This window comes from Phycodurus eques, chromosome 14 (genome assembly GCF_024500275.1).
Source record: "Phycodurus eques isolate BA_2022a chromosome 14, UOR_Pequ_1.1, whole genome shotgun sequence".
Classification (NCBI taxonomy): Eukaryota; Metazoa; Chordata; class Actinopteri; order Syngnathiformes; family Syngnathidae; genus Phycodurus; species Phycodurus eques.
Genome location: NC_084538.1, coordinates 17,503,674 through 17,712,698, shown reverse-complemented (window position 1 = coordinate 17,712,698; position 209,025 = coordinate 17,503,674). Strand labels below are relative to the sequence as shown.

The following is a 209,025-nucleotide window of genomic DNA, read 5'->3' as shown; positions in this document are numbered from 1 at the left end:
ACAGTTATTTGCAACTGTGTGTCTTCTTTTCAACCCAGCTCTCATCCTGAGTTTTCTTTACTTTCATACTCTTCTCCTTGCATTTGTTGTCTTCTTTGAGAGGATATGCTCAATTTTGACGATGGCATTTCATAGAGCTGTGAAAGGTGTTTGGTATTTGGATATATGGTGAGAGGCCAAGAGAGGACGGGGTTAAACGTTGCATTCTGCTTGCCGAAGCATTAACAGTCATCCATCCATCCATTTTCCGTTCCGCTTCTCCTCACTATGGTCGCGGGCGTGCCGGAGCCCATCCCAGCTATCTTCGGGCGAGAGGCGGGGTACACCCTGAACTGGTCGCCAGCCAATCGCAGGACACATAGAAACAAACAGCCATTCGCACTCACATTCACACCTACGGGCAATTTAGAGTCTTCAATCAACCTACCTTGCATGTTTTTGGGATGTGGGAGAAAGCCGGAGTACCTGGAGAAAACCCACACAGGCACGGGGAGAACATGCAAACTCCACCCAGGCGAAACCGGATTTTGACCCGGGTCCTCAGAAGTGTGAGGCAGATGTGCTAACCAGTGGCCGTCCGTGTCGATTTAATCTGTGAAACAAAACGAGACAAACCAAAAAAAAAAAAAAAAAGCGACAGAGAAATAAATAATCAACTTCGCTTTTAACTTCTAGTTTCATATGTATGCATGTATTCTTGACATTTGTCTCATGTTCATCTTTTGGTTTGAAATCCAAATGTCTTCAGCATACAACAAAAACAAAGGAATTGACCTTGCCGTTCCAACACTTGTGCAGGGGACTGTATGAACAAACAACCATTCACACTCACATTCACACCTATGGGCAATTTAGAGTGTTCAATTTACCTACCATCCATGTTTCTGGGATGTGGGAGAAAATCGGAGTGCTAGGGGAAAACCCACATAGGTGGGGGGAGAACATGCGATCTCCACACAGGAAGGCCGGATTTGAACCTGGGTCCTCAACACTGTGAGGCAGATGTGCTAACCAGTTGTACACTGTGCCGCCTGAATGATTATTATTAAAAATTAAGAAATACCATAGAAATTAAGCTCGCTGTTAGCGTATTTGGTACCTACATTGTGGTTGCAAATTCTTATTTTTTTCGTGTGAAAAATGACTTGACGGACACCTTATACAAACACTCAACACGACCAGTTGCTCCTTTATTTCTGTTCAGCAACAGTTGCAAGCTTCAGGTTGCTTCCTGATTGGCTATCTTTCCTTTTCACATCACAATCACGAAGTCCGTGGCTCGGCCGACCTTGGTGTTGAGCAAGAATTTGCAATCGTAAATACTGCCCTTGAAACATTTACGATCGACAGCCCAGACCGTTTTTTCTGAGCAGATCAGGGAGGGGGGAAAGCTTTGAACACATCACAGGACAATTTGTCAAGATAATCTTTTAGAGACATTCAATAACTTTTGCCGGGTTCTTTCGGACAGGGTTTGAATGCTCAAAGTAGACCTGATTATCGGTCGCCTACGCTATGTGTGCATCCCACGAGCTGACCAAGCTGTAGAGGGACATGATGCTTCATTTGTTCTGTTAGTTTCACTTTGGTCCAGGATGTGCAAATATACTAAAGGAACAACAAAGGACCGTACATTGTGCTTAATTTCACAAACGAGAAGCACAGCTCGTCTGACGTCAAACGGGTAGAGCAAATTGACGAGACTTAAGGAGCCCCCCCCAAAATACAAAAATAAAAGACTGAATAGTTTAATCCACTAAATAGTCCAAATAGGGATAGTAAGTCAACAGACTGCCTCCTTTTGCATCTGTGATTGTGTAAATACGTGCTTGACTGTGTGGGCTTGTTTGTCAAGGGACTAAAACATGCTGGAAGCCTTCCTTCATTACATTTCTCTCCCACACTCTGCTGCACTCCTGGGATACAAACACCATTTTGCCTCTGCGGGACACCACTTTTCTCTCTCTTTCATCCTCTTTGCTCTGGAAATGAGTGTGACTTCCCACCTGCAAGGTGAAATACATTCCGCAAGGTTATAACAAAAAAACAAAAAACAAATCCCAATTGCCGAAATGAAAATCCCAAATGTGATGAGTGGGAACGGTTCGGCTCTAGAGGAGCGTTTACACAGTTGTTGCACATCTTTCTGCTTAATAAACAGATTTGATATTTGACGTTAGACATCACCTGCAACTATGATGGATGGCTTCAGGGCTGGACTTTTACAATACGTACAGTATGGGGGGGAAAAAAATAAATTCTTTGAGGAAGCACACATCACATTTTGATCCCACTGGAATAGACATACTGAGAAAGGGAGGTCCCTTATTGTGGGGGTGATAATGTCTTTTCCTGCCTGGTAAAGGGTTGGAGGCTTTTATCTGTGACTAGAAACCTGAATTCCGGCTTGTTTTCACTCCAGGATCTCTATCAACTCACAGTAAATGGGGCAGTATGGTCTTGTCAGGTTGAAGGTTTGAAACAAAAACAGATACAAGAAAATGAACAACATATGCAGCTGGGCCTGAGAGTGGTTGGAGAGTTGCTGAGAAATTCCGAACATGCAAGCCATTGAAACCCCAGCGGCCCAAGGTGCAACACTTTGTACCTCATTACAAGTACTTTGGTGTGTGTGTGTCCCCCCACCCCCCCAAAAATAATAAATAAATAAATAAAATAAAAGTGAACATAGTGTTTAATTAAATTTCCTTTGGGCAGCGTGGTGGACTAGTGGTCCCCCCCCCCCCCTCTCTTTCTTTCATACCAGCAGTTCTCCCCATTTATAATTTGGATATTGTTGTCCTCGAAGGAATGTCCCTTTTTCTTGCGATGCAAATGAACCGCTGATTCTGGACCTGAAGAAGCCGCCCGTCGATGCTGCGCCATGCGTCTGTGCAGTGGTTTAGTCTTTCCAATGTAAAGGTCATTGTACTCCTCACTGCATTGTGTAAAGAATGTTGCTGTGTTTGGTGCTTGAGATTTTGTCCTTGGGGTGAAGCAATTTTTTTCCTAGGGCTTTAGGGGGTATAATGTGCATTTGGATGTTATGTTTGGAGAAAATCCTTCTGAGTTTCTCTGACAAGCCAGCCATGTGACTACCACGTGATTCCGCCTCCTGTTCCTGTCTTCAGGCTTGGGTGTAGTGGCTCTTTTTTTCTTGGCGGATTTGACCAAGTTCCAGTTTGGATAGTATACCGACAGTTAGTAAGAGCGTTCCAGATGTGAGTTTGCTCCTTCTGTCTTCCATTGTCTTGGTGATTTGCCTTTCCTTCGAGGACAACAACATCCAAATTCTGGAAAGGGAGAACAGCTGGTTTGAATGAGGTGTAAAAGAAGCTATCCACTAACCTTTGCACTAGTATCACCGGTGCGACCAAGTTAATTGTGTTGCAGCAGGCAGCAAATCATATTGCAGCGGGTCGTTTTTAAATCAAATGGAATTCACGACGATTGAGACGGCGGCACAACGTTCTCTCTCTGTCGTGCAGGAGGAAAGGCCACTTTCAACCATTAAAACATGCACTCACGCAAATGCCACAAGATGACATTTTTAATCGCACAAGCTGAAAAAAAAAAAAAAAGGAAAAAAACAAAAAAAGTCACATCTGCGACCAATTTGGTCGCAGTTAAACTAGATAAGCCGTCTCTAGACAGAGGATTGAGGCATCACCTATGGTCTGCCTATAACAATGTCCTGACATCTCTCCTTTTAAAGACGGCCTCATTCAAATGACCCTAACGAGCTGTTTTGACACAAGATAAGTGAACGACTGATCGGTATGCAGGACGGTCGTTTCACTAACCACACCGGGGAACAACAACACCTTATTGTTGTTGGAACAAACCCACTGATGAGGGACACTAGAGGGATAGAGGGACACCACACATAAAATTACAACTTAATTTTGGATTAAAGGTGGAAAGTTCAACAAGAACAGTCCAGTTGCCTTGATTCAACCTCTGCGGATTGCCATGGATGACTGAGAATCTACAAATGGGACAGACAACAGGTAACGGCCATTGACCAATTCCCTCTCCCTAAGCTTTTCTGGAAAATTCCTGCTTAGTTTTGCATCCTACAAATTGATGCCAGATCCATGTCTGGGAGGAGATTCCCCAGGAGTCCATCCATGATCTCATCAGATGCCCAGAAGCTGTAGAGAGGGCATACAGGCATGTGAAGGCCATATAAAGACTGTCTGGAGGAAAGACACTGCTGTTGGATTAGCCTGCGATCTCATTTTTCCAGGTTTTGATTCTTAATACAGACTTCAATGTGTTAATGAATCAGAATCCATTAATTAATGATGGTGTTGTATTGAGATCTAGGATGTGTAATTTTCAACATTGTAGAGCAACTACCCTAGACTTGCAGGTGCTCACAACCAACAATTGTGTATGTATATAAAACAAATGTGGGGTTTTTAAAAAAAATAAAAATAAAAAATAAATAAACTTTTTTTTTTTTTTTTTTTAATTATTAACTGCTAAGAGGCATACAATACAGTGCAAACCATTCTTTGGCAAACATACAATACAAATGTCATGATAGGTACTAGTATAGCCACATTTACCACTTGTAAAGGGACAGTGTTGGTAAGGCATGTTCAGTCTTGCTAAGCAGTGCATTCCATTGAATGATTTAAGAGGGGAAAAGGGCAAGTACTAACTACTAAAACATATTTCCCCAGGTAACATAGACCTCACAGTGCTATAACACCTAACCTTGGAACGGGCCAAATTGCATTGTACTGTTAATGAGCTAAGGACACACATATTCAAGATTATTGCCTAGGAATATTCATCAGAACAATAAATTCAGTAAAACGTACACACAGTGGAGCACATGTTAGACTACATAATGGACTACTTGCTGGCGCAGGCATGGAGAGAGCTGTAAACACACAATTTAATGTAAAAACCCGTCTCGAATGGAACATTCCAGACAGTATTATTTCGGTTTAGTGACAGATGCTTGCTCAGGACGTTACCGCATAAAGAAAACAATGGAGGGGAACACTGCGGCTGCTTCAACACAATACAGGAAGACAAAAAACATGACTTCTGTTACATAAGTGAGCCAGTGCATTGAATGGCAGTTGTCTATGTACATGATGTGTATGAGCAAATGGAGTCAGTCTAGTTGCATGTGAAAACACTGTGCAGGAAATGTGCTTAGATTGTCTGTGTCCAAACGTTCAGTACCCTTCCCCGACATTACTTCCCACCTCTCATATGGCTTCCATTACAGTGGAATGAGGGTCAGAGGGTTAAAGAAACCTGTGCTCTGCAGCGTGCTAAATGACGTAACACCACCCTAAACGAAGTTCGGGAATGAAACGAGCACGGCAAATCTTTCGAAATGTGTCAGTACTATAGAGGACCCTCAAAGGGTAAGACACTCGTGAAATGAAAACAAGATCAAATATTTCATGTCAATTTTTGCAAAAAAAAACGACGTATGCAGATGTTTGAAAACAGAATGTATGCAATCCAGTGCTGCAGGTCCATGGCAGGCAAAAAAACCCAAAAACAAGTCAACAGTAATTATTGCAGTCCTTCAATTGGGTGTAGTGTGTGTACTATATGACGACAAATTCTGTAGTGGCAGATATAACAGCACCACAAATGAAACCTCACCTCTAACAAGGTTTCATACAGATACATTCTAGATGTTACTCACTAACATTTGGCTTTCCAGACTGAGGACAACACTGGGACAGACATGATGTCACAACATGACAGTAATCAGAAAAGGCTGTCACAGACATTTAGGAGCAGAAATCAGTAGACATCTCTCTCTCTCTCTTTTTTGCATCAAAATTTCCATAGGGCTTCACATTATGTTCATTTGAATAAAAAAAAAAAAAAAAAAAAAAAAACCGTTATAAACATGACATGAAAGCACCTTAGGTTAAAAGACGATCTAGCTATTTATAAAACCTCTTACCTTGCATAAAATGAACAATTGTGATTCAGCATAAAAAAAGGCAGATATCAAGTGGATATAGGTTGATTTGCATACAAATGACAATACTTTGAAGGTATTTAGTGATTAATTCATTCATAAGGGGTAAAATAGCACCAGTTTTCAGCATCTCTAACCTGAGAAAACACTGGCCCGGGCTCCTCTCAATCTACTTCCCTTTCCTGCAGGCTGATGGCAACTGGCCCTGTGATTTGACGCCAAAGTGGGGGCAAACACAGAGACGAAATTGTTGCACTGGGGAGGCCTCAGGGAGCAGAGATGAATCCATTTAGTCCCAGAGGAGGCAACGATCCAAAAATAACAAAACATGACCCTCTCCCCTGATCAAAAAAAAAAAAAAAGAAAAAAAACAGAATACAAAAGAACAAAAGGGTGTATCAAGGCAACTGGTGGCCACAGACACCTTCAAGAGTTTCCTCCTCTCGGTGGAAGTCTTGAGTGTTTCAGACAAGAGGGTGTGATTGGCGGGAGGTCCTGAGGATTATTCATGGCTGCTGTCTGCTTTTTGCAACTTGGCTACAGACAGGCACACGGGGCAGCAGGCGCCTTTTAGCTTGACAGGCTGTTTGCACTGGGCCGGCGGACAAGACTCCACAAAGCAGGTGACTCTGGCGTCCTGCGGGAACAAAGAAGGGGCAAACCAGTTGGTTACTTTATTAGATTAGAGCGGGTTGAAAAGTTCCCTGTGGTTACAATCGGGAACTCAAGCCGACAGCAGAATAATAGGGCGACCAACCAAACGACGACGACGGACCCTCAGTACTGCACTGCAAAAACGCAATCTTACCTTGTGAATTTATCTTATTTCCAGTTAAAACATCTGACTGTACTTATTTTAAGACTGTTTTGACTTCATTCTAAATTTTCAGTGAGATAAAAAGACATGTTTTGAAAAGCTCTCATATTAAGAATAATATCAAGACAATTCATTCAAGTTCCGTTGGCAGATTTTTTTCACTTAAAACAACACGTTTGTCCCTAAAAATAAGTGGGGAAAAAAACCTGGCAATGGAACCAGTATGAATTGATTTGACAATATTCTTAAAATTAGATCTTGAGTTCAATCAATTTAGAAAAATGTAAAAACCGTCTTTTTAATATGTACAGTAAGATGTTTTAACTAGAAATAAAATAGATATAGATAAGATTTGAGTTTTTCTTTTGAATGCCTTGAGAGCCGACCGAAACATGCCTCAAAAGTGGGTAAAAACTTGAACAGTTACAATGCAGGCAATTGCTTCAGACACTTGAGCACATTTTGTGAGAGTTCATCTTAGGCCCGCTGCAAACAGAGTGGTGCGGCCGAACGACAACTGCAATTGGTGACTCTTTGCCGCACACCAAGCAATTAAGCATTGCGTGTCTGCAGATGTGTTGCAATAGAAAAACTGTATTGGGTTTTGAAGCTCTGCATACAAGACAATAAGGGCCTACTGTACTGTATCATTTTTTTCATTGCACTACAAAAGCATGGCGCTATTGTCAGGAAAGAAGCAGATTGCCAGAAAAAGAGGAAATGAGCGACAATAAAAGAGTATGTGAGGACATTCAGACATGCCAATACCAAAGGCATGAAAAAGGTGACAAAAAAAAAAAACCAAAACATTGCAGCAGGGTCTTTTTTTTATTTTAACAAATTAAGCAATCTGGAAGACTGAAGAGTACAATAAGGAAAAAAAAAATCTTCCCGCAGAAAAACTTATTTACACCGCTCAAGTACATGTTTATTTATGTACAAATTTAAGATGAAAATTAATTTTGCCTCATTTCTTTGCTTTTTTGTTTTGGCCTCCACCTGCACCCGATGCCTGCTTCAAGCTGCACCACATACATAGCATTCTGCCTCTTTAAGCACTCTCATTCTGGAAAAGAATCGACTAAAATCATTGTCTGTTTCACTTCATTTTTCACAATGAGCAACTTCGAAGGCTAATCCCACCCTCGAGGAAAATATTAAGTACAATATTTTTCTGTTTTTATTGGCCATTTCCGAATTTGAAGTTAATTCATTCTGTGTTTTGACATAATCCCTAATATCGCTCCATCACTCAACACATTTAACAATTACATCCGTAAACTAATTAGATAATTGTAGGCGCGTTTCTTAATTAATACAAGATGTACTAGCGGATCAGCACTTGTCACCGATGTTACGTGTGCTTCGCGGTTCCGCTGGGACCGCAACCAGGGCCACGACCCGCAGCACCTCAACGCGAAAATACAAAAGACCAGTGCAACAAATACGACACGGGCTGATCTGATGAGCACAAATGTTGCTTAAATGTAAGAGTAGCAAGAGAGGATGGCCGCTTCAGAGGTGGGTAGAGTAGCCAAATATTGTACTTATTGTAAGTAAGAGTAATGTTACTTGTCCATAAAGTCACTCAAGTAAAAAATAGTCCTCCCAAAAGTTACTTAAGAGTAAAAAGTACACAGTCAAATAATTACTCAAGTCAACTCGTGTGACTCGCATATTAGTCTGCCGCGGAGTAAAATTCAGAAATTTCATTTGTGTGTGGATGGTGGATATGTGGAATGGATCTAGCTGCCAGCGTTCAAGGAGTTCGAAACAGCCTATGACGTCACTGATGGCGACCCAGCCCCCCCTCCCCCAAAAGGAAAAACTAATCGGATCTATACGATTCACGTAAATGGCCTATTTTGTGTTCATAACGGCAATTTTCGCCGAAGGGCGACTGACTTGCATGTATGCATTTTGAGGGGCTTTTGGTAGTGACAGATCGCCCCATTCACCTGACTGTAATGAACTACTACCCTTTCCTTATGAATAGAAATAACACTTTTTATGTGCACTCTGTATCGAGATACATACATGTAGAACAAAATTTGGAAGCTCATTATCTGGTGGTTTCCTCAGCATACGTTGAACCTACTTTGCATTCACACCGAGTGCACGGGTCCTGTTTCCACTGCTTTCCATCTGTCCGTTCACGCCCGTTACTGTCAGTGCAGTCAGTCTTGCTCAGATGGGCTTCCAGTCGTTTAATCTGAAAACATGAAAGGACAAACGGCGGACTGAAAGGCTGTTGTTTCTATGGGCATAGACATCATCATGTCTTCTCCTAACTTCCACATGTAAACATAAAGATGGATATTCTATTGATTTGGTCTCATGCTGTCATTTCTGGTTTATTTTGATTGACTCTTCCCAAAGGTTAGATTTACTTCTTGTCTGAGTGTGATTTTAAGTGCTGTTTTGTCAAGTGATTCTGTGTTCTGACATGTACAGAGCATACTTCATACTTTAGGGACGATAATGTTCAAAATGCATGCAACTAAAAGTACATGAATTTAAAAAAATGAAAGAAAAGGGAATGAATGCAGCCAAATAAAACTATCATAAACAGGTACGCTTCATAAAAGGACCCAAGTACAAAGATGCAATGATCATATGCCATAAAACTACTACTGTGACCAAGTACACTGCAGCGAAAGTGTATAATGCCAACTAACACTGACACCCAATCTCCAAATTGTGTATGGATTCAGAAATGTACCTGTTTGCGTAAACTTGTGATTGTCTTCTGCATGTCTGAGACAAAGTCCTGGAATTCGCTAACTGGGGGATCAGTGCTTTTTTTGGAGGTCAGAGTAACATTCACAAAGCTTTTTCTGGCTTCATTCATGGGACTGCAAAAGACAAAGACAATCAAAAGCAAAACTAACAAACAGCCCTGTATGCACATGGCTACTAAATGGCCCTCAAATGCTCCGTTCATGCAACAAATGATTTACATCGGCGTGTCACCTGTTTTCCTTGATGCTGTCGGCAGGTCTGCTGTCTTGGTAACTGTGATCAGCTGACCTGCGCCCTCTAAAGTGGTAGGACAGTGCACTGAACTGACCTTTGGTCCTGCAGTCTGGCAGTGTTAAAAACAACAAAACAATGTGGTTCACTTTGTGTTCACAGCAGCATGGCTTCAATGTTATTCTGTTATTAAGTGAGCCTTTATGCAGTTGGTATGACTACAAATCCAACGAACAAACTATTTTTTCAAGATCATAAATCTGCATTTTGAAACCATGTTATCACACCTAGAGAAGGTAAAACTGTAAGGCTTTTTGCAGCTACTGTGAGAGGAATCATTATTTGATCCCCTGCCTAATTTGTAAATTTGTGCTCACTAATGAAGGAATTAAGTGTCTCCAATTTTTTATGGTTGATTATTGATTGGTTATTTACAGAATAGCAGTCAGAAATTCAGACAATATAAAAGTTATAAAATGATGTGCATTTTCCATATTTTCTATCCCACTTATCCTCATTAAGGTCGCAAGAAGGGATAAACAGATTATCGGCCTGGTTGATCAGCGGATACAGCCGTTACCGTGGCGACGATAACAACAATGAATTGCGTCAATGTATTGGATTGTGTTGGGGGGGAAAAAGAACAAAAATAGGGAAAATGTGGCGTCGTCACCAGTGTTCGGAGTGGGCTGTCCATTCAAGAAGAGCTTTAGGTATGTTCACAGACTTTTATTTACGATACAGCTCGCAAGCAGGCAACATAATATTAAGTACCCTAGCAAGCTAGTGCTGTAGCAGTAACGTTTGTACAAAAACATGCCGGATCATGCTCTAAAGCTTCGGTAAACACTGGTTCGCGCACGTGAATAAATGTTGACAACGGCGCAAAAGTATTTTGATAATGGCAAGCAAGGGAGGCGACGCGCCAATCACAATCCTATTGGTCAATGTCAGTGTGCGCTGACGGAGAGTTGTCGTTGATATGTCACTCTACCCAAATCTTTGGGCGTGGAATATGTCACACTACAAGCTGCTTTGTTGTTGCCGATTAAATATGTCGGGCCCGATAGCTAATCAGGCCAATATCGGGGCTAAAATCATGTTGTGTGATCTAGGCATTATCGGCCTCCTTGACTAATAATTGGTATGGGCCTTGAAAAAAAAAAAAAAAACAGCTGACGAGTGAAATAAGTATGTCAGGGCAACTAAAGAGTGGCTCAAGAAGACTCATATGAAGATCATGGAGTGGCCTAATCAGTTTCCAGACCTCACCCCAAGAGAAAACCTGCGGAGGGAGCTGAAGCTTTAAGTTTCCAAATGGCAGCCAAAAAACTTGAAGGATTTAAAGTTTTCTATTAAAAAAAAAAAAAAAAAAGACAGCCAAAATCCCTCCTGACCTGTATACAAACCTGGTAACCAACTATGTCTTACAGCTGTAATTGTCAACATGGGTCTCTAACTTGAGTTTTGCTTAGCAGTCAAATACTTACTTCACTCAATACAATGTGTAACATTTTACAACTTTTATCGTTTTTTTTAATAAACGCATTTTGACAGATATTCTGTCCATTTTATTAACAAACGACCATTTCTTTGTAAGTTAGCAAACTAATGTATTATTCCCCCCATGCATGTCTCTGGGAATCTTTGGTAATATGCAACCACAATATGATATACAGTAAATGTAAAATATAAAGTACATACAACACAGGAAACCAAGACTACTACTATCACCATATCATTTTGTCTGCAGCTTGAAACACAAACATCATGGTGCCATGCATCCTGTGCACATTCGATTCATGCTGACAACTAATGAAGACCAACAATAGAGTGATTATAATAAACCTGAGGAAGGGAGTTCCATTATTTGTACAGTCCAGCCCTTTCATGTACCAAACAACATTCTGTATAACACTATCTAGAAAAACAAGACTTCCTGTCGTGTGCTGGTGCCAAAATAAATTTTAAGAAATGGACACCACATATACACTGTAGTTTTCTGCGTGACACTCAACAAATGAATGTTGTTTGTTTTGAAAAGCTTATGGGGGTTTATGCCTGCTTATTTAAAAAATATATATATTTTTTTTGGGTAGGTGTTTTAAAAAAAATTTAAACATTTTGCCAGTGCAATAATAATGGACCTCAATTATCCGGGGATCTCTGGTATTTGTGGTCCAGCTCGGTCCCTATTCCCTGTGAATAGAGGAGGTCTACTGCATAAGATTATGAGTGAAATAAGGTGTGATTTATACTCAAGTTTGTTACCTTCACAGCAGTCTTGCCACATGCGCAGGTCGATCTGTGGGATGTTGTCGCAGTTGCTGTAGCCATGCGGCAATTCTGCCACCCTGAAGACATCACGCTGCACACGTGTGATGTTATCTCCGTTGTCACACAGAACCCGAGCTAGAGAGGCCTGCTTCAGCTGAGTCAGCTGGGCAGGCGTGAAGACCCCAGGGTTTTCATACCAGAACCTGCACATTACAAGGATTTGCCAGATTCAGAAGTAACAAACTTAAGGGCTGTTTCTACCCAACAGAACCATTTAGTCCTTTCTCTACCACTCAGTACGGTTCAGACCGCTTGGCATTTTTAATTTCCAATGTTTACATGGTAAATGTCTCATATCTGACCCATATCGATCCAGACTTTCATCCTGGGTTGGTCACAATAGTATGCTATGGTAGCTTGTAGGCAGAGGCACTGTATTTGTTTGATCATTAAGAATATGGTCAATACTGAGGAACTGATTGACTGACTCCTCTAGGCAGCATTAGTCTGCTTAATTTGACACTGGAAACTTTAATGTAATACAAACAGAATAGGAGAATGCTACCAGTTGGTTGAAAGTTTTTTTTGAATTTTTATTCTTTTTTATTTAAATTATAATGGTGCTATTTGTTTTCCTTTTCTACTGTAAAAAGTTTCAAGGGTACCAAAATATGGTTTTTACAAATAAATAGATAAATAAATACATACATAAATAAAGGCTGATTTGTTGACTGTTCTCAAATTTGACGCCCTTCTGGGCCCTGAGAGTGTGCCGCCTGTTGCAGCAGGTCTGACACCCCATTTATTTCCCAGTTTCTGTCAATATTCCCCCCACCTCAATTAGTATTTACGTCAAAGATTTATTGTTGGAGAATAACAACGATGATAACCTACAAACATGAGGAGCTACTGCAATGCCTCTCTGACAAGCAGTTGGCCGGCGTCCCCTCGACAAAGAATTTAAAACTCCTGGGGGAAAAATGGACGGGATTGAGAGCTGGCGCTAAAGTGAAGTAAACACAAAGAGCAATGACTGGGTCAGGAGATTTGAAGTCTTTCATTCCATTGATCATTACGGACAATGTGAGGTTACTCGTCAACAGACAAACTAACGGCTATTAGAAAACTGCAGTTGTTTGTCTATATTCAACCTTCAGTTGCTGCAACAAATGCGCCCACCGTTATGCACGCTGGGATCACGAAATTACAATTTCAGCAGGTTAGGGTTATACTCATACTGGTCAGGGGAGACCAGTCATGTTTCTCTCTCATTTAATAACTCACTGAACATGTAGACTGAGCAACGGTAGGGAATAAAAATATGGACCTCCTGTGAACACAGCATGTGGCTCTTAATCTCTCCTTCCTCTGAGGAATCTGACCATAACTTCATACACCTTGGGACCAGCAACAGGCTGCTAGTGAAACAGCAGGCGGCCAACATAAGGACTGTGACAATTTTGTCTAAAGACACAGTTGAGGCGCTGCAGGAGCGTTTCAATGGCACAAACTGTTTCCCCCTCCAAGAGGTATATTTTTATTAAAAGGAATATTGTATGAATTTAGCATATATTATAATTACTGATATTAATTTTTTTACTATTGCATTATGTGCTCTTTTTAAAAACATTCTTTTAGAGCACTTTGTTTCAGCAGCGGTTCTTTTTCAAAGTGCTCTATAAATAAGGTTGAGCTGAGTTATCAGTACCTGTCTCCATCCCGCAGGCGTTTGAACTGGGAAGCCAGCAGACACATAAGGGTGGGCCCTAGCCTACTGCCAGGAACCAGGTCTTCAGCCAGCAGGGCAGGGAACAAGTCGATGCTCAGAGGAGTGCCATAAAGCCTACCACACAGAACAGATTGTTTGGGTGACTTTTAAATCCACAATGTATTTGGTTCCTGAGAATAGCTTGAAAATCACCTCTGTAGCTTCTCTCTGACATTGGGATTCTTAATCTCGTTCCTCAAATCCTCGAAGGTCTGAGCAGATGTCAGGTTACAATAAGTCCTGTAATCATTATATGGCGGTATGCCGTGATCTCTTCCTCGCTGTATGTTCATGGCTGCCAGGTCCAAGGCCACAGCGTGGACCATAGAAAACAACCTCTCAGTCAGTTCTGTATTGAGTAGCTGCGAGGAGACCCGCATTTTACCCGCGACGCCAAAGAGCCCGCGGAGCAGTGGGTCAATGCCACCCTCGTTCACGATGCGAAAGGGCGAGAAGAAGGCCCGATGCAGGGAGATGTGACCCTGGGTGATGGGCTGGAAGTCCTCATCTAACCTGTAGAGTATCGGGTTAATGAGGGTGTGCCCGAAGCGGAATGCTGCAGTGGCGAAAGCATTGAGGATGCCCGCATTAATATTGGGGTCATAACCTGTGTACGGCCCCATCATCTTCATGCCTGCCTCGCCTAGAATCTAGAAGACAGAGAAAGTGATGATTATCTGTACCACTGGTACCAGGTATTAGCTTCTGTTTTTCACTGAAACAAGCCAAGCAACAAGAATACAATAGAACAGCATAAGAAAGGAATCTTTACCTTTGGCAACCAGTGACTATATGTGATGTGTTGCATCTGGGCTCCCACTATCTTCCTGGCCTCATGGTAGATGGTGTCCCCATCCCAGTGGGGGTTCAGCCTGAGTAACTCTGTGGCTACCCGGTTGTGTTCCCTGAACCACACTGTGTGCATGGCAGTCAGTCCCAGCTGTTCGTTGGCACGGTGGTCTCCAGCCAAGAAGCAGGGAATCGGACTCTCATTCTCATCCCTCATACACTCAGTGGGCGGTCCTGTGGCGAAGGGCAGCAGTGGCTTCCCTGTACGCTGGATAATTCCCTGCCGGAGCAAACCCCGTTGGCTGGCCAAATCGCGGATCTCCTCAGATTCATGGCGTGAACTACCATAGACGTTTGAGGCATCGATGTAAGCAGTGAGCTGGTTAATTTGCTCTCTCGGGTACACACTGTTCATGAGTAGAGAGGTCATCCCACTGCCACACACGGGGCTGGAACGCACAAAGAACATGCAGCGGGCACCACTTCTCAGTTGCCGTGGATCGTTGGGAGGGAACTGGATGGGGAAGCATGGCGGGTCATTGGTGCAGACCTGAGTGCACAGCTGTCCGTCAGAGAAACGTGACTGGCTGAGGGCCGCTACAGTTGAGTCCAAGTCATGATCGAGAAACTGACCCCACTGCATCAGCATATGTGTGTAGTGATCATCAGGAGTGATGGACTCTGTTCCAATCATAAACGTGGACACCAACCTCGGCAGAGGCAGCCTGTAGCTGTTGTGTGCCTGCTCAGTGGCTCCCCTTGGCAGATTAAAGCCATTATCGTAGACTGATTTCAGGAGTCGTTCGAATGGGGTAAGTGAGGCGCCCCACATAGCGTGCTGCAGGTTGTTGCAAGTGCCATCATGAGTGCGGTACTTCTGGTGGAAGCAAATGTCAGAGCAGTTGTTGATGCGGCGGTGGGCTGTGCAGCCGGACAAGTTGGCGATCACTTCCAGGAAGTGTGGGGACACCAGGTCGTTGTAGCGAAACTCTGTAGGAACATAAAGGAAACGTGTACAGATTGGATTAAGGATTACAATTTAACCCAAACGATTGACAATTGTAAAAATTAACAGTTATGATCATTTTTAACTAAATTTCTGCTCTAAGATGTTATGACTGCATTATGATTGAGAAAATGCAAGGAAATAGAAAGTGTGTTTTCAACTATTAGGTTTTTATTTCATGAAGAAACCATGGTCGTAGATGATCCGATGATGTGTCTGATAAAGCCTTAAAGTTCCACTAATCATGTTATTAACAGTTTCTATTTATAGTTCCAAACATCCCTGCATTCTTTTTTTCTTTTTTTTTTCTTTTTACAGTGCTTAGCCTGTTCATAACAGCCTATTGCAGTACCTGGACTGGGTACTACTCAACACTACAACTGCTTAATCTTTTTTAAATAAATGTTGCAGAATCAATCTATGAATATATAATGTTCATCCTTCGTGTGCACTTTTTTTATTTAAATGCCATACTCAAATTTTTATTCTGACAATGTCACTGTGTCTACTCTATTAATATGATTCTCGTACAGTAAATCAATCAGTATTAGAGTTTGTGAGTATATAAGCTATCAGTATTTCATTAATCGGACTTGATTCGATGACAAAGCTCCAATATGCATCATAACAGCATATTTGTGTGTGTTTGTGTCAGCTGTAAGTGATCTGGTGACACAGTGTGCGCTTGTGTCACTGTGTGTGTGTGCGTGTGTGGCCAAACTCAAGAAAGTCTGGATGAGGCATCCATCTGTCAGTCTCTTTTTTTCAAACACCCTCTTCATTATCTCTTTGAAATGGCTTTCTAGGAAAATGTATCCATTTGACCTTCATAAGATTTGTCTGCAGCCAACTAAGTAGCCAGTATGAAGCACCTAATTCCACAGATGCTTTTGTATAAAAAAGTATTCAAGACACCACACAAAATATGACAATATAAACTGTTTTCAACGTTCCTCGTTCTCAGCAGTGACTGAAGATTGCGCACCCTGTGGTGGCTTATGAGGAGTACAAATTTTATAGGCCGCTCAATACCAAGTCTATCACTACTGTAGTTCCCCTGGCCTTGGTTAAGAGAAGGCAGTGCACAGTTTCAAATCTTATCCACAGGCAAATGCTGCTCTCATTAACATTGGCAGTAGCGTTTTTGATTGAATTACCGCAAGATTTACTACAAGGGTACAGTGGGATGTGCGTGGAATGTTATAAATATTTCATAAGGAACCATTAGATTGGCCAACCTTTGTTAAGGACACAAACCCCAATAGAAATACCTGAGCATACAGAATCAACAAGAATTGTCTTTCCAAGATTAATGGTAGTCCTGATATTACATGCAATGAAATTTGTAGATTTAAAAGAATGGTTGTTTTGCTTGGAATATTTAGTTTTCCCAAATGAAGCGTGATCTTGTGCCTTTGTGTTGCTTGGCAATGATTCAGGAAAGAGTGCCGCTCTTTCACAGAATGTTTGTGGGTTAGTGCGTTTTGAGTTTGAATCTTGGTTTGGGTATGTGTGCTTGCATGTTTTTTTTGTGTTCATGTTAGCTTTCTCAAACTGCACTTTCTTCCCACGGTCCAAGAACATGCATGCTTAGGTAAACGGAAGACTCTAAATTGCCTTAGGGTTTAAATGCTAATGTGAAGGATTGTCTATTCATACAGTATGCATTAGTCCTCTCATTGATAGGTGGTAAAAATTCAGGGTGTAACCAGCCTGTCAGCCTAAGTCAGCTGGGATAGACCCCAGCTTTCCAGTGACCTGAACCAGGATAAGCAGTAAAAAGTGATGGATGGGTCAATTATGAAAACTATACCACAGATTTAGAATTGCCACAGTTTATTTATATACTAATTAGCCTCACCAGTGCCGTTGGTGTCGACCGTGAGACCCTGGTTGACATGGTTCTGGATGAGAAGCAGAGTCTGCTCAAAGATCTCGCCAGCACGAGCCTGCTCCACTGTGTAAGGGTCACGTGGATAACGAAAAAGTGCAAGAAGCTCTCCAGGGGTGCGAGGCTGACTAGAGGCATAGGAAGATGTTGGAGAGGCAGAAGGGAGGAGTGAATGAAGAAAAAAAGTAAACAACCAAATATTTCAGGTAAATTAAGTTCAGCTTTGGGAAAGACAATGACCTAGAAAATACATGAGTTTAGAGTTGAACAACATACTGTAGATGCACACTAGATATACATGTGAAAGACTAAAAACATGATATCCTGCAGCTAATGCATCAATTCCAGAGCTGGAATTGAGGGTGTGGCTATGTGTGAACATATACAGTGCCTGTTCAACCCTGCCTTACCGAGAGCAATATAGCAAACAAAATTCCTCTTACTCAGTAAGCACAACGATGTTATACAATGGATTGAATCCAAATCCAACATGAATACCTCATTTGACATGTTAAGTACTGAAACACACATTTGGCAGGCACACGAGAGTACTATATATATTTTTATTTTTGCCTTGTGATGCAGGAATAAATGTACAACATAATGCACATCTACAATAACAAACAGTAATAAGGAAATAAAGCCTTCATGGTGATTGATATGGTATTGAATATGAGAAGTTTTTTGAAGAAACGTGTTCAACAAACATTCAGTTGCTTCGATTCAACAAGCGAATTATCATCACCTGGATGACTGAGAATCTACACACAAGCTTACTACAATAAACTGAATTCAGTGTATAACTATTATTGTGTCACAGAACCTTTTGACATTCAGTCAGTTTTAAATGCAGCCAAAAATTACATTTACCATAATGTCCTGTGTATAATATGTTCCTCTCCCCCTAAAAAAATTAATCAGAAGTCAATAGAGCATATTATACATAGGTATAAGGAAAATCCCCCCCCCCCCCCTCACATTGTATAAACAATGTGAGACCCCGGGGTTGTGGGAAAAAGTAGTCATTTCATTTCAATATGATATGTCATGTGTAATATTACAAATTTATATATATTATATGGTAAATATTTGCTCCTCACCAGAGAATCACGACGGCCTTCCGGGTGCTGCCACATCATATCATATCTGTCTGGATGGACTTCGAGGTCACAGATGAACGTCTGTGTGTGCTACGTCGGCGCAAAGCCACTTGATATCTATTATTCCTATACACCTGGTAAATTACCACTTATTTTGCACCGCAAAGCAGGCTCCAGTTGGCTACCTTTAAGATGTTTCACTTGGAAATCACTCCTTCTTGGATCGCTACTCCACGTCGTCACGGAAGCTAGCTAGCGTTTGCTGCTGGCTCCTGATGCTAGCTCCCGCGGTCAGCTTCTGCACTTCCTACCTGCTAGCAGCTCCATACTTGCAGCACAACAGCAGCCAGTGAAAAAAAAACAACCAGTGGACAAAACACCAACTATTAACCAACGTATTGATTAATCTAACACTGTGGACTCTAAGGGGAGCACTCATGTGGGAAACAAGCCCCACAACGACAACGCTGGTCTTCTGCTAGTCAGCCATAGCTACATGCTGCATACTTGCTTTATTGTGGGAGTTTGGGGGGGTATTCAGTCAGTCTCTGGAGTGACCACCATTTGCCTCACGTAGTGCAACATATCTCCTTCGCATAGAGTTGATCAGGTTGTTGATTGTGGCCTGTGGAATGTTGGTCCACTCCTCTTCAATGGGTGTGCGAAGTTGCTAGATGTTGGCAGGAACTGGAACTGTCGTATATGCCGATCCAGAGCATCCCAAACATGCTCAATGGGTGACATGTCCGGGGAGTATGCTGGCCATGCAAGAACTGGGATGTTTTCAGCTTCCAGGAATTATGTACAGATCATTGCAACATGGGGCCGTGCATTATCATGCGGCAACATGAGGTGATGCTCGTGGATCAATGGCACAAGGATGGGCCTCAGGATCTCGTCACGGTATCTCTGTGCATTCAAAATGCCACCAATAAAATGCACCTGTGTTCGTTGCCCATAACATACGCCTCCCCATAGCATAACCCTGCCGCCACCATGCGCCACTTGATCCACCACGTTGACATCAGCAAACCGCTCACTCACACGACTCTCTGAGACGGTTCCTGAAAGTTTGTGCAGGAATTCTTTAGTTGAGCAAACCAATTGTTACAGCAGCTGTCCGGGTGGCTGGTCTCAGACGATCTTGGAGGTGATCATGCTGGATGTGGAGGTCCTGGGCTGGTGTGGTTACACGTGGTCTGCGGTCGTGAGGCCGGTTGGATGTACTGGCAAATTGTCTGAAATGCCTTTGGAGACGGCTTATGGTAGAGAAATGAACATTCAAATCACGGGCAACACCTCTAGTGGATATTCCTGCTGTCAGTATGCCAATTGCACGCTTCTCAGAACCTGCGACACCTGTGGCATTGTGCTGTGTGATAAAACCGCACATTTTAGAGTGGCCTTTTATTGTGGCCAGCCGATGGCACACCTGTACAATAATCATGCTGTCTTATCAGCATCTTGATATGCCACACCTGTGAGGTGGGATGGATTATCTCGACAAAGGAGAAATGCTCGCGAACACAGATTTAGACAGATTTGTGAACAATATTTGAGGGAAATGGCCTTTTGTCTATGTGGAAAAGGTTTTAGAATGGGAGCAAAAAAAAAAGTGTTCAGTTTATATTTTTGTTCAGTGTATTTGGCAATAAGAAGCAACACATTCAGGGTACTTTGGTATCACAATAATTGCAGCGGCATTTTTGCTGGTACATTATTGTTTTGTTTTTTTCGTTCATCTGATCCTCTTAGCCAGCAGCCTATAATTGTCATCTAAGACTAAGGCTGTTCTTTGTGTATATGTTTGTTCATGTTCAATGCATCATGCATGCATGTGTAGGCCAAGTGCAGCGCCGTGTGCATGCCAATATCAACGCAACCGCTTACCACATCTTTAAACAGGATGGAAACACTTATGAACTACACTGAACCTGCCAACAGTGACAGAGATCACTTCTTCTTTATCTTCTCCACAATGAATAACTCTGGCCAGATGAGAAAATAGGTAACCCTGATTATGATAAAACTAACTAAATCTGTTAGGAGGTCTGTAGGAAGGTACTGCATGCCAGAATATTGCAGAAATTTAGGAGATGTACCGGTAATTCATTTACTGAGATGTTGCAAAACAACTATTAATTTTAGCTTGGGCTACATGAGTATGAATTGTTGGAGTGTAAAAAAAGTTACAACACTCCTCAGTACAAAGAAATGCAGCACTACGTACAACCACAATATTCAACTTTGTAAAGTAATTTCTGTTAGAGTGATTGTGCTTGATCTTATTAAATGTACAGGTGTACCAAGTGTTGGGGCCAGTAAAGTAGCCTACATGTTGCATGAGTCTCTCACAACTTACCCATCAAACAGACGTCTCCTTGTAGATTCGATAGCGCTGTCCACATTACGGATTGCCTGCTCTATGGACGTGCTCACGAATGTGTCGCCCTCTCTGCTCACTGCTGGAACTGTTGTTGTAAAGGCAAGAAGAAATACAGTAGAATCTCGATAAAACGGACCCCGATATAACAGATATCTGATAAAACAGACTGTTGGGACTGAACAATATGTCCAAAAATAGTTTCCATTTGTCACTTGCTGTTTTAGGCCACAATAAAAACCCCTACAAAACAATTTTGTGCTGAGCCTCCAAAAAAAAAAAGTGCTTCGATGTAATCGACAATCGGCTATATCGGACGACCCCCCGCCCCTATCAGTCCGTTCTATCGAGGTTCCACAGTATTGCGTGGAACCCACCTGCCTGCGTGGGTTTTCTCCGGGTGCTCCGGTTTCCTCCCACATCCCAAAGACATGCGTGGTAGGTTGATTGAAGACTCTAAATTGCCCGTAGGTGTGAATATGAGTACGAATGGTTGTTTGTTTATATGTGCCTTGCGAATGGCTGGCAACCAGTTCAGGGTGTATCCCGTCCCTTGCCCGAAGATAGCTGGGATAGGCTCGGGCACGCCCGCGACCTCTGTGAGGATAAGTGGTCAAGAACATGGATAGATTGCTATCAGTTTTCTAACTTTCATTTAATATTTTTTATCTCTAGCTGCCAGATTTTAGTTTGATACTTTGTTTGGTAAAGTATAAAGAGAAGAGACTTATGTAAAGTATGTATAAAGAACTGGCTCTTTGAGAGAGAAAACACTTTTTTTTTCTCTCCAGTACAGTGCGGAATCCCATTTCTGAGTTGAATTTAATAAAATGAAATGATACTGCATTAGCAGAAATATGTGACAACTTCTCCTGGAACATTACCATTATTTGAATTGGCTGTTGCCTCAAATATTTTTTCAAGTACTGTATATCACAGATGGTTTCAGATGAGTTTCATCACTGGTTCAGCAAGAGATTTTATTTGCTCAGCCATGCTTTGGATGTAATCAGTTTCTTATCCTTAAGGGCTCATAACTTTTTAACTCAATCTTTCTCTCTGAATTTTTCATCTACGGTACTTTGGTTGTAATACTGAAAACATTTTTTTTTTTTTTTTTTTTTTTTTTAAATCTACTTGCAAAACATTTTTTCTCAGAGTATAGCAACTTTATCTCATATTCCAACATTTTATCTCTAACTTCAAGTCTCTTTTCATAGTAGACCTACTGTATCACCATTTTTTCTTTTTCCACTATGACCCAAAGGCTCCTTCACATTTTAATCAGATGATAAAAATAATACCAACACTTATACTATTACTGCTACTACTACTAATAATAAATACTGTGTATAGCCATCTATTTTCTTCGGTCTATCAGAGGTCGGGTCGCGGGTGCAGTATCTTTAGCAGGGAAGCCCAAACTTCCCACTCCGCAGCCACTTCATCCAGCTCTTCCGGCGAGACCCCGAATTGTTCCCATGCCAGCCGGGGACATATTCTCTCCACCGTGTCCTGGGTCGTCTCCTCCCGGTGGGCCATGCCCAGAACACCTCGCCAGGGAGGCGTCCAGGAGGTATCCTAATCCGATGCCCAAGCCACCACATCTGGTTCCTATCAATGTGGAGGAGCAGCGGCTCTACCCTGAGACCCTCCCGGATGACTGAGCTTATCACCCTAAGTGTGAGGCCGGACACCTGACAGAGGAAACTCATTTCAGCCGCTTGTATCCGGGATCTTGTTCTTTCGGTCATGACCCACAGCTTCTGACCATACGTGAGGGTAGAAACGTAGGCCGACCGGTAAATTGAGAGCTTCGCCTTTCGGGTTAGCTCCTTCACCACAACAGACCGATACAAAGTCCGCATCACTGCAGACGCTGCACCGATCCGCCTGTCGATCTCCCGTTCCACTCTTCCTTCACTGGTGAACAATATCCCAAGATACTTGAACCCCTCCACTTGGGGCAGGATCTCATCCCCGACCTGGAGAGGGTACGCCACCCTTTTCTGACTGATGACCATGGTCTCAGATTTGGAGGTGCAAATTTTCATCCCAACCGCTTCATACTCGGGTGTGAACCGCTCCAGTGAGAGTTGGAGATCACGGTTTGATGAAGCCAACACAACCACCACATCTGCAGAAAGCAAAGTTGCAATACTGAGGCCACCAAACCGGACCCCCTATACACCTCGGCTGCACCTGGAAATTCTGTCCAGAAAAGTTATGAACAAAGGGCATTGGCTGAGTCTAACCCTCACTAGAAACAAATTCGACGTACTGCCGGCAATGCGGATCAAACTCTGACACTAGTCGTACAGGGATTGAACAGCCCATAAAGGGAGTTTGGTACCCCATACTCCCCATAGGACTCCCCGAGGGACACGGCTGTTTGGTGCATAGGCACAAACAACAGGCTACCCTCTCATCCACTGTGCTGGCTCCACAGGCGCTGAGCCAGTGGGCAGTAAGTATACCTACACCTGCTCAGCGCCTCTCACCGTGGGCAACTCCAGAGTGGAAGAGAGTCCAACCCCTCACCGGTACCAGAGCCCAAACTGTGTGTCTAATTGGAACTTCCAACCTCACACACCAGCTCGGGCTCCTTACTTGCCAGAGAGTTGACGTTCCACGTCCCTAGAGCCAGCTTCTGTAGCTGGGGATCGGACCGCCAAGGTCCCTGCCTTCGGCCACAGCCCAGCTCACACTTCACCCGAACCCTGTGGCCCCTCCCACAGGTGGTGAGCACATGGGAAGGGGGACCCACGTTACCCTTTCGGGTTGCGCCCGGCCAGGCCCCATGGGTCCAGACCCAGCCACCAGGCGCTCGAATTCGAGGCCCACCTCCAGGCCTGGCTCCAGAGGGTGACCCGCGTCCACGCAAGGGAAAATCTGATTCCATCAATTTACTCATCATAGGGGATGTTTTAGCCATGCTTTGTCTGGTCCCTCACCTAGGACCTGTTTTCCATGGGTGACCCTGCCAGGGGCATAAAGCCCCAGACAACTTTGCTCCTAGGATCACTGGGACACACAAAACCCTCCACCACAATAAGGTGACGACTCAAGGAGGGGTAGTAAATATAGAAATATATATATATTTTTTGTCTTCGTAACAAACAATTATCATCGAAAGTGTTACTCTATAATAAAAAGTAGAATGTTTTCCAAAAATAAAAAAATCTCTAGTGGCTGAATGCCATCATTGTGCAAATCACAAATTCAGAGATGCTTTGTGGATAAGGGCATAATAGATTCCAACAAAAGCAGAACACTTTTAAACAGTTTATGATATTGTACATCAGCAGAGTGCTGACAGATCCCAGCAGAAAGAGAAGGGCTGACAGCAATCCGATATCACAGCATTACAGTGTGACTCAAACAGTCACACTTGGGCGTCTCACTCTATAGATTTTAAAATAACACGATAGTCATAAGCACTACCTCACAGAAGAAAAAATAAACTTTCCTGCTTCAGTTTTAATTGCAGGGACTGATTTTATCAATTCACCACTATCAATCAATATTGTTCTGGCATAAGTATAAAGCTGATTAAAAATAACATTTACATTTTGTTTTATTTTCATTCTAATTTGATGTGATTTAAAATAAAAAAAATAAAAAAAAAACAGAGAAAATGTGTTCTCTTACCTGTGACAGTTAGCACCATGCTAGCGACCTCATAGCCGATGGGATTGCGGGCTACACACTCGTAGCGGCCAGCATCAGCGGTGCCCACATCCATTACCTCTAAATATCCATCAGGGCTGATGTGGAATTTACCACTCTCTGTCACCTGCACACCATCCTGAGAGATAGAAGGTGCAGTTGGGGAGATCAGACAAAGGGCCACCATGTATAAGTCATTTAAATAGTACATTACGGAAGAACGACTTTTTATTGTTTGTAGACAAATAGACGGGTGACACGAGCGAATGCTCACCCTTCAAGTGGGAAATTAAACAACCAACTGCATTTTTTTTGGTAATATGCCAATTTCTGAAAATGTGTCTGCGCAAAACATTTCGCACTGCTGGGGATATGGTGAAATTAGCTACTAGTGGTTTTGCTCAAGAAAACTTCATTTGCAGTATGAACGCGGACATGTGAAACACTACATTAAAGCTAGGCATATTGGTTTAGCATGTGTCCGCTGCACAATGCGCCACATAAAGCTTTGCAAAGCAATTGACAAATGTACTTTGGCAGTGTGTGTGTGTGTGTGTGTAGCGCTGTGAAAAAGATTGTCAAACAAATGTAAATATCAGACAAATATATAACTTAAAATGTTGTTTTCAAACAGTGACTTCATTTGTTTTCAAATAGTGATTTCCTTTGTTATGGAAAAAAAACATTCAGTTACCCAGCCCTGTGTGAAAAAGTACCTCCCTCTTGTTAAATATTTTAAGAATTAAAATAAATATAAAATATAATAAATAACTAAATAAATAAATATATAAATATTTAATTAAGAATTAATTGTGGATAATCACATGTTTTTGTTAATTGTTAATTAAGACCTATTGTTAATTAAGACCTATTCAGTTAAGAAATCACTTAAACAGAATATGTCCTGACAAAATCAAGACAGACAAAAGATCTACAAAAGCTGCAACAAAATGACACGCTCAAAAAAAATTCCAGAACAGTCGAGAAATAAAGTAATTGACATCTATCAGTCTGGAAAGAGTTACAAAAGCAAAAGCTTTGGGATTCTCGCGAACCACAGGGAGAGCCATTATCTCCACATGGAGAAAACATGGAACAGTGGTGAATCTTCCCAGGAGCGGACAGCCTACAAAGATCCTTCTAAGAGAACAGCAATTACTAACCTAGGAGGCCAGAAAGGAACTGAGGACAACATCTAAAGAACTGTAGGCCTCCCTTGCCTCATTTAAGGTCAGTGTTCATGACACAACAATTAGGAAGAGACAAGGCAAAAATTATATACAGTACATGGCAGAGTTCCAAGGCAAAAAAAAACACACGTTTCCAAAAAAAAACCAAACATCTTAATGATTCCCAAGACCTTTGGGAGAATATTATATGAACTGACAAGATGAAAGTTGAGCTTTTTGGAAGGTGTGTGTTTCGTTAGATCTGGCGTAAATGTAGCACACCATTTCAGAAAAAGAACATCATGCCAGCAGTCAAACATGGTGGGGGTAGCATGATGGTCTTGAGCTGCTTGGCTCCTTCAGCAGCTTGCTGTGATTGATGGAACCATGAATTCTGCTCTTTAACAGAAAATCCTGAAGGAAAATGATCAGCGATCAGTTTGTGACCTCAACCTGAAGCACACGTGGGTTCTACAGCAGGATAAAGATCCAAAACACACCAGCAAGTCAACTCCTGAATGGCTTACAAAAACAAAATGAAGGTTTTGGAGTGGCCTAGTCAAAGTCCAGACTTGAATCAGATTGATATGGAGTGGCATGACCTAAAAAAGGCTGTTCACGCTAAAAAACCCTTTATTTTTGCAGAATTCAAACAATTCTTCAAGGAAAAGTGGGTCAAAATGTCTCCACAGAGATGTGAAAGATTCATTGCCAGTTATAGAAAATGCTTGATTTCTGTTGTTGCTGCTGAGGATGGCCCAACCAGTAATTAGGTTTAGGGGGCCATTAGTTTTTCACACAAGGCCAGGTACCTTTTAATATATTTTTCCTTAATAAATGAAATCACCATATTAAGTTCACTTGGGTTATATTTGTTTGATATTAAAATTTTTTTGGTGATCTTAAACAATAAACTGGGGGAAAATATGTAAGAATTTTAGAAAGGGGCCAATACTTTTTCAGGGCACTGTACACACATACGTACACACACACCATCACTTTTTTAGATGTGAGGTTCCAAGTGCAGCTGCACCTAGCTCCCCCCTTTGTTGTCATGGCAACAAAAATCCATACTTGTTATTTGTCCAGCAGTATGAGGCTGGATGGGCTGGCTTGCATGAGACAGTGCCGCTGTCTTAAACTGGCTAATTTCAGAAAGACAAGAAGAAAATAGGGTGCAAAAGTGTAAAGTCATTTTTGATTCTTGGGGTATGTGTTTTGCGTAACTGTTTCACATATAGTATAAAGGTTACGTTAGGCTCAGGCCTTTCTGTGTGGAGTGTGCATGTTCTCCCAGTGCTTTTGTGGGTTTTATCCAGCACTCCAATTCGCTCCCACATTCCAAAAGGTGTAAATGTGTGTGTGAATGGTTGTCTGTTTCTGTGTACCCTGTAATGACTGGTAATCAGTCAGGGGTGTGTAGTACCCCTGCCTCTCATCCAAAGTCAGCTGAGATAGACTCCAGCTCACTCAAACGAGATAAGCGGTAAAAAATAATAATTATGAAAACAAAACAAAAAAATGGATAGATCGATTTTTTTGAACATTTCCACTGCATGTTATTGGCAGATCTGATTTCTCTTGACTTGGTTACCCGTATATTTTGAAAAATGCTCATTATTATTGTTAACTGAATAAGTCATGTCAACTTGCCTTTTACATGTAACTTGTGGAATAAAACTGACCAAATGCTGACCTATACAGCATTTGACCCAAGCTAAATTGAAGAACTAAAATCAGAAATCCTTGATGAACATAGTTTTCACCTTGTGCCCCTGTGGAGACAAGGTTAATCAGAAAAATGTAGTCTTAGCATCTAACCTTGTTCCAGGTAAGGACAGGGTGTGGCTGGCCCTGAGCGCTGCAGGGAATCTGGACGTCCTGGCCAGACTCCACCGTCACGTCCCTTGGAGCATTTGTGAAAACAGGCGTTACTGAATGAGTTAAAACATACACACACACATGCGCACGTGTTAATTATTATACGCCAGTACAGTGCAGGTAAAGTGCATTTTGAAATCAATCATTGCAGACAAGAAACTCAAAATGTCTGCTCTCCTGCTTATGCTCACAAAACACCCTAAGCAATATCTCCCTCCTCTTTCAAAAGGAACAGAAAAACACATACATTGGTCAGTGTTTAGTTAATGTCTCAGTGTTTTACTAAAGATTACATAAGAACTACTGCACCAATTTTGACAACATATTGTGCAGGGCTGAGCCAGGGTTTGAGGAAGAAACAATAACATTTTGGTGGGGCTCTGGATAAATGATTATTTTCTTCCACTTTTCTTCACCTTTTTTTTTTATTTTGTGTGGTGAAAATTGTTTACATAAATCGTGTGTAGTCCTGTTCCGGCACAAAGGCACCCACAGATTTGGAAAAAAACAAACTAAAAATCTTCCACAATAATGGTACCTTTCTTACCTACAGTACTGTTCACAGTTTAATACAAAATATGCAAAAATGAGTTCCAAATAAATTTGTAGAATGGTGCCGTGTGGGCCAATAAAAAGAATAAGGATAAAGGTCTGGATGCAGGAATTTTAAAATGTATTTATACTCGGCAAATCGTAAGCACAAGATCGTTACAGCATTCCAAAACCAACAAATCTAGTTATGGCCTAAAACGTTTAGCGCAGTTGTGTAGTATAGTGTAGTGTAGTAGTGTAACACTTAATAGAAAAGCAGGAAACAGCCAAGCAAGGGTTTGTAAATATTTATAAATATATAAAAATAAATATATTAGAAATATATAAAAAAGCTGATCCTTCTAATAAATCTGCTCCAGTCTTTCTTATCAGTGTTTTCCCAATACTAATGCAAAAATTCCATACGTCTGGTATTAGAGTTGCAACGAATGGCTTTCCTTTAAAAAAAACATTGTTTTAGCCTTTGTGCTTATTGTTAAGTGTGTGTTAGGTTTATGCTTAGCAAAAATAAACTGAAAAAAATTTGTTTATTTATTTGTTAGTTTTTTTTGGTTAAACTTTTATAACAGTTGAGGTTGAAACTGCTATGGGAGCAACAAATACAGTGGAACCCCAATTTACGAAAGCCTCAATGTTCCAATTACTCAATTTCCGAACCACAGACCAAATTAAAATATTGCCCGATGTTTGAACCTTGTTGCAATGTCCAAACGTTTGATTCATCCCTTTTGTGCTGGGTGGTGCAGCCATTGTGGGGAAGCAGATCACTCTCAACTGCTCCAGTGTGGCGGTCGGCCGCTACTTTGCTTAGTGTGTCATCGTGGTCCTTTTTGGTGTTTTCTGCCTTTATTTTTGCATTTTGCTAGTTCAATATCGGTCCTAGAAAAACAACGGACAAGCGTGGCGAGAGGGGAGGACTCACTGTGGACTTAATAAAAGACTATTTGTGAGGACTATATCAATGGCGCATGCATTGTAAAGTGTGCTTGCAAGTAGCCGACAGAACAGTATCGAAGAAACGCGTCCACAATTGCCACTATTGCGGAAAAATAATAACGTTGTTTTTGCTGCTGCGATGGCCAAGGGAGTGAAGTATCTTTGAAAGGACCAAAGCAAACTTCTAGACCAAGAAAAAACAACTAGCGGGTGGTGGCATTTCCAAAACTATCACTGGCGAGAAGGTGAGGCACTTACATGTTGACAAGACAAAAAGAAGCTGCAAGCAAAGAAGTCAACGTAAAGTGGATTTCATTTTATCCCCTTCATAATTGTAATTTGTAATTTCTGACTGGCTATGAACGCACCAGAGGGACTCGTGACACTGTTTGGTTGCGTGTTGGCTGGGCAGCTGCGTATGAATGAGGGGGACAGTTCCGCTTGCTATTGTTAACTTGGTTAATGAAGAGATTTTTGCTACATCATCCCTTTTAATGTTTGATACACAGTACTGTATAGCTTTATATTCTGTTCAAAGTATACCATTTTTTACTAAAATAGGTACTTTTGTCGAGGGTGGAACCCATCAATCATGTTTATTATTTGTTTTGCGAAAATTATGTTTAATATAAACTGCAATTTACAAACACCGTTCAAGAACAAATTAAATTCGTAAATTGAGGTTCCACTGTATGCAATAGACACACATGGTTGCAAGCAAGCGAACATTCGAATATGACGTGTCAGTAAAACAGCTGTTTTCATTTTTGTATTGAGTTGATCATCAAACACTGAGTGCCCCTGGACTACATCTCTGCCATGCACACAAATGAACTTCGGAGCATTGTTCCAGAATGAGTCATCGTGTTGTGCAGTCTTGGAGCTGAGATGACACTCAGAAAGCTGAGGTGTTTTGTGCGAGACTGCGACTGTTTGCCCTCTACACACTGCATTCAAATTCCTGCAGGGTTCCCATGCTGCAAACTGAGCCACCTGGCCATCGGGAAACCCGGTTAACCTCTCACAAATAGTTTGTGGTCTTGACTAACAACTGCCTATAAATCAGAGCTGAATTTTCTCAAAAACCCATGTAAATTGCTGTGAACAGCATTCTACAGTCCCCTCATTGGATGATGAATGCATCATGGTATGTTTCCAGATATGCACTAGCATAATCAATATTCAGGGAAATACACCTCGTTTTTTCAAATACAGTTATTAGTAATAAAGAATTTACTAAGTCTCTCAAAAAACAGTCACATCCTTTTAATTCCTGCTTTAACGTCTGAGGTGTCGCATTACAATGCACGTCAGTCTACGCATACGTCAGTCATCCCACACTACCACCATGATTGTAACCTTGTGCACAATTTTAAGAGTGGAGCCATTCAACATATATTTTGAGCCTTGTTAACAGCCATTACTACATGGAAAAACATGGAGTCATCTCAGGATTATAGACTGACATGCTTCCCTATTTAATACTTTCATGCCTGTAATTTTAACACTCTTCATCCCCCCAACAAATGCCACGACACACAAACATACTCAATTTCTCTTTCAAACACACAACACCAGAATGAATGAAAGGGAGCGGAAACAACACTAACAGTGATATTTTCTTCAGCGTGTAAATACTTTGTGACAGCGTAATAGCAACATGCAACACACACAAACCTGTACATGCACGAGAGCGTGCGCGCACACACACGACTTAATTGGCTACGAAGAATATGTCAGTTTTACCGTGTTGACATTTTGCCACCTTCCATACCCTAACTCCTCTCAGACAAACATGCAGTGTTTGCCACAAAAACAGCCTGTATAAGACTAACATGGTTAGGAGTGTAGCAGTAAACATGACTCTGGCATCTCACTTTAGTAAAAAATTGAAGAAATGTATTCATATCGATTTTGTATTCAAGCCTTAAGTGGACTTTCCACCCATCTTAAAAAGTTTTATCCTGTACACTCACCTCTCTGTTGGATGCTGAGCTGCACTGCGGTGCGAACAGTCCCTACTGGGTTGACGGCCTGGCATTCATACTGCCCCTCGTCGTGGGCCGCCACCAGGGTGATTCGAAGCGTGCCAGAAGACAGGACTGAGTGTCGGCGGTCCAGAGGTAATGGGCTGCCCCCACGAGTCCAGGCGATAACTGGCTGGGGGTAACCTGTCGCCTCGCATGGGAAGTCCACAGTGTGGCCGTCAAGGACAGACTCATCCTGTGGTGTGACTGTGAAGTGGGGGATTGCTGGGGGCCCAAGATAAATGCAATAATGTTAATGTGCATTAAAGACACAAATGGGAAAATATGACTTATTGGGTAGCTTTAACCTAGAGAGCAAGATAATTCACAAAAAAGGATATAATAATCAATTTGTCTTCTTAATCTTTTGTTTGAAGCTCAATCATTTATCTATCATCATATATCAGTTGAAGGATCGCTACGAGGGATGGAAATAATCATCGATTAATCCATCCCTTGGAATTCTGTTGATTTTGTGGAATGACATGAGCTATGAGATGTTAAACAACAACCACGAAGGCCTTTATGGCAAAACCCTTTTGGACAGCATTAATCTGCTACACTGGTATTGAAACAGAAGTTCAGAATTAGTCAGACATAATATCATAACACAATAATATACTTTATACATTTAGTAGTCCCGAGACGAGTGAGGATGCAGCCACAACAGCAGTTTGATCAGAAGTGGAACCTTTCTCCATTGGAGGAACAACAAATAAAAAGCACCAAAGGTCTTACTTAATGCAACAGAGTTTGGTTTGTCAAGCTGGAGATTATATTGCTAACCTACCTTGGACAATGATATAAGCTGTGGCGTGAATTGTATCAACATTATTGGAGGCAAAACAGGTATATTGTCCTCCATCAGCCTGGACCACGTTCTGAATATAAAGCCCTCCAGAGGGAGTGATGTTGATGCGAGAATCGTTGGGCAGTGGCGTCCGGTCTCCCTTCGTCCAAGAGATTCGAGGTTGTGGCTGACCTGTGGCACTGCACTCCAAAGTCACACTCTCACCCACCAGTACCTCCGTGTTTTGGGGCTGGATTACAAAACTTGGCCGGGCTGGATTGTTAAGGGGGAGACAGAGATTAAATGTTATCAGACAGTTGATCAGAATAATAATCATTTGGCCAGACTCTGTTACTGTCCTGAAGAAAATTTGATTTACAGTGTGTCATACAGACTAAAGGTCAGTAATGTTACATTTAAAGAATTTTTTTCATCATACAGTACATTATCCCTGGACCTGGGAAGTACTATTAGATGATTGCTGATAGACTGACAGGTCATGCACAAAGATCACCTCTCTGTCTGTCATTTTGGTGATGGCGAACGCCACTTCCCATCTGTATCACCGATTGCGATCCTCGTCTATACTTGGCCACTCATTACTGTCGTGACCGTGCAAAATTGTACACAGCCAGGGGCCTGGTGCTTACAATCACCCAAAGACAGGAAATGCACAACATCATAACGGAGCCACCTGTCACGCTGGTAATGACTCTTTGGTTTTCAAGACACAGCTGGAGTGAAAACCATCGGCACAGTTGCTAATCAACTGATTGATATGTGAGGAGTACTACTGTATGTAAGCGTGTGTGATATTATGTCTGACTATATATATATATATATATATATATATATATATATATATATATATATATATATGGGATTCCCCCCCCCCCGATGCTCTTCTTGTCTCTCAACTCAGTGGGATACCCAAGTTATTTGACCTGCTGAAATGTGGCAGTAACCTCATTCTTTCACACTGTGTGGGCCACATTCCACTCTGACTTTGTAGGATGTGTTAAATTCTCCAGCCAGTCTTTGAAAGTGGTAAATTTGTCTCAGGTGAATACGTAAGGGGACATTGTTTCTTTAAGTTCATATGGATTTTCCTGGCCAACTTATAACCCTTTGTCTTGCTCACATATTTTGGGGATTTAGTTTTTTTAGCTACATGAACTGCTTATGACTTTGGAAGTACTTAATGTGGTATTGTCATTTCATATGTATAGCGATCAACCACACAAACAGGTTCCTATAACAGAACAGTTTTTGAATCAATGATGAAAAAGTAAAAAATGGAGAACAGTATATTGAACCATCTTTAACCCATGCTGAGAACTCTTACAATATTAGTCAATATACAATACAATTATTAAATTATGTTTTCTTTTCTGTAGTAACTTGCTGTGTGTTGTGTACTGCCTTACATTGTTGATGCAGCAGCTGACTTTAAGAACATTTTTTTTGAGTCCTGACCATGTTTGTTTATCGAGTTAGTGCCAATGTACACATATTTGTATATAAATAGTACAAACACAGGTGAAAAGTTTACCCTACTCTAATTGACCCCACGTACAAACTAATCAGCAGTGGTCATAAGAAAGAGGACAGCAACTAACATGACCATAAAACTATGAAAAATGTACATAATGCACTGAAACTGAGGATGCTATTTAGTGAGCGTGGCAAGCATGTTGTAAGACAATTCGAACACACAAACGCATGATTTCATGCTCAGGTTATTAAACACGAACGCTTATTAAAAAGACAAAAATACTTGAAGCTTAGACACACTGTAGCTAATTCTAACCTTCAAAATATTGTCACGGTAATGTTTTCAGTAACATTTTAATTGTCATGTACGTAGAGTAAGTTTATTTTTTGGTTCTAATATCGTGATGACAGTTTTCCCCCTTTGCTTCTCATAATTGATACCCCTGTGACAGAGTATACACACAAAAGCATATTATCCCTCCCTTTTTACTGTATTTTCCTTCAGAGTCTGGGTGTAATTCCAAGTCACACATTTGCTCAAATACAAGATGAAACATTAGGTAGAAATTTTTAAAACTTCACTTACAAGGGGCTCCGAAGTATCGCAGTGTGACCTCTGAGGTCTTAACCTCTCCAGCCACATTTTTGGCCATGCACTGGTAGACTCCCTGGTCGGTCTCTCTTGTGTTCTGAATCATCAGTGTCCCATCCTCTAGCAGGTTCAGACGACTGTCATCCCGCATGTTAAGAGCATTGCTGTCAGGATGAAAGAGATAAACAAGACAAATATAACTAAGCACTGGACTATCTTCATTGCTGTGCATTTAGGCAGTTGACACAGACTTAAAAGGCTTACTTGTTGCGAAGCCAGATGATCTGTGGTTTAGGGTTTCCCTCAGCCCTGCAGGTGAAGTAGACTGTGTTCCCTGATGTAACGTCTACATCCTGGGGCTCTGATGTGATCCTGGGTATCTCTGGAAAGAGTGTTATAATGGAAGGTTAGAGTATAAGAATGCAGAGGTATGAGGTATGAATGAATGTCTGTACATATGTATGTTCCTTAACGCTACACCTATCACTCAGCCTGAGCCTCGAGAACCTCAGGTTTTCCAGTCCACAATTCTCCTTTTAGATTGTTTTTTTGGTCATTGTTCTCTTGCCAGAATGCAAACTCAAAAGCTCAACACACACAATTATGGGGCTCTGAAGAACGATAGCCTGGAAATCCGGTTTGTAGGAGCCTGGTCTTTATCATATTTAAATAAAAACGCAAATAGTACAGTCAAGGTGGCATTTTATTGCTGAAACTCGGGCTCAGTTATGTTGAGAGCCGGTTGGATGGCTGTGCATTGTTAAGTCTTTACAGGGCTATGAAAGGGGGAATAAGAGGGAGGGGTGTGTGGAACGACTTCCATTGAAGAAAACTTGTTCTCATGGTTCCTTGCTATGCACCCAAATGAAGAAGGTGGTCACAAATGGAATAAAAATGAGGGCACAAATGAGGTCCTGCGATTTAAATTGTTTAGTAATGGTGAGTTACGGGCAAGTTGACTGTCTGCATTGCTCCAAAAGAAATACTGACAGAATCAATAATTAATTTTTATTTATTTATTTAAATCTTAACATGCTTCAACCTATGCTTGAGTAGACCACTTGTGTTTGGATTGCAAGTGGAAACATAGTCACCTATTGCTACTATAAATACATACAGCCCATAAAATAATCTACAAGCGATAAAACAAGCGATAAAACAATTTAGAGACAATGGGTATGACTGAAACTATAAATTATCTGACAAAAACATCGTCAACTGTATGAACTATTGAAGGGCTCCTGGTGGTCTGACAGATATGTTGCCCTGACTACAGACACAGCAGCTGTTATATGAAGTGTACAGCAGCTGGGTGCCTGACTAACTCAGACACAAAAAGGGGATGCACCTGTGTGTGTGTGTGTCTGTATGGTCATGAGTAAGACCAGGTGACTTGGCATGGCTGCCATCTGCAGGAAGGAGGCCTGGAGGGGATTCAGTGTATATACTGTAGTCTGTTTATCGACATACACGTATGAACCTTAATCATGATTTCTACAATCCACTTAGTTCAATGGAGTTACAGTGCCGTGAGTAAGTACTGGCCCCCTTCTCAAATTCTTATTTTAGTTTATTTTTTGCATAGTTTCACCACGCGGTACAGCGGACGACTGGTTAGAGTGGCTGCCTCACAGTTCTGAGGACCGGGGTTCAATGCCCGGCCCCGCCTGTGTGGAGTTTGCATGTTCTCCCCGTGCTTGCGTGGGTTTTCTCCGGGCACTCCGGTTTCCTCCCACATGCCAAAAACATGCATGGTAGGTTAATTGACAACTCTAAATTGCCCGTAGGTGTGAATGTGAGAGCGAATGGTTATTTGTTTCTATGTGCCCTGCGATTGGCTGGCAACCAGTTCAGGGTGTACCCCGCCTCCTGCCCGGTGATAGCTGGGTTAGGCTCCAGCATGCCCGCGACCCTAGTGAGGAGAAGCGGCTCAGAAAATGGATGGATGGATGGATAGTTTCACCACTTTAATGTTTAAGACCTTTAAACAAATGCAAATGCAGTACTTTTTCATAAACGGCTAGGTAGCTTTGAATATTAAATTCTTATTATTAAATAATATTTTATTTTGACTTGGGTTACGTTTGTCTAATATTTAAATTTGTTTGATTATCTTAAAGTGGTGAAATTGCAAAAATATAAGCATTTCAGAAGGGGGCCAATACTTTTCACAGCACTGCACAATGAATTTAAGTACATGGTTTTTTATTGTCATTGTAGATTGAGAGTAGAAAAGCTTTGGTTACCTTGAGCTAAATAAGCAACACAAGTGCTTTGACTTTGTGTCTGGTGAGTGTATGTTCTAACTGTATGCAAATGTCTAGACCAGGGGTGACTAACATGGTGCGAGCAGGCACCAAGTAGCCTCCAAGGATGACATGATTAGATCGCAGCTGTTCTAAATACAGCTCACCAGTCATGGGACATTGTGATTTCATAGGAATGCTGTAGAAGTGATGGTTTGAAAATGTAAGCTCTTGCAGGAATTTATAGAAATAAAGTGTTGTATATTGATATTTATCTTGTTAAATCATTGTTGAGTATGACTGTGATAACTCATCAACATTTCACATACACTACCAGTTATAAGCTCGGCTACACTTTGAGAAATGCGTCTAAACTGTCTAAACTTTTGATTGGTCGTGTAGAATAGCTTATAAATAAAGGTTATTTGAGAAAATTTATTTCAGAAGTGTGTATCAAACTGGTAGCCCTTTGCATTAATCAGTACCCAAGAAGATGCTTTTAGTTTCAATAAGGTGGGTAACGCCTCGTCTAGACTCTAAGCGAACAATGTGGTTTTGAACGTGCCTACAGAGAATCAATCAATGCCATTCCTGAAATTGCATGCACAGTTGAAGCTTTCCCCTCCATACCGCAGCTGAGCTCCTCGGCTGTTAATGTCGCCACCGATCTTCCCTGCAGGCGGCTAGGGTAGTCGCACGTGGCAGCAGCTTGGGCATTTCCTGACTCTGCATACTGTTTCAGAAGGTCCGCCAGCCACAGCAACTCACAGTCACAGTTCAAAGAATTCGAATCCAGTCGCCTTAACACAATGTGCACAGACACTCGGGTACAAAAGCAGTAGTTACATTCATTGCAGTAGAATTCCTCTCGAAAGTTTATAAAGTGACCAATCAGCAGGAATACAGATTCAGAATGAAATTTCTAATTGATCTAACGTACAACCTAATCAGACTAAAATCAGAAATAAAGATGTAATTGTTTTTGTTATGGGTTCTCACCTACAGGTCTTTAGTTTACTTTCATCTAAAAAATAGATGCACTTTCAACTTCCAAAGAACACAATTAGTTAAATTTCATATTATTGCCTTTATCATTAGTCATTTGCTAATATTTAATAGCCAGCCAAAGTAGAATACACAATATCTAACAAACCTCAGCCTGCCTACAACTAAATTGAACTAAAAACAGTTAAACCAATCAGTTTATATGATAAACGCAAAACACAACATTCAATTTAGTGTCTAGCGCAGTTTTTAGAAGCGCTACATACTGTAACACACTTACAGTCGTTTCATGGCCTGTAGATTAGAGAAGGTTCCCGGCACCAGTTGGGTGATTCTGTTGTTGTGCAAAAACCTGGAGGAGAGAGAAAAGCAAATTTATGAGCCGAAATAAAGGCTCAAGACTGGTGGATCACGCACAGCATACCCCGTACTTTAAAAACATTACTCATGATCTTTGAAGATACTGTAGTTATGAGATTTTTCAACACAATTTAGAGTTTTTAGACATGACGCAGAGAATATACCACAGAAGCATTTGCCTTATAATGGGATCATATTTTGTCGGTATTGCTGTTCTGAGTGTGATTATAGCTGGCAGCAACCAGCACATACAGTATATCGGGCTAGTGAAAGGTATTTAACACAACTCAAACATCTGGTAATACATTCGAAAGGAAAAGGTGATAACATATCTGCACTCAGGTTGACTCATTGGTCAATTCATTAGGTAAACCTGCACAAATTCATTTTAAATTCCAATATGCTGTACTGTATATATAATGTATAAGTTTCAAATCAGACTTTTAAAAAAACAATAGGATCGCAATTACAATAATATACGACTGCACTGGTGGCATCACACTGTAATATTGTGATGACCTTAGAAGGAGAAAATAGAAACAACATTAAAAAAGACAACAATAAACATGCACCTGGTGAGAAATGTTTTAAATTCATTCAAATTGCGGAGTTGTACTTAATGAAAGAACCTTGTCAAATTGATTTTGAGTTTGATAAGGAACAGTTTGCTTCAAGTTGTGGTTTGTTCAGTTAAGTGTTGGAGCCAGTATGTGTTCTCAGTCATCAGCCTAATCCTGTAGTTTAACATGCATGTTGTAACCTCTTCCTCTTCCGCTACTCATTTTTCCCAGGCTGATTGTACCAAAGAGAATATTTTTGGAAGCAGCAAAATAATTGGCCTCGCAATATTTCCTGACAGCTGTTGAACAAATATAAGGCAGAGTGGAAAAACACATCTCACAGCTTTGACAAGACAAATCCAACTTGATGAGATTAAATATTAGCCATGACTCAACTCCTACAATCTTCTATCATCACTGCTTGTATTTGCTAGCTTGAAGAGCAGATAAACCACAGTCATGAATTCACTCTGAGCCTCAGAGTACAGTAAAGGGAGCAGACTGCTCTGATTTATTGGTGCATTCTGCAGCCCAGTCCAGCATAGTGTTTAGCAAAAGAAAGGCTTCATACATATTTTTCAAGGTCAAATTCAAGATTTGTTCAAGACAATTAACACATTGTAACAGACAACTACATTGTACAGGTATACCTAGAAACGTCATGTACAGTAATTGTTTATGAAATATGTACAGTACAATAACAGAGCCATCAGTTTTATCCAAAAGGTTATGTGTTATTCATGTTATAACCTGCATAAATATCAGGTATGATTATTATTCTAAACAAAAACACAACTCACTTTTGTTGATTTTGGTTATTAGAGATTGATGATGATCATCATTATTACTTATTAATAATATTAATAGCATACTACGCATGTATCATTTTTTATCAGTTGCTTTGTGCACTTCATCCAAAATTCCCACATTAAATTCCAAACCAAGTAATACATGGTACTAGCTATTGGTTCCTGGCTTCTGGGGACCTGCCAAATGCAGCAATTTTGCTAATGATCTGCTGAATAAAATGATAATAGGAGGATATGATAAATATTTTAAAGATGTCAACGGGCAAAGGTAGACTTACAGTCGTTCAAGCTTTGGTAGGTGACTGAATGATTCTGGTTCCAATGAGTCGATGTTGTTGAAGTGAAGGTACCTGAAGAACACCAAATTATAGACAAACCATTAGTTAAGACTGAAGTGCTCTCCTGTCACTTCTTTCATTGCTGGCAATTCATAATTAAGGGCACATTAGTGAGGTTTAGGTTAATTCAAGGAAGAACAGATGGCTTTACATCATTTATCTTCAAGTTAATATGCGCTTTACATGGCAAAGGAGATTAGAAGGTATAAAGCGACAAATAGACCAATATACCCAGGACTGCAAACAATACAAAGTCCACCCACTACAACTGATCTGTAAATAAATAAATAAATAAATAAATAAAGATAGAATTCAACTGATGGTTTTTAAAAAAAAAATAAAAAATTCAATGTAAAAGGTCAATTGGGTATATGCTCATTTAGGGCCTTATTCTCCTGTGTGCATAAATAATGCGCGCACTCTCCAGTCAATCCAAAACGTGGGTATTCTCTGTGAAATTTGTAGTTGCCAGCAGCATGAGCACATTAACCCTTGGACTTCTCTTCTGCACTCCAGAGGCTGCAGTAAGTCTAGCGCCTCGTGTAGGTGAAACATCCTATTGGGCGTTTTGATTGAGTTAACTGCTGCCGACGGCCCGGTCGCGGCTGACTCGTGCTGACGGTGTGGGACACAGCAGGCCCATTATGCTCACCGACTTCCCAACTGGCGTAATGCGTCTTGCCACATCACGCTGACAGCCGGATGTCGACATTATAGACTGCTGCGAAAAAATATAACCCAAGTGAAATTAAAATGCTATTTTTAAATGGTGATTTAATTTATTAAGGAAAAAAACAAACTTCGTTACCTGGCCTTGTGAGAAAAGGTAATGGCTCCCTAAACCTAATAACTGGTTGGGCCATCCTCAGCAGCAACAACTGAACGAAAGCGTTTTCTATAACTGGCAATGAGTATTTTACATCTCTGTGGAAATATTTTGGCCCACTCTTCCTTGCAGAATTGTTTGAATTCAGCAAAAATGAACGGTCTTCGAGCATGAACGGCCTTTTTAAGGTCCTGCCACTGCATTTCAATTGGATTAAAGTCTGGAGACTTTACCTAGGCCACTCCAAAACAATTTTGTTTTTTAAGCTATTCAGAAGTTGACTTGCTGGTGTGTTTTGGATCATTATCCTGCTGCAGAACCCAAGTGCGCTTCAGCTTGAGGTCACAAATTGATCGCTGAACATTCATTCACCTTCAGGATTTTCTGTTAAAGAGCAGAATCCATGGTTCCATCAATCACAGCAAGTTGTCCATGCCCTGAAGGAGCAAGCAGCCCAAGACCATCACACTACAATCACCATTCTTGGAATTTTGGTATGATGTTCTTTTTCTGAAATGCTGTGCTACATTTACGCTAGCTGTAACGAGACGCACACCTTCCAAAAAGCTCATCTTTCATCACGTCAGTCCATATAATATTCTCCTGAAAGTCTTGGGAATGATTCAGATGTTTTTTTTTTTTGCAAAAGTAAGACAGGCCTTTATGTTCTTTTTGGTCAGCAGTGGTTTTGACCTTGGAACTCTGTTATGGATACCAATGTTGCCCAGTCTCTTCCTTATTGTTGCGTCATGAAGACTGACCTTAACCGAGGCAAGGGAGGCCTGCAGTTCTTTAGAAGTTGTCCTGAGTTCCTTTGTGGCCTCCTGGATAAGTCATTGCCGTTCTCTTTGAGTAATCTTTGTAGGCCACTGTTCCCTGTTTTCTCCATGTGAGGAAAATGGCTCCCCATATGATTCGCTGGAATCCTAAAGCTTTAGAAATGGCTTTTGTATCCCTTTCCAGAATGATAGATGTCAATTACGTTATTTCTCAACTGTTCTGGAATTTTCTTTGGATCGTGTCATTTTGTTGCAGCTTTTTTAGATCTTTTGTCCGACTTATTTTGTAGGGCCAGTCTCTGTTTAAGCGATTTGTTGATTGAACAGGTCTGAAGGTAATCAGGCTCGGGTGATTAGTGAAAATTAACCAAAACTTGTGATTAGCCACAATTAATTCATGATTTAACAAGGGGGGTAATTACTTTCTCACACAGGGCCAGGTAACTTTGAATAGTTCTTTTTCCTTAATAAATGAAAACACCATTTAAAAACAGCATTTTACGTTCACGTGGGTTAAATTTGTCTGATATTTACATTTGTTTGATGATCTTAAACATTCAAGTGGGGAAACTATGTAAAAATAAGAATCTGAGAAGGGGGCTTTTTCACGGCACTGTATAGTATTGCTGAAAAATATTGGCACCAGTGGACTATTTTTTTTTCACCTGCAAGTAGCTTTTACGCTTCAAATATGCTGCTGGCGGCATGAATTTTTTGGAAAGTGCAGGTCTCCCATTACAGTCATCGTAGGGGCGCAATGGTGAGTTAGAGTTTTATTCATTTGTTTTTATTTGATCAATTTCGGGCATGAAATACGTTAAAGTGGCTCGCCTGCTGTCTGTGGCGCAAGCTGGTTGCAGGGCCCTATTAATTTAATATCGCTGGCAAACCCATGGCATGCTCGCTTTTCTATTGATGGACCTCCAAGCGTGTTCAGTCCTAAGCACAGTACTCGGGTTGGGGAAAAGAGGAGGGGGCGGGTGTGGGGGGGTGCTGGAAAAAAAAAAAAAAAAAAAGATTCAGCTAAGTCAGCTAAGTCGACCACAAAAATTGGTCGATGCAAAATTTTCTGCCCCTGCATATTTGTGCCACCTGGAACCATGTTTGGTCACTGTCCATGTTTACCGCACGGACATTTGTTGCCAACGCAGGCGCTCCGTATAGACTACACTCTGTAGGTAATTCACTTTTTTAAATGACTGTGTGTGTAGCCTGTCTTCTGCCCTCAAAAGTGAACAACCTAAAGCCTCGTCACATCGATCAATGATCGAGTGTGACTGTATACAGACGTGATTATTGCGGGAAATGTGTGCAAAAAAAATAAAGAGCAGATGAGCACAACGGTCGCAAGTGGATTTAATTTTTTTTTTTTTTTTTAAATATGTCCTCCTCACGGCCACTTCAGCGAGCCATTGAAGCAGCTGGCTGCGAGGGGCTGGAGAGCGCGACGTCAGACCCTGGTTGATATGAAAATTTATATGAAAATATTTACTTTACAGTGAGTATAGGGTTAGTAATTTAGTTTACTTCATCTTTAGCAAATTTAAGTGTTAATAAATGGTTACAATTTTTTTTTATTATTGATTATTCAAGATCAAGAATCTTTATTGTCATTGTTCAAGACATCATACAAAATACGAAATTCAGGTGCACTGAAAAATTAGACTAAACGTAAGTCGTAAAAAAAACATTTGGGGGGGTGATTTCTCAATGAAAGTCGATAGGATAATCGATTCTAAAAATATACGATGGTGACAGCCCTAAACAGTACTCTGATTAAAGTACTTTTATTGGCTTTATTTCAAATAGAAATTTAAAAAATAATAAAAAAAACATGCTCCTTCAAAGTTTTGCGTTAGACGAGCGGTCCCCATGGGTCACTTGCAACGAGACATCCACAACGGAAGTTAATTTCACATTTGAAAATGTGTTGTATTTTCCAAATGAATTTCTACGGTATTCACAAATCTCCGGAAAACTCCATGCTCCTTGATTTACAGCCACCCTCAGACTTCAGTGAGTCACACTTCTTAGGCGGTTTGTGCACACAATTCCTGGTTATGCATGGTGGGTGGGCCAGAAGTCTGCACGGGAAAATACGTGTACCCGGAAGGTGCGCAAGACAGCCGCGTCGAAAGATTTCTTAAACAGGAAAGTAAGAGCAGCTCTGGAAGCCAACGAAAACAGATTATGTACAAAATAATGCAAAATTTCATTAAACGACAAACCTATAAAATGATGCCTTTTATGGTGCCTAAAATATGTTTCAAAGGGAAAATAACCTCACTTTACTGGCAGTTTGCGAAATTAGATCCCATTATTAGGGCAAACAGCCAACCTACTGACACTACATTGGATTAAAATGTCTTAACACCAGTGTTGCTTTTGCAAGGGTAATTTTTAATGCCACGGTCTACTTTGTATTTCAATTTCTGGTCAATATTTTCCCCACATTTCAGATGTGGGGTCAGGATTAGCTCAAATAAAATCAATGCTGGAGGGCCATGTAGGAATGTGAGTACATGTGCCTTCGGATCAACTATAGTATGTCCCCAAAGAAGCATGTGAGGTCAGGCTTCGGCATACGTATGTTGCCTTGTAGGATATAGTCAAACAATTTCTCTGTATGTAATCTGTTTCAGAACTTGTTGTTGCTTCCTTATATAACCCTATATTATTGTGAAATTCAAGGGATCTGCTGGGCAGTGAGCCTGGTGTTGGAATTGGATTTACTGAATTAGCCATTTGTTCTGCATTAATGCAACTAAGTGAAGTCACCGATTACAGTGGGTCTCATTTGCTGAGGAAATTGTTTATATCAACCACATTCATAATTGGTGATGGTTAAAGACATTTGTTTATCACTATTATCACAGTATATACAATTCAACAATTAAAATTATAAAACCACTGATGAGCGTTATTTCTTTATTCATACAGGACACAGATCTTATGTTTTGTTTCTTGATTGGCAGGCAGATTTTAACAGACAAGAAATATGTTCTAACAAACTAGTGGATTCTCAGAAATTTGCACAGTAAACGACAGCAAAAGCTTGAGTAGCAAGACAAACAGTCCAGCTCGACATTATGATGACACTATCAGCAGCGCAAACATCATGCTACAAGCATGGGGGTTGGGGCGATGTAACTGCAAATCTGTCGTCCAGGCTAAAAGACATGCGAGTCATGCAAAAAGGGTCAGCGCGGCACACAAGGGTGTGTGCACAAACGGCATGCATGGTGGAGGAGGGAAGATGAATAGCAGCGCGCATAGGGAGGAATAACTGCACTGACAGACAACTGAGCAATGCTATGATGATACTTTGTGAAAGGCCTGCATAGTCATGCCATGAAATAACTCATGACCATGTAGAACTTTCGATTCTTAATTACTTGTTGGAAGCAGCTGATTTGCGGGTAGCGGGGACGGAGAGACAGTAGGCGGGAGGAGCAACAGTACGTAGGAGAATGGAAAAGGTGACGAAAAAGTTGGTCACTTACAGTTGCTCAAGAGAGACAAGCCCCTTAAATGCTTGTCTGTCAATTGATTGGATTTCATTCTTGTACAAATAGCTGAAAGGAAAAATAGCCAGTAACATTAGTAACACACTCAGATATCTGCATCATCTAAATATCGCCTGGTAGTTAAGACTGGCCTTGTGCAGTACGGTAGACGAGGGCAGCGAAGACTGTTTTCAATTCACACACATGTACTGTACTTGGAACCCTGTTGCAGCAAACCAACCAAACTGCCGCTAATCTACTTCTTTCACCATTTGTTCTCTCTTTAGCAGCAGACCACAGAGCAATTAGATACTGTGCACACTGCACTGAATAATCACTGTGCTTTTTAGGTGTTTATGGTCACAATACAAATGTAACAAACATTACAACTGCACACAACAGCTCTTTATAACACAAGGAATCACATTTATTAACCACACTAAGAGGCAGTAGAATTGGATACAATGAAGGAAAAGTATATTTAGCGGATATGCCATTATTATAAATATAAAATATAATGATAGAGCTAAACCTTTTTTGAAAATCCATCTATGCATTTTCTGTACCACTTATGCTCACTTATTAGTTTAAAAAGTATTGCATAGTAATATACTACAATTTTTCTGTGTTAAATTTTGAAACTCCAAGTATTTCAGTAAGTGTCCTTTAAATGGTTAAAAATAATAACGACAAGGATGTTTTTAATGTCATAAGTTCCTTGGACTCCATCTCAGCCTTGTTCTGTGACAGAACCCCCTTGACGTAATAAATGTTTCCTCCTCCATTTTACACGCCAAAAGAAATGTGATACAAGGAAAGCAATGGCTTGCAGCTGTCTTTCATGTCCTGTCTATTTTGCACTTTCCATCATCGCACCCGATATGGAGCTTCCTTGCTGCACATGTGATACAGTGCATGGAAAAATAAACACCCTTTAATCATTGCATTCTTGCTTCTTTGCTAAAGCGAGTCTGTGTCGGCACTATAAGGTTTCAGTACAGCGCGGGTCAAATGGGAGATAATATGTGAAATTAAGATGCCGAAGAAGTCACAACCACAATAGTCACATTCAGGTGAATGGAACATGTCATCAGTTAGTGGATAATTTCACAAATAGGTGCACTGTATTTTCAGCGGATTCCTATGAATAATAGTATTTACACAACTGATCATTACACCTCCAGGAATTGAGAATATCCAAGTATAAATAGGGCCCGAGCGATATGGAATTTTTTTTTAGGCCATGCCAATGCTGATGTTTGGCAGGAAAAAAAAACGATAACAGATTAATCGGCCGATTTATTGAAAATATTTATAGTTAATAACTTCTTTTGGATGGCGGCACGGTGGGCGACTGGTTAGAGCGTCAGCCACACAGTTCTGAGGACCCGGGTTCAATCCCCGGCCCCGCCTGTGTGGAGTTTGCATGTTCTCTCCGTGCCTGCGTGGGTTTTCTCCGGGCACTCCGGTTTCCTCCCACATCCCAAAAACATGCATTAATTGGAGACTCTAAATTGCCCGTAGGTGTGACTGTGAGTGCGAACGGTTGTTTGTTTCTATGTGCCCTGCGATTGGCTAGCAACCAGTTCAGGGTGTACCCCGCCTCCTGCCCGATGATAGCTGGGATAGGCTCCAGCACGCCGTGACCCTAGTGAGGAGAAGCGGCTCAGAAAATGGATGGATGGAACTTCTTTTGGAGTTGCTAAACGCTTACAACAACAACATTAACGGAAGATCACATTTCCTCGACTCCTATTATTTTCTTTGCCATGAAGTCATGTCTCCTATGAACCCCCCCCCCCCAAAAAAAAAAACAACTAACAGAGTGATGAACGGTTGTTCACTGTGAAAACTTACATTATTTCTGATACAACGATGTTAATGCTAACAAAAACAGACTGAGTAATTTAAGATATATTAGCACGACGTTAGCAATGCAATGTGAACGAAAAGCATGACCAATGCCACAAAGCACACGTCATCATAACAAATTAAACGGGAGACTTGTTGGGTCATTGGTATTTTCACAAGGTCGTTATAACTCATAAACTTACCTGTCGCAAAGCACCGCTCGGCCCACTCCTGTTACTGAGAAGACTCAGATTGAATAACGTGACGTCACAGCTCCAAGTAGTTGACTCGTTCTGCACTACTCAGACACCAAACAGCATGTACCGGTACAATTTCATGGACTGGACTAAGAATAAAATGGACACCCAAGAATGTCATCATCTTTAATTTAATCGGTCGAGCCCTAGTATAGAGAGTTATGTTTTCTCTTTGCAGTTATAACAGAACACAGTCTTCTAGAAAGACTTCTACAAGAATGTGTGTCTGTGGGAAGTTTTGTCCATTCATCCCAAAGAGCATCAGAGGTCACTGATGTTGGAAGAGAGAGACCGACTCCCAAGCTCTGTTCTAGTTCAATTTAAATGTCTTTGATGAGTTCTTCCACACCATACTCATCCAACCATGTCTTTTACAGACCATGCTTTGTGCACGGGACCGTGGTCATGCATGAACAGAAAAGGACGGACCTTCTCCAAACTGTTCCTAGAAAGTTTGAAGCATGGAATTGTCAAAATGTCCTGGCGTGCTAAAAAGATTGAAGGGTTAAGATGAGTTGTGTTGTATTAATAAATTATGTATTTGATGAACTTAATAATGAAAAATGTGTGGACATAAGTGACAATGTACTTTGCTGCATAAGACTGGTATTTTTTAAGATTTAGATGACTTGTACACTATGATTTCAAAATGTTCAAATACACAGTTAAAGGTTGTCAAATTCATACTACATATCCTCGATTTGACCTGTTCATGAAGGTGGTGGAATGTGGATGTTGTTTAGATTATGTTCAGCGGACATTAAAGTTGAAGGGGAGACTGGATTCAAAGAAGTGACAAGGTGGGGCTGAAGGTACAGTAAGGTACAGTAACAGCCCTCAGCCGCAGACCGAAACATGAACTGTAGGTAGGGGTCGATATTGAAGAAACACGACACTAACCACATTGGTCAGTACAATGGTTCAATAAACTCTGCTTAAATGAGAGACAACAGCTGTCATTAAAACAGATTGTAAATAGCCACAGAATTGTAATTGAAAGGCCGAAGAGAGGGGACGTACTGGATGATAGGACAGAACAAGTACTGAGACACTGGAGGGTCATTGAGCTGAGAAGAGACAGATTGGGGAAAACTTCCGTTTAACCCCTAACCCACTTAAGTCTACTGATCCAATACATTAGCTGGAGGGTGACATCTTTCCTACATTCACAGGCCAGTAGTTTCTGCTTACAGTTTAACTTTAAGAAGCATCAGTTTATATATTACAAAACCAGCTAAATATTTTACCAATATACAAATGCATACACCCACAAACTAACAATACAAAGGTAATGCTTGAGGTGGGAGACAAATCGATTCTTAGATGCATCGTGATGCAGATGGGCAGGATTCTGAAGACATTTCAATAATTGTTTTTTAAATAATCTAATGCTGGCAGAACAAAAGAAGTGGAACATAGAAACATGGAAGGCATAGTGGTGCATAAGCAATACTTTCAGATCATACCATCCATGATAATACCTTTCAAAAGTTTGGTGTCACTTGGAAATCTTTGAATTGTAGTGTATATAGATCATACAACAGAGTGTTTTCATGACAACCATTAACTGTCTGAGTGACCTCAAACTTTTAAACGGCAGTGCATAGGTTTTTTTTTTTTTTTTTTATACACAATGCCTAAATGTAAATGTTGCGATATTGATATCATACTAAATGTGATCGTGTGCGCACGCAACAAAGAGTCAAGTCACAACATGTCTGAGATCAAACCAGCAGAATATCAGCCTCTGCTGGTTCAATGTCAATCATTTAGTACTGAAAATGGGATTGACTGTTAGGTCTCCAGACTCTATGGGGTCTGCAAAATATTTTGCAAACCACTGAGTCAACATAACTAGCCATTTGCGTGTATAACCCTCACTACTTATATTAAACATTATTATTATTAACCCAAAAAAAAAAGCCTGACAAATATGAGACAAGTCATGAAAATGATTGGTGCATGTCTTGGCACGCAGCCAGGGGTACGTGCAGCTCCTCCACGTAGCTCCTCTAGCTAGCACAATTAATTTGGATTTAAATCCATAAACCATGTCATGCAAAAGCCAAACCAGCTAAATTTGAAAACATGATGACATTCATCTCGTGTTTGGGCTGTATGTCTGTGGTTCTGAGGAAGGTGACCACCTTACATGTCAGCAACATAATATCACAGAGCAGGCGCCGCAGCTTTCTGCAGTGTGAACAAAGACATATGAGAGTGCAAAATTCCTTTGTTATTGATGTGAGTGATGTGTAAACTGATTCATCAAATAATCATTAATATTACTTACTAACACTTAATAATTTCAGTAATTTTAAAGCAGACAAATGAAACTGCTGCTCTGCGTGGCATTTTGCAACGCTAAGAAACATCTTTTTTTAATGTTTTGATCAAATGGTGATGCAAGTAAGTATGCCTGTAATTTATTCTACCCATGGAAATATGAGTGATTAGAAATACTGTCTAAAAGTAGTAGGTATCACAGGGTGAGAAGAAACGTTTAGAAAACAATATGCATCGATTCAATCCATACGGTAACTGAATTGAGTTGTAACTATGAATCGTAATCAAATCGAATCTTGAGCTGGCTAAACACCCCCCGCCAATCACTAAAACACTTTTTGGGTATCATCAGAAAGAACAGTGCTGGCTATGTTATGTGCAGTGATTGACAAAGGGAGAGTTTTGTTTTTAATGTTTTTGCTCACTAAGCAGTCTGGCAGTCATTTATTTTCTCTTAAATTGCAAGTTGGGGATGTTATTTTGGCCAGCCAACACTCATTATATGACCTGGAAAGTAAAACAAGACTGACATCAGCACAACTTACAGATATTTGAGGTTTTCAAGATCTTCAAATGCTCCCCTGGGGATTCTTCGTATATGATTGTTGTTGAGGAGGCTGCAAAGAGATGTTATTTTTAGGTTACATGTAGTATCTTCTGCACCAACTGTAGGGGGCATGCAGTATGATGTCTTAGATTAAGAAAAAGTAAGAATTTAATTTTACTTCTAATTTCACCACATAGTGCACAGGTCATATTTTGCTGGCTGTGTCCATTACAAACCGTGACACACCATTACATGATTACAGTGTAACTCCCCAGTAAAGAGGCACATGACATAATGAAAAAAGGTTAAAAAAAAAAAAAAAAAGTCAGCTATCCATCAACTTGATGATGTGGCTGTAGATGACTCGACAAGACCTTGGTGAATTATTGTTGATAAATATTGTGAAAAATCATTAACATGATCAGTGTACATAGATAAACATCATTATTTACTTACAGTGTGTTGAGGTTCTTTAATCGGCTAAATGATCCCGTTTGTAAATCCTTGATTTTGTTGAATCTTAGGTCCCTGCAAAGCAAAAGACAGTATCAATTATACTCACAAAATGATATGAAAGGAAATTTGAACGAAGAAATCATTATTCAGTAAGAAAGCCATCCATCCATCCATCCATCCATCCATTTTCAACACGGCTTATCCTGGTTAGGGTTGCGGGACGCTGGAAAGGCGGACTACACCCTGAACTGGTCGCCAGTCAGTCGCAGGGCACATATAGACACGGACAACCATTCACACTCACATTCACACCGTCACTGAGTGGGAACTGAACCCACGCTGCCTGCACCAAAGTCAGGCGAGTGTACCACTACACCATTAGTGACTTTCAGTAAGAAAGCATCCTTGTAAAAGTACACAAAACTGGCAGCAGACATCCGCAGGAGATGATGCTCACAAATGACCGGTTATGATCATCATATCAAAGGATATCGAGGACATTACTCATCGAACAAGAATATGTTTGTGAAGCTCATAATCATGAGGGTAGCCCCTATCTATATAACATTTGCCTGAAAGATAATAACCACAAGGCTCATCAAAGTGGTTAGTGAATTGCAGCATCCTTCTTGGTGAACTCTAATTTAAAAAGGGCGTAAAAAAAACGTAATTTCTCATGTAAAATGCAGATTATTTTTCCCCAAAAAAAGTGTCAAAAATCAATGGTGCGCATTATACATAGGTATAGGGGAAATTTAAAAAGACTTTCCCATTTTATAATTGTATGCCGCCATCTAGAGGGTATGAAAAAGATGTACACTTTAATTCTAATATGTGAGCGCCACCTAGAGGCCATGAAAAAGGTGTAGCCTACACTTTCATTCCAATATGACGGGGCTACGTATGACTGCATAATATGTACAGTTGTGCTCATAAGTTTACATATCCTGGCAGAATTTGTGAAGAAATTTTTTTGGTTTTGATTTTTTTAAATACGACAGATGGCTGAACAACAACCATCATTAATTTATTTATGGTTATGTTTTGTTTGATGATCATGCTTTTCTGAAATGCTTAACACTTTAATTTGAATCTCATTAAAATAAAACTAAAATGTGTTTCACCTGGCCCTTCATGTTGTTTTTAAAGAATTGTACTCATCTTACAAATTCTGCTTAGGTAATCAAACATATGACCACAACGGTGTGTTTTCTCATTCACTAAATAAAAGTAGGGCTGTGAATTTCAAAATAAGAGCAAGTAAATAAAACTAAAGTGTTACACGTTCAAATAAAGTGCTTAGCTTCAGAATAATTATTTGAAAAAAAGAACAAAATAAAGATACTACTTCATGTTTTGATCATATGGGTAGAAGCAAAATCATGCATTGTAAAAATGCATTATACATAGGTAGAAGGGTTTTCCAGAATTTTGAGGTCAACTTTGTGTATTATACATGGGTGCGCATTATACACGAGAAATTACGGTAATGCCAACAGCAGAGACTGAAATGACAGTAATCAATGCAGCTCGGATAACAAATAAAAAATGATGAGCTGAAGTCCTTCATACTGCTATTCTCCGTCTATTATTTCTTTTAAACCCACAAAAAAGGCTAATTCGCCATCAAAGTTAGAAAATACAAACCATACGTCACCTGACCTTCACCTTAGCAGTTTGAAAAAAGCAGATAGGAAGCAGCCATGAAGGGCTGTATAAAAAAAAAAAACACTCACCGAACATCTGATTAGGCATACCTGTACAGCGTAATGCTACAAGAGCTTTATCATCAGTTATTATTCATAAACATAATAATGTTCAGTTTTGATTGACACTGTCAGAGGTACTGTACTACATTAACAATTTGGAATGTTTATTATTGCACTTGTAGTTCGCAGTGATGTAGAACTGCACCCTATTAAAATTTAACTCATTTCCATTAGTGAATGAAACAAATCCCAGGCATGCAAATTAAATCTATTTGCTATTATTAACCAGCATCCTGGCATGTAGGTGCCATTTCACTCAACAAACAAAACGAAAATCTAAATGAATCTGTTGCTGGGGTTTTGCTCTCAATTTCTGTAATAAAATGGGCCCAATAACAAAATAAAAACAAATGTATATAGGTCCCTCTCTCTGTACAAGCCCAGCCCCTACACATATGGATTCAATCAGAGTGGCCCAACTTTTTCGTGCGCTGACTTGTTTCATTTAGAGCAAGTGTAGTGGTCCAGGGTGGCTGTCATAATTCATTTGGAACCTTCATTGGCTGTAGGGGGTATATTGTAGGTGTTGTTTCTTAAGAGAATAAATTTCAAAAGGTGCCAATCCCTGTACTAAGAACGATTGAAAATTTTAAAGCAGAGCCACAACCATGTGTTGCATCTTCAAGTGGATTAGAGCATATAATAAACGTCAATCTGTCAAAGGTGTTAAAAGTGGTGGTGAGGGTCTTCTGTGGAAAAATCAGGGAACACTTGCAGGGTGAAGAAAAGCACCACCCTCAGGAATACAAGGCCACAGGCCCAAGAAGCAGACTGCACTTCACGGGCATGCTGAGACAGCTGTCTCACCTACCAGCCTCCAAGCTCTGAGGGATAAAGGCATACAGGGAACTACATGCAGGTTCAAGCAGCGCCGATTTAACACACACGTCTTGAAGGTCATAAGGTGTCATATATGCTGATGGAAGGTTTGAGCACAGATATATTTTCACGTATGCTGCACCAAATCTCAACAAATTGTATCTTTACCATATTGACCAGAATTTAGGACCACGCTTATTTATAACCAGTTCTTTAAGACATATTTGAAAATGAGAAACGCCGTGATCAAAAAATGTGAATAAAAATAAACGTGTTAAATTTTTATTTTTTTTTTTTAAGTCTGTCCATTTTTATGTGTGAAAAGGAAGTCGTTTTTGTCCAGAGATGTATAAAAATGGCCGTACGCCAGCATGTAGATTTTACATTTGAGTCAGGCTGAATCACCAGTGCCTCTGCTGGTTACAGTCAAGTAGTGCATTTTTTTTCAACTTCTCTAAGATTATTCGCAGAATAAATCTACATAAGAGACAGAATTCTGAACAAACAATGAATCGATTAATCAATTCTGCGCATCTAGCCTTAGCACCACATGACCACATGTCAAGTGTGTGTCCTGACTTTCTTATATGCTACACAAGTAGGTGATGCGGGGCTGCCATGGTAACGTCTGTGACAAACCAATGCAGCATTCACCTAATTCTGAAGCTATAATTTGAAGGAATAAATAATACATGCTGTTCCTTTAATGGAATAGATTCAGATATGATATGCGACAGGATGTCAATTAAATGTTTGAACAATCTTTAAAAATGTTTTTGATATTGAATGTTGTGTGCATGAATTTTCATTGTTGCAATAGCTGTTTTTCTGTAGACAACGCCGAATCTGTTACAGCTGCATGTTGTCGACAGCTGCATGGAGTTTGAAGGTATCAGTTGTCGGTGGGATGGGAGCGACTAATTTGGCAGGCGTGAACTAGAAGTATTGTTGCTGATGATATTGGAACCAGTATATCCCATGAGTGCACACATGCTTGCAGGGAGTGAAACGTATCCTCCAATAATGTTGGCACATTCTAGTACATAGTTCATCACTTTATAACAAAAGCTTGTGGTGTCTGCCAACATATGGCCAGCAACCATGACCCATAAAGCACAGTTTCAAAAAGACAACTCCTCAAAGCACACATCCGTTTAAATCGATTGAGCCAACATAGAATCAGAAGTGATGCCCTTCAAGCTTTTAATAAGCATTAAAAAAACTAAGAATTGTGGAAGTTGGTGTGTTAAGCTAGTTTGTGATTGTTTATTTTAGCTGAATAAAGAAAACATGAAATTCATTTAGTAAGACTATGTTTAGTAAATAATGATTTTTGTGAGTTCCGAGTGGCCAAAAATACTAGGTTGTTATCACTTCGCTGCAAGATGTATGAATGAAGTTACCAGCGCTGTACCAAAGTGAACTCTGACAGACTATTGTGGGTTCACCTCAAACAAAAAGACTGAAAATGAACAGCTTTCCTGCCTCAGTAATGAGGGAAACTTGGCAATTAGGCAACAAAAGCACAAGAACTATCGAGAGAAAACAAACAGATGCAATGTAAAGTTTTAGCCACAGGACTTACTATTTTTATTCGCACTGCTGCAGCTCCACAATACTATCACGTTGAAATATAATGAAAAGAATGACCTCTCCAGATCGAGCAACACTGACAATCTCCTTGGAGTGTTTTGGGAACACTGTGTCTCTATGAGATGAGGATAGTGGTCTAGTGAGTGCATTGAGGTAATTTCAGGACAGTTGAGTCGACTTGCATACAGGAAAAACTGGAGTACTTAATGGTCAATGTGTTTAACATGGCAGCAAAGACACACATGGGTGTTGTTAAAGACTGAAAAGAACACAAAGACACATGCAGGAATTTATAGAAACAACCTTCATTGGGTTAAGTCTGAATTCTATCTAATCAATATACAGTATGATAACAAAACACAAATAACCCAAGGGTCGAGTAATGTGACTGAATGATGTAATGTGTGTAGGTGTATGCACTGTAACTTGCACACAGGAGGAATCAGAACAGGGTGAGTCTTTGATTCTGTATGTTGCCTATGGTTCGTTCATTCATTCATCCATCCATCCATGCCGCTTATCTCGTTTAGGGTCATGGTGAGCTGGATCCTATCCCAGCACAACCATTCACACACACTCGCAAAAATTGGGGTGTACGTGTGATGTAATTCTTGATCCTTGAGGTATTTTGACAATACAGTGTTCCCTCAGTGTTTTTCATTTACGGTTTCAGTTTTACGTTTCTGTTTTTTTTCTCTGACTTTTGGCACAAACCTCTCGGGTGGGTGGGCTTTATGAGGAATGCGTCCTCATTGGATAATTTGTTTTGAGTGACAGCAAATGCCCCCGGATGTGATTTCTTTTTTCCCGCGTCACACTGAGCAGCAGAGCCAACGTTAATAACGCAAGATTCAATTTTCCATCACCTTAATAAGGAAGTGTAAGTATCGTATACATTGTCAATGCTGTATGAGGAAGAAGTGATGTTGTAATATTATGCTAGTAACATGTTAGAAGTGCACAGCCACTTTATCAACAAACAACTTTATCATTAGCAGCTAAATACCGTTAGCTATATTGCTAACGTTAGCTACCATACTGACTCGTCCGTACTATAGACTATCCCAGCTATCTTCGGGGGAGAGGTAGGGTACACCCTGAACTGGTTGCCAGCCAATCGCAGGGCACATATAAACAAACAACCATTTGGACCTACGGGCAATTTAGTCTTCAATCAACCTACCACTCATGTTTTTGGGATGTGGGAGGAAACCGGAGTACCTGGAGAAAACTCAGGCAGGAACGGGGAAAACATGCAAACTCCCCACAGGCGGGGCCGGGAATTAAACCCCGGTCCTTGGAACTTTGAGGCAGATGTGCTAACCAGTCGGCCACAGTACCTGTTTTGGCAGACAGTGCCAGACAAATACTACAATACATGAAAGTAGAGTAGCGCGCTGTTGCCTTCATGGTAACGACGACCTTCCCAAAATGGTGGCCACATAATCACGACAATCAGACGGGCTGGCTTATCTTGTGTTAATACCTATGCCCGGGAATCCCAATAGAAGACATATGAGGTCATGCAACTTTCTTGTGTCGTTTGATTGGTGAACTACACTTAAATGTCACTCGTGCTTTAATTGGATTGGCGCAAACGGCGCCCAATACGGAAGTCAAAGTCATAGTCTCATGCACGAAATAGTAGCAATAATAGATAAATAAAATTAGCACACGATATTTAGACCATTGTAACAGAGTAAAAGTACCGTTACTTCTTAACAGCAGATGCAGCGGAAGTTTTTTTCTGGTCTCGTCACCTCCTGTGGCTTATCCAAAGCAGGTCCCGAGCACGCAGGCGGAACCTCATGCCAATATGCTCGCATATTAGGCCGCCGCGGAGTAATATTCACAATTACATCTGTGTGTGGATGGTGGATGTGTGGAATGGATCTAGCTGCCTGTGTTCAAGCAGTATGAAACAGCCTAGGACGACAGTGACAGCAACCACGACCCCCTCCGCGAAAAACTCATCGGAACTATGTGATTCACGTAAATGGCCTATTTTGAGTTCAAAACGGCAAGTTTCGCATGTATGATTTTAAGTCTGTCTGTTCCAAAATTGCACCTAAAGAGTTGGTGTTCTGCTTCAAATAATGTTCGTTATGTACTGTATTGACATCAAAGCAAAATGGTTTTAGTCTCCAGCAAAAATAAAGAATTGGCCTCACTGTTCCAATGCTTGTAAGGGAGTGTATCTGTATCAAAAAACGTAATGTTCAGTTCAGTTCTGCAAATTCAATTTCACATATGGATATATTATATGGAGTTCAACTATATGCGGATGAGAAGCATTACAAAAGAGGTTTCTTTAAGTACTTGCCTAGACCCAAACAATGAACCAATCTGGATGCTGCCCAGTCCTACATCTGAAAACCATGTGTGACTCTCTTCTCCTTTTCTGTTCGTGGTCAAGAAAGTGGTTTAGCTCTGTGACACATGCCCAAGTACACTTTACCACAGACTGTGTGGGTCCAGCACTGTGTGACTCATTAATAGTTAAACAAGAACATAAAAGAATGGAAGAAAACTGCTGAACCCAAAACAGTTGGAAAATAAATACGCCTAAAAAAATGAAAGAAAGAAAGACATTTTATAGAAAGCAAACCAACAACCAACTGTTGAGTGTTGACCTTCGGACCTTCCAAATATATCGCATTATAAATAGGTCATGTAAGTTCTCTTTAACCACGACATAATGTTGCTCTGAAATATCGCATCTCTGGCTGGTCAGTGACTGCACATACTGTACGCAGATTTACAGTGACGTGACAGTTTTATCAGTTCTCGGCCAACAAACCAGTGCTCAGCTCTCCGTTCAGGTCTGGCTTCGTAAAAGAAAAAGAAATTTAAAAAATCGATATCGAATCAATCACTGCTGATACGATCATATAGATTAGCAGTAAATGTTTTAATTTATTTGTGGTGAGTGCTATATATGAGTGCTATTATATGATCTGAAATGTTTCTTTGGGTTTGCTTTGCAGCTCTTACGTGCCTGTGCAGTGTGAAGGGATGCTACACTAGGGCTGGAGGATTATGGAAAAAATAATCATGATTATCTTGATTGTTAATGAAGTCATGACGAATAAACATGATTCTTCATTTATTTAAAAACTTATTTTTGCTTTGTAAAATAACAATTACAAATAAAAAAGAAAAAATAAGACCTTTCCAACTACTCGTTTCCTTTATGTAATAAAAAGTTTCCTTCACTTAAGCATGGAGCGGCACAGTGGGCGACTGGTTAGCACATCTGTCTCACAGTTCTGAGGACCGGGGTTAAAATCCAGCCTAGCCTGTGTGGAGTTTGCATGTTCTCCCCCTATCTGCATGGGTTTTCTCCAGGGACACCGGTTTCCGCCCACGTCCCAAAAACATGCATGGTAGGTTAACTGAAGACTCTAAATTGCCTGTACGTGTGAATGTGAGTGTGAATAAAATTAATTTGTTTATATGTCCCCTGCGATTGGCTGGCAACCAATTCAGGGTGTACGCCGCCTCTCGCTTGCAGTTAGCTGGGATAGGCTCCAGCATACCTGCAACCCTAGTGAGGATAAGCGATGTAGAAAATGGATGGATGGAAATTCAAAAGTAGTTTGTAACAATATTCCCCTAGCTGTATGATTGCTGGAAGGGGCAGTGTAGTTCTTTCAACAACTATCTTGGGCCCAATCTTGCTGTGCAAATTAGTAAAGCTTTGGGGATTTCTGGCTTTGCATTCCATAATGTTGCAGAGAATGAGTGCCTCACAAAGCCTGACTGCAGCAAGTTCCAAACAATGGAACTTCATTTTCCCCCCCTGAATCATTGTCACTCAGTCAGAGGAGTCCACTGTTTTGGGCCAGAGAGGGACATTAAGACACTTAATTCAACAGGCAATTTAAGGCAGTCCACACTTCTGCAAATGTTTCAAATGAATGGCATTCTCCGTTGGAATTCATGGAATGGTACTGATAAGCATATCCAAAGTATGTATTCCCATTGGTTAGGATGCAAAACCATTGTCTTCAGTATCGCAAGGCTATTGAAAGTCATGACTCTTAATTAGTTTTTTTCTAGTGGTACTAATTCTGATGGGTTCAGCTAGGATCTCAATTTTAAGCACAACGGCTCATTGTTTTATACCAAAAAAAAGACAACGATGCACTTATAATGCCACAATATCACGAATATTGTGCCATCCCTACCAATCAACAAACCAAATTACACTTTTAAACCATCAAACTGAAAACGTGAATTGGGAAATGTTACACTTTTTTCCCGACCTGCTCTACTGTGTGTACTATACCGATGTGGGATAGTGGGTTGAAGTCAAAACGGGTATTTGCCGGTTTATGACATAGTATACGACCCCTAACAGTGACCAGAGTGTGAAGGAAGACTCAAATGTCCTTGTACGTTTGTGTTGAAAGCAATTGTCGCTTTTGCTCTTGCACGCATTATAATTATCTTATATCGGAAATGCACAACTATATAAATTGCGGCTCTACAACGGCCCTCTGATAGGAATGAATTTGAAGAACAGAGTCACAGATATTGTTTGACTATCGTGACATATAGCTTGAAAGATCATTATAAACCAGTAAAAAGTGATGTTCTTTCATGTGGAACTGATGTTAAAGACATACTAAATTTGTTCACACTGCAGGGCATAATGCCAGATTCAGATCTTCTGTTAAATCCTATCTTTTTATGAAGCTGTTGTAGCGGACATGCGCCCCGCAAACTGAGGTACCACAGGGACTCCCAACCACTTGATAACCCCACTCCACCACGCTGCCCTGCTGTGAGACAGCCACAAGGAGAATGCCTGGTGTACGTCAAGTGGACTTTAACCTAATTAGCAGCTTCCCGTCCAATCTTGATTCCTGGCTTCAAAAGACTCCTTCCCGTCCAAGAAGACTATGTGGTTAATATTCAAACACGCACATGAGGCGCCACCCACTGGCGTTGAGAAGAACTGCAAGCACCAACCCACGGACTCTCCTTTGATGTTTGTTAACGGAAGATAAAATGTCCGTTTTGATATCTTACAAACTCTGTGGAAATATTCCAAATGTATTATGCCTTGGTGTCTGTGTCACTATTGTCAGTTTGACAGGTCCTCTGCAAGATTTTAAAAGCTGTTCCTCGTGATTTGAAATCAAAGAGTACGAAATGTTGTATTGAACAATAAACAACCGATCTGCCACGACCAAAGTTTAAACAATGATTCTATGCGTGAGAGTACAAAGTTGTGAGTGTTTTAGATTAATATGATTTGAAACCCAGTTGATCAAATTTGTAGATAAGATTCAGGCTGATGGGTGTGGTCTTCTCCAAGTCGGCCATCCCTATTCCTACGCCCCGCGTCTGGGGTATTTAACTCTTAACTCACTCACACCTTCTCCTGCTCGTCTTGTGTTTTTTCTCTCGCCTCGTCTTGCTGGCAGAATGCCTCCGGCCAACCCTGCTCCTTCTTCTTTTGTTTCTGTTGTCCTTGGGCGCCTCCGGTGCCACCACATGCACGAACGCCCACCGCAACCAAGCCGCGGCGTTTTTTAATCGAAGAAGCTGGCCATGCGACTTTGATCGCTTTTCCTAGCCACGATCGGTCAGCGTAGCCTCAGCGAGCAACTACAGACAACCCGTACCGGTACCGCACGCATCTGAGGGCCAGAGCTCGGCCCCCCACCAGTTCGACCGCCAGGAAAGTTATGAGCGCATCCCAAGCGAGACAACAACTTTCCTTTCCCATTTCTTTTTGTTTGTATTTTTGTCCACCTTTTTTCCTTCAACCAAACCTGCTTCGTTTCTGCCTGAGGTCCAGAGGAAGATCTCTCCCTAAAGATCAGCTGATCTGCGTTCGTGAGTCGACACTGCATTCCTAACTATGATGTACAACATCAGTGCCTAATAATTTTTGGGAAATTACTAGCTTCACACGAAATCCCAACTTTGCTTTCTCTTGCTCTGACTCAATGCAGTAAATGCTCAGGTTTCCAACTTTCGTCCAACACACGATGTTCTATTCCCCTATTCGTACACCGATTTTCATTCTTTTTACCATTATTAGTGTTATTTTCTTTGTTTAGTTAGACCCCTTTTGTGTGTTCCCTTTAGATCCATTTAGATGTCATTAAATATACCATAAAATTCCACCCTTGGTTGTATTTTGTGTGTGTGTTCTGAGTAAACCTCTGCCATCTAGAACTCAAAATGTCATAAAGTGTAGCAACCTTCAGATTACTAGACTGATAAAAGGTTTCTCGTCATTTCTCCTAAAGTCTATACTAAAGTGACGTGGTGCCCTTTCCGAGACATTTGTTTGAGTTTAACACCACGTCAAGGTGACGGCTCATTGCTGTATTAACCTCAAAAGGGTGGGTCTAGTAAATACTGAGCAAAGGGTCTGAATCCTTATGGCTGTGTGATATTTGAGTTATTCTTTTTTAATAAATCTGCAAAAATTTCAACAATTCAGTTTTTCTGTCAATATGGGGTGCTGTGCGTACATTTATAAAGGGGGGTGGGGGGATGAATTTAAATGATTTTAGCAAATGGCTACAATATAACAAAGAGTGAAAAATTTAAGTGGGTCTGAATACTTTCCATACCCACTATATATGAGACTACTTATGTGAACGTAATGTGTCCATGAAGTGACACGCATCCGCACAAAACAAATGTCACGCTGCGCATGTGAGCAAAACATGAGGTGCCATGTGTTTACGCAAGTAAATATGGGCCTTTGTACTGATGCATTTGTGGCAATTTCAAGGATTCTGCGCTTGAACTGAGCGGTCCTTCCTTATATTTATCAGTTCTAAAGCATCTTCTTTGCCCCACTGACCATTTTCTTCTCCTTCGTCCACCAATGCTTTTCACCTTTTAAAAGGACGTATAGGTCGGATAAGTGTGACATGGGCGTCTAGACCGGGCGTGGGCGAACTTTATGGCTTAGGGGCCACATTGAATTTTAAAATGTGACAGGCGGGCAAAGTCAGAACCAGATGCTTACATATCCACCCCCCCTCCCCCCTAAAAAAGGCACTTTAGTGTTAATACTTAGATTTACGTTTAATGGGAACAGCGTTGTTTTGCTAATCACATTTTTGTTTTTTGCCAGTGCATCAAAGTCTGGTGTTAGTTTTGTTGTGGCAATTCTCAGAACACATCTGAGGTGTTCATCAGTCAACTGGTATCTATAGGATGTTTTGTTGGTGTTCATCACACTCGTGTAGAGCCAAACACCACCAGCATCCTCTGTGCCATCTTCCGGATTTTTTTAAATTTGTCTGCGCTTCATGAAGCATAAAACTCATCCAGTTTGAGAGTTGAACTTCTCTTTTAAGACTGTATCACATCGGCGATCAATCAGTTCCATCTGCAGCTTTCGTGGCGCTGTCTTGTGTGACTAAATCTTGGATGGTAGTTTGTCAGATAAAGGTGTTTTGCTGAGCCTGAAAGCTTGATTTTAACCGCTGAGCCGTAGCCAGAAATTCCTGCATTGTTTGGCTGCTAGCATAATCAGCATGTTTGGTAGAAAAGTGACCGGTGAGGTTATAGTCCTCTAAAACCGCAATGGTTTCTTAACAAATCAGACATACAACCTTTAAGTAGAGTAAAAACAGAACAGCCAAAGTCAAGTCAATGTACCACTGTACCTACTGCGCTACCTGGTGAAACCACACGGCTTTACAGGACAAGGTCAAATGAATGTAGTCATTATTTTGATATGATTTGGGCGATTGTTCACCCCTGGTCTAGACTGTGGTCGCATTGGATACATATCCGATTTATATCAACATACAAAAAGAGGCCTGGGTTGGATTAGAAAACAAAAATCAGGATCATACGGTTCACATTGACATTAAAAAAATATATATATTTCACACATTGGCCACAAAAAAAAAATAGAATTGCCCTGAAGTGTGAACGTAGCCTGTGTATCCATCTATCATTTTGGATTCAGCAAATATTTTTAAAATGTGTTAAAGATTCATGCATATATGAATGGTGCGATAAACTAAGTATATTGACTTTATAATAACCAAAGTACTCAGGGTGTGAGCACGGAGCTGTTTGCCCCCGGTTCCACTCAGACTTAAAAGTAGAGATCCCATGAAAATTGCAGAGAAAAGTTGGACTTCTGCGCTCATCACGGCTTGTCCATAACGAACACCATGTTCAAACATAAGGGTGTCCATACGTGCACTTGGCACCAGGACACCCTAGGTCGCAGTTCGATGATCGACTTTGTGGTCGTGTCATCGGACCTCCGGCCGCATATCTTGGACACTCGGGTGAAGAGAGGGGCGGAGCTGTCAACTGATCACCACCTGGTGGTGAGTTGGCACCGATGGTGGAGGAAGATGCCGGTCCGACCTGGCAGGCCCAAACGTATCGTGAGGGTCTGCTGGGAACGTCTCGCAGAACCCCCTGTCAGAAGGAGTTTCAACTCCCACCTCCGGCAGAACTACACCCACGTCCTGGGGAAGGCGAGGGATATATCGGAATGCACTTTATCATCTGTTAATAAGCTTATTACGTTGTCGACTCTAAATCAATAAATGCCTGGTTGTAGATGACCTCAATACAAATTCCAATTGTTTCTTATAGTTGATATGTTCACAGTATTATAAAATTGGTTCAACAAAACAATCATGTTACAATAAATAGCTATGGTCATGTAAAATTGTTAACTGTCTTTTTTATAACATTGAATTAATGAGAAAAAATTGAATAATGTCATCAAAATACTATTATAGACCATGTTCGTCTCTAATGCAGTCAAAACTGTGACTTTTGTTCTATGCACCAAAAAAGCAAGGTGGAATCCAATGAATCCCAGGGGTTCCCCTGGTGCAATCCAATTAACTAGTGCAATACCATGATGCTCAATGAAACCAATACAAAGCCCCCCAAAATTATTAAATCACAACAGTTAGATCATCATGCTATGCTATTGCAACTTACTAGTCATGTAAAGTGATTTAAAAATACTCTCTCAAACTCACTCAAAAGGTAATTTCACCAGTAGCCCAGCGCAAACGTAAAAACAGCCAGTACAATGTTAGAAGAAGACATCACTTCTCCAAATCCTTGAGAAACTAGACAGATGTGTCATTATTGTGAGAGAATATAATTTACTATCATGCCTAGAGTCCCAAGAGAAAACAGCTGAAAAACACATAGCTCCCACCCCCCCAAAAAAAAGTCTGGAGGAAGAAAAAAAAAAAAAAATCATTTCCTGGTCCAACTGTCTTGTAGAAAAGCTTTTGCCACAAAGCCTGAGTGCGATAGTGCCACAAATTTTAGTTTTTTGACAAATACTAAATTCAAGATATTGTCAGATACCTTCCTAATTTGGACTACTCAGTAGAGCCATTAATTAGAATTATGTGGTCAATATAAACTTGCATCAACTACCAAAATACACTACCTGCTGAGAAAACGGTTCAGCAGCTGAAACCATCAGCTAGCTGTCTTTACTCAATCCCATCTGACTTTTTCAAAACTATTGTGAAATCCGTGCTCGCTGATTTGCAGCAAATGATCAACTGCTCACTTCAGTCAGGCGAGTGTCCTAAACCTCTGAAAGTAGCTGTCATTAAGCCACTTTCAAAAAAGAACACTGGACGCTTCCACGTTATCAAACTATAGACCCATCCCAAACCTCCTCTTCATTGCCAAGATTGTCAAGAAAGTGGTTTTTAATCAACGCAGCGATTTCTTGAACATAAATAGACTTGACAATCAGGTTTCCGACCTCATCACTGTATAGAATCAACAGTTATCAAAGTGCTAAGTTATATAAGATTGAACACTGACTCTGGAAAGTATTTATCAATTACTATCTATTTTAACAACGTGTGCAGTATTTGTTCCTTCTTGGCTCTTAATTTACTTTTTCTGTGCATGTTTTGTGTGCAGCATTCTCTAATTTAACTTCAGAATTAATGAAAAAATTATTAACATTATTGAATGTTGTCAGTCTCTGTGTTTAGCAAGCTTTCCGGTGATATGAACCCTTTGAAAATAGGATAAAGATGATGTGAAGATGTGTCGAACGGATGTCCGTTTATAGGGAAAGAAGGGTGCAGTTAATGAAGTTGCAGCGCCGCTAGCACGAGTCCGTCATTTAGACTCTTTTAGACATCTCCCCTGCAGAGGGTCAGCTGTGTGTGGAATATAAGGCAGTCATGTTTTGACCTGACGACAGACGGGAGGAGAAGCGGCGAGTGGCTATGACTTCAAAGGCAAGCTTACAAGCACAAAAGCATTCAGGAAATGACAGCGTGCGCTTGTGTTGTATCAACCCTGCAACAGATTTAGACATCCTGCTTGAACACCTAAACAATACATTCATTGCTGTGGCAAAGGATGGGAGGGGTGAGGTGAGCTGTGTGTCTGGGCTGGGCTGGACCATGAGTTCACTGCGAGGCTGTCATGGGGTGACCCCAGATGTTAGAGGATAAGGCAATTTTCTGCACGATGGCTGCTGTGGTTTAAGCTGACTAAGATGCCTCTTTGTCCTCCTGTTTCCTGGCAGAATGTAACTATTAATAGGTCAGTGCCAATTCCACACAAAGGCGGCAATGTATTTGAGGAGTCGGCTTGATTGGCCGCTGTATTGCCTCCAATGTGAAAAGGGGAGCTATTCAGCTGGGCCCAAAGCACATTCAGTCAGAAAGGGGTTCAGTCGGAGTCAATTCCTGGTTTCCAAATGACAATCTACACACATTGAGATATTACTGAACTTCACATGTGACTTTTTGTCATTTTCAAGGATCAAAAATGTTCAAGGTATGTTCCCCAGTATAGTAAGGATAAAGAATGTCAAGGCTACACAAGCAGAGAATACCATTACAATTATATGTCATTAGCAGTAGATGTCTGAAAAAGTGGTTCATTATGGGCCCTCTCTCTAAGTTAACATCATCTACAATAAGTACTTGAATTTTTCAGGGCCTAAAGGGTTCAGGTACATTCCCAAGCTGATATTTTCTCTACTAATGGACCCTGTAGGGGTAGTTTGACTGTATACTACCATTACAACAAACTGGAAATTCTTTGACTTGAGTTTGTTGTCACATTTCTGTGGGGCCAATTATGTATTACTCATGCACTCACTGTAGTTGTCTTGCCATGCTGCACTATTTGCATATACTGGCCACTCATGCCAGAGTAGCATCTGTTCCAGTTGCACACTGATTGAGGAGTATCTGTAACATTTGCACAACCAACATTGTCCCAGATGATCGCACTACTCGTCACTTTAAACCGCATACACTCCTTGAAGTCTCAGCGCCCTTTGTACAATGGTCATTGCACCGGACTATTGCAATATTAGTCATTCGAACTTAGAGGAGTCTGCATCTTTTTGCACAATTGTTTTTTGTCAATGTCTTTATGTCCCCAAAGTGTTCTGTAAATTGACTGTCTGTTGTACTAGAGCGGCTCCAACTACCGGAGACACATTCCTTGTGTGTTTTGGACATACTTGGCAAATAAAGATGACTCTGATTCATGATAACTGTTTGTGGATTTGGGTCAAAAAGGTACAGGATTGTTCTCAAGATTTAAAAAGTCGAGTGTCAAGGGTGACAAAATGAATATGGTTTAGGACTCGAACCCAGTGACAAACGTTGCATAGCGAAGGATAGTTATGTACTCTTTTCAGAGAGTGCCAGTCACGAATAGAGTTACAATTCATTTCTCTCCATCAAGGTACTCTCTGCAGTCTGCACAAGGTTTTCCTAAACAATACCATTTGTGATCAGGCAAAAAGAGTAAAACCTATGTTCCCATTTTGTAAAAACCGAGTGTCAAAAGCAGTTCCTTTAAAAGTTACACTCCAGTGACAAAAAGCGACTGAAAGTACAATACTAGACATTGTATGTTTATTTCTGAGCGTACAGAATGCTCTGGACATCCAGGCGACATTCACAAGTAGCCGACAGTATTCCTTCCCTCAAGCATAGAGTACAACAGAAGCAACAATTGTAAAGGGGGGGGGGGGGGGGGGGGGGGGGGGGGGGGGACAAAAAACAAAACAAAGCAAACTGCTCCATAGCAATATCTCAATTACACAGTGGCCGCTGGTCAGTAGTGTCTTCAAAACGTCCAAATTCCAGCAGCCTACATCAGCTTGACTTGACGCTGGAAGCCCCACAGACTGACCCTCACACTCCACGTTATTGTTCTTCACCAGCTGCGTGACCCCAAAAACCCTGAGCATTAACCTCTCCAGCCAGCAGGTGTTGTTGAAAACTTCCTGGCACACCGTGTGCAAGACACCACCACTTTCCAATGAATTTCAACGTCAAAGCAGTGGCCGATGAAGTTTGTTCTGACGCTACAACTACAACGACAAAGACCCCGGGAACAATTCGAGGTGACCACGAGGCTTCAAATGCGGAGGGGAAGGGGTTCTGTTAGCATGGACAACATTCCCGTTTGCTCTCTCGTTGCCGTTTTGAAGTGAAGGGAAAAGCAAAATGGAACGGGTGCTACTTACAGAATGGTGGTCTGGGGAGAGACAGCCGGTACCGTTTCCAGATTGAGGTGCATGCATCGCACAGTGCTTCGGAAACATAAACACCGACTCGGGCAAGAGACAACCGACTGGGGTCCGCTAGCGAGCAACAGGCAAGCCGCGGTGAGTAGTAGACGCGGAGAGAGGAGCTGGGCAGCCCGCTGCGCCATTGCTAGCTGTGAGCCGAACACAACAGCGAGCGAGCACAGCACAGTACAGCGCGGCGCGGCGCGGCACGGCACGGTACAGCCGCCCACGCTCACGCGCGCACGCGTGCACGCGCAGACGCAAAACGGGCAAAGCGGCGCAACTGTGCCAGTGTTTGTTTTACTAAGGTCATTGAAGCCCACAGCAGCTGCTCTCAAACTCTTTGGACCAAGTCGTCAAACAAAAAAACAAAAAAACAAAAAATTGACTTGGCTCGCCAGGGACCATCATGACGGCCAACGTTGAAATACAGTAGCGCAGTAGGCCTAAGTATTCATCGAAAACAAGGCAGCAATTTTATTCCTAAAAGAAAAAAATTACATTTTACATTCATGGAAGCCACTGTAACATTACGAACATGAACTCTGAGCTTGAATATAGGAACATAAAAAATTTTGAACAGTGATTTCATTACGGCGGCACGGGGGGGACAACAACTGGTTAGCACGTGGGTGTCAAACTCAAGGCCCGGGGGCCAGATGCGGTCCGCCACATCATTTAATGTGGCCCGCGAATCATCATGCTCGTCAACTTCTGTGATTTTTGCTAAAACATGTACCCAAATTCAAAATTGTCATAATAATAAACAATAATCTTGAGATATTGCATTTTTCTGTTACCAAACCCTTCTTCTACAGTAACGTAAACAATACTTGAACAAACTATTATCCTTGTCTTCTGATTTCAAAACTAGTTATCCCTCAATTTGTTGTGTAATGGTAATAATATGATTTGGTGATTAAACATTTCAATGTTCTAATGGCCCTCTGAGGGAAATCATAACTACAATGCGGCCTGAGACAAAACTGCGTTAGCACATCTGCCTCACAGTTCTGAGGATCGGGGTTCATATCCTGTGTGGAGTTTGCATGTTCTCCATGTGTCTGCGTGGGTTTTTTCCGGGTATCATTTAAAAATGTTTATAGAAATTAAGTGTTGCATATTGATATTTTTCTGTTTTCAACCTTTTAAATATTTTTTTATAATTACTATGAGAAATCAATAACATGATCACTGTCTTTAGATAGATTAATATCATTAATTATCAATGAATATCATTAATAATAGCATATATTTAAAGAAAACATTTGGTATTTCAGAAGTGCGTATGAAACTGGTAGCCCTTTGCCGTAATCGGTACCCAAGAAGTAGCTCTCAGTTTCAAAAATGTTGGTGAGCCCCGCACTTGAGGGAGCCTGCTTTACCACCTGTGGTACAATACCACACTTGGGAGTCACTGATCTATAGGTGTGAGCGTGACTGCAACTATAATCAATATGTGCCCTCCGATTTGCTTCCTACCAGTCCAGGGTGCACCCAGCGTCTCACTCAAACTCAGCTGGGATACGCTCCAGCTCAACCACAACGCTAATGAGGATAAGTGCTGCTGAAGATGGATGGATAATGAATAAAGAAAGGCCTAAGGCACGGACGGGTTGTCATTTCGAACATTACCCACTTCCATATGAAGTAAAGAAGCAATGGTATTCTGAACCACTGTGGCAACATAACTGTAGGACTTGGTGCCACAGACATGTTGGAGCTCTTACTGTATAACTACAGTAATGGCCAAGTCGTGGATCATACATACAGATACGAATGGGTGTTAAATATCAACGGTGACTTCAACTCTACAGTACTGCATCTTGTGGAGTCAGGGCACTTCGACAGTGTTCCAAAAGTGGACTGCACGAAAAATAATGGCTATCAATTCATCCATCCATCCATCTTCTGAACCGCTTCTCCTCACTAGGGTTGCGGGCGTGCTGGGGCCTATTCCAGCTGTCATCGGGCAGGAGGCGGGGGACACCCTGAACTGGTTGCCAGCCAATCGCAGGGCACATAGAAACAAACAACCATTCACACTCACAGTCATGCCTTCAGACAATTTAGACTCTCCAATGAATGCATGTTTTTGGGATGTGGGAGGAAACCCACGCAGGCACGGGGAGAACATGCAAACTCCACACAGGCGGGGCCGGGGATTGAACCCGGGTCCTCAGAACTGTGAGGCTGGCGCTCTAACCAGTCAGCCACCGTGCCGCCCTATCAATTCATATGGTTAATAAATATTTAAACTCAGCACAAACGAGGAATCTTTCACAACCCTTTTATGGGTTTAATGTTGCACCTTAAATTTCCTAATGTTTATGTTAAGGTGGCAGAGCAAAATTATGTCTGTACAAAAATTGGAGCCAGCAATGGTGCTCCAATACAGTGTTTTAGTGTGCAGTGCATGTTAGGACATACAGTACAAACAAGAAATAATTTCACATTACTATCTAAAGTGCAAAACCCTTGTGTCACACACTAACAGTAATCACATTTGCATTGTTTGCGTGTCATCCTGTTTTTAAATGTGTTCGGGGGACACAACAGTGCTGATCTCAATGAAGCACAGGAAACATCTGTGAATGTACTCATCTAATTGCATTTATTGCAACACAGATTGAATAAACATGTTTATAGCCCTTTGTTACACTTTGTTGAAGTCAGAGGAATTGAAGTGTCACTGTACAAAACAAAGCATTTCCATTTGGCCAAACTGGGGTGTAAATGCTCAGTGTACTGTAATCCAACATTTGTAATCTATTAGGCTCCTTTTAACAAATTGAATTATTGATGTAAAGTTCAGGTACATATTTTTATATCTTTATTTATATCTATATTTGTATTTTGTTTTCATTTTATTTATTTATTATTATTATTTTTTTTTATTGTATTTATTTCCTCTCCTTGGGCTGTCCCCTTATCGTGGTGGAGGGGTTTGTGTGTCCCAATGATCCTAGGAGCTAAGTGGTCTGGGGCTTCACGCCCCTGGTTGTCAGGATTCAGGTTGCAAGTTGGAACCAGATGCAGAGAGGACAGGGAGGTGAGTTTGTGAATAACGGTTTATTGCAGCTCGGAAGGGAACAAAGGAACTCCGAGAACTAAATCAGGGATTGGCAGGGTTCCAACGAGGACCGGTCTGGCAGGGTAGGAGTCCGTGTTGTCGGTGAGCCGCAAGAGGTGAGCACTGGTTTGCAGGGAGCAAGGGCAGATGGCAGACTGGGGACAAAGAACAAGAATTCGGTAGAGGTAACTCACGAAGTCTTCAGGAAGCAAAAATATAGGCAAGGTGGCTAGGCTACGAACTTGACGTAGAGCGTTGATAGTCTGGCGACGAGTTGGAGTCCCACAGCGTCTTAAGAGCAGTCAGGTGTAATTAGGATGCCAAGGTGCAGCTGCTAGACTCCAACACGTCAACGCTGCAAATCACTCATGACACACATGGACTCAGGGTGCTGAAACAGCAGCCCTGACACTGGTAGGGTCACCCATGGCAAACAGGTCTTAGAGGAGGGACCAGACAAAGCATGGCTCCAAAAACCCCTATGAAGAATAAATCAAATGGATCTCGGGTTCCCTTGCCCAGACGCGGGTCACTGGGGCCCCCCTCTGGAGCCAGGCCTGGAGGTGGGGCTCAAAGGCGAGCGCCTGGTGGCCGAGCCTGCACCCATGGGGCCCGGCCGGGCACAGCCCGAAAGGGTAACGTGGGTCCCCCGTCCCGTGGGCTCACCACCTGTGGGAGGGGCCATAGGGGTCTGGTGCAGAGTGAGCTGGGCGGTGGCCGAAGGCGGGGACTTTGGCGATCCGATCCCCGGCTACAGAAGCTGGCTCTAGGGATGTGGAACGTCACCTCTCTGGCAGGGAAGGAGCCCGAGCTGGTGTGTGATGTTGACAAGTTCCGACTCGATATAGTCGGGCTCGTCTCCACACACGGCTTGGGCTCTGGTACCACTCCTCTTGAGAGGGGTTGGACTCTTTTCCACATTGGAGTTGCCCATGTTGCGAGGCGCCGAGCAGGTGAGGGTATACTTATTGCCCCCCAGCTCGGCGCCTGTAAGTTGGGCTTCACCCCGGTGGACGAGATGGTAGCCTCCCTCCGCCTTCGGGTGTGGGGACGGGGTCCTGGCTGTTGTTTGTGCCTATGCACCAAACAGCAGTTCACAGTACCCACCCTTTTTGGAGACCTTGGAGGGGGTGCTGGAGAGCGCTCCTGCTGGGGACGCCATCGTTCTGCTGGGCGACTTCAATGCTCACGTGGGCAACGACAGTGAGACCTGGAAGGACGTGATTGGGAGGAGTTAGAGGAAGTAGCTGTGGAGAGGGAAGTCTGGGGTTCCCTGTTAAAGCTCTTGCCCCCGCAACCCGACCTCAGATAAACAGAAGAAAAGGCTGAATGGATTTTTGAAATTTTTTATTTATTTATTTGTTTTCACTGCACTACCACTACAGCATTGGCAGAATGGCTCAGCTGGTTAAATAACTGTCACTCCATTGAAAGCCTGTAGGTCCAAACACTAATTTTCTGACCAAGTATCCTTGCTCAAGCAACGGAACGCCTGGTTGGCCGTGATGGGCAGCACAGCGGTTGGTGTGTCTGTCTCACACTTCTGAGGTTCAGGGTTTGAAATGTTTAAGGGCTGATGTGGGTTTTCACCAAGTATCTCTACTTCCTCTCAATGACCAAAAATATGCTCAGTAGGTTTATTAAAGACTAGATTTTCCCTTGTTGTTGAAAATTACAAATTCCACCACAAATTATGGGATAAATTATATAAAATTATAGGGGCATCTTTTATTTTACAGTTGGTTTAGCATCGTATTAAATAATCTGTGGTGTGTTAAATGTGCATTACAAAACCTTTTTTTTTTTTTCATTTAATTTAGTCTGAGCGACTCCATAAAACCGAAACAAATGCTTTTCATGAATCATTTGTCACTTTCAAAAGTAATTCACTATTTATCATCAGGTTGCTACGAGAAACTGCTCGTTGCACATCAAGAGGCCTCCTTGTGTTGTACAGTTGGCATTTTGTGACATCTGCTGGTGAATTGATTGTATTGTATTGTGCTACATGCACGGGCACACACATTTATTTCCTCTAGTAATGAAGAGCAATTCCTGGGAAATGAGCAGTGTCCTCGTAGGTAGGATGTCTGCCTCACCGTTCTGAGGTTGAGGGTTCGAGTCTTAGCTCCGGCCTTCATGTGAGGTGTTTGCATGTTCTCCGCATACTTGTGTCTACAAGCAGTCTACAATGTGGAAGATTGCATCCCAACATTTACAGCTATTCTCAAATGCCATGCAATACAGAAACTGCGTAAATCTCAAACGTACATGCTATAATCTACCAGGGGGCCATGGCATCACTTGCACACCATAGCTTTTCTGTCCAGAATGGAATGAGAATAAAAATGATTTAATTATCTGATGAAGTTAAAATATGGTGATTAAACATGATGCTATTGTTTGCTGCTCCAATAAGCAAAGAATAAATTGTTGACGCCAATTAACAGTCGGTACTCTTCCAATGATGGACTTTATGGAGAATTATGACAAGAAAAACAAAAAGAACATGAGGCATTTTACAGGCCTCTGGCAACACATTTTTCTTTATTCGAGTAAGATGTGTCAACAACCAGCATGACAAAAATTGTACAAAGTTCACAATTTATAAAGGAAATATCACAGCAACTTGTGATCCCACACATTTATAGCAAAATTAAAATGTCAACAAATCCATGCTGTGTCGTACAAAAATAAATCAAACTTCAGTTCCACAGAGAGCACAATAGTTTATACAAAATCCAGTCTTTGTTCATGGTCAGTGAAACCCATCTTAAAATGAAATGGTGCAAATAAAGTAGTAAACTCTGATGATATGACATTTGATTTTAAAAATGAAAAGTCATCATTCTAAATATATGGCAACCTTTTTGTGTTCCCTATAGATAGTCACAGATAACCCTTCAGATTTGTTATTTACGTACCAACCTCAGATGAGCAGTTTGTGCTTTAAGAATCCCTTTTTCCGTTTTGACTGATAATGACAATTAATCCCAAAAACTTGTACGAGCAATTAGTCTACTGAAGCATCACTATATTGGCAAAAGCTGCAGACACAATGCCGTGGAAAAAGGCAAATGCAGTTATGGATGATGCGCAGGAGAGACTCCTGGCAGTGGGACTGCCAAAGTTCATTCGATGAGATTCAGCTGCATTCGCTCAGGACAAGGCAAAATCTGATGACCGCTAACAACTAGAACAACAGAATGGAGAAGTGCATACAGTCACGCTGGGTGTGTGATGCTGGATTGTATCACTCTCAAAAGGTCTTGTTTCACCAGGCCTTTGTTGTCTTCTGCTTCTTTTTTAAAACCTTGAATTGATTCATTTCTTAATTCCTTTGTACAGTGATTAGATATAAAGTGCTGCTGGGGGATAACGTCATCTTCCTAAAACATAGCAAAAATGAACATTGATCATGTTTTTACAATAGCCTACAGTACAACTGCTATGGTTATAGTCATCCTCTTCCCTGTTCTTCCTTTTTCAGTGGTACTTAATCCACACAGTGGCTCCAAGCTCTTAGTTGCTCCAATTGTGTGCCAAAGAGGTCACCTGGAAAATTGCACGTCGCCATATGTAAGGATAATATCTTCAAGGACAAGTGCAAATAGTCTACTGGCACATATGTGGGGACAGTGACCCTGTAAGTCCTCCTGTCTATAAATACTCTTTACAAAACCCTCCTTTTCGTCTCTCGGGTACTGCTTTTAGTTCTGTAAGAACATCAAAACATGGAAACGAAGGTGTCCCTGTGCAAAATATTACAGAAAAAAGTGGAACGAACGTTTCACTTTGACAACTCAACTATCAGATTCCTCCTACATTTTAAAAAACTTTTTCGTATTAAAAGATTTGTATAAAAAAATCACTATTTTACAAGGCTATATTAGAAAGATTAGTGTTGCCCCACTTTGTTCATAAACAAGAAATTGCATATACCCTATATTTTGTTGCTTTGCAGATTGTATCTCCTAACTACAATAAACAAATGATTTACTTTTTATATTGCTGAAATATTTCTGATTCTAGCAACACAGTTTGGATTTAATAGGAGGATATGAGTGATGTCTCTAGGTCGTTGTCTATACATTTGGAATTGAGATTATATGATGAGATGCATGTGATCGTACAATGCACATGCACTGTTCCCCTGGGAATTAATTTGGTCTCCTAAATAATGGGATCTCCACCATCGGGTTTCCGTGTAATGATGTTTACAATATAACTGCTCATACATACATTCATACATACTGTACGTCCGGTCAGTTGCCCCCCTCCAGATTCATTGACAGCACCAATTACAAATCCCCCCTGTTCAGCTACACATTTTTGTAAATAATAAAACAAAACACAAACAATTTTTTTCAAGCATTGTAGAAAATAAAGATATTTGCAAGCCAGCTCTTGCCCTTGAACACTCCACAAGCAAGACAGAAGAAAAAAACAAAAACAAAATTTAAAACCACCCGTTGAGGCAAAAACATTGTTGTTTCCTCTTTATGAGTTTTTGTTCTTTTATATCACTGTCTAGCTCAGCTTTTGTTTTTCATTGAAAATGCTCTGTGGTCAAGCAATAAAAAGAACTGTTCCGTTAGTATCAGCTTACTGTTCAGTAGTATACACTAAAATGTGCATATGTGAGCAGCTAGAAACATTACATGACACTGTCAGCTCATATGAAAACGTACAAAATGTCCTCAAAAACTATTTTGCTGTTTATGCTTTTGTGTTCTTCCTCGAAGCAAGACCCCCGAAAAGAAAAGAAATTGTCTTAACGTCTCTTGCTAAGCATAATACCTCTCTTTTTCTTAAAGTATTCAGAATATATAACACTGTACATTATCAGTAACTGCTCTGCACCAAGGAGATGGAACCTTCACCGCTCTTGAGGATTCTGAGACACGGCCCACATCTTGCAGGGGTGAACGTGAGGCTGCCTTTGCCAAATGGTTACACTTGGATCCCTTGGACCGCCTGCTTGATGTTGTCCAACAAGGCTTTGTTTTCCGGACTGTGGTACTGCTCCTGGGTTGTGTACATGTCCGTTAAGGAAGTGACGTAGGCATCAAAGTTTTGTTCGATTGGCTCCTGGAGGGCCAGAAACACAACATGAAGCAATTAGAGGAACTGATTCAACCTGACGTGCAAATATACGGGGTGGCCTTATACCTAATACCGGTTTAGAAGTATGGTTTGGATAATTACCTAGACCTCCCAACACCTGATCGTAATTAGATAAAAAAAAAAAAAAACATGTTTAACTCATTCACTGCCATTCCTCCCAGTGACAATGCATATTTGGCCTTTATAGCTTAAACAAAACGCCCAGATCTAAAACGTGAAACAACTGTAAGCTTACTTTTGTCTTACCCTTTGTTGATTATAGCAATTTACAGATGTCAATCTGAGGATCTTACACAGTAGTTAAATAAATAAATGAATGAATAAAACATGCATTTGGTTCTTATGGTAGGCATCACAGTGTGATATTGGTCAGCAAGTCTGCCTCACAGTACTGAGGTAGAAAAAAAATGCATGGGTCTTCAGTCAAGTAACCGAAATTTTCATAGGGAAATTAAATTAACCAAAGGAAACAAAATAAAACTGAACCTCATTTCCAGTAAGACAGGAACACACACGCACACATGCACATTTTCAATTACCCCTTCAAATAGTGCTGAGTATTCTGAGGTCCCTTGAAAGATGCTAGATAATGTAATGTAATTCTTATCTTCTTCTTCTTCTTCTTCTTGAATCAGTTAGCAGCGAATTCAATGCTTCTACATTAGGAGAAATGCAGTACAGATATTGAATGGACATAGGTTTTGCGACACAGCACTTAATCAAGTACAGTAATGACTAAATCAGGGCGAGACCCCACTGGTTACATTTTAGATAAGGCCAATCAATGCATTGTTTGAGGAAGAACTCACCCCATCGATCATGTTTGTAATGAAATAGAACAGACAATATGATCCAAGATCTATCAGTATCTGGTTAAAAAAATAAAATAAAATAAAATGCCCGCAGACATATTAGTGGATCTGCTTTACATACACAGTGCTGATTGATTGTTTCACATGGTCTCATTTGCCATGCTTTCATTGTTTCAGCTGATCACCTCATTAATTCATCTTGTGCCCTTTTGTGTATATTTGTTACTTCTCTTGTTTCAGTGCAGTCCAGACTACAGTTGCTGTTTTTTAATTTTTTTTAATCTTTGTTTGTACTCACCGTTTTGTTTGTTCTCGCCGTTTATGGGAGTAAAACAAAAACAACTAAGACTTACTTGCTGGTGGAGCTGTAAGCAGCTGTTAGTCCGAAGAAGAGGTTCTTTGTGTGCCAGCGGTTTCTGCGGAAATAAGGAACATACAGGCTCTTAACATGGTTTTATATGAATCCAAAAAGCTTTAGATAACGATACTTAACTATATGTATTCCATAAGCATTTACTGCATTTGTAACAAAGACACATCTATAGTATATACTGTACTGTGCAACACTTAGCTTGAAATGTGTATATCATTTCTGCTGTCTTTAATTGCCAAAAGTAAAAGCAAAATTTGCAAAATTGGCTTAATGAGATGACAAATAGTTTTGGCAGGTCAACCACTTTGTTAACAGCTGTTGAACAGTGTTCATCTCTCTTTGGAGGCACGCACAACATCTCAGTCACGGTTGTATAGACTTTCTGATAATCTAATGGAGCTGCGTTGAATGCTTAAAGACTTCTCTGGGGGGGGGGGGGGGTAAACCTAATAACTACAAAATGCAACTCTCGAGCGACTAAAAATTGCACGCAAATGCTGAAAGCTCATGCCACCGAATCAATATAACAAAGAAAGAAATGAACTGAGGACCAAATTGTTGTTTAATACATCATAGCATAGAGAAAATGCAGAATGTCCCCTATAATTGCTGTGAGCTATATAGGGATGACACCAGAGTCATCTCATTGGATGAATAGATTTTAAATTAGTTAAGTGATATTGCAAAAGAACGAAAGAAAGAACAAAGAATGGAAAAAGAAAGAAAGAAATAGAAGATTATTTTGTATTTTTAAAAACACACAAAAGCATTAATGTGAATACATAATTCTCAGCATTCACACAATCAAGCCTCTCTGCAATGACTATGAACTGCAGCTGTCTGGCTTGCCGCTCCTTGGGGCCCTTACCATATGGGGGAGCTGGGCATTAGCTAAACTGTTAACCAGTGACTGGCTGAGGTTGGCCAGCTCATGCAGGAGAGAGTCATTTTGCTGTTCAATCACCTTGTTTTCCTCCTCCATGGACTTCAAGTTGGACTCCATAGTGGTGATCTGAGGAGAGAAGAGGCCACGGGGGTTACAGAGATGACTTGTATATTTTAGTCAGTCACGTGGGATAAATGTAAATGCTTAAAAGTGTTACCTGAGTTCTGAGTTTGATCATGTCTGCTTCCACTTGTGAATTTGAGTCACTTAAGTCTTTGATTTCTTCATCCAGATGTTTGAGCTCCTCTTCGTGATCCAACCCTGCAGAGCGGCAAGTCACACGTCAGTTAGTACAAGGCCCCACAAAAGCCTAAAATATTACAGCAGACTTCACATTTGATAGGGGTCATTAAAATGACATATTAAAACTCTGCAGTAATGAATTATGAAGGACATTATGAGACACAGTCTTCACCGCTATGAAATATTTGACATGGATCATTTTAGTCAATTAAAGGAAGAAAGAATCTCAGACAACTTTGGATTATGATCTCCCATCATTTATGAGCATCTAAAATTCAGGCAAAAGTTAAGTGTCAGCAGTACGTAGCTCAGTTAATCAATGTTAGATTTATGCGCAGACTACTTCTGGATTGGTGTCACTGCTGTCGTTATTCACAACCTGCCCTAAAAAAAGTATCGTCAATGCATTTTTCAGAATCCATGTTGTGAATGTAACCCATGGTGGTAGGTACCATTGCTGCTGCGCTGCTGCTTCATTGTGAGCATGTCCACTCCGGAGAGCCTGGCTTTCCTCATCGCGGAGGTGGCACGTGGGCAGCCTGACAGGCTGGAAAAGCAATTACATATCAAATGTTTTATTCAGTACATATTCTGCAACACACGCCACATGCACATACTGTACAGCGGGCAAATATGATGATGAGGTTGTACACTTCGGAAGTTGACCAAAATCTTCTGGGAAATAAATAAACTAATTAATTAAAAGAATTCTCGGTTTTTATTGGGTTGCAAATTGTCAGAGGAAATTGCATCAAGCAGGCACATATTTCCTTTACTGAATTATGCTGCATTTGGCCTCTCTGTTCAGTGCATGTGGGTGTAATGTCGAACGGTAATCTAATCTAATGTAACATAATCCAATGTAATATAATATAATGTATTCTAATCTAATCCTATCATTAAAATAGATCATTATCATTGAAATGATACACGTATTATTACGATTTTATTTTATTTGTCTAATGTACAGTATGTAACTGTTATGGAAATACATTTGATTTTTTCTTTCAATAATTGGTGTGGGGAAATTGTAAATTCCTACTTTGGGTACTTGGATCTAAAAAGATTAAAGACGAACACACTTTGCAAACTTTCACACCCTACATAGATCCATTAGAGGATCTGAAATCCATCCATCCATTTGTTGTCGTGCCCGTCCTCATTTGGTCGAGCCTGGAGCCTGTCCCAGCTGACGTTGAGGAGACAGAGGGTAGACTGGACCGATCGCTCGTCATTCGCAGGGCACATGGTCAAACAACCCTTCACACGCACAGTCACACCTTTGGAAAATTTAGATTCATCGATTAAACTCAAATTCATTTTTGGCTGGAGTATTGGTGGTGGTGAGCTGAGGGGAGGGATCTGCCACGAGATCAGACATTTAAAACAAAACATTTATCCATCCATGGCGGAGCTTCAACCTATCCCAGATGGCTTCGGGCAGGGGGCGGTGTACACCCTGGAGTGGCCACCAGCCAATCACAGGGCACATATAGATGAAAACATTTTCACACTCACTTACACCTCCATGGATATTCTTCATTTAACTTAACACGCATGTTTTTGGAATGTGGGAGGAAACCGGAATACCCGCAAAAGAAGCAAAATGAAATATATATCATATAGACTTCAAATGATATTAATTTATGAGGCAAAAGCATTAAGAAATTTCATGTTTGCAATAGTGCAAAACAGCATTGCTTAATAATAAGAGATGTATCTATTATCATAGGTACCATATTTAGGTTATCATTAATGCAGGGCTGTTACAGCTTTCCATTCGATTCAACAGATGCACCTAATAAATTATTTAATCATGTCATAAATTAAGTGAATTAGTACCTCCGGTGCGTCAGGAAGCTGCCGCTGACGTGACCCGACCCGTCGCAGCCCGGCGTGGGGCAGGACATTCCCTCCGTCTTGCCAGACTTCCACGTGAACTGGATGCCGTTTAGGTAGCCATCTTTTTGTCTCTTGGCTGCTATGGGACATCCTGATGCACTTCTGTGGGATGCATACTTTCCTGTCACATGACCCTGACCATCACAACCAGGAACAGGACACCTGCCGGGTCAAGAGTCAAACATGCACAGAGGACATATGCTAATAGTTGTATTGAACTGCATTGTTCCATCACATTTATATTAATTGCAGTGGACCTTTATGGTAATTTGTTTGCACATGACGTTGATGCAGATGTACTGTGTTTTTACACACAATAGGGCTCCCTATAGCATTGATTACTCTCTGTTATCCTCTTGTTGTTCTTAAATTGTTGGACTATTTTCTCATGCAGTTGTTCACATAGTGGTGAACCTCACCCCATCCTTGCTTGTGAACAACTAAGCCTTTCGGGGATGTTCTTTTTATATGCAATTATGAAACTCACTTGTTTCCAATTCACATGTTCCCCTGTGGAATGTTCCAAACAGATGTTTTTGAGCATTTCTCAACTTTCCCAGTCTTTTGTTGTCCCTGTCCCAGCTTTTTTTTTTTTTTTTTTTTTTGGAACATGTTGGAGGCATCAATTTCAAAATGAGGGAATATTTGCAAAGAAAACCCAAAAAAAACAAAGCAATGACGTTCATCAGTTTGAATATTAAATATCTTGTCTTTGTACTGTATCCAATTGAATATAGGTTGAAAAAGATTTGTAAATGACTGTATTCTATTTGTTTTACACAATGTCCCAACTTCATTGGAATTGAGAATACAAATCTCAATTCAGCTATCCATTTTATATACCGGTAACGCTTGACCTCATTGGGGTTGCAGGTGAGCTTAAGCCCATCCTATCTTTGGGTGAGAGATGGGGTACACTCTGCTTGCCAGCCAATTGCTTGGCACAAATAGATACACGTATGTACAATTGAGTCTTTTTTTAAAGTAACATGCATGTTTTTGGAAAGTGGAAGGAAGCCGAAGTACCCAGAGAAAACCCACGCAAGCACGAGGAGAACATGCATTCAAACTCCACACAGGAAGGCTGGAGCCGGAATTCGACCCCCTAACCTCAGAACTGTGAGGGAGACATGCTAACTACGAGTCCACTATGCTGCCACAATTTAATATAATGTTCTTAAATATTTGATGGTGACTATATACATATCATATTTCAATGGCGGTCAAGCATTGTAGCAGTAATACTTGTGGTACGTCACCCTCCCAAAATCATGCTGAGATGAAAGAAGAAGAACAGTTAGAGAATAGCCCATGTCTGATGTTTGTGTTCTGCACCACAAGAGAAATCAATTTGGCTGCAGGAGTGAGACCCGGAGAAGCCCACTGAGGGATTTAGGTAACGTCCAATCAATCTCTCCCTGCCTCTCTGCTTGCCAATGACTCCCTTCTCTCCCTGTGGTTCTGCAGGAACTCACCAAAGACTGCAGGATCTTCCCCTCGGCAAATGACAAGATTCTAAAGTCTCACCTTCAACCTTCGACTCGTCAAGTTAAATTTGTCATTGCGTACAGACCATGGTGTATTGTACTATATTGGTTATTGTCATTCACAGTGCTACCTGGTCTCATTTTCTTTCTCATGTAATTCTTTGGGCTACCTGATAGGCTCTTGGTCTTCCTTGTTCTCTTTACTGTGGATGATCTTAATCCCACTTTTCCTGGCCCGTGGACACCCTGAGAGGCTGCAGATAAAGTATTGCAAATGGTACAAAGATACTAAAATATAAATATGACACCTTTTGTAAAAGGGAACAGTCAACTGATCTACTGTATTTCAAGTGAAGACAGTGTGGTGTACCTTCTGTGAGAGGCGTAGTTGCCAGTGATATGTCCCGAACCATCGCACCCTGGTGTCGGGCACCTGGGGCAGAAAACACAAAAAGGGCTCAGGGCCTAGCATCATTTTACAACAAAAAAAGGAGGATGTACCCATTTTCATACAGTCCCCTCCAAAAGTATTGGAACAAAAGGTGCTCTGCCCTGAATTGTTTAACGCATCTAGATGTCATTTTGAACTTTTCTCTCATTTTCGTCTTTTGATCTGAAACCCAAATGTCTTCAGTATACAACAAAAACAAAGGAATTGACCTTGCCGTCCCAATTGGACTGTATCTCGTTAAATTTGACTACACAGTTACAACATCTATCTATCTATCTATCTATCTATCTATCTATCTATCTATCTATCTATCTATCTATCTATCTATCTATCTATCTATCATTAATATCATTAAAATGATGCAACTTTTTTTAAAGAAAAGATAAAAGTAAAAACATATTTCAATGAGTGTCTTACGAAGCTTTGATTAAATATAATGACATCATATGTATTATCATGATATTTTATTGTATTATTTATCTTTGTTGATTGGCTGGAAGAGATGATGCAATTCTTTTTCAAAGGAAGGTGTATGGGCTCTACTTTGATCACCCGCTTCCTTGCTCGTTAACTAATCTATATTCAGAAACACAAAGAAGGAACAAAAGAAACAAATGTAGTTGTGACCTATAAATGCAACCGTATGCAAGTATATCCTACAGCGTTGTGCAGTAATTCTCTGCTGGGACTTCAAGGAAACAGTTCAAGTTATTCCCAGTTGCTTTGGTACATTTTACGAATCACTTTTGAAATTTGCAAAACAGTAAGTCATATCTCAAAACAATTTGTACAAATAGCAAAACCATGGATTGCCTGAAAAAGTCAGTCTCTTGTTCAAAAGACTTTGTTCACCTCCCAAAAGTGAATATCTGCTTCAGTGAACATGTCAGTGCTACCAGAAGGACAAGTCTTTGTGTCAGTGTGTACGGATAAGACAGTCAAATTGCTTAGTCATGTTGTCAATGCAACAATGTACTCTGGAGGGATGTTCAGATGAGATGTTCAACTTTGGCTGAAGTTTTGATGACAATTATTTTAAATTATAAGTTGCACCTTAGTGTTTGTAGAAAATTGATTGCAAGATTCACATTTACAGTTTTTTGTTTTTGGCCTGTACTGTAATTTGCTGACTTACCTTACCTCATTGATACAGAAATGAAAAGACAGCGCTGCATGGATGTACCAAAGCATTTGCAACTTGATCAGAAAAATGAGAAACTGCCTTTTTGCTGTGCACAACTGACACAATGATGTGACGATTGAAGAAGTAGTTTTGAGAATTAAAATTCTGATCTGAGAAATGTACCAAAGCGACTGAGGAAAACCTGTACTATAGTGGTTATAGCAGTTATGGACAGGGAGATTCCTTCAATCTCCTTTAATTATTATTGTTTTATTAAAACTTTAAAATGAAGTGAATTAAGACTGACTTTGTTATCCCTTTGTTTTATTTGAAACAAGACTAAAGGCTGTTGTGTAAACCAAACGAGTCATCTAACGCCTTACTTGAGCTCTTGCGCGTTGTTGGCCAGCATGCTCCGAATACTTTTATCAGCTAATGGACAACCTGAGAGACTGAGAAATACACCCCGACATTAGCAACAAAACATTGGTGAGGAATCCAAATAATTGTAGCAAAACTCACACAAACAAATACTTGACAATGCAAAACAATCATGACATGTTGAGGAGTTGTTGTTAGGTGCTCTACTTGTGTCCCAACACCTGCATGCACTCCTCACAATGCACCTAATTTACATTAAAAATAGTACACTTGTGTGCATATGTTTTAAAGATATGATTGACTTGATGAGGAAAGTGACATGAGATCAAGTGTAAGTTCCAAACTGATATAATTGAACCGTTAACCATTTAACATGCAACACTCAGACTTAAGCTGCCGTACTCTGACCGGTTAAAGCTGTGGTGCAAACATAAATAACTGTCTAACTGTCTTTTTATTTGAAGGTTTATTTGTAATACTCCCTCTTTACTGAATTCAGCCTTTAAACTGCTGTTAGACTTATTTGAGGCTGTTAATTTGCCAGATGTCAAAGGACTATTGACAGCATAGTTGAGGTAAGCTGAAAACAATAAAAAGTAGGAGACCACCAGGAGAAAAGGAAGTCACACCTTCGATGTGAGGCGAAATTGCTCGTCAAGTGACCACTTCCGTCACACCCCGGTGTGGGACATCTGTCACCGAAAAAATAGACAGATTTATAAGGCCAAAGGGAAGGAGAAGAAAATGTGAAAATTACAGAAAAGGGTGTCGATTCAGATTTTTGTTAGCTTTCATTGTTTCCAGTTTAGCTTCACTGTCTGTGATTCATTTCATGGTTGGAACACTGGATCCTGAGATAATTTTGATTTTAGTTGGGTAAGACTGAGAGGTCCAAAGAGAGAAACTACAAGGAAGCTTCATTGTTCACCCAGTATGCTTTTTTTTGCTATGTACCAGAGTGAAAATAGGAGTGATATACCAGCTACCTATTCCTTGTGAGTTTTAAACTTGGGGGGGGGGGGAGATTACTGTGATTCAATGTGGACTAATGGATACAAAGCGGCTGAATAAAATAAAGTAGCAAGCACAAAGAACAGGATGGGAAAGCGCAAGATAAGTGGTGCTCTGCAAATAATAATTGAATGGAGCTTAGATGGAGGGTGCACGTAAGATGGAGTCGTCGTAGGCTGACTCTTACGTTATCAGGTCCTTCTTACTCTCCTTGCACTGGGCATACTTGGGCTTGGGACTGGGCATGTTAACATCTGTGGTGTAGGAGCGATCCTCCAGCAGGTCTTGGAAGGGGTCCAGGTCATCCTGTTGGAGACAAATGATAGAAAAGCTAAGGAGAGATGATTGTCATTCAAAAATGACTTTTTTTCTCACAAGCACATTTAAGACAACTTTAACCCAGTTCTACAACAAGTCCCCATAGCCAAGACTGTCCAATATCCCTTAACATGTTCAGGGTAGGGAGAAGCCGGTGCCGATATAAGCTGCCGATATCAGCTGACTTGTCTAATCTCCATCAATCACAGGGTTGACAATGGGACAAACAGCAATTTACACTCAAATTTACGCCTACTCTATGGGACAATTTAGTCTTCAGTTAACCTACAATACTGTACACTTTTAGATAGGAAACCAGAGTACCTGAAAAAAAAAAAAAACACACACACACAAGCACTGAGAGAACATGCACACTCCACATGGGCAGAGAGAGCTGTGTTGAAATGATGTGATCCAGCTGTGTTTAGATCATAAGCCGCTCTGCTACCGAGTCAAGTTCATGTGCCCCAAAATAATGGATAGCCAAAACACATGAACAACTATTAAAAACAGAGGTTCAATCAGCCATGGCAGTGCCTCATCGTTCTGAGGTCCTGGGTTCAAATCTCAGCTCTGGCCTTCCTAGGTGACGTTCCCATGTTCTCCCGCGCCTGCGTGAGTTTTCTCCGGGTACTCCAGCTTCCTCCCACATTCCGAAAACAACATACAGTATATTAGGTTCATTGAAAACTCTAAATTGTCCATAAATGTGAATGTGAGTGTCAATGGTTGTTGGCGACCAGTCCGGGGTGTACCCCAGCTCTCGTCCAAAGTCAGCAGCTCGAGCTCACCCGAGATCCTAAATGAGGGCAAGCGGATTACAAAATGGATGGATGGAGGTTCAGTGTAGATGTTGATGGATCAGTTGTCACTGAGCCTGCACGTTGCTATCAGAATAGGATCGTCGATGTGAGCTTCAATGCAGGTGCATTTATACAGCTTTTTCTTTCTTTACAATTGAGGGAGTTGGCTGATCTTGTAATGCACAATTCAACCGCTAGATGGGAATGCCGTGTCGCATCACCAAAAAAGGACCGCGCTTTGTCTGCAGTGTGTGCATTGGGGAACCGCCAACCGCACAACAGCAGTTGATGCAATTCCCTCTGCTATTTTTTCCTTCCATGCCCGCAGTGTAAGTACAGTATGGCTTATGAACAGACAGGTCTAGAAATTGCTCCAAATGATTCCGGTATACATGGGCTGAGGCTGGGTCATGCAGGCCTCTCCAATTAAAGCCAGACAGGAAGCATGCTGGCACGCATAGCAAAAAGTAGACTAGCTTTGGATCTCTCTCACACAGAAAGGCAGAGAGAGAGAGAGAGAGAGAGAGAGAGAGAGAGAGAGAGAGAGAGAGAAGAGAGAGAGAGAGAGAGAGAGAAAGACAGACTGAGAAAGAGACAAAGACAGAGACAGAGAGACTGCACATCGGGGCGTTTGTGCACATCGACAGATGCACCCAGCAGTGGTGCATTGATTTCCAGCAGTTCTTTGATGAGATGAGCTGTTCTGCCTCCCTCCCAAGGTGCTACTTTGCATAATTCATCTCAGAGAAGATCAAAATGTGGGAAAAAAAAAAAAAAAGGTAGCATGATGTGGGGAACATGACACAAACAGGAAATACCTCAATGCATTGTCTCGCTGACGTCAATTCACTTGTAGATTCGTTAGGACTGCCTCCGAAATGTTTCAGTATTACTTTTTGAGCAGTTCCAAATAAAACAGTAAGTCAACACAGGAGGCAAGAGACCCAGAAGACAATCAAACAGCAATGCAAATGTTTGACAAGGACACACCATGTGGAATCTGTATATGGAAGGTTTAAGCTCAGACATGGAGCAGACAGTTTTAAGTGAAGAATCTGCATTATTAGTCTGTGCAGTCTAAAACCACCTCCATACCAGCAACATCGCAGTGTAATGCTATAATTTACTCGGTCATTACACTCCTTTCCAGCTATTTCAACCTCATTGTTTTCATTGCGACTTGTTTGGAAGAAATGTATCCACACAAGAGGGAAGAACACATGAAAATACACAACTGTATACTGTAGACAACATGACTGACATATTATCGGGACACGTTCAGGATGTTCAAGTTAACACTCTTAGGGTAACGCACCACCGCCGCCGCCCCCCCACCCAAGACTTGTTTGTCTTTGTTTTTTTGTGTGCAGAGTATTTGTGAGGTCTGATGTGTGCTTGAGGTCAGGAAGTCAGGTTCTTCCAGACCAAACTCATCCAAACGTGATTTTATGGACTTTGTTTTGTCATGCAGTTGATTAATTAATCCATTAGGACTTGTGTTTGTATTGTGAATATGTTCAGTTTCATGCATACGGAAAAGACAAAGCATTCCCTATATATTTTTGACATGTGATTGAAATAATGGTGATAATGATGTACCAGCAGTTCCAAGAATTTGCTATGTAATATATATATATATATAATATATATATACACAAACACGCACTGTATCCGGAAAGTATTCACAAACATTTAACTTTTTCCACATTTTGTTATGCTACAGCTTCATCCCAAAATTGAATAAATATTTTTTTCCCCTCAAAATTCTACACACAACACCCCGAAATGACCTATTTATTGATTTATTTTTATTTTATTTTTGCAAATTTATTAAGAATAAAAAACCAAGACATCACGTGTACACAGTATTCACAGCCTTTGCACCACTGGCAGTAATTATAGCCTCAAGGCTTTTTGAATATGATGCCACACGCTTGGCACACCTATATTTGGGCAATGTCGCCCATTCCTCTTTGCAGCACCTCTCAAGCTCCATCAGGTTGGATGGGGAGTAGCACTCCACCGATTGGTGGAGTGCTACAGAGATGGTCGTCCTTCTGGAAGGTTCTCTTCTCTCCACAGAGGACCGCTGGAGCTCTGACATCGGGGGCCTCATGTACAAAGACTTGCGTGGATTTCCTCCTAAAACATGGCGTACGCTCAAATCCAGAAAACGTCATACGCACAAAAATATTCAGATGTATGAAATTATGCGTACTCATGAATCCAAGCACATTTCCTTCGTACATTCCAATCAACGTGGAATTGAGCGCACGTCGGAGTAGCCGACTCCTCCCTGTCCACGCCCACATTCGAATATGCAAATCATATTTAAATGAGCCCTGCACCTAAGATGCCAATGTCTGCATGATCAGAAAAAAAAAGGAAAATGAGCAAGGTAATGAAGAAATTTTTTTTTTCTGAATGTGAAGTTGCTCAATGAAGTGGAGGCACGCAAGAAAATCCTCTTTGGCACGCTGTCCTACGGCGTTAACAACACACGAAAGAGGAGCGAATGGGACGGCACCTGTGCGACTGTCGATGCTGTGAAGACAGAATAGTGCGCACACGCTGAACTAAAAAAGAAGTGCTCAGACATTAAGGACAGCTGCCCACCGCCAAAGTGTGGACAAAAAAAGGCGGAAGGCGTTCGAGGAGAGAATCGCTGCGATCATGGGTGACGCTGCTCTCTCAGGGGTGATGGGAGGACATGTGACTGACTATGATCACCCCACAAGGTTAATACCATGTATTTTTAAGAACTGATATCAAATGTGTTCATACACCTACACTCAGTCCTGTGAGATAAAGGTTCATGCGTAAATGTAAATGTTCTATGTGTGATATTTGTAATAAATCTTTTGAATTCAAATAGAAGCACATCAGCATAGAGGATAGAGGATATCAAAAACTTTGACTCCTTTTTGATTACTCAATTTATTATTTTAATACACAGGAGAGGACACGCACACTGACAAAAAAAAAATCATGTTTTTTTTTTTTAGGAGAAGAGGGGTAAATTATGTCAATTTAAACACATTTTAATTATGTGCAACCGATGCACATGTTCAAATGAAGTAAATTCAAAGGACTCTTTTTTTCAGTGCATGTGCTGGAGTCACGAAGCGATTATGAGGGTAATAAGTGGCATAAATGATCGCGTTGATCAATTAATAGGTTTCCTCACAAATATCAGTGGTTCATTAAACACACTGGTTAACAAATGAATTCTGAGTTCTTGCCTCAATTGCATCGTTGAAATCCAATGTTGCCGGGCATGAATTGTTCATCAGTGCTAATTATTCATGTGTCTCTGGTGTGCAGATTTATGAGAACAGTTTCCCAGCATCGCCTCTAAGTGTCGCCAAAGCACCCAAAGCTGCAGAAACGTGCGTACGCCAGCCGTGCAGTTGGCGTGCGGCACCGCGCATTTCCACGGTCATGTCCCTCTTGATACATCTGGACCCCACGTTTTTGTGCGTACGCACCTTTTGTATATGAGGTCCCTGGATATTTTTGTGCGTACGACGTTTTCTGGATTTGAGCGTACGGCATGTTTGAGTAGGAAATCCACGCAAGTCTTTGTACATGAGGCCCCTGTTGGTTCGGAGCAGCAGAAAGTTTTATGTACCCTTCCCCAAATTTCTCAGAGGTCTACAGACGATTTGTTTGACTTCATCCTTGGTTTGTTTTCTGAGGTGCACTGTCACCAGTTGGACCTTATATAGAAAGGTGTGTGCCTTTCCAAATCATGTCCAATCAAGTGAATTTACCACAGGTGGACTCCAATTAAGCCGTAGGAACCTCTCAAGGATGATCAGTGGAAACATGATGCACCTGAGCTCAATTTTGAGCTTCGTGGCAAAGGCTGTAAATACTTACGTACATGTGATTTCTTAGCTTTTTATTTTTTAATAATTTTGCAAAAATAAATAAATAAACAAAATAAACTTGTTTTTCACGTCATTATGGGCTGTTGTGTGTAGAATTTTGAGGGAAGCAAATGAAGTTATTGCATTTTGGAATGAGGCTGTAACATAACAAAATGGGGGGGAAAAAAGTGAAAAAAGTGAAGCGCTGTGAATGCATACACAGGCGCACACACACACACAGACACACACGCACACACATATATATATATATATATATATATATATATATGGTATTACTTCTTTTACCTCTTTGTCGTCCTCATCTATGTGTTTGATCTTGGTGTAGTCTACAGGGAGGTCCCAACAGTCGGCAGCGTCCCCCATCCCATAGCAGCGGGAACCCAGAAGGGCAGCTTGCCTCTGGGGGGACATGGGCTCTAGCGGGGTGAGCACGGAGTCCCCTCCGCCACTGCACAGACGCTTGCTCATACTCAGGTCCAAGGTACCGTTTTCGTCAACATCCAGGCTGGGACTCTGGATGTGGTGGTGGTTGGAGGGGGTAAAGTGAGGGTGGTTTTTGTGATTCATTTGTGTGTTTATGTATGTGTGTGTGTTTGGGTTTTCAGTCCAATGGTCATGGTTGAAAGGAAAAATGATACATCAGGATGGAAAATAGAAAGAGAGAAAAGAGTCAGAGTTTAGGATTAAATAGCAGTCAAACATACGGTACTCATCTGTACTACAAAATAACCACATTTAAAGAGAAATACAGGGGAAGGCTGACAATATAATAGCCTTTTTTTAAATTCAGTTATCTCCAACACGACACAGATTTTTCACAAATTCTCTCCTGAGTGACAAAGCATGTAGGGTAACAATACAAACGCATGCCCTTTGCAATGAGCCAAAAGTGGACGAGGTCATCAATGCTCAAGGACGAGCACATCCCTCTGCGAGCATCTCTTTTCTCTGTATCTCTCTCTTTCCTTCCAGCCTGCTGTATAGTGTGTCCGATGTCCTGCACAGTCACAAGTGGGTGTGCTTGCACAACTGCGTGACTCTAATGTGAGTGGACGTCATGGGATGGGGGTGGCGGAGGGGGTGAGGGGCTGAGGGATAGGGGTTGGCTTTGAGAGCTGTGATGAGGAGCGATGCCTGGAACTAGACCGCTGCAAACCCAAAAATAGAGACACAACCATCCTGTGCACCAACACAAAGTGGGCCACTGCTCACTAGTCTATATTTTCTTTACTGCTTGTTCTTCTCTCTCGATGCAGTCATATTGAAATGATTTATTGTTGTTGTGGGTTTTTTTTTTTTGGCACAAAGAAAAAAATATGTAGGAAACTGTCATCATTAGGTAAAGCTGTACAATTTAAAAAGTGACAATACAAGATGCATTAATGTCTTTAAAAATATATAAATGCTGAGTTCTGATTGACACTGTCATCGAGCCATTCATGTTTATAACTGAAATTGTAGTTTGCAGTGTAGAAGTGGACTGTGCCAAAATGAGATGCGTTTCTAATATTTTGCCCCTCTTGTGTTGCTGCATGCTCAAAACTGCGTGAGCATTGTCTTCGTGAAGGCAAAAAAGAAAGCAACATCTCCTCTCTTTCATCTCATTAGATTTTGCAGTCGTACCTAATGTTAAAAGTTGTTTCCTACCGAATCTGTATGACTCTCCTTTTGTCCCTTTTTACAAGTAATAATTCTGACTCTATCTGACATTGTCCCAAGGGGTGGGTTCTCTTGGTGTTGCAAGCCAAAACCTCTGTGATGCTTTATTACATTGGGTAAGAAGATTTGGGACTTAAAATACAAGGTGTTCCAAAAACATTACATAATGTTGCAGTCGAACAACATGAAAAATGTTTTACTTGTTCTTTTTTCCAGGGGGAAGAATGACATTCACTAGCAATAAAAAGGCTTTTTTTTTTTTGGGGTGCATATCTGAATATACTCAAACAGAGTCAAACAAGAGTGCAAGTAGTGTGCAGAGTTGTGTGATACTGGTGGTCATTCAGATCCCTTTGCCTTGCACAGACAACCTTCCTTTTTATTTATTTTTGGTGCCATATCCAAATCTGCTTTGCAGTTGGTTTATTTTTATTGAATTTCCTCCTTCTACACACTCGTTTGACTATGTTCAAGTACATTCTAACAAACAACTTGCCTTGTCATTAGTAGTGAATGCCATTCTTCACACTGAAAAAAGAACAAATAAAAAATGAACTATATTAAACTCAAGTTTAACATTAAGCCGACTTCATTTTTACACATCTAGTTAAATTTGAGATCATTTGAGCAAGAATTGGCTATGTTATTAGACGATGAGCTGATGCCCATCTTGGGGGGGGGGGGCATTGTAAGTGTCCCAAAAGTTTTGGGACACACCCCTGAATGAAATAAAGTATTTTTCAACTCCTTTTTTGTCCTCTGAATCTTAACTCTTCATCTTACTCAGACAATTCTATGCTTCCAATTGTTTGGGGACATTTTGGGGTGGGCCCTTGAATATTCTAACATGACAGTCTTCAGAGAACAAACCAAAGTCCAATGAGGCATGGTTGGATGAGTTTGGTGCAGAAGAACTTGAGAAACCCGACCTCAACCTTGTCAAACACCTTAGGGATGAATGTTTAGAACAGAGTTTGTGAGCCAGAACATGTCACGTAACATTAGAAACCTCTGACGGAACAAATGCGATGAATTAGTATGAAGTGGGTTTTCTACTTCCTTGTCAGTGAATGCATCGCGTACGAGCGATCCAATGGCATGACTCAACCCTTCATAATATCATAATGATAACATGAGAGGATGTGCCTCTTCTTCATTGAACCGTTGTGTAGTTCGACCTCCGCTACCATGTCAAAGACCAAAGAGAGTGTGTGTGTTCAACATTTTATAACTGCTTGTTTCTGACTGACCAATGATGTCATTTCATCTCGTTGGAATGTGTAGCGGTTCTTGTTAAGGAAATAAACCTTCTCTAAAGCTGTGGGCTTAAAACTTTGTGCATGTTGGCCAACTGTCACAAATATTTCTCAGCAGTTTTAAAAGTACTGCAAAAACAACGGTTAACACTAGCCCCGAGCGCCTACAAACTCAGTTACATGAGTCATGCACTGCACACTGCATTTTCAAAGTTGTGATAGAATTAAATATATTTTTGTAATAATATAAACTCTTTAGCCTATTCTTGCTCACAATGATGTGAGAGAACCGTGCAGTCGGAGCTGGCCTATTTGCAGCATCGATATTTTGGTAGACGTCTCTTTTTCGTGCAAAAGCCAGTTGCAATTTGCAAAAAAAAAAAAAAAAAAAAAAAAAGGTTGCAAAAAAACAACAACAACGAAAATCAACGTTTCCCTAGACGTACACCAGTAAAATAAATTCTCTCATGAAATTGAAATACTGTACATCCATTTTAATGAAGGCGATTCATTCAAGGTATAAGTCAATTGAACGGGAGGACTGAGCTGTAAACAATGATGATTAAAACAAGAAGGAGGCTAGATTAGTGTGTGTGTGTGAGTGTGAAAGTGCACTGATAGTCAAGAGAGGAGAAGTGTTTGGCATGACCTGAGGTGCTGAGATGAAAGAGGATGAGGAGTAGAGGAGAAAAAAAAAGCCCTGTGAAGTCTCCTGTCTTCCCATCCTGCCCCGGGAGCATCCTGCCTGCCTGTCTCACCCAAACGTAGGACAGACAATGAAATGATTTAGGACCACAGGAAGTCCTGACTGCTTCGGGCATTTGTTCCCGCCAAATGTATTCCTTTTCCCTTTGCTTTGGAAGTATGTGGCTTTTGGCTTCTCTTCCACTTCCCTCCTATTTTCACTGTACTGATACTGTTCTACTGTATATCACCTTCCCTTCTGCACTGTGACATTTAGAAACCGGCCACAGAAGAACTTCCATTGCTCCCTTTCTTTATTATCAATTCGATCACAGTCTGCGCTGTCAACATTAGCATTAAGCAAGCATTAGCTCTCTTTCTCGCTCTCTCCGTCTCGCCCTTTCTCCTGCCACCATTTTCCCGCTCAGCATCTCGGTGTAGATAATACGAAACAGTGTCACCTTATCTTCTCAGAAATGACACGCTGGGCTCACGCCGTGTCAAACGACGCTTGGTACCGCTCCTATCTGATCCTCAGAAGGGAAAAAAAAACTGCCCCGCTGACTCCGAGTGTAAGACGCAGCCGTGGAGCTTTGTGAGTCTGTCTATTTAGCGCATACAAGGGAAGTCTCCGTATCTTTGTCAGGTTGCTCAACCAGCACTTGTCTAATGAAAGAAGCGTGGAGATAATCTATGGGTGGACATGTCTGTGACTGCTACAGAAGATGGAGCCTCATTTAGATGTAGCCACATGAGGCTGCAGGATCGTATCAGGGGAAATGTCCAACTTTGAGGACCTAGCAAGGGGCAAACTAGAACTAGCAGACATTCCAACAGCTTCTTCCCTCTTCCGATCAACTTCTTAAACACCTAACCTACAATTCCATTACAACATGCTGGCAATTTTTTTGACTTGAGTTCATTGTCACATTTCTGTGGGGCTAATTCTATATTACTCGTGCACTCACTGTAGTAGTCTCGCCACGCTGCACTATTTGCATATCTGTTGTTGACCAATACTGGCCACTCGTGCCAGAGTAGCATCTGCTCCATTTGCACACTGATTGAGGAGTATCTGCAACATATGCACAACCAACATTGTCCCAGATGATCGCGCTACTCGTCACTTTAAACTGCATACACTCCTTGAAGTCTCAGCGCCCTTTGCACAATGGTCATTGCACCGGACTATCGCAATATTAGTCATTCGAACTGCTCTAAGTGCTAGAGGACTCTGCATCTTTTCCACAATTGTCAAAAAAAAAAAATAAATGTACTGGCATTACCAGATAACTATTAACCCTTTATTGCTCAGTGACTGTTTTTTTCTTTATGTCTCAAAAGTGTTCTCTGTCAATTGACTCTCTGTTGTCGTACTAGAGCGGCTCCAACTACCGGAGACAAATTCCTTGTGTGTTTTTTGGACATACTTGGCAAATAAAGATGATTCTGATTCTGATTCTGATGGGCAACTCTGCACAGGGGCATCGAGGGAAGAGTTAAAATACAGTTGGATGCATTTTATATTTAATCAAAATTAATGGCTCTTTTGCCTAATTATTATGTGCATCATGCAAAAACCCAAAGTGCCTAATGTCACACGAGACATCTGACTAGTAGTAGTAAAATTGTTTCAAAATATGAACAGAAGTCAACCAGCATTCTGGAATGAATTGTGTTTGCTCTCTGTCCCGAGGTCAGTGATTCTCATCTGGGGTGCCGTGGCACAGTAGTGTGCCGAGAGAGAGCATCGGGGGTACTGTGGGAAGTTATTATTATTTAAGAAGGACTAGTATATCTTTGGACTCTAAATTGCCCGTAGGTGTGACTGTGCGTGCGAATGGTTGTTTGTTTGTATGTGCCCTGCGATTGGCTGGCAACCAGTTCAGGGTGTACCCCGCCTCCTGCCCGATGATAGCTGGGATAGGCTCCAGCACGCCCGCGACCCTCGTGAGGAGAAGCGGCTCAGAAAATGGATGGATAGTATATCTTTGTTCATCAATCTAGGAACCGACAGAAATGTTAAATGAATATAATTATTAATATTGAATGATATTCCATGAGATGGCAGAAGGTATGACAAACCTGCGTATCCACCTCTACTCATTCATACAACAGAATAAGTCATGGCTTTCTGTAGGTATATCACCTTTGTGTTATATAAAACAGGCCCATATTTCACACATTTGTGACTAAATTAAGATGAGATCATCATTATTTTAGCAGTTGTACTTTTTGTGACACTTTTATTTGTGGTGTGCTGTGACATTTTTTTCAACAGGCCCTATTGCTGTCATGTCTTCTCGTCTCCTACCTGCGAGCACAGATCCTGGGGTTTTCCCCCCATTCCATGGGGCATCTCCCGACAGCGTGTGGACAGGTTGAGGATGGCCGTGGCGGCCATGTGTGCGGCCTCCATGTCGTGGCTGTAGTCGAAGCTGCTCTTGCTGCAGGTGCTGCTGGCGCTGCTGCCTCCGCCTCCTCCGACACCCCCTCCTCCACCTCCACAGCTCAGGCTGCTGCTGCTACTGCTGGGAGCGTAGGTGCTGCTGGTGCTGCTGGCTGAGCTGGAGTTCTTGCAGTAGCGCTTGGCTGCAGGAGACATTGCAGAAATGACAAATCAAAAATCTAATTTATGTACCAATGTTTTCAAATACATCATGAGGACACCTGACTATTATACATCCAGGAAGTTAAAATCCAAGAGTATAGGAAGTTAGTTATTCTTCCATTATTCTGGGAAAACTTTCTAAAATATTTTGGTTTCCGCCTGTAGGATTATTTTTTCATTCGACAAAATAAATAAATAAATAAACTATTGGGAGGTTTTCTTGTTCATCTTAAAGGTGTTGACAATGTTCCTGATGCTGAGGCAGTCAAATTATTTCATATTATTCCACAACAAACTCATACAACTATTTCATTATCCAAAATGTATCGGTATGCTGAAGAATTAGAATTCCTGGGAAACTAGCCCAGCTTTGAAGAGTCAACTGTTTAAAAGTTTGTTTCGTCCAGTGGCGTCGCTAGGCTTACTTTAGGGGTTTAGTGTCTTGTTTAGTGTCCCCCTAAAACCAACCTTAAGCCCCACCCCAGCAGACAAAACCTACCGGCCACACGATATGCGATGAAGTGTACCGTTCACCCTTTTTCACGGATGGAAAATTTCAAGCACCCCCCATCGACGATTCCATTTTGGAATGAAAAACTTACATAAACACCCCTTATCTTCATTTTGGCAAAGGTGTGATCAGCACCCCCCAAGCCTCCCCAGGCGATCAAACCTAATGACGCCCCTGGTCTGGTCCATATATTTTAGGTAATCGTGTATTTTCTGATGCATGGTATCTTAATGCATACAAGACCCTGCATCATTAATGCATACATACAATATTAAATTAAACTGCAAAACATGTTTGCCTCTCGTGACAGGAAATGTTTTTAAAACATTTTTGGTTTTGTTTTAGGTGTTGTGTCACTGTCTAAAACAGATAAATACCTGGATGAGCCAAAATCTTCGTCAATTAAACCACAACAAAACAGAGATAATGGTTTTTGGCAATAAAGAGGATTGCTGTTTGTAAATACATGGAGTCACTCTCTTTAAAAACCAAAGACCAAGTCCGAAATCTTGGTGTTCTGATAGATTTTGACCTGACCTTCAACAGTCATATCAAATCAATTACCAAAATTGCCTTTTACCATCTGAAGAACATATCCAGAGTGAATGTTTGCATGTGTCAAGCAGACCAGGAGAAGCTCATCCAAGCTTTTATCTCAAATAGACTTGACTATTGTAATGGTCTTCTGACTGGACTCCCTAAAAAGAGCATTAAACAGCTGCAGCTCATTCAGAATGCTACAGCTCAGGTTCTGACCAGAACAAAGAGGTCAGAGCATATTACTCCAATTCTAATGTCTTTACACTGGCTTCCAGTCAGCTTTAGAATAGATTTTAAAGTTCTACTACTGGTCTATAAATCACGAAACACTTTAGGTCCTGAATAAATGAATGAAATGCTAATGAAATATAAACCCAGTAGGGCTCTGAGATCGACAGACTCAGGTCAAATAGTGGAGCACAGAGTCCAAAGCAAACATGGTGAAGCAGCATTTAGCTATTATGCTGCACACAAATGGAATAAGTTGCCTACAGAAGTGACGTCATCCCCAAGTGTGCATGGTTGCAGGTTAAAAACTCTTCTTTTTCCCCGTGCATTTTAGAGCATTTCCACTTTTAAATGATATTTCTTGCAATGTACACTATTTTAATTGTATTTTTTTCTTTGTTTTAAATGTTTATAAGCGGTTTCTTCCCTTTGTTTTAAATGCTTTTAATCATGTAAAGCACATTGAGTAACCTTGTGTATGAAATGCGCTATATAAATAAATTTGCTTTGCTTAGCTTTTAAAAATATTGCTGTTTGAAAAATAATTGAAACAACACAAAAAGGAGTCTTTTCAAAAACACGTGGACACTCTTTGACCAATTAATATTTTCTATAATATAAAAAGTCATGGGTTTCAACCACTTTTATGCCATTAAAATTAAAATAAGTTTATGCAAAAGAACCAGGATCCAGGAAACTGATATTGGTTGTTCATGGTGCAAAATTAAAAACAGCCGGTTTGCCAGGTTGTCACCCACATCAAGCAGACAAATGTGATATCTGAAGAAAGACAAGACGATAGTAACGTAGCCTTGGATCACAACAAGGCCACCACATTATGGGCATCTCTTGGCTTTCTTCTGGCTTTGATAAAGATAATTCTGTTCTCTGGTGAAGTCCCAGGAATTTCCAAAATGTTTTTGATTTTGTTTTGAAGAGAAGACTTCTCTACAGTGCATTGGAGAAATGTAAAGTCACTTGAATATAATATATGTCCATCCAGTTTAGTTCGATTCACCACGGAACGGTTCGGATATACAGTGTACCTCATAATCAGGCTTTCAACTTTTTTTTTTTTTTTTTTTTTTTTTATTACCAGGTATGTACAATAGGTGGGCTGACAGTAGCATAGCAGAGATACAGTATAGCATGTAACACAGTAATGAATTATAAGAAGATAAACGCGACGCAAATCTGAGCTGCATTCTGAAATTGTCTATAAAGTTGGCCATATACAGTACACTGTAATGAAGTCATGAATGTATCAGTAGTGCAAGTTTCAAAACTTTGCCAACCTGTCAAAACAAATCAAGAAGATGACATTTCTGTCATCTGTGGACTCATAATGATAATGCTAAAAACAAACAAGAATAAAGCAACATGCTTCCCTTCTTACTTGACCCTTGATCTGTTGTGAAAACGTATTGAAGCCATATTGACCCGGTCATAGCGGTGCATAGATCACTGTCTCTGTCATGATGCACTAAATTTATTATGTGTGTATTTTTGTTTTGTTCTCATTCACTCTTATTTATTTGCGAGCATTGTCTGTTGACCAAGCAACATAATGCAGTGTCTAGCTCCAACCTACAACAAGCATGCTGTATAGTGGGAATCTTAAAAGAAAAAGAAACAAAGAAAAAAAAAAAATATATATATATATATATATATATATATATATGAATACTACAAAATGTTGAAAATATGCTGACTGAACTGTACTGTAACCTGATCCTTGATGCAAATGAGGCTGTATGCTGTTCAGTAAAAATTACAATTAGATGTCTACTTCAGGAATGTTACAGCTTAGCTGCATTATTTGGTTATTTTAAATGGCTACAACATGACAAGTCAATGGCCTTCTCAGTTATGGTGACCATAATTAAAGACAAAAGAGGAGATGCAAGTGAAATCTGCCATAAATGATTACCGTCAAATCCTTTAGGGGAGGTATCCCTGTGCCCGTGAACCTTGGGTGCAATGGCCCGTTTCCCGTACACTTGGTGGTTGTTGGTGGCCTCAAAGGCGCTGTAGTCAAAGCTGGTCTTGGAGTACTTCTCCAGCTCCTTGGCCAGGTTGGATCGGGGCGTGCTGGTGGAAACATTGTTCTTGTCACCATATTGAGGATAGTCCAGTTGTTTGACAAAGCACATAGGCCTGGAAAATAAATGACGAGGGGGTGGAAGTTGGACTGAGCCACTGAGAAGTGCCCAAGGGAGGGGGGAGGAAATTTGGCTTAAAGTGGGCAGACTCAAAGGAACGTGCAGACTGTTGGCAAGACTCCAGGATTGAAATATGGAGGATGATGCTGGTAAATGGCAGGCTGTTTGAGACAGGATATTCCTTCCCTTTTGCAATTGCATGTGTAAGGTTCCCATTCTCCACTGCCAGTAAAAAATAGAGTGTCCTTAATTATTTTTATGACACTTGCGATTGTTGTGTATGGTTTTATCATTCAATGTGGTACATAAACAGTATATCGGTAGCCGCAAACCATAACAAGGAAGAGATAAAGTGTGAGTTCTTATCATGTTTACGTTCAGTCATATCTAAATATGAAAATTGCAATTACTTGTAACATCAGAGTATTTGTATTACTTTAAAAGTCTCGAATACAAAGAAAAACAAAAAAAACAACTGTGCTACACTATGATAAATGTGAGCGATTGCATTAAGGGAATAAAAAGATTGGTCTTCAATAGTAAGGAGACAAATGAACAAACAGTCTTTTGGAAGTATTGGCTGAAGGATAGAACAAAACAAAAAGCACTTCAAATCTGAACATCTTTAAGAAATGCAAGGTGGAAAGGAACTAAACATTTCAGTATGACAGAAATGATTTAATAACATGGAGCTCCTTCAATAACATAGTCAGAACATGTATCAAACATTTCATATGAATTCATCAATTGGCAGAACAAGCGGTAGTTTGATCTTTTTATCTTCCACTGTGAAGTTGCAAAATGTTTAGACAGCTTACTGTTGTTTGAAGCCCACCTGACGAGGAGAAGGTGAAAACCTACCTTAAGACTCGATCAGAAGCCTGGTTGGGCTTGGAGCCGTCACAGCTCTGGTGTTTTTCCTGGGCCTTGGCCAGCTTCTCGGCTGCAGCGATGGGGCATCCAGACAGACTGAAATACAAAAACAATGTCACCATTGCTGCAGTACAAAATCCTAAACACAATTTTGGAAGGTGAAATTCTGAGCTCAATGTTACAAAACATGATGATTGTTAATGTGCTTATTTGACAAACTAATTCTCAAGTCTACTTCAGAGTCTCTGAAATAATAAAATGTATCCATCCATCCATTTTCTGTTCCACTTTATCCTCACTAGGGTCGCGGGCGTGCTGGAGCCTATCCCAGCTATCTTCGGGCGAGAGGCGGGGTACACCATGAACTGGTCGCCACCCAATCACAGGGCACATATAAACAAGCAACCATTCGTGCACACATTCACACCTGAGGGCAATTTTAGAGTCTTCAATCAACCTACCACGCATGTGTTTAGGATGTGGGAGGAAACCGGAGTGCCCGGAGAAAACCGACGCAGGCACGGGGACAACATGCAAACTCGACACAGGCGGGGTCGGGATTTGAACTGTGAGGCAGATGTGCTAACCAGGCGGTCACCGTGCTGCCTAATTTAATTTAATTTAATTTAATTTAATTTAATTTAATTTAATTTAATTTAATTTAATTTAATTTAATTTAATTTAATTTAATTACAGTAGCCTCTATGTTTCTGGTTAAAAGCTTACAATATTTGCACACATAGATTTTGCAGTATGGATCTATCCATTTTCCATACCGCTTGTCCTCATTAGGGTCGCGGGTGAGCTGGAGCCTATCCAAGCTGACTTTGGACGAGAGGCTGAGTACGCCCTGTATTGGTCGCCACTCGATCTCAGGGCATATAAACAAACAATCAGAGTCACGTTCACACCGATGGACAATTTTGATTCTTCAACTAACCCGACATGCATGTTTTTGGAATGTGGGAGAAAACTCACACAATTATGGGGAGAACATGCAACTCTACACAGAAAGGCAGTGATTCTAACTCCAAGCTTCAGAACTGCGAGGGATCAATATCAACCACCGTTCACCGTGCTGCCTTGATATACACTATAAAACCACTATACTAGGGCTGCACGATTATGGACAAAATAATAATCATGATTATTTTGATCAATATTGTAACATGATTATTAGTCATAATTCTTCTTCATTTGAAGAAAAAATATTTATTTTTAATTGCACTACTTTTCAACAAACAATATGTATGTTTTCAGTGCAAAATGAGCCTTTAAATAAGAATAAATGACAGATAATAATAAAAATAAATGTATCCCCCAAGTTTTACTTTACCAAGGGCTAACTGAATAAATGTGGTATTATAAAGTGCAATCATGAATTGCAACTTAATGTAAGCAAATATAGTTAATGCATGGAAGGCAATAACATTGGCTGCAAGCATCGACTTTTCATTTGAAAATCCGTGTCGTCAATACAGTGAATTGTCAATTGTTGTTCTGCTTGATCGGTCAGTCGTGCACAGTCAAAAACTGCTCTAAAGTCTATTTATTTCTGGCGTTTTTTTTTTTTTCTTTTTTTTTTTTTACTGCGGTCAGGTGCTGGCGCCTATCCCAGCTATCATCGGGCAAGAGGCGGGGTACACCCTGAACTGGTTGCCAGCCAATCGCAGGGCACATACAAACAAACATCCATTCGCACCCACGTTCACACCTACGGGTAACTAAGTCTTCAATTAACCTACCATGCATGTTTTTGGGATGTGGGAGGAAACCGGAGTGCCCGGAGAAAACCCGCACAGGCACGGGGAGAACATGCAAACTCCACAAAGGCGGGGCCGGGGATTGAACCCCAGTCCTCAGAACTGTGAGGCAGACGCTCTAACAAGTCAACCATCGTGCCGCCCTGAGGGAGCCAATTTCAAAATAAAAGCTCCATATATAACTACATTGGACAGCAATCCCATTTGAAGCTTTTACTCTGAAGTTGGCCACGGAGCACGGTGCCAGCCCTTAATGAAGCTTTAACCATACATTTGCTCCCTGGTGACTGGCTTGACAATGTTGCGGGCACTGCTGCAAATGAAGCACTTTTCACAAGCAACAGTATTCTAAATGTTAAAATATCGCAGACGATCAGGGCCGTTTGATCATGACAGCCGAAATCGCAATCATGATTAAAATTTGATTAAATGTGCAGCCCTACACTATACTATAAGTAAGTTTTATACATTTATCCAGAAGAACATTTGTAAGATCAGGGCTCACAATATCTTCATCCTAAAGATGTCTGATGGTGTTAATGCCGGAAATGTTAATCGTTCACACATAATTCAAACAACTATGCCTGTATAGTTTTGTTTGAGTACTGGGGCACACTTGCAACGTTTTTTTGTGTGGAGGTAAGAGCCCTTGTCAATCCCTTAAATAAATCAATAACCGACTAAGGCCCGTTACACACATAAGGACAATCGGGCTGCTTTGTCCCGATTTTGCCCCTTCCCAAGCAAACCCCAGACTATCTTATGTTTTATAAGATTATCCTACACGATTATCATTAGGTTTGAGGTTTGTTAAGAGTGGATTTGTCCAGATTATATGGCCCGAAATGAGTCGGGACCGACAATCTTAAATATGGAACACATTCAATATTTATGACCTAAAATGGGACGGTATAGAGTGCAAGAGTGAAAGTAACTGGCCAAAGGTTCATGCACCGATCCTTAACCTCCATTTTCCTCTGTGTCGGTCTGTCCAATGTAATGCCTCGCAAAATGCACTTTGACAGCAGCCTGAAGCCAGTATGGAGCCGTACTCGTGAGCACCTGTCACTCGATGCCCACAAATGTGTGTCTGTGAGCAGAATGTGGATCATTTCTTTAATAGCAAAAGTTTATGGCTCGTGTGGATGCACGTGCCTATTTGGCGCCCGAGCCGTGTCACCGAGCACAGTATGGGGGCACTGTGGTCCTCCCAGGTCTGCACCTTTGCTGTCACCCCGGCTGAGTGGCAGAAAGGTGCTAATAGCTGCTGTTATGCCTGAGCTCCCTGAGCATCTGCTGTGGGTGACTCCTTTTTCACTGTAACCTCACCCCATCTGACAGCACGGCTATTTTTGTTTCCCCCTCCAAACTTGCACCTGATAGATGCCATTTTTTTTTTCTACCAGGGGCTGTTGAATGATTTACACTTTAGTGTGCGTGAGCCAATGCAACGTAATCAGTCCCATTTGAAATATGGGATCGTAAACTAGCGGAACAACTTGAAGCCCTCTGAGAGGGAAGACTTTTATGGTATTAGTCGGCTTCAAATTCTAGGATTTTAACAGTTAAAATTTCAGCATCCAAGAGAAGAAAATGAAATACTATTCTATATACGCACAACAAATGACAACCGCATCTGCCGAGATGCACATGTTAAATTTCAAAATGTTGCCCATTCTGGCTAAGATTCGGACGAAACGTGCTGTGATATTTCTTTTGAGTGTTTCTGATTTTCACAGTGTCAGCTAGACGTTTTCTGTGTGCTCTTTCTCTCAATATTAGTCTTCCCTGTTGTTGTGTTTTTTCACCTCTGCAGTTACCATTTAGAGTATATCCTGCCATCCATCTCGTGTTACTCATATACTGCATGTTTAGCCACTCAGCTTCTTACCTACCCTGTCCTGCTCAGTTGTACCTTGTATTGTGACGAATCTAAGGCTAGATGTACACTGCAATGTCTTTCTCTCAGGCCCTAATTTGGATTTTGTGCACAAAATGTTTTTTTCCCCCCCCATTTAAATGTGACCAATATCTGATATCTCACCGTTAACAGTTGTTATGCTGCAGGTGCGTTGATAAACAATTCATATGTGATTTTAATCCACCTTGGGGAAAGACTTGAGCTGTCCTAATCCTGTGTTTGAGAATACTGTCTAACATTTAGAGTTTTCCTGCCAGGTATTGTGCATTTTGCATAGGACGTCTGTGTCCAACCTGGCTTAACCTGTCCCTCGATTACAATCTATGACACTGACCCTGCTTACCCCAAGCAAATAATGTTCAAATCTGCATTAGAAACAAGTAAACAAATATGGACTTCCAAAGATAATGATATATTGTTGAATAATTTTAATCAATACGTGGAGTCCTCACTATATTTTACTGGGAACACAGTGACACATTGTATAATAGTCCAGGTGGATGTATGCAAAATTAGAGAAAATGTTCGAGACAAAAACAAACATTTCAAGAAAGAAACCAGCGGACAACGAAAACAACACAACATCCCAGATGGCGGTAACGAACCCCATCAAGCCAAGTTTAATCAACACACAAAATGAAATGATGACAAAGTAAAAACAAGATCTCATGTCCATATGAACTGAAATAAGATCCCACAGAAAAAAAGAGACATGGATCGAGCCTGTTTCTTATGGGCAGGCTGTCACTTACCTTCTGTGGGAGTTTCTGTTGCTATTGACATGGCCGCGTCCAGTGCAGCCAGGCGTAGGACACTTAAGAACGTTCTCATACATAGCCACAACTTCATAGCGACAGGAGACAGGAGTGAGAAACACTGAAGGTTAGGAGCCCCTCGAAACCACGCATGAGTTCTATTAGTGTGTGAGCTTGGCATTATAAACATCATTAAGAAATGAGCCTGCGTGAACCCAAATGACCTCTTCTTCATTTTAATGACTGCTAGTTTGAAAGGGCAGGCAAGGTTTCCCACCATATTGCTTCCACTTATCCGAGCCGTTCAAATTAATATTCATGCAATAGGCACGGTCATGAATAAAAAGGAGCCATTCAGGTTCAGCAAGACACAGAAGTGGAGGGGGAGTGGGGGGATTCGGGGCCATGCCGAAAGCAGATTCAACCAACAGCAGACAATCATGCAAAACACATGTCTTGAAATCAATGGAAGATCCCTTCCCTCTGTTATTTGCGCTTTGGTATCACGGGCACGTTGTTAGCATAGACAGCGTGGTCCTCAATACCATTTACCATTAAAACAGTCCATAACTGTCTCACATCCCGTGGCAACCAGCCAATTAGATTAATGATCTATGGATGTCTGAGAGGAGCTGTCGGAACACTGCAAGCAGGGGCGCGCGGAAGGGTCGTCTCGACACCGTGGCATGCAGGGCCAAACCCCATCGGCATGGGCTTCATCATTATCACCCCCTTAAACTTTCACCCCCTCATCATCCTCTTTCCCTTACATACTAATTGGTGTTCGGTGCAGGTAATTGGAAAAAGCCTGCCACCTCAATTTGCCACAAGCCAATACATTATGCATATCCGAGATTTGTCCTGCCCTCTGCAAAGAGACAGGAAATTGAAACACCACAAAATAGTCTTAATCAAATTGCAAGATGGGAAGGAAAAGGGAAGGAATACAAGGATGCAAATGGAAGCATTGTGTTACATTAAAAAGTAACAATCGATTCTAACAATATTGTAGAGCGAAAAAGAAGGCTAAAATGAGCAAAGGTGAAGGGAATTGATGAATTTCAGATATAATTTCATTGTCATTTTTCACATTTCCCAAGGAGCCTTCTGGCTCCACTGTGTGATTTCCCAATTAAATGACACCACTGCATTAAAAAAACATCATCTATCCAGCACAGCAAATGGACGTACAGTGAAAGAGAATGGCCTGTCGCTGAGTTTGCCCTCCAGGTAGTCGCTTGTGTGGCATGTTGTCACCTTTACCTTTAAACTAGTCAAGCAAGTCTGTTTGTGTGTGACTATTGAGCACATATTGACAGGAAGCTAGTGATTGGCTGACGATGCAGGTCACCTTTAAAAATGTCAGAAGGCTGAACTGTCTGAATGTGTTGGACACCTAATCCTTGAGCACCAAAGTCAAGGTCACGTACACTCATCAACCACACCATTAGGTACACTCTCACAATGTAATGACATTCAATTCGAGACCTGATCTATACAGTTTGGACGGACACAGTCAGAAAGGTAATAATTTGGCCACGTTGTCATTCCGGTAAAATTAATATGAGTGGGAGAAATAATTGATTCTGAGATGCACTGCAATTCAGATCTAAACTGTTCTGAATTGAATAGTAATGTAATACTGCATTTGTTAAACTTGCAATGAAGTGACAAGTACATACATTACATACATACAGACATACAGTACGTGTTCTCGCGCGCGCACAACAAACAGTCAAGCCACAAACTAAGTCTAAGAACAGTGCAGCAGCATGTCAGCCTCTAAAATAAAATGACGAAATTTACTAGCTTGTGATGTGCGCACAGCTCTTCGTAACTCTTGCCAGCATCATGAATACATATTTAACCCCGCCAACTACATCATGTGATGCAAAACCAATACCAGCGACACTCGACAATACGACAACGTTTATCGTGAGATCGGTCTGTCCGTGACCACCTCACACATTTGCGACATCACATCACAGAGTGAGACTGATAGTGCGATCCCTTTGTAATTGATGTGATTTATTTGTGTATGATAAGACTGTGATACAGCCTATCGCAAATATTCATTTCACGAAGCTTCATTACACACTGATTTGATGTTTTTGCCAATAATTTGAAAAAAACATGATTAAAACACTACCACTACCTTCTAATTTATACATAGCTTACATTCACTTTTATTTTGGAGATAATGGACATAAATGTATCTGTAATTTATTTTCATAAATCCTAAATATGGGTCGTAATTAAATACCATCTTAAAAGTAACAAGTGGTCACAGAATACCCCCCCAAAAAATGGATTCAAGAAAGGATGGCAATGATAAGGCAAGCAGACAAATGTGAGAATTAATATACGCATCGTGAAGTATTTTTGTCCAATTACTTTTGTCCAGTGTGTGTTAATGTGTTTCAGTGCCAAGTGTTGGTTCTTAAGCACTGTTGGTACTTCCTGCATTGTTCGCATTCCCATTGGCTAGATAGGACTCTGTCTCCCGCAGTACTAAACCTTTCTTAAGCTAGCCGCCAGGGAGCTTGCTTCCGACTGGCAAGCTAACTATCACGCTTGTGATAAAAAAAAGAAAAAAAAAAGACCCATGTTTTAGTGTTTTACTTTACATTTCAGTCACTGATGGGAATGTAGTTTACCAGCCTGACTCCTGTGCAGGTAGCATGGGTTCAATTCCCACTCAGTGATGGTGTGAATGGTTGTCTGTCTTTATGTGTCCCCTGTAATCGACTGGCGTCTAGTCCGCCTTTTGGCTGAGGTCAGCTGGGATAGATCTATAGTTCCAGCTCTCCGCAACATTGAACAGGATAAGCTTTAAGCAATAGAAAATAGATATACAGAATGCATTACATTACATTACATTAGGTGTTGATTTCATTTGAAAATTGTTCAACAGTTATTATTAAAAAATGTTGATAAAACAATTATATTTTTAAATCAACTCTCTGGCAATGTGAATCAAAACCGGACATCACTATGCTCTTGTTCTGTATCACATTCAAATGTGTACTATAGCCCCACATAATAAATAGACAGTGAATTTTGCTTGTACTATAAACTTACAAAAGGAGGCCCAATCACCACAAGACAATTCCAATCCCAAAGACCGTAGTACCTTTGGAGGCTCTTGATCAGTGTTAAGGTCAAGTGCTTTAAATTGTGTGTGTGTGTTTTTTTTTTTTTTGTGAGCACCTTTGTGCCAATTATAGACGCTGCGCTCCACAGAACAAGTGTCATCTGTGGCACCGCTGGTCTTTACAAGCCTTTTTGTCATGGTAACTAATTTCTTTGCCATTATTAAAACCCTCTTTTATTTTGATTGCACTCTCTGTCATGCGGATGATATCTTGATTTTCACTGAGTCCATTAATAAAACACATAAACTGTCTTTTATTGAGATGTTTGCACGAGGTAAGCAAGGCTAAATAGCCAGGGTGAAATCTCACGATTCATTCTAATGTTTATTGCCACTTCACTAGAAATGCAATTGGAGATACGGTACAATCCTTTCTATTCAATGCATCGTAATTGAGCAAATAATATAAATCAAACAATAGGTTTTGAGACATGGATGGCTGAGGAAGGGCTAAGTGTTATCAAGGTCTGTGCTCTGAATGAAATGTTTTGACTTGATGTGAACCAATAAATAAACAAGAGCAGCCAGTTAATTGTAGACCATTGCGGTAGGTTACTTCCTCCTAGGCTCATATCTTAATAGAGAATAATCAACAATGTACTACAGTTAAGTCATGTGTTAAATTTTCTATTAAAAAAATGTGAAATATATCCCAACAAATTTGAGCTATGGATGAATATGTGTCACTAAAGTCTAGCTGTAATGCACATCATAAACAAATAAAAACCTCCACCCAGGGCGACAATCCTAAATGTGTGATTGGAAAATGAATAAATATTGACTGTACCTCCGGACCTCTCTGTACTGTCTGTATGTGCCAGCAACATGAATTACAGTGTGGGTGCCAACTCCAACTCACAGCAAGCTTTTTTTCACCACGGCTCAATTTGGTGGATCGAGTGGTTCATTGCCTCCAATGCAAGCAGACTGTATCACCACTAAAATTCAATAGGTCCTTACTGTTGTGTAACCGTTCTGAACAAACCTATGAACCAAACACACAATGCAGAAGTTATATCTTCTAAACTCAGCATCGCGCTTTATGAACAGAAAGAAGAACTCCATGATCTGCTATCTGAGATCTGCTATGATTTTCATGCAAATGAATTCTATAGTTATTCGTTTATGCAAACATACTGCTCATAAACTTGGCAGAGGTAATGAAACCAACAGGCATGACTATTAATCTTTCAGTCGTACATGCTGTGACAAACAATGAATCTGACCACACGAGTAGACGTGATCAGTGTCTCGAAAGTGGGCCAATGAGTCTCATGCAAAAACATTCACCGACCTCTGCATTTCACAGATCAAGTCCTCATTTTATACCTCATCACCACGGCACACTAAGCAGGCGATCAGCGAACAAAACTATGACTGCATGCAAAAGGTCACAAGAGAAGTGCCGCTGGAGGCCTTCGCTATCAAACAGTCCCGCAAACACACAAAGACACAGAGCGAGTCAGACTCAGCAGTGATCACAGGGAGGCATGCAGAGTGACATGGAAGGTGAAGGCCACAGATTGGGTAGATAGTGCCGGTGCTGGTGTGAGACCAGATGGCTTACTTTCTGGTGGCACTCTGTCTTTGTGCGGACAGCCCGACAGGCTTCGATGGTGGGGGTACAAGCCAGTCACATGACCCGTGCCGTCACAGCCCGGTGTCGGACAGCGGCTCTCCTTCTTGTCTGCACGGGAAGCATCTGTGGGAAGGAAAGAATACAGTACATATTAATACAGCACAACTCGAGATGGCCAGACTAAAGCAGCAGAGAGTAGAAGGTCAAATTAATACTTTTTCCTTTCAAGTGCTCTGTCAGTCAGTTTTGCCCGGATTCTCATCTTTTTGGACGTCAAAACAAGCATTGTGTTGAGTTGAAAAAACAAGATTTGATACGGGGAGTAACGGAGGTTGAATGCCCGCCTGCTAGTTACGCATTCTTGGCAACATCCTACCCATGTTTTTGTCATTAAATAGTCTGCTAAATTTAAGAAAATGACTTCTCTTTGTAGAAATATCTGATCCTAACCTTGTGCATCCATTGAAATAGTGAACAATTCAACATTTCAAACCTTGACAGTTACTGGAGTATTTAACAATACTTTTTTCTTATTTCAATTTTGAATGACATTAGTTCTCTTTACTGTTCGGCTGGGGGTAATCATGCCAATCTACGGTGTCATTGTTTTCAACACCCATTTAAGATACAACTGTTGTTCTTTACCCTGGGTGTTAAAGCTATAGTATGTAAGTTTTGACGCCCACCCCGCACCCCACCACCTCAAATTCAGCATTACAACAAAAGAACAGAGCCATTGCTTCAATATGACACAGGCAATACATGTTGTGCCCCTTATATGAGATTCTACAACATTTTTACTATGTTTTGAAAGAGATGTGTCATTTCCGTGTCGTCATTTGCAGTGCACCACCGACCGGGGCAGCGCAGAAAATGAATAGGGCATTCACTCAATATAAACAATAAGATACTGGCAAATACAGCAAGTTGTTAGAGGAACCGAATCGCTAAATGAGCATTGTGTCATCTTCTCTAGTAGTACGTTAGGTGAAACAACAACAACAACAAAAATAATTAAAAAAATTGTGGGTTATAGCTTTAAATGTCCTTTAAAAAAGGTCTGTTCAGGGTGGGTGTAAAATACATGTTCCTCTCATACTTCCCAGTTTATTAACTTAGAAGAAGAAAAAAAAAGGTAATTTGAACCATCATATTACATGGTACAAAAAGACAAAACTGACCGCACACAATACTGATCTGTAGTTGTTAAAATTTTAAATAATATCGTAAAGGCTGATTAATTATAAAGCCAATAAAATATTGAATGATCAATCTGCATTCTACATACATTTAAATAAGGATACGGAATGTTTATATATATGGAAATCTTTTGGTGTGCGTTTGAAGTAAATATGTGTTGCTTTGCTGCCTACGAAGAAAAACAGGGGATGAATCCACGATTGCATTGTCAACAGATGCCCAAGTTGACATATTTGTTTACTGAAATGAGTGTAATTTCCAAACCTTCACAACAGAAATTTCAGTGACCTGCAACAAAAGTCTTCTCTCTTCCAATTGTGTTCTATTCAACACCTGATTATCTGACACATGGCACAAAGGCATTGCTATTTCCTCCAAACTCAGATGATAAATGGAACCATCACACAAAAGTAATATCAAGCTGTGCAAACATCTCTCCATATATTTAAGACTTTCTCACTGAAAAATAAAGTCAAGGATTCTGAATTGGCTTTGGTTTTTAAATACAGCGACAGTACGCTTCCTGACTGCAAGACCTGCTAACCTGATATGTAATTTTTCGTAATGTAAGCATTTTATCATCTTATACACCCCAAATCCAACAATATGAGTGAGTGAAATGTTCATTAGGCACTAACATTAGATTAATATGAGGGAGTGGGTGGTAGTGGTGATGTTATCGCATGCTACAGGCAGACTGATTAAAGGTTTGAAACTCTGCAGCTCCTAAGGCACCAAGTGACAACCCCACAAAAACCCCAGAGGGTATGAAGTAAGAACAAAGAAGAAGAGAATCAAGTGACAAGTAGGGTTAAGAAGAGGTGACACAAAGCACACCCACTCATTCACCCAAATAAAATCTATCGCCGGTGTGTGGAGGGTGCTGCATGTTGTTATTCTATTTTTTTTCCTATTCTGTCTTGTTCGGAGGTAAAACAGTATTTTCATCATTTGGCTTCTTAAGGATGAATTCTTTTGAGGCCCTGGCTGTTAGCATGCGCTAAAATACAAATAAAACATTTCTAACTGCATGCACTGTTATACATATATTTGGTTGCTAGCCTTTTCTGAGTGGGAGCAGCTGAGTGGAAGGCATATTAGAAGGAAGGGATATTGATTGTGGCTTGGGAGGGGCTGCATTTTGCATAGCAAATGGCATCCATTACCATACCATCTTTGGATAATTAATGTGCAGTCAGTGAGCCTGTTGTTCCTCATCGGTCATTCTGATACTCCTCCATTCTCATCTTAACCTCATGCTTCTTTTGCCGAACTGCGTTCATCCCTGACCCCCTCTCCCCCACCTGAATCTCGTCACCATGTTGTGTTGTATATACCACGCACAGGAAGCCCGCTGAGCGAGTGTCTGCTACTGCTTATCTGTTATCTAGATTATTATCAGCCTTCCACTCTTTATTCCTGCATCATTCAAGCACCGAGTCTGCGGAAGACTCTCAAAATTAACATTTGTATGGCATTTATGTTGCAATATATACCTGCTGAGAATTGTGTGGCATTTGAAGTGTAATATTATCCTGCTGTGAAATACCATGCTCTTATTTGTGTCTCTTATCTAAATATGCAGTGTGGGGAAAAATAATTTTCCCAATTAGGACAAATATTACTGCACTAAAAAGATATGATTAGTGGAATAATTTGGACTGAAAGAGGAGAACTTGCATTCAAAGCACCCTAAATGAGTGTAGCTCTTTACAGTTCTTAGCTGATTGTCTTTCTGTGGGCTCACTGAAAATCTGAATCTAACAGTAGGGCGTACGCATAGCAAAGGAATGTATAAATTAATTCTCTGCAAAGGATGCAAGCCTTCCTCGTCCACAAGTCCTTAAAAGTAGGTTTAAAAATAGGAGGCTTTACCCCAAGCTGCATCCCAGGGATGAAATGTACGGCCCTAACAGGCCGTGCAGATTGCCATTACTTATGCCTGACAAGCCTACCCTCTGATGTTTCCATGCTGGCCTATTTTAACAACATAAGCTGCTGCTACTGCTCCTGCTGCTACCAAGATTCAAATTTTCAAATTGCCAGCAAAACGCTTGTCCTAGGGTTATATTGGGGAACCCAGAATGCATGCGGGCTACCTACTGTCTGCAGTAAAGGGTGGACAATAGAGAACAGTCTGAGATAATATATATTTGAGCCTTACACTTAAAGAACATACCGAAGATTATACATAAACCCACACGATCTAATAAGATCATAATAAAAGTGCTGTATACAAAATTGTGCTCAGGTTTCGTTTAATCGAGCATTCAATAAGTTGCTGTGCATAAAAAATATTTTTTTTCATTTACTTCCTGGAGAATGCTATCATGGGCAGCACACAGCACATCTGCCTCAAAGTCAAAGATTCTAAGTTCAAATTGTGGCTCAACCCTTCCTGTGTGGGGTTTGCCTGTTTTCACCATGCTAGTGTAAGTTTTTGTTTTTTTATGCATTCCAAAAACATGCATGTTAGGTTAATTCAACAATCTAAATTGAACAAAGGAGTAAATGTGAGTGTGATTGGTTGTTTGCCTACATACGCCCTGCAATTGACTGGTGAGTCATCCAGGGGGTACCCCACCCAAAGTCAGCCAGGATAGGCTCTAAATCACCCACGACCCTAATAGGATATGTGGTTTAGAAAATGGATGGATGGAATTTTATAATGTGGTGTTATGGTATGACCTGTATTGTACCGGTAATCATTTCAGCTTATACTCTTCCGTTTCACAGTAAATGCAATGTTTTGCTTGCTAATTTAATAAATATTCATCCTGGCTTTTGTAGATTACAGTACTGTGGTCTGGAACAGAACTACATCATATTGAGAGGTTTTTCTCACATTTTAAACCATATTGTTAAATTATTCCCTGTCTGACAGTGTTAATCAAAAGTCAAGATTCTTCTTTACAATGAAGGTAGCATTTGTTTTAACACATCTTGTATTGGATTGTACCTAATGAAAGCGTTCAGTGGACATAAAGTATGCTTCCTGATGATGTTCCTCTGAGCATGTCTGTTAAGTACTCACCTTTATGATAGAAAATCTTCTTCATTCCATCATGGAGTCGTCCTTTACGCTCAACGCCATAGGCATGCCGTGAGCCGTGGTCGTCGTGGCCATACCTCACTCCGTCTCTCCTAGTTGCTTCCGCCTCCATTTTATCACGCAGCGCCTTCGCACGTTGGGACTCCAACGCAATGGCCTTTTCCAACAAGGACAGGTTGCCCTTTGTCATGTCAAACACTTCCTCTGACCTGTCGGATGTCACAGATGCCGTGTCTTCGTCGAAGTCCCGGTGGTGAAACCGGTCGCCCTGTACGCAACTAGCGAAGGCCTTGGACCGCGGGCTCAGCTGCTCCTCAAGCTTCAAGAGATTGTCCATGTCTGAATAGTTCCTGTCGAGCGCTCGTCTGTCATCCTGGCTATGCTGGAACTCCCCATAACCGTGATGTTGGGGCTGCTGGTTCATGTCCCCGCATAGATAATGATTCTGCTGGAATGACCCGTTGCGGTCTGTGGGCTTCGTTTCACTGAGTTTCCGAGCAAGATCGAAGCATTGATTCCGTAGGCACTCCAGACTGCTTAGACAAACTTCCTCATCACTGTTTTCTAATTGTCCATTACCGGTGATCTTCCCTAGTCCATTACCACCATTGTGCATACCGATGCCGTTGTGGGAACAGTCTCCATTTACAGCAATGCCTTCCTCATAGTCCTGTCCCTCTAAATTGTCTGACAAGACAGCACCATGTCCTTGTGCCAGGAGTTTGAGCGAGTCCACAGTCTCTCTAACCACGTCACTATGAACGTCCAAACTCAGATCATGTTGATGATCTGTTGGTGTATCCTCGCTCTCTTCCTCTTCTTCTTCCTCGTCCTCCTCCTCTTCCTCCTCTTCTTCTTCTTCTTCTTCCTCCTCTTCCTCCTCTTCTTCCTCCTCCTCTTCTTCTTCCTCTTCATCCTCCTCCTCCTCCTCTTCTTCTTCCTCAGCACTGTGAGAGGAGTTGCTGTTCATCTCTGACTCTGTCATTGCCCGGTTGGCGGCATCTTCTGCGATCTTGCCCAGATTAAGCAGCGATTTGGCCACAAGCTCGTCATAGTTTTCATACTCGTCGTTGTTGTTGTCATCCTTCTCCGCTGTGGAACCTGACTTGGCATTCTCGCCACTGCCATCTCCAGCACCGCCCTCACCACCGCTCATCGGATCCTCCTCTGTTTAGAAAGAAAGAACAAGCATCTTTTAATTTCATTTACAGTCCGTCATCCTGTTTAACCAGATTTCTGGGCTTGGTCCCTCTAAATTGGATAAGGAACTATTTAATTCCACTAATAATTTACTTTGAGAGCATTAACAGCAGTTTGTGTTCTGATTTTTGAATCAGTAAAGGAAGTTAGATTGCAGTTTGAGATTGTTCGAGGAATAAATGTTCTTGGAAATGTCGTGAAGCTGCTTTGTTTGCCCTTAATGAAATTTAGAATTCCAATCACAAGCGCTATGACTTAAGCCACTTCACATTTAGAAATGAATCATTAATGCAATGTTTAATTCAGTCCAAGTCAGAAGACTGTGAGAAGGCAAATTATAGATTTTTTTTTACACCAAGAATCTAGAAGTCACAGGTGTACTGTAATCATAATCATCTTTAAGCCAACAAGATGAACAGTGATGCCACTTACAGTACATTCCTGCAGAGTATATAAGTGGTAAATACACACATACATAAAAAAACAAAATAAAACACAACAAAATGAACACCTAGATGTTGTTGAAAGTGATGTGGGGAAAAAAATTGCAATATTTATGCTAAACCTGAGGCGGCATGGTGGCCGACTGGTTAGAGCGTCAGCCTCACAGTTCTGAGGACCCGGCTTCAATCCCCGGCCCCGCCTGTGTGGAGTTTGCATGTTCTCCCCGTGCCTGCGTGAGTTTTCTCCGGGCACTCCGGTTTCCTCCCACATCCCAAAAACATGCATTAATTGGAGACTCTAAATTGCCCGTAGGTGTGACTTTGAGTGCGAATGGTTATTTGTTTGTATGTGCCCTGCGATTGGCTGGCAACCAGTTCAGGGTGTACCCCGCCTCCTGCCCGATGACAGCTGGGATAGGCTCCAGCACGCCCGCGACCCTAGTGAGGAGAAGCGGCTCAGAAAATGGATGGATGGATGCTAAAATTTAATTGATTCTTCCTTGTCCCTTTACCCACAACGTCTGACCATAACATACATGTATTCTGTCAAATTGATACCTAGCTAAGTCCAGATAAATATTTTAGCCTAAATAAATCCACTGCCCCAGTTACAGTACATGAACTTTGACATTGCGAGAGAAACAGGCCACCATCCTCAACTTTATGCCTTGTATCCTTTTACTGGTTGCCACTGCTGTACTCAACATGATTAGTAGGTGTTTATTAACAGGCTATGTAACACAGTCATTTAAAGTGCCTGTAATCAAATATCTTCTTAAAAAAAGCTAATGTTGATTCAGATATTTTAGCTAATTACAGACCAATATCCAACCCTACTTTTCTGTCCAAGATTCTCAAGAAGCAGTTGCGCAACAGTTACTTGACTTTATCATCTCGACCTCCTCTTTGCTTCAAATATCTTTCTTTTTGTACTTGTCCTGTTTGATTTTAATGCAGCATTTGACTCATTTGACCATCACAGTCTAATACAGGGATTAGAAAATGTTCTTGGTATTAAAATAACTTGCTAAAATTGGTTTAAATCACATTCGTCGGTTCGCTTACAGTTTGGCATGCTGGATGTCTGCGCTCTACTTTGCAACATTCTAGTTTTTATGATCATTATGGGATTACTAATACAAAACAGATGTACACTGGCCTAAGATTTTTGCACGGTACTTACATAATCTATGTAATGTATGTATGATGTATGTAGTACGTAGTACATGTAGTACGATGTCCCAGACAATCGTACTACTCGCTTGAGGTCTCGGCGCCCTTTGCACAATGGTCATTGCACCAGACTATTGTAATATTAGTCATTCGAACTGCTCTAAGTGCTAGAGGACTCTGCATCTTTTTGCACAATTGTCAAAAAAAAATAAAAAATGTACCGGCATCACCAGATAACTAGCAACCCTTTATTGCCCAGTGACTGTTTTTCTCAATGTCTTTATATCTCAAAAGTGTTCTGTCAATTGACTGTCTGTTGTCGTACTAGAGCGGCTCAAATTCCTTGTGTTATTTTGGACATACTTGGCAAATAAAGATGATTCTGATTCTGAGGAGTGTGGTTCTTGACCTGCTCAATGTGTAAAGTGCCTTGATGTACAGTAACTTCTGTTGTGAATTGTTGCCATGTGAATAAAATTGACTTGATAACAATTTTGTGACAAACAAACTAGGACAACCCAAAATTGCCTTTCAAAAAATTATACTTATACTTCCTTCATTCAGGACAATACTTTATGCATTTTATTATACTACATTTTTCTAAGGTCTCTGATGTTATAATGGTTCAATCGCCTAACTTCCGAGGAGGGACCGTGTGTTCAGTTCCCATTCAGTGACGGTGTGAATTATGATTGTGAATGGTTGTCTGTCTCTCTATGTGCCCAGTGATTGTCAGTCCAGGGTGTAGTCTGGGTTTCAGGAACAGGATAAGCGGTTTAGAAAATGGATAGATGGTTGGATTTTGTTACGAAAAAAAAATTATGATTCTTCCTTGTCACATGACTTCGTTTGCGGCTACTTGGGCAATTTAGAAGGGGCCCGGACAAAATTTTATTGGTTTCTTCCTAGTCCCATTCCCTACTCTACCTCTCTCTCTCTCTCTCTCTCTCTCTCTCTCTCTATATATATATCCATCCATCCATTTTCTGAGCCGCTTCTCCTCAGTAGTGTCGCGGGCGTGCTGGAGCCTATCCCAGCTATCATCGGGCAGGAGCCGGGGTACACCCTGAACTGGTTGCCAGCCAATCGCAGGGCACATACAAATAAACAACGATTCACACTCACAGTCACACCTACGGGCAATTTAGAGTATCCAATTATTGCATGTTTTTGGGATGTGGGAGGAAACCGGAGTGCCCGGAGAAAACCTACACAGGCACGGGGAGAACATGCAAACTCCACACAGGCAGGGCCGGGGATTGAACCCCACTCCTCAGAACTGTGAGGCTGATGCTCTAACCAGTCTCCACCGTGCTGCACATATATATGTGTGTGCGTGTGTGTGCGTGTGTGTGCGTGTGTGTGTGTGTGTGTGTGTGTGTGTGTGTGTGTGTGTGTGTGCAGAAATACTGAAAATTGACATAAAGTCAAAAGTTCAAAACAATTGACTTTGACTGTGATTTTAGTCATTTTTGGTTCTTCAGCCAGCTTAGTGCATCTTGCAATGACAGCTGTGTCCCCTGTGCTGGAAAAGAAACAAATATTTTTATGCTCTCTTTGTGAAAGTTGCTGGATTTACTAGTGTACATTAATCAACACATCAATAATAAATAAATGGCCATTTTTGACGTCCTTAATATTGTTTCCTCATCAATACAATCCAAAGGTTGGTAACTGGGTGTGTTATTTGACAGTATCTACACTGGTTGTACAGTTGTGCACTCATTGACTTCATGCAATCAGAAGATTTCCTTTTTTTTGCTTAATAACATCTGCTGTTATTAAAGAGCTACTTTAAAAAATATGTTTTTTTTTTTTTTTTTTTTTTTACAGATTTTATGTTTTCTACAATTTTTAAAGTATGAACAGATGATGGTGATCCTATACACACAGCGGAGTTGGGCAACTGGAGTATGGGCTTTGCTTACTGAGCACAATCACATGAATTAGAATCATCTCTTTTGAAACTGCCAAAATAGATCACATAAAAGCATTTCAACACAATATGGCTGACTTCCTTTATAGTTTCAGGCATTCCGATTCTTGAAACAATTCTATGTGTCATGATAATTGTGTCTACTGAAATGTATTTGGTGAAACTGGTGTCAGGGGTCTCACACAGACACGTGCATGCATGCACGCATGTGCGTAAACACACGCACGCACACACACACATACGCACACACATGCACAGACATGCTACACTCTCATAGCTATATTGCTGTTCCACAACTAAGGAGGAAAAAGTCACAAATGACCAGGCACATATTTTGACAGTACAAGCCTTCTAACAGAAGCCTCCTGCACTGGTGGGGTTTAATTTTCGATAGTATGACACGTGGCACAGGGAAGCAATTAGAGGAGCAATCACAGTACACAAAAGGAATGTGGAAGTGAAACAGATTAAGAGAGGAAACGGGAACGCTATCCTGCCATGATTGGCTTTGGATTAGCTACAGAGATGTACATGCCACAGAGGAACACAGCAGAAGCTCCAGGATGTCACCTCTATTACGTTTATGTGATTGGAATCTACAATCCAGAACCGCTGTCGTGGGTCGAATGTGGAGCATAATAAAGATGCATATGGAAAGATTTCCTTTGCACTGCCATGGGAAAATACTGCCAATTAAAATCCTGTAAGGTATTAAATCATAATCAGGCAAATTATGTTTTTATTACAGAGCTCAGTGATTAGAACGAGCTCGAATGACTCCTGAAATGTATTAGGGTTTGTATATTAAACATTTGCTGGTAAAATACATGGTAGGCAAGGAGCCAGTCTCAGTGTTGAAGGATAGGCTGTTGGATGGAATGAATCAGTCTGCGATGGTGTTTTCACGTCTGCAAGAAAATAAGAGCACGGCTGCTCAGGCGCCACATCAACACTTTGGGCGGGTAGAGCTGAGCGTCAAACGGGGTTAACACACTCCCCCCCTCAGCGCCTCACTCTTAATTGGACTTGAAGGCACTGTCGGGTCCAATCGCGATGCGGGGGTGCAAAGCAGAGTCTGCTGGAGAGAAACCTGCCAAATCTGTTGTTAGGCACGTCATAGAAGATGGGGGGTTGAGGGGTTGGCAGAGGGCAACATATGGGCCAGAAGTCTCCCAAATCCCAGTCTCAAAACTAGCTATTTTTATCATTTGAGGGTGGTTGTTACAACAGCAAAGTGGGATCGTGGTTAGCATGTCTGTCTTGCGGTTAGGAGGTCTGGGTTTGAATCTCTGTTGGAGTTTGCATCCACACAACACTTATGTGAGTTTCTCGGGTAGTCTGGCTTTCTTCCGTATTCCACAAAAATGCATGTGAGAGTGAATGAATACTCTAAAATCTAAATTGTCGATCAGTGGTAGTGTAACTTTGAACAGTAATTTGTCTATATATGCCCTGCAATTGATTGCCGACCAGTCCAGGGTGGACCCCACCCAAAAACAGCAGAGAAAGGCTCCAGTTACTTGTGACCCTAGGAGGACAAGCAGTGTAGAAAATGGATGGATTGATTTATTACAGCACTGTTTTGTATGTCAACAGCTGTAATATCTTTACAATATGATAATGGTGAAGGGAACTAATTGAGACCCAATTCTTAACATTTATTTTAATATTCCTTCTCCTTTATGTGTGTGTAGGTTCTCAGTCATACAGGTCATGGTAATCTGCAAAGGTTGAATCAAGGCAATTGGACTTTTCTTGTTGAAGACGTTTGATGTTTAATCCAAAAGGCTTCTTCAGTTCAAAATTTTAGATGTGGAGTCCCTCTATTTATGCCTCAGTGGGTGTGTTCCCTGGGGGTGATCAACAATAGGGTGTACCCTCCAAAATTCAGAGAAGCAAAGGATTGTGGGGGGGATTGTGAGGATTGTGATGACCTCTACACTGGAGAGACTAAGCAGCCGCTGCACGGGCACGTGGCGCAACATCGCCGGGAGGCTTCTTCCGGTCCAGAATCAGTGGTTCGTTCGCTGTTGCATCTCAACAGGAAGGGACATTCCTCATTCCTACAATATGTCCAAATTCTGGATAGGGGGGACCGCTGGTTTGATAGAGGACTAAGAGAAGCCATCTATGTCAAACGAGAAAAGCCATCTCTAAATGGAGGAGGATGTTAGAGACATTGCCTATCGTCTGTATATAACAACGTCCTGACATCGCTCCCTCCGAAGATCGCCTCATTCAACAACAGGAAGAGGGGCCCTAATGAGCTGTCTTGCCACAAGATAAGTAAACAGTTGATTGGTATGAAGGACGGTCGTTTCACTAACCACACCGGGCAACAACAAAAACACTATTGTTGACCACCCCCAGGGAACACATGCACCAAGGCATAAATAGAGGGGTTCCACACCAAAAAGTCTGAACTGATGAAGCCTTTTGGATTAAAGGTGAAACGTCTTCAACAAATAAGAACAGTCCACTTGCCTTGATTCAACATTTGCGGATTCCTCTCCTTTAGCAGCCCCTAGAACGGTTGAAACGTGAAGATTAGCCATTTGATTCAGGAATATTTGTGAAAGAGGTCCCTGCTGCCTTTCGACCTCATTTAAGATGAAATATCTGTAATGGAAGGAAACTAGTCAATGTTCAAAAAATGCTTCCTTTGCATCAATAGAGTGGAATAAAAGCTTTGAAATTTCTGTATATGTGAGAAAATAGTGTCAATGAATTGATGAATGAATCATATAAAAAAAAACCTCAAAGCAATGAGCGATCACAGACATGCTGTTCTTCCAGAATGTTGCTACTGATCTCATTCCTCATTTGAATGCAAAACAATGTTTCAACATCCTGTCGACCAGCCCCAAATACTTCACACAGCCCATCAAATATGTAAATACAACCATGAATATATAAATGATGCACACGAGAAACGTTTTTTAAAATCACGATTTTTAAATTCCAGCGTGGTTTTCTGATGTAAATTGCAATTTACTCACCTTGCCCTTGCTCTCCTTCCTCCTCTTCCCCCTCTTCATAGTCCTCCACAGCCACTGTCTCCTCCTCTTCTTCCTCCTCCACCCTCTCTTCCTCTTCTTCATCTTCTTCATCCTCCACATCTACCTCTTCCTCACCCTCCCCTCTTCCCATCTCGCCTTCCTCATGCTCCATTTGCTCTTCGTTGTAGTCCATATAGCCTTCAACCTCCTCCACCTCACCGTCCTCCTCCTCCTCCTCCTCCTCGAGCGCTCCATCCTCTTCCTCCTCTCTGTCGCCCATCTCCTCTGTTCCGTCTGTCTCGTAGCACTCCTCCATTGTGGAGTTGTCCATGTCATCTAGGTAGGTGCTTCTTTTGGGGGAGGTCTCCAAGGTTTGTCTGTCTAGACTCTTTCTCTTCTTGGCCATAGGGCATCCATACACACTGCAAGTGAGAGATAAGAGAGCGCCGCCATTAGCTGTTAGCCTCACCTGGACATAAATGGTCACTTTCTGTGCAGGGGGTCTCGTTGCTCAGGCGCTATGCTCTATATTAAACAGAGGGTATCACAACAAGAAAAAGATTAAATTAAATATTTTACTACTTTACTTCGGTATTAATAATGATACGTTCAAACTGAATTATGGTAAACAGTTACATGTGATGAGCTCTCTATTTTAATCTAAACCTCCTGGTTTAGTTCAGTTTTTTGCAGGCTAAACCAATTTGTTCTTTAGGCAAAACAAAATCACTCTGTATCCTCTGCAAACACATTGTAGCAGATTGATACGTCTTTGATCTGACATGAACACATCAACTGCTTGTCTGAAATTATGATAAAAAGGGAAAAAGACAACATGAAATATGATTCAGTGAAACTTTCCAAGGCATGTATAGTTTTAATGTATTGCTCTGGGCCCCTTTTTGCAGCAGGAATACAAATCCTAATAAGAGCATCTCTGTATATTGTGGCTATCGACCACACGGACTTAAATTATTTCACTTCCCCGAGCTCCAAACAGCTACCTGACCAAAATACATGTGAGTTCGGAATGTGTTTTCTCCCAGATGTACTTCAACTAAGAGTGTACACACGTGTGTGGCTGTGTGCACAAATCTGGCACATTTGAACAAAAGCAACCCACACACTCAGAATTATGATGAGCCCTGAGTGTTTTGGCCATCCAATAAAGCCCATTTCCAAGCTTGGAGCTAAACACGTTTTGGGCACGTTCATTCGGCTGTGAAATATCCCTGGGCTGCTATTTTACAAACACTCACAGGGGATACTTCCCATGGCCCGATTGTACTTTTACACAAAAAAATGTCTGAACTGAATGAAAGGCACAAGCTTGTTGACTGTACTCTATGTAAGTAAACAGATTTTCAACCTTTCATTCATTTCACCACATTTCAGTTTGCCACAGTACAGTTTGGGAAGCCTTGATCAGGCTTGCATTTCTTTGTTAAAAAGCAATGGGCACTTTGGGGTGAAAGTTTTTGAAAGACCATTGTAAAGCTGTTGTTACCGTTAAGTCCCATGCCATCAAAATACATTTTTTTATTTTGTTTTATGCATAACATAGGTCAAAAAATAAGTCTGTGACCAGGTTCAAATTTGACATCCATGCGGTTTGTTGACAAACACAAATTCCCGTGACGTTGCGTCGCAACAGCCAACCGGCTTTGAGAATCTATACAACGTCCTGGAGTTCTTGAACATAGCAATGGAGGATAAAATGATCGTCGCTGTTTGAGGGCATCCAGAACTTTTTGATAACTCCTGCTATCAATTACCAGGACCGTACGAAAAAAGAGCAAACATGGAGGAAGTTGGCATATCTGGTCAGTACTTGTTTACAGCGGACGGTTGTACTTTATTGTGAACCAAGCCAGCGATCGCATTAGCCACACATTCACACACACACACACTGTCTCACACGCACGCACACACACTCAAACACACACACTCTATTAAGCAATACAATCGATGATAGATGGTGAGATATAGCCTACCAGCAATTCGAGCAAAGCTGTTTTATATATTGAAATGAAGGAGAACAGCGATCCAATCAAAGTTTATGTACCTACTGAATATTAATGGGAAATCCATATTATCTTGTAAACCCGTATATATATATATAAAGTGGAACCTCGATATAATAATAATAATGGACTAATACGGGCGGGGGTTCGTCCGATATAGCTACATAGATAGAGTTACATTGATGCACTTTTTTTTTGGAGGCTATATGCACCCATACTAGTTAGTGTACAGTACAAAATTATAATTTTTATATATTTTTTTCGTGGGCTAAAATGCCCGTACAGTACAAAGTTATTGTAAATCTAAAAAAAAGCTTCATGCCCTGCAGTTCCTCTTTTGGAGCTTGGGTGGCGCCTTGCGCCTTGTCTCTCCCTCTCCCCCTCTGGTTCCCGAGCAATCAGCATCACATGTGCAGCGCATCTGTCTTCAAGCAGCACTGATTACTGCCTGCATTTAAGCCTGCCAAGTCTAGCAAACCTTCGCCAGAGTATTAACACTGTGACTCACTGGCTGACGCTCGTACTTCCAGGTTTTGTGGTATACAAGTAACAGACGACCCGCATCTGTACTCTTCCGTCTCCAGTGTTCCTCCCGTGCCTTCCCCACCTCGCTGTCTGCTCCAGCCACGCCGCCAAGCTTCATCACCTGCGCATGTTCTTGCTTCCTGCTCACTCCTTTTCCTGACGGTTCACCACCTCACCTTGGAGATCCTTCCCAGAGCCAATCCGCAATAAACCATTCAAAAATCTACTCCCGCTGCCTCAGTCTGCTCTCGGGTCCAATCCAATGCACATATGACTTCGAAACGTGACAGTTTGAAAGTTTCACATTGGATCCAAACTTACCCTGCCAGGGTGCTTGGTCATGGTGACATTGTTGACGTACAGTACTCATCGTACGTGAGTCGCTTTCATGAGCTGTAGGGAATTCGTGTGCTTCCTAGTTCCAAATGCACTTCCAAAGGCGAATGGCTTGACAAAAAACTGTTACTGTACCAAAAATAACATGTTCCAGACTCCAACACTGCAACCATGCCACTTTCTCTCTCTGCGCTGTGCTCCGCTAATAATGGACAATAGATAGAATCATCATCACATCACCGCCACATCAATGTGCCACATTCATCAAGGCTGCCACTTAGGCACTAGAGGCACGTCTTTAGGAATTCGACCTAGTCATATTGTATATCTGTGACCCAGAAATACGTCAGTTCTATTGTCTGCCTGCATTACACCATAGCGCCATTAAACAACAGCGGCCAATTGTGGAACTAACAGACTTTGTCAATGGCAGTTTCAGTGACAAATGAAAACTATTTTTGGACACATTGTTCAGTCCGGCGGCACGGTGGAGACTGGTTAGAGCGTCAGCCTCACAGTTCTGAGGTGCGGGGTTCAATCCCCGTCCCCGCCTGTGTGGAGTTTGCATGTTCTCCCCGTGCCTGTGTGGGTTTTCTCCTGGCACTCCGGTTTCCTCCCACATCCCAAAAACATGCATGAATTGGAGACTGTAAATTGCCCGTAGGTAAGACTGTGAGTGAAAATGGTTGTTTGTTTCTATGTGCCCTGCGATTGGCTGGCAACCAGTTCAGGGTGTACCCCGCCTCCTGCCCGATGACAGCTGGGATAGGCTCCAGCATGCCGTGACCCTAGTGAGGAGAAGCGGCTCATAAAATGGATGGATGGATGGATGGATTGTTCAGTCCTGACGGTCCATTTTATCCCCTATCTGTTATATTGGTATATATATATATATATATATATATATATATATATATATATACACACACACACAGAGAGAAAGAGAAAATACGCCAATTTTCCTAGTGGCTAATGTCTGATTTCACAGAGCTGACTCTTCCCTTTGGGCACCACTGTAAAGCAGTGTTTTGCACGCGTGCCTCAAAGTTGAGACATAATGGGTTCGCCTGGGCTTTTGTGGGTTTTCTGTGGGTATTCTGGCTTCCTCCCACATTCCCTCAGAAAACATAAATGTTAGGTGAATTAAAGACCCACTCGCCTCTTGCCCAGTGTCTGCTGGGATACGCTTCAAGCTCACTGGCGAGCCTTAGGTCAAGCAGTAAAAAAAATATAGATGGATGGACTTTTCACTAATTGCTGAACGATCATTCATAAGTTTCCTATTGAAATTCCATGAATGGGAGAGGATGTGGCTTCCCCCCCCCCCCCCCCCCCCCCTTGTTACTTGTCATTATAAAAGTCCCATGACTTAGTTGAGTGTTCCATCCTCGACCTTCCCTCTCTCCAGTTCTTTGGATGTCCATCAGTCTATTCTGCTGGCAGTCTCAATCTCACCCTGCCCAGGGATTCCTTAATGGTCTGACCCTCTGGCTCCCTCTGCAACCAGGGGCCCTATTTCATTAATCCAAAACCACATGGAAACTCATTCCCTGCCTGACAGCCAGGCCTATGCCCCAGGGCTGCATGAGGGTCAGTGGGACAATGTGTGTTTGCGCATGTGTGTGAGCAGGCTGCAGCACTGCAATCAATAGTGTTTTTGGCCAAACACCTCAAAATCACATTAAAATGCCACTCATTGCGGCTCCTCTGTTCCCGGACCCTTAAGATAAATCAAGGGCAGCACCCAGTAGGTTAGCTGCTGCCAAGGCAAGAGAGAACAGGTAAGGGGGATCGAGTAGAGGAATCTGAATGTAGATAGGTAAAGCTTTTATATTACGTAACAACATGCATGTTTCACCCAAATTAAACAGGGACAAAAGGGTCTAAAGTTAATTCATCAAAACATCATCATCAATCAAAACCTAACCTCATTGATGCAGATGACAATAAAGCACCCTTAAGGCCAAGCATATATTTGTGGCTGACTGAACTTACGCTCCTGAATTACTTACAAAAACATAAAACATTGAATTGCTTTATTTGCCTCAGCTAATGGGTAGCAAATCATGAACACAGAGCTCAGCTATTCATTGTATCTCTAAAAGGAGTCAAGTAGACTTCACTGTTTGGGGTCACCATTGTACAAACAAATAAGGTTTTCACTGACAGAACATGAAGTGAACATGCAGTAAAACCTGCCTCTCCATAAGATTCAACTTACAACAACTCCCCAGTGTTCACATATGCAGTATTTGGCTCTTATAGTTCAGATGATCACGCTCCATTTGAAGCTACTACAGAAAATCTTATATAAATGACTTTGAATCCCGCTGCGTTGCCTACAGGACATTTCATGTCTCAGGTGTCCTTATGTCCCTGAGCTGTCAGCTTGTTATGAAACTGGGAAAGAAATGTTTGCCCGAATACTCCCAAACCCCACTGATGACTAACCAACAGGAAGCCTCCACATCTCCATCCCACATTCACTGATGCTGTCACTGTGTGACCTTGGATGCCACATTCTACATCACAGCCACATCTCAGCCCACTCACACTACTTGGCGTTAACATTATTTAGTAGCAATAATAAATACAGTGTAAAAAAAATATATGGAAAAGTATTCATTAGAAATACGATTTTAGATAGGCACAACACGATAACATAGGCATGTTTTTCCACAATGACTATGATGGCTGAAGAAATTATAGATATGGATAAATACATAGAAATCAATATAATTGACTTTAAAATTAAACAATTTATGGCAGTACAAAATTAACATTAAAGGCAGCACAGTAACCAGGTGGTGAGCACGTCGGCCTTCCATTTCTGAGATTTGGGTTCAAATCTCAGCACCGACCTTCCTGTGTGGAATTTGCATGTTCGTCCTACTTATCTGGGCTTTCTGCGGGTACGCCAGCTTCCTCCCGTTTCCAAAACACATTCACAGTAGGCAAATTGAAGTCTCTAAATTGTGAATGTGAGTGTGAATGTGAATTGTTCTCTCACTGCCTTGAGACTGGAGAGTGACCACTGCAGGGTGTATTATATCATCATATTCGCAGTTCAGCATTCGCAAATTAATCTATTCGCGGATGCAGTATTTGGGGAAAAATCTATGCAAGCATGGAGATCATGCAAACTCAGCACAGAGACGTTCCAACGGAGATTAGAATCTGGTAAACCAGACTGTTAACCACATGCAACACAGTGCTGCAATTAAAGTAAAATTTCCATGATATGTCCCCTTTAATGGTGAACCACGTCTGGTGTCTTGAGGACCACAAATGACTAAAGTCTCCTTTCTCTGCAGCAATATTGTATATGTTTTTCCAAGACGATGGTTGGTTTGTAGCCGTTATGGTTCCATTTGAAAATAAGGTTACCACAACAGTAATACTTTCAAACTGCCATGGTCATATAGTTTGACTTCTTGATTTATTTTGTTATGCAGTCCATTTAGGTCGAAAGTTGAGACTTTCGGCTTGTCACCACAGTGAGTCACTCGCATGATTGGTTTGGCACAGTTTTAGTTTGATTTATTTTGGTGCTTTGGGACCCCATTTAGCTATCAAAGTCGCATGCCTAAATTACAAGTCGTGTTGGGGAGTAACTAATTACATGTCATGAGATTACATCATTTAATGACAAAATGTATGTAATTGTAATCTATTACATTACTAGGAGAAAATGTGTAGTAAATTACAGTTGCTTTTCCCAGGCCAGCCGAGAGACGTAGTCTCTCCAGCGTGTCCCCAGGGTCTCCTTCCCTTGGGACGTCCCCGGAACATCCGGGAGGCATCCGAATCAGATGCCCCAGCCACCTCATCTGACTCCTCTCCATGTGGATGAGCAGCGGCTCTACTCTGAGCTCCTCCCGGATGACCGAGCTTCTCAGCATATCTCTAAGGGGGAGCCTGGACACTCTGCGGAGGAAACTCCTTTCGGCTGCTCTTGTTCTTTCGGTGATGACCCACAGCTCGTGACCATAGGTGAGGGTAGGAACGTAGATGGACCGGTAAATCGAGAGCTTTGCCTTTCGGCTTAGCTCCTTCTTTACCACAACCGATACAAAGTCTTCATCACTGCAGATGCTGCTCCAATACGCCAGTCAATCTCCCGTTCCATTCTTCCCTCACTCATGAACAAGACCCCAAGATACTTGAGTCCCTCCAATTGGGGCAGGATCTCATCCTCGACCTGTAGAGAGCACCCCACCCTTTTCCGACTGAGGACCATGGTTGGAGGTGCTGATTCTCATCCCAGCCGCTTCACACTCGGCTGCGAACCGCTCCAGTGAGAGTTGGAGAACACGTCTTGATGAAGCCAACACAACCACATCATCTGCAAAAAGCAGAGATGCAATTCTGAGGCCACCAAATCAGACACCCTGTACGCCTCGGCTGCGTCTGATCCGATCAGCCAAGGTCCCTGCCTTCGGCCACCGCCCAGCTCACACTGCACCCGGCCGGGCCCGCATGGGTGCAGGTCCGACCACCAGGTGCTCGCCTTCGAGTCCCACCTCTAGGCCTGGCTCCAGAGGGGGCCCCGGTGACCCGCATACCGAGCAATGGAAACCTCAATCCATTACCATCTTTCATCATAGGGGTCTTTTTGCCGTGCTTTGTCTGGTCCCTCACCTAGGACCTGTTTGCCATGGGTGACCCTACCAGGGGCGTGAAGCCCCAGAGAACTTAGCTCCTCGGATCATTGGGACACACAAACCCCTCCACCATGATAAGGTGACGGCTTCCAGGAGGGATAGTTGTATTACTTTGACAAAGTAATTGAAATAGTTACACTACTGTTAAAATTTCAACAGGGCACCTGGTAATTGTAACCAACTACATTTCCAAAGTCTTCCCAACATTGATTACACGGGCCTCTACTGCTGCAAGTTGTTGCAACTACACAAATGAACAATTTGATGGGAAAGTTCGATTGATCAAATTGACACACTTCTTCATGATTAAAAATCATAAATTGAACCAACATGCGTCTCTTTAAGTGTCCCTTAAAATTGTGGCCCTTGGGAACTCGATCCTCAAGGAGGAGGGTGCAGGAGAGGTAGTAATCAAAGAAGAAGAAAAAAGACCACTTCAAATTTTAATGAGTGGCTACCCTCAACATTATGGGATGGAACAAATGGTATTACACTGTGAGAAAGTGGTCCTTACATGCAGGTATAACACTTGTGGGGAGGAAAGTCCATTTGTGGAGCCTTAATGTGAGACAGAGTAGGGGAGAGGCAGGAGATGGAGGGCTCCCGTTTGGCTAATTTTGGGTGACAGCTGGGTGACAGCTGGGTGAATGCTAGAATACCACAGCGGTGCATGGCACCTTTATTAGCAGTCATATTAGCGGCTCTTCTCAGCAGGGGCAAAAGCTTTAGCCAGTCATTAGCATCACATGCTATTTGTCTCCATGACACAAGGATGAGGGTGCGTCTTCCCCCTTCTCCTCTTCTCACTGCAGATTTTTCCTCCCTCTTTTTCTCTATAATCCTCTACTGTCACCCAACTTTCTCACACATATTTCTACTTATATACCGCACATAGAGATAACAAAATAACCACTTAATATCTGTAACTAATCGAATACAATGCTACCATTTCCACCTTATCAAGAACACATCATAGGAATAATTTATATACTGTATATATATATATATATATATATATATCACCCAAATTTGATATCTTCTGCAACTCTAGCTCAATTTTGTTCTCCACAGACAAGAGAAGCAGGGAATGCACCAACTCTGGTTGTAGCCTCTATCCAGCAGTAGGATCTATAGATACGTGTGGGAGAGCACCGTTTCCATGGTGATAGCCTCCACAAATCCATGAGGGATTGGCTGATTGTAAAGCTAGCCAATCCCTTGGAAAAAAAAAATGAGAGCCGTAGTCAGACATGAAAGTATAGGCCCAGAAAATGTTTCTTTCTTTGTTTGGGTGGGTAATTTGGTTAGGTCAATAGACAAAAATCAAATATGCAGTAATTTGCTGTAATTGTCACGCACAGACAGGTTTGCATACCACACATTGCTTAACACTGCATGCCATTTTAACACGTCCTGTAAATTCAGTGGCGTTAAATATTAGTTACAGTGGTATATCGATGCCATATTTTGACTAGCCTTGTTTGAGGTTTTTATTATTTTTCTTTTTTAGCTGTAGGGCAGGTTTGGAATTTGGGCAAACAAAATGTCAGCTTTGTCAAGTGTGGCCAGAGAGAAAGACAGAGGATGCAGCAATAGCCCACCAACCCCCAGCGTGGACTGGTACCACGGCTGTGGTCTCCTGGAGCAGGACACCACTACCCTAAACTGTTTGTTCACTACTGTAAAGGGTTAAATCCGCAGGACAAATTAGGTGAGTATTCATACCATTCATGACAATAAAGATCTTTTCTTTTTCTTTCTTGTAATTTCACCGGGGCCCTCTGGAACTCTTTTCCAAAGTGGAGGAATCTTTTGTTTTTGTTTTTTTTTTCCTGTCAGTTGGGTCTTCCCTGTGTTTTTTTTCGTTGTTTCCCAGCACCGTCACGCTGGTCAGTGGGGACTTCAATTTTGTTCTTCTCTTATCTACTAACAGCTTCACACTACATGTTAGACTGTGAAACAAGAGGGAATAAAACTCTGGGCCTCCCGTATGCCAATGTGATGGGAGCGCTTCTTCGCTCGCTCCTCCAGGGAGCCTGACCACTATGCGTACACCTTGAGACCACCAACAGATTGCTTGCGGAAGAGCAGACAGCCAACATAGGACTGTGACAGTTTGGGAAGACACAGGGGAGGTGCTGCAGGAGTTTGTTTTTAAAGAAATGTATTTTAATTAGAACATATTTTTATTTTCATTTGATTTATTGTTTTATGTTTAATATTATGTACATCAGTTTTTACATCTGCGCTTTTCTCCCCAATAAAGTTGAGTTGAACTTTGTTTCTATTTCTCCTCACTTGGTAGGAGAGATTTGTTTCGTCTTTTTCATTATTTATTTTTCCGACTTGTAAATAGCACTTTGTCTTTTCTTTAGTGCGTTATGTATTACTATTTTTCCTTCTCATTAGTAGCACTCTGTTACCATTTTGTTATTTTGAACTTTATTGTAATAAAGATATTGAATTACTGCTTTAATGCAGTGTGTCTGCTTTGGGGTTCGACCAGTCACGTCATTACAGTTAACATGAACTCATAAAAGTTGATCTTCAGTTGGAGAACAAAAGAACAGAATTTGGGAAAAGGAACTTAAAGATATTGATGATATTATTTTTTTAAATTTAGTTTTCTCAAATCATAACATTTGCAGCGTATGTATATGAAATGTGTCAACTAATAGAAGCTCTCAAAAGCCGCATACCTGTATGAATACCCACTTGCCTTGATTGATTGATCACTTGTGTTTAATGTATCAGTAGTAATCAGTAGTTTTCTTAAAATTACTTTGTTGAATGTATGTATGATATAAGGCTTTTAATTGTAAAAGAAAGATAAAAAATATAGTTTATATTTGTTTCATATAATTTCAGAAATCTTTTTTGTGTGTGAAAAAGACTCAAATAAAGAAATACCCGTATTCAGGTGGTTTACACCCTGAACCGGTCTCCAGACAATCGCAGGGCACATATAGACAAACAACCAGTCGGAATCACATTCACACCTACGGGCAATTTAAAGTCTTAAATTAACTCACCATGCATGTTTTTGGGATGGGAGGAAACCAGAGTACCCGGAGAAAACCCACGCAGGTACGGGGAGAACATGCAAGCTCCACACAGGTGATGCCGGATCCACAATACTGTGCGGCGGATGTGCTACATCTGCTTGCAACGTACTATTATTTCTATACAAGGCATCAAAGTGAGCTGTACATTGTATTGCAAATCCAACTATTAGGATGCATGTTCTGCGTCCTGTTTCTGATGAGAATCTCAGGAAAATTAAATTGTGTCGTTTTATTTTTACATTTGGGGTAAATCACCTTGAAAAGTCTGAAAAACTATGTGATGAAGTGTTGGAAACACGACTTTGTGTGAGTGTGAGTGAGTGTGACAGAGAGAGGGAAAGAGAAAGAGAGCAGAGCAGATCATTTCAGAGCTGTCAGGCTTCTTCCGCAAGCAGGGGAGAACAAAAGACAGTCTTGGTGCAGGAGGCTCAGCACATGGCAGACGACTGCAATTTGAGGCGTTCTCTGGCGGCTCAGGCTCCAGCTCACATCTCAGCCACCGTGGCTCATTCTTGCGCACACAACAGCCCGGATGTCACCTCCTACTAAAATTTGTAAAATATCCCGGTGGTAGCTTTGGTGTCTAAATAATCCCTCATCAATGCAATTTAATAGACGTATGTAAGCTCTCCCCACACGGGTCTTAACAATAAACTGTAAGTGTTGTTTAATTATAGTCTCCTCATGTTTGGAAAGACAACAAAAAACTCAAGATGTGTCGACTAAAATGCTTTTTTATATATATATATATATATATATATATATATATATATATATATATATATATATATATATATATATATATATGTTGAGCAGAGTGTGCGATGTACGTAGCTGAGAGGAATCAGTACCCAGCAGCAGGCTGTTCAGCTCAGTGGTTCGATAAGCCTGTTGTTCCCATTCAATAGCACATCTCCAACATTTGTAGCCTGCAGCTAATGAGCCCTGTCTCAGCTTTAGGTAAACACACTTCTTCCCGTGTTGCTTCTTGCTACACTTCTTTTTATCCATGTCAACTGCAAGTGTCCTTATTGCACACTGGCTGCCTTCTTTGAGCCTCGAAGTCACAACATGAGCGACAGTATACAGTACAGTGGCGAGCAACGACTCTAGATGAGCAAGTCGCTCAATCCGTGCAGGCAGCTTCCTACCTTTCATTCTTTCTCCCTGCACCACCCAGAAAGCTCAGCCTCTTTCCTTTATTTACTTATTTTTTACCTCACGCTTGGTGTTAAATGTCTCCTCAAAGGCTGCTTATGCACCTTGCTGATACTATTCCCATCAAGGCACTGCATTTTAGTGGATGGGCGCTATAGCGACTGGTGAGGCTTCGTGTTGCGATGAAGCAGAGGTCATAAAAGACAGGACGAAACAAATTCAGGGCTGCTCCGCTGGTGCATTCTTTTATTTTTGTAGCAGCGCTAAAGTAGGACAACTAAAGATTGCATGATATAATTTGAAGCATGGGGAAATTCTGTAATGTCAAGCCAATACAATTCAATTAACACAACTGGACAAATCAAAATGTGCACTGTTGACATTTTTGTTGACATTTGCCAGTACATCATTTTAAACGAATGAGCAAAATTAAGCAACAAATATAGTGCTTATTATAGGTTTTGATGACTGACTGTTAGTTTATTTATGAATATGAAATACTGTAATCCCTCATTTATCGCAGGGGTTAGGTTCCAGACCACTCCCATAATAGGTGAAATCCAAAAAGTAGCAACAACATATTTTTGGGATTATTTATACATATTTCAAAGCTGTATGAACCTCCCTAAACATATCACATATCACATTATCTTACAAGCACTTTCTATACTCTTAAAGACCCTGTAAACTCTTAAATGCACAGTAGTACTGTACACTATGTACATTTTAGTCATGGTAATACTGTATGTGTTTTAATGATTCTTTCTTTGGTATTTTCATTTTACCGTTTCAATGTTTTAGGATGGGAAGCGTTTATTTTACCACCCAAGAAATTCTAACATACACTCAAAACCCACAATATTTTACACACCTGCCGTTTAGTGTGTTAAAGGAGCACAATCCTGAAGTCCTGCATCCTGTAGGAAAGGTTACAGTATATCTGAAGAATATTCAGTGCACTTCACTTTTCCACAACTACCTACATAAGGTCCCACAGTTGACCAAACATGACGTCAAAGGTATTGCCTGTAGACCCCCAAGGCAGGACGCCTGGAGGCACAGATGAGTGTGATTGGAGGTGAAGAGCCTTAGCCAGAGTGGTAACTAAGAACCTGATGGCCACCCTGCCACATTGGCTACAAGTAGTTGGGTCTCTGGAGTGCCTTCCCACCCATCACTCCTAGATCAAGCAACCAATGGTGTCCGGATGGGGGGGGAGAGGAGTGAAACACCTCCTGCTTTGGATTGAGTCTCTGAGTTTCCAGAAGTCTCCATAAACACAAAAAAAGTGGCTAGATTTGTCGCTCGTCACACGTTTAAAAACAAAGGCGCTGAGAGGGGTCCAAAAAGTCGCGAAATATCGCAACAAAATTGCGAAGTTGGTAACATTGAGCAGCCGGTTGCTTTGTCGCGTGTCGTTGCTCTGCCCTGGTCGTTGTGGTAACACAAGCCCTCTGCAGCTTTTGCGCATTACAGAACTGTCCCCTAAAGCTAAATGATTATAACCAGAGTGTGACGTGGATAGAAAGTGTCCTGCAATTGTGTTGTAATTTGTGTATTTTGATGGATGAATGTCAGAGACGTTTTATTAAGACCACTGGGAACTGTTAAATTGTGGATAAAATATGTCAGGATAGAAGAAATGTCCAGCGAACAAATCTGGCAGGTGTGGGTCCTAACCAAGATGCTGAGATGAATTAAGATATAGAATTCTAATATGCAAGGATAGTAATACAGTATGTATCGACAGTACTGCAATAAAATATTTGTATGGTACCTGTGTGTCACTCACACACACACACCCTTTTGCATAATTTGGTAGCAGAGTCTGAGTTCTCGAGCACGAGTAAAGCTCATTGGGCAGCCGACTGGTGTGGAGTGTAATTCAGCTATCTGTCATCCCGCAGCTTCGCTCCTGGATTAGCCACGTAAAGGAGTCTCTCTACCACTGTAATGACTTCAATCAATCATGCAACTCAAACACACACACACACAAGGCAGTGAGTTAGCTGCTAGCCCAAAAGCCATTTTCAAGACTTCCTCCTCGAGCTCATCCATTCGCTAAACAAGGCAAAGAGGATCCTGTCAAAGCAGTTGTTTACCTGTACAAGCTAACAGAGGGAAGCGTACAAGAATAAGTTAAGATCATTTAATATTCAATTATGAGACTGGGCACAAATGCAATCCCCCCCCCACCAATCCCCCAATAGAGTGACTTCCTCTAGCAGAACTTAGTTCGAATTTCGGAAGTTCAATTTGAGGTTTCTTCTTTGTCTTTAAATTGTCGATAGACAAAATGGATCACTGGGTTATATGACACCATGGTATGTTTATTTTTAATACTAAACATGCTCATGTGATGTGAGTGAATTGTAGCAACAGCAGAACTGTAGCATGAAAACTGATTTGGTGTTTCTTTAGAAAATGAGTGTCCAAAAGCTTTGAAACCAATTAGTTTGACTTATTTAGGGCTTATTTGCACACCGTTTTGCTTTAAAAATAATTATATGAATCGAGCACTGTTGATCTATCATTTCCTGACTATTGACGAATTTAATGACAGCAAATAACATGTTAAAGTGGGCTTTTAATGTTTGGCGAGCAAGAGGTCCCTCTCTGCGTTCTTATCACAATGTACCATTTGAATAATTCTTTACAAAGTATTAAACCAAATAATAATTGTGTACAAAACATTTATAAACCTGGCAGAAGTTCGATGATTGATATCCTTCCTCAATACAGGCCTATTTAATGTTCTAAATGTATTAAAATACACGCTTAGTGATCGTCGATGTGTTCTGTTTACTAGGTGTCATCGCCCCAGCAGAGGAGCGCGGCTCTTTGACATGATGCAATTTAGTTGGCAGCGGCATGAGGACAGGTCTGGGGATGAGGGTTTTGGGAGGTCCATGGGTCGCATGTCGGGATCTGAAAAGCCTTGAGCATGCTCTAAGCATCTGCCCGCCCGCTCCCTCGCCCGCCTCGCTCCGAACCCCATCCCCCCTTTGTGCCCGCACCCCCCTGGCACGCTCCACACTTTCAGCACATGATCTGTTATTCCCTCTGATGCCTCTCCTCGGGGAGGTGCTTCGAAAAAAATAGAAGGTGATGGGGGAAAAAAAAAAAAAAAGCACAAACACCACCTGTTTATCTGACGGCGGTTAGCTGCGGAAAGGTAGGCTTGTCATAATACGCAGAGGAGGCGAACAGAGTATGTTGTGGCCCTATTTTGGAATAGTTTCCAAAGTATATTGGTTCATTGTAAAAGAGGCGTATACGGGAAGATCATCTTGATGCAGGTATAAAAGTGTGGCATTGAAAAAATAGTCACCGTTGTGCTATTATGAGTGATCACATCCATTAAAGAGAGAACCCAATCACTTCTCAGCTCCATCACATTGTTGACATTGTAACAATAGTACTGTATTGCAAACAAGATGGATGAACCCCAAGGTAATAACAGAAGTGACACATCCAACCTAAAAACTCCCTCTTTTTGGATATATAAAGCTTTCCCATTAAATATGGAAATGTACATTTGGGTGACAGATACCACACAGAGGGGGTTGATGGCACAGACGTGCATTTTTGGCAGAGTAAGTGGCACATTTTGATTAATGCGACCTTATCTAGTTCTGCACATGGAGACAGAGGGGCGCTTGATGTGGGCGGATGGTTTCCTCTTCCCCTCTTTTCCATCCTCTGTTAGGAATGGATTCAGTCATGCGCTCTGCCTTTGTGACTTCCCTTGATTTTAGCCGCATCGTTGATTAATTATATAAACATACAGACTAGCCACAACATTATGATCACATTTGCAATGACATAAGATCCAAAATAAAATCTGTATCAGGAATTCTGCCTGTACTAAGATCCAAATACTCACTCAGTCGTCTTAGTAAAGGTATAATTATGGCTATAAAAACACATAGTGAATGTTTGTTTTTGTGCAAAACTATATGCCAAGGGAAAAATGTTAACCATTTAGTCGACAAGAGGCAGCACAATCACTTTGAGAATACCAAGAAATACAATTGAATAAAAACTCCCATGCAAGAAGTAGTGTCTGTGTCTTTCTCCTCAAGCCAGGTCATATATATTATAAACACATGAACAGGCAGTTATCATCTGCGTCATGATACTGGCACCCTCCCCGACTCTCGCCCACAGTAAATTCAGCTTGGATATAGGCTCTAGCTCACATGCAGCCCTAATGAGGACAAGCGCAACAGATGCATGTGTGGATGGAGAATATAATTTCAGTCCAAAGTAGCCATTATGTTCAAGATAGTCAATGTGTCAAAGTTACATTTTATGCTTCAGAAATTCACTATTTGAGGGGTGAAAGTCGTTGAAATGTATAGTAACACATTACAGTTCAGATATTGTGATATCGTAATTTCAAGTTATTTGACAGCAGTCACCCAGTACTAAATTATGAAAGTAACTCACCGAAGAGTGTTTAACTAAACTTCGGATAATTCTGTCTGATTAGGTTTCTCAGCCCAGCCAACTCTTTATATTTATATACAGTACCTCCTACTTCTTCTTCCTCCCACCATGAAATGTACTTTACTTATTTTTTAAATGTTAATGTCGCTATCTTTTTTATTTTCAAATAATCCTTTACATAGCTACGATCCATCCTCCTCCGCTGAGCCAGAAAGAGAGCCGTAAAGGCCTCTTTATACTCCCGCCGTCGCGTGGCCGACAACACCCGCATTGCATCACGTGACTGACAAATTACTCCGCGCAGCACCTCTGCGTAGCTTGCCGCGCACCCGACAAAAATAGCCATCTACCTCGCCGCCTTCTCGATCGATTTTGCAGCATAATTAAACGTATCATCTGGTCATCTAGGTCCATTTGTTCTGTCGCGGTCACCATTGTTGTTGCTTTGTTCCTTGTTACTGAAAGTAAAGTAAAAACGGCTACCGGAAATGGCAAAAAAAAAAAAAAATGCAAACTCCACTTTGTGGTGTCCTAGCCAATATCAGCCGTAGCGACACCCCCGACTTGGAGGAGAACTGCAGCACACTTTCAAAACAGCGCGCGTGGGTTGCGCTCGAGCATAAAGGCAAACTACGCGACGGACAGCCGCAGTGACGTCAGCGCGGTCGCCGTGCGCGCGAGTATAAAGAAGCCTTAACGGCGTCTCGCCCCTGTCGCATCGTCACCACCTGGCCCACTTCCAATGCTTTTAGTGAGAGCTATCTGTCAAGCCATGAATAATACAAGCCCAAGGCTGGCACTAGTGGCCTAGCTAGCTATGTGGAATCCAAATGAGGCCCACGGCAGGAAGGGAACACTTGACTTTTAGCTTGCATCTGCGCTGTCCCTATGAAGACAGGCAATTACTCAGCCCACAGCCTCAGCTGCAGATGTGGTGACCACAAAGCACCTGAATACAAGCACGTTGTGCGTGCGCACGCACACACACACACACTCACAGACACGCATAAGTGGACATGCATACACAACACAGATTCTGATCCAAAATTGCGCATGCGTTGAGTGGGAGCAAAATGTGCTGTAGCGGATTGTGAAGCAAAACCCATTCAAGAATGTGGTTTAAATTTCAACAAGAGCTGAGTGAGGTTGGAATAGGTGCATCAAGAGCCACTGTACATAGATGATTCAAGAAATGTGAGAAAGAGTGTTACAATCCCGGTGTCTAGCCACTCCTGAATAAGAGACAATGTCAGAAGCGTCTTACCTGGGCTCAGGACAAAAAGAACAAGACTATTGCTCAGTCGTCTACAGTGATCCGTTACGCCAAAATGCCGCCATTTTGAGTAACGAGCAAAGTAACGCGCTACTTTGCCGAGGAGAGTAATTAGACAACAGTTACTTCTTCAAAACACCAATAGTTCCTTTTCGTAACTTTAGTTATTTTAAAAGTCCGTTATGACACAGTAAAACTGTTCCGGCATAAAAGGGATACAGATACAGGAAAAAAATATATACTTTTTGCTGTTTGTTTACAATGCTCACCTACAACTGTGAGTAGCGATTCTGCTTCAAATGTGTTCCCGGCTGCAAAGTCAATGCAGCTGTTTACCATGATCAGGGAAACCGTAGAGCACTTTTTTTCCCCCTTCTGCTCACAACCTTTATGGAGATGCAGGTTTCATGCACCAGCAGGACCTGCCCCCACTGCCAAAGCTACCAAAAGCTGGTTAAATAACCGTGATTTTACTGTGCTTGATTGGCGAGCAAACTCACCACACCTGGATCCCATAGAAAAATCAATGGATGCTATCAAAGCAACCTGGTCTTTCCTGACAACTTCAGCAACATACTGTGTCATACAGCTTTAAACACATGACGTTTGCCAATAAAGTTCATTGAAGCAAATTGTCATTTGGTCATTCTGTTATTCTGTACTTAAGAAACCTTCGAGCTACAGTATGTGGCTCTATTAATCAAGAGTAGAGTTACTTCATCATCTTTTATCTGTTGATTAACAGCACGCACAGCGTGCACCTTTATCGCACTTGTCCCACAGCTACGGCAGAACGCTGTGAGGGCCATCATATGTATCAGGTGTATGACACATGTATGCCAGTGTAATTAGCTTTGCGCCGAAGCATCCTTCAGTGACCACGTTAACCCATCCATCATCGCTTCTAATCATTCACTGGAAGAGTGTGGGATGTAATTACACATTGCCTGGCAACAGCAGGCTTCACAGGTAAAAATAGTCATGTAAGATAAAGAAACACCTGCATATGTTTTACATGTAAGGTGTGTGCGTGCATGTGTGTACGCATTCCAGCGTGTATTGTGGTAATGAGATCGAGTTAGAGATTCTCAAGAGTGTCTTATTAACAAATAATAACAGCACTCCTTTCTTTTTTGGTTTTTTTTTCTACCTCTTCTCCCATGTATTATGCACACCGCACAGTTTTACTCATGATTCATTTATAGCAGCATCTTGTTGAAAATACAGTACAGAACTCGTATCTCCCAAAACAGTACATTTACATGCACTAAAAAAAAAATCATATTAAACCAATTGAAACCAGACTTTTCAAATGCATGTGAACACCTTAATGTGACTGTTTGACTTTTTTAAAAACACACCCAGACTATTTGAATTGTACCCACATTCCTTTCCCATGTACACAGAATGTAGTATTCATCGATCAAACATCATCTGAAATGGAACGATGCCGACTTAACGAACTTAACAATCATTCCCAAGAGAAGTACACAGGTGGGGGACTTGTTCAGACCAACACGGAAATGAATTCATCCTACATGAGCATAAGAATGAAAAATATACCTGAGGACCAAGCCAAGTGCGAGAGGACCCCCGTATGACAGTCCTGTCTAAAGTTGACTCACTCCAGGAGCATTCTGTGATTTTCTTTCCCTTCAACCAAGCTTCAATGTTGAACAAACCCCCACCGCAAAAGAACTGAAAGGAGCATCATTGCCACCAAGGGTAGTGGAAGCTAATCAAAAATGAAATTGCATCCAATGCATGCAAATGTATAAAACGTATGTAGCGTTTATGCGATTTGTAAGAATTGTGCTTAATTTAGAAGGAAGGAAAGAATGAGTTGGAACCCTGCGTCACTTCCGGGTTATCGTAACTTTAAATTACAGCGTTATAAATCAAGATATTTGATATATATGAGGGGCACCACGTCATATTTTTACAAGTTTAACTTGAGGCGAAATGATGACAAACCTTTTTAATCAGTCTCTTATTGGAAGGTGACTACATGTTAGAAACTTTGAGTTCTAGACTTTCAAGAGGTTTCGTTCCGAACCCAAACACACACATAATCAATGCAAGTGGTGAATTTTATAGACAATTTAATAATAAAAAGGGGTTTCTACAGGATAAAACACAGACAACCACAAAACAAACAAGGTACAGACGAACACTGGCGAAGGAAGGGATTTGTGACGTGAGATGAGCAGAATGGGCGTGGAGTGAAAGAGTATAGCTGAGGACTCCTGGTCTCATTAATATGAACCCAAATATGCACTAATCCGTACTTTTAGTAGACCACAATGTTGGACTTACGTGTCTAGAACACGTTTACGTGTCTAGAACACGTCCCGAGTGTTCGGCCGGTCCGGTCCGCACCGGGAACAGGTGGATTCGACGGAAGGGAGGAAGGAAAAAAGGAGGAAAAGCAGGAGGCCAACGAGTTCTCAAACAGGACGTCTCTCTGGTGTCTCTGTTTGCCATCCGTTCGGAGCGGACGCCTTCCCGGGGATCGTCTGATGTGTTCTTGTCACTTCAGGTGAGGTGGGCGTCCTGTCTGGTCCGGTCGTTGGCGAGTTGGTCGGGGTGAGACCAAAGGAAGACTTTTCCACCAAAACTCCCAAAAGCTTTTTTTTTTTTTTTATCCCAGCTCCGGCCCCTTTTATGGCCGGAGCGCCTCAAAAAGGGGGGGTTTACACCCCCCTCCTTTTCTACCGCCTTCGCGAACACCGAGGGGCTGTACTGCCTTTTGGCGTTATTTTTCCATTTTAGGATTATTTTGTGGTTTAAACCCAGTGGAATAAAGTATTAACTTTTGGATTTAAGATAACGAGACCATCTCCTCACCCTGCATTGTTCCACACTCATCCTCTTTCATACCTGTAATGAATGTTTCAAAATTGTGTGGTGAGGAGAACACTACATCTGGTTCAGTTAACAACATATTCGACGTTAGACATTCAATCTTGCAGCAATCCAGTCACGAGTGGCGTTCATGTAACATTCTTCAAATATGAACTCCCAGTCAAGTCACAGACTGTCTTATGAACCCATGTCTGTCATGTCGTTCCGTCGCCCATTGGTGTCGCAGTTGCCTGTTCCAACTCCCAAGTGGGGGTACTCAGCAGGGTGGCAGCACCTTTGTTGGTGCAATCCGCGGGGAGTTAATTCACATAGCGTCCGGGGGCGAACTCGGCATCCTTGGGTCTCCGCTTTGAAGGGCCAGTCAGCCGTGATTCACTTAGCGTCGGCATGGCAAAGCAAATGTCTGTGTAACATACACTCAAAATCCTGCAATAGGGTGAATTATGCGTGATATAAAGACATTTGGTCTGTAAAAAAAAATACTAAAATAAAATCCTGCACGGACCAGTCCTGGGATTAAACACAAGACCACCGTCCTCACTAGTTGAGAGTTGAGCCCATAAACTAGTTGGGCAAAAACAAGGTTGTTTTCAACACAACTAGCGTTTCAGTTTTAATCACAACACGCTAGTATCCACAGAAGCTACATTTACACAGGAAATTTGAAACCTTTAGTGTTATCTCTTGCATTTGATGTGATGTTACATAATTATCCTCCTGATAATGCGCGCCCAAGACGGCGCTGGTAAATTGCGTGGAGCAGTTGTGGATTATGGAAAGTGTGCAATTGGATACAATGACAGAGGAGGGGGCACAGGTGTGTACATTTTCTCAATCCCCATGGCCATACCTTAACACATTCATACTATTTATCTGGTTTTCACAGTCTCAGAGCACATATACATTCCGGTGTTTACTTTACAGCCATGAAGAAGCTCCTGTTAACATCCAAGACGTCAGGCACATATTTAAGGACAGACATTCAGGTCCCGAAATTAACACAACAATCTTCAGCGAAACTCACCATCACAACTCAGTCAGCAAAGAGCATCAGCTAACATCATAGCACTAACACGCAAAAATGTTTATGGCGGCAATACATAAAAAAATTGTGCGTGTGTGTGAAGGGAATTTCAACATGAGGTAGGAAAAATGAGAAAGCAGATGAAAAGGTGAAAAGTAGAATTTTGGATTATGTTACTCAAAAATGTTACTTGTGCAGGTCATTTTTTTGACAAAACCGAGTTGGTTGTTGTTGTGGTTTATTTAAATGATTTATTTATTCTATACCTTAAAAAAGCTAAATTTGATAGAGGAGAATGATGACTGCATCTGCAACTGCAATACATGAGTTGTTTAATAAACACTGCTATGTTAATAATAACAGAGTGCTGTCACTGCAACACTTTGCAGAGATATTGCAGTTGCAGAATTACAATTACAAAATTCTAAATTGTAGTTTTTCTTTGAAAGAGGCTCAACCCAATTGAATTAGTGTTGATGAAGTTTAGCTACCTTTGTCATTTCATTGTAGCTTAGCTTGCCACATTTGCCAAGTAACTTGCACAGCAGTGGGTTTACGTACTGTACGCGTGTATGTACTGTCACACAGTTAAGATAGCTGGAATCTGTTTTACACACTCTGGCACGCACATATTTTACACAGCACTGTATCTTTGTTTAATATGTTTTAAACGTTGAAAAGCAATTTCTCAGTATTTGTTAGCTGTTTGGGAAATTTGGTGCTCACACGCTGCATTCACATCTTGTGCATCTCCTGGGGGCTTGCACCCCATAGCCATAAAACCTAGTGACACCCCTGGAACTGTTTCAGCAATCTGGTTAGTTTGTGAATGTAAACATAATCAATGGTGTACATCTAAGCCCTAAAATTATTATTACTTGTTATTTTTGTTTACTGAAAGGATGTATCAAGGTTTGTTCTTCCATAAACTGCCAGAGCAGAAAAGAAAATCAACAGCAAAAATCCAGCACTGCCACAATCTCATTACTATTCAGTTGAACTTAATTGTTCAAGCTATGCACAGAGACTGTAAATGATATATATATGAACTCGAGAAGTAGGACATTGCAAGATCCTACAGTGGCCATTTTGTCATTCAAACCCCAACCACCCATGGTGAAACCAACTTGATGCCGGGAATACTTTAGCTTGATGCTCTCTCTTCTGAAATTGTCAGCTTGGAGAGTGGCCCTCAACTGGGAATGCTGTTCTATATGTGAAACAGGCTGTGTGCATGTGAAAGCTTACAAGGTGTGTGTGTGTGTTTTATGTTTCCAGTCAGTGTGCTGCCCTTTGCCTCTCTAACCCTCTCTGCCTCCAGGTGGAGAGCCTGTTCTGAAGGCCCTGCTCCAGTCGAGGGCTCTTGAAGCCAGGATGGCAGCACTTTAGCCTGATAGCGGTAGACCTACAGTGCACCATGCTTGGTGGCAAACACTCTGTAGACCATTAGACAGTGGCCACAAGTGATTTTGGTCCAGCAAGCAGCCTCACACTACACAAAATATACTGTACACATCCATACTCATAGTATTACTGTATGTACAGTATGTTTTATATATTCACATTGAAATTAAGGAAGATTATGCATATTATTTACAAGACCGCTATGTGTGAACAGTGGCAGCCAAGCTGCCACTGCGACTGTAAATGAAAATGAAATCAGCCAGTATGTTTTGTAGTCTACATAATGCGTTCATGTTTACTATAAAACAAATACACTAAAAGGACAAAAGTACTGGGACACCTCCCAATTACATACAGTATGCTGGAACTGGATATGGAAGAAAATATAAAAATAATTCCAGGTTCTGGGAATTAATTGGACATGTGCATGATTGCAATTTATTCTATAACAGGAAACATACAAGGCGGCACGGTGGCCGACTGGTTAGAGCGTCAGCCTCACAGTTCTGAGGACCCGGGTTCAAACCCTGGCCCCACCTGTGTGGAGTTTGCATGTTCTCCCCGTGCCTGCGTGGGTTTTCTCCGGGCACTCCGGTTTCTTCTCACATCCCAAAAACATGCATGAATTGGAGACTCTAAATTGCCCGTAGGTGTGACTGTGAGTGCGAATGGTTGTTTGTTTGTATGTGCCCTGCGATTGGGTGGCAACCAGTTCAGGGTGTACCCCGCCTCCTGCCCGATGACAGCTGGGATAGGCTCCAGCATGCCCGCGACCCTAGTGAGGAGAAGCGGCTCAGAAAACGGATGGATGGATGGATGGAGGAAACATACATGTTTTATGTTTCTTCAAAAGATACCTAATTTTATGAACATTCTATTGAATTTCTATTCCACAGTGGACAACACTCAACCCTTCTCCAACCATATAGTTACTATAAGGCTGTCAAGGCCACTCCATCTGAATGCAGTGAAATATGTTTATCCCCTACTTACTGTAAGGCCACATTCAAACATTTGTTGATGTTAACCTGAAAAGAGATAATTCTGATGAAGCTGGAAAAGGACATTCATTTTGTGGACATGATTAGCCTGGGGAACTACAATACTCGGAAGACCTCTCCCTAGTATTTTTTTTCTTTTTCTTTTGTGTGTGTGTACTGTATACGTAGCACTTTCATTTTGGGTAAATTATCAAATGAAATCCAACTGAGCAGCCATTGCCATCTAAAAGACGTACTGTATGTGTATTTTTACTTAGAAAATTGAACAAAAACATCTCTTTACTGAATGTTTTCATACTGAAGTTTTATCAGCATCAAATCAGAGCCAAAATGTAGTTCTTTTCTCAGGTGCATCCACATAAGATGGAGTCATTAGCTATTTTGCCTCACTATAAGTACACAGCAGCCATCTGTCACTCATCTTGCCCACCTCCTGCTGCCGTTGAGCTCTTATGCTGTACGTAGCCTGAGATCATGAAACCTCAGCCACTCTGCTGGTTGCTTGTTGCTCTCATATCAGTCTGAGTGCTTTGAGAGCAGGAGTGAGTAGAGATGACTTTGTGCGCGCGTGTGTGCACGCATGTGTATGTGCAGACGTGTGTGCACGCGCATGTATGTGTGTGTGTGTCTGTGTGCGTGAGAGAGGGTGGTGGAGTAAATAGCATCCCAACTGTGGAAACAGCATTTCAGAAGCTCTTCCTTTGCACTCCAATTGTACCACAGACCCATTTTCTCTACGTATTTGTCAATATATATGTTTGTGGGCGTATGTGTGTGTGTGTGTGTGTGTGTGTGTTTGTGTGTGTGCGTCTCTGTGCTCTAGCTGATGTGACTCACCCTCTGCCTCTCTGTTCTCATCATTTTCTCATTCATCATGCTTCCTGTCCTTTTGGCAGAGGTCTTTGCAAATGTGTAATTTAGCTCCTGCTGTTCTCTAATTTTTGCCTTAGTCAGGAGGGGGCGGTCCCCTTGACACCATGGATACAATCTGTCAATCATTTCCCCAGCCAAGAAATTCCGTTCAAAGTGAGTGTAATTATTCAGTCTGCACTGTGTGGGATTGAACTTAACGCTCTCTTTGTTGGGCACAGAAAGAAATAGGAATTCACTGGCAAGGCGACTTGGATTTGTGAGGCTTTTATTATTGCAAAGAACAAGGTGATCACTCGCCTTGTCTCACCTTTGGTCTCATTTAATCTCCTTGCATTGCATTCAGTTGTTTTCTTATTCCTTGACTGCCCCTCAAATAGTGTGTAAGTCAGGCACAACACCTGAGTGGAAATAGAGGAATTTCACTGACTTACAGGAAAGTGCCTGACTATACTTAGAAGAAGTAAGTAAACACTGGGACGGGAGAGGTGGGTTATTTTGGTGGGGGAGTGTTTTTCGAGAGAAAAGTAGAACATGAAGAACAGAGATGTTATTGTAAAACAAAAGCCAGTTTAAGCACAAGACAGTAGCTGTGCAACAGGCTATGAGCGTTCTTTCAAAAACTTCATTCAGTGTGGGAAGGTGAGCATGGCCTATCTGTGCAGTAGGAATGTATCCAAAAGGAGTTGTGTGATGGAGGCAGGTGGATCAAAAGTGGCCATGAGTTAAAATAAAACCAAAGCACAATAAAAGCACACAAACATCTCCATAAGCAACATAATATAAAGACATATTCTTTTGTAATTTTCAAAATGTGAGAGACTCCACATATGACAAGTCAACGATATTTCCATGTCTTTCCCCCAAAACAAATGTCTGTTGTAGTAAGTACCAATACTGACCTGTGAGAGGCAGCATGACACCACAGGGTATACAGAAAGTACAAACAGTAAGAGTCGTCGTGGTAGCGTAAGAGATTGGTTATTATGAATCCCACTTCTAGGCAGGACATGCCCCACTGCAATAAGATTGTCTGCTGCATCCAGGTAGGACACGCCTTACTGGATACATGCTATCATATATCAAACTAACCCTAATGCTGCGCTCCCACTGGATGTGAAGTGAACCTTCATCTTGTGTTACTTGTGGAAGTTTGATCGTGGGAGTTGTGTACACACTGAATGTGAATTTGCTTCATTTGCACCACATGTAACAGGTTCACACTCAATTACAACCAACAGCTGTAAACAAGTGACATGAATATATACGGATACGTCAACTTCCTCGCTCCAGGTCTGGAATATTTTTGTATGGTCCTGGTACTGGTAGTAGGCATTTTGAAAAATTTCCGGGTCCCAACAAACAGCAACAATAGTTTTATCCCCCATTGCTCTGTTATACAACTCAGTATATTCTCGACGGAAATTGGCTCTCACACAAATTCGTGGCTTGAGTTGGAATTTTTGGAATTTTATGTTGGGGTGTATCGAAATACATTTGGCAACGGCAGGGGTCGGTGGGGGTGGGGAGTTTTTAATGCACACCTAAACCCGTTTAGATGCCCGGGGCCACAACCCCCTCTGCTCCCTGGAGGAAAGGAGTTAGTTTGTAACCATTGGAAGTGTTCAATCTCATCGAATGGCAATGACCTATGGGGTCCCTCAAGGGTCAGTTCTTGGACCCCTCCTGTTCAACCTGTATATGCTATCCTTGGGTTAAATTATTCAGAACTTTAATTTTGACTATCATAGCTATGCAGATGACACACAGTTATTTCTAACCGTGTCTCCAGATGGCTGTAGTTCAATTGAGGTGTTGTGTCACTGTCTAAAACAAATAACTGGATGAGCCAAAATGTTCTTCAATTAAACCACAACAAAAATGAAATAATTATTTTTGGCAATAAAGAAAAGAGGTTTGCTGTTAGTAAATACCTGGAGTGACTCTCTTTAAAAACCAAAGACCAAGTCCGAAACCTTGGTGTTCTGATCGATTCCGACCTGACTTTCAACAGTCATATAAAATAAATTACTAAAACAGCCTTCTACTATCTGAAGAACATATCCAGAAGAAGGCTTGCATGTGTAAAGCAGGCCAGGAGAAGCTCATCCATGCTTTTATCTCAAGTAGACTTGACTTTTGTAATGGTCTTCTGACTGGACTCCCCCAAAAGAGTATTAAACAGCTACAGCTCATTCAGAATGCTGCAGCTCGGGTTCTGACCACAACAAAGAGGTCAGAGCATATTACTCCAATTCTAAAGTCTTTACACTGGCTTCCAGTCCGCTTTAGAATAGATTTTGAAGTTCTGCTACTGGTCTATAAATGAAAAATGGTTTAGGTCCTGAATACATGAAATAAATGCTAATGGAATATAAACCCAGTAGGGCCCCGAGATCTACAGACTCAGGTCAAAGAGTGGAGCACAAGAGTCCAAAGCAAACATGGTGAAGCAGCATTTGGCTATTATGCTGCACAGAAATGGAATAAGTTGCCAGCAGATGTGACAACAGCCCCAAGTGTGAATGTTTTTAAGTCCTGGTTAACAACTCTTCTTTTCTCTCATGCTTTTTAGAGCGTTTGTACGCTGTTTTAATTGTACTTTTATTTGTTTTCTCTCACATTGTTTGAAATGTTTATACGCTGTTTTTTTCTTTGTTTTTAAATGCGTTTAATCATGTAAAGCAGATTGAGTTATCTTGTTTATGAAATGAGCAATATGAATAAATTTGGTTTGCTTTGCTTACTACTACTACTACTACTACTACTACTACTAATACTAATAATAATAATAATAATAATACAACTACTACGACTACTACTACTACTAATAATAATAATAGGTACTAGCATAATAAATATTATTGTTACTTATATACTTATTGACTTATAGAGCACTTTTCAAAGGACCTAAGGATGCTTTAAGCACCACAGTTTAACCACAAAAATAGTTTGATCAAGGACAGCAATTCCCTGGATGTCCAGCACCAACATTTCTAACATACCTTGCCATTTCTAATTATGTCAGCAACAGCTGCTTGCTGAAAGGAGCCCGCTCAATCGATCAGTTATATGCACTAATCTGCAATGCAATGCCAGCCGAGCCCTGTTAGAACAGGCAGACACCTTGAATGACCTGCTATAGTTTGTTCAATGGGCAGATAAGTCAGAAACAACAAATAAATCTCAGGGTGGTCATAAAATATACATCAAGCTCAAAAGTCCAGTTGGTTTAGTGTTGCATTACAATTTTTGGCACCCAGTGAAAGCTAAAGGGTAGAACTAGTCAGACTGCAGTCCATTTATTGGTTGAAAAAAAAAAAAAAAAAGCATTACTTCTGTGCTCAAACAAGTACAATGGGAAGAACAAAATATCTCCATGCCAAAACACATTTTAGCATTTTGTGAATTCTCTATTGTGCATAAAATAAAGTGAGTGTGCTGGTAGAGGATACGGGTTGGTGCGCCCACGTCTAAAACAGAAGAAAATGGAGAAGGCTAATTAACATATTAACGACCCCCACCTTCCTACAGCTTCTGTCGGCTCGTCCGAACACATTGATAAGTATGCAAATGAGAACCGCGCCATCTGAAGAGGGAATTAGCAGTACTGGAGACAACCGACAGAGATGTGAGGGGGTACTGAGAAGGAAGGAAGGAAGGAAGGAAGGAAAGAAGGAAGGAAGGAAGGAAGGAAGGAAGGAAGGAAGGAAGGAGGGAAGGAAGGAAGGAAGGAAGGAAGGAAGGAAGGAAGGAAGGAAGGAAGGAAGGAAGGAAGGAAGGAAGGAAATCTAAAACAGCAATAATAGAAAGCTGAGGATTTGAGGACACAGAAGGCAAAAAGTCAGACCAAACACAGAAAGAGTCTCAGGGGGTGTAATCAGCTGATCATTGTGTTTGTTTTATATGTGCGCTGTGGGCCACCATGATATATATTAGTTGAAAAACCAACGAGGGACAATGCAAAGAAAAAACTTCACTCTTAAATTCTGCTGCTCCTGCTTGGATCGATACACCAGCAAGCCCTGCAGTGATCTGCAGAATGGCCGCAGGGGCTCAGGGCAGTGGGCATGCAAGCAGAGGTGGGTGGCATTGAGCGGCGACCCACAGCGGACAAGTACAAGTAATTATAGCTCAGACTGATCTCTCTCCTGTTGTGTGCCTAATACAGATGAGGAAAAGCAGGTGTTACCAATATTGAAACAAAGGAGAATGAGACAGAGGGTATTTTGGAATGTGTGTGTGTGCGTGTGTGTGTGCGTGTGTGTGCACGTGTGTGTGTGTGTGTGTGTTGAGGGGACGCCTTGTGCTAACAGCCAGACTAGGGATTCACTGACACGTTTATCACGTTCCACAATTATGTTGAATAATTAAAATGTTTCATTAACTTGATTATTTCCTGTTCGACCGCGTTTCAGCCCTGACACCAGCAATTAAACCTCGGCTGAGATCTACATGACTCCTTCGCCCAGTCGTTTTTTTGCGGCTGAGGACAACTGTGTGTCTTTTGTGTGGAAGCACAAATCTGACAGGGGAAAATGAGGGCTTTGGCTCTTATCCTCCACACTTAGCTGCTCTCACATAGTACACACCAGGACTGACAAAGAAGTCTATAGGATAAGGACCACTGCAAACTGTACTATAAATAATACTCTACTACTAAAACCACATAATAAACTTATTGTTATTAATACTTTTTCAAGGAACGATTTTTAATACATCTCTTACATTGAATTTCATTTAATCACAAGTGGTCTTGAAGCTGTGTGGTTTCCCTTCCATGTTTGCCGTGAAGCGAGTCAAAATATTGTTTCAAAGCAGACGTTTGTGATAGATCCTTTGCTTTGTAAGGATGTGATAGAAGAGAGTTGTAGTCGCTCAAACAGCCAACATCTAACAACATGAAAAATATCTTTGCAAATCTTGGTCTCAGTACCAAATCAGGGGAATTCTTCTCCGTGCATTAACACTATAATTAGCAAAAGCTGTCCTAGTTACATAAGATGGTTCTTTTTGTCTTCTGAAATTGGATTAGCAAAGGAGAAACCATTTCTTTTCAAAGAGGGGTGTGTGTGTGTTGGGTGACAGCGGTCGTGTGGAATTATCTTCCTAGTGCATCTAATAGAGGCTGGTACAAATGTCCTTCGCGTTTGAGCTCATGCACAGTCCTTATATCCCCCAATAAACGTGATTAGCATGGCAAACTGTAAATATGCAAATGAGGGGAATATGTGTTCTGTGATATCAGTAGAGCACCTCCCCGCCCACCCTCCATCTCTGTGCACCCTGAGTGTGAAAGCCATCATGGGGTTTATTCAGATGGGGTCTCTGTTGAAAGGATCTTATTTTTTTTCTTTCATAAAAGAGATTCAACCATGTAATTGGAAGTCTGAATGGAAGAGATGCTTTCACATCCAGTCTTTGCTGCCTTTTGTCATCTGCCACCATCCACGGACAGTCTTATAAACAACCTCACATTCCGCTGTTCTTCTTTGAGCAACTTGCTGCCGACAGTGTATTGTCCACTTGGCCTTCAAAGCATTTATCATGAGTACTTGGTAGGATAGCGGAAAAAAATAACACACCATGAATCTAAGGTAACATTATCTCAGGGCTATTTGAACATTTTTACAGATTTGATAAAATAACACATGCCCACATCTAATTCTTTAACAGCATCATACATAATAATGGCCCTATTGTTTGCAATTCAAACTGCCCAGTCGGCATGATTGGCAAAAGCCATTTTTCTCGTTGGCTCATGGGGCAGTATTGATTCCGCCCTATCAGTGAAACGTATTGAATCACAAATGATACAATTGACAATTTAGAGCGTTAGCTTGTCAGAGAAATGATAAAAAGTAAATCTGAGCATGATTGGACAGGAAACCCTACTGTAGTATGTCCTGCCTTCTTTTGCTCTGGTTGGTTCCCCATTTTTTTCCCATACAATTGAACCTGTGGCCAAAGAAACTGCTGTATTTGTAGTATTTATGCTAGTCTCTGTTATAATACTGTATATTTATACTTATGTTATCTCTTTTGGCTTTGAAAATCAACTACAGTGGTACCTTGACTTACGCGTTTAATTCGTTCCATGAACAATCCTTTAACTAAATTTACTCGTATATCAAAAATCACTCACACTGTAGGATTTGTGTGTTGTGGATCTATAGGGAGACACGCAGGGGTTGCTTTGAGACCACTGACTAGAAGAGTGTATTGCATGGCTTGTGCAGTTAGGACTTCAAAGGAGCTACACATTGCCTGACAGAAGAAGAAGAATCGCCTGTATTGTTATGAACATTCATCGATGCACATAAAATTTCTTCTCTGCATTTTACCCATCAGAGTGAACACACACACTTGTTAGTGGAACACACTGGAGCAGGGTGAAGCGCCTGGGGGAAGCTGTTTTATTTATTTATTTGTTTTTTTAAATGGACACTGTAGTCCCAGTCAGGACAGTGTGCTGCTTTCTAATAACAAGCCATTAGTAACCAGTGAAGTGAAGGACACCCGTATCACAAAAAGAGGGCCTTCAGAAGAAAGACAAGGAACAGATGAGGTGTTTCCAGAAAACGTTTAAACTCTGTCTGAGGAGGTGTATTGGCTGAGAAGAAGTTGAGCCAGGAGAAGACGTGAGAGGTCTGGGATTGTTTGACAACCATTACAGGCTGCAGGAAGACACATCGCACGTTTACGGATGCTAACAATGAAATGGCCAACGACCTCAACAGTTTCTTCTACTCCCCGCCTCCCGACTGACCTCTATCCCATCTGCCGCCCCCCCCCCCCCCCCCCCCATTACTGCTTATCACATCAGGAGAGAGGTGGCCCTGACAGTGTCCCCGGCTACTGAAGGTCTGTGCTACTGAGCTGGGGAAACTAGTCTCCAGGATGTGAATACAGGAGCCTCATCAAGGACTGAGTGGGATGGTGTAACACAAATCAGCTAAAGCTCAACACCACTAAGACCAAGGAGATGGTTCTTGACTTCCGGAAATCGCGTCCCCCTCTGTAGCCAGTGAACATCGAGAGAGTGGATATTGAGGTTGTGGAGTCCTATAAGTACTTCAGGCTGGAGGTGGACTAAACTGGACTTTTTTTGTGAATGCTACCTGGAGAGTAGGATGTACTTCCTGGGAAGACTGGCATCCTTCAACATCTGCGATAAACTTATGCAAAGGCACCACCATTCAGTCGTTGCCAGTGTCCTGTTCTATACTGTCGTGTGTTGTGCGGTTTGTACCAGGACTAGACTGTTTCCTTTGCAAAATGATCTTCATATGTGTTGTAATTTCTCTCATAATGACATCAGAGTCTACAACATCAACTTTCTTTCATGTTGACATTTTTGGGAGTGTGCATTTGTCATCTTATATAAACTTTATACTGTATTTGGCTTTAATAATGTACAACCCCAATTCCAATGAAGTTGGGACGTTGAGTTAAACATAAATAAAAACAGAATACAATGATTTGCAAATCATGTTCAACCTATATTTAATTGAATACACTACAAAGACAAGATATTTAATGTTCAAACTGATAAACTTTATTGTTTTTAGCAAATAATCATTAACTTAGAATTTTATGGCTGCAACACGTTCCAAAATAGCTGGGACAGGTGACAAAAAAGACTGAGAAAGTTGAGGAACAGGTGAACAGGCTAATTGGGAACAGGTGGGTGCCATGATTGGGTATAAAAAGAGCTTCCCTGAATTGCTCAGTCATTCACAAGCAAAGATGAGGCGAGGTTGACCTCTTTGTGAACAAGTATGTGAGAAAATAGTCAAACAGTTTAAGGACAATGTTCTTCAATGCACAATTGCAAGGAATTTAGGGATTTCATCATCTACGGTCCATAATATCATCAAAAGGTTCAGAGAATCTGGAGAAATCACTGCATGTAAGCGGCAAGGCCGAAAACCAACATTGAATGCCTGTGACCTTCGATCCCTCAGGCGGCACGACATCAAAAACCGACATCAATGTGTTAAGGATATCACCACATGGGCTCAAGAACACTTCAAAAAACCAATGGCAGTAAATACAGTTCGGTGCTACATCCGTAAGTGCAACTTGAAATTCTACTATGCAAAGCAAAAGCCATTTATCAACAACACCCACAAACGTCGCCAGCCTCTCTGGGCCCGAGCTCATCTAGGATGGACAGATGCAAAGTGGAAAAGTGTTCTGTGGTCCGACAAGTCCACATTTCAAATTGTTTTTGAAAATTGTGGACGTTGTGTTCTCCGGGCCAAAGAGGAAAAGAACCATCCGGACTGTTATGGACGCAAAGTTCAAAAGCCAGCATCTGTGATGGTATGGGGCTGTGTTAGTGCCAATGGCATGGGTAACTTACACATCTGTGAAGGCACCATTGCTGAAAGGTACATACAGGTTTTGGAGAAACATATGCTGCCATCCAAGCAACATCTTTTTCATGGACGCCCCTGCTTATTTCAGCAAGACAATGCCAAACCACATTCTGCACGTGTTACAATAGCGTGGCATCGTAGTAAAAGAGTGCGGGTACTAGACTGGCCTGCCTGCAGTCCAGACCTGTCTCCCATTGAAAATATGTGGCGCATTATGAAAAGTAAAATACGACAACGGAGACCCCAGACCCCCAGCAGTACATCAAGCAAGAATGGGAAAGAACTCCACCTTCAAAGCTTCAACAATTAGTGTCCTCAGTTCCCAAACAGTTTATTGAATGTTGTTAAAAGAAAAGGTGATGTAACACAGTGGTAAACATGACCCTGTCCCAGCTTTTTTGGAACGTGTTGCAGCCATAAAATTCTAAGTTTATGATTATTTGCTAAAAACAATAAAGTTTATCAGTTTGAACATTATATATCTTGTCTTTGTAGTGTATTCAATTAAATATGGCTCGAACATGATTTGCAAATCATTGTATTCTGTTTTTATTTATGTTTAACACAACGTCCCAACTTCATTGGAATTGGGGTTGTACATTATTAGTATATTTTTTATGTAGAGGGACAACAACTTTCTCTGATCCATTTAAAGATGGTACAGTCTAAAATTTCCCAATTTTTCCAGCAACTATCAGTGATTTTACAATCATTTAAAGAAAGGCGCAGGGCGTTATGTGTTTGTGAGAAGAAAAACAATGCAGTCAATTTGAACTCACTCGATCATCTGTCTTAGTCGTATGTAGTCTCAGTTCTGTTTGTGTATGCAAAATATGAACACAGTCTCTCCAGTCCAGGTACAACAGTCTCTGTGACCCAACCCAAGATGTTCTAAAGAAAGTCAAATGTATCCATGCTAGGAGCGATCAGCTCTCTGGGGAGAGTGGGGCCATCGAGCCACATTATCGACATTATAGACGCCTCAGCGTAGAGATAGGCCTCACATCGATCCCATGATTAATTACTATCTGCAGGCGGCAGGAGAGTGAGCGAGGGGTAAGTGAGGGAGGAGCGAATGTCTTAAAATGGGGAAAGGATGGATTGTATAGGGGATGAAGCACTGGGAAGAGAAAGGAGGGAGGGTATAGCTACACTATCTATGGATATCAGCTAAAAGCAACACAGTAGTAATCTTCCAGGTGCAATATTATTTATTGATATAAATAGGCGGAAACCCTTATCTTTGCTGCAGCCTCCTAACACATAGCCAAGGACAAATGAAATTTACACATTGTTGGGGTGGATACAACTCCCAAAGACAAGTAGAGGACACCGAAACAGACTCTTTGGAGCTCTGTAGCAGATTTTTCTTTACGCTATATAATGAACACTGCAAATGATAACACAATGGAGACTTTTAGCTGAAACATTAATGAATATTAAGTCAATTGGGTTAGTCACACACACATTGCCTTTTAGTTCATAGGTTTGATATTGATGCTAGACTTTAGACCAATCTCATCGGCTTGATCGGTATCGTCCGATAATTAGCATATTATGCTGATCGGCTGATCAGCTTCAATGTCATAATTCACCGATCCGATAAATGACGTAATTGATCGGCTCCGCAAAATACAATTATTCCATGTCAAAATCGTGTACAGTATATTTGAATTAAAAAGCTAGTTTATTTTTAGCCTTGCCACGTGTCTTTGACGTCGTACTGTAAATATCTGACCGCCAATAAACTTATTTAAAAAAAAACATGTTGGGACAGACAGCACATCTGAGACAGGAAACATGTAATGTCTGGATCAAACTGCAAGACAAATTTGCTCTTTCACGATTGCACTTTGTCAAACTACTGCAATAAAATCTTGTATTCCGATACCACCACATCCCGTCTTTTACGATCACTGGGCTTGGATCGCGTCGTGTGTATCATAAGAACAAAATGGGGAAAAACGTGTGCTGGTGGTCACCGGTGGACTTTAATTCAAGGATTGCTTGAGGTATTTTCACGTACTTTTAATACGGTACGACTCGTAAGCAGGCAACAAAACGTTATGTAGCCTAGCAAGCTAGTGCTAGCACTAACGGTTGTACGTAAATATGCCAGTGTTATGTCGAATCATGCTCTAAAGTTTTGGTGTGTTTGAAGTAATTTAATTACAATAATTTAATTACAGTAAGTTAGCACCCATTATTTCTGTCATGTTGTAATGTTGGTTTGACCTGACTGATTAGAATACATGACCTGACAAGAGAATATTTTTGAAGATACTCAGTATACAGTACACAAGTATGTGCAGTAAATGAACAAGTCATTTGTAGACACATTGCTACATCTTGTGATCTTGTGATTGATTACATATGACGGAATTGTATGAGTGGGGCTGGTCAATAGAGGGCACTAGTGCGCCGCCCCACCCCACACCCACCACACAATTTGAAGACTCCAAATTGTCCACAGCTGTGAATGTGATGTGAGTGTGAATGGATGTTAGTCTACATGTGCCCTGCGTTTGGCTGGCGACCAGTTCAGAGTGGACCCTGCCTCTCGCCCAAAGACAGCTGGGATAGGCTCCAGCACACCCACAACTCTAGTGTGGATAAGTGGTAGAGGGAATGGATGGATGGATATTATAGGGTGGCACGGTGAATGACTGGTTAGCACATCTGCCTCACAGTTCTGAGGACTGGGGTTAAGAGCCCAGCCTCGCCTATGTGGAGTTTGCAAGTTCTCCCTGTGCATGCGTGGGTTCTCTGGTTTCCTCCCGTATCCCAAAAACATGCAATGGTCGGTGAGAGGAGGCCTCCCTTGAAAGCTGGATTCCCACCTCTCGCCCGAAGATAGCTAGGATAGGCGTCGGCATGCCCGCGACCCTGGTGAGGATAAGCGGTACGGAAAACGGATGGATGGATATTAGAGCAACCCTCCATCCATGGAGAAAACGTGATCAGCTACCACTGATAAATGGGAAATTAGTAAGAGCAGTAATTTGCTTTTTGGGTCTGTTGTTTGTCTTTTACGATAGTTAAGATGTATATATATATCAATGTATATTGCTTGCTGATAAAACAATTAATGATGAAAAGTGAAATAAATGCCTATGAGCGTTTCTACCTCAGCACGAACACAACATGAGGCTGCGTTTGTGTGATGTATTGATATGAGAGCAGGTGTCTAAGGGTGTGGTTGCTTTCCGTGTGTGATTGTCAGTTTGGAGTAGAGAATACTTTTTAAATTCCACTGACCTGAAAAGCTGTGTTAATGCAGGATCCACAGGTACTGAGGGGGTAAAAGAGAAATATCAGTTAGGAAAAAAGAAAAGAGCCTTTTTTGTATAAAACATAAAAAAAGAACTGCTGAATATTATATCAATGGGACTTTTGCTCTGACTAACTTGACAATGAAATGAATATTTGAACAGGTGTACTATTAACTGCTAAAAAAAAAAACTTTTTACATTTTTTCACTATTGTTGAAATCATTTATACAGTACACACAGATTAGATTATTTTAATTATGTAAACTTGGCATCTTCAACATATTGCATATTTGGAAGATTTTTTTTAATATCACTGTAAATCAAAAAAACTTCCATTTTATGACTGAGAGCATAACATCTACTGTATGTCAACTAAAATGGAAAATGTTATCAAACTGTATGTATGAGTTTACATAATTAATAATTAAAACACATAGGTATAAGGACTGCTCACCACATATCCAGCTAATATTGATACAGTGGCTCTTCAATTGCTTTTACACAAATGCAGTGTTCATTTATGATGGCTGCCATCATGCCTAACAATATAGGTTTAAGTTGTTGTTTGTCAAAATGCTAATTTTTACAATTCTCCGCTCGCATTTAGAAAAAGTGAGGAAAATAAAAATAAAATAAAAAATAAAATAAAAATAAAATAAAAATAAATTTATATAGGCATGCCATACTGTACATTTTATGAACATCAGCCTTATAGTATTGTAATATAACAGAACTGATGTATTGTAATTAATTAATGGAGATTTTATTGTTGAGGGACGTCATTCTGGACATGCAGATGGTCTCTTAGATTGTTGCCTCCTTTGACTGATAAGATGAGGAGACACATAGCTTCATCGAACAAAAATCATGATGTGCCCACCACTGCTGCCAACAAAGTGATTGATCCATTTAGTGTTAGGACAAAGGTCAGCCCTTCATTTCTTGTTCTGTCAAGGATGTTTGATAATTTATCCAGTCAAAGGACAAAAAGTATAAACCAAATTAGTCCTCTCATTAACATGGCCTCTCCTCTTATCCATAGCTTTTAACCTACAGTATGTGAGGTGACTTTGATTGAAGAGAACCAAGGGAAATCACAATAATGATTTCCCTTGGTCTGTGATATTGGAACATACCAATATCACAGATATTGGTATGTTCGAGTTTTGTTAAGTTTTTCAAAATTTATAATTGTTTTACTCAATTGTCGTAATCAATATAAATAATACAATTAGTGAGTAGGGCCGTATAGGCTACTCCTTATCGTGTTCTATAGTTGATTTTATTGTGTTGTACACAATTTCATTTGGAATAGAGATGGAGATCTGTTTTTGTAAGCTATATAAAAAAGAGGTATAGACAGGGTATGCACTGACACGGGAAACTGAAGTGTGACAGTCTGTGAGATGTGCAGTGGTGTGTACAATATATATGTGCGAGTGCGTTTGGTTGTTGAGGGAGTGAAGGTCACCCTGAATGGCTGTGTGTATCAGTGAGGATACCTTTGGAGCGTGTGCGGTGGTGCTTATCGTCCGCATCCACCTCCATCTGCAGAGAAGGCACAAACAAGCTGTTAAGCGCTGGCTGCAGACAGCATCACTAAATTATCTTTAATTTAGATACACGCACTTTCGGGCTCCCGCCACTATCGTCCACTTGTCAAACATGCCCTGTATCTGACGTTGGCAGAGAAATGGGGAGGGGCAGGGTCGGGAGGGGGGGGGGGGTGGTGTATGTGGATGTCTAACTGACTTATTGAGAGCATACGTGGGGGGGAGGAAACATTTTTTCATGATAAAACATCTATATTGTCATCCTTAATCACCGCTACCCAGCCAGTAGCAGTGCTGGCTTGAACGGCGCTCTGTGCGTCGCCCCCCAGGTCTATCAGCATGGGGGTGCCGATGGTAAATTTTCGCAGAGAACAACAGATGGTACATCTTTACTGTTGGCCGGTGGTCCAAGGTCCTCTTTTCCGATGAAAGTAAAGTGTGCCTTTCGTTCAGGAATCAATGTTTGATGTTTGAAAGTTTGGAGGAAGACAAGTGAAGAACAGGACCCAAGCTGCTTGAGGTCCAGTGTGAAATATCCACAGTCAGTCATGATTTAGGGTGCAATGTCCAGTGCAGGTGTTGGTCAACTCTACTCTCTTAAATCCAAGGTCACCGCAACAGTGTACCAGAATGTTTTAGAGGACTTCATGATTCCTTCTGCTGAGGATCTGTATGAAGATACAGATTTCATCTTCCAGCACCAAAGACCTGGTTTGATGCCCATGCCATCACAGTGCTTGACTGGCCAGCCAACTCGCCGGATTTAAACCCCATTGAGAATTGATGGGGTATTACCAAGAGGAAAATGAGGGCCACCAACCCCCCCACCTCAAAGTATTCTAATTTTTTAAATTCCTGATGTGGGTTTTATGAGCTGGAAGTCCAAATTATGTAAAAATCAACAAATATATACTTGAAATTGTTTAAATTGTGGGCCCTAAATCTAAAATCTATGAAAGATTCACATTTTGAATGGAATTGTGGAAATAAATAAACGTTTCCGTGAAATGCAAATTTTTGGGAAAGGGTCTGTACATATGTGCGTGCGTGCATATGTATGTATGTAATAGTATAAATGTACAGTATGTTAATGATAAATGTATTATGTATCCATCCATCCAATTAATGCATGTTTTTGGGATGTGGGAGGAAACCGGAGTGCCCGGAAAAAAAAACCCACAGGCACGGGGAGAACATGCAAACTCCACACAGGTGGGGCCCCGCGGGGATTGAACCCGGGTCCTCAGAACTGTGAGGATGACGCTCTAACCAGTCGCCCACCATGCCACGTATGTATTATGTATGATAGATAAAAATGTATTTATGCAAGATGGGTGGAACTGGGCGACTGGTTACCGCGTCTGCCTCACAGTTCTGAGGACCGGGGTTCAATCCTGTGTGGAGTTTACATGTTCTCCCCGTGCCTGCGTGGGTTTTCTCCGGGCACTCCGGTTTCCTCCCACATCCCAAAAACATGCATGGTAGGTTAATTTAGAACTCTAAGTTGCCCGTAGGTGTGAATGTGAGTGCGAATGGTTGTTTGTTTATGTGTGCCCTGCGATTGGCTGGCAACCAGTTCAGGGTGTACCCCGTATCCTGCCCGATGATAGCTGGGATAGGCTCCAGCACTCCCACGACCCTTGTGAGGATAAGCGGCTCAGAAAATGGATGGATGAAATAAACCTTTCCATGATATAAATTTTTTTTGGAAAGGGTCTGTATATTCCATGCAAGTCAGCATATGATCACATTCAAGCACTTGTCCAAGCATGTTAGGGTTAAGTTAGATCTACTGTATGTCACAGTATGAATGATTCTCTCCTTCCCTAGAACATGTCACTTGTTCAAGAGCCTGAAAACCTCTGAACTAAAAAAGGCTGGGATTAGACGATCTCGGGCCATGACCCTGTTTTGACATCTCTTTTTATTAAACATGATTTATTAATACTACATTTAGGCCACCGTCCGTCGAGCCCTTCAGTCTTAATGGTGTGTTTCTGTATGAATGCCCATAAATGTTTCAACAGGAAGAAAATAAAATGATGAAAGGCAGAGATACCTTGTAAATATTAACAGGTAAGCTTGGATGGAATGACCTTAAGTCTTTGTGAGGCAGGATGAGAGCATAAATATGTCTGTGGACAAATGACAGACGATGATGAGCAACTGCCGAGCTAGCAAATTATTCCATACCGAATAGCCTACATGTTTTAAAGTTATGATGTGCGACCTTGGCACCCCTCTTTGCAGGTGGGCTGCTGCTCTATGGCCTTGTCGAAGTTTGAATATTATAGAGCACAACTTTGAGCTAACGTGATAACAATGAAGTGGTCACATGCAAGTCTGCCAGTATGTTACCAGCAAATTAAAAAAAAAAAATAAAAAAAAAAGTATGACTTTTCCCAAATACACAACGTGGAGGGATAGGAATGGGATAATAAACAAATCAACATCGTGTGGATCCCAATAGTAGATACACAACTTTATACAACACGGCTGATATTACAGAAAACATTTCTGTCTTGATGGAGGTCAAAACTCTGATTAGACTTTTTGTTATGCCTGGATCAGACTACAAGACAAATTTGGTCTTTCATGATTGCACTATGTCAGACTACTACTACTACTACTACTACTACTGTCTTGCCATATCTCGGGCAGACAGTGGCAAAACTACACGACATGTATTGCGATACCACCATATCCCGTCTTTTACGATCACAGTGCTTTATCTTGTCAAATCAAACAGCGACCGGATGCACTCGTTCCCATGGCGACGCCGACAACGCGCCGCGCCAATGTATTGTGTCGGGGGAAAAAAAGATCAAAATGAGGAAAAACGTGTGGCGGTCATAACCAGTGCTCGGGAGAGGACGCTCATTCAAGGGTTCTTTGAAGTATCTTCACGTATTTTTAATACAATACGGCTTGCAAGCAGGCAACAAAACGTTATGTAGCCTAGCAAGCTAGTGCTAGCACTAACGGTGGTAAGTAAACATGCCGGCGTTCTGTCGAATCATGCTCTAAACCTTTGGTAAACATTGGTTTGTGCGCATAAATAAATGTTGACAACGGCGACCAAGTATGTTGACAATGGCAATCACGGGGGCGCGAAGTGCCGGTCACAATATGCAATCCCATTAGTTGACGTCAAGGTAGAGTTGTCATTAATATGTCAAACAAGGGTAAAAGATACAAACGATGACCAGAAATATCCATCCATCCATCCATTTTCTGAGCCGCTTCTCCTCACTAGGGTCGCGGGCGTGCTGGAGCCTATCCCAGCTATCATCGGGCAGGAGGCAGGGTACACCCTGAACTGGTTGCCAGCCAATCGCAGGGCACATACAAACAACCATTCGCACTCACATTCACACCTAATGCCAATTTAGAGTTTTCAATCAACCTACCATGCATGTTTTTGGGATGTGGGAGGAAACTGGAGTGCCCAGAGAAAACCCACGCAGGCATGGGGAGAACATGCAAACTCCACACAGGCGGGGCCGGGCATTGAACCCAGTCCTCAGAACTGTGAGTCTGACGCTCTAACCAGTTGGTCACCGTGCCGCCTGACTAGAAATAGTGCGGTAAAATTCCATATTTCAACCCAATACATGTATTTGTTTATTTATTATTATTTATTTTTTTTGCATTGAGTAGTAGTTTACTTACATAGTAGTATATAATACTTTTTAAACTCAATGTTTCACTATTCTTATTCATGCTTTTATACCATTGTGGTAACAATGCATTGCATTTTCTGCATTAGCGTTATTTTTCTATGATGATTGATTGGTAGAAATCATGCTTTGTCATACAGAGGCATACAGACTGTTGTAAACATCTACTTAAGTCACATGCAAGCCTGATTTACTAAAGGTCTGCTCATGCAAAAATGAGTGCAAACTTGATTGTTCACGCAAACAAATGTGGAAGCTAATCTACTTACGACGCGCACCCAAGACTATGTCTGCCAAACAAGCTAAATTGGCAGCTTGTTCATTTTGGGCGCTCTGGGAGGACTACATGCAAATTCATTAATTTAGTACGCACAATGTGACTGATTTTGCGTCTATAAGTACAGCATTGCAAAGGCAGGTGCAAACAGCACCACTCTTCACAAGACGAGGAGGGGTAGGCAAAATGAGAGGTGACGGGGAGAGCGGCTCTTTTCTGCTCATGTAAACATTTTTCAAATACCAGAAACAAAAATGATCGCAACATATCATTTCAACAATGCAATTTTGGAGCTTCTGAATGATCGAAGGGCTGGCTGATTTGCAACTAGACACCTATAACCAAACTCCTTTCAACCATGCATTACCTGGCATCTGGGTCATTTCAGTGCATTGTGACATTTGCTTGGTGCTGCCCTGTGCCAGAGCAGTTTTTTGGATTTGCCATCACTAGTTTTAAATGCAATGCTATGCAGAATGGGCACTCGGGATTTGCTGAATCAAACAAATCATGGCTTATATGCGGTTTCTGGCTTTGCAAAAAATGTATATATATATTTCTGTAACTCCACTAACACTTCCAATTCCATCATTTCAAACTTCATTTTGGGCTTGCGGTGCTCTCTCAAACCTTAATCCATCCATTTTCTGGGCCGCTTCTCCTCACTAGGGTCGCGGGCGTGCTGGAGCCTATCCCAGCTGTTATCGGGCAGGAGGCGGGGTACACCCTGAACTGGTTGCCAGCCAATCACAGGGCACATACAAACAAACAACCATTCACACTCACAGTCACACCTACGGACAATTTAGAGTCTCCAATTAATGCATGTTTTTGGGATGTGGGAGGAAACCGGAGTACCCGGAGAAAACCCACGCAGGCACGGATAGAACATGCAAACTCCACACAGACGGGGCAGGGGATTGAACCCCGCTCCTCAGAACTGTGAGGCTGAACTGTGAGGCAGTATACGAGGGCCAATTAGACCCGAAATAAAAAGGCAGCAATAAAAATAAATAAATTTAAAAAATCAAGGTAAAATTCAATTTAATTTGTTAACAGTTAATCTGATATTACTTATTCACCATCAACAGTTGAATACTATATTGATTTGCATTTGCTCATCTAATTCAGAATAAGGCTGCATTTAAAACTTCTACTAACTACGTGAACGATTCAGACTTGTGAATAAAATTTATTTTTAAAAAAGGGGCAAAAAGCAAAATACAAAGAAAATTTGCTTTTGATCAACAAAATTAATAACATTACCATGGATGAAACATGGTAAGAAAAACAGACTCCAAAATAGGACCGTGTGTGCTTAGAAATTTGTTAATGGAGAGGGATGAAAAGACGTGTCAAAACATCCCACACAGTAATCAGTTTCTCTTTGTTTCACCTTCAAGTTTTGAAAGAATGTGTTATACACATAGCAACCAATCCCACTCTGAGCCAAAGACATATTCACACATGCACAAGAACACACAATGATTCACACCCGCACATTGGTATTCCATCCAGTGCAGTGCTAAAGAACCACCAAACCTCCAGAAGACATTATCAAATTGCTAAGTGCATCCGAATTAGCGTGAAAGGCTGTGGAGATGTACACGTCTGAGTGGGAATTGAGTGAGAACGAGACTGAGTGAGTGAATGACCAAGGAAGATGGAGACAGAAAATCTGGTGTGGATTTTGTAACTAGTGCAGAAAAATGGCTGGGTGGGTGACGCTGAGGTGGTTTAAGCATGAAGAGCTCTCATCAGAACACCATCACAACAGCTTATTGTCAGGGCTGCTGTTTCAGCACCCTGAGTCCAGCCTGTATGTGTGTGTGTGTGTGTGTCATGAGTGCTTTGCAGGGTTGACGTGTTGGAGTCTAGCAGCTGCACCTTGTCATCCTAATTACACCTGACTGCTCTTAAGACGCTGTGGGACTCCAACTCGTCGCCAGACTATCAGCGCTCTACGTCGAGTTCGTAGCCTAGCCACCTTTTGCTTCCTGAAGACCTCTTGAGTTACCTCTACCTAATTCTTCTTTGTCCCCAGTCTGCCATCTGCCCTTGCTCCCTGCAAACCAGTGCTCACCTCTTGCGGCCCATCGACAACACGGACTCCTACCCTGCCAGACCGGTCCTCGTTGGAACCCTGCCAATCCCGGATTTAGTTCTCGGAGTTCCTTTGTTCGCTACCAAGCTGCAATAAACCGTTATTCACAAACTCACCTCCCTGTCCTCTCTGCATCTGGGTCCAACTTGCAATCTGAATCCAGACACTTATTCGCCGATAATGACAGAAAATCTGTGTTTGTGGCATTTTATAATGCGATCAGAGCTTGAAAATACTGGATCTGGAACCTCTCATGTTGTGCAGTGTTAATTCTTATGGTGCTTTTTTAAGTTACACAAAAACTCTGTCATGTATGATGTCATGCATATCCTGTGAAACTAATTTTAAGGAATAAACTAGCATCTCTTTCATAAATACTCTGTATAATACGTGTAAAGAGACAGTAAGTTAACAATAATAGTATAAGAAGAAAAACACCGGGACAAAGGAACATGAGAGACCTCTCACCTGCAAAGCACAAGCAGTAATTTCTTTCTTAAATCATCGAGAATAGGATGAGTACAAACGATGAGTGAATGATGAGTAAGAGTTTTTTTGATGGTGATAATTGGACCAAGAAATAACTTAATCAATCGTTTTAATTATTACTATCATGTTTTCTAAATTTAAACAGGACAGAGGTGAATCCCAAAATTTGACGTGAATTTCCACTGGAAAAATACACCTTTATCACCCCCCAAAAAAATCTAATTCTATTCAACTTCACTGTTTAGTTTATGATGTTTTATCCTAAGTCTGCTTTTCCTCTGAATAGATAGATAGATAGATTCAGCATACAACAATCATCAACTAATTACAGCACATTTGACATGGTTTATTTGATTACTTGTTTGTGTAGTTACCTACTTTCTGTAGTTCTTTATATGTAAACTTGGAAGTTATTACAATGGGTAGTTACTGTATTCTTCCAAGGTTAAATGGGTGTGATAATCCACATTATCACATTTTGATGGCAAGAATGTTGTTCTGAACAGATGAAAAAGGCTCCAATTTTCCCCGATTGTCGGTATGTGTGTAGCCCACTTTATTATTGAAATTTGTTTAAATATCCAAAGGGGTTGCACTCTACCTGCAATGGTTTGGTGTTGAGACAGTTCTTCCAGACCTCGGCTTCCACTCTAACCCACTGGCATTCACTTGGAGAGGAAATGCTCACCACATCTCCTCCAGACTCATTTTCTACATTGAAGAAAGAAGAGGGAGAACATACATCATTAAAATCATTTTCACAACAATCTCATTCACACGAGGCATCTGATATTTCCTCCTCTCCTTTGACTCCGGCTCATGAATAATCATATAGCATCATCTATGCGGCGCCAATGCAGATTTCTGCCACAGAGACGACCGCTTGTCATGTGCGATAGGCTTCGGCAACATGGGGTAATTAGCTAGATCTATCATCCTCCGCAGGAAGTGGGGGACAAATATAGCTAATGATCCATGCCTGCCTCCATGATTCCTCGGCTCGACTCTCCATCCTTTGCAAAGTTATAGAAAGAGAGGAACTGGAGAGGGAGGGTGAGGAAAAGAGGTCCCTCTCTGTCAAAAAAGGTCAAATGTGATACCAGGAACTGAAGACAGAGAGAATGTATACAAGGCTAAAGAGGTGTTGCTCACAAACCGCCTGCCTGTCTCGTTGCCACCAATGCTGCTAATTGTAAAAATGTATTGAAGGAAAGCAGATGTTGCGCAGAGAAACAAACTACAGCCACATTGCAAAACTGCAGACTGGCCAATACACGCACACACGCACACACAAACACATACATGGTCGCTCACAACCCCTTTCAAGGCAGATCCAAAGAAAACATTCATTAGGCCCTTAGGATAAACATGCAGTGAGTCTGAGTGTGAGTGAGTGCCTGTTGTATTATTATTATTATTAGTATGATATAACAAGAGTGTTGGCAGTTACATAATAAAACAGATTTTACTTTGGACCAGCAAGGCATTTCTGCTTTTCATTACACAAAAGCGCACACAAACACAACTCAAAAGGATGGACCTGAACCTGTTTGGGATGAACGAGAGTAGATATTGTGATCTAGGAACCACTTGTCCAACATAGATGACCTCTAATTACACAAATGTTTGTGTGTTTTTTCTCTTTTATTTTCATACATTTTAGATCGGTTTGCATGGTGAAAAGACACATGCATGCTGTGGGGGATCTTTTCCTCTTGTCCCTGTGTTTGCTGTTCGGGAATCTGTGGGGGCGAGACTTTTCCCTGCCTGGTTTTTTTGGCGGGGGGGGGGGAATCCACCTCCCACGCTCAGGGGCGGGTAGTGTGTGCTGGCGGGGGTGTGTGTGTGTGTGGGGGGGGGGGGGGTGTCGGGAGGGGTGGGGGGGGGGGTGGCTGCAGGTCTGGGAGTGATGTCCCTCTTCGTCGGTGGTTGACCGGCCTAATGGGGCCGACCTGCAGGAGCCATGCCTCTTAATCACTCACTTAGCACGCACTCACACTATTCATTGTATATATTTTTCTTACTAAACACATTTGGGCTCATACACATATCAAAGGGTTCCTGGGGGAATGGTATGGGATCGGGAAGTTGTGGGTGTCGGATCGGGTTTCAGCACGTCTGTGCTGTGTCCCGGTCCGTGCGCCCTGCCCCTCCGGCCTGCGTGCCCCCATCCATCCATCCATTTCCTACCGCTTATCCGAGGTCTGGTCGCGGGGGCAATAGCTTTGGCAGGGAGGCCCAGACTTCCCTCTCCCCAGCCACTTCATCCAGCTCTTCCGGGGAGATCCCGAGGCATTCCCAGGCCAGCCGAAATACATTGTCTCTCCTGGGCCCGTCCTGGGTCGTCCCCGGGGTCTACTCCTGGTGGGATGTGCCCAGAACACCTCACCAGGGAGGCATCCGAATCAGATGCCCCAGCCACCTCATCTGGCTCCTCTCGATGTGGAGGAGCAGCGGGGTTAGGGGTCGCTACAGCATGTAATCCTTTTCCATGTCTCCTGCATCCTCATCTCGAGCACCAACTGCCCTCATTTCTTCCTTCACGACATCCATCAACCATCTCTTTGGTCTTCCTCTAGCTCTCTTGCCCGGCAGCTCGATCCTAATCATCCTTCTACCAATATAATCACTGTCTCTTCTTTGGATGTGTCCAAACCATCGAAGTCTGCTCTCTCTAATTTTGTCTCCAAAGCATCTAACCTTGGCTGTCCCTCTGATGAGCTAATTTCTAATTTTATCCAATCTGGTCACTCCTAAAGAGAACCTCAACATCTTCATTTACGCCAGCTCCAGCTCTGCTTCATGTTGTCTCTTCAGTGCCACTGTCTCTAATCCGTACATCATGGCTGGCCGCACCACTGATTAAAAAACTTTGCCCTTCATCCTAGTAGAGACTCTTATGTCACATAACACACCTGACACCTTCCTCCACCTGTTCCAACCTGCTTGGAACAGTTTCTTCACTTCCTGACCACACTCACCATTGCTCTGGACTATTGACCCTCCACCCTTGCTATCTCTTCTCCCTGTAGCATCACTCATATATATATATATATTTATATATATATATACACACACACACACACACAGAATGAGCTGATGATAACCACTGTTGACTTAAATATTTCCGTGGACCTCAAGTATATATCACCCACCCCCGATTATTAAGCCAGCATTTGCGTCCCGCTGGAGATGCGGCGTCTACGAAAATAGAGCCCCTGGTGTCTATACTACTTTTATCCACACTGTGTACAACTACGGCTTATTACACATCTTTCTACAACCCCCCCGCCTGCCCCCCTCCCTTTCTTACTCTCACACAACACAGGCATCCTTGCGTCTTGGTCATTATAATCAGGGTGTAAGTGTTGGCTCTGTCCTCTGATGAAGGTCTTCATGTGGGGGCTGATGACAAATCAAAACTCTCTGACTCTTAATCAGGACACATCCCACATTCCCCTGGTGTTTTTGTGTGCATGAATAGCAAAAAAAGAAAAAAGAGTGTGAGGGCTTTTGACTAAGGAAGAGCGATTGACTGAAAGACAATGGAAATGGATACAATACAACCTGCTACAGCCTGTGTGCAAAATGTGGAAGATATTCTGGTCATAAGGTGACGCGCCTGTGTGCTAGTTTCAGTAACAAGGACAGCGACGGGCGTAGAACAGAGAGGGAATAATAGACCTCCAACAGCAATGGGGGCACACCCACAGAGAAGACACATGCGCACACAAGAACACATGCATGCACACACACACACACACACACACACACACATACACTCGCAATTTTGTTGTGTGTGTCAATCACACACAAAGGTACAGACAACTGTAGACACACGCGCACAAAGCTATTCACATCCTCTCCTTTTGTTGCAAAGAAAGGCAGGACTGTACAAGAGTGTGTGAATGTATGTGCGTCTCACTGAGTGTTTCTGGAAGAATGAGGAGCACCATGTCTGCCCTTCACTGGCCTCCTATATCTGTCAAAGCCAGGAAACACACCACAAATAGCCGGGAAAGACTGGCTGCGCCGTCATCCAACAATGAAAACCCTTTTGTACAGGTAGGTTTGCCGCACTATGTGCAGGGAAATGTGAATTCTGCTGTCACATGTCTGGTGACACATATTGTACATGACAGGAGTTTAAAACACCCCCATCACACAAACTCACAGAAATCATACCCATTATTTAAATAAAACGCACATACGACACTTGAGGACAATGGGGCACGCAGGAATGCTTTATTCATGTGACGTGCATCTGCACACGCACGCACACACACACACACACACACACACACACACACACACACACACACACGCCTACAGACGAAACCTCGTCTCCCGGGCTCTGATAGAGACGGTAGCTGCCTGACCTACATTCTAGCAGATATGTATACAGGCAGAGAGGAGATGAAATCTCTCTCTCTCTGTTCTATATCCTGTGTTCTTCTTTGTGCACCACACATACACACACACACACACAGAAATGTTTTCTTCGCCTGAATGTCATCATGTTCCATATGAAGCTGGCAATTTTCAGAGCACTTCCATGTGTTTGATGGATTTCCGGCCAAGTTGAGGGTCAGACTGGTGTACTGAATCTCTGTGTTGTATATCAAAGATCTGCTGAGTTGTGTGCATGTCATTTCATTTTCACACCAAAAAGCACTCCGAAACAAAGACCAAAGAAGACAGACTAAAATGTGTTTTAGCTAGGCCTGTCACGATAATTTTTCCGAGACCATATATTTTCCCAAAAACTATTACGATAAACAATAATATTGTTATTTTTTTAATACCACTGAAACCATGAAAAATAAGGCCCGAGCTTTTTATTTATTGTATTTTATTTTTTGCTTTTAATTCAGTATTGTTTACTATTATTGCTGTTGTTATTCTTATAATTTTCTGTCTTGTTTCTCTATTAAATCAACAATTTAATCTTTACTCTGTGATATGGATCTCCCTGTGTCTGAAATAAAGAATAAAGTGCTGGAAGACCAGCCTGCTTTACTCGGAGCCTTCTACTCCGATAATAATCGGTTTAGAAGCCCAAATCAAATGAAAATGCTCCAGATAAATACCTCACTCAGAATAAACAGGCCGAATCCAAATTGAATTCCTTTTGCCAAACCGAATCAGAAGTAAATTTTCACCATGTGTACCGTCATTCAGAATAGAGCTGGGAAAAGCTCTGTCTGCGCATGCTTTGTTGCGACGTAAATGCGAGGTGACGTCATCGTTTACACACGGCGTAAATATGGCACCTCCCGACGCAACTCGTATGCAACGGAGATCTTGTTTTTAACTACTTTTGCCAAGCGTTTTTTTTTTTAATAAACATAAAAAAACAATCCCAACTACGGTGCTGAATAGACAACGGACCTCCATCTTGATAAATGACGTGATGTTCACGACGAAGTGCGCATGTCACACGGCTGTTCTGATTAAATGTAGTGCACGTCATGTATACACCCGATTTGAATATATCACGTTACATGTAAACGGTTGACCAGAGATCTTCAATAGGAATGACAAAACATTCTCTGTGTAAACCCGGCTACTGCATGCTTGGTCCGCTGAAGACGAGCCCTTCACTTGTCAATCAAATATACATTAACGCTCGCTGTAGTCAGCTACTTGGTGCATAACGTGTGCCACTGTGGTTACACTTAATAAACAGCTAACGTTCCCGTGTTTGTTTTAAGTAATAATTAATCGCAGGCTAGCTTGTTAGTTCGCAGCCGGGCTAGCGAACATAACAAACAGTTAACTTTTCCTTAAGTGTCTCTGTTGTGTGAATTTACAGTATGCGCTGCAAGTATTGGACGGTGCCAACACCGGCAAGACTGTACCGGGCTGCCAGCGTTCCATGAGGCCACTAGCGGCTAATGACATATTGTTATATTATTTGTTATCATATTTGTGTTTAAAAAGTAAGTGGTAAAAGTCAAAAGTCTACTCAAGTAGAGTAACCAAGTACAACTACTTCCCTCCTCTGGCTGTCATAGTACAAGAAGGACACCCGTACGATGCAGTGCATTTGCACACTAAACCCCAAGCGAATAGATATCGGACCATTCCCAAGATAAAGTGAGAATATTTAACTTGCTTCATTTAATGTCGTCACAATGTTTCATGTCATCCCTTAATCCTTTGATTTTCCTTATCTGGGCCACACATTTTTATAATAATGAGCTGTAGCTGTAGAAAGATAGTCCAGCTTGGGTTCATTGAGAGGATAGCAGAGCATGTGTTATTCCTCTCCAAGGTCTAGATTATCTATATCTATCTATCTTAAATTCAAGCCAGCCCTCCAGTGAACTGACAAAAAGATCTAAAAGCACTTTTTCAATCAGCCAATCTCATAAAGTAACTGAGAGGGTATTCTTTGTTACCACAGAATCTGCCTGCATAAAATACATTCGGGTGGCTGTATGCTCGACGACCCAGAGGTGAAAGAAGCTGTCAGGGACTGAAGTGGACTGCCTCTTTATGACCTTCCTGCTCCTTTCAATAAGGAAGAGTGATCCAAGGTAAAAGGCACTTTCTGACCCGTTTTTCTATTAAAAGGAAGTGAGCGGAGCAACTGACTAGGTATGCTTGACCTGCTGGACTGCACTGCTGTGACACGTAAACATCACGTACTTGTCTGCCACTTGACACACTAAAACTGAACTGAACTCATCTGTAATGCAAACTGTACTGCTGCGGGCCTAATTCAAGTGTATCGCTTGGCGGCAGCACGGCTTTAAAACAGTAATGCACACATATACGTAAATAGAATGAAACCCCTACACTTGGTAGAAAGTGACAGAGTGAAGCGTGGCTGCAATAACCACAGCGGTCGCCAGCACAATGCACTGTGAGTCAGCTGCTGGCGAGACATTGTGGAATACCCAGGTGAGCAGAGAAGCCAGACAGCAATCAGACCACCATGAGGAGAACGAGAGTGAGAGGTAGAAAGTGAGAGAGCGCAAAGGACCATTTCCAAGGGACAGCTAGGGCCTTAATTACTTGATGTTTCTCTCTCTCTCTCTCTCTCTCTCACTCATTCACAATCCTAATCTGACTTCCCCGCGACTCTGTGTGTATATGTGAGGCTGATTATGAGACTGGGAAACCTCCATTTGCTTCACAAGCCTGATAGGGAATCAGGCGAACAACATAGCAAATATGCATGTGTGTGCGCGCGCGCGCGTGTGTGTGTGTCTGTCTGTCTGAGTGTGAGTGTGCTTGTGTTTATGAATCAGAGAGAGAGAGAGAGAGAGAGAGAGAGTGAACAGTGATTTATCCCAAGCAGCCTCAGAACAGCAAGGTTACCGAGCCTTGACTTGGAAAAGCCACAGGACAACACGACATATAGAAGACCACACTACACTGCACATCAGGGATACTCAACTACAAATCCTAAAGGGCCTCAAATAATGTTTTCAATAAGTCAAAGGTTCATTTATTAAGGTTGTTCAGGTCACATGCAATAATACTTTAATTTTCAAAACAAAATGTTCTATTCATTCAAAACAATAAAAATATGAATTGACATAATATAAATAATTGAATAAAACAAAACATAACCCCTGTCACAAATCCACAACAAGCAAGGGGTTAGAAAGAAGGAAAAATATCTTGGGGCTTGACAGTTTGAGTGTGTGCCAGTGTGTTTGTGTTTCTAAGAGAGAGAACCAAATCCAGATTGCTAAGTGAACCACAAATGATGAAGATTACTTTTACTAAGTTAGCAACATTTACACAGTTAACTTACTTTACCGCTTTCTGTATTTTGATCTTATTCTGAAAGACAAAGGATACCACTTCCTGGAGCGGACGGTGATTATTTAGCAATAGATACACTAATTTACATTTTATAAAACATTCTAATAACGCAATATTATTGTTATTATTATTATTATTATTATTATTAGTAGTAGTAGTAGTAGTAGTAGTAGTAGTAGTAGTAGTAGTAGTAGTAGTAGTAGTAGTAGTAGTAGTAGTAGTAGGGCGGCACGGTGAACAACTGGTTAGAGCGTCTGCCTCATGGTTCTGAGGACCGGGTTCAATCCCCGGCCCCGCCTGTGTGGAGTTTCCAAGTTCCCCCCGTGCCTGCGTGGGTTTTCTCCGGGCACTCCGGTTTCCTCCCACGTCCCAAAAATATGCATGATATGTTAATTGATGACTCTAAATTGCCCGTACGTGTTCAGGGTGTACCGGTAATAAGTGAACCGCGATATAGGGAGGGATGCCTGTTAGAAAATTATCACACAACTACTAAATGCTTAAGACACCTAAATTATAGATAACTATACAAATGAACACAAAACTAACAAATGCTTGAAATACCAAAATTATAGAGATGAACATATTTTCCCTCACAGTGAATGATTTTGGAGCGGGCCTCTACAGGCTGTCCTTGTATCGTTTGCATGGACTCAAGTCAAGGTTGCTGACACAACCAAAACACATAATGAAGGAAACCATTTTTCACCTTGTGTGCGCAAGCCTAACATGCAGTACACGATGAATGGGCTGGTAGACTGCACGCTGAGCTGTGTGAAGTGAAGTGTGGCTTGTGGCCAGTCTTCTATTAGGCTGCCCAATCTCGTCTCTTCTTGGAAAAGCCCAGAACAGTTTGTAGCCCGACCGGCCCACTGGCCGCCTTTGAGTCCTCCTATTGTGGATGGTATACTGCACATTATTATATACAGAACAATAATTTTATATAATATACAGTACAATAAAGTACGGAAAAGTAATACAGGAGCAGTCAAGATTTTTTTCCATACTTCTACTTGAAGAGGTAGCATTATGTGAGGTAAGAATCCGCTATATTGTGGGCAGCGTGCAAAAAGACAGCTGATGTCAAAATATCTATGAATGATAGCCTATTTGATTGGTCCTTCCAGAGAAGTGAATTAAATAAAGGCACCACATGAATTATTGTGCATGAAAATTATTGTATTGTCATTTTAATTATTCCATAAAAGAAAAAAGATATTTCTTCCTTGATTAGTGAACACATTTTTTAATTACACTATATGATTTTAAATGACAACTACAAAATAAAAAAAATAAAAAGCTTGTTTAAGAATGTTATAGATGCACATACATGGATACATTAATAAATCAACATACATCAATCTATTAATACATTAATATAAGACAATTATCTTGTCAATTAAACAAAAATAACCCTCTTAGATGAAATAAAAATGATAAACGAACAGCTGACACAGCGAAGATCAATCCACTAAATTATCAAGCGAAAACAAATCTACTTCTTTTTATACAGCAGACCGTGTGTCTTGCTAAGTTGGAAAGGAAAACCTTTGGTCCAGTCCAGCTGCTTAAACTGCAAGCTACGACGGAACTATGCTATGCTCATTTGGTACATTCAATGAGTTGAGCAAGTTGCAATGATTACAAGTTAACTATGTAGTTTGTTCTTGTGTGTCCATCTGCCTTTCAAAGTTATGGGGAAATGGGATGGTCATATATGAGTAACAGCATTTTAATGTACACTGTTATTAATTTGCATTACAATATGTTGCAATAAGGATGTCATTGAGGGTTGAACTTTACTACTCCACACTGAAATAAAATGCTTTGAGGTCGACTAATTGCTAATCACACGTTTTCTCTGCCAAATCTTCCAATCGGACAAACTGCAGAGGACTTTCGACTCACCCATTTCCTGCTGTTGCTAGACTATAATGCTCACTGGAGCAGCAAAATGTCTTAATTTGTCTGTGCGGGTCATAAATAAGCAGATTGTCGAAAAGCATAGTGTGTAGTTTCGCTAGCTTCAGCTATTCCGGCTTTAAAAGACTCATACCAATGGTACCTTACGACTCGAAGTGAGAAACAAGTGCAATGGCGCAGAGAACTTTATCTTCATCACCAAAATGTTACGTCTAACAATGTACAGACAACAACTGTGAGCTAATGAGAACTTTGTTCATCATAGAAGTTGTAAGATACAACACACACCAGTATCATGACACTTGTGTCGCTTCACAACACTGAAAGCGACACTTTAGGACACTGACGTCGGTGTTGATGGCCATATGGATGCTGTTCTGAATGTGCGTGAAAATATTTTACCCAAAGTGAGACACCAAGAAAGTCTGTCCTCAAATAAAATAACAGCTCAAGTAAAAGAGAAACAGTGAAACGGAGAAATGCTAATTTTTGTTTAGCCTGCCTACAATGTCCTGTATCACAACATGCTACGCTATGGAACACAAGATGAGGCCGGCCGGTTTGGTGAAGAGAAACATGTGCAAGACTTCTACTAATTACAACTACAATTAGCCTAATGGTAAGTTCTACTTTTTAATTATTTGTTTTTATTTGTTTTCTATGCCTATCAGTTGAAATATGTCTTTACATGAAAAGACATATTTGTGCATGAAAAGGTTTAGGACGGCTGTATTGTGCTGAAAAAATATCAATGTCATCACTGAGGTGCTGGTGAATGATGTCAGGTGGGATATGATTGGCAGATTTGTTCTTGTCTATCTGGCTGAGATTTAGATTTTTTTCAGTTCTAGCCCAGAACACGAAATACATGTACGGCAGGTGATCTAGAGACTTCTTAAGAACAAGCTGCTTGTGAAGGCGTAAAAAATGCTAGTTCCATATTTCTAAGAGAGCCTTTCTGGTTTATGTCATTGCTGAGGGGAAGCTTCAGATAGAACCAACAAAGATAACTTCAGTCACTGATTGGCCTAAACCTTCCTTGAAAGCAGCTGAAAGGGTTCCTTGGTTTTGCCAATTTTTACGAATGTTTTTTTAGGAATTACAGCCATGTTGCAGTCCCTCTTGCCGCCCTAACGTCAACCTCTACACCTTTCCTTTGGCCGGGAGAGGCTGATATGGCATTCAGCGAGCTTAAAAAGGGTTTACCTCAGCTACTGTCATTGCTCCCCCAGACCTGAATACATAATTTATTATTGAAGTGGATGCATCAGGAGTGGGAGTTTGCGGAGAGCTGTCCCTGCGATCTGTGGAGGATGGCAAGCTGCATCCAGCAGAGCAAAATTTTTGGATTGGTGACAGAGAGCTTTGGTGGTGAAGATGGCGGTGGAATTTTTGGTGGGGAAGGAGCAGAACACCCATTCATTGTGTGGACCGATCATAAAAACCTCGTTAGTAAAGTAAACCTTTTTTATTTGACCATTTCATATTCACTTTATCTTACTGTCGCAAGCCCCAAAGTGCCAACCAAGCCTGATGCCCTGCCCCGCCAGTTTGCTGCAGAGGGCATTAAAACAGACTCAGAACCCATTCATTTGTAGAAAGGCGCACTGGTGAAGAAGCCCCAGAATGGGCAATCTGATCCTGATGGGGTCCACTGACAGTGTTTGTTTGTCCCTGACAGCGGGCCCATTCCTCACAGCTTACCTGTCACACTGGAATCCACAGAATACTGGCTTTCCTACATCCACATTTCTGGTAGCCCACCACGTGGAAAGACATACGTTTCAGCATACACTGTAGGTACTCAAAATAAAACTTGAACTCTGGTCTGCTTCGTCCACTTCCCACCCCCAGGCATTTGGGGTCACACGTCACCCTGGACTTTGTTCCCGGACTTCCTTCGTTCAAAGGTAACACATTGATTCTCACATTGGTTGACAGATTTTCAAAGGATTTTCAAATTTTTTCTATTACTTCCCAAACTCTCATCTGCCATAGAGACCGATGACGTATTGGTCCAGGTCCGTCTGCAAGAGCATTCCATCTGACAGATGGAATGCTCTTGATTAATTGAAAGGTGCATACAGGTTTTGGAGCAACATACAGATCTAGATTATCGTTACTCTCGTCTTGTCGGTCATCACATTTTTCCATAAACTTCAACTGGTCCACAACTCAGCTGCCCGCATCCTTACCAAAACAACCTTTGGACCTATCACCCCATATTAAAAAACCTGCACTGCCTCTCACTCAAATCCTACTATAATCTGGAACCCCCTTACATCTCTGTCCTCACCCATCCCTATGTTACAGCCATCATATGAATTTCATTACTTTTTTTCAAGTGATTACTACAGTAATTGTCATTATTTTTGTTAATGTGTTGTAAGGTGGCGGAGTGCTCTGAAGGCACCTGCAAATGAAAGTATTGTTATTACGATTGCAAATGCTGAAACAAAAAGAGAAACCGACACAATTGCAGAGATGCAAAATAGAAGCAGAGAATGCTACAAATAGCCACAACACAAACGCATTCTGAACAAAAAGCCAAGTGTCAAGTGTGTTAGAATATCTATTACATTTCCAAATTACATTCTTATAATATATTTACATGTTTATATTTTACGTGTAGGATAATGTTTCAGTGGAAGAGTGGTTATTTTAGTGGCCTCATGACACAGAGGAACAGAGTCCCAATTTTGCTTAGGCTGTATAATGATCCGATAAAATGAAGATTTGTATTTTTTATTTTTTTCATCTTCAAGACTAAAATGATCTTTGAAGATTTAAATGAAAAAAAAATTGTTATAGGCCACACTGGATTGGTCACAATTTTCAGTCGAACATCCAAAATGTGTCAGCTAAAATGATCATGTTTTATTTAATGTCTGTCACACCATCAATACACCTATGCATTTTAACAAAATGTGGTAAACCATTTGAATCTTTTTTACCTGACGGAATGAGAGTAAGAGAAAGCTGCTGCTTGCAGAGGACCAGTCACTGGTGAGACTGACTAACCAGCTGGCAGCCTTTCAGAAGCCACATGTTCAAAGACACGCTGTGATGTTTGTGCATGTAGGAGTGAGACAGTATGTAGGAGCTAGACTCATTTTTGCCCAGTATGATGGATGCAATGTATATAACTGAGGGAGACTATATTTACCTATGACGCGCGAATTGCCTCTGACTCAGTTGAATATCCTCATTACTGATGTAGTATTGTGTATATTCATGTATTTATGAATAATTTGTTTGTTTGTGTGCCTGGTCTAACAGCACCCACGTCAAAATGTACTGAGCTCGATTGTTCTGCTGTCCTTGGGTTTCTCCCATCCCAAAATTCGACTCTTTCTCTCAGTCCTATGTACTTGCTCATTCTCATTGACTTCAGAAATGGTGGTGGTGGGTGGTTAAGATAGTGTGAATAATAAAGTTGTGTTCCTGACGAAGCTGAATAACCATTCAGAAAATGTCTTCAATTATGGAAATGTTCGCATTGCTTTAGGTAACATGAAGATGACTATATAAATCTCGGACAAATTCAATATTGTCAATATTGGCATTCTACGTCTGGCCAGCAGAAGTACAGTTTGTGCAAATTACGTTGTCTGTACATTATGCGGCATCATAGCTTGCAAGCAACAAGAAGCAGCAGCAGTTTGAATTACTGCGTTCCTCTTTTTGTGTAATCTTTTTAGAAAGCACATCTTCATCTGAATAAATATATAAGCCTACCGGTTTTGCACCCATTTATTTTCCTCCTCTTCTTTTTCTTGTCCCCCACCCACACCGCTGCCAGTGACGACCCAGAATACCAATGATGCAGTTTGCAGATAGATAGGGAGGGCTGCCTGTCACATGACCCTATTTGTCCTGAGGCTTTACCCAGGGATGACAACAGAGGCAGGCACACGGACACACGCACACACACACCCACACACACAAAGGTACCCACAACTTGCAATACTGTATGTCAGCATAGGCAATGTAGCAGACACAGAAGCATGCAAACCCACAGGATCATATTCATTAACATGCAGAGTCACACACAAAGATTCAGGTGCACACACACACACAAACACTCACAGATCACTACAGGGGGGAGAGCCAGAAAGGATGAGAGACAGAAAAAGAGAGAACACCCAGCCACTGTACACACATGCCATCTCTCTTTTTCTTTGACACACACGCACATGCTCTAGAGATAAGGTAGGAAAACACTGAGCACCCTCCAAATTGTATCCATCTCCAATGCAGGCATAGATACACACTCATACACGCACAAATGTCGTCCTGTATGGAGGCACCCCACCCCTGTTGATCACACAAACACATCAGTCAATGTCACGGCTCTACACACAGTCACTGGGTATCCTGTGGCACCAAAAATAACAGCATAATAGAATAGCAAGAGATGCCCCCTCACTTTGCTCAAATTCAAGAGTCGGAGTCCAAGGAATTGGCCATCGTAAGACTGAGTGCGTTTCAATTTGGGGGAATCACACTGATAATTCAAATTAGCCCCTTGAATGCCAGAGAGCATTTTTAGATTCATTCACATGGGCAGACTGTGTTCACAGTTCTATAATTATGTGGGAAAAGACTCTATTCAGGATGAGGTTTTGCTGTTCATTTGGCATGCTCTTCGGAATTTTCAACTCCTCATAGAAGTCCTCCTCATATACATACATACATATACACATACTATATATGATGTAACAATTCATTCATTGTGTCGATGTTGCAGTTTATATTCCTACGATCCAACTGGATCGATTTATGCTCAGCAAATTAGCATATATATATATATTGATTTCAAGCGTTTAAAAGGTAACCAATTGATTGTATCGATACAAGGAAATACCGCACTCGATTTAAGCACGCCGGACTTTATGTGGAGCTGTATATGTGTTGTATTTCCAAGAAAAACGCTCGTAATTCCTTTGACTTTTACTTGATTTTTCAGTTAGCAAACGGCAGTTAGCACTGTCAAGGCTACTTTGTTCTTCGTCTCTTTTCTTCTTCGCTTCCTTTTTTATGCCCCATTTCGAGTGACTCCTTTCCAGAGCGTCCCAAGTGATTAGATGAGACCCCACAGTATGTGTATGTGTGTTGTTTTAAAGTAAAAAGTAGCACTTTTTTTTAAGGACAACTGTCTGTCTGGTGTATGGCAGATGAGAAGGAATCTAGCAAGAAATGATCATTTAGGATGTATGCGTGTGTGTGTGTGTGTGTGTGTGAGAGAGACGTGGTAAATCACCTTGCACTTTGAAACCTTTCAAGCTGCTTAGTTTCGCTTGCTAGCCGCTAGCAATGATAGCAGACTAACTTTTGACGGAAAACGAGGAGAACCAGCGACAATGTCAACTACGCTAGTTCAGGCTCACGTTTGCGCTTCCATAGAGCAGGTTTGTTCATTTATTTAGCTCTCTATGTATTATCAATAGTCTTCCTAAAATATTTTCTTCATGAAAATCTCACAGTGCTTAGTTTCTAGCCATTAGTATTTAACTGTTTAGAAGAGCGATTCTCAAACCTTTGGTGCAGCTAGTGACAACTTACAGTGGAGACAGTTTTACAAGGACCCCGTTATAATTCTAACACTAATTAAACATCTCTTTTCTAGGGAGGGGGGGGAAAAAAAAAAAGCCAACAATAAAATCATAGCTGAAATAATATAAATAACAATAACTTGCTGGACAGCACGGCGGAAGACTGGTTAGCACATCTGCCTCACAGTTCTGAAGACTGGGGTTCAAATCCCGGCCTCGCCTGTGTGGAGTTTGGATGTTCTCCCCGTGCCTGTGCGGGTTTTCTCCAGTTACTCCGGTTTCCTCCCATCCATTTTCTGGGCCACTTCTCCTCACTAGGGTCGCGGGCGTGCTGGAGCCTATCCCAGCTGTCATCGGGCAGGAGGCGGGGTACACCCTGAACTGGTTGCCAGCCAATCGCAGGGCACATACAAACAAACAACCATTCGCACTCACATACACATATGGACAATTTAGAGTTGTCAATTAACCTACCATATGTATATATATAGTTTTATGCTATGTTGCTCTCCTTACAGTTGTGCAGTGTACCACCCGTATTAAGCAATTATAATACAGATTATCATTAGTAAATGCACCTTCGTTAACATTCTTAGTCATGGTAAAATTCTACCAAATAAATACCACAACATATCATGCACACATTAAACGTGTCTGTGTTACATGGCTTGAGGTAAGCCTTGCTTAATAATTTTGTACGATCACAAAAAGTAGAGCATTGCACTAAAATATTTCTAAAAAAATAAAAAAGAAATCTTCTGTTCTCTCAATATGAATTGTGTAAATACAAATGTGTTAACATACATTACAGTACAGTATACTGTTTGTCTTTTTTGTGTGTACAGTACAATATCTCCTTCGCCTACCCCACATACTGTACATTTCATAACACCTGTTGTGAAATGTGTATATGTGCATTTTTGGAACCTTGTCAGGAAACTTGTTAGGTTGAGATCACTCAGCATATTGCAGGCACAATAAGGTGACAGTTCCTGGAAAGGTGGGATGTTTTTATTCAAATGGCTGTGAAAACCGAATATAGGTCTGAATGGAGCTGTTGTGGGATTTATACAAGGAGTTTTTGCAATTATGTTTCAGCCTGTTCTTTCAAGTTGTTCACGTATAAAATAAAAAAGTGCTTTTGCTCTTAAGTGATGGTTGAAAATATACAGTATGTTTATTTATTTATTTTTTTTACTTCAATGTTTTTAGAGTGACATTGTGAACTGGCTTAATGACATGAAGCATTGATAGCTATAAAACATGCAATGACCTGGTTGTGTATTTGGGTGCGTATATGTGAACATGGGTGCAGCTGCATCGGTGTCTGTGTGTCTGTGTGTGTGTTTGTGTGTGTGTGCAAATGCCCGCGTGTGTGTGCACGCGTACGTGTTTGTGTGTGCTAGTGTGTGCATCTGCGCACATGTGAGCAGGCTCAGGTGGATTGTGAAACCGGCAGATGGACATTTGGAGCAGCTTTCCAGCCTGCAGCAAAGCGCAAATCTCTCTCTCTCTCTCTCTCTCTCTCTCTCTCTCTCCCCCTCCCTCACTCTCTCTCACACACACAGAGATTAGCACTTTTTCACCTTGTGTAACTTTAGTCATAAGAAACATCCTTCGTATTTCAATTCACATGTCGACATCCTTTTCTGAACAAAAATCCTATTAGTGAAATAAAAATACAAATTAACAATGCCTTAAAGATACACCCAAAGCCTTTTTTTGCAATTTGGACAATTTTATTCGGGCAGGCATTCACAGGGCTATTTTGGAATAAAAACAGATAAATGTAAATTTTATTACATCGTCATATCGATTTGTTTAACAAAGTACGACATAGGGCCTCACTATGATCGTGGGCATGCTGGAGCTTATCCCAGTTGACTCTGGGTGAGAGGCGGGGTACACTCTGAACTGGTCGCCAGCCAGTCGCAGGGCAAATATAAACAAACAACCGGTCGCACTCACTTTCGCACCTACGGGCAATTTAGAGTCTTCAATTAACCTACCATGCATGTTTTGGGGTTGTGGGAGGAATACCCAGAGAAAACCCACGCAGGCACAGAGAGAACATGCAAACTCCATACAGGTGGATTTGAACTCGGGTCCTCAGAACTGTGAGGCAGATGTGTTAACCAGTCAACACCGTCCCACCGTATTTTGTTTTTTTCATTTATTGTATTCAGTGCTATTATTTTAATGTATTTTTTATTTTACGTCAGTGTTTTCTGGTTGTTCTTTTAAGTTATAATTAAAGTTGAGTTTTGGTATTGGAATAAATACTAAATATTGAAACCAATGAATAATTGTGTCTATTAATTGATCTCAAAATCAATCAAATTAATCTTGATTATTATTTTCTCCATAATCACTTAGCCCTGGTACTACATACTCCAGTGATAAATGAATGTACTAAAAAGCTACAGTTGTTGACTTTACGGTAAGGAAGATGATTTCCTTCCTGTTTGAACACCCCTAACCATCACTCGATAGCAATTGTTACCTGGTTTAACACTGGAAACATGCACGTGGACTAAAATTCTCCTTCCAGGCTTAGCTTTCAGTCCAGCTACAGAATGGAGCAATAAAGGGATGGAGGGATGGAGAGGGAGGTTGTGTGAAGCTGCTCTCTCCCTGAGGAGAATCTTGTGCCAACTCTGTGCCACACAGATCAACAGTCAGCTAGCCAACCGTGCACTGACCTCATCCTCTCTCTCTATCTCTGCAGCTCTATTTCAGGCTACCTCGCTCTCCCGCTCTGCCAGCGGCATTTGCTGTCCCTGCGTCTCCTTACGCCAACTGCCTGTCCTGTTACCAATGGTGCATGTCTAAAGCACTGCTTGCCTGTCTTTGGTCCATCCAGTCTGTCTCTCTTTTTCTCTCTCTCTCTCTTTCTCTCCATTATCCCTCTGCTTTTGTGTCTCCGTCTCTGTCCATCTGCACGTCCGCCTGCCAGCGACTCTTTCTGGCCAACAGTTCACTGCCGGAAAGCAGCCAGGCTGTCCGCCGCTCATCCAATCTGCCCGGCTAGCCGCCTGTCTATTCATCATCTGCTTGCTTTCCCACCTACATAGCTGCCTGTTTACCTGCCATCTGTTTTTTGGTCTGTGTCAAGGTGTTTTATAAAAGTACAAACATGAACTCCTTACCCCATTTTATACCTGTCGCTACACACTTTAAAAAGATTTACTGACATGACAAGAAAGATGGGTTGACATGTGTTTCAGTCATTTTAAATTTAAATTTTAAATTTCTCCATCCTAGTGGTTAGACAGGTAGCTGAGGCAAACCTGAATAAAACCAGGAATTCTGGGAAGCCTTAATATTTGAGTTAAAAATTTTGATTTCCCTGTCTGTTATTAAACATCTGCACCCTTACAGTATATTTCCCCCAAATTATTTCTATTCATCCATCCATCCACCCATTTTCTACACCGCTAGGGTCGCGGGCGTGCTGGAGCCTATCCCAGCTATCTTCGGGCAAGAGGCGGGGTAAACCCTGAACTGGTCGGCAGCCAATCGCAGGGCACATATAAACAAACAACCATTCGCACTCACATTCACACCTACGGGTCATTTAGAGTTTTCAATTAACCTACCTTGCATGTTTTTAGGATGTGGGAGGAAACTGGAGTACCTGGAGAAAACAAACGCAGGCACGGGAAGAACATGCAAACACCACACAGGCGAGGCCGGAATTGAACCCGGGTCCTCAGATCTGTGAGGAAGATGTGCTAACCAGTGGTCTACCTTGCCTATTTCTATTCAGTTGTTAAATAAATGTTATTTAATTTATTATAATGATCAAATCCCGCCAGGGGGAAATCAAACATCACACACACTGCTACACCTCTTGAGCAATAGGGAGTAGGGGTCTCTGTGCCTTGCTCATGGAAACCTTGGCAGAAGTCAGGAAACAAGACTCTCAACAGCAACTCTCCAAATATTTACTTTTTTTTTGTGAGAAGCAGGAATCAGATTTAAATATACGTTCTACTCAGTGACTGTGTAGTGGCACTCGCCTGACTTTCGTGCAGGCAGCGTGAGTTCAAGTCCCACTCAGTGACAGGGGGTGAATAGAAGTGTGAATCGTTGTTTGGCTACAGTAGGGGTGTCAGACGTACGGCCTGGGGGCCAAACCGGCCTGCCAAGGGATCAAATCCGACGCATTCATTGCTATTTTTCAATAGTTGTTGCTTATTCTGGCCACTGGAGGGAGCACTAGAGACCCCTTACCAAAGTCGTATATAAAGAAAGTTTGGTCACGCTGTGAACTCACCGCATTGCTCTGTCATTGGTTACATCGTAGTCACATGAATTATGGGCACCGTGTTGTACCTCAGCATCTATATCCCCCTCCCCCGCCGCCCACCCCACCCCCATAGGCCTGCAGGTAACTGTGATGGCTTTGCCCAGTTTTTGCCATTTGGTAAGTGGAATTTTGTCCAAATGCTTTGTTGCGTGGATGTAGGCTGTTCCACTTGTATGCATCGTTTCTTGATAAATCCAGAAAGACTATATATTCTTTTTAAAACAAAAATAAAGTGATTATTTCTTTTGAAACGTGAGGCTAATTGTGTCTTTATGATAAGTAGTAGCTAGTCGCTGTCAAATAATGCTCAGATTCAATTATTTTAGATTGTTTTTGCATGTTAATAATGAACTCGTACTGGACGAACTTCCATGTTGGCTGTGATGACATGTCAAAGTTTATTCTAACCAAGCCATACGAAAGCCATATAAAAAGGCTTGTATTAAATATATAATTGCATATTGGGTAAACATTATGCAATATTTTAAAACACTGAAGTTCCGTAAAGTGTTTGTCATGAATATTGTTAGAGATAAGATGACAGTTGGCGAATGCAGTCATAAGGCGCATGCTGGTAGAGCCACTTTTGATCTGTAAGTTGCTCACCTGTAAATGAAAAAAAGAATGCATAATTCATAATACTGTTGAAACTGCAGTCATTTTTGTTAAGACATTTCAGATTCAGCTCATATGATTAGCAACAACGTTTGTAACAAAACAATGAGATTTTTTTTTAAATAGTTGTTATTTATAGCTTATCAAGTCACAAATACACTGGTCTGGCCCACTTGAGATCAAATTGGAGTGAATGTGGCCTGCAAACTAATATAAGTTTGGCACCCCTAGTCTACAAGATACGTGCAGTATATGTGACTGGTGACAAAGTCCAGGGTGTGTTCCGCCTTTCATCGAAAATCAACTGGGATGTTCATGTTGAATTTCCCAAATCAGCGGAAAGGGTGGTTTTCAAGGACTAGAGCTTAACTCTGCCTGCTTTTCAGGATGCTTTCACACCCATCGTTTGCACCATTATGCTATTGCAGGTCAAACCAAATTCAGTTTCACTCGCCAGTTGGAGTGAATCAGGGTTTAGAACCATACCTACACCACCTAGGTCTGTTTATCTTGTTCCTCACCCAAGTTCAGTTTCTGTGTTGACATCTGACCATATGAGCCGCAACAAGGGGGAAAACAACCAAATAGTTCAATTAATAGAAACTAGTAGTGATGGTGTGAAAGCACCCGTATTCTGTAATAATGATTTCTCTATGGATGTTATTGTCTGTCTAAACAAGATTCTAAAGAGCTCAAGAAAGTTCCACATAATAGACATCCTGTCTCATTCAAAGCTCTGCGGCTTGTGAAAGATGTTTGCGCAATTAAAAAAGGCTTTCTCTTCTATTTTGCCACTATCCTATTTGGACATCTCCCCCATATCCGCCCCTATTCTTGCCACAACACGAGAGCAAAGGAGGGTTTGAATGGCTCCTCTCATCTAAAGGCTGCAATGGGCTCACTTGCTCGTTTGTCAAGGACAACTCTAATGGACCTAGAACAAAAGAATAGGGAGGAGGTAGGGAAGGAAAGAGAGACAGATGGAGGAGGAACAAGATTGCTTGGTACAAGAGTCATTGAAATTACGGATATTTGAAATAAAAATCCTGAGCAGTCCGTTGTCAGTTTTCCTGGCTTTTGCCCTGCACTACTGTTCGCAGGTGGAGGACAAAAAAAGAGAGCATTTTCTATCATGCATATCACACAGATCCAGAAACAAAAGACCAACTTGCTACTCTTCATTTCACACAAACTGAGAAGTGTTTATTACTACGCCTAAAAATAAAGTTTATTTTGGCCTGGATTTACACTACATCGTTGAAGTGACACAATCCAGATTTTTTTCTCCCATGTGGGAAAGAGTCAGTCCAAGCCAAACTAAATATATTGTTCTTCAACCACAGTGTTTTTTAGTCTTTTTAAAAAAAATTTTTTATTGCAAATCCTTTGTTATATGATTTCTCCAGCATATCACTGCATCAATCGTTAAAAATTTGCTATGCAGCAATAGTGAATTCCCTTTGTAACGCATCATATTAAAATATCTCCAATGAAACGGTAGGAAGCGCAGAGGGAAGCCCGTCTATCTCGCTTTGTGTCTTTCCTCACTCTGACACCTCTGTATGTGTTTACAGTTGTTCCCACACGGAGCATGCAGCTTGCGCACAATCAAAGTCCTCTAGCCAGATAGCTAATCCCTGATGTGGGTTGGCCCAGTTATTGGTTCCCAGCTTTTGGAAGGGAAAGCTAAAGCGAGAGAGGAGATGGGAGGGGTGTGTGAATATCCTTCTTTTTAGAATGATAAACCTGACCATTTTGCTGCCTCTTGCTATTCAGTGTCACTTTGCTACCCTGTCCTCCTCAGCCATTAATTGGCAAGACACCACAAAAGCACCATGCAGAGTTTTAAAGTGAAAAGCCTGTTTCAGCAAGCTCACTAATAACCGCCAGTTACTGATCTGTACATCACCAGTGTACAAAAATAAAATTAAATAAATTATAATAAAAAATGAAACAGATCATAGAAAAGCCCACTTTGAATCTGTTTCGGCAGAGATGTACGATTTGCCAGATTGTGCCTGAACTACTTGTAGTTCCCCACATAGCCCAAATGAGATCCCTCAAGATTTTTAAGAAATCATATAGAAAACAACGTATTAGGCTAAGAAGCTAAACGACAACTATCAACAAAGAGAATGAGCATCTAGCCGGCTAGCTGGGGATCCCATTTCATCTGGCTAATCAGTCATGGTGCTGCATTGTGCTAAGGTGGGGTCCTCCTGAGACCAAAGCTTCAGAGATGACGGGCGCATATCATGTGATTCTGCCAGGGAAAATGCACCCAAACATGGGGGGCAGAGGGAGACGCAAGCTGGCTGTGGGAGACGCTGTTGTAATTAGGTGCCCTGAGCTTGACGCCCACACGCCATCGAGCCCTCCCTCCTGCCTGCAAATCGGCTCCCAGGCAAACACACACAGACACACACACACACATGCACAAACACACACACGCAGACATTTGTACCAGTAAGCACATAGTAGAAAAGTAATGGTATCTATGTCCTCAAAACAGAATGACCAAGAATGATACTCAGTACAGTGTAACACGGAGAATCAAAGTTTTATAGATTAAAACAACTAAAAAACATAATGCAAAATATTATCAATGTTGACAAAATAACATAAAATATTGGATCCTCCCCAGTTACTAAAATTTAATTGTTTCTTACCTGGCACATTTGTCACCCTTTCAAGGGACTGGGAGTTAACGAGCTAATAATCTAGCAAGCTAACGAGCTAGCTAGCTAACGAGCTTGCTCGACCGAGGCGGGGTCATCCAATACATCAGTTTTGTTATGTGGGTCCCCACATAACAGAGGCACGGGAAAGTTATTGAACACAAAAAGAGTCCATAGTAATTGGTTAAATAGTTTTTCAGTATTCCTGCACATTGCCCAGACAAACAATGGTGAAATAATATCCTCCAGCACTTGTAGGACCACTGAGAGGCCTTCCGCACTTCATGAAATATGCCTAATATTTCACAATATATTTCAGATCATCAAGAAAATGTAATACACAAGTGTCAAACTTGTGGTCCGGGGGTCAGATCAAGCCCGCCACATAATTTTATGTGGCACGTGAAAGCAAATCACGTACAACTTTGTTTCTTGCTAAAATACCAAAATTGCAAATTGTGTCCACTTTTAATAATGTTGAGATATTGCAAGCACTTTTTGGTTACCATGCCCCCTTTCAAAATAAACTGAATAATAAAACAATGACTGCCTGTCTTTCGAAAAATTGTGTGCAGGTGACTGTGTGGGAGTCGGAAGAATAAAATAGCTTCAAACTGCCAACTAGCGCCTGCGGAAAAGTTAGCAATCGTTAGCGTTAGCCACCAGGACGTAAGCTCAGAGCCCGCAGTTCATGAGGGTATGTGAGCAAAGTTAGTGTTATGCAGTGGATTCTCCTGTGCTGTGAGGGAAACTCTGCATTCGATGCACACAAGAGTCAGTGTTACCAGCAGGAGGTTGATAGCATCGATAGTATGGAATGACTTAGGCGTGCTTGCACGCCGCACGTGTGCCCAGGTTGGCGCACTCCAACGGGGATACAGGCTACACTCGTTGTTGGAGACCACTCCTGAAATCGGGGAATTTGAGAGTAAAAGGAAAACCACTTATTATTCTGCAACTAAAGGTACCTTTGGCTGGACAAATATAATAATGACAATGAAAATAGCTCATAATAGTTTCATATAAGAGCTGATATCTAGCTCTAGCCATTTTCCATGGTTTTCTTAATCCATCCATCCTCCCGTACCGCTTATCCTCAGTAGGGTCACGGACATCCTGGAGCCTATCCCAGCTAGCTTCGGGCGAGAGGCTGGGGTACACTCTGAACTGGTCACCAGCCAATTGCAGGATTTTCTTGATAATAATCAAAATTAGATTTTTTTAATTTTCAATTCAGCTTTTGTATTATTCAGATAAAATGCATTTAGTGGTACCAGGTATTATAATGACCAAGAAATTGAAGAAACGAGCGTGGTCCAAATGTTTTTTTTTTCCATGACTGTGTATATCATACACGTACTTTACATAGATGTACAATTTTAGATACATATTGGTCATATATATGATAATGCAGGCATTGATGTGATTATTTTAAAATGACTGCTATGAGGAATGGGCTAATTCCATTATTAAATGAATTGTAATGTTTTGAATTAATAAAAATGAATATAGAAGTGAAGTCTCACTGGAGCAGTTTGCAGCCGAGCATGAAGCAGCTGGGATGAGAATCAGCACCTCCAAATCTGCCAGCCATTCGCACTCACATGCACACCTACGGGCAATTTAGAGTTGTCAATTAACCTACCACACATGTTTTTGGGATGTGGGAGGAAACCGGAGTGCCCGGAGAAAACCCACGCAGGCACGGGGAGAACATGCAAACTCCAGACAGGCGGGGCCGGGGATTGAACCCCAGTCCTCAGAACTGTGAGGCAGACGCTCTAACCAGTCGTCCACCGTGCCTATATATATATATTGTATTCTATCAAAGTCTTTTTCAAACAGTGGATTGTGATACCTTCACTCCTGCCTTGTGGAGGTGGGCAGTGATGTCACTGTCTTTGGGTGTTTCTTCACAGCTCTCACAATGTTTCTGTCATCAACTGCTGTTGATACTCAGCTCAGTACACCAGTAGTTAAGTAATCAATCTAAAAGGCAACACCAGAGCAACTACAAACACACATTAGTCAAATGTTCCAATACTTTTGCTCACTTGAAAAGTGGGTGGGTTCAAACAAAAGGTACTCTGTCCTGAGTTGTCTACACATGTAGATGTCAATACCATGAAATAAAAGCTGGAATTCTGAACTATTGTCTCATATTCACCTTTTGATCTGAAACCCAAATGTTTTCAGTATACAACAAAAACAAAGGAATTGACCTTGCCGTTCCAATACTTTTGGAGAGGACTGTATGTTTTTTTTATTTTTTATTTTTTATTTATGTTTTTGGACTAATGCATGCCCTTTTAAAGCTTTACAAAGACATGCGTTCTTTGTATCAATTTAAAAACATCTTATTGATCTTATTGAGTCCTCCAGTGAAGCCTCACCATACCTCAGTTCAGCAAAAGAAATAACTGTTTTTGAAAATGTCAAACATGGTCAAATTCTGGATCAAATAAGAATAAATAATAGTAAAGAAACATTTCCAAAGCTAGAGAGCACACCAGAGCCTGTCTCAAAATCTCCCCTGGCCCACAAGAGCAGAACACATTGGTGTGCTGGCTTTTGACCATGGCAATTTTAATCAGTCTTTTTCACACTTCATTGGGGATTCATCACCCCCTCCTGCCTTCAAACATTGTTTGGAAGAGTTATCAGCGGCAGGCAGCATATCCGGTAATTATACATGCAAGGTAATGTGGGGAGCCTGGCTGAATATTTCAGCCAACTGCATGTGCTGCTGAAAATCACTGGAGGGTACAACTGCTTCACCATACTTGGACGATGGCAGCTATAATTCAAGAATGACGTCTGAGATCAACCAGGGAGCTAGATCTATTGGCTATGTGATGTGAAAGAGGTTAAAGCATCAAATTCAACACTACAATGAGTCATTTGGGCTAAGGAATTTCTCTGAAGTTTGCTGTGGAAAAAAAAAAAGTACACAATGCAAAAAGAGTGTGAGTGTTTGAGGGCATCATGATTGGGTTTGTTGCAGAGGCATGGTACAAACACTTCTGGAGATGAGATCACTAAGAATTTGGTGGTTATTGTGTGAGTAAGAAGCCAGCTGTTAACGGAGGCCTAACACACATGCACAAAGACACATCGACAAACGCACAAAATCTAAAAGTACCAGTCAGACAGGGTCCTCTGGGGAACATCAGAGCAGAGGCATAACAGTGACTCATTCAAATGGTCACGGAAACACACACACACACACACACACACACACACACACAGGCATGCATACACACACATTCACATGAATGTACACACACGCACACACACACACACACACACACACACGCATACAGACACAAACACACACATTCTACCGTTGCAGCCAGGCTGTCCGATAGAATCAGAACCCAGGCCATGGAGTACTGTTGACAGGTGTGGCCCGCCAGTCATGCACACACCAGCCGGCCATGTCCTCCAACCCTGCGCCTGACAGGGGGATCACATGGATGACCCCAGTGGATGACCGTGTATGTTTGTGTTTAACAAACAGGGATTATATGAGAGGCTTCATGTTTGGCCAAAGTGCACACGTGCATTCCTCTTTTATTTGTTTGTCTGTTGTTGGCTCTTGCATACAGCAGACCAAAAAACAGTTCCGGTCAAGCAAATATTCTCTCTGTATGTGGGATGTAAACTACACTTTACAGTATAGCCATGTGCAGATGTACAGTATGTTTGACGGGTTAATTCATCACTCAGGGAAGAGAGTCCTTATAGGCAGGATGACTATTGCGAGGAAAGGCAATCCAACTGATGTTAAGGCCTGCAAACAAAGTTGCAGTATATACAGGTACAGAATAAGTGTGTGTAGGAGTGAAGCTTTGAGACCTGATACTCAAATGTGAAACAAGTCTTAGTGTCGCCCACAGGCACAAAGCTTTATCAGTCATCTAATTTACCGGATAACATAGTATAGGCACTGCAAGAAACCATAGTACCTCAGATGCAACACGTGGCAAAAAAGGTCTGAATGGCTTTCTTCCCATTTTCTACCTGCATAACTGTCACTGTTCAATGGTAATCAGAATGGCATTTGCTGAAAGCGTGTGCCAAATCCTTTTATTGTTATTAGATGAGCATGGAGGCACGTGCGATGCATTCAAACACGCGAACAGATGGGCAAGCAAGAGCTCGCATGCACGCAGGCATCCACACAACAGCCACCCACACCCAAACACATTTCCACACTTCAGAAAACACACACACACACACAAATACAACCCACTCTCTTGCCTCAAAGCAGTCTCGTCCAGCGACTACAAAGCCCACCAAGAGGTCTTTGCAGATCAAATAATCATGCCTTCCATCTGCTTCCATTTCTCTACATTAGCTTTGTTGAGACGGCCTACAGACCACGTTAAGAAGTACCACTGCCATGGATAAAATAATGATTGCGCTCTCATTCCCCAACTTCTCATTATCTCCATCTACAGCCAACGCAAAAACAAGGAATAGATAAGGCACAACTGCCCTTATAGTGGTTAAAATGTTATGGCATCTTATATGCGGAATCTCACTTGACCAAACCCAGAAAACATGTAAACTGACTTCCTGTGTATGCTACGCAAACGAGCATGACTGCTGTTCGATTACATAATTGTTTGAAGCCGAACTTGCTAAATATTTTGTTTTCTTTATGACTGGTGTCTTCGGACAAAAGTTAAATCCATGAATATAATTTATTTTATACAAATGTGATATATGTCAATACAAACGAAACCTAAACTAAAAAAAAAAAAGAAAAAAAAAAAGACATTGTAGACGTTTAAAGTTTTGGTTGCTTTGATCGGGTCTCCTTCCACATTCACCTGCGCCAGGAGGAAGTGCCATTTTGCAGAGCCATTTTGCTGAATGCAGAAGTAGATTACGCATATACCAGATTGATATTTTAGAAAGGGATTACAATATATATGCATGATCTATGAACTGTTTCTGTTGAGTTAAAAGTTGCATTTGAAAATATTCGTCTGAATCTTGTAAGGGTTACCGTAATTGGTGCTTGTGCCCTTGCTAAATCTGTTCCAGTTCTTGTGATGTAATCATACTTAAATGACACTCTTTCAATTTACCATTGTATGATTTGGAACAGTAAACGTAGTGTGCATATCCACTGTGTGTGTAGGTGGGATCGCAATGACTATGTCGGCTCCGTAAATATTGGTACCTCATAACACTAAGCTAACGATTAAATTTAGCAAAGTCATACACAGAAAACAATACAGTGTAGGGCATCAAGGATTCTGTTTTCTTTCTTACTGGTAATGGATTACAGGCTTTGTCTGAGAATAACTTGTGTTTATGCCATTCCAAAACCAAAAAGCTTTGTGCCAATGCAAGATACAAGCCTACAGAGATGAAAGATGTGTTACCCCTTGAACGGTCCTGTCTGGTTGAGTTGACTTTGTCTCATTCACCACAATAAAGATGACAATGAAAAAAAGTTTTCCCCTGCCATGTAGCGACCAGATAAGCTAACAATTAGCCAAGTTTCTTGTATTTCTTCTTCTACTGATACGCTTTCTTCTTCCTTGTATTTGCCAGCAGTATGGATGCCCTGTGGCTCAGTGCTGCCTCTTAATTGATATTATGACAGACAACAATCACATTTTTAAAAAATGGTTTAGATGTTAAAAATCCTTGTGTGCAGCAGGCTTTACCGTTACTTTGTAATGGTTGGTGGAAAAATGTTAGCATTACTAATGACATGTAATTGCATACAGACAATTTAAGGTTTTAGTGTCCCGTTAAGCAGATTGAAAGATATAACATACAATAACAGCTGCTCAGGTTTCAATTGAATGAAAGCCCTCATTTAATTTTGTATTTCTCAAAGAAGTGGCACACAAATAACGTTGGGCTTAATTTCTAATTGGGACGGCGTTATGACATCACCAGCATTCAAATGTATGGGTGCAGCCCCTGAATTGGGTCATAGCTATTGACAAACAAGTGGAGGATGCCAAACATGGAACAGCTAAATCAGTTATTTTGGTGCCCCTTGAAATCACTGACAATATTTCAGTATTGTGTGGAACTAAAATAAAATGTAGTGCTTGGTGGAAAGGAGGCTTAAGTATTAAGTAATATAGAGATGATATGTAATGTGGAAAGAACATGAATTCATTAAATTCATAATATCACCAACTTCCTCTCACAGTGGGGGGAGATGATATTAAGCCTGTGAAAGAATGTGCCATCTTGCTACTGAACTAAGCAAGAGATTGGGGTATGTGTGGAGGGGAGAGGGATGAGACGGAGGGGGTGTTTGGTTCCTGTTATGCAAGATGGAAATGAGCATAGCCATGCTTTGCTGTAGCCGTTCTATTTTGGAACAGCTCATATCAGAAAATGCTGGGATGAGCAGGAAAATTAGGTCACTTACATGAGCAGGCCAGTACCTTGGTCGGGGTGGCGAGGGGCAGCGAGGGCTGACACTAAAGAGCTAAAATGTGTAGCGCTTTTAATTCAGGGCTGGGGTACAGAGATGTTAACAGTGTGAACACGATGCAGGAGCTCAGCACACACACACAAACCAAAGCGGTGTGCTAAACGAGGCCCTGGCAATGACCTGAATACATTGCAGCAATGAAAAGTGGGCGAGAATCCGCTTCCGAGTGCACCACTTCAATTCCTTCTGCGTTCTGTAGCAGATCACGCCACACACTTGGACTTTCTTGTCTTGGTCTGTTTCATTATGCATGGGAAAGCATGGTGCAATGGGTGAGCATTGGGGACGGTATAGGAAGCTGTTACCAGGAAATATGTTAACCAGCCCCTTTATTAAATGCTGAACTGAGATGAAAGACGAAGGGAAAAGTTGCACCACCACCCATCACTAACAGTCATTTGAAATAATCATCCAGCAGGACAGGGGAAACTCCTGCTTCAAAAACTAGTATAACAATAAAGATGCATGGGGGCAGCAGCTGCAGAGCAAAATGGCTCGGGGTAGGGTGCTGGAGAGAAAATGAGAGATGCACAGGATTCTGGGACACAGTCAGGCTGAGATAAAGGAGCTTGACAGAGGGAGCACAGGGAGGACAAGCAAGGCGAGGGTACATGAGGATAATCGTGTGCGTGCCTGTGTGCAAGTGTTTGTGTCTTGGAGGGACTTAGCATGAAGGCTCAAAGGTGCCTTGTCAGTGGTTTTGTCTGAGGTTTCCAGGTGGCAGGTGGTTGTGCTCTAGTTTGAGTCTTGTGATATGTGACAAATATGCCGGCCGCAACATTGCGTGTAGTTGCACAATCTAATGAGATCAAAAATGTTGCTATTAGAAGGCTAATAAAGTTCAGTTTTCATTGAAACGGGACTGCAATGCATTATACGGAGAAGAGTTCCTAATATTTTCACTATTTGGCTACCCTATGGAGGCAAACTATATAGATATAGATATAGATATAGATAAATCTAAATAAAATGGAGTACTCAAGTTTTGATAACCAAAATACAAAAAACAAAAAAAACAAAAACAAAAAGAGGAAATTACGCCAAGCTGTGTGGAGGGGTTTGTGTGTCCCAGTGATTTTAGGAGGTAAATTGTCTGGGATTTATGCACCTGGAGGGTCACCCAGATTGAGATTCTTCTTCAAGTGGAGGAGTTCAAGTTTATTGGGATCTTGTTCACGAGTGAGGTAAGAATGAACGCAAGATCGGCAGGCTGATTGGTGCAGCATTTGCAGTGATGCGGACACTTTATTTGTCTTTCGTGGTGAAGAACGAGCTAAGCCAAAAGGCGAAGCTCTCTATTCACCGGTTGATCTACATTGCCACCCTCAAATAGGGTCACGAATACACGATACAAGCAGCCAAAATGGGTTTCCTCCACAAGGTGTCAGGGGTCTCCCTTAGAAGTAGGGTGAGAGGCATCTGGCAGGGGCTCAGAGTACAGCCGCTGATGCTCCACATCGAAAGGAGCAATATGAGGTGGCTCGGTAATCTGGTTAGGATGCTCCTTGGACGCCTATCTGGTGAGGTGTTCCAGGGACATCCCACCGGGAGGATTCCCCGGGGACGACCCAGGACACCGTGGAGAGACTACGTCTCCCAGCTGGCCTGGGAACACCTTGGGATCCTCCCGGAAGAGCAAGACCAAGTGGTTGGGGAGAGGGAAGTCTTGGCTTCCCTGCTTAAGCTGTGGCCTCTGCGACCTGATGTCGGATTCGTGGAAGAAAATGGATGGTTGTATCGATGAAATTATACAAGTACAGTCTTCACCATATAAGAATATGTTTTATCATTAGTGTAGCTGCTGCTGCATTAAGTTCCCTTCAAAAGCAATGCTACTACACTGAGGCTCATGTTACTCTCAAAGTAGAAACAAATCAAACCTTCAGATCATTGATGGTGCAGTGATATTCTCGTTAGCATGCATGGAGTTGCAGAGACGTGCACACACAGAACCCAACTCACATGACTGACTTGTGCACACAACTGAAAGACATATTATTGAAACTAGAACATCTTTCAAAAGAATAGTAAGAAGGAACCAAATCAAATAGAGGATATGCTCAGATTATTGTCTGACACAAGCCATTGTGTGTCTGGCTGGAGCTTGTCAAAGCAAGATTGAAGCTCTAAAATGGTCAAAATTCAATTCATATCATTGTTTGCTGGCTGCACAGTATTGTATAGTCATGACAAAATACAGATCAAGAGTAGCTTGAACCAAAGTGCGGTGTGTGTGTCAATATTTATATGTCTATTTTATCCCTGACGAGGTGCCAACTGTGGCAAGCATTCACCCCTACTAGCATGCTTGTTTACACACGTGCCGGCCCATTTGCACATTGGATTCCATGCATGTGCATGTGTGTGTTGCAGGAGCCATCAGTCCTAAAGAGGGACTGTGCTGCTGTCATGCAATGACACCTCTCATTTGCTGCTGTCCTGTGAAGCGGAGCTGAAGGCAGAGGTCAGGCCACCCTCACAGAGACGCTGCGGCTCAGAGCACATCATGTCTGCCTGGCTGCGTCCTCCCAGTGCTGTCATATTGGCCTCGCACGCAGACACGAATCAGACACACCCAGACAGGCTCATGCTTGACCAAACCACCTACACCCACTGCTTTTATTTCAATTAACATTTATTCACGAAAGTTTGATGTTTGCACAGAAAATGTCCCAGTAGAGACTGAGAAGATATGTTAATGCAAATTGTCTGTTTCATTGTCTGTAACAATAATGATGTGATCATAAGAATCATTTGTTCCATTGTCTTTAACAATAAGCACTCTGAGTGAGAACTGAAACATATACGGCACACTCCAATGTCCTCTTCAGTCAGTACACATTCTGGATCCTATTCTTTCCCATGCCTTGCTGTCACCACTTCAACTGGATCTGGCTCAAATTTATATGCAAACATGATCTAAAGGGAATATTGTATTAAAGCATACAAAGAAATAGACATTTTTGACACCATAAAACCGTAGTAGAAAAAAAAAAAAAGCATTAGCATGAGTTAGTTTAATTCCAGTTTCAGAGAGACAAGTTCCGTCAACTGTACATTGTTGTGCATTTGTTGCTTAATTATTTTTATTAGTAGAAGTATTTTGTTTTGATGATACGTAAATTGCGCAAACAGAAATGGTCAATGCAAGTTTAGTGTCAGGGGGTGGTTACATTAAATACTACAACTTGAGCCTACTATTATTGTAAAATAAACAAAATATTATATATAGTATTTTTATATTATACAGCATCGCACTGAGGAAGTGGTTAGCACTTCCGCTTCACAGAGACAACAAAGCAGATGATTCTGAGGATCCCATTATTATTGTTGTTACAGACAATTTGAAGTTCTATTGAAAGTAGACAGATGAATGTATGTTATAATTTTTTCCCCATATTTAGTTTTTTTTCCGGTTATTCTGATTTTGTCCTATTAAAGAGGCTTAAAAATAATTACTGTATATATAATCATTATAGAATTTCTAAAACAATAAATCCAATAAAAGACTTAATCACAACATTGTACTGGATATGGTGTTTGTGTGAGCTGTGAGCTTACTGCACCTGTGAAAGCGTAACACGTAAAGCCCCAAAATATCAATCTCCTTGCAGTGGATGTGGTGTTCACCACCAGGGATGCTGCTAGGGATTTTGAACCCTGTGGAAAAATCACTTTGGGTCCCAACCACTTCAAATTGAAAATATTATTTTGTTTGGCCCCTATCAATCACGGGTCCTTTCAATTCTGCATATTTTTCTTCCCGCTTATGGTGCCCTGATCTCCACTTACCTAACGTCTCGTTTGACTCACCTACAGTATAACCCCCTTCCCCTGACTGCTACTATAGAGTGTCCATTTGTCTTGACCGATGTCGCATGCCATAGTCAATTACCCATCAGACATTGTAATATTCACCCAATATTGCCGATGTGACGCAGAGAGCGATCAGAAGTGACAAATCAGATTTATGGAGCAAGTATAAATAAGGAGATTGTGACCTCCAATTGCCATGTTGAATAATGGATGTCTGTTTAGTAATCATTTGCCAATATCACACTACTTTCGCCTGACTGGCTGAGGTGAAATCCAAAGAGACTTAAGGGCCAATTTGTATGATGCCTTTTATGTTTTATTTGTCCAGTGTGTCTTTTACATTTAGGTTGCTACAATATCTCATGTTTCCCTTTTGAATTGTATGAATTGAAAGGTGAGCAACACAACACAGTGCTTAAACAGACTTCAAAAATTGAACTGCCTGATTGAGCACCTTCCCGTTTTTTTTTTTTTTTTTTTTTTTTAAATCATGGCTTGAATCGCCAAGCTTCTTTTCATTCTAAAATAAAAAGTACATTTAATGGCCTCACAACAACTAAAATAGTCTCGAGGTCAGCGCTTTGATGATATCGTAGCGACACTCAAAACAGCGACTCTTTACAACAATCTTCAAGACGCAGTTGTGTTTCCAATGGGAAAAGGCTAAACAAGGTTATGAAAATCTTTATTTACAGCTGCCTGGCTGTGTGAAGTAGGTCACAGCAGTGTCTGAAATGGAATGAATCCCCTCACACGCTCTTTAATAGTTTTCTTTTCCGTGGCCTTAGCATTAGCACCGGGGGCAAAGATGCGAAAACTGTTTCCACTTGTAGTTAGCAAGGATGCCTTACATAGTACATGTCAAGTTTGCACCGAACAACTCGACACATCCATCAAAAGCATTTAAATATCAGCAGTTTCGCCACTGGGGACAAACCATCTGAATAAAAGGCGCCTAGAGGGATTTATTTTACAGTGTGTCTTTGCTCTTTCAGTTACAATGGGCTTGTTCCCCAGATCCAAGAATGCAAATGGCACAGTGCAGTTGACAACACCTTGCATTAATCTCCTCGAGTACACTGTGAAAAGATGGACAAAACTATGTTGCTCCACAAAATTGTTGTCATGATATATTTGAGTCATTGTACGGCATGTTGTGATTACGTTAGGATTCTTTATGTGGAATTTTGTATTGTAATGACAAGCTGTTAGTTGCACTGGCTGTTCATTCCTATCTACTAAACATATGCTGCTGATTGAAACTGTTGTTTGCCACAATATGGTTCAACAATCAAACACAGATAAAGAACACAATATTTTCTTTGCTGTTTTGTTCATTCCACATTGGTGGAAGTTTTTTTTATGTTTTTGTTCTCAGTATGTGTACCATACAAGTGCACTATATAATATTGTCCCCATCTTATAAAAAATAGATAAAAAGCTAAATTCATTCAACTATAGCAATTGCCATTACTAAAATAGTACAATCAGTATGATGTAGTGGAGTTCTACAAGCACAATTACCCGTTTTTTCTCATGTATAATGCGCATTTTTTACCCTAAAAAATGGTCAAAAGTCAATAGTGCGCATTATACATAAGTATAGGGGAAAAGGAAAAAGACTTTCACGTTTTATAAATGTATGCTGCCATCAAGAGGTTATGAAAAAACTGTACACTTTCATTCCACTATGCCACCGCCCCCGAGATGTTATGAAAAAGTTGTACACGTTCATTCTAGTATGCCACCTAGAGGTTATGAAAAAGGTCTAGACTACACTTTCATTCCAATATGACAGGGTTACATATGACTGCATATATGTACAGTTGTGCTCATACGTTTACATATCCAGGCAGAATTTGTGAAATATTGTTTTGTTTTGTTTTTTTAAATACGACTGATGACTGAACAACAACCATAATTCATTTATTTATGGTTATGTTTTGTTTAATGATAATGCTTTTCTGAGATGCTTGACAGTTTAATTTGAATCCCATTAAAATAAAATTAAATGTATTTCGCCTGGTCCTTCATGTTTTCTTAAAATAATTTGTAGAAGAATCTTACAAATTCTGGCTGGGTAATCAAACATATGAGCACAACTGTGTGTTTTCTCATTTACTAAATAAAAGTAAATAAAATCTGTGAATTTCAAAATAAGAGTAAGTAAATAAAAAGAAAGTATTATGTGTTCAAATAAAGTGCTTAACTTTAGAATAATTATTTTTAAAAAACTAAAAAAAGACAGATGTTCTTCATGTTTTGATCATATGGGTAGAAGCAAAATCATGCATTGTAAAAATGCATTATACATCGGTAGAAGGGTTTTCCAGAATTTTGAGGTGCGCATTATACATGGGTGCGCATTATACAGAAGAAATTAGGGTACATACATATTGCCAAATTATTATCTTTGACTGAGTATTATTTCCTTCTAAAGGCCGCTTTTGCATTAAATCTTGCAATTGTCCCTAATGCTGTGGTCATTGATGTACAGTGTATTGCACAGTGGCTGCGAGTGGCATGTAGGAGAGCCTTGTCCCTGAGGCTGATGGATGCTGGTGGGAGGCTGTTATGCCACAAGGTGAAAGTGTCCATTTATCAGCCCCACTTCCACCACTGTGGCTTTCCCATTACCAGCGCACTTCATGCAGCCTGATTGGTTTTTAATTGGCCTGCCCGCCAGGAGATAGATCATGTTTTCCCCGAGGAGAGTCACGGAGGTGTGTGCGCATGGTGGTGGACTCCCACGCTATCTCGAGAGGGATACCCACATCAGAATTCCAGTCTGGCTAACAATGTTACATACAAATAACAGTCAGATGCAAGGATAGTACCCCAATAAACCTGTATTCTTATTTTTGCCTCATACTTGATGTAATTCCATGGCTATGACCTAAAACTGACCTGAGAGAACACATAATGTACCTCCTCAAAAAGGCCAAACTATGCTAGTTCGGAACAGCACCAAACTGTACATCATTTCATTTAGATGAATGCATTATTGAATGAAACATTGCATAAAATGTCCTACCTTGCATTGTTAATAAAGTTTTTTTTTTAAAGATCCAGTCCCATCGATGTATTAGCTATAAAAGGAGTTTGGTTTTGTAAAAAATTAAAAAGAACATTTTACCTATCAAATATTGTAAAAGCAAGAGCAAAGCTGTCTGTTTTAAAGCAGTGACGCTGAAATTTGATTAATTATAATTGTTATTTAATGCTGGATAGAAGTAAATAGAGTTCACTGACGACGATGGCTTAATTAATGGCTGCTATATATCAAACATTGCCGGGAGATTTCTGTGAAGGACATGAGAGGCAGCCACATCTCACACTGAGCAGACATCAGTATTGACATTGTGTCTGCTCAGATGGATCAATCCCCGCTCTGCCCTTGCCTGACCACGTCATTGAGAAGACTGGAAGCGCAAGTTGATTCCCCAGGTATCTTCTCAAAGCTCATATGTGTTCATATAGCAACCGCATGCAAACTTGGTGTCTTGTATATAACGTATGCAGGAATGCACTCATTGGCTACAACTTTTATGTCATACAAAAGGTGATAAGAATAGAAACAAAGCAAAAAACATAGTTAGCATTAATATCTTTGTAAATGAAGCATTTGTATAGATCTTGTATAGAATCTCATTAGACAGTGCATGAGTTAACTGTAGAGTTTGTGCAATCAACTTAGACAGATGTAGTATAACATGCTCTGTATTGAACATGTATGTTTTGATCAGAACAATTAAATCTAGAAGTAAACATTTATATGTACAAGTACAGTAATAACTCCTCTAACACACTCCTGTTCGTGGCATGTTCATCAACGTGACTTGCTAATAGGGCAACAAATATGCCATCTCTATGTCGCGACCAATTCGAAAAATAACCTACCAAACGTTCACAATTTCTGTACTGTAAGCATATATCTCTGTCCATGCTTTTGGTAATTTGGATAATTTGGATTGACAAAACATGGAGAAAAGTGAAATAAAGGTCAGTCACAAAGAAATTGTTGAATGGGATGATCATGTTTAAAAATAGAGGACCTATGACAGTGCAGTCGCATGCTACAGTATGTCTGGAATTTTCTTGAAAAAGAAATTCAACACCAATCTGTCAACATGAAACTACATTTGTTAAGTGTCAATCTAGCACACGCAAAATAATACATAATGCAACAACCCTTAACTAACTAACTATATATATATATATATATATTGCTGATCAGATGCCAACAGAAAGTCACTTTCATAAAAATTGAGGAAAGAGCGGACTTAGAGGAAGTGGACTCAATCTTGAATACTGCAAAAACATTAAAAACAATAAACAACAACAGCTAGAACAAAATGTTCAGTTGAGATGTTGAACACTAGGGAGTTTCACAAAATAGTCAACTTTCAACGGCCAAAACACTAAAGCTAAATTAAACACTGAAACACACATATTCTTGCATTTTATATATTTATATATATATATATATTTTATACAAATATAGTATTAGTGCGTACATGCTATGGATCGGAGGCTAATGAATGTATGTGCCATCTACGCCAACAACCATTACCACCCGCTGCTGTGCGCATGCAGGGGATCCCCAAGTGGCTTTTTTGAATTCATTAGGCTGCAGTGGAAGAAGGGAGTGGGCTCCCTTTTTTTTTTTTTTTTTTTTCTTTAAACCACGCAAGCCTGGAGTAAATATCTTATCATCAAAGTGTATTAGGATACAAAAGTGTAATTACAATATTGCAGTCCAAAGTGGAGCTTTACGGAGAATGATGTATACATTTGCAGCTCTGACCAGACAGTTGTGCTTCTGAATGGCTTGAGTGAGAGACCGAGAGACAGAGAGAGAGAGAGCGACACAGAGGGCTGGAGGAGTGGGGGGCTAGGGGTCTCCCTGTAATGTTGCTCTCGGAACAACCAGGGTAGCGTGATTTCCCTCTCTAATTGAATCACAGTGGCCTGTCTTCCTGTCCGCCGCAAAGCACATCAGGCACCGTGGTGATGCTGCACAAGCACACACTCTCCGCACGACAACACCAGTCTCCTCCTAACAAGCAAGACATTACCAGAGGCGGAAGACCCCAAGGAACACGGTCTCACTTTATGCCAAGTCAGCTGTCCCCACATGGTGTAGGGTGCAAGAAAAATGGATGGAATTACACAAAATCATTCGTTTTCTTTCAAACACATGCAATTTTGCATGCAATAAATTAGTAAATTTTTTAATCAAGCAAATTTTAAATTGTTGTAATATTGATAGGTTATTAAACAACGTCCATTAACTATTCTGAACATGTTATGAGCGTGTGCAGTTCAAAATCCCCATCATTGTAATGCATGTTACATTCTAACAGATTGCGGGCGAGGGAGAGAAAACATAAGCAGCTCAATTTGTTTATTTTTACAGAATTAAACATGTTACAATACATCTGCCTATCTGCTGTGAATATGCATTATATACCACACGCGGAAACACAAATGTCACACGACAAAATCTGGATTGTCTTGCCATGAAACACTGTGTAGAGAAGGTTTGCATGCATTCTCCGCTTTTATTGAGGTTGCCTATATTTCTTGAGTTTTATTGCTGGCACTCGCAGCTCCTTCCAGCCTATCAAACAATGTCCTTGCACACTCTCAGAACTCAGATGACACCAACAGAACACACCGGACACATCAAAGCACAAAAACAACACCAATTCTGCAGAATGTAATTTGGAAATAAAACACAGCATTTGCATGGAGGTATTCACTTAGCCACTGCAGCAACACAAAACTTTGACAACAAACTTTGAAATGTGTATTCTCTTGATACTTCTAAATTTATATAACGGATACAAAAAATGTTCAAGTCAACATGCTAGTGAGGAAACATGAAATCATTAGCATAAGAACTCTCCAGCAACAATACACAACAGTGCAACTAATACTTCAACAACTAACTTAGCCATGTGTTTCTTTCTCTCAAAAATGTCAATATTTCTTGTAATTTATGCAACATAAGCCAAGTGTTGCTTATCTTTAGGAAAAGACAGCATGAACAAGTGCAAGTCACCTACCAGCTGCAGTCTTCTCTTTAAACTTTTCTCCCAAATGTGCTTCCTCTTCTTTCTGACAGCCTTCCCTTTACTTCTCTCCCAATTCATTTACTGTGCTCACTGCAAACTTCTGCTCCCGCAATGCATGCAAACTCTTTTTTGTTTTTTTTCCCCGTTTTTTTTAATTAACGACTTCAGAGATGACTGGGCATGTAAGGAGGCAGAGTGGAGGGAGACAGGATGAAAGAGGGGTGGACGAGTGGAGATAATGGTTGGAAGGCGGACGACCAATGGGCCTGGAGCCTAATGGAAAAAGGGAATCAGGACACACCAATGAGGCACAGCCTGGAGAGAGGGAGTGAGAGAGAGCGAGAGAGTAGAGGAAGGCGGGCAAGGGAAGCGGGGATGGAGAGAGCACAGTTGGGAGGAGACAGTGTCAAGCAGACTGAGAAAGAGGCTGAGGAAGAGAGAGATGAGAGCTTCATGTAGTCAATGTGCACAGGCGGTGGAGAGAAGCAATCACGGAGGAAGGCAGGAAAGGAGAGAAGGGAGGAAAGAACGGACTTACCCGGCTCCTGTTAGCCGCATCCTTTCATACACTGCCTCGTAGACTCCACAAACACAAACACCCTCCCTAAAGATAGAGGCACACGCCACGCTGCTGCCGAGACTAACCAATAGCTGAAACAACAAAGGGAAGGATTGCCAAAGCCGACTGGTATACCCTAAAGCAATTCTGCCTGTGTATGTGTGTGGTGGTGTGTGTGTGCAAGTGTGTGCGTGTGTGTGTGTGTGTGTGTGTGTGCATGTGTTTTCTCTGAGGAGGAAGAGGAGGAGGAGAGATGTGAGTTGAAACCCCAAATTCTCCCTCTCTGGTTTGCTTCCCTCTCCCTCCTTGTTCTGTGGATGTGGCTGTCTGTACACTGTGCAATGTATGTCCTCTGACACTCACTATGTTCTCCCTCCCTCCCTCCTTCCTTCCTTCCATCCCTTCATTCGCTCTCCCTTGCTCCTCTGCCTGCTAATGTGCCCTCCCTTCCCCTTCTCCCTCCTATACATATATAGTTAGGGCTGCAGACTGTCTGTTCCCAGAGTCTGCTCTTCCCACGGGCCCTCGGAAGCCATGGAGGGAGCGTGAGCAGCAGACAAGAGATGATGGAGGGGGGCGTGGGAGGGTGGAGGGGTGGGGGGGTTATTGGCTCATGCGAAGTATGTGCAATGCATTTAATTCAGAGACACGTTTTGGTGTGTCCTTAAAGGGGCTTGCACACGTCGTTATTACTGTATTTTTCCGGCATTGCTACATTCAGAGAGCAAAATAAGGAGACTCAGGATTCCCACTAAAAGCTGGCAAACTAATAAATAAGGTTTTCTTCCCCATGCTAGCTATGTTGAATAAAGAGCACAGAAGAGGAATTAGTACTGGAAAAGGCTGCAGTCGTAGTCTGGTAACACTAGAAAGCCCAGGGTTTTCTTACTCCTGCTGCAATGCCTAGAGGACAGCCCAAAGGCTCTGCGGTTTCAAATTAACAACTCAACGGCCTCCAATTAGCCACCTCGCATTTGTAAACGCAGCCATTTCTGCCCAAGTGCTGGACTGATTGTCTAACAGGGACATCGGAATGTGGTCGTTCACAACAATGCTCAGCTTGAAAAAAGAAAGGTACTGCCTGTAGCCTGTTGAACACGATGCTCTGAGAAAATATTGTCCACTAGTTCTAAACCGCTACCTCTCTCGTTACATTACAACACACCGATTTTCATAGAAATTACTGGCTGCACGCTTACACAACACTGCTTACACTTTTTTGTTGGTTACATCTCATTACAAATACACACCCAGATCTCCTTATAAACATATAGTTGCATTGCATGTAGTTGCACAGACACACAACAAACGCACAAAATATCAACACAGGGTACGTTCGGAAATTCCGTCCGACGCTCTCACCGCGCCCTGCGATTGTAATACTCAGAGACAGAGCGTGCTCCCTTTTCTATAACTTTACTAATGAACGTGTTGGCTATTGGCAGTAACTTGATAGTAACTACAAACTATCTATTTATAAGGAGATCTGGGTGTGTATCTGTAATGGATTGTATCCAACAAAAGTGTATGCAGTTTTGTGTAAGCATACACCCAGTAATTTCTATCAACTTCTCCAGGTAAAGGCAAAGCAACATCAGTTCTCTTTCAGTAACTGTGTAAGAGAGGAGAGAGTAATTGCCTCAATTACAGAAAAAATGGTGATAAGATGGTGAAGAATGGTGAAAAAAAAACTGAACCAGCCAGGCCTTTGGTCATTGAATTAGAAAAGCCAAATTGCTGGGCTGTTCACACCTGAGTTAGGATATTAGTTCAAACTAATCCAGCCACTCGGCTAGCCTTGAGGCATTACAGGTAGAAAAGCCAAATGTCTGGCCTGAGGGACTTCTAGTGGTAATGGGCTGTTTCGAAACAAAGCCGTGAAACCTCAAACAACCGTCTGATGGTACGATTTGGAATTTCCTGGAAAAATACACATTTACGGTTGCGCAAAACCTCAGAGTTGAAATCGACATCACTGACTTCTGCGTGTGTGTTTGGCTTTAAGTCACTTATTTGCAAAACGAGGAGGTGCTAAGACAAACAGAACATTAGCAGATAAGAAATCAAGGAAGGGGACTTATTTTCAAAGCAGCAAGACTGTCACTGGTCAACATTTGTTATAAGAGTATTTTATTGTTTTTTTGTTTTAATGTAGGCATCGCAGTCTGGTGGTTACAGGTCCTGCGTTGGGATCTCAGAGGAGCAGGCACGTGCACAGGCATTTTCAGTGTTAGGTGCTTAAGCCAAAAAAAAAAAAAAAAAAAAGGACACCCATCACCAATAATTGAGATCAGAGTCGGCGTCAGAGCGCATCCGATGGGAGGACATTCGGTCGTTGTGGGAGTGCACATTTTATCACTCCAAAAACGTGCTCGATTCGCATGCGCAGCACTCTGTGCTGTGCTCTGAAAACGTGCTTCTCACAGTGGAGAACGACTTGTCGCAATTTGCTTTGGAGGTGCCAAACGCTAGGCTGAGTTTGAAATCAGTCAGCTCATTGATGATCAGATGTGTGTATACACTACTTTGACAGGAAAAGACATGACTATATGCAAATGAGCAATATCATTTTTCTTAATTTTATTTTGTTTTGATTCTTTTTTGCTGCATCCTTATCTCACTGAAATCAATCTACACTTTGATTCAAATACAAACATATAAGGACACATAACTGTTACCAATATCAATATATGTAAACTACTGTATATTTCCAAAAGTACTCACATATGAACTGAAGTGACATCCCATTCTTAATCCATAGGGTTCAATATGATATTGGTCCACCCTTTGCAGCTATAACAGCTTCAACTCTTCTGAGAAAGCTGCCCACAAGGTTGGAGAGGAGTGTGTCTATGGGAATTTATGCCATGCTTCCAGAAGGGCATTTGTGAGTTTACACAATGATGTTGGACAAGAAGGCGTGACTCTCAGTCTCCGCTCTAATTCATCTCAAAGGTGTTCTAATGGGTTGAGGTCGGGACTCTGTGCAGGCCAGTGGAGTTCATCCACATCAAACTCCATCATCCGTGTCTTTACGCACCTTGATTTGCGCACTGATACAGTCATGTTGGAAGAGGAAGGGGCTATCTCCAAATTGTTCCCACAAAGCTGGACATTTCCAAACATCTCTTGGTATACTGAAGCATTCAGAGTTCCTTTCACTGGAATTCTAATATTTTAATATTATATTTATATAATATTTCTAATATTTTGCATGAGACCCAAGAGGAGAATGGGGGGAGGGGCAGTGCTGGGGCACTAATTTCTCAGGACTCAAATATATGCCTATCAGATGTCAAAACACTTTTGGGGGGAATTGATAACCAAGAGGGTATTTTTTTCATTCATTCATTCATTCATTTTCCGTACCGCTTCTCCTCACTAGGGCTGCGGGCGTGCCGGAGCCCATCCCAGCTATCTTCGGGCGAGAGGCGCGGTATACCCTGAACTGGTCGCCAACCAATTGCAGGGGTATTTTTTATTTATTTATTTTTAAATGGATGAATAAAATAATTTTAAAAAAGGGCTACAAGCAAAAGCGCACTTTTCTCACCCAGCGCACGTGCCTGTAGAGGAGTGTGGCCTTAGCTTGAATTATTGTTTTACTACATCAACCAGTCCAGGATGATACTCGCCTTTCATAGTTTGACATTGGGAAAAAGTGGAATGAAAGTCAACGGTTTGCATTTTGTTTGACTATTAACAATTGATGTGATAACGCGTGTACTATTAAATATATATATATATATTAAATATATATATTAAATATATATATATATATATATATATATATATATATATATACTTACGTTCTAAATGTAAAAGGTATTATTTAAAAATAAAATGTTATCAAAATCTAAACAAATCAGAAATCGACCAGCATCTTGCAACGGATTCAACTGTTAGTATAGTTGTGTTCCATCTATCCTCATCGTGTGTGTATATATATATATATATATATATATATATATAAATACATACATACACACACAGAGAGTATATGAGCAATTGGCAATTCTGATGGTTCACAAAATTATGATTTTCCTTACTTGTCCACACAGGCAAACATGAATAATTCTAATTTAATTCCGGTGTTATCAGTAGAATTAGATTACAAATTTGACTCATTTCTTAGTGGACAAGAGGTGCTAATTTATTCATTTGCCTGCACTGCAGGGGGAGACATTGCAGAAGCAGCTGCTTATTGGGGGAACTTATATAAAAATGTCCTGCTTTTTGAAATGTAGACCATGCAAAATAACATCTTCAAATAATTTGAAGTTTATACTTGAATATTTAGAGAAACAGTCAATGACGTGAGTCTATGTTCTGAACTATACATGTACTGTATATCGGGCATATTCTTCTGAGCTTCCTCATGACAGAAATCAAATGAAGTATTTTTGAACAGAACAAAAACAAACAGCTATTTGCAACAATGCTGCCAGGCTGTTGAGGAAGACATGATAACTACTCTGGTGGGTTGGGACACAGACACCCTCTGGGCATCCGATACTGTATTAGTA

The 209,025-nt window shown here is 41.3% G+C and overlaps 2 protein-coding genes across 9 annotated transcripts; both read right to left on the bottom strand.

Moving 5' to 3' along the window:
- Positions 1-4,491: 4,491 nt before the first annotated feature.
- Positions 4,492-66,844, bottom strand: LOC133412768 (peroxidasin). Its single transcript, XM_061696395.1, has 23 exons — positions 66,595-66,844; positions 49,909-49,980; positions 49,451-49,522; positions 44,509-44,580; positions 39,341-39,412; positions 37,614-37,685; positions 36,959-37,128; positions 34,347-34,464; positions 34,077-34,246; positions 31,997-32,269; positions 31,156-31,431; positions 27,632-27,744; positions 24,624-24,780; positions 20,952-21,060; positions 17,460-17,617; positions 14,576-15,582; positions 13,957-14,453; positions 13,744-13,878; positions 12,030-12,238; positions 9,759-9,870; positions 9,508-9,640; positions 8,884-8,997; positions 4,492-6,605 (listed from the first exon to the last, which is right to left on the bottom strand). The coding sequence occupies exons 1-23, from the start codon at positions 66,780-66,782 to the stop codon at positions 6,471-6,473; spliced, it is 4,434 nt and encodes a 1,477-aa protein (XP_061552379.1). The 5' UTR covers positions 66,783-66,844; the 3' UTR covers positions 4,492-6,470.
- Positions 66,845-72,229: 5,385 nt separating this feature from the next.
- Positions 72,230-204,818, bottom strand: myt1lb (myelin transcription factor 1-like, b). 8 transcript variants are annotated; one of them, XM_061696004.1, is made up of 23 exons: positions 204,479-204,818; positions 165,303-165,412; positions 158,101-158,146; positions 156,585-156,618; positions 120,282-120,703; positions 112,513-113,697; positions 108,267-108,401; positions 103,543-103,633; positions 99,095-99,202; positions 98,002-98,162; positions 94,496-94,773; positions 88,868-89,095; positions 83,756-83,874; positions 83,187-83,249; positions 82,560-82,628; positions 80,973-81,035; positions 80,773-80,856; positions 79,056-79,277; positions 77,666-77,760; positions 77,128-77,231; positions 76,893-77,036; positions 76,005-76,067; positions 72,230-74,803 (listed from the first exon to the last, which is right to left on the bottom strand). In XM_061696004.1, exons 3-23 carry the CDS (start codon positions 158,144-158,146, stop codon positions 74,666-74,668), a joined length of 3,852 nt encoding a protein of 1,283 aa, XP_061551988.1. In that variant the 5' UTR covers positions 165,303-165,412; positions 204,479-204,818; the 3' UTR covers positions 72,230-74,665. The 8 variants fall into 8 exon arrangements, 7 of the variants coding, with proteins under 7 accessions (XP_061551988.1, XP_061551987.1, XP_061551982.1 ...); XM_061696003.1 differs by lacking the exon at positions 204,479-204,818 and adding an exon at positions 203,932-204,299; XM_061695998.1 differs by lacking the exon at positions 204,479-204,818 and adding an exon at positions 173,193-173,220.
- Between the last annotated feature and the right edge of the window lie 4,207 nt (positions 204,819-209,025).

Excerpts from the sequence above, each read along its gene's own strand:
- LOC133412768 (XM_061696395.1), bottom strand. The coding sequence starts at position 66,782 with ATGGCGCAGCGGGCTGCCCAGCTCCTCTCTCCGCGTCTACTACTCACC. Across the intron at positions 31,432-31,996 it reads AGCTTATATCATTGTCCAAG|CAATCCCCCACTTCACAGTC; the intron begins GTAGGTTAGCAA and ends TTGGGCCCCCAG. Across the intron at positions 17,618-20,951 it reads AGGAGACGTCTGTTTGATGG|TCAGCCTCGCACCCCTGGAG; the intron begins GTAAGTTGTGAG and ends CTATGCCTCTAG.
- myt1lb (XM_061695998.1), bottom strand. The coding sequence starts at position 173,214 with ATGTTAGGCTTGCGCACACAAG. Across the intron at positions 108,402-112,512 it reads GAAGATTTTCTATCATAAAG|ATGCTTCCCGTGCAGACAAG; the intron begins GTGAGTACTTAA and ends TCCTTCCCACAG. Across the intron at positions 82,629-83,186 it reads AATTTCGCCTCACATCGAAG|TCTCTCAGGTTGTCCATTAG; the intron begins GTGTGACTTCCT and ends TGTATTTCTCAG.